Genomic DNA, 288,358 nt, shown 5'->3' on the forward strand with positions numbered 1-288,358 from the left:
TAACATATGGGATAAAGGTGTAACATCAACAATGTCTTGAATTCCTCCCATTTTGTAATCATGGGCTTCTTGCCTAGCTTCAATGCACCCACATAGCTCTCCCACCACAATAAAGCATGTCCAATTATCTTCAACCAAGAAACAAAAATCTACTACATTTCTTGGATTTGATAAAGGCCAAAATAAACTCCCATTTATTTCAACTAACTATTTAATACTTCAATGTTAACTTGTCCATCAAACATGGGTATTTCAAGCTTCGCTTCAACTCTCAAAGGAACATTAGAAGATGAAGAAGATGAGTTGTTTTTACCCAATTCACTAGGTTTCTTAGCTTTGGTATCTTGTCTTCTTCTTGCTTGAAATTTATTGAGTTTTCTTCCTTAGTCTTTTGTACTTGCCATAATATAACCCACACTTTATTGCTACATCCAAAAATATGTAATAAAAAACAAAACCACCCAATAAAGCAGATGAAGACGAAAATTACAAAAATTATAGCCATAAAATGACTAGAATCAAAATATTGACCACAATCAAATGACCACAATGTCTCGTTGAGACTATTTAAATAAAGCAAAAAGTAACAACAAAGTGCTACTTACAAAATCCATCCAAATTGTTTACAACTATATGAGTTCTAAGAGTATTTTGAGATGTCTTTAGGAGTTTTATGGACATTTTGTTGTCTTGGAAGAATTTTCATTGAAGTCAAGGGCTGAATTGGCCATATCAAGATTAAAATCTACAATATGTTTGGTTTTCCTTGAGAGGCTTGATTAACATATTAATGGGATTCCCACTAGTTTTTGTAATCATTCTTCTGATCTTCATGTGTTTCAAAATGGATGGATTCGTCATCTCCAAGCTGTAGATATTGTGAGCAACAACCTTATAAGTCCTATTTTGTTAGTTGAATGATAATTTTTTAAGTATCGTAGAATGCCTATTTGATATATTCTATTTATAAAACATTCAAATAGGTCTTCCTCCTCCTTAATGACATGATGATTTTTGCCATTTTTAGTTTAATAAAAGTAATATCTTCAAATTCTGTATGTAATTTAATAATAATTAAAACTTGAATGGTAAGAATTGCTTCCCCTCAGAACTTTCAAGTATCACAAGTCACCATGCTAAGCCCAACACTAGTGGATGATATATTTGACATCACACCAAACCTGTTCAAAATATTTATCATTGGCATCATAGTTATTAGAGCTCAAATATGATAGAATCAAAATTTGCTTGAAATGTATAGGCCAGTTCTTAAGAAAATGTTGGCTCATCCACTAAATATAAATCAGTCGCCCCAAGAAACATGTCGATTCACACAAGTTTGAATTGTTATAAATAGACCATTTGATTACTTCTCTTGGAAATCTAACTTAGCTAAGGAGAAAAAGAGAAAAAGAGGTTCAGATATGAAGAAAAAAGAGAAGTTCATAACTCATGAACTTAATGACAAACAAGAAGAAGAATTCATAATTGACATCTTAGTGCTTGGATCTAGTTTTCTTGGTGGATTTTTGTTTGATTCTTGGTGGATTCGTTGCTATATTGTGAACACGGTTCTTTCGTTAAATAAAACCTTTGGCAAGGCACTTTCAGTCATGGGGAGGAACTAAAATACAAACCTGTGACAAGACATGTAACAAAGCTTTTTTGACCCTATGCAAAAACACAAAGTTTGGTCCTAATGTCATACACTAGACTTCAACCTTCAATTTGAATAAATATCTGACCCTTAGAGTATACCTAGCAACTTACATACTTAAACTTTAAGTAGTGTTATTCGACCTCTTGATGCTGGTCTATTCTTAGACTTGTTGAAGAGGCATACTTCAGACCTTCTAAATCTTTAGGGGTATCCTTGGACCTGTGGCAGATATCGTGTTTATGGATAAATATTGAAAACTCTTCCTTAGCCTTTTTCACTTACCATAATATAACCCATACTTTATTCCTACATCTAAAACTATGTAATAAAAAACAAAACCACCGAATAAAACAAATGAAGACCACAGTTATGCAAATTATAGCCATCAAATGTCTAGAATCAAAACATTGACCACAATCAAATGACCACAATGTCTCAGTAAGAATCTTTACATATAACAAATGAAACAACAAAGTGTTACTTACAAAATCCAACCAAATTGTCTATAAGTATATGAGTTCTAAGATTATTAACAAAACAAGATTAAGAAAATATGTAATAATTTAGTCAACCTACTTGATTTCCAGTTAAGTATTTATTCAAGTATTTTCATCTGTATCGTTTTCTTGATGTTACTTTTCATTGTTGAAGGTTTCATGGAGTTCTGGGCACTCTCCTCAATCCTTGCCTTGAAAAAGTGGCATAGAATATGGGGTCGCAAGCTCAGAACTAGCTAAAAAAGACCCCACTTGCTTGCATGCCCATGATGTGAGAGGGACTGGAGGGCCCCAATCACATGCATGACCGTTTCATAGGAGCGACTGAGGCTCTAGGGTTGTAAACTATCAAGTTGTCTTAGGGATTGATCACCTAGAAGGGTTGGTTGGCTCCTGTAGGTTGTGACATGTGCATAAGGTCAGATTGGTTGTGTTGGGTTGGTGACTTCCTTAACTGTACATGGGGAGTTGAATCATATTGTAGTTGCATCTCGTCACATGTTTACCCCAATAGACTAGTTAACTTGGGTAAATGTGGGAGGAGGGTGTTACATGTTGAAATTTAAGGCCTTGACCATGGCCCATTAGATAAATATTATAATTTTTAGGGTGTAATTCCTTGAATTTATCCCACAACCATTTTTAATATCTTGATACCCATCGCTAATGTATAAAACATTAGAATGGTAATCACATATGACTCAAAGAATAATGATTCCCTATAGAGGACCTATTATGTGGTTGATTGCATTGTTTGTGGCTCTTGATACTAAATTATTCATTAAGTGCTAATCATCATTATTTTCCTTCCTTTTCCATTACCACTACCTCAAGACACCTAACCCTAATAACAAGACCTCATAATGATACCTTGTTGGCGAGGTAAATCCCCTCTGTGGATAGAGGCGATCCCTACTAGCCCAGATCGAGTCTAGAAACAATCAAACAATGCTATCACGCAAGTTCCTAATTGCAAATTAAAGGTGGATGATGAGAGCCTACTTGGATTCCAACGCTAATATTCGTAGAAGAGTCGCCGCTCTCGTTCCTTTGCTCCAGCCGGTCATGATCCCCACGATCTCCATGAATGGACACCTGCACATGCAAAGAACAACACAAATACAAGCATAAAATCCAATAGATGCAATTATATATCGGTCAGAAAAGATATAACACAAACATCATTACAATGAACAACAAGAGTGGAACCATAATGATAGTCATCTATTATTGATAAACAACAAAGAAGAATACAACCATAGTTCTGACATCAAATCCTCCTTTGGCTGGGTGATCAGCTACATATGTCTTGCAAATCTTGTCGGGATTGGGAACAAGCCTCTCTCTCTTTGATTATGAATGCAAAGAAGACTCTTACAACAATCTCTTAGACTTCTGAAAGTATAATTCTCCCTATGCTCGAACTAGCTTGTCAAAGGCAATGGAACAAGCTTTTATAGATGGAGGAGAAGGAGATAAGATCAATCACACCATCTATGGGATTGGGTTTATCCTCGAAAAGCTATTATGGATAGAGGAAAGGGAGATACGATGAATCAGGACATCCATGGGATTGGCATTATCCTTAAAAAGCTTCATGAGTCGAAAGGAAAAAACATTTGCACGTGCACCTGTTAAAAAGCTTTCCCAAACTCTGTTGGCGCGGGTATAGCTCTGAGACAGAGCGCCAACTGGCACGCCCTCTTTGGAGGATTTCCCCCATTGGCACGAGTAATACACTGTGGATCTGCGTTAATGGAAAAAGGGAACTTTTTAAGGATATTCTGCAGGAGATGTCTTCAAGGCATATGAAGTCCATACTTAGGGGAACATAATGCAAGTGTTTTCAAGTTATGTCACTTCTCACAGGACTCGGAATGAGTCCTCCAAAGTGCGGGAGAGGGATGACAGGGACGGTGACAAATGGTGACAAATTACTGTGTAACAGATGCCCCCTAAAGCATGAGGCCCGAGAGAGAGAGGGATGAAATGCTTTACAAGAACACATGCAACTGAAAATGCTGCCGCTGGAGAATCTGCATAGAGAGGTACAACTGATATCTCAAGTACATGATATATGTGGTATGGGCGCAGCCATCCATAACAGAGTACATAATAATCTAGATCCAAGGTATGGGCGCAGCCATGCGGTGGGGATCGATGAATAGACTCAGGCATGGTCGCAGCCATCCAGTGAATGAGTCATGTAATAATCACAATAATCCACAAAATCACAGCCTGGATTCCAACAGACAAAATCCAGGGTCTTGCGCTCCATCTCGACCCGAACAAAAGTACAAGCATGCGAATACATGAGTTGAAGTCGAACATGCATGAACATCGTCTGATTACCAGTCAATAATGAAAACTGTTAACAGACGCGAGAGGTACCACCAATAATGACAATGGCCCTCAAGGTACTATAGGTACAATCTACGGTGTGCGAATCAGTGAGCTGGCGTCGAACACCCGTAGAATCATTCGATCGGAGGCCAATGATGAAAACCTCACGTCGAACACAAAGAACCTGCCATTGAGGCATGCAGGCTCCAAGGCACCGGAAGGGAGTCTCTAGATCAGCTTCCTGGATAATGAGCTGAAGTCGATAGGAAGTGACCTTGATCGAAGGTGGGCCATAGTGTTTCCCACATCATCGACACGAGACAGAGGAAGAATGTTGTGGTGAATCAGAATTATGCGAGCTATCAGAGGGAGGTTGTTATTCTGCAGAGGTCAACTTCTCTTGAACATATTGGCGGCACGACAGTGGACTTGGCAGTATTTGACAACAATGGATCAAAGGTCATGGTGACGAGGCAATGAGCAGATGAGAGGTCAAATAGGATCACCTAAACCCACGGAAGCAAGTAAAAAACGAGATGAGATGTCCCCACCCAGACACGAATGCAAATAAAGTGCCATGTTCAAGAGCGACATACTGCCGTCATGACAATAATTATGGTTCCATTTTCCCCCACCATTTCTGGCGAGTACCCCAGTTATTTTTATTAACAAGCTTGACAGGGATAGCATATACTTGTGAGGCGTCATTTCGACGAAATCCAATGTCATCAAGTTTTAACGATTCTGACAGAGGAAGAACTCGGCGTCTTTTCATGTTTAGAGAGTTTGAAAAGACAACAGAAAAGAAAACTCCAAGGGTGTCCCTTTTCGTATAGTTGTGTCTCTCGAGCCCGAAAAAGTATAAAATAATGCTCGAAAGAACCGCCCAACCATTACGATCGAGGAGTACTTTTCATGTTTAGTGACTTCGACCTGAAAAAGTAGAAAAGAGACCGAAATCACGTCGTTTCATAACCATTAACGAGCCTGAAACGACAAGGACCCGACAATCTTTTCATTTTTACACGGTCAGAAAAGAGTTTAAAGACGAACACCCCTTATTTACGTTTAGCGAGTCAAGAGGAATAACTCGGCAATCTTTTCGTCTTTAAACGGTCGGAAAAGAGCTGAAAGCAGACCTCCATTTTTATTCTCTTTAACGAGTCAAAAAGGGAAAAATACTCGGCAATCTTTTCATTTTTTACGAGTCAGAAAAGAGCTTAAAAGGAGACTCGTCCTGGAGGAACGAGTGGTATAAAGGGTAGCAACTGGTTCCGGAAATGGCGGAATTGCTCAAAACATATAATGGTCAAGAGGTTGGCTAATAAAACCACTCATCGCTACGGTTCCTCAGGAAAGGATAAACAACCAAGTGAAAGCATATGATCAGCCAAAGAGATGGTAGCAATGGAATGAAACAACCAAGGCTCATCTAACATAATTTAGTGAAATAACGGCAATCACGAGATGTAAAATGGGTATGGGTTCATTTTTACACAAGCTTGAACCATGGAGAACTCTGCTTGGATTCGGTTTCATGTTTACACAAGCTTGAAACGAAAAACTATGCTTGTTATAAGTTCGCATGCCCCCAGCATAATAACGCAAAATGAGGTACATGCCCCCCAAGCTTCATTGCATTCAACAAAGTGGATGGAATGAAGGTTCACTCTCGAGATCTATGAAAGACTCGACTTGTATTTTACGAGATCTTAATCAAAGACTCGATTTGGAAAGGAGGAGATGTTTCATTTTTTAATGAGGTTGACCTAGGAAAAGAACTACCCTCATAACCCTTATTTCATTTTTTAATGAGCTTGACACAAGATCAGGAACTATGCTCGGCCAAACCTAGTTTCATTTTTTAAGGAGCTTGACATAGGAAAATCAACTATGCTCCGCGAGACCTAGTTTCATTTTTTAAGGAGCTTGACATAGGAAAATGAACTATGCTCCACCAGACCTAGTTTCATTTTTTAAGGAGCTTGACATAGGAAAACGAACTATGCTCCCCCAGACCTAGTTTCATTTTTTAAGGAGCGTGACATAGGAAAATGAACTATGCTCCACCTAAACTTCATTAGAATGAACAGGAAGTCGGGGCTTCCAAGAGTGCCCCTCCGGGTGGAAGGGTAATATCTTGGAAGTCAGGACCCAATGTCCCCAGGACACTATGCATGATGGCGGCATCACTGGATCCAGGCACGGGATAAGTGGCCACGTAGTTGATCTGTGGTGGGGCAAATGCAACTGGTGGGTGAAAACCAGGAGGGGATGACGACTGCGCGGGAGGCACCCGGGGATGAACGAACGATAATTGATCTATAGTCACGATTCTTCCATTGTGTGGAAAGCAAACCACATGGAAAAGTGAAGAGACAAGGGCCCCCATGGCACAAGCATAGTCACGACCAAGGAGAAGACTGAAATCTAAAGCACCTTGGGTAACCGATACGTCTATATAGACGGTTTTGCCTCCCAAAGTAATAGGGAACTTTGGAAGGATCCCTAATGGTTGACTAGTTCCTCCGTCAAAAGCTGTTAGATTCGGTGCGACGGGCACAAGCTGTGGGGAACCCAAAGCTTGCCAAGTAGTGGCAGGCATAAGACTGACAAATGCACCCTCATCCAAAACAGTGCCAGGTATCACCTTATTATAGGCGTGTACCATGACCCAGAAAGGCACATGGGATGGAAGGCGAGAGGTGGTCAAACGACTCCAGTCGAAGGAAACGACTGAACTACTTGGTGGGGGAATCGTATGATTGCCCCCCTGCTCTAAAGGGACCGAAGCAGGACTCTCAGGAGCAGCTGGGATAGGAGAGTCATTTCCGAACTCAGGAGAATCTGAGGAGACGAGAAGAACATGGGAATTATGCTCTTCCGACACAGAGTGATCGACGGGAGGGAAACCCGAGTCGACACTCTTTCCGACCAATGGTTGGTCTGGAACAGGCTTGGCACAGCCAGGTTCGGGAAGAGGGGCCTGGACAAGAGAAGAATTTGAATCAATCTCTTTGTCAACAGGGGGACGATCTCCGGCTGCAGAGAGACGTTGATATCCAACGGGAAGTTGGGGTGAGGGAACTGCGAGACTTTCCAAGACAACGGAGGCTTTATCCATGAGCGGACAAAGGTGAAGGGGATGATTGCCTTCACAAAGTCTACAGGGGATTCGAATCTTCCCTTTTCCCTTACCATTTCCAGCTGATAAGGTAACATCGCCGTGAGCTCCAAAGGACGATGAGGGGTGGGCCGGATCACGAGACCATACTTCTAAGACCCTGTGAATGCCAGGACAATCGCGAAGAAGATGGTCCTCCTTGCATAATCTACAAGGAAATTTGACCTTCCGCGGAGGAGCAAAAGGTGGCCCGGTTGGAGGTGTACTCGAGGGAGTAGCTGCACTTTTAGCCTCTCCCTTAGGAGACTTCTTCTTCTTCGTCTTCTTCTTTTTCTTCTTAGCCACCTGGTTACTTGAATCGAGACTTTCACCATGAGAAGTAGATTCAGATGAGGACATAGAAGCAGGCGAAGAAGGGGAGAGGTCCACCTTAGAATCAACATGATGTTGTTCAGGTGGAGGGACTGATTGACCAGAAGTTGAAACGGCAGGGACCAAAGAGGTTGAGAACAACCAAATAGGCAACCCAACAGTTAACCCTGGGAGGGACAACGTTGCCATGTAAGGAGCACCAAGATTCCCAAACGGAGCGAAATGACCAGGGTTCCTGTCAGAGGGGATCCCTAGGTTGGTGAACCCCGGAAAAGTTGCCATCGAAAAAGAAACCTACTCAAGCTAACGCAAACAAGATCTAACCAGGTAAATGTGAATCGTGGCCGAATAAATTTTAAGACAAAGGAACCGAACTTGACCTTTTCACTTTTTAAGAGTTGAGAAAAGGACAAAAAGATGACTCTAGTCTCCTTCGAATGTTTAATGAGCCCGAAGTGACAAAATGCTCAACTGAGCCTTTTCTTTTAGGGAGTCTGAAAAGGATCAAAAGTGACTACTCTGGAGAACTAGGCAAAGGGTTTACCAGAAAATCCGTAAAACTGCATATACACCTTGGCAATCATATGAAAACCAAGGACTTTCCGTACGGCAGTCAATCTTCCCGAATGCTGTGTTTGATGCGTTACGGCTTGTAAGGCGGCAGACACAGCTTCCTGTGGCTAAAGGATGATAACCTAGTGGGGTCTCCCCATATACTCGACGGTACGTGGGAGCACAAATCCGTGTTAGACCACTATTGAGTCACAAAAGGAGGAATCACCCAACCTTAATGTGAAACAACAGTGACTAGGTTTAACAACGCCGGAACACATCTCTAGCCTAGACCTCTAGATGTATGCATTTAGTTCCAATGCGTTTTTAGATTCATTCAGTTCATTTTACGGTTGATATTTGATTAGGTTTCAGTTTCCAGGTCCTACCGTATGTAATCTCTCACAATTTTCTAAATGCAAGCTATATGCCAAAAAATATCATTTCATTCGATGAACACTAACTACGAGAGAGTTGAGACCTTTCAATCAAACAAAATGACCATAAAACAATCAACAATAACTCTAATGCAGCTAATGGCAATAAACGAAACTTTTCTTTAAAGTCACTAATCGCTAATGACAATGAAAAGCTCTAATTTCCATTAACTACTGCAACGCAAAAGAGATTGTTCGTTTTCTTTTCGATGGCAAAATGCACTAAACAAATTTTGAGAAATAATAACAAAAAGTAAAAGAAACAAATTTCACTCAATGAAAACACAATCAAGTCCTTGAAACACCAAGACAATCTTTCAAACCAAGAAAAATCACAAAGACCTCAATGAGCTATGTAATCTAAGCCCAAACGAAGCCAAGCGAAATCCAAACGAAAAAGAGGTAAATCGCTCGAATAACACAATAAAAAGCTTTAACAATCACTGAACAAGTGCAAGAGAGTAACCAAAAAGTCGACTAGACCAACAGAGGGCCAAAACTCCAAAGGAAGGCTCGATGCACAAAGTCACTAGATGCCCTAGGGCTAAAACGTGAAATCGGTAGAAAAAAGCAAACACCCAAAGGGTAAAAGCCAAGAACCAGTCAAACAAGACTCTAACACACTCAAGTGATTGAGAGGAAGTATCCAGACACAAAAACCAAGCTTGGAAGGTTCAAAACAAGCAAACTCTAAAAGGTTCCCTGGGCTGGTGTGACTTTCAGGCTAAAAGTAGCGCCAATTGAGGATTGGCGCGGGCTGTACATTGACAAGCGGCGCCAATGGCGCGACTGTCATGCAAAAAAGAGCGCCAATTGAGTTTGCTATGCTAAAATAAAAAACAAGCAATCCAAGACTAGGCCAGCAGTACCCAGACAGACCAAGAAGCAAGAGACAACCAAAGAATCAACCCAGAAAGCTGACCAAGCAAGCAAAACAAGAAAAACCAAAGAGGCAAGACAAACTCCAAGCTGTTTAGTTCGTAAACCAAACCGAAGATTGACTGAAGTGGCATTGATCTACTTCGCTAATGCAAAGCAATGGCGTTTCGAAGGCTATCTGGCCGTACTTCAAGCTCTGTCTAAAGTTTACAAATCAAACAACAAGCTAACTCCCCAGCAGAGTCGCCAAATTGTTAGCGAGGTAAATCCCCTCTGCGGACAGAGGCGATCCCTACTAGCCCAGATCGGGTCTAGCAACAATCAAACAATGCTATCACGCAAGTTCCTAATTGCAAATTAAAGGTGGATGATGAGAGCCTACTTGGATTCCAACGCTAATATTCGTAGAAGAGTCGCTGCTCTCGTTCCTTTGCTCCAGCCGGTCACGATCCCCACGATCTCCGTGAATGGACACCTGCACATGCAAAGAACAACACAAATACAAGCATAAAATCCAATAGATGCAATTATATATCGGTCAGAAAAGATATAACTCAAACATCATTACAATGAACAACAAGAGTGGAACCATAATGATAGTCATCTATTATTGATAAACAACAAAGAAGAATACAACCATAGTTCTGACGTCAAATCCTCCTTTGGCTGGGTGATCAGCTACATATGTCTTGCAAATCTTGTCGGGATTGGGAACAAGCCTCTCTCTCTTTGATTATGAATGCAAAGAAGACTCTTACAACAATCTCTTAGACTTCTGAAAGTATAATTCTCCCTATGCTCGAACTAGCTTGTCAAAGGCAATGGAACAAGCTTTTATAGATGGAGGAGAAGGAGATAAGATCAATCACACCATCTATGGGATTGGGTTTATCCTCGAAAAGCTATTATGGATAGAGTAAAGGGAGATACAATGAATCAGGACATCCATGGGATTGGCATTATCCTTAAAAATCTTCATGAGTCGAAAGGAAAAAACCTTCGTGTGTGTGTTTGTTAAAAAGCTTTCCCAAACTCGGTTGGCGCGGGTATAGCTCTGAGACAGAGCGCCAACTGGCGCGCCCTCTTTGGAGGATTTCCCCCATTGGCGCGAGTAATACACTGTGGATCCGCGCTAATGGAAAAATGGAACTTTTTAAGGATATTCTGCAGGAGATGTCTCTAGGGCATATGAAGTCCATACTTAGGGGAACATAATGCAAGTGTTTTCAAGTTATGTCACTTCTCACAGGTCCCGGAATGAGTCCTCCAAAGTGCGGGAGAGGGGTGACAGGGATGGTGACAAATGGTGACAAATTACTGTGTAACATACCTCCATTCAACTTGGAGTGCAAATATCACCTCTAATGAGCAAAGTATTTGTTTTATCTTGAAGTCATGTTAATTACTGATGAACTTTATAATTCCATTAATGGCATAGTTATATTATTTTTCTTTCTTGACTATAGCCAAATCCCTATGATTCATTGCTACTACTTGTAAACTCCTTACAATTCCTATATCCCATTTGCATGATAAAGATCCATTTTAAAGGGTCTCATTCCAACTTGAGGCATTAATCATGGCTCTTTATTGCAAGAATATTAATATATAACCTCCTTTCATATCTCTGTTTGCAATGGTCAAGGCCCTGGGGTTCATAGATAATACATAAAATACATTCTAGTATTGCTTATAACCCGCTCTAATTGTAATAATTTCTTATACAATAATTTTTTTTATGGTTTGTAGCGTTGTTCACGGACATTGGCCCATATAAGCTTCATATAGGGCCTAAGGGTCTTATTTACAACCCTTAAAAGTCAATTCCTCAAAGCTCATCTCTATGTGAAAAACATTTTAGGAACCTCTATATGACCACTCGAGGGAGGCGTTCCTCATTAAATTGATTATGTGATCATTTGAGGTCAACATATTTTATTATTTTGAAAATAAAAAATTATATCTACATAAACATAAAATAATTATGACCTAAATATTGTACAAGTCTTGTAGACCTTTCTAGAAAGTTAAATAAAAAACATATGTTCAAATAAAAAAGTTATAGAGGAATAACTAAAAATAAAAAAGTTATAGAGGAATAACTAAAAATATAATTTTTTCAAGACGTTAAATCAATTTATGCATTCAAAAATACAATTTAGATAACAAAAATTACACTCCCAAAAAAATTTATATCTCTCAATTCCAATTAAAAAATCTACAACTTAAAATGATAAAAGTGTAAATGATTACTATTATTTATTTTTCAGTATTTAGATAACCACAAATTAAAATCTCAAAAAAAATATCTCCCCAATCTAATTAAACTGTAAAATGATTATTATTATCATTAATTATTACTTGCTGAGGAGATGAATGATTCTATCAATATAATATAATTTATGGAAGAATGGTATCAATTCTTAACTAAAAATCACGTCTAGCAGCCGACATGATGGAGATTTAACACGTAGGATGTGAATTTGGATTTTTTGGACAGTGAATTTTGAGCCAAAGTACGGTGGCAAATCCATCTTTTACATAAAATGTTAGTGTAAAAGACAACTTTAACATAGATGCCCATCTCAATTACCACCTGCATTGTTTGGTCGTCTGCCTGGTCATTTCACACACATTTTAAAACGTGATCATGTTTCAAAGTTGAAGGTTCCCTGGCTGTCCATATTAATTTCGTTAAGCTTTTTTAACAATTTTAAAATGCAATAAAGTTAATAAGCGGCGGCCCACGTTACTGGGATCGTCCTTTAATGCAATAAAAATCTACACACTCTACTGTTTCTCTCGCAGTTGTCTATAACGCGACTTTTTGAAAGTCTTTCCGGCGGGTTTTTCCGGTCGAAATCTGGCAGGAATTTATTGGAATCGCAAGTTTGATAGCTAGTTTCTGCACAATGAAAGCGTCCCAGGGATTTTCGAGGGTGCTGAATCCAAATATGCAGTTAAAAAACAATTTTAACTGCAACAAATCAAGATTTAACCTCAATTTCTTCCGCCGGATTCCGTCACTAGAATCTCCAAAAAATCGCATTATAGACAACTCCGTTTCTCTCGACTGACAGATATGTCTCTATTATAATTTAATTCCTTAATTTGGCACTATTAGTTAGCATTTAGACTTCCTGGTGTTTTCATGAATTTTATGGGTATTTGCTAATAGGGATTTATACTGATATTTACTAAACGTTAATGCTGATCGAGTACAAAATATGTACACTTTATGTTGTTGTATAGGAAGTAGGATAAAGGCTTAAATGGCTCAATTGTCATTGCAATTCGGTGTTCAAATCTTGTTTATAGAAACAATAGTTTTGCTCAAATACATATAGTTTTAGGTTTTCGAACTTGTGATCTAAGAATAGAATTGATAGATGGAAAGTTTTTAAAATTGAATTACCTCGTTGAAGAAGGGTTGGTTGTTTTAAAAAATTACGAGTTTAATTGATTTTGCAACGTCTGTAATATGTTGTATTTATTATAACATTATATAATATACCATATAAATTTATTTTGGGGTTAAATTTGTTTACAGTTATATTTATTTAACCGTATTAATAACATGTTAATTTAGAAGACTTGAACTTAGGTTTGAAAGAGGATAATATCATAGTTACCAAATTTATTTGAAAGACAGCTCAAATATTGAATAGTCTTTCATCCTAATGTACATCTTGCACCATTTGATAATTTTGACAACCACCATTTCAAACATGTAGACATTGTTCTCAATTGTATATCTATACTAGATCAAACCAAATCTATGTTGATCCAGGGTCTTCACAAGTAGATCTCCTCTTTTTGTCCACAATGGAATTTCACAAAAAAAAGAGCAACACTGGATCTTTGCATTTCTCCTTTGCATGCAACTATCCACAATCCACACATAAATCAAATATTCATACAAACAATAGATCAAACACTCTAGTAAACTAATCTATAAAACACTCTATTAAACTAATCCATGTACACATGAGTATCATGGCTAAAATTGCATGATCAACACTCTAATAAACTAATCTATCAAACACTCATTAAACTAATCTATGTACACAGGAGTATCATGGCTAAAATTGCATAATCTGAGTTGCCACTGAACACTCTATTAAACTAATCTATGAACACAAGAGTATAATGGCTAAAATCGCATGATCTCAATGAGGACTGAATGATACCATGTTAGAAAGTAAAGCGATAAAACACAACACCAAACAAAATTTGATATATCTATTGATCACAACACTTACACATACATAAGATATAAATCTCTCTCTTCCACTATTCTAGATCGTGACTACAACCTTCAAGAGCTTTGTAAGTTACTATTCTCAAAAGCATCGAAACTAATCAAACTAGACTTACCACCACAACCTTCCTTTGACAAGAGATCTGCTACTTGGTTCTGCTCCTTAAAAATGTCTGAGAAACATGTTCTCTAAAAGGTCTTTGCAGGAATGAGAGGAAGATAGTTATTAAAGGCTTTGCAGAGTTTATAGAAGAGAGTGAAAATGTTAGCTTATCCATGAACATCAGAAGAAGAAAAGATTTTATAATGGAGGAAGATGGTTGTTTTTCTATGTTAAGGAGGAAGATGGTTATTAAAAACTTTGCAGTATTTTAATAGAAAAGAGTAAAAAAGTTATTTCCTCTCTCACCATAAGCAAGAGCTAGAGAAGATTTTATAACGGAGAAGATGCTTATTTCTTCTATCCTAGGGAGGAATATAGTTATTAAAATATTTGCAAGATTTATGGAAAAAAAGTAAAATAGTTATTTCTCTATGAGTATGAGGAAGAAAATGAGAAAATATTTTATAATGGAGGAAGATGGTTATTGAAGACTTTGCAAGATTTATGGAAAAAAAGTGAAAAAGTTATTTCATTTATTATCATCCCAAGAGAGAGAGAAGATTTTATAGTGGAAGAAGATTGCTATTATAAAATGCATAGGATTTTTGGAGAAAAAGGAAAGATGGAAAGATTTTATTTTAGGTTTATGTCAAGTGGTTGGGAGGAATGATTATTGTCATCCCTACCTAGTTTAATTTTCACATACAAATGATATGATGAAATTTAATATAATAACTTATAACTTTATTGTTAACATTAAATAATCTTTCTTCACAATCTTTCTCCAACACAAACATATATCTTATATATATATATATAATTGAATATAAATCATTTAAAAAATTATATGATATCAGTATACACTCCAATGATTAAAAATGGAACGCATTAAAATACCAAAGCCAGTGGCGAAATGAATAAATGATTAACTTTATAATTAGATTTTCCAATTATAACTTAAATTTACAATCAAAATGAAACAATACAATAAATCATATTATAATATTTAATTATATCATATATTTATATCATACATTTAAAAAAAAAAAAGAAAAAGAACGAAACATTTATATGATACATTTTACAAAATAAGAAAATGTAAAAATGGTATAACTAACATATAAATATCAACCCAGTAATATATGTTATCTTAAAAACATAAATCAATTCAAGTTTCAACCAAGCAAATATAACGATAATAATTTTCTGAACTTACAGTGCAGTCTGAGACTCAATATTCATCCCAAACACAAAGTTATGTTCATTAAATCAAATATGTGAAGACTTATACATAACGTTGTATAGCATTACCTCTAGCATTTTTACGATATTTCTTGCTCCAAATACTCTATGTGCATCTGCAAATTTCTGACAATCATTTTGTGGGAAGTAAGGGGCGAGCACACAGCTCTCTGTACATCCTCTTCTCAATAGCTTGCAAGCTGCGCATGGTGATGTTGTCTGCCGTCCTCTTAATTCGCTCATCTGCAATATGCAGTTACCACACAATAGCCCATTATGACCATGACTGCAACAATCAGAAACCCAATACTGCAGCAACAACAAAAAGATGGAAAAAATTATGAGAGAAATCTGCGTATCTGGCCAAAATGGATTAAGGGATTTTACCTCTTTTTTGAAGTAATGACAAAATGCTCCGATTCACAATTCCAGCACTGGTCGAGGGACCTCAAATTCGTGAGGAGCAAGAGGGTGATGTATGCCCTATGTGATGACATGGTGGAGGTGAGAGCTGAATTTATAGGAATTGAGGGGAGAGTTAGGGGACTCTCATTGCAATGCAGGCAGATTGTATCATGAATTCAACACGTGAAGTCACATAAAACGGCACGACGCACTGTCTGGTTCTTTCCCGTGAAGCCGCTGAAGCGGTTGACTATAAAATCATTGTCCTCTGTCTGATCTGCCTTTGACTTCCCTCGTTTTTAGTTGGATGGTTTAAAAAGAAAATTACAAATTTGACTTCTGATTTAAGGACGCGTGAGAATTATAATTTCAAATTTCATCGTAGCTCAGAGGTAACTCTTTTTCCAGCCTACCAGCATAATACACTCGAAGGAATAAACCTAATAGCACAACTTTATCGTATTCCTCTGCTTTTTGCATTACTAATTTCAAAATCATAGCATAGACATCCATGTTAGGAACAGCTTTCCCGCAAGAATCATTTAAAGAAATAGCTAAACCAATGTTATAGGAAACATCTCCTATTGGTATTTTCATGACATAACTGATAGTAAATTTACCATAGTCTAACCCAGTATTGTAAGCGTACTTCATTAACAGTCGCATTATAGCCAATGCTATAACTTCATAGTCTGCACATCGAAGGTAAGGAGATTTAAATCCTACTTGAGGTATTCTCAATCCCAAATATGGATCCAGGCATTTTTCCCAAGAAATTAACTGCTTTAAACGGGTCAATATACCATTGAACATGAATTTAGAATCTACAACAGAACTATAAGAAGCAGTTAACATGAATCTATAAGAAGTGGTGAAATTATTTTTGTTATTCATTGTATTAATATTCAGTAGTGCACACTGTAGTTAAACCCTAGATAATCCCAGCTATTGAGAAGTGAATGAAATTCATTCCACTTCTCAGCATGACACCTCCCACCTTTCGGAGGCAAAGCTGAACCGCACACTGTATTTACATATACCTCGCCATTTTAACTTATCTATCTTTTTATCCTTAGGCTCCAGAGATCTTAATAGAGTTCTAAGATCCTCACCTGGAATAGGATCATTCACCCAGTCAGAGTCCCAAGGGAATGGGTCATTAACCAACTCTCCTATTGTTGGTTGGATCAGATTCTTTAGAATAAATTGATTGATTATTCGAAGTGGATGATCCATTTCCTTAAACACTTTGATATAATTTTGGGGAACCCCTACTGCGGAAACAAATGTGGTTATGAAATTATCGTGTACCGTGTATACAGGCGCTTTCATTAAAGTCAATTGCTCCACCACTTTCATAGCAATAAAGGCATCCTTCTGATGAATAAAGTTGACGCAGGTAGAAACTTGAGTCTTGCGCTTATCCCTATCATTCGTAGGCACTTTGAGAGTCACCCGACGTCTCTTCTTGCACACCCTATCATACACCCATATTTCAACTGGATTGCTACGCATATAATCCTGCATAGTTGTAAAGAACGGTATACTATATTGCACTGGTTTATCCGAGAATGAACAAACCCAACCAATTAGGTTAATTAACCTCATTAAATTGGCTATGTCAGGATATTTATTTATCCAAAATTCATGGCAAAGTTTAGCGATGTGATAGGATTCCTTCAAATTGAGCAATGACCCAAAAAACTCACGAATATCACTAGCCATGGTTATAACACTCTTACCATATATCAATGGCATAAAGAGTTGTTTTACGAGCTTTCTTGTTAACCAAGATTCTACGAGAGCATAGATATTATTATTAAGATCCAATATTTTCTGAAAGAACTTATGAAGTTCATCTTTCAAAGACAAATACAAATCTTGGATTTCATTTTTAGGAGACGGAAGAAGATTAGTTCGCATACCCATTTCTGCGTTAAGCAAAAGGTAACTCATTATTTGATAAGCACTCGCAGAAGCATCTTGAGTCACTGGAACCCCATTCAAACCACAAATTCTTTCGATATCACTAACTCTTTCGTTAGACAGAACCCTGGCTAGGAACTGAAATGGTTCACTAGCTTGTTGTGCTAAGTTAATCAAACTTTCATCTGATTCAATCATTTCTTCAATGTTATGTAGATACCATCTATAAGATTGATTTAACGATGCAAATTTCTGAGACTTAAATGCAGCTGCACAAGCTAATTGAATTCTGAGATTCATCTCCTCACGCTTGCTTAGTTCTTCTTGTGCTTTAGCATCAGAGGCAAATAAAAGCAAACTTCTAGCCAAATCACGTTCGTGAAAATGCAATACACCTGCGCGGTAGATTCTACCACAGAAGTCCATGAACATAGGCAGATAAAATTGATAACCTGCGTATGCAGTCGCTATCGTTAATAAGAATTCTTCATACCTTGCTCGCCGCACCCGCTTAACTAATACCGTTAACAGCTTATCAAAGCTTATCACAGCTTGAATACCTTCGTCGTCATTGAAGTAATAGACCCTCAATAGGTTAGATGCCTCTTGTAGATTCACCTTCGCTAGACTTCTCTTAATAAGAAGACCCACCTCTTCTAAGGTATCACGATTTTCCTTAATAAACTTCAATACATGAAAGTTGACCTCAAAGACTTGAGACTGTAGTGTATTCAATACATCGCACATACGCTTTGGATCATTCAACATGATATAGAAATGGCTATAGTCACGAGAAGATAAGAGACGAAACCTATTATAGAGTTCTCCCGTGAGTCCACTTAAGTAACCACCTTCAATATCATCTAACGTTGAAGGTACATCTACCTTAGATTTCCAAGGTAACGGCTCGTAAACCATGGGAAGATTGAATTTAATCGGAAGAAGACTTAAGTCAAAATTGCACATAGCATAGCAATTTAAGGGTATATAACCCTTACCCTTATTCTTAGAAACAGGTAATTCATCCATATAGCTTGCTTCTGTTTTCAAAGTAATCAATTGTCTTTCCACCAAGAACTCTACCAAGCTTACCCCAATAGCATAATGACTCCTAGTCACTTTTTTTTTATCTTTGTTTAAAGATAACTTCACATCATCCTTACCTGCTTTATTCATTCCCATATTAACTGCTTGTACTCGTACAGTAGAATCAATCCGTTCGATCAAAGTAGATACCCTAATGACAGATAAATCCTGTACACAGTTGAACACTGACCCTAGTACATGAATAATGATAGCCTCCAGTGTATATTGACCAAACACATTAATATAAGTTAAATCCTTTTCGGATAGGCCACACTTCTGCATTAGATATACCTTAGCAGTAATCATATCTTGACAAATTAAGAGTTACAACTACCTCTCATGAGAAATTAGTCAATTACGAATTCCTCTCATGAAAATGGTCATACATGAATGACTTACTTAACGCAGTTGAATCCCAAAATGATATCTAATATAATGCACTGCGTAAACCCCCTAATACTTAAATTCAAAAAGAGGGAAGGGATCTCTACTTGAATGGTTCATGAGGCACAATACTTGTTAAGGTTTTGCAAATGGGGTAGCAAGCTAAGTGAGCTTGATTGTGGGGAAAACTCCACAATTAAGCGTTCTTGAGCCAGAGGCGATCTGGGATGGGTGACCTCCTGCGAAGTCCAGGTTACCGGGTGCAAGCCCCGGAAGTGATGATTAATGCTATGTGATTCATTTCACTAGTTTCAATCTCACTTCTTCACCCTTGTGAGCATCACCCAATGCAATGAGTGCTAAGTGAACTATTAAAAAAAAATCACGAGAAATTAGTCAGTTACGACTACCTCCAATGGAAATGGTCATACCTGAATGACTTACTTAACGCAGTTGAATCCCAAAATGATATCTAATATAATGCACTGCATAAACCCCCTAATACTTAAATTTAGAAAGAGTGAAGGGATTTCTACTTGAATGGTTCATGAGGCACAATACTTGCTAAGGTTTTGCAAATGGGGTAGCAAGCTCCCTGGGCTTGATTGTGGGGAAAACTCCATAGTTAAGCGCGCTTGAGCCAGAGGAAATCTGGGATGGGTGACCTCCTGTGAAGTCCTAGTTATCGGGTGCACATCTAGCACATCTTGTTCCAATTGTGACCATTGGAAAAAGTAAAAAAAAAAGAATTAATATATTTATTTTATAATATTATATATATAAACAAATAAGCTTGGTTGAAGTAAATATAATGAAGAATTAAAAATGAATGAAGTTAAGAAATATTTTAATATATATGATTAACAATAAAAGAATAATATTTATGTATAGGAATAAAATAATAATAAAATTAAAGAAAGAAAAAAGAGGAAGAAAGAATCTAATTTTTGCTTAATTTAGATTATTTATTTTTCAATTCCTATGATCTTTTTTAATTTCTTTTAATGGAAGAGATAAATTTCTGGAATGATCTAGGAATCCTCAATCCAGATATGGTGTTTAGTTTTCTCAACTTGCTCGACTATAGTTGAGGAATGTCTACTACATGCTCTTGGATTCTCTGATTAATGGAGCAATTGGTCTTACCAATGTATGGAATCTAGTAAGAACAAGGGATTTAGTAAACCTCTTTCATGTCTATGGAGTTTATTGGGTCCTTCACGGATCTATATAAAAATTTAATTTTCCAAAAATGTATATTTTTGAATATATAAAAACCTATATTTAAATAATAAATTAAAAACATGTTATATATTTATATTAATGTAATAATGTAACAAATAGAAATAGGCTATCGAATTGATATGACTACCAGTGGCGATTGGGCTCTACACCTGGGGGGCATACGTCAATACAGGGTCTGCGGTATGCTCCCATAAATCTTATCATGGTTGGATCATCCACTGCAGCTCTGAGACAATACCTCCGAGCTTGTTTCATTATGGAGCATCATAATTACAAGGTCATTTGACCTTTGGGAGACTTGAGTGGGTTTAATGCTCTGGCGTGCGAGAAATACATACATCCTTTCAAGTTCATGGAGAATAATACTATGTTTTAGGTTGCAGCTCGAATTAGGGTGTCTGGTCAGTGCAATGTCGCTCACCTTAGAAATTCACTAGCATTCGGGGCGACACCTTCATGCGGAATTCTCCTTTTTTCATTAGCATGGAGATTGGGGCTTTCTATACACTGGAAATGACACAATTCGCGACATAGAGAATTCTTATGGATGGACAGGGGCTCCACTTGGCCCTCCAACTCACCTTTTAGACTCGGGGTGTCTGGCCTCTCAGTGGAATTGTCACGCTGGGGGGCATTCACAGTTTTTAATCATCATCTCTAAGCTCAATTATGGAGGAGAGGGGTTCGTGGTTGCTATGTTTGTCAATTCTCTTTGTTATGGCTTAATCAAGGGCATGGTCTAGACTCTACAGTGCTAGCAGGTTGGCTCAACATTTTGAAGTGTAGTTGGGTAATATTGGCATGTTGGCTCGTCAACTGAGAGTGTTTCTTAATGGGATCATCTCTCGGTACCTTAGATTCGTTCAAAACTTGGTTGGGTTTGATAGAAAGGCACTATGGGTTGTCAACTGACTAAAAGGAAAGGTGAAACATGGGTGGTTGTAACAACCCTGGTTAAAAATACATGTAAAAATATAAGACCACAGCCATGGGACATGTATTCCAAGCTGAATGGTAGGAAAAACATCCTAGTGGGTGTTCATTCGGTTTATTATGGCTACAAAAAATTAGCAAAGGCAAAGGCAAAGGCATTGGAAAGGCAAAATGGCATTTTTGGCACATTTATTTATGAAAATAATGGAAATTAAGAGAAAACGAAGGTGAAGGGTCACAGGTTACATGTGAGGAGGAAAATAAAGAAAATAGAGGCCTCATTGATAAAAAGGCGTTTGAGGATCAGTGGGCAGGCTTGGTTAGTGTAAGCTTGGTCAGTTCAGTTTTGGAGCGCTCTCTCTCTATTCTCTCTCTCATACTCTTGCACACTTAGGGTTTTCTTGGAGCACTCTTAGAGGGTGTGGCATACTTGTATTTTTGGATCAAGAAGACAAAGGAATAGTAGGAAAGCATAAGAGGACATTGGGATCAGTGGTTACAACAAGTTTTTCTTGCATGTTCCGAGTTGCTTGTATGTTTTCCTCACTAGTTTTGGCATGCATGGCACATGCATGTGGGTTCTTTTTCATGATCTATCATTGGCATGGAGGATTTCCTAGATTGACAGTGGATTTTCCTAGCGCCCTTGCCATTTCCTGGATAGCCATGGTCTTGTGGGTTCATTTCTTTGTTTTTCTGGTTGGTTCTCATGTTTCCTTAGCTTGGGTTGAGTTACTAGTTCTTGGAGCCTTGGTTGGACAAATGCTCTGGAGCCCTATAACAGCTTGGGTTGAGTTATTAGTGTTGGAGCCTTGGTTGGAAAAATGCTCTAGAGCCCTTTGTAAGTTGAGTTACTAGTCCTGGAGCCTTGGTTGGACAAACGCTTTGGAGCCCGGTATAAGTTGTGGTTTGAGTTACTAGTCCTGGAGCCATGGTTGGAACAAATGCTCTAGAGCCCTAGAAGGCTTAGGTAGAGACAAATTTGAGATGGTTCTTGTGATGTTGACTGTGAGGTGGAATCACTATTTGATGGGTTGAGGTGGTTGGCCCCTAGAAGCCCTATATGGTTTCAGTTGATGTGTTTATGAGATCCCACATTCATGCTTGAAATATGGCATGGGGGTGACTAGTTGAAAGAAATATTTGGTTCAGCCATGTCTACGGTCGGGTAGTACGTGGAATTCTTGAACCTAGTCAGATTTTCTTATGTTTAATAAAAGCTAAATTCTCTTGTTTTTGTACTTATTTATATATGTGGAGTTAATGGTTGTTATCTCATTGTTACTTTCATGGTTTTATGCTAGTTATAAACATGGTCAGTTGATTGGTTCATGTCATCATTACTTCATGTGTTTACTTGTAGTTGTTGAAATGATGGATGCAATACCTAATTGTATCTTCATGTGTTACTAGTCCTGGAGTTTTCAATCATTCATGATGTCTTACAGTATCTTAGACCTATAGATTGCATTGATTCCAAGTGTTTGATAGAATTCCAGTCCCGACTGGGATAGTCAGGCCTAGTCTTGGAGTTAGTTTTTGGTTTATTTGTCTTGTCATCATGTGTTTAATGGATTCCAGAAGTTAGAGCAATTTTTGGGTAGTGGCCGAAATTATGGGCTTGAAAAGTGCCTTAAATCTCATGGACTCTGGCACAGGTCTGCTGGAAATAGTCCTGGACATAGCCATGTAGGCTTGTGGGAGCATCCAGAGCTCTCTTGACGTTGGCATGCCCATAGCATGGGAGCGTCCAAAGGTTTAATATCTTAATAACTCAATGGGACCCAGGGGCATGATACTTGAGTGGTTGGGATGGCTCTTGGGAGTGTTGTTACTGATGTGGAAGATATGTTTGATGTGTTTCTATCGATTCCACTTCCTTAAATAAGCATGTATCCATAAGCATGGATACATGGATACATGGATGTATTTAGTAGACTAGTAAATAAGCATGTATCCAGGGGACGCGTTCGAGGAGTGCATATTTTGAAGGATGCTTTTGTGACATGACTCCTATTTGTAGATGATTTATTATCTTTTATTTCATGGGAGGTGAGAGACCTCCACTTGTTTAGACAAGCACTCTAAGACCTCTTTTGTTGATTTAATAGGATGGAAGTAAATGCCCAAAATTATTATATCATCTTTAATAGATGTAGGGTAGAATTCATAAATTAGGAAATGGTTCTCTTTCCCTACCCTATAAGGAATTTTGATGATGGGTTAAAATATCTAGCCCTTTACATTAGACTGAACAATTATTGTAAAATGGACTAGATGTGGTTATTGAAAAAGGTGGAGGCCCATATCTCTCACTGGTCATCTTGATTTCTCTCAGAGGGGGGTGGGGGTGATTGGTGCTTGTTAAGTTTGTTCTTAAAAGTATCCTATATCTCTCACTGGTCATCTTGATTTCTCTCACAGGGGGGTGAGGGTGATTGGTGCTTGTTAAGTTTGTTCTTAAAAGTATCCTAGTGCATTGGAAATATATCATAGTCATGCCCAAAGGAATTCTAAATATGATCTAGAAGATCAAGTTTCATTTTATGTGGTCTGGAGTCAATGAGCGTAAGGGAATTCCTTTGGTCAAATGAGCCTGTCTCATAGCCCAAAGACCCTCGGCGGGTGGGGGATAAAAGAGATCAATAATGATTATCAATACCCATACTGATAATAAATTGAGGTGTCATACATTTTAGAATACACACAAAACCTTATTTTACTTCATTCATGGTGATATCAAGTTACATGGAAAAAATATAAATTGATTAAAGAGAATGATGTATCATTACTTTTAATTATTATTTTAAAATGATATTATAAAATGTTGGGCCAATATCCTAGTACATGATGTAAGAATGTTTGTTTCAAATTGAGCTAATAGTTAACCTCAAAAGGGTTTTCGAATTTAAGAGAGGAAGTTGAGTTCTTCATAATCATTGAAAGTTGTAATTTTATTATTTTCCTAAGATGCGATAATTTTAGAATGATTTGATGAATATGTCCTCCTTATCATTTAATAAGACCAATAAGTCTATTTTAGTAGGATTATTAGGAAAATTAGGAGGAGTTATATGTTTGTTCACATATATTTAAACTTAGATTATTTGAATACAATATGTTATCCAAATAGTTGAATTTTTATAAAAATCATGTGTGATCACATAAGAGAGACAAGAGAGGAGAGAATAGAGATGGAGTTATAAATATAGGGTAATGTGATGTGCATAAGAATGCTTATGAAATCCCTATAATTCATTTGAGAATTGTTAATGAAATTATAGAACTTGGAATATCTCTCAATCATAATCACATGTATGTAAATATTCTTTGTGAAATTTATTTCTAGATATTTGTATTATTCTGAAAATTGGGTGGAGAAAGAAACATAGTATAGGTTATGTGAGATCATTGACACATGAAGGTCAACCAATACTTCAATGTTCCATATCAAAGTTCCCATATCGGATTAGGGCTTACAATGAGTTTGATTTTAATGAGAAACTCGACACCCAAAATGTCAATTGATAGGAACTGAGTCCATCACCTAATGTTTTGTTAATATCAAGACAAAATCATATCAAGACTTTAAAAAGGAAGGTGTTTCTAGATCTACCGAACCCTTAAGGCCCCAATCACCAACTCTCTATCCCAATCATATGGTAACCTGATCTCCCAATCTTTAATAGTTCAAGGTTCCATTATCAGGTTAGACCAAAACTTCAAGTTGCATGTTAAAACTCCCTAACATCCAGAAATGAGATATCCCAGGGAACAAACTTAAATTAATGGAAATATTTTTATCTACTACGATGTGAAATTTTTGGTTTTCCAAAACATAATAATATCAATAATTTTGTGATAGTGTGGTGAAGTGTTGATGCCCCAATACAGTGAGTCCTAATATCTACTGGCATTAGTTGAAAAAAGAGGGCTATTGTCACTTAACATTTATGTTTCTACTAGAATTTAAATTTACTCGAAAGAATTTTAAAATATATTAATTGTTAATATTGTGATGGGTCAACTTTTGATATGTCCAATTACAAAGCATGAAATTAAGTATGGTGACAAAAATTGGTTTCTACAGGTATATGGAAAGGGTTACAAATGCCACGAATGCATGCTAAGGAGAAACAAATTGGGAGAGAGTATGAGAGCGAGAGGCAATGAGCAAAAGGAAAGATCATGGTTACATCATTTTGGTATCAAAGAAAAAGTGCTCATTGTGAGATAAAAACAACACAAAGAGGAGCAAGAGTAGGTTGGGGAAGACCTATAGAAGATGTATATTTTCTAGGTGAGATGACATACATCTAGATAAGATTGGAATCCATAGAGGCTGCTTAGAGAAGTAAAATTGACACATGCGATGTTAGTGAGAAGGAACAATATTATTATGAAGAAGACTTGGACCTTGGTGAAAAATAAATAGAATAAAATACATTGAGGATGATGACAAGGTTAAGAGCTAGAGCAAAGATGGAGGTACCCATGTTCAAAGGTAATATGAATGTTGAAGAACTGATAAAATGGATCAATGCTATTAGATAAATATTTAGACTATGAAGATGTGATAATGAAGGAGAGTGAAATATGACTAGATGAAATAGACATGAAACATTATTGTGGGATGTACTGCAAGTAGACTAGAGAAGAAAAGGTAAAGAAAAGATTAAAATCTTAGATGAGATGGTGGCAAAATTCAAAGGTAAGTTCATTCCTAAATATCACCAGTTAAATCTTTTTATGCAAATTAAAATGTTAGGAAAATATTATATTAATGAAAGAATATACTAAATAATTTCATATAATACATATAAAAACTAAACATCACTTCAAGGAAAATACCTTCTCGTGGAGATTTTTGCAGAAGCCCCTATAAAAATATCCCAAAAAATCATTTGTAATGGAGGTGGGTAGGAAAATGTTTTAGTAGATTTTTTTGGCCGATGGGTCTACAATCTACAAATGCATCGATTATTTACTATCCATACAAGGACCAATGCCGCATAGAACATGGTGCACTATGGAAAATTTATTTTTATAAAATAAAAAACACGGTGCGCTAAATAACACAATGCACCAGTGCTTGAATATTCAATAGCACTGGAAAACTATTAACTTTTAAAAATTGTCGGTGCTATATACACCCAAAGCACTAGTTCTCTTCATGTATTAAAATGCCCTGATGCATACCACGAAAGAGCACTGCTATAGTTTTCAAATTTCAAAAAATAAAGTGTTATTTTCCAATGATGCACCAATGTTGTAAATGTATTAAACGCCTTGGGGCATCTTCTAAAAAGTACCGCTAAGGGGTTTTTAATTTTTTTTTAAAGAGTGGTGTTATAGTCAAACAAAGCACTAGTGCAATACCTATATTAGAATGCACTGTTATAAAATTTTTAATTTAAAAAAAAATTGCAGTGCTCTTGGATATCTTTTTCATTGATGCAGTTATAGAAACACATCGGAGGAGGGTTAAATAAAAAAAACCTCCCAGTAATAAATTTCATTTTTACCATCTATAGTATTAGAGATATTTGAAGCACTTGTGCCACTCTTGCTTCATGCAAGCACCTTGATATCGATGCTTCTCTTGCTCACCATCCTTTTTAACTGTGCTCACTGCCTCACTTTCCAATTTTTTCAAACCACGGTAAAAACAAAATCTCAATTATGTGTCAACATTGCCTCCCCGACGAGAAAATGTCTAGGTTATGTCTATCTTTCTCTCTCATTTAATTTTTTAGTGGATTAGAATTGAAAATTAGCTTAAAATTTCCATTGGTTTTGAAAAAAAAAAAACCCTACACAGTGCACCTTGTAAATTTACAGAGTGCACTGCAGTTCAGTTCATGAACATAACATACCGCAATTGTTGCAGTGCGTTTTGTAAATGAAAACACATCGGGAAAGCTATAAATTGTACATCGGTGTGTAAAATTTTTAGGTTATGCCCGGTGTGTTTATATTTACCATATGCACCACAAAAATAATATTTAAAAATATAGTTATAGTTTGATGTGTTCGATAATGGGAAAGTTTCGGTGTGAAAAGGTTATATGTGTGCACCAATGCCTAAGTGTGACGCACCACATTGAATAGTTAAATTTGTGAATCAATAGTGGTGTGTAATACGTATGTGCACACTGACGTCGGTGCATGACTGTGTTTTGGGCGCACCAATGATTTTTTTAATTAAAAGTTATGTTTCCATATTTATAAATAATTTTTTCATTTATTAAAAAAAATGTATTTTATGTATGAGGTTTATGTATTTTTTATATCAATCATGTAGCAGAGACTTCAACAAAGGGAGCAGTAGTAGGAGCAGGAGAAAATGGCAGAGCAATACAATATGGTCCGACCATGGGAGGTCAAAGAGAGGGAGAGGGATTTATACATGCACCCTATTACTGCAATGACCCAAACTAAAGGCACACTCTATCTTATTAGTGCATCTAATCTACTAATGAAGAGCCTAGGAGCAAGGTTTCCATGTCAACCTTGAGCCATGGTGTAGGCCATTTGAGGAGGACACATACTTTATCAATGGCCTATTCAGGAGAGGGGAAGATTTTCTTCAATTCCCTAATGTCCCCCATGGGGTTGCAACTGAGAGACAACTTGCCTACACTCAGAGATATGCCTAGCCTCATGCGATTCATCCAGCAGATTTTCAGGTCCGTGGTGGATAGCTACAATTTATTCTTTTGTTGCACAAGAGGTTAGGTACCTCTCGTTATTACTCACCACCATACACTTTAGTAGTGATGGGTAGCACATTATTTTCCCTATTTTGTAGTTTTTCAATTCTTTGATTGAGATGCTACATTGTATCAGATGGTCTGCCATTTCTTTGAGGTAATTTGCATGGCTTTAGATAGATGTCATGCATTGATACATAGGAGGATGACCTTCCCTTTTGTGTCAGAGATTTTTTGCTTATTTTTTGAGATGTTTTCAGAGACAAGTTCTACATTTGACCTTCACCCTCCTATGTCGATCACTAAGGTATGTGATTAGCCCCAGTATTACAGCAAGGATGTTGCAATACCACTGGGGTGATAGACCACTGGGGTTTTTCAACCCAATCTTCTATTGACTAGAAGGAGGCTGACTATTGACAGTGAATGTAAAGCTATCTTTAATTCAGAAAGTAAATTCTTGCATATTTTAAGGAAATGAAAGTCTTGAATAAAAAGTGCTATGAAAATGACATGAAATCACCTAGCTAGGAATTAACACACATTACCTGTAGAAGAGACCTAATTTAGCCTTGCATTCTATCATCTAGTTATCTGGATAAACTAGGCATGGAAATGATCCTAACATTGCTAAGACTGGCGTTTGCATGCATTAGCTAAATAATTCATAAAAGAGTCTTTTAGTTTCTTAATTTAGAAATGTAAATGTTAAACTAATCAAGTTGATCTTTTGCAGGGGAGAAAGGTATGGGAAAACTAGCCAAAAATGGAATTGAGGGGAATGGAGATCAAGTTGAAGGCCTACCCTAGGCTCTGATCATTATTTCTCCCCAAAACAGTCTAAAACAGGCTGCTACGAGGTTTCCTGTAGTTGCTACAGGATTTCCTATAGTTACTACAGGATGTCTTGGTTTACTACAGGAAACTTAGCTTAAATTTGTAGGAAGGTAGGGAAAGTGAAAGGAAGTGTTGGGAAGGTATATGATGGTGAAATAAGATATGGGGAAGGTGCACACTGCCCAAGGATCATCCCAACTCTTCAGGATGGTTGGATTTGCTCAAGGTGGTTGTTCACGGTGACTATAAAACAGAAATCTGAATTGATGGTTGGTAGGGTTTAGCGAGAGGTGGAGAAGCCTTAGATGAGGTTGGTGGAATGATTTCTCCCTGTAGATCAAAAACTCATGCAACAACACATATTCATTTCTTCATTTATGCACAACTTTATGTAAATGTGGAAAATATGAGTTGAATTTGAGAAACTAATTTATTGATGGTGAGTGGATCAAATCTATGGAATGGAATGATTTCTAATCTACAACAGACTTGAGAAACCAAAATGAAAATTGCAAGTGCTTCTAATAAATCATGAACAATAACCTACTGAACAAGAAACCCTGAGCTATGTAATAACCAAAAGATAACTCTGCTTTTGGGGCTATGAGAGTGGTGCCCTCAAACCATGATCCCATGAGGGAGATGAGGATGAAGCCATTGTCACAAGATTTTCTAAAGGCTTTTCTTTCACTACTGTAACACTAATCTACTTCTCCAACTAATGGAAGCAAAACTAATCAATCATTCAAAGGCTTTCAAATTAAACAACATAGAAATCATTTAAGCAGCTAATCTATGATTCTAAGCTAAGGATACATGTACAAAAAGAAGAGGAACCTCTACTTCTAGGGTTGGCCCCTAACCCAAGAGATTCATCCCTCTGAGTCAACTCAGTTTTGGATCAAAGAAACCCTTTTCATTATCACAGAAATGTCAAAAATAACATGAGAATAACAGTCACAATATATTATGCTCGAAATTGCCTCTTGGCTACAATAAAAGGTCAAATCCTAATGAGGCCCTTGGACTTCTTATGTATACAATTGAAGCTACCAATATCTTCCTTAAAATTAGGGAGGCTTGGCTCCCAAACTTGAGATTAACTTGTCCTCAATTATCAATGGATTGGCTACCAATGAACTCGATGAACTTGGTTGCTTGCAACTTCGAGTTGATGCGATATGGTGGAGGAATAGTCGTGTGATTAAGGAGTTAAGGAGGGAGACCCAGTCTCCTAAATCCCTCTTGCTTGTCTACTTCAAGTTCCTGCACTTAAATTAGCCAAAAACGGCTCCAAATCATGCAATTAATGCACATTAGGCCACATGACATAACATCTCACCTTTACCCTTCTCACTAACCAAATATAATCAAATATGTAAAGAAATGTAATAAAAGTTGATTTTACTAAGCTGGAGAGTGGCATTAAGGCCCATATAATTTACCTATTGACAAGCCTCATCATCACCCCCCTACTGAAAGTGTTTCTCATCCTTTGAAAAACTTAGTATATGTCCATGTCTTTCCTAGATCTTGTGGCCTCTCTGACATCCTAGGACTTTGTTGATGGAGTTTCCTCTTGTGGATAAAACCCTACATGCTTCTCTATTTCCTCCCACTGATTTATTCCTCTTCCTCCTTTCTACCTTCTAGCATCCACAATAGCAAGGGGGGACTAAGTTTCAAACCAATCCAATTGATTTTGAGTCTTTGCAGTGCATTCTTATACAATGGGGTCCTTTCTAGTGAATCTCTCATCCTTTCAGGGGAATGATACTCCCTAATCCTTAGGTTTTATGGTAGGGTGCTCCATCTCCTTTGGCATGCTTGCTGGATTTCATCCCCTAACAATCTCATGGCATTCTCAAAATGTGTGATTTCTTGTTCTTGTGTAGCTAGGTATCTTGGTGAAAGCTAGGGATCATTGGCGATGATGTTGTGGGTGCTAATGATAGCCATAGAATTGATCTATTCTGCTCTGATGTAAAGGGGTTCTTTTTCTTCTCTTTCCAACACCCACTTCACCTCCTTAGCCTTGGCCACCTCATGACTCATCCATGATGCAAGGGCCATTAGTTGTAAGTCCCCCAACTTTGCATTGGGTTCCCACACATTCAAGTCTGTTAAGGCTAAGTTGTGCAAGTAGAATTCAGATATATTGGCCTTATCCTCTAGGGTGGTTTTGTCACATAGCTTAATGAACTGCCTATATTCTTGGAAAGGCATAGTCCCCCGTTGTGCTAGTGTATTTATCTGAAATTGAATCCATTGATCTTTGAGGTAAAAGACATATGATTTTGGTGGCATCCTGCACTAGAGTCACTCCATGGAGAGGCTTGCCATGGTGGCCAATTGGCTCTCTTTTTCCTGTAACTGTCTCCTTAGCCATGTGTTTTCTGCCTCTAGTTGAGATCTCATAATCCGATCCCTATCTCTTATCCTATTCAACTCTATGACCATCTCTAGTAGCTTCTCTTCCATATGGCCCACATCCTCTACCTTCTTTGATTTAGAAATTTGCATCCAGCAATTTGTCCTTCCTCTCTCCTTCTCAAGCTCAAAGAAGAGAGGGATGGAAAATTTTTGTGGTATTACTCTGCCTCCCTCAATGAATCTGTAATAAGAGCTCAGACTGGGCTGTGGTCTAGGTTCTTGTAGCTCATGGGACTCTCCCTTAGATGTCATTGGAGACTCTACCCCCTCCTATACTTGTGTTGTTGCTTCCTTGCCTTCCTTATGTCCTTATTGTCCTTCCTGTTTCTTTTTCTGTGTTTCTTGTAGTGCTGACAGAGTCTTCTGTAGGACTGTCTGAGTTTCCTATAGAAGGATTTTTTCCTTTCTGAAATGGGGTCAACGGTTCCAAGTGTTGCTTTTTTGATTATGACCTGGTGACAGGCCTCCTAACATAAGTGATGGGAGACTGTGGGGAAGCTTTTTTCGATGTTCCCTCTTCACCTTTTATTTCCAGGGAAACTAGCTTTTCTTGCTCTTTTGGTGAGTCCTCAATAATGATTGGAGTTTTTGTGGGTGTTTATGGTTTCCCTTGTTTGATCCTAGTGCTCCTCCTTGTTTTGAAATAGAGGGGACATTGCCTCTATCTCTTTCCTTTTGACTTGACAGGTGTGCTTAGGGCAGTCAAGGCAACAACTGCCTCCCTCTCAGTTGGTTCAGGAGACAACCTTGGAGATTCATCCCTTTCCTTGGTGTGTTCCTCAAGGCTTGATTCTTCCTTCTATTCTTTCTCTTCACTTTTCTCCCCTTATCCTTCTTCTTTTGCTTCTTCTTCCTCTATTTTCTCTGTTTCTGGCTCCTCTTCCTCCTTTGGTTCTTCTTCTTCTTCTTCCTCTTCTGCCTCCTCTTCAGCCCTAGAGGTATTGTCCCTATCATATTCAAGGGCTTGTATTTCAATCATAACCTCTCCGTTGATGTCTCTGTATGTGGACTATTGAACGGGGATTCTCAGCTGACTTAGGGCATCCTCTAGTATTAGATTAATAAGTCCATGGTGTGCCAATTTCTTATGTTTTCCCTCTTGTACTTTTAGGTTCATGTCTATTATTGATTGCAGTAAGAAATAGGGTATACTGAGTCTTCTATCAATGGGTATCCCCTCCCCAAATCTCAACTCATGGAGGAGTTTAAATTGATAGCCATAGACTATTTGAGAATATGATAGATCACCTCATTCCAAGCGTAGGGAAGGCTTTCCCTTCTTATCACATTTTTGTCCTCACTTGGCAATTTTAAAGAATGGTATCAATTCTTAACTAAAATCCACGTCTAGCAGCCGACATGATGGAGATTTAACACGTAGGATGTGAATTTGGTTTTTTTGGACAGTGAATTTTGAGCCAAAGTACGGTGGCAAATCCATTTTTTACCTAAAATGTTAGTGTAAAAGACAACTTTAACCTAGATGCCCATCTCAAACTTGTGATATAACGTGTTGCTTATTTCAAACATCAAATTACCACCTGCATTGTTTTGTGGTCTGTCTGGTCATTTCACACACATTATAAAACGTGATCATGTTTTAAAGTTGAAGGTTCCCTGGCTGTCCATATTAATTTCGTTAAGCTTTTTTAACAATTTTAAAATGCAATAAAGTTAATGAGCGGCGGTCCACGTTACTGGGATCGTCCTTTAATGCAATAAAAATCTACGCACTCTACTGTTTCTCTCGACTAACAGATATGTCTCTATTATAATTTAATTCCTTAATTTGGCACTATTACTTAGCATTTAGACTTGCTGGTGTTTTCATGAATTTTATGGGTATTTGCTGATAGGGATTTATACCGATATTTACTAAACTTTAACACTGATCGAGTACAAAATATGTACACACTTTATGTTGTTGTATATGAAGTAGTATAAAGGCTTAAATGGCTCAATTGTCATTGCAATTCGGTGATCAAATCTTGTTTATAGAAACAATAGTTGCTGAAATACATATATGGGTTTATAATGTTTTGGGTTTTCGAACTTGTGATTTAAGAATAGAATTGATAGATGGAAAGTTTTTAAAATTGAATTACCTCGTTGAAGAAGGGTTGGTTGTTTTAAAAAATTACGAGTTTAATTGATTTTGCAATATTGGTAATATGTTGTATTTATTATAACATTATATAATATATCATATAAATTTATTTTAGGGTTAAATTTGTCCACAGTATATATTTATTTAAGAGTATTATATACTCACTATAACATGTTAATTTAGAAGACTTGAACCTAGGTTTCAAAGAGGATAATATTATAGTTACCAAATTTATTTGAAAGACAGTTCAAATATTGAATAGTCTTGCACCATAGTGTACATCTTACACCATTTGATAATCTTGACAACCACCATTTCAAACATGTAGACATTGTTCTTAATTGTATATCTATACTAGATCAAACCAAATCTATGTTGATCCAGGGTCTTCACAAGTAGATCTCCTCTTTTTGTCCATAGTGGAATTTCACAAAAAGAAGAGAACACTAGATCTTCGCATTTCTCCTTTGCATGCAACTATCCACAATCCATACATAAATCAAATATTCATACAAACAATAGATCAAACACTCTAGTAAACTAATCTATAAAACACTCTATTAAACTAATCTATGTACACATGAGTATCATGGCTAAAATTGCATGATCAACACTCTAATAAACTAATCTATCAAACACTCATTAAACTAATCTATGTACACATGAGTATCATGGCTAAAATTGCATAATCCGAGTCGCCACTGAACACTCTATTAAACTAATCTATGAACACAAGAGTATCATGGCTAAAATTGCATGATCTCAGTGAGGGTTGAATGATACCATGTTAGAAAATAAAGTGATTAAACACATTACCAAACAAAATTTGATATATCTATTGATCACAACACTTACACATATATAAGATATAAATCTCTCTCTTCCACTATTCTAGCTCGTGACTACAACCTTCAAGAGCTTTGTAAGTTACTATTCTCAAAAGCAGCAACACTGATCAAACCAGACTTACCACCACAACCTTCCTTTGACAAGAGATCTGCTACTTGGTTCTTGGTTCTGCTCCTTAAAAATGTGTGAGAAACATGTTCTCTAAAAGGTCTTTGCAGGAACGAGAGGAAGATAGTTATTAAAGGCTTTGCAGAGTTTATAGAAGAGAGTAAAAATGTTAGCTTATCCATGAACATCAGAAAAAGAAAAGATTTTATAATGGAGGAAGATGGTTGTTTTTATATGCTAAGGAGGAAGATGGTTATTAAAAACTTTGCAGTATTTTAATAGAAAAGAGTAAAAAAGTTATTTCCTCTGTCACCATAAGCAAGAGCTAGAGAAGATTTTATAATGGAGAAGATGCTTATTTCTTCTATCCTAGGGAGGAATATAGTTATTAAAATATTGGCAAGATTTATGGAAAAAAAAGTAAAATAGTTATTTCTCTATGAGTATGAGGAAGAAAATGAGAAAATATTTTATAATGGAGGAAGATGGTAATTGAAGACTTTGCAAGATTTATGGAAAAAAAGTGAAAAAGTTATTTCATTTATTATCATCCCAAGAGAAAAAGAGAAGATTTTATAGTGGAAAAAGATTGCTATTATAAAATGCATAGGATTTTTGGAGAAAAAGGAAAGATGGGAAGATTTTATTTTAGGTTTATGTCAAATGGTTGAGAGGAATGATTATGTCATCCTTACTTAGTTTAATTTTCACATACAAATAATATAATGAAATTTAATATAATAACTTGTAACTTTATTGTTAACATTAAATAATCTTTTTTTTCATCTGCAATATGCAGTTACCACACAATAGCCCATTATGACCCTGACTGCAACAATCAGAAACCGAATACTGCTACAACAACAAAAAGATGGAAAAAAATCATGAGAGAAATCTGCGTATCTGGCCAAAATGGATTAATGGATTTTACCTTTTTTTTGAAGTAATGACAAAATGCTCCGATTCACAATTCCAGCACTGGTCGAGGGACCTCAAATTCGTGAGGAGCAACAGGGTGATGTATGCCCTATGTGATGACATGGTGGAGGTGAGAGCTGAATTTATAGGAATTGAGGGGAGAGTTAGGGGACTCTCATTGCAATGCAGGCAGATTGTATCATGAATTCAACACGTGAAGTCACATAAAACGGCGCGACGCACTGTCTGGTTCTTTCCCGTGAAGCCGCTGAAGCGGTTGACTATAAAACCATGTCCTCTGTCTGATCTGCCTGTGACTTCCCTCGTTTTTAGGGGCTATCAGTATTCAAAGTTGGATGGTTTAAAAAGAAAATTACAAATTTGAGTTCTGATTTACGGATGCATGAGAATTATAAATTTGAGTTATGGAATCTGATTTACTTTGATAGGAATATGATAAAATATTTAGTGTTTTTAGGGATGTGTTTTTAGGGGTATCAGTATTCAGAGTACATCCTTGAGAATCACGAATTTGAGTTTCGAAATCTGCCAAATCAATTGCTCTACAAGGTAACAAAAGATTAAGATTTCATTAAAAGATTTGGTAAAAAATTTGTTAGACAAAATTACAAAAAAATCAAGATTTGGTCAAAGATTTGGTGAAAATGGTATGACATAGTTTGGAGGAAAAAAATTTAAAATGTATAATAGTTAAATTGAATAATATTTTAATGGAGTTTAAATAACCAAGAATTATAATTTGGCTAAAACTTGTATGACTATATTATAGAATAAAGAAACACTCAAAATGTATAATAGTTAGATTGAACCATATCTTAATTATCAAGACATTGAATGATTAGCATTCAAAAAAATGTTTATAACTATTTTATAACTATTTTGTAACTATTTATATAATTAAAATTATTATAAAAAATTTCAATTTCAAAGTAAATAAGATATTTGGATTTCAAAGAATGATGTTAATATGAGTTATGTCAAATATATACTCTTTAAAATGAGTTTTCAAAGATTTATAGTTTTAACCCATGTAAGGTTTTTTTATAACACTTTTTTTTATGACAACTAATTAATTTATTATGATATGTATTATTACTAATATTTAATTTTATAATCGTTTCTTTTTGTGCCAAATGACTCTCTTTTGACTTTTTGTTATAAATTTTTTTACTGAAACTTATTTCTTATATTTTAATTTTAGCTATTACATTTAGTTTTTTCCAAATCGGGTAAGGTTTGTTGGAATCACAAGTTTTAGTTGAGAAATTTTCTCAATCCAAATGCCACATAGATTTTAAATAGCAAAATATCAAGATTTGGTCATGAATTGTATGACTAAAAAAAAAAAACTCAAAATATATAGTAGTTAAATTGAGCCATATTCTAGGATGAGAATATGCTCTATGGTTTGTTCGCACAAATGATGTTTTTGCGAAAACCCTAGGCTTTGCGGCCTTGTGATGTGTGATACCCTCTAATTTTGAGTAGTAGTTTGGATTGGCTTGGATCCTCCAATGAAGCAGGTTGTAGATCTTCCTGATGTGAGTTTGATATAATTACAATCCTCCTTCCCTCTCATTAATGGTCTATGTCTTTGGCAAAGGTAAGCGCTCTAAGATTTTGAGGTCTCTAATTTTTTTATTTTGACTGGGCAGCGCTTTGTGGCCAGTTTGGCCCAAGATTACGAATTAGCCCTTGAGGTTTCAACCTTCAATAACCTAGTAGCTAATGGACCCAAATTCCAAAATCCCCTTCAAATTTGTTAAGAAGCTTGATGATATCCCTAAAGTTGCAATTCCGACCCCTCACACCCAATCAAGGGCCCTTCAACTCACCAAACAAGGCTTGATTGGCCAATTTACTAACTTTGTCTTTCAATAAGATCAGTTAGATCATGGATCAAGACTAATTGGAAAGAAAAAATGAAAGGGGAAGTGGTTCCTCCTTTGTCAGAAAGGGTTTCTTCACCTTTCATTTTGAGCTCAAGGAAGACAGGGACCTTATTTTCAGAATCAACCCATACTTTATGGGACCTCAAGGTTTTTATTTGGACATATGAAATCCTAACTTCAATCTAGATTGTGATATCCCTATGAAAGTCCCAGTTTAGGTTAAGTTTCCATATTTCCCTCTTTATTGCTAGAATGATGCCACTTTCAAGTTCATTAGCAACTCTCATTGAAAATATATTAACTCTGTTGAACATAGGGAAGGTCTATTTGCTTATGCTTGAATTTGTGTAGAAGTGGATATGGAAAACGGTCTTCTAGTGACAATAAAATTATGCATACATGACTAAAAGCACATTCACGAAATAGACAATGAACAATTACCATTCAAGTTCCATATTTTCCACAAATATGGTCACTTCACTAGGAACTGCACCAAAGCCCTAACTATCTATGAAAATTAGGGAGAAGAGGAGGATCAATGGCAATAATCCAAAAGGAGAAGAGGTCCTAATCAACAACATTATCCTCAACACTAGAAGAATGTCTAGTAGCCTAAGGACGTGGCAAACCCTAATAAGACAAATAAAAAACAGGAAGGCACTATCCAATCAGGTAGCCATTCAGGAGAAAATAATAAATATGAAGCTTTAGTAGGTCTGAATGATGAAGAAGGACTTTCCCAAAAATATACAGAGCTAGATCCTCAAAACATCCCACCTAAAAGTCCAAAAAAAGATTCGGAAGAGGAGAATCGAGCTCCTAAAACCTCTCAAAATGCTTCATCAAACTTGTTTGAGGAAGAAGAGGATATCTACCTCTCATCAAAGGAGGCCACTAACTCATATAGAATAACCACTTCAACAGATAAAAAATTAGAAGTTGAAAAATCCAAAGACATGCAAAGGAGAACCCGACGTACAGGAAGTAAAACCAATAGGGAGACCCGTGTAGCCCAAACTAATAAATATAAGGAAGAGGGATATCAAAACACCATACCCCACAAGCGGGTTAGTGATGGTAACAAAGAAGGGAAAAACAGTGTGACGATAGGCCCCTTGAAGGGGGCATCTCAACCAAAAAGTAAGTAATGAATATAGTCTCTGGGAATCGCAGGGGCTTGGGTCCCAATAAAATAATCATAGAAGCAAAATATTCCCTATTCAAAGAAAAGCAAACAATAACCCTATTCCGCAAGACTAAGTTAGATGAGAAGGACTTCTCATCCAAGCACAAAAAGATATGGAACAAGGGTTGCCATCTTGAGGTAAGTTCTCGGGATGCATTAGGACATGTATGTACATTATAGGATCTAGATCAATTAAAACTAATAGAGAATAAACAAACCCAACATTGTATCACTTCTTCTTTCAACATTCTGGCTCTTAATCAGGTATGCACTATTGTAAATCTTTATATGCCTATCCTCTTTAGGGAAAAACAATATTCTTGGAAATACTAATGGATCTTAAATATATATTTTTTTGTTTACAAATTGCATCACTAGCGGAGACGTTAATACCATATTTCATCAAAACGTAAAGAGAGGAGGGCCACTGGTCAGGGATGTGCACCAAGAAACTATGGAGGACCTGATTAGTTCCCTCAATGACGCAACCTTAAGGCTGCCATAACCAATATACCTTATCGGGACTTATTTTCCTCTTAACGGCCCTTTAAAGCTTCATGCCCACACATATGCATATCAGAAGCGTTTCATATGCATTTAGTCTTAAAACCCCACTTTACACCCTTTTCCACAAGATATATGCCTTTCCCTTTCGGAATTGAAATACTCTTAGAAAATGCCAAAACAATGTTTTTTTCCCCTTTTTAAACAAATATGTGTTAATGTCGTGGATCGAGATCGGGCCAATAGGACCGCTCAGATTGAATTGTAATATCAGCGATTGGGGTTCCAATGGTCCACAACTATCGACACTATCACTCGGGGGAGGTTCGATGCGATATTGCTAATCACTATCGCGGTTTCAATATGCCGCTTTACAATATACCGCCTCCACTTCCATCCTCCGGTGCGATATGTCACAATCAGAAATCGCAAGGTTTGGGGATCAGGTCTTTAATATGCACCAATCCAACTATGCGATGCAATATATATGCCCGACCTGATAAGACCCAAAACTCTTGCTCATAAAATTTCAAGTCCGCTTTCCCGAATCCGCTAAGTGTTTAGCGTGATTTCTCTGTGTAAATGGGATTTTCTCTTGCAGAGCCAAACTACACCAAATTTTCCTTAACCATAGGGATTTCCATTGTAAAGTATGAAAACACAGGCCAACACCAAATTCATCTGAATACAGAGAAAATGACAAGTATTTGAGGCCTCCACAGGCTGTTTATATTATTATACATGCAACATTTATTTATTCACAATAAACAAGTAACAAAGTCTCAGCCTTAGGCCAGATTACATAGATAAAGACCTTTGTCTCAAAAAATGCAATCCACACACTCTCTCTCACTCTACTAACTCCACTCCTCAATCCTCTCTGGCCTGATTCTGCAAATTAGTGGCCTTTTCCTCCTACGATACTCGTAGGCTTACATTACTTTTGAATCCTCTCTCCTTTTCTTTCAGAAAAGAAAGGAATACATATATGCTCTGTCTAACAATTTCCTTCCACAAATGAAGGAATTCACTCTATTCCTAGAAATCATATCCTACTCTAACAAATCAATATAGCTAATTGGCTTGATCTCCACGCAGGGAGGATCACTTGCCACTTATTTCCCAATTCAGTTCAGAATTAGGCAATAATTAACTACTTACATGTACTTGAAATTAATACAAATTAAACAACCAAGTCTTCCTCCAAACTTGCATTAGCCACAACATGTGACCACTCCATCACATTGCTGGCTAGGCCTAGATGCTCCTGCATAAGACTCCCAAAGTTTAAATTAATCATGATCTCCTGATCATGTGCTTCTGATCTGTGTCCTCCCGGATCCCATACTTTGTTTTCTAGTCTATCCTTGGTTACTACTGTTGTTTGTTGTTCTCTCGGTCACCATACTTTATGTTGCATTGCCCCATTAGCTATGCTCTCACTGTCTACTGCTGTCCTTTTCATATATCTTACTATTGTTTGCTTATCATTATAGTTTATGACAGGCTCCCACATCTTAGTTTGCAGTGTTCCATTTCCTTCACCTGTACCATTCTTTCCAGTCAATCTTCCCTCCTTCTTTTGTCCTCCATTTGTTTTATTGGAATGCTGCTGTATGAGTCTCCACAACTCATCCAATTCTTTGTCCACTTCACTTCTCATATGTTGAATACTATTCTCCTGCAATTGATTGTGTTCTTGAATAAGAACATCATAATCCCTGTGCCAATAATTTTCAATATACATTTCTAAAATGTACAAATTCCTTCTCCATTGATCCTCTGCAATAATTCTAGTTCCTTCTTCTGGTTTCTCATTCATGACTTCACTAATTCTTACTTCAAATTCCAATATACCTACAATTCTACAAATTTGTTGAAAACTCAGAAGTTTTCCTGCTTGATTAGGTACTTGGAATATTTCTTCTTCCAGTAATTTAATTTATGCACCCTTAAGGATCATGGTATCATACTTGTCTTCTTCTGAAATGTCATCTTCAACCTCTTCTTCATCAATAACTTCCTGTAGCACAATAGTATTCTTGTTACTATCATGCCTTCAACTCATCTCTAGTTCAACAACTCCATACTGTAAATTCAACATCATTCCATCTTTCTGAGACATTCTGTTCTCATTCTCCCTTACTTCGATTTGATCTTCAGAATCAATTCCTTGTTTCAAATTCATTTCACATTGCCTTGTACCTGCATATAAATCTTCATCAGAATCAATCAATTTATTAAAAATAAATACTTTACCCTGTTTCCTCATTATGCCAACATTTCTGACATCTTCTTTCCCATATTTGTCATCCATCACAATTTCTTCATTCTCATTTAGTTCTGGTTGTACAATATGATCGCTTATTCCTTGGTTTTCTTACCTCTTCTCCGAAAGACTTGACTCATGCCACAAATATGTCATTTCATTTGGAAGTTCTCCCAAAAGCTCTGCGCAATCTTTACTAACTTCATTGTCAGCAACATCTGTGTTTAGTCCTTCTTTACTTTGGCTTTCTTCAAGGTCAATAATCTTCAATGACTATTTAATATCCACAAATTCTTCTATATCAACCTTTAGTAGCCTCTCTCCTTTAGCTTCAGTCCTCAATAGTTGTCGAATATCTACATAATTTACTACACCTATGTTTAATAGCTGCTCTTCCCTCTGCATCACATGAATATGTGAGTTTCCTTCCTTTAACTTCTGAAAAATCACATCTTTGCTTTTCCTTTCCCTTATGACAACAATAAACAGTTGTCTTACTTCAGTGTATCCTGCATTTACACACAAAATATTAGTTTCAAAATTATGAGACACCAAGGTCTCCTCAAATAATTTCATAACCAACTTTTCCAGTTGACTTCCATTTCTTGAATACACCATAAGATTCTCCATTTGGTTTGTATTAGCTTCATCAGTTTTCCTAAGAAAACTCTTTGTTCCATATTCATATAAATGGATCTCTTTTTTTCCAAACATTCCTTTGATCTCAATAATTCCTTTACCATCCTCCTTTTGACTTATCCCTTGGATGTCATCTAACTAGACATCTTCCTTCACTTGACTGCAACTTTTCTCTTTATTCTTCATATGACTGCAAGTAGTCATCTCTTCACCTATTAATATAACAGTTTCCAATAATTTCTTGTCTTTCCTCAAGTCTATATGACCTGCAAACATACAACAATCATCAATTTTAAAAACACAATACCTTCCATCCTCTTTTGATGCTTCAAGCACCAATCCTCCATCATGGATCTTTTGGATTTTTGCAGATCCTTCTTGATGTGACTCCATTTCTCTGAGTCTCTTCTTCTCTAACATATCAATATGAATTTGTTCAAGTTCCCTAAACTCGTTCATTAACTTGCCATTCCACCTTTGTTGCAATAGCTTCCACTTGACCCTTTTCTTCATTCTCCATCTGTATCTTCGGTCTTCATTTGTCTTTCTTTGTAGCCCTTCTGTTATTATATTCACTTATGCTCTCATTACTGCCAGACTAGTCTCTTGTTCTTCATTCTGCTGCCAGTTACTATACTTCTATAATCTAATGCCTTCCTCAAATTCACTCTCATGTAGCTGATCATCTCTTTCAAATTGCTGGTTCCTTCCATGTTCATCATGCTGGATTAATACTTCTGTCTCCTTCATGTCTCTGAGGACATAACTTCCTTGTTGTTCCTAATCTTTCATCTCACCTTCAAATAACATCTGCTCAATTTCTCTAATTTCAGCATCATATTTATTAGTGTTGTCTTCCACATCCGCAATCACATCATTAACTGAAGAGTCTAAAGACTTACTTAACTCTATAAATGTTAGAGATAGTTCATCCTTAACATGCATAGTAACCATATCCTTTTCTCCATTAGGTTCTGAAAGCTTCATTTCTTCTTCAGGTTCCTTGAGCAGTCTTTCCAAAAATTCTATTTCCTTGTGAAATCTCTCTAGCAGTTCATCACAACTTCCATCCTTAGCTTCGTTCTTTTCTTGGCAATCCTCTTGAATTATCCTCTTTTCTACACTGTCATATTGCAAAGTTTTTTCACCAATTTCATTAGACAATTTCATTTGCTTACCTCCTTGTAATACCACTATGGCATTGTCATTAGACTTCTGGTCCATATCAACTTCATCTGATTGTTTCACACCAAACATAATTTCATCTATGAACTCTTTCTGCTGCAATAAATTAGCACCTTCTTCCTCTAAAAGGCATTATCCATCATATTTCACCTCAAGAGCTTCATTCTTGTTTGTGACAGTTTCACTAGACTGTCCATCATCCTCTACATATCCTGTAAACATACACAAACTATGAGAATTAAAATCACAAGGCTTCATTGCCTCATCTACTTCCATTGTCATCATATCTTCGAATTGTTCTGAACTATGCCAATAGTCCATGAGATCTTCAACTGATCTCCCATTATCCTCTTCACCCAACATTTCACCTTGTTCTGGTCTACAAATGGAAACTTCCATTTTTGCTTCTGCTTCTCTGAGTTCCTATGGTTCCTCTTGAGCACTCAATATCTACTCAATCTTTCTCAACTCTTCTGCTATCTCTAAATTCACTTGTTGATTTCTCTTCTCTTGTAGCCTCTGCCACTTTACTCTCTTTCTCATGGTCCAACCATGCTTCTGGTCTTCATCACTTCTCTGCAGCATCTCCATCAATATTCCAATCTGGAAATCTATCTCAACTCTCTCTCTGTCAAACTATTCCTGACTCATTCTCATGCCATTTGCTTTGGCATCTTTCCTTTTGTTGTGGCTTCTTTTTGAACCTCTGCTATGACTATCAGTAGTCATCTTCTTCTCCTCTCTTTTCATGAGCTCCTCACTCCTCTGCAACAAGCCTTTGCAATAGCAAGTCCTCCTTACTGCGATCTTACCTCACTAAGCTCTCCTCACTTAGTCTTTTGGTAAGCACGATCCTCTATCTAGAACCTCCTCTTGAGCAACACCTTTTCTCCTTCTAGGCTTCTGCAATCTCTCACTCTCTGTCCAATCCCTTGTTGGATTCTTCAGGTTCACTGCCACTTCAGAGTGCTTTCCTTGCTCTGCTTTTAAGAACACATCTGGTTCTTCTCTCACGGCTTCTCTTGTTGTATATTGCTATAGTATTCACACTTTCTTATGCTGTCACTTGTGTTTTGGATGGATTTCCTCTATCTCTTGCATCTACAAGTTCTGCTACACATCACCTCTGTGTGCCTTCCTTCTGTCAGATTAGAATCTGATCCTTCCTCTTGCCTGCATAAATACTTTAGCACATAACTCTATTCTTAATTCCTTCATATAGAATTTATTTGTTCTGTTTAACCCTAATTATTCAATTACAATTCTGCTCTGATACCAAAAATTGATGCAACCTTAAGGCTACCATAACCAATATACCTTATCGAGATTCATTTTCCCTTTAATGGCCCTTTAAAGCTTCATTCCCATAGATATGCATATCGGAAGCGTTTCATGTGCATTTAGCCTTAAAACCCCACTTTACACCCTTTTCCACAAGATATATGCCTTTCCCTTTCGGAATTGAAATACTCTTGAAAAATGCCAAAACAATGCCTTTTTTCCCCTTTTTAAACAAATATGTGTTAATGCCATAGAGCGGGATCTGGTTGATCGGACGGCTCAGATTGAATCACAATATCGGCGATCGGGGTTCCAATGGTCCACAACTATTGGTGCTATCACTCAGCGAAGGTCTGATGCGATATCGCTAATCGCTATCGCTATTGCAATATGCCGCTTTATAATATATTACCTCCACTTCCATCCTCCGATGCGATATGTCGCAATCTGAAATCACAAGGTTTAGGGATCAAGCCTTTAATATGCGCCAATCCAACTATGCAATGCGATATATATGCTAAACACGATAAGACCCAAAACTCTTTCTCATAAAATTTCAAGTCCACTTCCCCGAATCCGCTAAGTGTTTAGCGCGATTTCTCTGTGTAAATGGGATTTCCACTTGCAGACCCAAACTACACCAAATTTTCCTTAACCACAGGGATTTCCACTATAAATTATGAAAACACAGGCCAACAACAAATTCATATGAATATAGAGAAAAAGACAAGTATTTGAGGCCTCCACGGGTTGTTTATATTATTATACATGCAACATTGATTTATTTATAATAAACAAGTAAGAGAGTCTCGGCCTTAGGCCAGATTACACAGATAAAGACCTTTGTCTCAAAAAATGCAATCCACACACTCTCTCTCACTCTACTAACTCCACTCCTCAATCCTCTCTGGCCTGATTCTGCAAATTAGTGGCCTTTTCCTCCTACGATACTCGTAGGCTTACATTACTTTCGAATCCTCTCTCCGTTTCTTTCAGAAAAGAAAGGAATACATATATGCTCTGTTTAACAATTTCCTGCCACAAATGAAGGAATTCACTCTATTCCTAGAAATCATATCCTACTCTAACAAATCAATATAGCTAATTGGCTTGATCTTCATGCAGGGAGGATCACTTGCCACTTATTTCCGAATTTAGTTCAGAATTAGGCAATAATTAACTACTTACATGTACTTGAAATTAATACAAATTAAACAACCATGTCTTCCTCCAAACTTGCATTAGCCACCACATGTGACCACTCCATCACATTGCTAGCTAGGCCTAGATGCTCTTGCATCACTCAATATGATTGATATATATCCTTCTAAAATTAGATACACTTGGAACAATAAAATATAGTTGGAAGATAAATTCCCACTTTGGTCAAAATAATTATATTCTCAAGATTCATTATAGTTCATTCTACTCAATTTTAGTTGATGAAAGTATACATAGAACTATGGAGCAACATATTATTATATACTTTACATATTTGACAAATAAGGAAGAGGCCATTGCGTGAAAATATTCATACACTTACCTCAAATTAAAGATGGAACAATTGAATCTATTTATGATGCAATAATAACTCTTTTAGCATAAACGAATCTATCCTTGATGAAATTAGTTGGATTTGGATTTGATGGGGCTTATGCCATGAGGGTTATATTGGAACGTTTATCGACTAAATTATGTCGACATGCTCCTCATTTATTATATATTCATTGCATGCCTCATTGAGAAGGATTAACAACAAATGATGCTTCAACTCATTTTCCAGAGTTGCAATTTATTGACAACTTCAAAAACAAAGTTTATTCTTGGCTTGGACAATCTACTAAAATACACAGAAAACTAAAAGAAGTAATGGAAACATTTCAAATCACCAAGTTAGAGGTGTTACAAATTCACCAAATTAGGTGGTTTTCTAGAGGAATGTTCATGGGAAGACTTGATAAGCTCATGTCAGCTTTGTTAAAAAATTGAGTGTAGGGATAAAAAAATGTATGACTTGGTAACAATATTTCAAGTACAATTATGCATCCATTTACTTGGAAATGTTCTTATTGAGTTAAATAGATTGAATCACAAGTTCTAAAAGGATTACGTGGATATTACTTCTATAGGAACTACTTTATATATTACCATTACCATGCTTCATAAGCAGTTTTTAGGAGGCATATTTGGAGTTGGTACAAGACACACATCATGTTTTTTGAAGAAAGCACAAAAAGGAACTCTTTTGTTTTCAAATGGTGCATGTATGTTGCATGTACATCCATTGGAGTTCATTATTTGTCCCAATACATATACATAAGGGACACTAGATGACTACATTCTTTTGGGCAAGAACTTTGTAATGAAGGTGACTGATTCTCTAAATATGATGCTTGCAGATTTGCCAATATTAAATATTGCTAAGCTTTTTAGTCCTCACCGTTATTATGAGGAGATAGATGATAGAAATGCTCAAATAAGAACATGGTTAACATGCATATGTGAAAAAATAATTGTTGAAGATTGACCTATTGTGGATGTTGTTAGATGTTTGGTGAGATGGATGAGTTTGTTTGTACTATTTATAAATCATACACAAAAAAACATATGCATGGAGCATGGGATCTATGTGGAAATGAACTTGAATTGTTTAAAATTATTCCATGTCTAATATCATTATGGCAAACTATTCTTGTTATTCCAATTTTACTATTATTTTACTAAAACTAAATAAGATAAAACGTCATGATAGATCAAGGATTTTGTTGGACACATTAGATATGTTAATGTTTCTCTCTCTTATTGTACCTCATGCTCAAAATGAGGTACATTGGAATATAAATTATGATGCTTAAAAACTAATGAAAGCTTGAAAGCCATTTTTATTGGGTAAATACCTTCATCTCATCCACGATGTAAATTTTGAAAAATGTAAATTGAATAGAAGTAAACTAATTAAATATTATTTTTTAAATTTAGATACACTATTTTATTAGGTTTTATTGAAATTAAAAATTTTCATTGAGTAATTAATTATTTCTAACAATATCAGTGTTTGAAATAGTGATATTTTATTAAACATTTTTTTAATAAAATGTATATTTAATTTGTTATTTTCAATTAAATACAATTATATATAAACTTTTGAAGTGAATATATGCTCCTAATTTTTTTTTAATGCCCTTCCAATTTGTTCACTAAAGTCTGTTCCATTGCAATGCTAAACTAAATACAAAGAAACTCATGTGCAAGATATTAATTTAATAATATTTAAAATATATTTTACGTTGCATTAGTGTGCATTGGTATCTGTTTATGAGGTTGAAAATCAATTTTTTTTTGTATATAGTCAATTTTTTATTATCAAACAACAATATGATTTAAGCAAAGTCTTTCGGTAGAAATCACATAAGAGAAATATTATTTTTCAAAAATAGCAGTTACTTGAAATTATGTCTTTACATTTCTCTCTATTTAAGCCTTTGCCATGGTCTGCCTCTTCCTCTGGTCTTGATGATGAACCATACTTGTTGGTTTGAAACGCATTGGCTAAAAATTTCTATTATGTGATTTCTACTTAAAGACTTTGCTTAATTCATTATAGATCACAGAAACCTGAATAAAGAAACAATAATAATGTTATTATTATATTCCTTTTTTAATCAGATAAATTTCCACTGTGAAATTTTAGTGACGGGAGGCTAGTCAACGAAATTCATCAAGTAATTTACATATTTAAATATTATTTAATAGTAATGAGGGACTAAATCTGTGTGTGTACGTAGTTAATACATTTATTCATTTCAAATATTGAATAAAATGAGTTTCATAATAAAAATTTATATAAAATAATTTTCTTCTATAGAATCGTAAATAATTGTCGGTTACCTTTAATCCAAAATGAAGACTTCGGTTATAAAAACCTATACTACATTTGCAGAAAATGCAATGGAATAATATATCAATGGTTCAACGATCCTTTACTATAACTTACAAACATGTCCATGATTCACATTAATTAATATATCAATGATTCATAATTAATGTGAAATTGTAAGTTGGGAGGCCACGGTAGGGGAAACAAAAGCATATTGCAATAGATATTAGAATTTTCTTGTGTATTTTATAAAAGCAATTTTATTCTCAATTTTGCGAGGAACTACAATATTCGCTTCATCTTCATCGTCAAAGCTCTTTGACTCTCAATTAGTTTGTTGAGTTTTTATGGTTTTTAGCAATTTTAACCAAAGTTTTTAGAAAATATTAAATATTTCCATTTTTCTATAAATTCATAAATATTTTGCTAAGTTTTGAAAATCTTATTTCTATTTTTCGATTAGCTGAGTGAGCTTTGATGTGATATTATTCCCTTGGTGAAGGGAAATTTAATATAGGTATTTGTAACCCCTAGGGGTGCGACTTGTTGGCTAGCAAATGTACTACTAAGGCGTCTTTGTTGTTGTGCAAGTCACAGAGTCAAACCTCTTCTTACCCATGCCTTGTGTTTGGGGGCCATGCAGTTGCACGTAGAGGTTATAGTGGGAGTTGTATGGGATCAATCCCGTGTCACGTGAGTACAATAGCTGGAACGTTACCGATTCCGTGAGTCATAAAAAAAAAAAAAATTGGTATTTCTCAATGTCTTACAAATTATTTTTAAATGAAAATTAGAGTAGTTTTGTAAATGACCATTATGTCGGTGACTACTCTGACACTAACGCTGAAACTGACACTAACACAGTGCTTTGAGAAAGCGTTGTGAGAGGAGGTGGGGGATGAGGCATGTAGGACGTTACCGAAGAGTGCTCTGACATTAACATTGACAATTACATTAACAAAGGGACTCATAGTGTGTTTATCTCTTATTTCATTTTCAACTTGTTCTTTCATTTTAAACTTTTATGTTGGACATTAGATAATCTAGCACTCCCCGTGTGCTTTGCGACATTTTCTTAACCGCCTCTGAAGGATCCATTATCTCTTGAGATGCGTTTATTTACAAATACCTATGGGTTTTGGTATAACAATAATCGTAATTCCAACAAGTGGTATTAGAGCCAAAGGTCTCAAGTTCAAAACATGCCTAGCTCATGCTGGGGGGGGGTGAAGATTGTTGGGAATTGAATAATCTAGTGCTCCTTGTGTGTTTTATGACATGTGCTTAACTTTGTCTCAAGGATACGTTAACTCTAGAGATGCGTCTTCTTATTAATACCTATGGGTTTTGGAGTAATGATAATCATGATTCCCACATTTTACATATTCATCTATGCGGGAGAACAGAAGTATGGAGCTATGAATCTCTGCAAAATGAAGGATGTGTGGAAGAGGGGGTATGTGGAGGGGAACGAGTCTGCGGAGCCAGGAACATAAAATTTTATTTGCAATGTCCTGCATCTTTGCATGCATTTCCCATTTGCACATTTCTTTTGCATACCTCTGACTCTACATCTTAATCAATTAATTAGCAGTTTTAGATCATTAAATTTTGGGGCATGAAAAGTTTGGTTTACGTGTATCTTGGGTGTGAAATAAGGGTGGGAGGTTAATTTTTTGCACTACTATGTCGACGTGAGATTGTTTTATTTGATATCGGGATGTAAAGGAGTTGTGGAAAAACCACTTTATTGATGACTCGATGTGTGTTTTTCAAAAACTATGTTTAACGACTTTAACTGTTTAAAAACTGTATCAAAGTAGAAACAACAAAACTTTGAATTCACAGTTCTCGAATACTATGCGCATTTGTGATCTCGCGTTTGTGATCTCACATTTGTGAATTAAATAAGTTTATCCAATATTAAATGAAGTACCTTTTTAAGGATGGCAATTTCAAACCGGAGCTCCCGCGCAGCCGCCCCCTGACTGGTTCCCCGCCTCCTCCAGGCCCCGCCTGGCAGATCTGTTGTTGGGTCTGTCTCTGCTCCTGCAGGCCCTCCTGAGCTCCTTTCCACTGCTTCGTGGTTTCTCTCGGGCCTCCTGCCCGGCCCCAGCTCTGGGGCCCCCCTTCCTTCTTCGCCTCTGCTTTTTTTCCTCTGCCGGCATCGTGTTGGCCCTCCTCCGCCGCCATGACTGGGACTGATCCTTCCTCGTCCCCAGACTTTGAAGACAACGAAAAACTCTTTGCATCTCTTATCCCTGAGAACGCCTCCTCAAGAATCCGCCCATCTGCATCCAAGTTTGTCAAGAAACTAGATGAAATTCCTGAAGTATCTCTTCCTCCCAGTCTCCCGAGGAAGGCTGTGATCGCCTTAGCTGAGAGGGGTCTTGTTGGCCAGTTTACTGGCCTCTGGCCTTCGCCCAGAGCAGTCCAAAAATGGGTGGAACGTAACTGGAACGTGATAATACAAGGGAAAATAGCTATCAGATTCTATGGAAGGGGCCTCTATACTTTTCTTTTCGAATCAAAAGAGGACCGGAACCTCATTTTCAGAAATGGCCCCTACTTCATGGATTCAACAGGAATCTACCTGAACAGATGGTATCCCGATTTTGATCCGGAAATGGACATCCCAAATGCAGTCCCAGTTTGGGTCCGTCTGCCTCACCTCCCCCTCCACTGCTGGGGAGACGAATCAGTAAAGGCCATTGGGAACGCGGTTGGAAAATACATTGACAGATGTGAACCAAAAGAGAATATGCATGCCTGTGCGAGGATCGGCGTTGAAGTCGACCAAGGGAAAGGCCTGCCGGAAGCCATCAAGATCAAAGTAGATCAATGGACACATATCCAACAGCTAGACTACGAGCAACTACCTTTCAAATGCAAGGTATGTCACGAATATGGACATTTTGCAAATAGATGTAGTAAGTTAAAAATAAATGAGTCTAATGAAAATGCTGAAACCTCTGAAGGCTCATGGGAGCAAGTAAAAAAGAAGAAATCAAACCCCCTTCAAGGCCCAAGTTCCAAGCCTCCTCCGGAACCCCAAGCTGCCCCTCCTCCTCCCCCTTCTATCTCAACCCAGCCCTTCCCCTCATCCTCCAACCCTTTTGAATCCTTGTCAGTCGAAGAACCCCTTTCACCCCCTCCCTCTCCCCGGGCCACTGCCCTCACAGTCATCCCCTCTCCCTCGCTGCCCCCGTCCTCTCCCCCTCCAACTATAGAACACATCCTCACTAGAAACAAAATGAAAGAAGCAAGTCTCACCTCTGATCCTCCGAGAAAAGCAGGCAGGAAGTCAAACAAAGAAATTAGAGATGAAACAGCAGCAAAAGAAATGGCCACTGGAACTCAGCAGCCGATGGACTCATTCCTGGAAAAACAAAAAGGAAGTGGGGAAAAGACAAAGGAGAGGAGCGGGGCTCATCCAAAAATCAGTAAATAATGATATTGGTCTCTTGGAATTGCAGGGGGTTGGGCTCCTCCCTAAAATCAAATGCAGTCCGGGATTTAATCAATCAAGAGCAGCCAGATCTCTTCCTCATCCAGGAGACCAAAATATCTGAGCAAGACTTTCAGAACCTCACAAAAAGATACAAAAATTTCACAGGTACAGCTATAGATGTAGTAGGTGCCTCAGGAGGAATAGGAACTCTTTGGAACAAGAGCAAATGGGACCTCACCAACCAAAAATCTTGCAACTGGTGGGTAAGAACAGATCTTAAAAATAGAGTCTCAAAAGAAGAATACACCATCTATAACATCTACGCCCCGAATCACTACAGGGATAAAGCTCTCTGCTGGGAATCCATAAACTCAGAATTGCAAGCCTCTCAAGACAGGAACATTTTTATGGGTGGAGATCTGAACCTAATAAGGAACATTGAGGAAAAAATAGGTGGGAATTTCCTCGCTGATCCCTCAAGAGACTCACTGGAAGCGATAATCCAAACCCATAACCTCATTGATATTCCCCCTTATAACGACAAATTCACGTGGAGCAACAAGAGAGTTGGTATTCACAATATCAAAGAGAGACTGGATAGAATTTTAATTCATGAAAGAATTGTTTCAGGCTTCTCCTCAGTCAAAAGCAAAATTGTCCACACCTCAGCTTCAGACCATAAGCCTGTGGTCCTGATCCTCGACAAGGGAAGAAATCTTGGGCCCCTTCCCTTCAAATATAATAAATCTTGGGACTCTAAGGAGGACTTTCGAAAACTCATCAAAGACCGTTGGGCGAAGGAAGTCATTGGTTCGCCCCACTACATTTGGGAAACAAAATTAAAATCCTTAAGAGCAGTAATAAAACAGTGGGCCAAAGCGAACACAGCAATGGAAAATAAAAAAAGAGCAGAACTACACAGGCAAATGGAACAGTGGAATCAGGAGAAAGAGGATAACCAACTCACAAAGGAAGACCAATCCTAGGAAAACGAAATGTTCAAGGAACTCTACAGGCAAAATAGAGTGGAGGAAGAAGAACAGAGACAGAAATCGAGGTGTCTTTGGCTCAGAGCTGGAGACAAAAACACCTCCTTCTTTCACAACAACATAAAGATCAGACGAGCCAGAAATCAAATCGATAAAATCATTGCAGAGGGGAAAGAAATCAGCGAACAAGAGGAAATTAAAGCGGCAGCGCACAGCCACTTCAAATCCCTATTATCAGCAGTCCCTCAGACTTCGAACAGCACAGATTTTCTCAGACCAGTCGAGAGTAAAATTTCTAAACTGCAAAATAGATAATTGGATCAGGATGTTTCAGAGGAGGAGATAAGGTTGGCGACCTTCAGCATGCAACCGGATAAGGCCCTGGGACCCGACGGTTTCACTGTTTCCTTCTATAGGAATCACTGGGACACAATAAAAAAAGATTATGTCAGGATGGTTAAAAATGTCTTTAAAAAATTTAAGATGGGGGAAAACACTAAATCCTCCCACCTTGCTCTCATCCCCAAGGACCTCAATCTCCTCCTTTGACCGTTTTAGACCTATTTCTCTTTGCAACGTTTCATACAAGATAGTTACTAAAATTCTGGCTAACAGGCTAAGAAAGCTTCTTCCCTAGCTTATATCAGAGAATCAAGGCGGATTTGTCCCCCATAGACAAATAACGGACAATGTCATATTGATTCAAGAAGCAATTCACAGTAGCATCAACAGAAAAGAAAGAGGTATGATTATAAAATTGGACATGGCAAACGCCTTTGACAGGGTCAACCATCATTTCCTGGCAGATGTCCTCAGGAAATTTGGGATCTCCAACAAATTCATAAGCATCACCATGGAGTGCATCTCAAACCATTGGACTGCCCCCCTCATAAATGGTAGACCCAGCAGCTACTTTAGAAGCACTAGGGGACTGAGGCAAGGCTGCCCCCTCTCTCCCTTCTTATATATCATTATGGCTGAAACCTTGAGCATTCATCTGGAAAAACTCCACAAGCAAAAGGAGATCACAGGGATTAGCATAGAGAGAGGGATAAAAGAAATTAACCATTCGCTCTTTGCAGATGACACCCTTTTAATAGGGGGAGCCTCAAGCTTAATGGCAAAAAGATTCAAGAAAACTCTGGACTCCTTCCTGGCAGCATCAGGGGGAATGCTAAACAACAAAAAGTGTAAAATATACACTTGGAATGTCCCTCTTCAAATCATGCAAAGAATCTCCTTGATCATGGACATCCCAATTCAAAGGAATTGGAGTCACTTCTCTTATTTGGGTCTGCCCTTAGCAAAAGAAATAGTCAAGTCTGAAATTTGGGTTAAGCATATAGAAAAAATGAGAGGACTACTCCAAAGCTGGGGGCTGTCCTAGCTAAATTGGCAGCTAGAACAACTCTCATTAAGGCACTCCTCTCCTCTCTTCCCATATATCAATATGCAGTAACTTTGGCCCCTGCTAGCGCCCACAAGCACATGGAGTTAATTATGAGAAGTTTCCTCTGGTAGGGAGGGAAGCAAGACTCGAAAAAATTTAGCCTATTCAGATGGGACCAAGTTACCCTCCCCTTCGAAAAAGGGGGCTTAACCATCAAAATTCCAAGTCTCTCTAACAAAGCAATGGGATTTAAACTGATTTGGAGAATGCTCATAGGAAAAGGCTCCTGGTGGGTGGAGGCTATGAAAAGGAAATACCTCAATGGGCTGAACTCTAATGTCCTCTCTGAAGTAATCGTAGAAAGACCTTGCACTCCAGTCTGGAAACTCATCAAAAAAGTCCTCCCCCAATTCAAAAATCACATCTCAAAATCACTGGGAAATGGAAAAGAAATAAATATATGGACAGACAGAATTATGGGAGCGAAGCGAAGAAATCTTCTTCAGCAGTTCAACACCTTGAAAACTTGGATGGAAGCAAAAAACTTGAACTCTCTTTACGACATCTCCCTATGGGATCAAAATAGTTGGCTTGCATGGAAGGATCTACCTCTCCCAAATAACCTCATGGATCAATGGGCAGACCTCAAGATCTCCCTTTTGGGATCAGCTCCCATAAACAAAGAGGCTCGTGACAGGTTCATATGGGATCCTAGCGGAGGAAACTTCACTGTAAAAGATGGGTACAAACTTCTTCAGGAAAGCTCTACTCTAGGTAATTGGAATCTTTGTACAGCGGTGTGGAAAACAGAATGCCTTCCAAAGGTCAAATTATTCAACTGGACTCTTCTCAAAGGTAAGATCCTTACGGCCGAGAATCTCAAAAAAAGAGGTATACATGGTCCCTCAATCTGCTGTCTCTGCCGTGCTGAGGAGGAAAGTAGCCAACACCTCTTTTTAGATTGTCCTTATGCCCAAAGCTGTTGGAATCAAATTATCAGTCCATTGAGAATAAGAGAGACCTTCGACCAGCTTTCTACCCTACACAAAAACTGGGAGAAATGTTACCCTCATTCTAGGAAAAGCAAGGCCATCATCACCCGCTTGTGGAAATGTATACCCTCAACGCTCAGCTGGAAAATTTGGCTCACCAGGAATAACTGCATCTTCAACAACCAGAAGCCAAACCCAGCTCGCACCTTGGCAAAAACTATGGGCCTTGTCTCCAAGATAATAAGCGCCAACTCTGTCTCTCAACCGGATCGATCCAGCTGGAAGAAAGATGAGGAAGACTGGTTCAATAAATTCTGCCTAAGTTATGACAAAAATAAGCAACCCCCTTCCACAGCTGGCAAGAGGGGGAACAACTGGAAACTTAGGGGCACCAAGGAAGACATAAACCAATGGATACATGAGCAAAAGAGAACCACTCTCCAGTTTGATGGAGCTTCAAAAAACAACCCGGGAAAAGCAGGGGCAGGGGGAATTATAAAAGATCAGTATGGCAAAATACTCATAACCTATGAATGGGGCCTGGGTCAAATGTTGAATAATATGGCAAAGGCTTACAACCTCCTTTTAGGCACAAGCATTATGAAGCAAATGCAAGTTCAGAACCCAATCATTTTGGGTGACTCGGCAATTGTGATCGCTGCATTGGCTACAGGGGGAGAATTCAAAAAAAAGGCTCTCAGCAACATCAAACTAAGGATCATGAATAATATAAGTCATCTGGGAGATACCAGCTTCAAACATGTACTGAGGAATAATAGCATGGAAGCGGACTCACTTTCCAACAGGGCAATCAATAGAATCACTGGACAAGTCTGAGAGAATGATCATATTTATGACAAGCCAATCCCATAACTCGACCCATCCTTCAGCAACTTCTCTGAACTTCGGTCATTTCAGTCATCTCATTATCCCGTCTGCCCTTCCTCCCAAAATCGATAAGCAGTCCGCAGACTCCACCCTTTCTGACATTGGCATCCTCCTCATCCTGAACGCTGCAAAGGAAATCTCCACTGACAAAACAAACAGGTACGGGATCATGCTCAGTCAGAGTTCTCGTGACAATTCCAAGCAGAGGTTAGGCGCTAGTCTCATCAAAATCTATATTGACTGCATAAGAAATCCAAGACATGATCACACGATCAGCAAAATCCCTGCGTCACATGCATCAGATTTGGATGCCCAGTCTCTCGACCTTCTTTATATTCATCAGGGAACCTCACTCTCCCTTCAGCTCAGAGCATCAGTTCTTCAAGATCAAAAGAGTAAAGGCTCGATTCTCTTCAGAAAGCCCCAGGTGTTCCTCAGTTCTCGATTGGGCTCTGCGACCAGCTTCGGAAGAAAGTTGTCTCCCTCCGACCTCAGTGGTAATCGCTGTGTCTTTTGTGCTTCTTTTTGCTTTCTCGCTAACAGTCTCTCTGGTTGTCTGAAACAGCTCCCTCCTTCCTCTACGCTCTCTTCCTCCCAGGTCTCTTCCTCCCCCCTGTTCTACCCCCTCCATATCATTTTTCTCTCTGTCAAAGGCGGCCTCCCCTCAGCGTTTCTTTTTCAGGCCCGCGCTATCTGCCAGATCTCCCCTTCTTCCCTCCTTCATCACTCCACTCCCTTCTGCTTCCCCCAGTATATTCCTCTGCTCCAAGTTCTTCAAGCTTTCTCCAAGAGCGGAATCGAAATGGCAGAGAATCCAGCGGAGCGTGAAATAGCAGAGAACCCCTTGGAGTGAGTAATCACCAACAGTAGTTGCACACTGTGCAAAGCCCACTGTTTCATGGTCTCCCGATTCGTAAAACACTTTAACGTCCTCAAGGAAGAATTTCAAGCTGATAGTAAATCAAAAAGGAAAAAGCTGGAGAAACAGAGAGCGGAGATTGAAGGTCTTAAATAAAAATGCAACCACCTGGAAGAAGCAATTGCTCACATAAAAGAAATGACTCAAAGCATGCACACAGAGGCCTCGACAAAGATCAGTGAGAAAAAGGAGCCTCAGCCCGATGACTCTGTAAACCAGCAACTGTAACTCGTTCTATGTCTTGTAAATTTTGCTTTCTAGTAAGCCTGTTTGTACAGCAATATAGCCGTTATCTTTTCCAAATCTCAATCTACAAGTCCTCTGACAGGGATCAAGGGTCTGCGTACCCATTTTGGATCCTCCCCTCATTGTTCTTCTCATCTTATGTAACAGGACTCGCTCCTTGAAGTTTTATAATATATCAGTAAATGACCTTGTTAAAAAAAAAATGAAGTACCTTTTAAATGCATGTGAGGAATAAGTGCTGTGTGGGAGAAAGGGTGTGTGGAGCAAGGAACATAAACTTTCTTCCACAATGTCCTGTACCTTCACATACATTACCTCATGCCTTTGTTTCACACAACACTACATATTAATAAATTAATTATCATTTTTTGGATTATTAAAGTTTTGGGCATGAAAGGTTTGGGTTATGTGTATATCGAGTGTGCAATAAGGGTGGACGATTAATTGTTATCACTACTATGTCAATGTGGGCTCATTTTATTTGAGCTTCTCGAATACTAAGTGCATTCATAATTTCATATTTGTTAATTAAATAGTTATTGTCCAATATTAAATAAAGTGTCTTTTTAATGTGTATGATAAATAAGTGTTGTGCGGGAGAACAAGTGTCTGAAACAAGGAACACAAAATTTCATCTACAATGTTCATACTTCTGGGTACATTTTGCCTCTGCACACTTCTTCCACACACCTCCCTCCCGCGCAACTCTACATATTAATCAATTAATTAGCAATTTTGACTTATTAAAAACTGGGGCATGAAAAAATTGGTTTACATGTATATTAGGTGTGAAATAAGGGTGGGAAATTACCTATCCACACTACTATGCCGATGTGGGTCACTGTATCTAATATGAGGATGTAAAAGAGCTTCGGTAAAACTACTTTGTGGATAATCCAATGCGTGGTTTTCAAAAATATGTTCGATGGATCTTATCATTCATTATAATCAGTGGTTGATATCGAGTGTGGGGTCCCTCTTCTAATCTCGATCAACTTCCCACATCGCAGACTAGCATATATTAATATGTAAGTCTTTTCGACATTAATTTGGTGAATTGATGCATAATCAAGACGTCGTACGTGTGTTTAATAACCTTTACTTTGATAACTTGTTTCATTACTAACTACTGTTGTACTTTGACTAGATTTTCATTCAATATTGATGTGTTTATCTTGATGTTTCTTTCACACTAATTCTCCTATTCATTTAAAAACTTTATCAAAGTGGAATTAACAAATATTGGTATTCACGGTTCCAGAATACAGAGTGTATTTTTAATGTCACATTTGTGAATGAAATACTTATTATCCAATATTAAATGAAGTGTCTTTTTAATGTGTGTGAGGAAAAAGTGTTGTGGAAGAGAAGAGGTATGCAGAGAAGGAAAAAAAAACTTTCTTCTAAACTTTATTGTACCTCTACATATATTCCCCCTTTGTACACTTCTTTTGCACACCTCCCTCCCACACAACACTACATATTAGTCAATTAATTAGTGATTTGTTTTTGGAATGAAAAGTTTGGTTTACATGTATATCATGTGTGAAATAAGGGTGGGCAGTTAATTGTCCCCACTACTATGTCGATGTGGGCTCATTTTATTTGACAAGTAGAATCAATTAATCTTGGTATACATGCTGCCTAAATACTAAATGCATTTGTAATTTGACATTTTTCAATCAAATATTTGTTATCCAATATTAAATGAAGTGTCTTTTTAGTGCGTATGAGGAAGAGGTATTGTGCGGGATAACGACATTAGTAATAATGGGGCGAAAATGTGCCATATATTCATCAGCTATTTGACTTATTATCATTGGTTATCTGACACATTGGAGTCATAATTTTCGTTGGTGGGATTGTGTCAATTAATCGACACTTTATTAAGCATCATATATTCAGCGAGACTGATGTCGAATATCCAATGCTAAAGATGGTCAAAATTTTTTTTAACCATCTGACGAATTTTGGTTAGTTTCCAACGTATGTCGGATATGCAATGGGCTAAATGTCAGATAACCTCTGCCCTAGATGCCAAAAATAAGTATAAACATCCAACGATTTGACGTTGGATATTCGATGTTCTATTATTCTACTCCAACATGATCCGATGGTTTGTTCCGTCAGTATTGAGTTAGATGTATGACGGGTACACGTCAAATAATTGACATTAAAAGAATTGTGTGCGATGAGATTGTTATGGCTCAGACACATTGTTTCACCAATACAACATTAGACATCTGATGATACGTTCCATCGACTTAAAGTCATATATTCAACAGTTTCCACTTAATGTCAAATATATGAAAGTGACTCAATATATATATATATATATATATATATATATATATATATATATATATATATATATATATATATATATATATATATATATATATATAATTTGATCTGGGGCACTCTCATCATGCACCATTTGTTGATTCTGATTGTTTGTAAGCGTAATATCCTTATGCTTATGCTTATGAGAGGAATTCTCTACCTCCTTCTAATCCATTTCAAGTGAGAAATGGGATGGCATCTGGTATTGATTATTGTGTGGTAGATCCAGGGCTTCAATATTTGCACCATTAGAGAATAAGAGAATGTGTTTTAAGAGAAGACTTATCTTGATGAGATCAGTAAGACTTATGTGGCAAGAGAGGTTGACTACAGTAAAGCTTCCCTGTGTAGATCTTACTTTAGATGTCCTCTAGGTAATTCATATACTTCAGTACTAGAATCATCTTCATTGTATCAATACTGATTGAAATATATTTTATGGATGTTTTGGTAACTTAGCTTTATGAATTGAAAATCACTAGAGACTTCTATTATAAGGATCATGATAGAACATTTACCATAGATATTTCTTTGGAAAAGAGAAGGCTATTAGTTTATCATTAGTGTCAACTTTTGCAAGCAAAGCATAAAAAAATTATTTTTGACACATTCTGGAAAATAACTAGGTGTCTTGGCTACTTCCTACGACTTTAAAAGAGATATCCAACCAATGGCTTGCCTCCTATATTCAAAAGTGTATTCTTGCACCAGTTATCACTATTCTTACCTAAGGTACTACCATTTCATGAGTGGCTCATCTTCATAACATATGGGATAAAAGTGTAACATCAACAATGTCTTAAATTCCTCCCATTTTGTAATAATGGGCTTCTTGCCTAGCTTCAATGCACGCACATAGCTCTCCCACCACAATAGAGAATGTCCAATTATCTTCAACCAAGAAACAAAAATATACTCCATTTCTTGGATTTGATAAAGGCAAAATTAAACTCCCATTTATTTCAACTACCTATTTAATACTTCAATGTTAACTTATCCATCAAACATGGGTATTTCAAGCTTCGCATCAACTCTCAAAGGAACATTAGAAGATGAAGAATATGAGTTGTTTTTACCCAATTCACTAGGTTTCTTGACTTTTGTATCTTGTCTTCTTCTCGCTTGAAATTTATTGAGTTTTCTTCCTTAGCCTTTTGTACTTGCCATAATATAACCCACACTTTATTGCTACATCCAAAAATATGTAATAAATAACAAAACCACCCAATAAAGCAGACGAAGACCAAAATTATGAAAATTATAGCCATAAAATGACTAGAATCAAAAGATTGACCACAATCAAATGACCACAATGTCTCACTGAGAATATTTAAATATAAAAAATTTTAACAACAAAGTGCTACTTACAAAATCCTTCCAAATTGTTTACAACTATATGAGTTCTAAGAGTATTTTTAGATGTCTTGAGGAGTTTTAAGGACATTTTGTTGTGTTGGAAGAATTGTCATTGATGTCAAGGGCTGAATGGGCCATATCAAGATTAAAATATACAATATGTTTGGTTTTCCTTGAGAGTCTTGATTAACATATTAATGGGATTTCCACTAGTTTTTGTAATCATTCTTCCCATCTTCATGTGTTGCAAAATGGATGGATTCGTCATCTCCAAGTTGTAGATATTGTGAGCAACAACCTTATAAGTCCTATTTTGTCAGTTGAATGCTAATTTTTTAAGTATCGCGGAATTCCTATTTGATATATTCTATTTATAAAACATTCAAATAGGTCTTTCGCCTCCTTAATCACAGGATCATTTTCGCCATTTTTAGTTTAATAAAAGTATTATCTTCAACTTTTGTATGTAATTTAATAATAACTAAAACTTTAATGGTAAGAATTTCTTTCCCTCTGAACTTTCAAGTATCACAAGTCAACATGCTAAGCCTAACACTAGTGGATGATATATTTGACATCACACCAAACCTGTTCAAAATATTTACCATTGGCATCATAGTTATTAGAGCTCAAATATGATAGAATCAAAATTTTCTTGAAATGTATAGGTCAGTTCTAACAATGTAAAATTTGAAACCGGAACTATAAACTCAAAACGGGAACTCTGACAAAAAAACCTCAAAAAACATGAAAAACAGTGCTAAAAACGAAAAGTGTGTATACTAGAACGTTGGTTTTTTTTCTTAGGGTCAATTTTGAACATTGTTTAAAAATGGCAGTGAAAATGAATTTTTTGTGCAAAAATTGTGCATAAAATACCCTGAAAATGAAAAGTGTTGATATTGGAACGATGGCTTTTTTTTTTAGGGTCAATTTTCAATATTTTTTAAAAAATGCCAGCAAAACCGAATTTTTATGTGCAAAAATTGTGCAAAAAACACCCTCAAAACGAAAAGTGTTGATGCTAGAATAACACTTTCTCTCTCTCTCTCTTTTTTTTTTTTTTTTAAGGGTAAATTTACAACATTTTGAAATAATAGTGTAAAAGATTTTATCATGACTCCGAAAAACATTAAAATTTCAAAAGAATAACGAAAACATAAAATTAAAAATTAAAACAAAAATTCAAACAATGAAAAAGAAAAAAAATGTTAAAGAAAATAACAAAACGTAAATAAAAATATATATTAAAAACAAAACATAAAATTAAAAATAAAAAATCAAATATACAAAAAAAGAAGCAAACATTACAAAATAAATAAATAAATAAATAAATAATAAAAATAAAAATAAAAATTAACCAAAAAAAAATCAATCGTAAAAATGTAAAAAAAATAAAAATTTACCCTATAAAAGATAAGAATTAAAAAAACAAAAAAAAATATAAAAAAATATAAAAAATTAAATAATAAGAAAAAAAAACAAACAAACAAACAAAACATTTTTTCTTTTAATCTCCTAAACCATAAAAAAAATTGGGGAAAAAAAGAAAAAAGAAAAATAAAAAATGAAAAAACAAAACAAAACAAAAACAAAAACAAACAAACAGAAGAAATAAATAAATAAATTAATTAATTAATTAATTAAATAAATAAATTTAAAAGACTATAAAATTAAGAAAGTAAAAATAGGAAATTTTTAAAAGGCATATACAAAAGCTAAGGAAAAATAAATAAATAAATAAAATAAAATTAGATTAAAAAAATAGAAAATTAACAAAAAAAAGGCAAAAAAATAAATAAAAAAAATTACTAAAATTAACATTAAAAAAAAAATGTATTGAAATTAAAAAAAAAAAACCAAAAACCATTTAAAATTTTAAAAAACATAGATATTTTCAAATTAAAAAAAAAAAAAAATAAAAAAAAAATAAAAAAAGATTTAAAATAAAAAAAACAATATATTTTTTATTTAAAACACAAAAACATTTAAAAAAAATATATATATATATATATATATATATATATAATTTTGATTTAAAAAAAAAATATGTTTAAAATATTTCAAAAATATATATTTTAGAAATATATATATATATATATATGATGATGATGATAATAATAATAATCATAATAATAATAATAATAATAATAATAATAATAATAATAAAAACTTTTAAAATTAATTTTTTATTTAAAAAAAGGCTCAATTTAGCCACCCCCAATAGCCCGTGGGGGCGCGACCCTGGGCAGCGCTACTGTTGCCGTCGCCCGGCTGCCCATGAGGGCATGCCCCCCTGGGTAGCGCCGCCCAGGGTCGCACCCCCATGGGCGGTCGGTCGGCGGCTCAACTGGTGCTTTTTTTTAAATAAAAATTTATTTAGAAAAAACAACTATAATTTTTATAAACAAATATATTTATTTTAAAAAAATTTTAATGTTTTAAATACGAAATTTATATTTTAAAAAATATTAAATGTTCCTTTAAAAAAAATGCTCATAGGTTTTTTTTCTTTAATAAAAAAATACTTATTTGAAAAAAAAAATAAAAAATATTTATTTGAAAACAAAAAATTAAATGTATGTGTGTTTTTAAAAATTATATATATATATATATATATATATAATTTTAGATTTTTTTTTTTAATAAAAGATATATGATTTTATAAAAAATTTAAATGTTTTTTTTTTCTAAAATAAAAATAGATATATATTTTTTAATTTTAAATGTTTTATTTTTATTTTTTATTTTTTTTTTAAATTTGAATATATATATATATATATTTTAAATTTTATTTTTTTTATTTTTTTTGAGTATATATATATATATATATATATATATATATATATATATATATATATATAGATATATATATATAAAATGTTTTAATCTTAATTTTAGTATTTTTTTTAAATTTTTTTGGTTAATTTTCTATTTTTTTTTTTTTTAAATATATTCCATTTTTAATATATATATATATATATATATAGTTTTTGTTATTGTTTTTTTAAATTTTTCTATTTTTACTTAATTTTATAGTTTTTTTAATTTTGTTTTTTTTTTCTAATTCTTTTTTGTTTACGAGATATTTTATTTTATTTTTTTACATTTTTTATGTTTTTTTTATTTTTTGTTGTTTTTATACATATTTTTATATTTGTTTTTTTATGTCGAAAAAAATTGACATAAAAAATTTTAAAGTGTAAAAAAAGGAACTTTTAAAAAAAATATCCACACTCAATACATTAACAAATTTAAATTGTAAAAAATGTTAAATTTAGAAAATAATTATTTACATTTCATACATTAGAAAATCTAAAGTCAAAAATAGGTCTTTTAAATAAAGGGCATGATGCAGAATTGCCACTTTTTAAAATCAACATGCAAATCACTAACATTCTAAAACTTAATGTACATAAAAAAATTTAAAGTGCAAAAAACTATGCTCTAAAAAAAATATGTGTTCTGCATCTAAAGTGCAAAAAACTATGCTCTAAAAAAAATATGTGTGTTCTGCATCGCCACTTTTCAAGATCGGGTCAATCTCTACGAAATGGGTAACAGTATCAGTTCCTATTTCAAAGTTTACATTGTTTTGTTAAGAAAAAATTGGCTCATCCACTAAATATAAATCAACCACCCCAAGAAACATGTCGATTCATGCATGTTTGAATTTATATAAATAGACCATTCTATTACTCTTTTTGGAAATCAAACTTAGTTGAGGAGAAAAAGAGAAGAAGAGGTTCAGATATGAAGAGAAAAGACAAGTTCATAACTTATTAACTTAATGACAAACAAGAAGAAGAATTCATAATTGACATCTTAGTGCTTGGATCTAGTTTTCTTGGTGGATTCGTTGCTATATTGTGAACATGGTTCTTTCGTTAAAGAAAACCTTTGGCAAGGCACTTTCATTCATGGGGAGGAACTAAAATACAAACCTGTGACTAGACCTGTAACAAAGTTTTTTTGGCCCTGTGCAAAAACACAAAGTTTGGTCCTAATGTCATACACCAAACTTCAACCTTCAATTTGAATAAATACCTGACCCTTGGAGTAGACCTAGTAACTTATATACTTAAACTTTAAGTAGTGTTATTCGACCTCTTGATGCTGGTCTATTCTTAGACTTGTGGAAGAGGTATACTTTAGACCTTCTAAATCTTTAGGGGAATTCTTGGACCTGTGGTAGATATCGTGTTTATGGATAAATATTGAACACTCTTCCTTAGCTATTTTCACTTCCCATAATATAACCCATACTTTATTCCTACATCTAAAACTATTTAATAAAAAACAAAACCACCGAATAAAACAAATGAAGACCACAATTATGCAAATTATAGCCGTCAAATGTCTAGAATCAAAACATTGACCACAATCAAATAACCACAATGTCTCACTAAGAATATTTAAATATAAGAAATGAAACAACAAAGTGTTACTTACAAAATCCAACCAAATTGTCTATAGGTATATGAGTTCTAAGAGTATTAACAAAACAAGCTTAAGAAAATATGTAATAATTTAGTCGACCTACTTGATTTCCACAAAAATGAGTATTCATATACTCTCATGCATGAACAAAATGGGCACATAAAGGACCAATTCATGAACATGAAAATGATGTAATCGATGATATATTCATCATTTAGAACCTTCCAAGCTATTATCCGATCATACGAAGTCGGCCTAACCATACTTTAGAGGCACATCCCAACAAGTAGATAAGCATAACCCCATATGAAACATGATGTACTCGTAAATTAATATATTTAGTTGTATTTATTATGAGTATTTTAAGAAATAAAAAAGAGTATTTATCCAACATCACCTGTTGAATAATTTGACCATAATCTATGAAAAAGCCTTTGCGACCATTTTCATCCAGAATTTTGTCCAAATGTATATCTTGCAATGCAACCAGTGGAGTAGACCTAGTAACTTACATACTTAAACTTTAAGTAGTGCTATTCGACCTCTTGATGCTGGTCTATTCTTAGACTTGTGGAAGAGGTATACTTCAGACCTTCTAAATCTTTAGGGGAATCCTTGGACCTGTGGCAAATATCGTGTTTATGGATAAATATTGAACACTCTTCCTTAGCCTTTTGCATTTCCCATAATATAACCCATACTTTATTCCTGCATCTAAAAATATTTAATAAAAAACAAAACTACTGAATAAAACAAATAAATACTGCAATTATGCAAATTATAGCCATCAAATGTCTAGAATCAAAACATTGACCAAAATCAAATGACCACAATGTCTCACTAAGAATCTTTAAATATAACAAATGAAACAACAAAGTGTTACTTACAAAATCCAACCAAATTGTCTATTGATATATGAGTTCTAAGAGTATTAACAAAACAAGCTTAAGAAAATATGTAATAATTTAGTCGACCTACTTGATTTCCACAAAAAATTAGTATTCATATGCATGAACAAAATGGGCACATAAAGGACGAAATCATGAACATGAAAATGATTTAATCGATGATATATTCATCATTTAGAACCTTCCAAGCTATTATCCGATCATACGAGTAGGCCTAACCATACTTTAAAGACACATCCCAACAAGTAGATAAGCATAACCCCATATGAAACATGATGTACTCGTAAATTAATACATTTAGTTGTATTTATTATGAGTATTTTGAGAAATAAAAAAAAAGTATTTATCCAATATCACGTGGTGAATAATTTGACCATAATCTATGAAAAAACCATTGTGACCATTTTCATCCATAATTTTGTCCAAATGTATATCTTGCAATGCAACCAATGGAGTAGACCTAGTAACTTACATACTTAAACTTTAAGTAGTGGTATTCGACCTCTTGATGCTAGTCTATTCTTAGACTTGTGGAAGAGGTATACTTCAGACCTTCTAAATCTTTAGGGGAATCCTTGGACCTGTGGCAGATATTGTGATTATGGATAAATATTGAACACTCTTCCTTAGCCTTTTGCACTTGCCATAATATAACCCATATTTTATTCCTACATCTAAAACTATTTAATAAAAAAAAAAAAACCACCGAATAAAACAAATGAAGACCACAATTATGCAAATTATAGCCATCAAATGTCCAGAATCAAAACATTGACCACAATCAATTGACCACAATGTCTCACTAAGAATATTTAAATATAACAGATGAAACAACAAAGTGTTACTTACAAAATCCAACCAAATTGTCTATAGGTATATGAGTTCTAAGAGTATTAACAAAACAAGCTTAAGAAAATATGTAATAATTTAGTCGACCTACTTGATTTCCACAAAGAGGAGTATTCATATACTCTCATGCATGAACAAAATGGGCACATAAAGGACCAATTCATAAACATGAAAATGATGTAATTGATGATATATTCATCATTTAGAACCTTCCAAGCTATTATCTGATCATACGAAGTAGGCCTAACCATACTTTAGAGACAAATCCCAACAAGTAGATAACCATAACCCCATATGAAACATGATGTACTCGTAAATTAATATATTAGTTGTATTTATTATGAGTATTTTGAGAAATAAAAAAAGAGTATTTATCCAACATCACCTGTTGAATAGTTTGACCATAATCTATGGAAAAACCTTTGCGCCCATTTTCATCCACAATTTTTTCCAAATGTATATCTTGCAATGCAACCAATGGAGTAGCCCTAGTAACTTACATACTTAAACTTTAAGTAGTGTTATTCAACCTCTTGATGTTGGTCTATTATTAGACTTGTGGAAGAAGTATACTTTAGACCTTCTAAATCTTTAGGGGAATCCTTGGACCTATGGCAGATATCGTGTTTATGGATAAATATTGAACACTCTTCCTTAGCCTTTTTCACTTGCCATAATATAACCCATACTTTATTCCTACATCTAAAACTATTTAATAAAAAACAAAACCACTGAATAAAACAAAAGAAGACCACAATTATGCAAATTATAACCATCAAATATCTAGAATCAAAACATTGACCACAATGTCTCACTAAGAATATTTAAATATAACAGATGAAACAACACAGTGTTACTTACAAAATCCAACCAAATTATCTATAGGTATATGAGTTCTAAGAGTGTTATCAAAACAAGCTTAGGAAAATATGTAATAATTTAGTCGACCTACTTGATTTCCAAAAAAATGGGTATACATATACTCTCATGCATGAACAAAATGGGTACATAAAGGACCAATTCATAAACATGAAAATGATGTAATCGATGCTATATTCATCATTTAGAACCATCCAAGCTATTATCCGATCATACGAAGTAGGCCTAACCATACTTTAGAGACACATCCCAACAAGTAGATAAGCATAACCCCATATGAAACATGATGTACTCGTAAATTAATATATTTAGTTGTATTTATTATGAGTATTTTGAGAAATAAAAAAAGAGTATTTATCCAACATCACCTGTTGAATAATTTGACCATAATCTTGAAAAAACCTTTGCAACCATTTTCATCCAGAATTTTGTCCAAAGGTATATCTTGCAAGGCAACCAATGTCATTTCTAACATGTCCAACCCTTCTTGATTTCCAAATATAAAAAATGGAAATCAAGGCACATTCATAAGAAATAAGTTACATTTAGTAACTTCAAAACCAGGAAAAGTATACAGTTCTATGCAATATTATAAGGATGACTAAATTACAAAATTGAGGTGTCTTTAGTGGACTAGAAGTAGTCCTAATAGTCAACATGAAAACTACTTGTAAAGAGACCAAGACCGAACTACATAGATATATATTAGGCCTATTTGAAAGGTCTTATCTGAAGTTACAACAAATCTAAAAGGAAAAAATCATCTATAGAAATATAGATACGTAAATAAGCCATTGCTAAGGCTAGAAGCAACCTTTCACTCCAACAATTTGTGAAACTTTGAAGAAGGATCAAATTTGCATCCTTTTAAAAGAGTTATATAGCTCTTTACAAAGTCATTTTGTGGTAATTGAAAAACCATAGTTAAAGGGCCATTCTAGAAGTTCATTCAGAGAGAAGTCAAGAAACATTTTAAAATGATTGTGTCAAAGACAAAATTAGCGTAATTTCCTACGATCTTGGATGACAAAGGACAATAACAATCAAAACATATGTTAGTCACCTTGTGGAGAGAATATTGAAGTTTGTACTCATATCGATGGAGGAAGCATATAGACTTTGGATTGTGAAGAAGACCTGTAGCAACACCTACAGGATAAACTGACTTAGTAAAAGAGTAGAAAACAAACTCTTGAAAGAGTAATCTTGCTTAGGATTCAAAAGATAATTGGAAGTCAAATTTTGGCTTGGACATAAAATGGAAGATCGTGAAAGCTATGGAAGTGGAAATGCCTTGGACAATGAAATAAAGGAGAGGGATTTGCATCTACCTCAAGTGATCATGTTCGACTAAGGTATTTGCATTTGTTTTAAGCATAACTACATGAAAGATCTGCTTTTACAGATAGGGTTTGTAGACTTCATCTTTGGAATCTAGATATTATAAAACCTAGATGATGCTTGAAGTAGGAAAATCCATGTTAAGAAAGAAACCCTAACCTTAAAATTTTTCAGATCCTAGCTTTTGGTTTCTAGGGTTTACAGGTAGTTTAGAGTGTATGGAAATTTGTAGTGAGGGTGTAATTGTTACACAGTATTTTGTCACGCCTCTTGCACTTCCCTGTGACATACCCTAAAGTTCTCGAAACATTATCATTATTTAATAGACTCATCCATGTATTTAGTTCGCATCCCTCTTTTAACTTTTCTTGGAAAATATTTGGAGTTTTCCCTGAAGAAATAGCTCTTAAAACCCTAAAAGGAGGGTCATCTCTCTTATGAAGCTCAAAATCGCGATGATCGCCTATTGTATCGTGTTAAGCCAGCGATGGCATCACTTTGTTCACTTTCATACCCTCTATGGTCTCAAGAAGTAAGTTTTCCCAAAGAGGATGAGAAGCTTCGTGATCTAGAAGCTTCCAAAGCGACGAGCTAGAGGTGGTTTCACATAGATGAGGTCGAATCCTCCTAATTTTACCTCTTGGTCTCATCCATATGAGCTACCTCCTTGAGATGTGGGCCTAATCCTATATTTGGAGAAGTCATAACTCCCTCTCCCTATATATTCCTCCTCTCGCATTCCCAAATGGTTGGTCTATGTCCATTTGCACCCCTATGTTGAGCTTGTGCTTAGAGGTTATTCATTAAACTTGGAGAAGGAGTGTTTGAGAGTTTCTTGGCTTGGACTTGGATTACCACTGAAAGAGAGCCTTTCAACATCAAGGCTATGGTTGCAAGCTTCCCTTTATTCTTTAAATAATATACAACTACTGGTTCATCTTCCCAAAATATATATGTTCATGTATGTATTAGCTTGGCATTCCTTGATTAGCTAAGTAGGTTATTATTGGATTTGCTATTGGTTTTGGCATGCTTTGTTGTCTCTTGATCACTTGTGTAGGTACATAAGCACTGAAAGAAGAAAGAATAAGTCCGTGACACAAGTGGTTCAAGGATCTCAACAAAGGAAATCAGAATAACATCAGAGTGAGGTAGGTCATCTCTCTCGTTCTACTTTTCAATTATAATCTAGGAAGATGTCTAGTTGATTGTCACTTCAGTTGCTAGACCCACTCATTGGGCTAGAGGGATTGTCTCTGTCCGTATACAGGATTAACCTTGTCAACAAAATGGCGACTCTGTTGGGGAGACTATGACCCTTCCCTTCCCTTTCTTCACCTTTTCTTTGGTTATTTTGATCAACCATTCATTTTTAGACTTCATTGCTTGTCTGTAGTTAGTGTCAATTTCTGGTAAATGTTTGAAGGTTGTTGATTTGAATTGTTCTTGAAAATTTTGAGTTTCTTTTTTCTTTTCCTCAACCATCGCGGGTTTGACCCTGACAGTCGCCATGATATCATGGGTTTTGTAGTTACAGTAGCGATGATCACTACTTTCCTCCTGACAGGTGCGATGATTACAGAAAATTAAGAAATTTAGGATTTTCTTTCTTATTTTCAGTTCTATTTGTCTTCTCCTAGTGATTTTCCAGTGTGCTCTTCATTGAATTTGTCATTGTCTGATTGAAATTGTCTTTTAACTTGGCTTGAGTGTGCTTGAAGTTTGATTAGCCTTTTAGGGTTTCTAGGTCTTCTAGGTCAACCTCTGTCCACTCGTTAGTCTTCCCATTAGAGATCAGAGATCAATTGCCTGTGTTAAAGAGTCTTTGTGTGTTCAGACATAATTTGCATATCACTTTTTGGTTATTGTGTATTAATTTTTTTTCATTAGTGGATATTGTGAAATTATCTTAAGTTTCTCTTTGACAAACGATAGATTACAAATAGACTGTCTCATTGGAATCAAAAGGAAGTGTTTTCTTTGATTTTTGTGTTTCGACGAGTAAAAGTGCTATTCTTTTCATAGTTTTCAAAGAATTTTGAGTTGCATTCAAATCATTGATGTGAAAGATATTTTCATATTTCTTGGCTTGCTTGCATTCTCTTTTACTTTTGCACTAGATTACGTTAGCTGCATCTTGAAAAAGAGAAAAAATCATCATTATATGTTAAGGAAAATTTTCTCTAAGATTTGTTTTGCCATTGCATTTTCTTATCATATGAAAGATTAGATTTCATATTTTGCATTTAGCATTTGGAGATTGTCATGGATTCACTTTTGCATTTGGTTTGATGCACAGTTTGAGTGATCTTCTTCCCTACATAGATAGTTTTCATCGAATTGAAGGATTTCATTTCATCATCTAGTGTGCATTTTAGGAACATGTAACATCATCAAGGCCTTGAAATTGAAACATAATTACAAGATCAACTTTAAAATCTATAAATTTATCTAAGGAGCATTTGAAACATCAACGTTCATAACTAGTGGTCTAGGTTAGAGACCTGTTTTAGCGTCTTTAAAACTTAGCATCTGTCGTTCACTTTGGAATTAGACAACGCTAGCATGGACTTGTGCTCCCCGTACTGTCATGTATATAAAGGGAGACCTCCATAGTTTGCAAACCTTTATCCATCGGAAGTTGAGTCCACCACCATGTAAATGTGATACACCAAACACAACATTCGGGGAGATTTCCTGCATGTATGTCAAGTGCCCGGAAAATTTATTTGCTAAGGTGTATATTGCAGTTCACGGTTACTTGGTACTCCTTTTACCTATATTCACCTGAGTAGTCATTTGATCTTTTCTGAATATTTAAATTTGAAAAGATCATCAAGAAACTTGTCCTTTCAAGCTCGAAAAACTATTGAAAGCGCCTAGAGTCACCTTTTCGCCCTTTTCCCGACTCTTAAGAGATGAAAAGGCAATGTTTTTGTTTCTAAAAAATAACTGCCCACGATAAACATGTCAAACCCAAGAAGTTGCTTCTTGGACCAATATTGAGCAATTCCCTATTAATTTCAAGATTGTTAAAACCCTAAACAAATTTTCCTTTCCTTTTTGTTGTTGAGAGGAAGTCATCGTGGCTGAACCATTGAGTCCATCTCATAGTTCCCCTTCATTGTCTGATACTGAAGGGTCCTCCCAAGGAGTTCATCCAGAACTTCCTCAGTCACTTGAGGATCAAGGTTTTGAACTTGGAATTGTTCCAAGTATTCAACCTTTGTCTTCTCATCCGCCTCCATCAGATTCCTGGTCACCTCAAGAATCTGATCCAGATTCCTCTGATAATCCTATTCAGACCCCTGAGAGTCTGCAGACTCCTGAAAGTTCACAGAGGCTTGTTGTCTATTCATCGAATCCATTGTTCAATTTTGTTGTGATGTCTCCTCAATTCACTTACAGTTCGTACGATCGGCCTGGTATTCCTTTCGAGTTATCTACTCGTACATCTCAGATTCCTCATCACCAATTGTTTCCATCTATTGAGTCAAAAGGTGAAATCATGGTCTCTTCTCTGGGTCATTCAGGAGTTTCTGCTACCCATACTCCTCACTTGGATGATGAGCAGGGATATGAATTCCCTCCAGCAGGATTTCCTTATATAGGAAGAGCGTGTCTCTAACCTATCCTGAAACTAGTGGACCCATGTTGCCACATGGTTATACCACTTTAGCTCAGTTAGTCTCGAGTACTCCTAGTGCCTCGTCAATGTATCAAAACCCCATCTGGTCTTCTAATGTTATGCCTACATCAGGTCCTTTCATTCCGAACACAACCTCGCAAACCACTGTACAAACTGCAGTAACTTCAGTTCATGTTCAAACTACCATTCCATCTCAACATGTTTCGTCTTTTCAACCAACTCTTCTAGTTCAACCGACTGTCTCAGGTCAGGTCTCGGTAAGTTCTTCTATCCCTCCATCAAGTGGATAGACTGTGCCACCGCTTGGCGGGCAAGATCCGAATATTCCTCTTATGTCAGGTGAAACCAATGTGAGTGGATTACAAACTCACATGGTTGGAGTTAATCAACCTTACTATGGTGCTATTCCTAACCCTATTGGCCCACCTGGGTTAGGTAACATCTAATATCAGCAGCCTTATATTGTAGAAATTCTCACTGTAGATCACCTGATAATGCAATGTAACTAAAGCAAAATACTTGATCTACTTCTACAACAAACTTGCGAAAGCTTTATCCATTTTGAGCAAGATCAAATATAACACATATAACAGATGAAGAAGAAACAATCACACATGAACACAAAAGAATACTATGGGGAAAGCCTCAGCTAAAAACCTCGATCTTTGTATTATCATACAAATGGAAATATCTTTGGATTACACAAAGCTTTAGCTTGCTATCCAGCTCTCAGTACAATCCCTTAATGCTGCTCATAGACTGAATATACAACACATATGCCTTCCTTCAGTCCTCCAAGCCTCCTATTTCCTTGCACAATTTCTCCTGGGTCCTCCAGCTATAACCTGTGTGATTCTCACCTCACACACAACACTGACCTCTAAAATAACTGCACAATCCTGAAGGAGATAATTCCTTCTGCATGGATAAGTTTCCTTTATAGGAAAATTCCTCCAACTGATAGTACATTGTCCCTTCCTTTAATCTCAATTGGGTCTTTCTTTGAACTGACATGCATGAGTTATTTATGAGAGAATATTCAGTTATCTGGAGAACACTAGTTGCATGTCCCCACATAGACTTCATGTTTAATTTTCCTTAACTAATTAACTCAAAATGAATTAATTAATTAATTTACAAATAGCTGCTAAGATCAAATTCGAATTTTACTTCACAATTTTAGTTCAGGGACTAACTAAAATTGGAAACCATCCTGAAATGCTATTTATAGCAATGTTATTTTTAGCACTTCCATTTTTCATTCCTTGTTGTTATGTCCAACACTAGTACCCGAACTGCTATTTATAGCAGTGCTATTTTTAGCATTTCTTGTTGCCATTTTCAACGCTCCCTCTCAACAAGAAAGACATTCAACTTGAACTCGATCTTGAACCTTTGGAATGTTCTGAATGCAACACTTCTCCCAAGTGTTGTTACTCCAGCAACTCTAGAAACAAAAAAAACTCCCAACTCACCTTCCTGTTGGGCTAGAAACATACTCTAATGCTGAAGTTCCCTCTGCCGCTGACAAGCTTTCCCTCTCTGACCTTTGAGTTGTTGCAACACTCCATGCATCTCGCACCATTGGACACCTCTCTGTGCCATCCTGCACTGGTGCAACACTCATGTGCCTCTCGCATTGTTGCAGCCTGCTAGCTCTACACTATCTTGGGATTCTTGCACTGTAGCTCTCTCTACCGCTCCATCTACATCTGTCTCTATCCACTCAGCTAGTCCTGCTACTCCTTTTCGGGGCTTCTGTAGCAAGGTCTAATCAAAGAGGTTAGGTACCTCAAATATCCTGCCCCTATTCCAGCCTTCTTGGGACTATCACTTCACATCGCCCCACCTCACACCTAGAGGTATGGCTGCATGTGATACCTCTTCCCACTTGGCTTGAAATTCCCCCCTACTGGAGGTCTTTGCATGAGTGGATGCCTCCACTCTGTCTCCTCTCCGCTTCTCCACAACCTCCTGATGCTACTTCACTAATTGTGGCTCCTCCACAATTGTCTAAGACTTCTTCTAGCGCTACATGTTGAGAGGTAGTGTACTCTCCCTCTCAACCACCAAGTCTCCATCAGTTGCCTTTCTCCCTAAGGCTTTGCATGCATTTTGAACCTCAAGAGCATACAGGTTCTTGACTCGTGAACCAATCTGCTTCACCTGTCTCATGGTGATGTGTCGAAGGAAAACCTTTCCCTTACTGAAGACTACATCATAGCCCTTGTCTTCCAGCATGGTGATCGACACCAAATTTTTCTTCAGTCCTAGTACATACTTGACATTGGTCGAGGGAATGCGAGCTCCATGCTCCCTCTAAAAAACAACCGTGCCTACACCGGAGACACTATACTTTTTTCATCATTACCCATTGCTATGAGTATCTAGAGATCTTTCTCCTCCAAGGTACTGAACAAACTCTTGTCGCTGGTCATGTGGAAAGAAGCTCCATTGTCAAGAAACCAACCACTTCCCACCATTGATGAAACCATGCATGTGAAAAGTGTGAAATCCAACTCGAACTGTGAGGCTAGTGCCTCACCTTCTGATCCTTCCATGGATCCCTTCTTGGATTTCCTCTGTGGACAATTTGTAGCAAAATGGCCCACTTCATGACAATGAAAGCTTTGCACTTTCGATTTGTCAAAATTATTCCCTTCATGGAAAGAACTGGATTTGGGATGAGAATCCTTCTCCTTCCCTTTCTTTTCCTTACTCGCTAAGGTGAAATTTTCTTCATCTTCCTTGGATGAAGAAGATCCATCTCTAGTGCTTCTTCATATCTCCTCTTGCATCAGATCCGACCAAAGTCGTTCCTAATTTGGCAGTTTCTCTCTTCCGTTTACCAAGTCTTGGTAGCTATGCCAGCTCTTAGGAAGATCGAGGAGTGCAAGACTCACCATGTCATCATCAGCGGTCATGATCCATACACTTCCAAGCTCATCCCTGCAAGTGGTGAGCTTATTCAGATATGTAGAGATTGTGTTGCCCTTTTCACACTTGATTTTTCGAAGCTTGTCTTTCAGCGACAACTTTCTCTGATCGCTGCTGTTTTGATATAGATCTTTCGATGTTTTCCACATCAAAAACGGTGTCTCCTTCCCATGGAGGCTCGAGACAATGTGGTCTCAAACTCCCTCCAGGAGGATTCTCCTTTCTCTAGCCACACATTTCTTCCATTCTGCCAATTCTGTAGCATCAGTCGGCTTGAGGACTTCTTAATCAATGAAGTCCTTTACACTGTTGTCCTCTAATACTACTTCCATGTGATCCTTCCAGGCTATATAATTCAATCTACCATCAAGGGCATACTCGAGTCTTAAACGGTTGAACGCCATTGGTGAAATTGAGATGTGATAAGAACTCAATTTCTATATTCAGGAACCTCACACTTCGAACTTCTCCTTCTTGTATATTGTTCTTCACCTTGATCACCTTTGCTCCGATACCATGTAGAAATTCTCACTGTAGATCACCTGATAATGCAATGTAACTAAAGCAAAATACTTGATCTACTTCTACAACAAACTTGCGGAAGCTTAATTGATTTTGATCAAGATCAAATAGAACACATATAATAGATGAAGAAGAAACAATCACACATGAACACAGAAGAATACTCTGGGGAAAGCCTCAGCTAAAAACCCTGATCTCTGTATTATCATACAAGTGGAAATATCTTTGGATTACACAAAGATTTAGCTCACAAGCTATCTAGCTCTCAGTACAATCCCTCAATGCTGCTCATAGACTGAATAGACAACACATATGCCTTCCTTCAGTCCTCCAAGCCTCCTATTTCCTTGCGCAGTTTCTCATGGGTCCTCCAGCTGTAACCTATGTGATTCTCACCTCACACACAACAATGACCTCTGAAATAACTGCGCAATCCTGAAGGAGATAATTCCTTCTGCATGGATGAGTTTCCTTTATAGGAAAATTCCTCCAACTGATAGTACATTGTCCCTTCCTTTAATCTCAATTGGGTCTTTCTCTGAATTGGCATGCATGAGTTATTTATGAGAGAATATTCAGTTATCTGGAGAACGCTAGTTGCATGTCCCCACATAGACTTCATGTTTGATTTTCCTTAACTAATTAACTCAAGATGAATTAATTAATTATTTTACAAACAACTACTAAGATCAAATTCGAATTTTACTTCACAATTTTAGTTCAGGGACTAACTAAAATTGGAATCCATCTCGAAATGCTATTTATAGCAATGCTATTTTTAGCACTTCCATTTTTAATTCCTTGCTGCTATTTCCAACACTGGTACCCGAATTGCTATTTATAGCAGTGCTATTTTTAGCACTTCTATTTTTACCATTTCTTGTTGCCATTTTCAACATATATGGCTCAGGTTCCATTCCAACTGGCTTATGTCCCATATGGTTCGCAAGCCTTGGTTAATTCATCTTACATTCCTCAAGACGGTCCTTATGTTCAGCCTGGTTAATCCGCTATTCCAGGTGGATATGGCCAGATCCAGTTTGGAAACTATCAGTACCCTCATGGTATAACCCAAGGAACTGTTCAGCTACCCTTGTAGCAACAAGGAAAACCTTTGCAGCAATGAGGGAAACCTTCGCAGTAGCAAGGGCATTCTTTACAGTAGTAAGGGCAACTGTCACGATAGCAAGGGCAACCTTTGCCGCAGTCACAATAGCCTTTGCAGCTGCAAACATAGTTTGTTCAACAGTCTTCCCAACCTTTGTCCTTACTGTTAGCGCTTGAGATTTCACCCTAGGCTGAGGAAGGTAAACCTTCAAGGCAACATCAAACCATTTCACCTCGTAGCTAGCCCTACGGGGTATGAGAAGGCTCTCTCCAGTCAAACTCGGTAGATCTTTCAATAGGATGAGCTGACCCAATTAGGAACACTGATATTAGGCTAAGGGGGGTTGATTTAAAGTTTTTGGTGTTTTTGGTGGCAATTGGAGGGAGTGCAATTCAGGGTGTGGGGATTGAGCTCAGTTTTTGCAGGTGGATCTTTGGGGCAAGGAAGGAGTTTGTGCTGATGCCTTTAGCTGAGATGGATGATCAAGGAAGAAAGAGAGGGAGCTAAAGAGGGCAAAGAATGACTTTGAATCCTCTTTAGACAGTGGAAAACATAAATATTAAACAAAATTGAAAGCTGAGCATGGCATGCATGAATTCAAACTTTATCACTTCTTTTGTTTAATTGGCAGCAATAGAATAAGAGATGGAACACATAAACACACTTACAATGACAAGTAGGAACACACCATCAACACAATAATCCACAAGAATCCACAATGATGTCTGCAAAACCCTGGCCTTCCTTTTCCTCAAATTGCAGAGATACAAGTAAAATATACAATAGAGCTTCTCCCTCAAGAGTCCAACCATGAAAATGAGCAAGAGAAGGCATAATATAGATCATCTAACTCCTTTCCCCACCTCTAGGGGTCGAGCTCAGCTTCCTAGGAGCAGTTTGAACTAATTCTAAACTGAGCACTAGATAATAGGCAGTCAAAACAACTTGCCTCTAAAACTTAGGTAACCCATCCATGCATTTAATATTCACTATTTACATCAAGGAAACTTCTAGAAGGGTTAAAGGAGAGTAAATGTATCCATGTGCCATGAAAATTATCCAAAAATCCATTATTTACAAGCATTAAAAGTCAACCATAGTAAAAACTGAGTTTTGCAGGTCGAAATAGTCAAAATGGTGAAATTTCCCTGAGTGGTCGCGCCCCTCCCTTGGAGTGGTCGCGCACATTGGCAGCTGTTTTTGAGGGCCTTCCTAGTGTCCAAATCAGGTGCAAGATAGCTTGTTGGAAAGGTCTATGAGTCTACTTTCCAACCCCACTGGAATTTATGAATTTGGAGTTGATTTGACCCCTCAAAAGTCATTTCTCGCAAGGCAGCTTTCTGCAACTCAAAAAGTGGGCAGAAAGTCAAAATTTGCATGTATTTTGAGCTTTTGGAGGCCCAAATCTCCATAAAAACTTGACCCCATGCATAGGCAAGTGTATTTTTGCATGAAAATTCCAAAAATGTAGAGTTTTCCCCGTTCTGAGCTGTCCCCACGAGTGGTCGCGCGCGGGGTGAGACCACTCCAACGGCCAAAACCTGTAAAATTGCACAAAAAATTCACAAATGACAAAATTTTCTCCAAATTTCTTGAAATTTGGGCTGGGAGTCCCCAATCAAGTACCATTCTCATTCAAAGAGGCTTTGGCCAAAATTTGGAGTGGATCGGGCGTTTTCCTTCGTTTTTGTGCTTTGGCCAACCGTCCTTGGAGCACCTTCATTCTCGCCGGTATTTTTGACATTTCTCTCAAACCATGACACCTGTGTAAAAAGTGAAAGAGGTTTTTCTTCCTTGTCATGTTGTGGACAAAAACCTCTCTCAGTTGTGCAAAATTCATCTTTGATTGCTCAGAAACAGCTTTTGAGTGAAACTTGTCCCGATGTGTGAAACAAGGGATTTTGTCAAAATGGAGCAAAATGAAGGGGATAGAGGGCTTCTAAATTCTTGGGGAAATTTTTGGGAGTGGGGAGGGATGTTAGAAAGCAGGGGAAAGTGGAATCTCAGAGATTGAGTGAGGGGAAGGGGTCGAAAAGGACAAAACACAGGCCAAACCTAGAAAATTGCCAGGTTGTAGCTAGAAACTAGGGTTTGTGCAAAAATGAGGAATTTGGCGGATCTAAGGGATGGGAAGTGTTTGATAAGGTACTTTAAGGATAGGGGAAGGTGTATGAACATCAGGAAACAAGTTTTGCCGGTGATTTGACCATCCAAGAGAAATTGCCTTCAAAACCCTAGGAGAGGGAAATGACCTTGCCTGGGCGCAACATGAAGCATGAACAAGGTGTAAAATGACTCATTAGACACTGACATGATAATGACAACCCTACGAATGATGATAAACTCAGCTGAATGGTGACATGGACTGACATTTGGGCAAACCCTAGACCTAATGCCTAGTGACCAAATTTTGCTTGAAGACTCACTGAAATGACAAAATTTGACCTTGATAATCTGAGACCACTTTGTAAGAGCACATTTGATCACTGTAGGAAGGCTGGAAAGACTGACACTAACATTGGCTCCAATGGGGATGGTAGCTCCTTGGAGGTGCCAAGAACCTTAGACCTCTGGGAGAGCAGACCAATGCCTTACAATCATTGGGCAATGGAGTCATAAACTCAAGCTGAAATGCAAGACTGAAAACTGACACAAACTAACTTAACCACAAGGCTAAAAATTGACTCATAAAGGAATCATGACTCAACTAAAAACTGACTCGATACTTAAACACACTCGACCAACTGAAAATGATGCTCAAAGTGGAGCTTATTCATCAAAACCTACTCTAACAGTTTCATTCATCACCTGATCAAGTGAAATGAAACAACCAATGCAACCAAGTAAATATCCCATCTGCTATTCGAATTCTCCACAAGTGCTTGCTTATGAACAACAAAAGAGAACTATTGAAAGGCAACTCCCATGACAACTTAGAAACAGACCCATTGAATGATATGAATTCTCTATCCGCCTCCAATAACACTGCATAAGGATCTTGAAATTCAAGCACACTGGAACTTAGCTCATCCAATGGATTATTTCTCTTTTCCTCATTACATGAATGCAAACTTTGATCTGAGTCTTGTGATGAGACCTCTGCTGAAAATGACAAAGAAACCGGCTGCCGGATCAAATTCATATCAGCACATGTTTCAAGCTCACATGTGGTCAATGGAGAAAGACTTTGACTGCAAACCTCATCCAAAACATCAGCTATTGGATCATGAAAAACTTGAAAAGACTGCTGCAATGTATCCATTGAAAATGTATGACATCCTTCTAGCTGTTCATCCTTTTCTTGAGAGATTTTATGAAAATTCTGCCTTATAAACTGAAATGTTTCGAAACAAAAGGGAATAGAATCTTGCTGCATCATCAAATCATGTATTTCAGCTGCCACAGCTTCATCTGTAACTTGACCTTCATCCTCAACATTAAAACTGAGTGATTGTTGATTTCCTACAAGTTGCTCATTTGAAGATTTACTATGCAATCTACCCTTCAAAAACTGAATTGATTCAAAACAAAATGGTACAGAGTCACCCTGAGTCATTAAATCATGTGTGTCCACTTCCAAGTCTTTAGCCGCAACTGGACAATCAATGGCTTTCGGAGGTTGCAAATCTGAATATGAGAAGTCTTGAACCAGGTTTTCATCGCGCTCAAGAGGATCCAATTCACGACTAGTCAACAACGGATTTGTGATTGCATGGAAGTTGTCTCTGATGAACTGACATGAATCAAAACAAAAAGGCAAAGATCCTTCACTGACTTCAAAATTTGCTGCACTTTCCTCGTCACTATCATAGCTGATATATGATGGCTGATCATTGTATTCGAGCTGCTGAAAATGAACTTCTTCCTCCCACAAACGAGCTGCTGATTTGTCTGCAAGATTAACTTTTGTTTGGAGAACGTAATCATCATCATACTCATCAAACTGAGGCAAATCAACGGTATAAAACATATCATCAAGCATGCAGGTCATATCAACAGTTCTTTCTTCTCCTAGATGATCTACAAAACAATCACTATGAGTGCTATGACAACTAGGATGGGAAACAAAATGTTTTGGATCAGCAACTTGTTCTTCTTCAATCAGCGAGCCATGAACATCATAATCATTCCTTGCGGTGATCTTGTCCATCATCTCTTCTACTGCACTTCCCAAAACGTCAAGCTTTACCTCTAGAGATTCGGCCGGATCTATGTTTTTCATCTCTTCTTCCTTCATCCTTGCCCTTCGGATCAGAAAATGAGCCTCTACATCTACTGCATTGTTCTGCATCTCGTGAAGTGTTGCAATATTCTTTTCTCTCAGCTGAAACTCCATATCCGGATCAAAGGCACCCAGATAGTGCAAGAGAGCAGATCTAGGAGTAGGCCTTATATCAGCCGGCATCGAATAATAAACTTGGTTAAATCTGGCTGAAAACTGTTGTACTGTCTCCCCAGGCAATCTTTTCAGCTGGTTATACTCTTCTACAATCAAGAAAAGGTTCTGCCCGATCATCCACCTGTCGAGAAAAACTTTGACGAACTGCTGGAAATCTGAGATGCTTGCATCAGGCAGGGTTTTGAACCAACTCTTAACTTCAGCTTGCAAAGAAAGAGCAAAAAGCCTCATACTAACATCTTCATCATCGACTTCAAAAAGGTCAAGAAATAACTCAAAATTCTGCACATGTTGCTCAGCGTTGACATCCTTACTTTCACCATCAAACCTCGGCAAATATAGATCATAGCTTTTGGGGAAAGCATGAAGAACAGAAGGTAAAACAAGAGGCTTATACCGATCTGGAATTTTACAAGGTGTATGGGTATGTACAGCAGGTATATAATCGGACTTGGTCGCTTGGGGTTCATCACAAAATTCGGAAAAAGGATCTTGATCAAGCTCAAAAGCATGCAAATCTTTGGTATTCACAATCTTCGAAGGAAAAGAATTAACTGTAGGCTGAGGATCTCTTCTCAAATACAATATACTTTGCAAAGCCCTTTTTACATTCTCAGGAAAAGAGGAGAAATAATTTATGACAAAGAACAAAATGTCTTGGATGAAATTCCAACTTGAATACCTGATTTTGCCATATTCTCCTTTCATGTTTCTGCTGGTCGAGATCATCCTCCAGTGGAGTCTTTGGATCTGATCTTGAAAATGATTTAGAGTCGCCAAGTGAATGATTTCAGCCTTTCAAGTGTCTGATCGTTGTCCACTATCAACAATCAGATCTGAACTTGATATATGTACTGGGGTAAAATGCAAATGAAGTGTTGTATTCACAAGCTCACGGAGATGGACTGAAGCAGCGTTTATCTACTAACGCTGATGTAAAACAAGAGCGTTTTCGAAGGCTACCTGGCATAACTTCAGGCTCCGTCTAAGACTTATGAAACAAACACATCAACCCACAACAAGTTTGTTCTCCCCAGTATGGTCGCCACTATGTTAGCGCTTGAGATTTCACCCTAGGCTGAGGAAGGTAAACCTTCAAGGCAACATCAAACCATTTCACCTCGTAGCTAGCCCTACGGGGTATGAGAAGGCTCTCTCCGGTCAAACTCGGTAGATCTTTCAATAGGATGAGCTGACCCAATTAGGAACACTGATATTAGGCTAGTAAACTGATAAGGGGGGTTGATTTAAAGTTTTTGGTGTTTTTGGTGGCAATTGGAGGGAGTGCAATTCAGGGTGTGGGGATTGAGCTCAGTTTTTGCAGGTGGATCTTTGGGGCAAGGAAGGAGTTTGTGCTGATGCCTTTAGCTGAGATGGATGATCAAGGAAGAAAGAGAGGGAGCTAAAGAGGGCAAACAATGACTTTGAATCCTCTTTAGACAGTGGAAAACATAAATATTAAACAAAATTGAAAGTTGAGCATGGCATGCATGAATTCAAACTTTATCACTTCTTTTGTTTAATTGGCAGCAATAGAATAAGAGATGGAACACATAAACACACTTACAATGACAAGTAGGAACACACCATCAACACAATAATCCACAAGAATCCACAATGATGTCTGCAAAACCCTGGCCTTCCTTTTCCTCAAATTGCAGAGATACAAGTAAAATATACAATAGAGCTTCTCCCTCAAGAGTCCAACCATGAAAAGGGGTCGAGCTCAGCTTCCTAGGAGCAGTTTGAACTAATTCTAAACTGAGCACTAGATAATAGGCAGTCAAAACAACTTGCCTCTAAAACTTAGGTAACCCATCCATGCATTTAATATTCACTATTTACATCAAGGAAACTTCTAGAAGGGTTAAAGGAGAGTAAATGTATCCATGTGCCATGAAAATTATCCAAAAATCCATTATTTACAAGCATTAAAAGTCAACCATAGTAAAAACTGAGTTTTGCAGGTCGAAATAGTCAAAATGGTGAAATTTCCCTGAGTGGTCGCGCCCCTCCCTTGGAGTGGTCGCGCACATTGGCAGCTGTGTTTGAGGGCCTTCCTGGTGTCCAAATCAGGAGCAAGATAGCTTGTTGGAAAGGTCTATGAGTCTAATTTCCAACCCCACTATAATTTATGAATTTGGAGTTGATTTGATCCCTCAAAAGTCATTTCTCCCAAGGCAGCTTTCTGCAACTCAAAAAGTGGGCAGAAAGTCAAAATTTGCATGTATTTTGAGCTTTTGGAGGCCCAAATCTCCATAAAAAATTGACCCCATGCATAGGAAAGTGTATTTTTGCATGAAAATTCCAAAAATGTAGAGTTTTCCCCGTTCTGAGCTGTCCCCACGAGTGGTCGCGCGCGGGGTGAGACCACTCCAACGGCCAAAACCTGTAAAATTGCACAAAAAATTCACAAATGACAAAATTTTCTCCAAATTTCTTGAAATTTGGGCTGGGAGTCCCCAATCAAGTACCATGCTCAGTCAAAGAGGCTTTGGCCAAAATTTGGAGTGGATCGGGCGTTTTCCTTCGTTTTTGTGCTTTGGCCAACCGTCCTTGGAGCACCTTCGTTCTCGCCGGTATTTTTGACATTTCTCTCAAACCATGACACCTGTGTAAAAAGTGAAAGAGGTTTTTCTTCCTTGTCATGTTGTGGACAAAAACCTCTCTCAGTTTTGCAAAATTCATCTTTGATTGCTCAGAAACAGCTTTTGAGTGAAACTTGTCCCGATGTATGAAACAAGGGATTTTGTCAAAATGGAGCGAAATGAAGGGGATAGAGGGCTTCTAAATTCTTGGGGAAATTTTTGGGAGTGGGGAGGGATGTTAGGAAGCAGGGGAAAGTGGAATCTCATAGATTGAGTGAGGGGAAGGGGTCGAAAAGGACAAAACACAGGCCAAACCTAGAAAATTGCCAGGTTGTAGCTAGAAACTAGGGTTTGTGCAAAAATGAGGAATTTGGCGGATCTAAGGGATGGGAAGTGTTTGATAAGGTACTTTAAGGATAGGGGAAGGTGTATGAACATCAGGAAACAAGTTTTGCCGGTGATTTGACCATCCAAGAGAAATTGCCTTCAAAACCCTAGGAGAGGGAAATGACCTTGCCTGGGCGCAACATGAAGCATGAACAAGGTGTAAAATGACTCATTAGACACTGACATGATAATGAAAACCCTACGAATGATGATAAACTCAGCTGAATGGTGACATGGACTGACATTTGGGAAAACCCTAGACCTAATGCCTAGTGACCAAATTTTGCTTGAAGACTCACTGAAATGACAAAATTTGACCTTGACAATCTGAGACCACTTTGTAAGAGCACATTTGATCACTGTAGGAAGGCTGGAAAGACTGACACTAACATTGGCTCCAATGGGGATGGTAGCTCCTTGGAGGTGCCAAGAACCTTAGACCTCTGGGAGAGCAGACCAGTGCCTTACAATCATTGGGCAATGGAGTCATAAACTCAAGCTGAAATGCAAGACTGAAAACTGACACAAACTAACTTAACCACAAGGCTAAAAATTGACTCATAAAGGAATCATGACTCAACTAAAAACTGACTCGATACTTAAACACACTCGACCAACTGAAAATGATGCTCAAAGTGGAGCTTATTCATCAAAACATACTCTAACAGTTTCATTCATCACCTGATCAAGTGAAATGAAACAACCAATGCAACCAGGTAAGTATCCCATCTGCTATTCGAATTCTCCACAAGTGCTTGCTTATGAACAACAAAAGAGAACTATTGAAAGGCAACTCCCATGACAACTTAGAAACAGACCCATTGAATGATATGAATTCTCTATCCGCCTCCAATAACACTGCATAAGGATCTTGAAATTCAAGCACACTGGAACTTAGCTCATCCAATGGATTATTTCTCTTTTCCTCATTACATGAATGCAAACTTTGATCTGAGTCTTGTGATGAGACCTCTGCTGAAAATGACAAAGAAACTGGCTGCCGGATCAAATTCATATCAGCACATGTTTCAAGCTCACATGTGGTCAATGGAGAAAGACTTTGACTGCAAACCTCATCCAAAACATCAGCTATTGGATCATGAAAAACTTGAAAAGACTGCTGCAATGTATCCATTGAAAATGTATGACATCCTTCTAGCTGTTCATCCTTTTCTTGAGAGATTTTATGAAAATTCTGCCTTATAAACTGAAATGTTTCGAAACAAAAGGGAATAGAATCTTGCTGCATCATCAAATCATGTATTTCGGCTGCCACAGCTTCATCTGTAACTTGACCTTCATCCTCAACATTAAAACTGAGTGATTGTTGATTTCCTACAAGTTGCTCATTTGAAGATTTACTATGCAATCTACCCTTCAAAAACTGAATTGATTCAAAACAAAATGGTACAGAGTCACCCTGAATCATTAAATCATGTGTGTCCACTTCCAAGTCTTCAGCCGCAACTGGACAATCAATGGCTTTCGGAGGTTGCAAATCTGAATATGAGAAGTCTTGAACCAGGTTTTCATCGCGCTCAAGAGGATCCAATTCACGACTAGTCAACAACGGATTTGTGATTGCATGGAAGTTGTCTCTGATGAACTGACATGAATCAAAACAAAAAGGCAAAGATCCTTCACTTACTTCAAAATTTGCTGCACTTTCCTCGTCACTATCATAGCTGATATATGATGGCTGATCATTGTATTCGAGCTGCTGAAAATGAACTTCTTCCTCCCACAAACGAGCTGCTGATTTGTCTGCAAGATTAGCTTCTGTTTGGAGAACGTAATCATCATCATACTCATCAAACTGAGGCAAATCAACGGTATAAAACATATCATCAAGCATGCAGGTCATATCAACAGTTCTTTCTTCTCCTAGATGATCTACAAAACAATCACTATGAGTGCTATGACAACTAGGATGGGAAACAAAATGTTTTGGATCAGCAACTTGTTCTTCTTCAATCAGCGAGCCATGAACATCATAATCATTCCTTGCGGTGATCTTGTCCATCATCTCTTCTACTGCACTTCCCAAAACGTCAAGCTTTACCTCTAGAGATTCGGCCGGATCTATGTTTTTCATCTCTTCTTCCTTCATCCTTGCCCTTCGGATCAGCAAATGAGCCTCTACATCTACTGCATTGTTCTGCATCTCGTGAAGTGTTGCATTATTCTTTTCTCTCAGCTGAAACTCCATATCCGGATCAAAGGCACCCGGATAGTGCAAGAGAGCAAATCTAGGAGTAGGCCTTATATCAGCCAGCATCGAATAATAAACTTGGTTAAGTCTGGCTGAAAACTGTTGTACTGTCTCCCCAGGCAATCTTTTCAGCTGGTTATACTCTTCTACAATCAAGAAAAGGTTCTGCCCGATCATCCACCTGTCGAGAAAAACTTTGACGAACTGCTGGAAATCTGAGATGCTTGCATCAGGCAGGGTTTTGAACCAACTCTTAACTTCAGCTTGCAAAGAAAGAGCAAAAAGCCTCATACTAACATCTTCATCATCGACTTCAAAAAGGTCAAGAAATAACTCAAAATTCTGCACATGTTGCTCAGCGTTGACATCCTTACTTTCACCATCAAACCTCGGCAAATATAGATCATAGCTTTTGGGGAAAGCATGAAGAACAGAAGGTAAAACAAGAGGCTTATACCGATCTGGAATTTTACAAGGTGTATGGGTATGTACAGCAGGTATATAATCGGACTTGGTCGCTTGGGGTTCATCACAAAATTCGGAAAAAGGATCTTGATCAAGCTCAAAAGCATGCAAATCTTTGGTATTCACAATCTTCGAAGGAAAAGAATTAACTGTAGGCTGAGGATCTCTTCTGAAATACAATATACTTTGCAAAGCCCTTTTTACATTCTCAGGAAAAGAGGAGAAATAATTTATGACAAAGAACAAAATGTCTTGGATGAAATTCCAACTTGAATACCTTATTTTGCCATATTCTCCTTTCATGTTTCTGCTGGTCGGGATCATCCTCAAGTGGAGTGTTTGGATCTGACCTTGAAAATGATTTAGAGTCGCCAAGTGAATGATTTCAGCCTTTCAAGTGTCTGATCGTTGTCCACTATCAACAATCAAATCTGAACTTGATATATGTACTGGGGTAAAATGCAAATGAAGTGCTGTATTCACAAGCTCATGGAGATGGACTGAAGCAGCGTTTATCTACTAACGCTGATGTAAAACAAGAGCGTTTTCAAAGGCTACCTGGCGTAACTTCAGGCTCCGTCTAAGACTTATGAAACAAACAAATCAACCCACAACAAGTTTGTTCTCCCCAGTATGGTCGCCACTATGTTAGCGCTTGAGATTTCACCCTAGGCTGAGGAAGGTAAACCTTCAAGGCAACATCAAACCATTTCACCTCGTAGCTAGCCCTACGGGGTATGAGAAGGCTCTCTCCGGTCAAACTCGGTAGATCTTTCAATAGGATGAGCTGACCCAATTAGGAACACTGATATTAGGCTAAGGGGGGTTGATTTAAAGTTTTTGGTGTTTTTGGTGGCAATTGGAGGGAGTGCAATTCAGGGTGTGGGGATTGAGCTCAGTTTTTGCAGGTGGATCTTTGGGGCAAGGAAGGAGTTTGTGCTGATGCCTTTAGCTGAGATGGATGATCAAGGAAGAAAGAGAGGGAGCTAAAGAGGGCAAACAATGACTTTGAATCCTCTTTAGACAGTGGAAAACATAAATATTAAACAAAATTGGAAGCTGAGCATGGCATGCATGAATTCAAACTTTATCACTTCTTTTGTTTAATTGGCAGCAATAGAATAAGAGATGGAACACATAAACACACTTACAATGACAAGTAGGAACACACCATCAACACAATAATCCACAAGAATCCACAATGATGTCTGCAAAACCCTGGCCTTCCTTTTCCTCAAATTGCAGAGATACAAGTAAAATATACAATAGAGCTTCTCCCTCAAGAGTCCAACCATGAAAATGAGCAAGAGAAGGCATAATATAGATCATCTAACTCCTTTCCCCACCTCTAGGGGTCGAGCTCAGCTTCCTAGGAGCAGTTTGATCTAATTCTAAACTGAGCACTAGATAATAGGCAGTCAAAACAACTTGCCTCTAAAACTTAGGTAACCCATCCATGCATTTAATATTCACTATTTACATCAAGGAAACTTCTAGAAGGGTTAAAGGAGAGTAAATGTATCCATGTGCCATGAAAATTATCCAAAAATCCATTATTTACAAGCATTAAAAGTCAACCATAGTAAAAACTGAGTTTTGCAGGTCGAAATAGTCAAAATGGTGAAATTTCCCTGAGTGGTCGCTCCCCTCCCTTGGAGTGGTCGCGCACATTGGCAGCTGTGTTTGAGGGCCTTCCTGGTGTCCAAATCAGGTGAAAGATAGCTTGTTGGAAAGGTCTATGAGTCTACTTTCGAACCCCACTGGAATTTATGAATTTGGAGTTGATTTGACCCCTCAAAAGTCATTTCTCCCAAGGCAGCTTTCTGCAACTCAAAAAGTGGGCAGAAAGTCAAAATTTGCATGTATTTTGAGCTTTTGGAGGCCCAAATCTCCATAAAAACTTGACCCCATGCATAGGAAAGTGTATTTTTTCATGACAATTCCAAAAATGTAGAGTTTTCCCCGTTCTGAGCTGTCCCCACGAGTGGTCGCGCGCGGGGTGAGACCACTCCAACGGCCAAAACCTGTAAAATTGCACAAAAAATTCACAAATGACAAAATTTTCTCCAAATTTCTTGAAATTTGGGCTGGGAGTCCCCAATCAAGTACCATGCTCAGTAAAAGAGGCTTTGCCTAAATTTGGAGTGGATCGGGCGTTTTCCTTCGTTTTTGTGCTTTGGCCAACCGTCCTTGGAGCACCTTCGTTCTCGCCGGTATTTTTGACATTTCTCTCAAACCATGACACTTGTGTAAAAAGTGAAAGAGGTTTTTCTTCCTTGTCATGTTGTGGACAAAAACCTCTCTCAGTTTTGCAAAATTCATCTTTGATTTCTCAGAAACAGCTTTTGAGTGAAACTTGTCCCGATGTGTGAAACAAGGGATTTTGTCAAAATGGAGCGAAATGAAGGGGATAGAGGGCTTCTAAATTCTTGGGGAAATTTTTGGGAGTGGGGAGGGATGTTAGGAAGCAGGGGAAAGTGGAATCTCAGAGATTGAGTGAGGGGAAGGGGTCAAAAAGGAAAAAACACAGGCCAAACCTAGAAAATTGCCAGGTTGTAGCTAGAAACTAGGGTTTGTGCAAAAATGAGGAATTTGGCGGATCTAAGGGATGGGAAGTGTTTGATAAGGTACTTTAAGGATAGGGGAAGGTGTATGAACATCAGGAAACAAGTTTTGCCGGTGATTTTACCATCCAAGAGAAATTGCCTTCAAAACCCTAGGAGAGGGAAATGACCTTGCCTGGGTGCAACATGAAGCATGAACAAGGTGTAAAATGACTCATTAGACACTGACATGATAATGACAACCCTACGAATGATGATAAACTCAGCTGAATGGTGACATGGACTGACATTTGGGCAAACCCTAGACCTAATGCCTAGTGACCAAATTTTGCTTGAAGACTCACTGAAATGACATAATTTGACCTTGACAATCTGAGACCACTTTGTAAGAGCACATTTGATCACTGTAGGAAGGCTGGAAAGACTGACACTAACACTTACAATGCCAAACTTTGCAGCAGCAAGGTCAACCTTTACAACAGCAAAGTCAGCCTTTGCGGCAACAGTGTCAGCCTTGGCAGTAGCAAGCTTTATATGTGTATCAAGAAGGTCAAGGTCAACGCTTGGAGCAGCAAGGTCAAACTCCTTATGTCCAGGGTCAACAGGTTTAGCAGCCTTATAACCTGTACACCATGTACAATGCTTATAAAAAATGTATGGTAGGGCAATATCAAACCTACCCTGGAATGTATCCACCTTACAGGCAAGGTCACCCTCAGTGCAGACAAAATCAGGTTCCATATGGACAAAATCCTCCACTATGGGGGAAAAATCCTTACCAACAAGGATGGACACCATAGTTTGGGTTTCCTCGAAGGCCCTATATGTCATTTAACATGCAATTGCCTTTCTTGGCTACGTTGGAACTGCCTGATGTCTTGAGGCTCACAAATGATCCTATTCTTCATTCACCTTACTCGCCTCCAGTTGCGACAAAAATTCCAAGCAATTTCCCCAAATTCGACGGAAAAGCGAAGGAGGATCCACAAGCCCACGTGATGACATATCACCTCTGGTGCTCCTCCAATTCGTATGTCAATGATTATATCCGTCTTCGATTCTTTCAAAGAAATCTCATAGGTGTTGTTGCTAAGTGGTACATCGAATTGCCTCGAGGTACCTATGGTGACTTCAACTCTCTCGCTTTGGCATTCCTCACTCATTTCCAATTTTCAGTTCAATATGAAACTAGCACTCATTTGCTTACATCCCTTAAGAAAGACATTGCAACCCACATTTCTGATCACATCAATGAATGGAGATGTCAGCGTCACCTCATCAAGTTTGAGATTGCTGATGAGTTGTTGACGGAATGGTTCACAAAATCATTTGTCAGCAAAATTGCTAAGGACATAACTATGGGTGGATGTGTTACTGAAGAGAAACCTATCGCCCATGCCCAATATTTAGACTTGGTCTATTCGCAATCTGCCACATTGTATGAGATGTTACCTGATGCTCCAAGACCATCATCGGATTTGACAGCATCGAAGTCTCTAGATACACGACATGTTGAGATGTGATTGGTTCCATGTCTCAGACTTCTGTGAAAGCTTCTTTGAAGCATAAATCTGTCTTGAACATTGGTTCCAATAATCCCTCCAAAAATTCATCCAGTCCTAGTAAAACCTTTGAGGTGCATTTTGTCTAGTCTATCGCAACAGAGAAGGCCTCTAAAGGTAAAAATAAGGGAAAAGGTAAGGCCAAAGCCGATGCCCTAAAACAAGACCCTCCTAAATCCTCTGTTGATGATGCTTCTAGAAGAAAGCCGAAACATCCTTGCCCCATCTGTGAGGAGGATCATTACACTAAATATTGTCCTCGACAATCTGAAGTTAGTCACTTGCTGAAAGGGACTCTAGTTGTCTTAAAAGAACCTTTTCCATCACAACAGACCCAGTTGGTAGAAAAACCTTAGTCTTCTGCTTCCTCAGGTTCCCAAGTGTTCATGATGCAAGGTTCATCACCTATATCAATCGCTACTTGAACTAAGGACTATCAATCCACACCTAAACAGACAATGGAGAAAGAAGCTACCAATACTCCTTCTACTTCTACTATGTTTGGTTCTGGTCCACTCCATATCAAGTGCCCTAACAATGATTTCGTCATTCAACCACCTCCCAAAGGTGTTCTTCGGAAGTCATCTTTCAATCCGAATGCTAGAGTTGTGCAACATTACAATATTGTTGAGGATTTAGCTCAGGCACCTTCAGCGATGTCTTCCTTGGATATTCTCCAATCCTGTCCAATGCAATGGAAGTCACTGTTGTCTGCTATAGGTGCTATTGATCCTTCCGATTCAAGTCTGATTACTTTTGATCTAGAGAATCATGTGCCTCATCTTGCTCATTAGATTGCATTTCTGATATAGGTCCTTATTAAAGGAAAGAAAATTCATCGTACCGTTATTAATGAATATGCCTCTACCTACATTATGTCAGTTTTGTGTTGGAAAGCTATTGGCTCTCCTTCTCTTAACCAGTCTCCTAATACCTTGGAAGCCTTCGATGGCAGAGGTTCACGTAATACGGTATTCTCACGAACTCATTGATTACATTAGAAGGAAAGATTCTTGAATTAGAAGTAGAAGTTGTAGATGCAAATCTCAACTACAAACTTCTTCTCGAGTGAAGCTAGATTCGCACCATGTTTTGTGTGGTGTCTTCTTTGTTCCGCATACTTCGTTTTCCTCATGAAGGAAAAATTGTCATGATTGATCAACTGTCCTTCTTTTCTTCTGGTTCATTGAACAAGAATGTTCCTTATGTGGGAAATACTGAGATTCCTTACGAGAGTGTGGGGTCAGGTCTCTTCAAAGACTTTGCTTTAATGGGTACCATTTCTCTTCCACCTCTGAATGTTCATTCAGTCAATATGATCTTGAACTCTACTGATCCTTGGATTATCCGTACCGAAGATCAAATTGACTCATTTGGCGATGCTATGCCTTTAAGTCCATTCGAGATAAATTATCAAGAAATTGTCTTAGCTTTAATGGCCGCTTCAGAAAGTCATAATGTATTCAGTATGAACCTAAACACTTACGTGCCATCTCCCTGGCTTGGTTCTTGGGATTCTTTGGATTCTTTGAACGAGACATTCCCTACTGACAAGAGTATCATTGTGGTCATGTCTCTGGATGAAATTCCATGGGATGATCTACATCATCGTTCTTATTTTCTTCCTAGCCTCAATGAGATGCCTTCTTGTCTTGAAGCATATGTTTCTCATTCTCCTACACCTCCACTTCAGACATCTGTCCTAGTGCATGAAGTCTTGTCGGAAGGTAATACAGGAAACCCCAATATGAATGTTCTCGACAATTCCTGGTTTAACAGAAATTTCAAGAGGCATTGTAGTAGTGATACACCGAACACAACATTCGGGGAGATTTCATACACGTACGTGAAGCCCTTGGTAAATTTATTTGTTGAGGTGTATATTGCAGTTCATGGTTACTTGGTACTCCTTTTACCTAGATTCACCTTAGCGGTCATTTGATATTTTTTGACTCTTTAAATTTGAAAAGATCATCGAGCAACTTGTCTGTTCAAGCTCGCAAAACTATTGAAAGTGACTAGAGTCACCTTTTCGCCCTTTTTGCGACTCTTAAAAGATGAAAAGGCAATTCTTTTTTTTCTAAAAAATAACTGCCCATGATAAACATGTCAAACCCAAGAAGTTGCTTCTTGGACCAATCTTGAGTAATTCCCTATTAATTTCAAGATTGTTAAAACCCTGAACGACTTTTCCTTTCCTTTTTTTTGTTCAGAGGAAGTCATCGTTGTTGAACCATTGAGTCCATCTCATAGTTCCCCTTCATTGTCTGATACTAAAGGGTCCTCCCAAGGAGTTCATCCAGAACTCTCAGTCGCTTGAGGATCAAGGTTTTGAACTTGGAATTGTTCCAAGTATCCAACCTTTATCTTCTTGTCCAACTCCATCAGGTTCCTGGTCACCTCAATAATTTGATCCGAATTCTTCTGATAATCCTATTCAGATCCTTGAGAGTCCGCAGACTCCTGAAATTCCGTAGAGGCTTGTTGTCAATTCGTCGAATCCATTGTTTGATTCTATTGTGATATCTCCTCAGTGCCCTTACAGTCTGTACGATCGGCCTGGTATTCCTTTCAAGTTATCTCCTCGTACATCTCGGATTCCTCATCACCAATTATTTCCATCTATGGAGTTAGAAGGTAAAATCCTAGTCTCTTCTCCGGGTCATTCAGAAGTTTCCACTACCCATACTCCTCACGTGGATGATGAGTAGGGATATGAATTCCTGTCTCTCACCTATCCTGAAACTGGTGGACCCATGTTGCCGCATGGTTATACCACTTTATCTCAGTTAGTCTTGAGTACTCCTAATGCCTCATCATTGTATCAAAACCCCATGTATTATGCCTACATCATGCTCTTTCATTCTGAACATGACCTCGTGAACCACTGTACAAACTGTAGTCACTTCAGTTCCTGTTCAACCTACCATTCCATCTCAACTTGCTTTATCATTTCAACCAACTCTTCTGTTTCAACTAACTATCCTAGGTCAGGTCTCGATAAGTTCTTCTATCCCTCCATCAAGTGGATAGACTGTGCCACCGCCTAGGTGGAAAGGCCTGAATATTCCTCTGACGTTAGGCAAAACCAATGTGATTGGATTACAAACTCAGATGGTTTGAATTAATCAACCTTATTATGGTGCTGTTCCTAACCCTTCTCGTTCATCCGGGTCAGGTAACATCCCATATCAGCAGCCTTATATGGCTCAGGTTCCATTCCAACTGGCTTATGTTCGATATGGTTTGCAAGTCTTGGTTAATTTGTCATACATTCCTCAAGATGGACCTTATATTTAGCCTCGTCAATCCACTCTTCCTAGTGGATATGGCCAGATCTAGTTCGGGAACTATCAATACCCTCAAGGTGTAACCCCAGGAACTGTCCAACCACCCTTGCAGCAACAAAGAAAACTTTTGCAGCAGCAAGGGAAACCTTCGTAGCAGCAAGGGCAATCAAACATTGCAGCAGCAAGGGAAACTATCACAACCGCAAGGGCAACCTTTGCCATAGTCACAATAGCCTTTGTAGCCACAAACTTAATTTGTTCAACAGTCCTCCCAACTTTTTTCCTTGCAAGGACAACCTTTGCAACAACAAGGTCAACCTTTACAACAGCAATGTCAGCCATTGCAGCAACAAGGTCAGCCTTGGAAGCAGCAAGATTTATATGTGTATTAGTAAGGTCAACCTTTGCAAGGTCAAGGTCAACCCCTGCAGCAACAGGGTCAATCTCCTTACGTCCAAAGTCAACAGGTTCATCAACCTTATAACCCGTATGTCACATACAATGCTTATCGGCAGCCTATGGCATGGCAGTATCAAACCTACCCTGGACTGAATCCACCTTATGGGAAAGGTAACCCTCAGTGGGGACAAAATCAGGTTCCATATGGACAAAGTCCTCCACTTTGGGGGAAAAATCCTTACCAACAAGGATGGACTTCGCAGTTTGGGTCTCCTCAAACGCCCTATACGTCGTCTAACACACAATTGCCTTTCTTGGCTATGTTGGAACTACTTGACATCTCGAGGCTCACGAATGTTCCCATTCTTCATTTGCCTTACTGGCCTCTCGTTCTGACGAAAATTCCAAGCGATTGCCCCAAATTCAAGGGAAAAGCGAAGGAGGATTCACAATTCCACGTGATGACATATCACCTCTGGTGCTCCTCCAATTTGTATGTCGATGATTCTATCAATCTTTGACTCTTTCAAAGAACTCTCACAAGTGTCGCCGCTAAGTTGTACATCAAATTACCTCGAGGTACCTACAGTGACTTCAACTCTCTCGCTATGGCATTCCTTACTCATTTCCAATTGTCAGTTCGGTATGAAACTAACACTCATTTTCTTACATCCCTTAAGCAAGACACCGTGACCTACTTTTTCGATCACATCCATGAATGGAGACGTTAGCATTGCCTCATCAAGTTTTAGATTATTGATGAGTTGTGGATGGAATGGTTCACAAAATCATTCGTGAGCAAAAATTCTATGGACATAGCCATGGGTGGATGTGTTACTGAAGAGCAAGCTATTACCCATGCCCAATATTTAGACTTGGTCTATTCGCAATCTGGCACATTGTATGAGATGTTACCTCATGATCTGAGACCATCATCAAATTTGACAGCATTGAAGTCTTTGGATACACCACCTTTTTACGGTGTGATTGGTTACATGTCTTAGACTTTCGCGAAATCTTCTTCGAAGCAGAAATATGTCTCAAACATTGGTTCCAATAATCCCTCCAAAAATTCATCCAGTTCTAGTAAAACCTCTGAGGTGCATGTTGTCCAGTCTACTGTAGCAGTTAAGGCCTCTAAAGGTAAAAAAAAGGTCAAAGGTAAGGCCAAAGCTGATGCCCAAAAATAGGACCCTCCTAAATCCTCTACTGATGATGCTTCTAAAAGAAAGCCGAAATATCCTTGCCTCATCTATGAGAAGCATAATTACACTAAGGATTGTCCCCGATGATCTGAAGTTAGTCGCTTGCTGAAAGGGACTTTAGCTATCTTAAAAGAACCCTTTCCATCACAACAACCCCAATTGGTAGAAAAACCTCAGTTTTCTGCTTCCTTAGGTTCCCAAGTGTTCATGGTGCAAGGTTCATCACCTATCTCAATCGCTACTCAAACTAAGGACCATCAATCCACACCTAAATAGATGATGGAGAAAGAAGCTATTGATACTCCTTCTACTTCTACTCTGTCTGGTTCGGGTCTGCTCCATATCGAGTGCCTTAATAGTGAGTCCGTCATCCGACCACCTCCAAAAGGTGTTCTTCGTAAGTAATCTTTCAATTTGAATTCTAGAGTTGCGCAACATTACAATATTGTTGAGGATTTAGCTCAGGCACCTTTGGCGATGTCTGCCTTGGAGGTTCTCCAATCTTGTCCAATGCAATAGAAGTCACTTTTTTCTGCTATAGGTTCTATCGATCCTTTTAATTTGAGTATGATTACTTTCAATCTAGAGAATCATGTGCCTTGTCTTCCTCATCAGATTTCATTTCTGATACAGGTCCTTATTAAAGGAAATAAGATTCATCATATGGTTATTGATGAAGGTGCCTCTACTTGCATCATGTCAGTTTCATGTTGGAAAGCCATTGGCTCTCCTTCTCTTAACCAATCTCCTAATACGTTGGAAGCCTTTGATGGAAGAGGTTCGTGTCCATATGGTATTCGCATGAACTTGACGATTACATTAGAAGGAAAGACTATTGAATTAGAAGTAGAAGTTGTAGATTCCAATCTCAACTACAACCTTCTTCTCGGGCAAAGCTAGACTCACGCCATGTTTTGTGTGGTGTCTTCTTTATTCCGCGCACTTTGTTTTCCTCATGAAGTAAAAATTTTCACATTTGATTAACTATCCTTCTTTTCTTTTGGTTCATCGAACGACAACGTTCCTTACGTGGGAAATAATGAGATTCCTTACGAGAGTGTGCAAGAATGTCTCTTCAAAGACTCTACTTTAACGGGTACATTTTCTCTCCCACCTCCAAATGTTCATTCGGTCAATATGATCTTAGACTCTACGGATCCTTAAATTATCCCTACCGAAGATCAAATTGATTCATTTGGCGATGCTATGCCTTTAAGTCCATTGGAGATAAATTATCAAGAAATTGTCTTAGCTTTGATGGCCACTTCAAAAAGTCATACTATCTTCAGTATGAACATGGACACTTACATGCCATCTCCCTAGCTTGGTTCTTGGGATTCTCTAGATCCTTTGAATGAGACATTCCCCACTGACGAGAGTATCGTTGAGGTCATGTCTCTGGATGAAATTCCATTGAACGGTCTACATCATCATTCTTCTTTTTGTCCTAGCTTCGATGAGATGCCTTCATGTCTTGAAGTGTCTGTTTCTCATTCTCCTACGCCTCCACTTCAGACACTTGTCCTGGTGCATGAAGTCTTGTCGGAAGATAATATGGGAAACATCACTGCTACAATGGCTCCTGACATTTCTGTTAAATTGGGAATTGTCGAGAACATTAATATTGGGCTTTCCTATTCCCTAGATGAGATTAGGATTTATACTTAGCTTTTTAAAGAATTACAAGACATTTTCTCTTGGTCATATGAGGAAATTCCTAGTATCGATCCAGCCATGGTGGTGCATGAGATTCCGACTTATCCTAATGCTAAGCTTGTTTGACAACGACTTCGCCCTTTGCACCCTCGAAAAGTTGTTGCTATCATAGCAAAGTAGAGAAGCTTTTGAAAACAAGTTTCATTTATCCTATTCCATTGACAGATTGGGTATCCAATATTGTCCCTGTCACCAAAAAGTAGGCCACAATACACGTTTGTGTTGATTACCACGATATCAATCACGTGTGTCCTAAGGACAATTATCCTACTCCCTTTATCAACCAAATCATAGATGAATGTGCTGGGAGTGAGATTTTTTTCATTCATGGATGGTTTTTCTGGCTATAACAAGATTAACATTTCACCTGCCGATCAGCATAAAACGACCTTTATTTGTCCCTAGGGTACTTTCGCTTACAAAAAAATTCCTTTTGGTTTGAATAATGCTAGCGCTACCTTCCAATGAGCAATGTCTTATGCATTTCATGAAATTCAACACATTGTTCAGCCATACCTCGACAACTTACCGGCTCATTCGGCTAAATGTCGTGACCATCCGAATCACTTAAGAGCCATCCTTTTACGATGTCGGAATTACAATATCTATCTCAATCCACAGAATTGTGTGTTTTGCATAGAGTCTAGACGACTCTTAGGTTTTGTAGTGTCTCTTGAAGGTATCAAGATTGATCCTTTGAAATTTGAGGCCATAGTCAATTTACCCACCCCTTACATCATTACTGCAATTGTAGAGCCTGCAGCGAAAAGCTAATTTTCTTTGTCGATTTGTCCCTAATTATGCAAAAATTACTAAGGGTTTTACTCACTTACTTAAGAAGGGGATCCCTTTTATTTGGGATGAATTTTCCTAGGAATCCTTCAATGCTTTAAAGAACACGTTGATTAGTGCTCCTTTACTGCATCCCCCCAATTATTGCTATGATTACTTCCTGTATTTGGCTGCAACCGATACCACTATTGCTATGGTGTTAGTTCAGAATGACGATGATGAAAACGAGCACATGTTTTAATATTTGAGCCAAAATCTTCTTGATACTGAGTCTCGATATGCTCATGTCGAGAAGCTTGCCTTGGTGGCCATGCATGCCATCCAAATATTTCGACACTATATCCTTTTACGGAAAACCACCACGATTTCTGATTGTAACCCCATGACATATATACTAACTCATCAGTTAATGGGGGGGAAATACTCCAAATGGATCGTTATCCTATAGGAGTTTGATTTGGAATTTACTGTTGCCAAATCAAAGAAATCGCGTGTCTTTGCTGAGTTGATCTGTGCTCTTTCGTCTACAAGCACTCCAACTGATTTTACTAAGGAAATGCCTAACGAAAATCTGTTCTGATCAGCACTCTTGACCCATGGTATGGATAAATTATTGTTTATCTCCAAACCCAAACTTTTCGATCTGAGTTATCCCGATTCGACCAATGCCGCATTCGGCATGAGTCCCAACCCTATCAAATCCTCAGTGATACATTGTATTGGGTCGGTGTGGACTCTGTTCTTTATAAGTGTCTCACCCTTGAAGAGGCTGAGCGAGTCTTAAATGATTACCACTCTGGTGCTTGTGGTGGTCATATGTATGGATATGCCACTGCTCAGAAAATTCTCTGCACCGGTTATTTTTGGCCTTCTTTCTTCAAAGACTGCATTCTAGTTGTCCAAAAATGCCATGAATGTCATATTTTCAACCATAATTAGCGCGCCCCACCTACACCCCTACACCTAGTAATTACCGTTGGCCCATTTTCCAAATGGAGCATTGATTTCATGACATGTAACCCTTGCTCGGCTGGGGGTCATGGTTATATCATCGTCATCGTTGACTATTTTACTAAATGGGCTAAGGCGATGCCTACATATAATGATGACGGTATTACTGCTACTCAGTTCCTTTTTAGCCACATCATAGCATGTTTTGGTGTCCCTCAAGCTATCATGACTGACCATGGATCACATTTTCATCAGCACATGATGGCAGAGCTAACTGCTCAATTTTGCCTTCGACATGATAGCTCAACTCCTTATTATCCATAGGCTAATGGCCAGGTTGTAGCAGTCAACAAAGTTTTGATTACTATGCTTCAACGTACCATTGGGAAGCACATAAAGGATTGGCATTTAATGCTATTCTCAGCTCTTTGGGCTTACAGAATTTTTGCTAAGACGACCACTGGATTCACTCCATTCCAGTTGGTGTACGGCTTAGAGGCAACTCTTCCAATCGAATGTGAAATCCCTTCGCTTAGGCTAGCTATCTGATCTGAAAATGGGGCTCTTAGGCTTCTTGTCTAACTTACAAGAACCTCTCCCACTTCCAAAGCTTTAAATTTTCCCAAGTCTTAATGATTAACCAGTGTGGAATTAAGAAATGCTTGAAAATATGGGTGTATGCTTGTATTTGTTTTAAACTAATTATGTGCTATAAATTAATGTGCTGAAACTGATATATAAATACAGTAAATAAAGCAGTGGAGACAATGCAACAGTAAAACAAACACATGAACAACAAAATTAATTAGGAGTTCACCCAAAACTCTTGGGCTACGTCTCCATGAGCTCTAGTCAACTCGACTAAGCTCTCTGGAATTATGGCTTCAATTCTTTTACAAGTGCTACACTTAACTCCATAGGTTTACAATTGTTCCTATGGGCTTAGAATGCCATCTTACCCCACTGGCTGACCTCATTCTGATGACAGGTCTAGACTTTTCTGGACTTGACTCCTTCAATTAGTGGTCTGAGCTTCTTGCACTTCTGGCCTCTCTCACTCCCTCAGAATTTTGCATTTGTCTTTAGAACTCTTTCTCATGTCTTCAGCACACCTCATACACCAGCCATCGCTCGATAATTTGATCTCTTACTGTGCTGTAGCTTCATTGCAGCATTTAGGTGCTACCTCCAACCTCTTGTGGCTACGCTCTATTAAGTGCTCTGGCACATTGAGCCTCCCAATGGGTTCCTCAACGCTCCAACTCTGCCCACGCATTCACTGAGCATTACAAGCCTCCTTGAGCTTCTCGGAACTTCTCCTGAGCATCATGCCGCCTCCACGAATGAGAATTTGCCACTCTCTATCTCCCTTAGCACTGCCTTCTTTGGCTTCTACGCTGCCTCTTGGCCTTAGCCTCTTGCTTTGGCTTCAACAATAGTTCCCATGATGACCAAAAACCCAACAACAACCAACCGTCCTCTCGTTCTGTTGTTCTGTGGCTTTTAAGCCAAATCGGTGCTGCCCATTCATTTTCCCTTTTGGGCTCTGCAACTTTCGGCTTCGGTCCCTTCACCTTCCTTCTCGAGCATTTAATAGTCATTGGTAATGTCCCAAGGTATGGTGGCCCTTTGTTTTGCACAGAAGGGAAATTGACGCTTTAAATTCTTCTGAAATAGTAGTTCTCTATTGTTGAAGCCCTGAAAATCGAGCCTACAACAAGGGGGATACCCACCCGGTCTGGACCTTGGTAAGAAGCTCCTTTTCCGTTTGGGATGGTGGGTTCGTCTGGAGATATGGGACCAGTGTCCCAATTTATGTGTGTGTTTGTTGAGAATTGATATTTCCTTCCTAATAATTCCTAAGTAAAATGCTTTTATTCTAAATCTAATCTAATAACATGAAAATTGTATTCTAATGAACAAAAATATCTAATTCTAAACTAAATCGGGATTTAATCTTTTGATTATGCGATCTAAAATAGTTTCTAACAACAATTGGTAATAAAGATCATTCAATTGCTATAAGAAAAGAATTCAATAAAGATGAACTGTTTCGTATAAAAAGTTAGCCAAACAGTTGTGAAAAACATATCGCATAAGTCATTCATATATTAAGAACAAATAGAATAGCCATCACCGTACAAAAGTGCCAAATGATAACTCAAGCATTCAGGCATTCATATATAAATAACTAAACAAGAATATCACTTAAACACATAAGCAAAAATCATTAAGAGATAAAAGTACCATTGATAACAAGTTCTACTCATGAGCTTCAGCAATAATGATCTATCTCTTCTTAGTTCAACATCTACTAAGAGTACAAAAGTGCAATTTCAGTAGCAGATATTAAACACAGATATCAATAAACCTTATCCCATTCATTCATCAAAACCTCCTCCGAGGGTGCAGAAGTGCATGTTCTGAGGAAATTTTTTTGACAAATTTCAGGACCCTTCTTTAAATGCATGAGAAGGGTTGAAATACTACTAGATAAATCCTAAAAATAGTCTACTACAAAAATATAGGAGGTGGTTTAAATGACCGTCCTCATCTAAGGAAAAATAAAACTAAGACTAAAACTAAAACTGAATCTAAAAATTACTATCTATGTATATGTTCTCTGTGGTCGCAAGCATTCAACATCGTCTTGAGAAGAGTTGGTTGGCTGACCTCCGACTTTAGTTGTCCTGCAAAAACAGAATCGAAAAGCACTAGCACTATCTTCTCGGCAGAGTTAGTGAGGCTTTTGAGAGTCATGCATTGGCTATGTGATTTAACCATGTACTACCAGTAAGAATCCCAATTCAACTTGGTTAACCTATTGATGGATTTGGCTCTTTCTTCAGTCTTTTGCCTCCAGTTGTTCTGTAAAGGCTGTGCATTCGGGGGAAATTTACACAACATTTAAATATACCCCTGATAAATACCACTGTTTTTAGAACTCGAGTTTTGCTTTTAGCCTTTAGCACATTTTCCTGCCATTTTTCGGACATTCTGGCGACTGAGCGTTCAGAGGCTTTCCTTCTCAAGGGGTTTTGCTCGGCGATGCACGATTTGTGCTTCCCAAACTGCCTTCGTTTCTTGATTTGGGCTTCCTTGGTGCCAGTTTTCGCTTCTTGCGCGTTTTGTTAGATGACTTCGGAAATTGGAGTTTCTCCTTCTTTTCGCATTATACTCTGAACATTGCTACGTATATCTTTTTGTTTTCTGCTCCTGCAATTTATGAAATCAGGAAAGAGTAATGATATGAATAAGGTGACGGGAAAGCTTTAAATGTTGAAATCATATAAAATATATCACCCTACATGAACTAACTTCTTGATTAGATCGAAACCTTATGTCATTAATGATCATCAACTAACTTATTAAATTAATATTAATGCGCATGACTTGACATTAGATTACGAAAAACCTTTTGGAACGACGTGCCCTACAGATCTGCGATAATGCGATTTGCTTCGCAATATCGCTAATCCGTTATGTTTTGACAATCATTCATTACGATGTGTTTCTGCGAAATGTGATTTGCGAGACTTCGTTATCACATATCGCCAACTTTGAAGTATTTCACCTTAAGTGATGTTTGAAGCATATGAAAATTGCGATGTGATGAGTTCCTTCGGTGTGTGATCTCGCATCGCGATTTCACATTTGTAGGAGTTTTCTTATATGATGTTGTTATTTCCTTTTTTGTGATGCGATGCTTTTATTATTAAGAGAAAGATTTTATCCGAGCTCATCATAAACTTAAGTCTTTTTGGATTTTTGCGTATATTCTCCTAAGTTTATGATAGTAAGATTTATTCAAAATGGAAATACAAGTTCTAATTTATCATTATTTTCTAGATGAAGGGTCCTCACTTATTTAGTATTGATGTCAAAACTAAAATAAGAAGGGGGGTTGTTGCTGGCCACAACAATTGGCGATTCACTTGGAAGAACCAGTTATCTCTGATTTTCTTTTGAATTTTCTAAACTTCCAAAACAAAAGGGATTTTTGGAAAATCAAACTTTATTATAGAAAGATAAAGTATATCATGCTTTCAACTGTTAATGCTAGTTTGTTTCTTCTATGTTAACTTTGATTATTTACTTCCTAAAGCTAGTCATTGTATTTACATCAGCCACTACTTAGTTTGTAAAGATAAAAACAAAGTCTCCTCTGTAAATTAGTTTTAAATATGCTCATTTGTCGTAGGTAGAGCCTCTGCTGCCAGCAGGCGTTCATAGCCTCGACAAGGTTACCTGTTACCCAGCAATGATCCTGTATCCTACTTGGAGAAATATACAATTTTCAAAGAGAAATCCATGTCCACACTTATTGCTTTTATTTTCTTTTAATTCTTAAAGAACAATGCCTTGGTTTGGTAGCCAAATTATGACAGTGCCACTCACTTGATTTATAACTTTGTTGAACAAGTTGGCTCGTGATGAGACCCCTTATCTTTTGATTGCAACAATCTTGAGTCACTGGCCTGTTTTGGTATGTAGTTTTGGCGAAGTCAGCAAGCTATAATATCTATGATCATGATAAGTTAGCTCGTGATGAGACCTCTTATTCTTTAAGTTTAAAGTGTATCATTGGATTATTCCTTGAAGATCACAATTCTCTAGGTGGGGAGGAAGTCATTGGTTCCTTAAGAATAGCTCTGGACGACAATTATAGAGTTTTTGGAAAGAGCTTTTCTATAGAGAATCCTTGTTCTTGTTATTGATTCTTTTCATTAATTGATATAAAACAAATTCCCACTAAAGGTTGTTTTTTATCAAAATTCACAAAGTTGAAACTAGTATCATTTCCAAGCTTATAACCTTTGACTATAGCTTTCAATAATAACGACCAATTTTGATGAATTCCAAACGTAACCATTTACAACTGGTTTTATTATCTAAATCAAATGAAAAACTAATCTACAAAAATAAGAAAATAATTTTCTATGGAAAGTATTTTTTAAGGATCTGGCCGTTAATAGGTAAAGATTCTCTTTTCCCTGCTAAATCCTGCAACATAAAAGTGGATGGACCTATGATTTCCGCAATTTGGAATGGGCCAAGCCACATTCGTTGGAACTTCATATGTTTTCCTTTTTCTTCGTGAGCCTTATCCCATTTTAAAACTAAATCTCCAATTTGAAAGTCCTTTCTGGATACCATGTTTGAATCAAAAGAAGCTTTTACTAATGCTTGATGATGAGCATGAGTTATTTTAGCCTTTTCTCGTTGTTCTTCTAGCTTAAGAATTTGCAGTTGTCTTAGCTGTAAGGATGAAGTTGGTGTTTCATCAATAAATTGAACTAAGGCCAAAGAGGGAATTGCTAGATGAGTTGGGAGAACCACTTCTTTCCCATAAACCAAATTAAAGGGAGAAGTGCCAATGGAGGCTTTCTGTGTTATTCGATTTGCCCATAAAGCATATGTCAAAGCTTTGTGCCAATTCTTATGATTTTGGTCAATGGTTTGCTTAATGATTCTAATTAAATTTTTATTTGTTGATTCAGCTAATCCATTCCCCTGTGGGTAATAATTGGAAGAGTATTTGAGTTTAAAACCTATTTTGAGTGCAAATTCAGTCATAGCATTGCCAGAAAAGTGCGATGCATTATCAAACATTAAAGCAGAGGGTAAAAAAAACCTAGTGATTATGAACTGATCTATGAAATCGATGATTTGTTCAGCATTAGCTGTCTTGAGAGGAATGGCTTCTACCCATTTAGTAAAATAATATGTAGCTGTAAGGATATACCTATGTTGTTTAGAAGAGTGAGGAACGATCTCACCTATTATATTCAGTCCCCATTGATCAAAGGGTTGATCGATATTGATTGGTTGCAAAGGCAATGATGGTTTCTTTTGTCTTCCAGCAGTAGTTTGACACACTTGACATTTCCTTACATAGCTATGCGCATATTTAAATAGTGTAGGCCAATAGTACCATGCGCGCAAGATCTTATGTGCTGTAGCATCTCCTGCATAATGTCCACCTGCTGGTCCATCATGGAGTTCCTGCAACACTTTTTCAACTTCAGATTTCTCAAGACATTGAAGGAGAACTGAATCATAATTCATTCTAAAAAGTACATCATTTATAAGTTGATATTGCTTAGCCTTCAATCTTAGAGCCCTTTTCTTTGTATAATCCAGGTTTGAAGGGGCATATCTGCTCTTTAGATAAAATATGATATCAACATATAATGACTCAATATCATTTAGGCTTACCTCATACATTTGTACTTCTGAAGATGGTATTTCGGAAATAAGCGATGCTTCGGCTAGCGTTTTTCAAAATCCTTGTCCTTTTACAATGTTTGTTGGTTTAATTTCAGCGTCGTATTCTTGTAAGGCAGTGACCCAATTTGCTCTTTTCTCACCCATGTCTTTCTGTACTAAGAGATTTCTTATAGCTGGAAATGGTACTATGATCTTTGTATGGGTTTTAAGCAGAAAGGGTCTAAAGTGCTTAATCGCTTTGAAAACAGCATATGCTTGTTTCTCTACGTTAGAATAATTTAATTTGGCTCCTTGTAAATTTAAACTGAAAAAGGCATTTGGGGCTTCCGCCTTATCTTGATTTTCTTGAGTGAGTATCGCGGCGTATGATCTATCAGAGGCAAATGTATACAAAATGAAAGGATCAAAAAAATTTGGAGTTGCTAAAGATGGGGTGTTTACAATTGCTTGCTTAATTAGATTGAATGCTTCATATTCCTCTTGGCCCCATTTGAAGATTTAATTCTTTTTAATCATTGCTTGTAAGGGAGATACAATCCTTGAGAAGTCTGGAACAAATATCTTAACAAAGTTAATCTGGCCAAGGAAGGATTGCATGGCTTTCTTTTTGTGAGGCAAGGGTATTTCGGAAATATCCTTAATTCTATCGGGATCAACATGGATTCTAGATTTTGACACTATAAATCCAAGAAGTTTTCCTTCACTTAATGCAAAAAATGACTTTTTTGGATTAAGTGAAATCCCATACCTTTGGCAACGTTGGAATATTTGCTTTAAGTCTCTGAGATGATTACCATGTTTCTTAGAGTATACAATTATATCATCCAAGTAGATTACTACTGATTTGTTTACTAATCCCTTAAATGCGATGTCCATGGCCCTTTGAAATGTGGCGCCAACATTGATCAGACTAAAAGGCATCTTTTGATATGCATAAGTACCCCATTTGGTTTTGAAATTAGTTTTTAATTGATCGTCGGGATGGACTAAAACTTGGTTGTAGTTGGAGAAACCATCCAAAAAGGACATTAATTCTGATCCTGCGACTGCTTGCAAAATTTGCTCCATGGGAGGCAAGGGAAAATTATCCTTTTGGCAGGCTTTGTTCAGGTTTCGAAAGTCAATGCAAATTCTAATGTCTCCGTTTTCCTTTCTAACGGGAACTAAATTAGAAACCCATCTAGAATGTTGAACGGGAAAAATAATTTTGGCTTTCAATAATTTGTTAAGCTCAGACTTAAGCTAGCTTTCCAGATTAGGATGGATCTTCCTCAACTTTTGCTGGACGGGTTTTTCATCAGTTATCATTGGGATAATATGTTGGATGATAGAAGTGTCGTAAGTCTTTAAATCATCATAGTTCCAGGCAAAGACACTTTTGTATTGTTTCAAGAGACGAATATAAGCTAATCTTTCTTCTTGGGTTAGGCCAAGACCTAGGTTGATATTCTGCGTCTTGGTATCAGTTCCTAGATTTACTAATTCATAGTTCAGAGTTGAATTCTGAAGTTTTGAATTGGTAGATCTCTTGAATCAGTCTTTCAAATCATATAGGTCTTCCAACTTGAATATTGACTTTGGTATAGCATTATTAGTGCTTTCTTGTTGCAACTGTTCGTCATGTTGGTCCTCGTCAATTATCTAATTAGTGTAAGATCCTTCTGATGTGAGGAAGCTTACAATATTAGGATCATCCTTGAAAATTCTCCAGTTTGTAACATTGTCAGGAATTGAGGGTCTAAAGATTAATTCGATTAAAAATCTGTCCGGGCTATAGTCTTCTGAGGGAATGAGCTTGGAAGCTACATTTTCCAAGAGATCAGCACTAGCATTTTGGATTTTGGAAATTGATGAAATATTGAATGCTATAAAATGTTCAGTCAGATCTTGCACTAAAGATTGATAATGCTTTAAATGACCTGATAGGCAATGTATAGTATTTCGTACCTGTCTAATTACAATTTTAGAATCTCTGAAGACTTGTAGATACTTGATGTTTAATCCAATTGCCTTGTATAATCCTTGGACTAAGGCCTCGTACTCTGCAGTGTTATTGGTGCAATCGAATTCGAGTCTACAAGTTAGCATAGTTTTGTTTCCTTCTGGACTAACTAACACGCATCCTGCTCCTGCTCCATCGTTAGACTTTGAACCATCAAAAAATAACTTCCAAAATAAAGATTTATTTACAGGACTATCTATAAAATTAACACATTTAGAACTATATGTTTGGGAAAAGTTTTCTACTTGAGATAAAACAGAATGTTCTAAGTAAGGTGAAGTATAAGCATTAAAATTTCCTAAGAAAGAATCAATAGAATAGTTGCCAATTATATTGTTGTTGTATGCTATAGGTTCATTTTCTCCTTCCAATTCTGTTACTATGTATTTTTGATGTCTTTCTCGCTCAACCTTTATCTGATTTGGTTTACCATTATAAGGGAGCCACATATGTGACCAATCGGTAGCAAAGTATCCATGAAGCTTTTCAGACCAATCCCTACTAAGAATTAAGCCATAAAATTCTAGAATGTCTGCAACTAGAATATCAATAACTTGACATACCTTTGGATTCGATGACAGCCTTATGGTAACTTGATTTAGTTCACCGATCACTTCCACCTATGACCGGTCCAGCTGAACTATACGTACTGCAGACTTTTACAACTGAACGTTCAACTTTGTACATATTGATTTAGGCAGGATATTAGATGAAGCTCCTGAATCTACTAAACAATTATGCAAGCTTTTGTTTAAAACTTCATTCGTAAGAAGAAATGGGGGAGTATGAGATTTGGACCTTCCTCCAATTAAAGCCATATCGTTTGGATCAACTTTATTAGTCACATTAGTTGGAGGTCTTCCCATCTCATGGGAAGCTTGTGAGATTACAGTTGCGGGTAGAGGCGCACCAGGTATCGCACGTAATTCTTTCAAAAGGAGTTTTTGTTGATGTTTTAACTTGCTCAATTCATGAAAGGTAATGTTAGCCCTAGTCTTCTTCATGTCTTCTATGATATTATACTCCATTTCAGCAGAAACTATCAATGTTTTGGATGGAGTTGGTGAATCAGATTGGACTGGCCTTGTTTGAGTCGCTTTGGGTGATGTTTTCTTACCTGCGACTTTATCTTTAGATATTGAGCTTGCGCTCTTCTATTTAGGAGTTGGTTGTGGAGGATCGAGTTGATTTCTGCTTCTGGTACTAACTAATGATGCCTCTTGATCCTCTTCATCAGGGAGAATGAAGTCCCACATTCCCTACACTTCTACAACTTCTTCTTCATCAGTGGGCTCTTCATTGGAAACTTCCTCTTATTCTTCTTCTGATTCTGCATTTGTAATAGCATTGGGAGGCTTTGGATCAGTTGAAGGATTTCTTCTATAAGGTCTGTAAGGCTTTTTAGAAAAAGTCTCTGCTACTTGTTTCTTTATATCAACCATCTCGTTAGACATGGTTTTCAAAAAATTTTGCAATCCTTCTAAATCGAATGGGTCCTTTGGTTGTTTTTTCTTGGGATCTTCTCTAAAAGTGACCTTCTTTGATTTTCATTTGTTAACAGCATTTTTCTTCTCTAAGGCTATGATACGTTTTTCTACCGCTATTGCTTCTTTCATATTATCAGCCAAAGTTGTTTTGGCAGCCCTATCGACAAAGATCGCTATGTTTGATGGTAGTGCAGATATGTACCATTCACTTCAAACTTCTTCACTAGGCTTGGAAGCGGCAGGAATTTTATTCAAAAGTTTTTTGAAACGTGAGTTAAAATCTTTGATAGGTTCTCTTGTTTCGGTCTTAAGATTCGACATGTCATTTATCAATGTCGCAGTAGACCTATCATCACCGAACTTAGTCAAGAATTGTTCTTGGAAAATTTCCCAACTAGTGATAGATCCGAATGGTAATGAAAAATACCAAGATCCGGCTGCCCCTTGTAAAGTGTAAGGAAAGAGTCGGACAACAACATCTTCATTAGTGACTCCATTGAGATTTATAGATAACATGAAGTTGTTGATGTGTTCTTCTGCTAGCATGCTTACTTCAGGATTAAACTTAGGCAACCATTTTTCAGGATGGGCCGGTAATTGACTCAAGGGCGCAGGCATTAAGACTGCCCCTGGGTTATTCCATGGATTTTGGGCCATCGTTGAACTACTAATAGAAGAAAGCATAGAAGATGTTCCTTGCGGTTGGGAAGATGAGGATATTACAGTTCTAGGAGATTGTGAAGGAGATGTTGAAGTTCTAGTAGTGTGTTGGACAATAATTTGAAGTGGAGGAGTGGATGGTTGACTTCGCAGTGGAGAGGTCAAGATGGATGATGATGATGAAAGAGTCTTGCTATCAGACCCTTTAGGTGATCTCCTTGCTCTCTTCCTTTTAGGTAGAGGTAATTCAGTTGGTTCGATACCTAACTTTTCACTCTGCAATCAGATAAGCGGATGAGAAGGGTTATAATGTGAAGTCACACTACCTTGAGATATTTCAAATTTCTTGGGTGATATAGAAAATCGCTGAAGTTTATGGATCAAAGATTCAACTTCAGGAGGTTCAATAGTCGATTTCTCTGCAATGTTTGGGTTTGTGGTAGTGGCTGTTATTTTATCGACTTCTCGCTCAAGATTTATAGATTCTAAGTTTGATGGAGAAGTCGGGGGAGATGTTGAGGAAAATTTACTCTCAGAATGGTATTTGGATTTAGATTTACTAGCCATTCATAGTTCGGGCCCTCCTTCTAGCACCAAATATGTTGAAGCCCCAAAAATCGGGTCTACAACAAGGGGGATACCCACCTGGTCCGGACCTTGGTAAGCAGCTCCTTTTCCGTTTGGGATGGTGGGTTTGACTGGGGATATGGGACCAGTTTCCCAATTTATGTGTGTGTGTGTTGAGAATTGATATTTCTTTCCTAATAATTCCTAAGTAAAATGCTTTTATTCTAAATCTAATCTAATAACATGCAAATTGTATTATAATAAACTTAAATATCTAATTCTAAACTAACCCGGGATTTAATCTTATGATTATGCGATCTAAAATAGTTTCTAACAACAATTGGTAATAAAGATCATTTAATTGATATAAGAAAAGAATTCAATAAAGATGAACAGTTTCATATAAAAATTTAGCCGAACAGTTGTGAAAAACATATTGCATAATAAGTCATTCATATATTAAGCACAAATAGAATAGCCATCACCATACAAAAGTTCGAAATGATAACTCAGGCATTTAGGAATTCATATATAAATAACTAAACATGAATATCACTTAAACACATAAGAAGAAATCGTTAAGAGATAAAAGTACCATTGATAACAAGTTCTACTCATGAGCTTCAGCAATAATGATCTATCTCTTCTTAGTTCAACATCTCCTAAGAGTACAAAAGTGCAATTTCAGTAGCAGATATTAAACATAGATATCAATAAACCTTGTTCCATTCATTCATCAAAACATCCTCTGAGGGTGCAAAAGTGCATGTTCTGAGGAAACGTTTTTGACAAGTTTCAGGACCCTTCTCTAAATGCACGTGAAGGGTTGAAATACTACTAGCTAAATCCTAAAAATAGTCTATTACAAAAATATAGGAGGCAGTTTAAATGACCGTCCTCATCTAAGGCAAAAATAAAACTAAAACTAAAACTAAAACTGAATCTAAAAATTACTATCTATGTATATGTTCTTTGTGGTCGCAAGCATTCAGCATCGGCTTGAGGAGAGTTGGTTGGCCGACCTCCGACTTTAGTTGTCCTGCAAAAACAGAATCGGCAAGCGCTGGCACTATCTTCTCGACAGAGTTAGTGAGGCATTTGAGAGTCATGCATTGACTGTGTGGTTTAACCAAGTACTACCAGTAAGAATCCCAATTCAACTTGGTTAACCTATTGATGGATTCTGTTATTTCTTCAGCCTTTTGCCTCCAACTGTTCTGTAAAGGCTATGCATTCAGAGGAAATTTACACAACATTTAAATATACCCCTAATAAATACCACTGTTTTTAGAACTCGAGTTTTGCTTTTAGCCTTTAGCACCTTTCCCTGCAATTTTTCGGACTTTCTGGCGACTGAGCGTTCAGAGGCTTTCCTTCTCAAGGGGTTTTTCCCAGCGATGCACGATTCGTGCTTCAAAAACTGCCTCCGTTTCTTGATCCGGGCTTCCCTGGTGCCAGTTTTCGCCTCTTGCATGTTTTGTTAGATGACTTCGGAAATCGGAGTTTCTCCTTCTTTTCACATTATACTCTAAACATTTCTACGTATATCTTTTTGTTTTCCGCTTCTGCAATTTACGAAATCAGGAAAGAGTAATGATAGGAATAAGGTGACGGGAAAACTTTAAATGTTGAAATCATATAAAATATATCACCCTACATGAACTGACTTCTTGATCAGATCGAAACCTTATGTCATTAATGATCATCAACTAACTTATTAAATTAACATTAATGCGCATGACTTGACATCGGATTACAAAAAACCTTTTTGGAATGACGTGCCCTACAGATTTGCGATAATGTGATTTTGTGATTTGCTTCGCAATATCACAGATCGCAATATCGCTAATCTGTTATGTTTTGACAATCATTCATTACCATGTGTTTCTGTGAAATGCGATTTGCGAGACTTCGTTATCGCATATCACCAGCTTTGAAGTATTTCACCTTAAGTGATGTTTGAAGCATATGAAAATTACGATGCGATGAGTTCCTTCAGTGTGTGATCTCGCATCGTGTTTTCGCACTTGTAGGAGTTTGCTTATATGATGTCATTATTTCCTTTTTTGCGATGCGATGCTTTTATTATTAAGAGAAAGGTTTTATTCGAACTCATCATAAACTTAAGTCTTTTTGGCTTTTTGTGTATATTCTCCTAAGTTTATGATAGTAAGATTTATTCAAAAATGAAATACAAGTTCTAATTTATCGTTATTTTCTAGATGAAGGGTCCCCACTTATTTAGTATTGATGTCAAAACTAAAATAAGAAAGGGGGTTGTTGTTGGCCACAACATCTGTTTACACAGAGAACACTGTAAAAACACTAGAAAATCTGCATAAAACACAATTCCGGACTTGAAACATTATACAGAGGCATTTCAAAACCCTTTTGGGTCTATAATATCGCATTGGGCTTAACTCCATTTGTATTTCATTTAATAAATGAAATACGCAAAATTGGTGCTTTTTGGACTTCAAAACAAATACAATCGCATCTATAAACTTATTGGGCCTGCCTTCAATCGCATATCGCAATCGCAACAGGCAGGAGCCCTGGTCCATGGTCTTAATGTAAATAGTGATGCGATATTCCTCGTTAAATCTCCACCGTCCGATCAGACTCACGATCCAACGGTCCAGATGCAATCGCATTATCGCATATCGCAATATTGCGGTGCTACGGCCCGGGGGTATTCCCTTATGACATACGCCGATTCGATACATATCGCCAATGCCTGATCCATCGACGCCGATAATTGGCGATCACATGTCGCATTAGCCTCGGCCTTTGTTAAGTCCTCCCATGGATTTGTGCAATGCGATAAAGCGGCAATCGCTTATCGCAATCACTGATGGCCCAAGGTCATTCCCTTTGAAATAATTGCGATGCGATATTTCCTCTTTGACCAATCAAACAAGGCCACGTGGCCCAATCCCGGCCTACCACATGTCAGCTATGGATTGGCCGATGAGCCTATACTAGAATCAAAATTTTCAATATCGTTCAAAATTTAATGAAATTGCCTCCTTTTCTAAGGACATTGGGCAATTTTCATTTTTACAATAACTCCTTCATCCAGAGTCCGTTTTGGTCCATTCAAAATGCATCAAATTCAGAATGAACAGATCTATGCAATGGGACTATTTTTGAGAGCAACATGCTATTTTGATTTTCCTCTGATTTAAAAAGGATTTGTGCCATTTGGCACCTTTTATCTCTTATATGAAGTCTTTTAGACTTAGAGGTTTATCCAGGATCCATTTTTGGATCATGACTTCCCACTAAAAGAACTTTTGGTCTCCAAAAGACTAATATACTGATCTGAATAATAAATGAGAGTGACTCACCCTCTTCTTTCAGCCTTCCTACACTTGCCTTTTCATAGTGCATCTGAACCAAAGTTTTTGACCACTTCCCTTCTTGGATGGGCTAGTCTTCCTAGGAAGAACTGTCTTCCTCCTTGCCTTCCTGCAAGACTTCTGTTGTATTGGTCATAGAAGGTAGTTTGAACTTCTTTTCCTTGATCATTGATCCAAGGTGGCTCAAACAAATGTGAAGTACATCTGCTTCACAAAAACTTTCAATTGTACCTGTTTGAAAGGCTGCCAACAACACTGTTAACAACAATAGGCATACAGATAACAACTGGATGGACTAACTCCTGCTTTAACAAAAGAAAAAAAAAATCACATCTTGTGAACACCTCCATGTCTTACATCTGCATACAACTGATGGACTAGATAACAAGCCCACAAAACATGCCTTTAAAGCAAATGACCCTTCAAGTCAAGCATTTGGAAAAAGACCATTAAGATTCTTTTCAAAAGATGAAACAATTTCATCACTATCTCCACCAAACCAACTTTACTTGCATGTTTACAACAAAGCAATCAACCCTTCAAGTCAATTACACACACATGTTTCGAAAACAAGGAAAACATCAACATTCCTGTGTTCATGCACATCATGCTCATGCATGCATTTCATCCTTCAACTTTCACTTAAGTACACTGTACTTTCGAAGCAGAAATGCACATAATGTTGTAGCACAAAGTGAGTCTCCTACTCAACTTCTCCATTCACCTTCTTGGTAAAATCCTGCAACTTGCATTCCATAACAATGAAATGCAAATAGATGCATCAATAGACATGCAATCTTAATTGGATAAGACTCTAACCATTTCTTACCAATCCATTTCAAAGGTCCTTCCTTTGTCTATACATCAGCATCAATATGTGAATCATCTTGAGACACATCATTCATGGAATCTTCCTTTCCATTTCTACCATTCTCTCTTTCCACCTTCTCCTTCAGCTTTTGTGGAAGCATTGCTGGATTTAGAGTCCAACACCTTTCAACAAGATGCCTTGCTTATGGCAGTAAGTGCACTGCATGTGCATCCTCTTGACAGCATGATTTTCCTTGTCCAATGGACCTTTGGCTTCTTGCTTTCTTTCCTTCAAAAGTTTCCTGTATGTGGCCATTCTCTTCCAACATCTAGAAAAGTGATGGTTATCCAAACCACATAAGAACATGCAATTCTTTTCCCATATCTATGTGGAAATTTATCATGCTTTGAAAAATCAAAAGGACTATGGTTAGAATAAGATTTATACCTGCCTCTTTCACCTTCATTGCCTTCATGAGGAGGTGAAGCAAATGAAGAAGTGGTTCCCTTTGGAATCCCATCAATCTCTTCAAGGCTGTTAGAGTTTCCACAACTCTCTCGTTCAAGGGTGTGCTTCTGAACACTTGCACCCTGCAAATGATGTTTCAAGCCATTGGATTCCTCCTAAACACAATCTTCACACTCTTGAGATAGAGGACCTGCAATGAAACTCCTTCTTGGAATGGTCTCAATGGCCTTCATGTAAGCTTTGGAACTTTCTCCATAAGACTGTCCATAGCCAAGACCCAAATACTTAGGCCTTTCCTCCACCATGATTGGTTCAATGATACCTTGTGCATGCTTTCCCAAGCCCTTTCCTTCATAGCCCATCTTGGACATTAGCTTGGAACCTACACCTTTAGTATGTTTCTCAAAAGAACCAATACAAGCATTCTCAGAAGAATTTGAAGACAAACTGGAATGGCTTACCTCTTCTTCAAGCTGGTACTTGACTAAGGCTTCTTGGGCAACAAAGAGCTGTGACTCCAACTCATGCATCCTTTTTAGGTTCACATTTGTAATCTGAAGTTACCTCTCTATTTCTTGCAATTCGTTAGCAAGTAACTGCTTCTCTTCCTTCATGGAATTCAACTACTTTCTAAGCATGCTACTCTTCCTTCCATCCTCATACATTTCTCTCACCATATCCATCATGGTGGACAATTCTTGCTTCATGTCTTCATCAAAGAGTCTTGTGAAGAGAGCAGAATTTGAGGAGCCACTTGTAGAAGTTTTCATTATGCCAATGAACAAAAAAACTTCAACAAGATAATTAAAGAGCTTATTTAAGAAGCCTCTTGCAACAAACCTCTTGTGCTTTGGATTGCCTTGAGGTCCTTGGGATAGAAGAATGCCTTCAACCCTTCTCCCTATTTGTCCTTCTTGGACTGAGCTATCAATAGCTTTCCCTTCACCTCTGCAAACTCAGAAAACAGTCAGTCTGCAAAACAAGCATACAATCAACCTCTTGCTGTTCAAACACATTTCAGACAAGCAGTATTTTCTCTATCAATCAAACATTTTGATATAACCTTCTTAAAGGTGTGGTTAATCAATCTTAAGCTCTAATACCACCTGAACTGGAAATGGGGCTCTTAGACTTCTTGTCTAACTTACAAGAACCTCTCCCACTTCCAAAGCTTTAAATTTTCCCAAGTCTTAATGATTAACTAGTGCAGAATTAAGAAATGCTTGAAAATATGGGTGTATGCTTGTATTTGTTTTAAAATGATTATGTGCTATAAATTAATGTGCTCAAACTGATATATAAATTCATATAACAGTAAATAAAGCAGTAGTAAAACAGACACATGAACAACAATATTAATTAGGAGTTCACCCAAAACTCTTGGGTTACATCTCCGTGAGCTCCAGTCAACTCGACTAGGCTCTTTGGGATTATGGCTTCAATTTTTTTACAAGTGCTACACTTAACTCCATAGGTTTACAATTGTTCCTATGGGCTTAGAATGCCATCTTACCCTGCTGGCTGTCCTCATTCTGATGACAGGTCCAGACTTCTCTGGGCTTGACTCCTTCAGTTAGTGGTCTGAGCTTCTTGCGCTTCTATCCTCTCTGACTCCCTCAAAATTCTGCATTTGTCTCTAGAACTCTTTCTCATGTCTTCAGCACACCTCATACACCAGCCACCGCTTGATCATTCGATCTCTTACTATGCTGCGGCTTCACTGTAGCATTTAGGCGCTGCCTCCAACCTCTTGTGGCTGCGCTCTGGTAAGCGCTCTAGCACACCGAGCCTCCCAACGGATTCCTCAGCGCTCCAACTCTGCCCATGCATTCACTGAGCAGTATGGGCCTCCCTGAGCTTCTCAGAACTTCTCTTGAGCATCATGCCACCTCCACGAATGAGAATTCGCCACTCTCTATCTCCCACAGCGCTGCCTTCTTTGGCTTCTACGCTGCCTCTTGGCCTTAGCTTCCTGCTTTGTCTTCAGCAACAGTTCCCACAGTGACCAACAACCCAGCAGCAACCAACCGTCCTCTCGTCCTATTGTTCTGTGGCTTTTAAGCCAAATCGGCGCTGCCCATTCATTTTCCCTTTTGGGCTCTCCAACTTCCAGCTTCGGTCCCTTCACCTTCCTTCTGGAGCGTCTAATAGTCATTGGTAACATCCCAAGGTATGGTGGCCATTTGTTTTGCAAGAATGGCAATCGGCACTTTAAATTCTTTTGAAACAGTCGTTCTCTGTTTACACAGAGAATGTTGTAAAAACACGGGAAAATACGCATAAAACAAAATTCCGGACTTGAAACATTATACAGTGGCATTTCGGAACCCTTTCAGGTATGTAATATCGCATTGGTCTTAACTCCCTTTGTATTTCGTTTAATAAATGAAATACGCAATTACAAAGGAAATTGGCGCTATCCGGACTTCAAAACACATACAATCGCATCTATAAACTTATTGGGTCTGCCTTCAATCGCATATCACAATCACAATAGGTAGGAGCCCCGCTCCATGGTCTTAACGCAAATAGCGATGTGATATTCCTCGTTAAATCTCCACCATCCAATCAGACTCACGATCCAACGGTCCAGATGCGATTGCATTATCGCATATCGCAATATCACGGTGCTATGACCCGGGGGTCTTCCCTTATGACATACGTCGATCAGATACTTATCGCCGATGCCTGATCCACCGACACTGATAATTGGTAATCACATGTTGCATTGGCCTTGGCCTTTATTAAGTCCTCCCATGGATTTGTGCGATGCGATAAAGTGACAATTGCTTATCGCAATCGTTGATGGCCCAAGGTCCTTCCCTTTAAAATAATTGCAATGCGATATTTTCTCTTTGACCAATAAAACAAGGCCATGTGGCCCAATCCCGACCTGCCACATGTCAGCTGTGGATTGGCTCGTGAGCCTATGCTAAAATCAAAATTTTCAATATAGTTCAAAATTGAATGAAATTGCCTCCTTTTCTAAGGACATTGGGCAATTTTCATTTTACAATAACTCCTTCATCCAGAGTCCTTTTTGGTCCATTCAAATTGCGTCGGATTCACAATGAATAGATCTATGCAATGGGACTATTTTTGAGAGCATCCTACGATTTTGATTTTCCTCTAATTTACAAAGGATTTGTGCCATTTGGCACCTTTTATCTCTTATATGAAGTCTTTTAGACTTAGAGGTTTATCCAAGATCCATTTTTGGATCACTATTGAACTTCTTCCGAATACCTTGCCTGAAGAGGAGCGGCTACTGTATCTTGAGAGACTTAATGAGCCTTGTCACATTGCTGTGATGTTCATTGAAGCTCAAAAGAAGTGAGTCAAGGCTCATTTTGACCAAACCATTTCTCCTCGCACTTTTGCTGAAGGAAACTTGGTCCTTCTTTATGGTCAAGCCAAAGATAAATTGGGGGCAGGCAAGTTCAAACCCATGTGGCATTGGCCCTACATCATCAAGCGTGTCTTACAAAAAGGTGCCTATGAGCTATGTGATTATGAGGGAAATGCATTGTCACAGCCCCGTAATGGGTTGTATCTCAAGAAGTATTATGCGTGGAATTTGTGTAATAACTTTTGTACATGAGTGTGTTAATTCATTAGTGTGTGCTTTTGATTTTTGGTGTGCTTGTCTGCTTTGTGGACATGTGTTTTTCTGCTTACCCTATGTTCCACTCGGTTTGCAGATGTCATTAGGTCATTATGTTGGTTTTGCTGATGGTTCTTGTTGTAGCACACAAAACCTCTCTTCTACAGCATGGGTACTCTATGACCCTAATGGCGATCTGATTAACTTAAAAGGTATCTGCCTTTTTGAACAACCAATAATATTGCTGAATATAGTGCAGTTATTGAACTCTTGTCAGAAGAAGTTGCTCTTGGCATCATGGATTTAGTTGTCAATTTGGATTCACAGCTTGTTGTGTTACAATTAAATAATCATTACTCAGTGAGAAATCCACAAATATTGCATATGTATCTACGTGTTATATTGCTGGAAAGAAATTTTGTTCTTTATAGACATTTGCATCATTTATAAAAACTAAATCATGTTATGAATACATAAGTAGAAATAAAACATGCATATGTATATATATATATATATATATATATATATATATATATATATATATATATATATATATATATATATATATATATATATATATATATATATATATATATATCTGTGTGTGTGTGTGTGTGTGTGTGTATGTATATATATCGTGTTTGCCGAAGTGTTTACATCAAAATGTCAAAAAAGTAGAGTGTTCTGAGACACTTGGCTTTCAAATTCTACAAAATGTGTAAAAGACCTAGATAAACTATCAAACAACACAGTGCTCATGATAGCACGAGACCGCTCTGATCACTCGGCCTAGCAGCCGATGAAGTCTTGCAGAAACTCCCATAGTGTGTCTCTACCAATGCAATGGAACATCATTGATAGTGGCATAATTCGGAACTCCTCGAGTTATTGCCTCCAGATTGTGCTCCATCTCAGCTAAGGGGCCAACCCCTTATTCATAGTCCGCACCCACTATTGGATGAGCAGGTCATCATGCTATTGGAAACATGCTTGGTGGTCTCTTTGGTCCCACATCTGCACATTTATCATAAGTTAAGTCTCAATTTACATTTTTATAAAAAATCATAAAACTTGAAAAATTTCAAAAAACAAGTTTTTACCTGCATCGGTCCACTGTTTTCTTGGTGGAAAAGGTAGATCTAGATCCCACCTGAAATCTATGCCAACATAAGCGTAGTCGTCTACCACGAGTTGTTGAGAAAAGCAACAAGAAATGCTAAAAATAACATTCATTATATTCCAATTTAATTTGTCCTTGAATTAAAATTGAGAATTAAAATTCGAATTTAGTCTCACCAGCTGCTTGAAAAATAATTAATTAATTCATCTTGAGTTAATTAGTTGGATAAATTCAAGCTAGAAGTATTTGTGAAGTCATGCAACAATTATCCCTTAAATTAAGGAATTTATCCCTTAATTAAGGAGATAAGGATGAGTTGTATTTGAGTTGTAATTAGTTAGCTCAGTTAACTAAGTTAAGTCCAGTTAAATTAGTTCCAAACAGTTTGAGGAACTAATTGTGAGTTTAGTCAGTTAATGCATGCACGCATGCAACTAGTGTACTCCAGATAACTGAGGATTCTCTCATAAGTAACTCATGCATGTCAGTTCAAACAAAGGCCCAGTTGAGATTAAAGACAGGGACATTGTACTATCAGTTGGAGGAATTTTCCTATAAAGGAAACTCATCCATGCAGAAGTAACAAGGTTCCTTGAGGATTGTGCAGTTTTATAGGGTTTGAGATCAATGTGAGTGATTAGTGTTACACTTGGTAACAGTAGGATCACCCAGGAGAAACAACGCAAGGAAATAGGAGACTTGGAGGGCAGAGGAGAAGGTTTGTGAGAAGCCTTGTTTGCCTATGAGCATCCAAGAGGATTGTACTGAGAGCTGGCTAGCTGTGGGAGCTAAGGCTTTGTGTAATTCTGAGATATTTCCACCTTGTATGATTATACAGATAGCAGTGTTTTTAGTTGAGGCTTTCCCCGGAGTATTCTTCTGTTTTTCATGTGTATTGATTTTTCTTCTCTGTTATATGTGTTCGGCTTGATCTTTCTCAAATCTATTAAGCTTCCGCAAGTTTTATTGAAGAAGTAGATTAAGTATTTTGCTCTAGTTATATATAAATAACCAAACATGAATATCACTTAAACACATAAGCAGAAATCGTTAAGAGATAAAAGTACCATTGATAACAAGTTCTACTCATGAGCTTCAGCAATAATGATCTATCTCTTCTTAGTTCAACATCTACTAAGAGTACAAAAGTGTAATTTCAGTAGCAGATATTAAACACAGATTTCAATAAACCTTGTTCCATTCATTCATCAAAACATCCTCTGAGGGTGCAAAATTGCATGTTCTGAGGAAATGTTTTTGACAAATTTCAGGACCCTTCTCTAAATGCATGAGAAGGGTTGAAATACTACTAGCTAAATCCTAAAAATAGTCTATTACAAAAATATAGGAGGCAGTTTAAATGACCATCCTCATCTAAGGCAAAAATAAAACTAAAACTAAAACTAAAAATCAATCTAAAAATTACTATCTATGTATATGTTCTCTGTGGTCGCAAGCATTCAGCATCGGCTTGAGGAGAGTTGGTTGGCTGACCTCCGACTTTAGTTGTCCTGCAAAAACAGAATCGGCAAGCGCTGGCACTATCTTCTCGGCAGAGTTAGTGAGGCATTTGAGAGTCATGCATTGACTGTGTGGTTTAACCAAGTACTGCCAGTAAGAATCCCAATTCAACTTGGTTAACCTATTGATGGATTTTGCTATTTCTTCAGCCTTTTGCCTCCAACTGCTCTGTAAAGGATGTGCATTCGGGGGAAATTTACACAACATTTAAATATACCCCTGATAAATATCACTGTTTTTAGAACTCGAGTTTTGCTTTTAGCCTTTAGCACTTTTTCCTGCAATTTTTCGGACTTTCTGGCGACTGAGCATTCAGAGGCTTTCCTTCTCATGGGGTTTTGCCCAGCGATGCGTGATTCGTGCTTCAAAAACTGCCTCCGTTTCTTGATCCAGGCTTCCCTGCTGCCAGTTTTCGCCTCTTGCGCGTTTTGTTAGATGACTTCGGAAATCAAGTTTCTCCTTCTTTTCACATTATACTCTAAACATTTCTACGTATATCTTTCTATTTTCCGCTTCTGCAATTTACGAAATCAGGAAAGAGTAATGATAGGAATAAGGTGATGGGAAAGCTTTAAATGTTGAAATCAAATAAAATATATCACCCTACATGAACTGACTTCTTGATCAGATCGAAACCTTATGTCATTAATGATCATCAACTAACTTATTAAATTAACATTAATGCGCATGACTTGACATCGGATTACAAAAAACCTTTTTGGAATGACGTGCCCTACAGATCTGCGATAATTTGATTTTGTAATTTGCTTCGCAATATCGCTAATCCATTATGTTTTGACAATCATTCATTACCATGTGTTTCTGCGAAATGCGATTTGCAAGACTTCGTTATCACATATCGCCAGCTTTGAAGTATTTCACCTTAAGTGATGTTTGAAGCATATGAAAATTGCGATGCGATGAGTTCCTTCAGTGTGTGATATTGCATCGCATTTTCGCATTTGTAGGAGTTTGCTTATATGATGTCGCTATTTCCTTTTTTGCGATGCGATGCTTTTATATTAAGAGAAAGATTTTATTCGAACTCATCATAAACTTAAGTCTTTTTGGATTTTTGTGTATATTCTCCTAAGTTTATGATAGTAAGATTTATTCAAAAAGGAAATACAAGTTCTAATTTATCGTTATTTTCTAGATGAAGGGTCCCCACTTATTTAGTATTGATGTCAAAACTAAAATAAGAAGGGGGGTTGTTGCTTGCCACAACATCTGTTTACACAGAGAACACTGTAAAAACACAGGAAAATCTGCATAAAACACAATTCCAGACTTGAAACATTATACAGAGGCATTTCGGAACCCTTTTGGGTCTATAATATCGCATCGGGCTTAACTCCATTTGTATTTCATTTAATAAACGAAATACGCAAAATTGGCGCTTTTTGGACTTCAAAACAAATACAATCGCATCTATAAACTTATCAGGTCCGCCTTCGATCGCATATCGCAATCGCAACAGGTAGGAGCCCCGGTCCATGGTCTTAATGTAAATAGTGATGCGATATTCCTCGTTAAATCTCCACCGTTCGATCAGACTCGCGATCCAACAGTCCAGATGCAATCGCATTATTGCATATTGCAATATCGCGGTGCTATGGCCCGGGGGTCTTCCCTTATGACATATGCTGATCCGATACATATCGCCAATGCCTGATCCATCGACGCTGATAATTGGCGTTTGCATGTCGCATTGGCCTCGGCCTTTGTTAAGTCCTCCCATGGATTTGTGCAATGCGATAAAGTGGCAATCGCTTATCGCAATCACTGATGGCCCAAGGTCCTTCCCTTTGAAATAATTGCGATGCGATATTTCCTCTTTGACCAATCAAACAAGGCCATGTGGCCCAATTCCGGCCTACCACATGTCAACTGTGGATTGGCCTGTGAGCCTATACTAGAATCAAAATTTTCAATATAGTTCAAAATTTAATGAAATTGCCTCCTTTTCTAAGGACATTGGGCAATTTTCATTTTACAATAACTCCTTCATTCGGAGTCTGTTTTGGTCCATTCAAAATGCGTCGAATTCAGAATGAACAGATCTATGCAATGGGACTATTTTTGAGAGCAACATGTGATTTTGATTTTCCTCTTATTTAAAAAGGATTTGTGCCATTTGGCACCTTTTATCTCTTGTATGAAGTCTTTTAGACTTAGAGGTTTATCCAGGATCCATTTTTGGATCACGACTTCCCACTAAAAGAACTTTTGGTCTCCAAAAGACTAATATACTGATCTGAATAATAAATGAGAGTGACTCACCCTCTTCTTTCAGCCTTCCTACACTTGCCTTTGCATAGTGCCTCTGAACCAAAGTTTTTGACCACTTCCCTTCTTGGATGGGCTAGTCTTCCTGGGAAGAACTGTCTTCCTCCTTGCCTTCCTGCAAAACTTCTATTGTATTGGTCATAGAAGGTAGTTTGAACTTCTTTGCCTTGATCATTGATCCAAGGTGGCTCAAACAAATGTGAAGTACATCTGCTTCACAAAAACTTTCATTTGTACCTGTTTGAAAGGCTGCCAACAACACTGTTAACAACAATAGGCATACAGATAACAACTGGATGGACTAACTCCTTCAACAAAAGAAAACAAATTTCACATCTTGTGAACACCTCCATGTCTTACATCTGCATAAAAATGATGGACTAGATAACAAGCCCACAAAACATGCCTTTAAAGCAAATGACCCTTCAAGTCAAGCATGTGGAAAAAGACCATTAAGATTCTTGTCAAAAGATGAAACAATTTCATCACTATCTTCACCAAACCAACTTTACATGCATGTTTGCACCAAAGCAATCAACCCTTCAAGTCAATTACACACACATGTTTCGAAAACAAGGAAAAAATCAACATCCCTGTGTTCATGCACATCATGCTCATGCATGCATTTCACCCTTCAACTTTCACATAAGTACACTGTATTTTCGAAGCAGAAATGCACATAATGTTGTAGCACAAAGTGAGTCTCCTACTAAACTTCTCCATTCACCTTCTTGGTAAAATCCTGCAACTTGCATTCCATTAACAATGAAATTCAAATAGATGCATCAATAGACATGCAATCTTAATTGGATAAGAACTCTAACCATTTCTTACCAATCCATTTCAAAGGTCATTCCTTTGTCTATACATCAACATCAATATGTGAATCATCTTGAGACACATCATTCATGGAATCTTCCTTTCCATTTCTACCATTCTCTCTTTCCACCTTCTCCTTCAGCTTTTGTGGAAGCATTGCTAGATTTAGAGTCCAACAATATTCAGCAAGATGCCCTTGCTTATGGTAGTAAGTGCACTACATGTGCATCCTCTTGACAGCATGATTTGCATTGTCCAATGGACCTTTGGCTGCGTGATTTCTTTCCTTCAAAAGTTTCCTGTATGTGGCCATTCTCTTCCAACATCTAGAAAAGTGATGGTTATCCAAACCACAAAAGAACATGCAATTATTTTCCCATATCTATGTGGAAATTTATCATGCTTTGCAAAATCAAAAGGACTATGGTTAGAATCAGATTTATACGTGCCTCTTTCACCTTCATTGCCTTCATGAGGAGGTGAAGCAAATGAAGAAGTGGTTCCCTTTGGAATCCCATCAATCTCTTCAAGGCTGTTAGAGTTTCCACAACTCTCTGGTTCAAGGGTGTGCTTCTGAACACTTGCACCCTGCAAATGATGTTTCAAGCCATTGGATTCCTCCTAAACACAATCTTCACACTCTTGAGATAGAGGACCTGCAATGAAACTCCTTCTTGGAATGGTCTCAATGGCCTTCATGGAAGCTTTGGAACTTTCTCCATAAGACTGTCCATAGCCAAGACCCAAATACTTAGGCCTTTCCCCCACCATGATTGGTTCAATGATACCTTGTGCATGCTTTCCCAAGCCCTTTCCTTCATAGCCCATCTTGGACATTAGCTTGGAACCTACGCCTTTAGTATGTTTCTCAAAAGAACCAATACAAGCATTCTCAGAAGAATTTGAAGACAAACTAGAATGGCTTACCTCTTCTTCAAGCTGGTACTTGACTAAGGCTTCTTGGGCAACAAAGAGCTATGACTCCAACTCATGCATCCTTTTTAGGTTCACATTGCAATATGAAGTTGCCTCTCTATTTCCTGCAATTTGTTAGCAAACAACTGCTTCTCTTCCTTCATGGAATTCAATTGCTTTCTAAGCATGCTGCTCTTCCTTCCATCCTCATACATTTCTCTCACCATATCCATCATGGTGGAAAATTCTTGCTTCATGTCTTCATCAAAGAGTCTTGTGAAGAGAGTAGAATTTGAGGACCGACTTGTAGAAGTTTTCATTATGCCAATGAACAAAAAAACTTCAACAAGATAATTAAAGAGCTTATTTAAGAAGCCTCTTGCAACAAACCTCTTGTGCTTTGGATTGCCTTGAGGTCCTTGGGATAGAAGAATGCCTTCAGCCCTTCTTCCTATTTGTCCTTCTTGGACTGAGCTATTAATAGCTTTCCCTTCACCTTTGCAAACTCAAAAAATAGTCAGTTTGCAAAACAAGCATACAATCAGCCTCTTGCTATTCAAACACATTTCAGACAATCAATATTTTCTCTGTCATTCAAACATTTTGATATAACCTTCTTAAAGGTGTGGTTAATCAATCTTAAGCTCTAATACTACCTGATCTGAAAATGGGGCTCTTAGACTTCTTGTCTAACTTACAAGAACCTCTCCCACTTCCAAAGCTTTAAATTTTCCCAAGTCTTAATGATTAACCAGTGCAGAATTAAGAAATGCTTGAAAATATGGGTGTATGCTTGTATTTGTTTTAAACTGATTATGTGTTGTAAATTAATGTGCTCAAACTGATATATAAATGCATATAACAGTAAATAAAGCAGCAGTAAAACAGACACATGAACAACAATATTAATTAGGAGTTCACCCAAAACTCTTGGGCTACATCTCTGTGAGCTCTAGTCAACTCGACTAGGCTTTTTGGGATTATGGCTTCAATTTTTTTACAAGTGCTACACTTAACTCCATAGGTTTACAATTGTTCCTATGGGCTTAGAATGCCATCTTACCCCGCTGGTTGTCCTCATTCTGATGACAGGTCTAGACTTCTCTGGACTTGACTCCTTCAGTTAGTGGTCTGAGTTTCTTGCGCTTCTATCCTCTCTGACTCCCTTAGAATTCTGCATTTGTCTCTAGAACTCTTTCTCATGTCTTCAGCACACCTCATACACCAGCCACCGCTTGATCATTCGATCTCTTACTGTGCTGCGGCTTCACTACAGCATTTAGGCACTGCCTCCAACCTCTTGTGGCTGCGTTCTGGTAAGCGCTCTGGCACACCGAGCCTCCCAATGGATTCCTCAGCGCCCCAACTCTGCCCATTCATTCACTGAGTAGTATGGGCCTCCCTGAGCTTCTCAGAACTTCTCCTGAGCATCATGCCACCTCCACGAATGAGAATTTGCCACTCTCTATCTCCCACAGCGCTGCCTTCTTTGGCTTCTATGCTGCCTCTTGGCCTTAGCTTCCTGCTTTGGCTTCAGCAACAGTTCCCACAGTGACCAACAACCCAGCAGCAACCAATCGTCCTCTTGTCCTATTGTTCTGTGGCTTTTAAGCCAAATCGGCACTGCCCATTCATTTTCCCTTTTGGGCTCTGCAACTTCCAGCTTCAGTTCCTTCACCTTCCTTCTGGAGCGTTTAATATTCATTGGTAACATCCCAAGGTATGGTGGTCATTTGTTTTGCAAGAATGGCAATCGGCACTTTAAATTCTCTTGAAACAGTGGTTCTCTGTTTACACAGAGAATGTTGTAAAAACACGGGAAAATACGCATAAAACACAATTCCGGACTTGAAACATTATACAATGGCATTTCGGAACCCTTTCGGGTATGTAATATCGCATTGGTCTTAACTCCCTTTGTATTTCGTTTAATAAATGAAATACGCAATTACAAAGGAAATTGGCACTTTTCGGACTTCAAAACACATACAATCGCATCTATAAACTTATTGGGTCTACCTTCAATCGCATATTACAATCACAATAAGCAAGAGCCTCGGTCCATGGTCTTAACGCAAATAGCGATGTGATATTCCTCCTTAAATCTCCACCATCCGATCAGACTCACGATCCAACGGTCCAGATGCGATTGCATTATCGCATATCGCAATATCACGGTGCTATGACCCAGGGGTCTTCCCTTATGACATACGTCGATCAGATACTTATCACCGATGCCTGATCCACCGACACTGATAATTGGTAATCACATGTTGCAGTGGCCTTGGCCTTTGTTAAGCCCTCCCATGGATTTGTGCGATGCAATCCCTGATGGCCCAAGGTCCTTCCCTTTGAAATAATTGTAATGAGATATTTTCTCTTTGACCAATAAAACAAGGCCATGTGGCCCAATCCTGGCCTACCACATGTCAACTGTGGATTGGCCCGTGAGCCTATGCTAAAATCAAAATTTTCAATATAGTTCAAAATTGAATGAAATTGCCTCCTTTTCTAAGGACATTGGGCAATTTTCATTTTACAATAACTCCTTCATTCATAGTCCTTTTTGGTCCATTCAAATTGTGTCGGATTCAGAATGAATAGATCTATGCAATGGGACTATTTTTGAGAGAATTCTACGATTTTGATTTTCCTCTAATTTACAAAGGATTTGTGCCATTTGGCACCTTTTATCTCTTATATGAAGTCTTTTAGACCTAGAGGTTTATCCAAGATCCATTTTTGGATCACTATTGAACTTCTTCTGAATACCTTGCCTGAAGAGGAGCGGCTACTGTATCTTGAGAGACTTAATGAGACTTGTCACATTGCTGTGATGTTCATCGAAGCTCAAAAGAAGTGAGTCAAGGCTCATTTTGACCAAACCATTTCTCCTCGCACTTTTGCTAAAGGAAACTTGGTCCTTCTTTATGATCAAGCCAAAGATAAATTGGGGGTAGGCAAGTTCAAACCCATGTGGCATTGGCCCTACATCGTCAAGCGTGTCTTACAGAAAGGTGCCTAGGAGCTATGTGATTATGAGGGAAATGCATTGTCACAGCCCCATAATGGGTTGTATCTCAAGAAGTATTATGCGTGGAATTTGTGTAATAACTTTTGTACATGAGTGTGTTAATTCATTAGTGTGTGCTTTTGATTTTTGGTGTGCTTGTTTGCTTTGTGGACATGTGTTTTTCTGCTTACCCTATGTTCCACTCGGTTTGCAGATGTCATTAGGTCATTATGTTGGTTTTGCTGATGGTTCTTGTTGTAGCACACAAAACCTCTCTTCTACAGCATGGGTACTCTATGACCCTAATGGCGATCTGATTAACTTAAAAGGTATCTGCCTTTTTGAACAACCAATAATATTGCTGAATATAGTGCAGTTATTGAACTCTTGTTAGAAGAAGTTTCTCTTGGCATCATGGATTTAGTTGTCAATTTGGATTCGCAGCTTGTTGTGTTACAATTAAATAATCATTACTCAGTGAGAAATCCACAAATATTGCGTATGTATCTACGTGTTAGATTGCTGGAAATTTTTTTTGTTCTTTATAGACATTTGCATCATTTATAAAAACTAAATCATGTTATGAGTAAATAAGTAGAAATAAAACATACATATGTATATATATATATATATATATATATATATATATATAAATATGTATATATATATGTATGTATATATATATATATATATATATATATATATACATATACATATACATACATACATACATACATACATACATACATACATGTATATATATATATATATATATATATATATATATATATATATATATATATATATATATATATATATATATATATATATATATATATATATATATATATATATATATATATATATATATATATATATATATATATATATATCGTGTTTGCCGAAGTGTTTACATCAAAATGTCAAAAAAGTAGAGTGTTCTGAGACACTTGGCTTTCAAATTCTACAAAATGTGTAAAAGACCTAGATAAACTATCAAACAACACAGTGCTCATGATAGCACGAGACCACTCTCATCACTTCGCCTAGCAGCCGATGAAGTCTTGCAAAAACTCCCATAGTGTGTCTCTACCAATGCAATGGAACATCATTGATAGTGGCATAATCTGGAACTCCTCGAGTTATTGCCTCCAGATTGTGCTCCATCTCAGCTAAGGGGCCAACCCCTTATTCATAGTCCGCACCCACTATCAGATGAGCAGGTCATCATGCTATTGGAAACATGGCTGGTGGTCTCTTTGGTCCCACATCTGCACATTTATCATAAGTTAAGTCTCAATTTACATTTTTATAAAAAATCATAAAACTTGAAAAAATCCAAAAAACAAGTTTTTACCTGCATCGGTCCACTGTTTTCCTGGTGGAAAAGGTAGATCTAGATCCCACCTGAAATCTATGCCAGCATAAGCATAGTCGTCTACCACGAGTTGTTGAGAAAAGCAACAAGAAATGCTAAAAATAGCATTTAGTATATTCCAATTTTAATTTGTCCTTGAATTAAAATTGAGAATTAAAATTTGAATTTAGTCTCACCAGCTACTTGAAAAATAATTAATTAATTCATCTTGAGTTAATTAGTTGGATAAATTCAAGCTAGAAGTATTTGTGAAGTCATGCAACAATTATCCCTTAAATTAAGGAATTTATTCCTTAATTAAGGAGATAAGGATGAGTTGTAATTAGTTAGCTCAGTTAACTAAGTTAAGTCCAGTTAAATTAGTTCCAAACAGTTTGAGGAACTAATTGTGAGTTCTGTCAGTTAATGCATGCATGCGTGCAACTAGTGTACTCCAGATAACTGAGGATTCTCTCATAAGTAACTCATGCATGTCAGTTTAGACAAAGGCCCAGTTGAGATTAAAGACAGGGAAATTGTACTATCAGTTGGAGGAATTTTCCTATAAAGGAAACTCATCCATGCAGAAGGAACAAGGTTCCTTGAGGATTGTGCAGTTTTATAGGGTGTGAGATCAATGTGAGTGATTAGTGTTACACTTGGTAACAGTAGGATCACCCAGGAGAAACAACGCAAGGAAATAGGAGACTTGGAGGGCAGAGGAGAAGGTTTGTGAGAAGCCTTGTTTGCCTGTGAGCATCCAAGAGGATTGTACTGAGAGCTGGCTAGTTGTGGGAGCTAAGGCTTTGTGTAATTCTGAGATATTTCCACCTTGTATGATTATACAGATAACAATGTTTTTAGTTGAGGCTTTCCCCGGAGTATTCTTCTGTTTTTCATGTGTATTGATTTTTCTTCTCTATTATATGTGTTCGGCTTGATCTTTCTCAAATCTATTAAGCTTCCGCAAGTTTTATTGTAGAAGTAGATTAAGTATTTTGCTCTAGTTATATTGCATAATCTGGTTAATCTACAGTGAGAATTTCTACACAAGTAGTTGGCGTTCTAGCCAAGCGAAAAGCTGTGGTGGATAATGCATATGGTGACCTGTGCCTCCTCAAGGCATGAGCTGGCTCCATCTCATGAGTCTCGGATCTCGGGGGGCAGTATCTGGTACCTCTGCCCACTTATACCAGAATAGGGGCACTCGCTCCAAGAAGAATGTCACCAGTATAGAACCGAACCTGAATTGCTTCAGGTGTCCATGTTTCCCCTTTGTGAGTTGGCGTTTCATGTTTTCCAAAATGACTCCACACCAGTTGAAGATGGTGGGGTTCAAGCATGCGATAACATATTGGAACTAGGATTTTGAAGCCTCATGCAAGGCTTGCATGCCAGATACATGTGCCATAGTGAACAAAATCATTCTCAGAACAAGGTTGTTGGTGATTGTTGCAATCTTCACCTTAACTTCGTTGGTTATTTTGGCACCAGGACAATACCTCTGGACTAAACCCCTAGTACTCTCACCTCCTTGGTGAGATCCAAAGAGTTGAACTGCTTCCCCTCGTCAGGACAATCCCATGATGAAGTAGATATCCATCTCCTCCAGTTCTAGTTCCTAGCCTTTTATGATGAAGATCTCTCAATCTACATCCCAGAGACTGATCAGATAGGGTAGCAACTCTATCTTATCCCTTAACCCTATGGTACTAAAGAATTTTAGCAGCCCACGATCCCTTAGATAGTTTATACATGTAGGATCTTGAGATGCTTGATGATCTTCGGCCTCATGTCCTCTTTCTTTCCACTCCAAGACCATATACTCCTGCAAAAGAACATTTAAACACTTATTAATTCCTTTTTAATGGATCAAAATCATCATTTTCTACTTAAAATAAAGTTTTATTTCTTTAAAAGCTGCCCTCGACACCATCACACCTGTTTTTAAAAACAATTTGATGGCATCACATGAGCCTTTAGGCTTAAGAGCGACCATCATGGGTCCAATAACCATACCCGCAATGGTCTCTGGTGCCCTAAATTTTTTGAAAACTCCTCCTTTGTAGCATAAATTAACCATTTAAAATGCATAAAAAAGTAATAAAATGCAATAGCAGGGATGAGGCTCTTACCTATCGTAGATGGTTCATGAAACGGTACCCTGGATCTCTCACAACAGCCACTAGAAAATCAAGAGAATTAGGGCACAAAAAGCACTTTCAGAGCTCAATTTGGTAAAATGGTAAAAAATGAAATTACTTTTACCTATTTATAAGTTTTTATAGTCATTTTGTTAATATTTTTTTGTAATATTTTAATATTTTCTCGCAATAGCAGTGATGGGTGTGTTTCTTGTGAAATTACAGGTGTCTTCAATGTGAACAGTGATCATTATTGACTAATTCTGGGAGTTTTATTTTATCTCTTTCTCGGACTCATTAAACAAGCAAAAAGGAACCCCCCTGGAGTCATCTTTTAGTTCTTTTCTGCCTCTCGAAAACTGAAAATATTTTCGAGTACTTGTCATTTTGAACTCATTAAAGTAAATGAATCGATGTCACCTCCTTCCTAGGGCTCGTAAAACTTACTAGGATGGATTCATTAGAAGAATGAACTTACATGACGAGAATATGCTATCCCCTTCAAGCTTGTGATAAAAATAATTGGGGTACTAGCTAGAAATAGCGGGGAAAAAAATGAAGACGAGACATCCTTTGTATAGGCTGCATGTCCCTCTTGAACATGACACTCTTCTTCTCTCATTTCGGGTTTGGGATATCCTCACTCAGTCACTTGTCCTCCTAGGTTTGGGTGATCCATTTTCCCTCTCATTTGTCTATTACATACTGTCATCATGACCTTTAGTTCTATGTTGAGTCAAATGCTGCTACACTTCGGAGTCGTGTCACCAATATGTTCAAGGAAAGTCAAATCTGTAGTTATTTACCTATACATTGTTTGAGTCATTACTACAATCTTGAATATTATTCCATTTTATTCCTTGTTTCATGTCGATGATGGGGGATTCATCATTTCCCTCCTTCGACGAGTCATTTCCTGTCGACTTCAGCTCATTATCCAGGAATATGACTTAGGAACTCCCTTTCAGTACCTTAGAGCTGGCATGTCCTAATGGCCAGTTCTTCACATCCAACGACAAGTCTTCATTATTGGCTTTCGATTGGGTGTTTCCATGAGTGTTCGACCTCAACTTCATTATCAAATTCACAGATTGTATTGTTGTACCTTGAGCACCATTGTCATTATTGGTGGTTTCTCTTGTACCTGTTAACAGTCCACATCATTGGTCGGTAATCATGTGGTTTTCTAGCATGTTCGACTTCAACACGTTTATTCGCATTCTAGGATTCGTACATTGGTCGGGTCAGGACGGAGCGCAAGACCCTGAGTCTTGTCTGTTATGACTCAAGCTGCATGGAGTTATATGTCATTCATGATTGTACACGTGTTTCTACTATACGAATCGTTGTAACCATACTGTGAGACTTTATATTTATGATGATCCTTGTTATCTAGATGGTTGTGCCCATACCATGGATCATTTCATACAGTCTTCATCATCCGGATGGATGTGTCCATGTCGTGGATTCATGTCTTGATCTCAGATATGTATATGTATATGTGTCCTTGATTTGCAGGTCTCCCTACAGTGTGTGTCCTCGTCCTTGCCAAAAGCTCATAAAGCATCTCAACCATCACTCCTTGTTCTACCTTCACACTTTAGGGGGCATCTATTACACAGTGTTTTGTCACGTCTCCTACACTTCCCTGTGACATATCCTGAAGTTCCTGAAACATGATCATTATATAGTATACTCATCCATGTATATATTTCACATCCCTCCTTTAACTTTTCTTGGAAAATATCTGTAGCTTTCCCTAAAGAAATAGCTCGTAAACCATAAAATGAGGGTCATCGCTCTTATGAATATCAAAACCGCAATGATCTCCTGTTGCACCATGTTAATCCAACAATGACATCACTCTTTTCCCTTTCATACCCATGATGGTCTCAAAAAGGAAGTTTTCCCAAAGAGGATGAGAAGCTTTGTGATCTAGAAGCTTCCATAGCGGCAAGCTGGAGGTGGTTTCACATAGATGAGGTCGAATCCTCCTAATTTGACCTCTTGGTCTCATCCCTATGAGCTACCTCCTTGAGATGTGGGCCTAATCCTATCTTTGGAGAAGTCTTAACTCCCTCTCCCAGCCTATAAATTCCTCCTCTCCCATTCCCAAATGGTTGGTCTATGTCCATTTGCACCCCTATGCTAAGCTTGTGCCTAGAGGCTATTCATTAGACTTGGAGAAGGAGTGTTTGGAGATTTTCTTGGCTTGGAATTGGATTACCACTCAAAGGGAGGCTTTTAACATCAAGGCTATGGTTTTAATCTTCCCTTTATTCTTTAAATAATATACAACTGTTGGTTCATCTTCCAAAAATATATATGTTCATGTATGTATTAGTTTGGAATTCCTTGATCAGCTAAGTAAGTTATTATTGGATTTTCTATTAGTTTTGGCATGGTTTGTTGTCTCTTGATCACTTTTACAGGTACATAAGTGCTAAAAGAAGCAAGAACAAGTCCGTGACACAAGCGGTTCGAGGATCTCAACAAAGGAAATTAGAATAGCATCAGAGCGAGGTTGGTCATCTCTCTCGTTCTACTTTTCAATTATAATCTAGGAATATGTCTATTTTATTGTCACTACAGTTGCTAGACCCACTCATTGGGCTAGAGGGATCATCTCTGTCCGCAGAGAGGATTAACCTTGTCAATGGTAACTGGATGGAAATTTAGGTTCAAGCCCTAGGGTTGAAGTTTCAAAGGGAAATATCAAGGAACTTAGGGTTTGTATTTAAAAACCTTAGGAATTATCCCTCTAAGATACCATGCTATCTATAGAATGTCAAAATTATAATCGTGCTATTTTACTTGTATATTTTCTTGGTGGTACTTGTTGGTGAATATTGCAGAAGGAAGAAAAATGAGAAGGATGACTATGAAAATTAGATCTTGTGTTTAGATGAGCATGATGGAAGGAGGGAACTATAAAGACGCTAAGAGAGTTGATGCTATCAATGTTCATTGAAGGATAAATTTTAACTTGGTAATCAATTTGGATCCTTGGGCACTCTCATGCATAAAGGTAGACTAATATGGGGATGGACCATGAGGATGTTGATGTTTTGAAAAGGTCATCATGTTGACACAAGTATGATGTTGATATCTATTATTGGTTATTTTGTTAACATGTTTCTATGCTACGTGGAAAGTTGTTGCAAGGGTACATGATGACAATTGAGACAAGTTCAACTATGTGGATATTGAGGGAAAGCTCAACATCTGGTACCTGGCATGTATATTTTTTTTAAAAGGGATTTCATAAAGCAATGAGTTAGTATTTTTGTTGCATGTTTGGAACCTAGGGTTTGTAGATTTCATCTACTCAGATTTTTTGGCATCTAGAGATTGAAAACCCTAGATGGAACTTAAATAGGAAAAACCCTAGTGAAAAACCCTAATCTGTTTGTCCCATCATAGAAACCTAGCAGCGTGATAAGATAACCTTAAGGTCAAAGGAGATCACTTTTTTGTGAAAGTTTTAATGAGTTGGAAACTTGGGAAGTCTCAATATAATGGCTTCATTAAACTTGAAAAGTTGAAAGTGATGTGCAAAATTACTGACCTAGAACCTATCACAAGATTGAAGAAGATGGCTCCATGAAAAAGAAGTAGGCTTGATACGATGAGATGCAAATAAAAGATGAACAAAGAAGCTTTAGAACAAATTGAATGTCTAAAATTTGTCCCTTGTTAACCACATGTGTGATTTCCCTAGGGTAAAAGCATCTGATATTGCAGAGAAATATGCAGACCAGTTGGATAAGGACGGAAGGTTGGAAGATGTTGCTTCGCTATCCTTGGAAGAGACTTGTCTTGTATTATAGAAGAAAGGGTGGCTAGCTAGATTGGTTTTGGATGGAGCCTCGGTGTAGGGTTTGGTCTTGGAAGTCTCCTTTGAAACTAATTCTATAAGAAAAAGAAGTTGTTTTGGGTTTTCCCCTCGGAGGGCTTTTGCCCTAGATTGGAGCCTATATATTATGTTCATGTGATCTTCATTGTTTTTATTTTGGCATTGATTTGATGAGAAGAACATAAGCATAAATAAAATAAGAATAATGTGATGTCACAAATAATTTCAAAGGAAGGAAAGGTGAATTAATATATCTCCTTAATGAATTTTCCAACAAATCCAAGGCTTCCTTTATCTTTATCTAATGATCCCTGGAGGGGGCTATAAATTTGTTTTTTATACCTATTTATTCACAATTTTCTCATATTTAAATCTTAGCTATGTAATAGTGTAAATGAAATAAGGGAATGGGTTCAAGAAAGTGCAACAACAAAGTGAATAAATGGACATATTTTCGATATTTGGTAATAAAACAAATTCCTAATAACAATAATGAAAAATTGAATGCTAAATGTAACGTTACCATTTTGAGCTAATTTCTTCTGATAGTTGTCCTACACATATTCATGAGACCAGTGAGGAAAACTTAGATGAAATTTTACCAAATACTAAATTTAATTAAAAGAATAAATAATAATTACAAATACTTGAGTGCATGAATACATAAATGATCTCCTCTTGATTTCGAGAATAAACTATTGGAGTAGTTTAATCTTGGAGCAAATATCCCTCCACTCGACAAAGTGGCAACGAAGTCAACATTGACTTTGTTTTTTCTCTATTTGATCGAGGGTGTTTTCCTCTAAGATGATTCAAATCCTGATTTATTCTTCACTGAACAAGGCCAACCATGTGAAGGTGGAAGCTCTCATGCCCCCTCCCATCCCCAAATCACTCTCAATCCCCCAGCACCCAATATATCTAATAGGAAATAGTTGAAAGAAAGACATTAAGATACACAAAGAAACAAATAGAAAACATCCACTCATTCACTCATTCGTAAATCCACAAAATATTTCACCTCAATAAATTTTATCTTAATTTTTTTTTACATAATGTGAAACAAGGTCGTGTACATAGAGAAACATATAGACATTATTCATTAACATATACAATTCATTTATTCATTCATTCATTAATTATAGACATGAAATACTTCATCTCAATACATTTTATCATCATAAAAATTAATTCATGCTTTAAAGGAACTTTGAATAAAATGGAGGAAAATAGAGAAAAAATACAATGATTTATTTTTAATGACAAATGGTCAAAATGGCATAAATTCCAAGAAATCAATTGTTCACCTTGGAAAATAATGATGAAGAGGAAATGGAGACATATACATAAACATATGAGGAATAACTTGTCAACTTGAGAAGGAAATAGTGACCAAAGTTTTGTGCAACATTGATTCAAATAGGCGCAAATATATGCTCAAGCACTAATAGGTTTGTTATCATTTCAAACCCTTAATATTTTAGGTTACATTAATAAGTAAAAGGTTATAGTGCTCATTGAGTCATGTACTTCCTAGAAGTTCATTGATAAAATATTAGTAGAGAACCTTAATTTTTTTGTATATTCAATGGAAAATTTTCAAGATTTGGTTGTTAATGGGGGAGTATTAATTTTGTGGAAAATTCCACAACCTTAAACTAAGTATGGAAAAATATATTTTGGAAAGCACAATGTATGCCATTCCATTGGTGGTGTATATGTTCTAGGGATTCAATGGTTGAGAAGATTATGTACAATTTCTACAACTATAAGGAATTATTCATGAGAATAGAATTAGAAGAAATTCATTATGAACTCAAAGGGTTAAAATCTAGACCTCAATAATTATTCAACTCTTAAAGAATGGAAAATATCATAAAAAGGAGTAGTAGGGGAGCTATGGCTAAACACTATTTTATGAAAGTAAAACGAAAAGATGAAAATAATTAAGAGGAAACAAAATGCATGTTTGAATAGAACTATAAGGTCTTCCAAGAAATTCCTAAAGTTCTACCTCCATATAGATATCATGAAGTTCATCAAATCAAGCTAATACCTAGAAGTATTCCTCGTAATAAAATGTCATATAGATTGTTAGAAAATTATATATTACAGAGAAATGGAACACATAAAATATTGCAGAAATATAAATATAGAAAACGCATAAACAAGAGAGACACAAACATATGTGGTTCACCTAGTTTGGGCTACATCCACAGAGAAACAACTAGTCCTTCCTTTATATTATCCAGCAAACTAAAGAGATACAACCTACAACAAATCCGCTATAATTACCTCTTCGCTCTCAATCTCTCTCTTCCTCACTCAAAATAAGATCTACATAGACGCAATACAATCCCCTCATATATAGCGAGGGGTTGCCTTATAGGGAAAAAAAACCCTAAATTAAACATAACCTCTACCCTCAGATATCCGCCTAATGAACGGCCCAGATTGACTACGAAATTACAACATTTTACAAGGCAATTTTACATCTATTTTTAGCTTCGGGGGCACTGCCCCCGATCCCCCCGCCAAGGGGGGGCTCCCAAACGTCGCAACCACCCTCCCTAGACCCCCCCTGTAGTGAATATTTTACAGACGGAATTTCTTCCCCATTACGAACTGGGGTCCAATGCAACGATACCTTTGAATACAGAAGATAATTAGGCTCCACACCCAACAATCTCCCACTTGGAGACTAATTATAGCAACTCCATCGCTACTTCATTTGCTGGACAATGACTCCACTTTGGACCTGTTTGTTTTTCATCTTCTTCATCATACTTGAAGACCAATTGAAACTGAGAAGATTCTCAATTTCTCCCTGGTTACAACTTTTGTTAACATATCTGCAGGATTCTAGCTAGTTTGTATCTTTTCTAGCTTCAACTGTCCATCTTCCAATGCTGACCGTATGAAATGGTACTTGAGCTGTATATGTTTAGCCTTGGAATGAAATGCAGAGTTCTTTGCAAGATGTATGGCACTCTAGCTGTCATTGTATAACCTACCCAACTCCTGCTTCTTACCCAATTCATCCAGAAACCTTTGTAACCAAATCATTTCTTTACTAGCCTCTATAGCAGCAACATACACTGTTTCTGTTGTTGAGAGTGCAACAACACTTTGCAGTTTTGAGACCCAACTAATAGCTATTCCACCTAAAGTAAACACATACCCTATTGTGCTCCTCCTGTTATCTCTATCACCTGCCATATCTCCATTAACATATCCTTGTAGAGCAATGTTTGAACCAGCAAAGCATAATGCTTGATTTGTGGTATTTCTCAAATACCTGAGAATCCACTTCACCGCCATCCAATGTTCTTTTCCTGGATTGTTCATGTACCTACTTACAACTCCCACTGCATGTGCAATATCAAGCCTTGTGCAGACCATTGCATACATTAAGCTTCCAACTATTAATGCATATGGAACTTTAGACATATGAGCCATTTCTTCCTGAGTCTTGGGACACTCCTCCTTACTTAATTTGAAATGGCTAGCCAAAGGTATACTAATTGGTTTTGCATTTTGTATATTAAAACTTTTCAACACCTTTTCTATGTACTCACTTTGAGACAATGTTATTTTGTGATTCTTCCTGTCTCTAGTTACTCTCATACCAAGGATTTGTTTAGCAACACCCAAATCCTTCATTGCAAATGAGTTCGCCAATTTTCTTTTGAGCACATTTATTTCCTGCATGTTAGAACCTACAACAAGAATGTCATCTACATACAATAACAATATATTATAGCTGCCATCATTTTTCCTTTTGAGATAAACACAATAATCAGAGTGACATCTAGTATAACATTTTTTAGACATAAACCTATCAAATTTTAGATACCACTACCTTGGAGCCTATTTTAAGCCATACAAGCTCTTCTTCAACCTACACACTAGTTTCTCCTTCCCTTTTACCTCATATCCTTGTGGTTGCTGCATATATATCTCTTCCTCCAAATCCCCATGGAACAAGGTTGTCTTTACATCTAACTGCTCAAGATGCAAATCTTCAGCTACTACTAGACTTAAAATAGTTCTGATTGAAGTCATTTTAACAACAGAAGAAAATATCTCATCGAAGTCTATACCCTTCTTCTGTGCAAACCCTTCCACCACAAGTCTAGCTTTATACCTTTTTCTACCTCCATCTTCTTCCTTCAACTTGTAAACCCATTTGTTCTGCAATGTTGTTTTACCTGCAGGCAACCTGACTAAGTCCCAAGTCTGGTTATGTGCTAATGAGTCCATCTCTTCTTTCATGGCTTGCTCCCACTTCTTCCTGGTTTCTACTTGTATTGCTTCTTCATAACATTCTGGTTCACCGGAATCAGTCAACAATACATAATATAATGAAGGAGAGTATCGTTCAGGGCGTCTACTTATCCTGGTAGATCTTCTAACACCACTTTCAGGTCTTTGAGGTGCTTGTTGCTGTTGTGGTTGTTGTTCTAGATGTTTATCATTATGATTTTCAGGCACCATCACTATTTCTGTGATCTCATCAAGCATTGTGTATTCTCTGTTTTCTTTTTCCTATTTCTTTTCCTGTAGCTAATCCTTATGCAAAACCTTTTCATTGAATATGACATCTCTGCTCCTAATGATTTTGTGTTTTTCATAATCATAAAAGTGTTAACAAAAATCATTAACACCATATCCAATAAAGGTATATTTCTTTGATTTTTCCTCAAGATTTGTTCTATTTTCTTTATTAATGTGGACAAAGGCTTCACAATCAAAAGTCTTTAAAAAAGAGTAGTTTACCTTTTTACCTGTCCATGCCTCCTCTGGAATACCACCATCCAAGGAACCTGAAGGCCCTTTGTTTATTAGATAAACAATAGTATCTACAGCATCTGCCCAAAATTGTAAAGGCAATCCTGCATGCAATCTCATGCACCTTGCACGCTCCATGATTGTCTTGTTCATCCTTTCTGACACACCATTTTCTTGTGGTGTTCCTAGAACTGTCTTCTCTCTGCGAATTCCATTCTCTGAACAGTACCTATCAAACTCTTTGCTGCAATATTCACCTCCATTGTCTGATCTGAGACACTTCAACCTTTTTCCTGTCTCATTTTCAACCAAAGTTTTCCATTTCTTGAAAGTATCAAATACATCAGATTTATTTTGAATACAATAAATCCAGTTTTTTCTAGTTGCATCATCAATAAAAGTAACATAATAACGAGAGCCACCAAGAGATGATACCTGAGCAAGTCCCCATACATCTGTATGCACACATTCTAATTTTTTTTCTCTTCTTTTCTTTCCCAACTCTGAGGAATCCGACTCTCTTCTGTTTTTCATAAACACAATTCTCATAGAATTTTAAATCAACATGCTTCAAACCTGGCAACAAATTTCTTGAGTGAAGAATCTGCATCCCCTTCTCACTCATGTGCCCGAGCATATGATTCCATAATGTTGTATCTTCTCCAGTAGAGGTTAAAGCATTAACAGAATTAGAAATACCATTGCATAAATACAATGTACCAACCTTTTCTCCTTTTTCTATTACTAGGGATCCTTTAGTGACCTTCCAGGTTTTATTTGTAAAAGTATTCATACAGCCTTCACCTCCCAACTGCCCTATTGAAGTAAGATTTTTCTTCAGATATGGAACATGCCTTACCTCCTTCAATAGCCATTGATATCCATTCTGTTGTTTTATGAAAACTGTACCCATTCCAATGATTTTACAGGGTTTATCATCACCCAATCAAACTTGTCCAAAATCTCCTTGAACATAATCATGAAAATGTTTCCGATTAGGTGTGGCATGGAATGAGGCCCTTGAATCTACCACCTAGGCATCAATAATATTTTCTAAAGAAAGAATCAAAGCATCTTGCAACACATCACCTGTTACATTCACTTCATGATTATTTTCTTACTACATGTCTCCTTCTTTTCCCTTCCAAGACTTGCAGTATTTCTTCAAGTGTCCTTTCTTCCTGCATTTCCAGCACACTATCCTTGATTTGGACTTGGATCTGCCTTTTCTTGACTTACTGCGATATCTAGGGCTCTTTCCTCTTTCCATTTTTCTTCCCCTAGTCTCTGCAGTAAAAGCATTACCTGATGTCTCACCGGAGCTTTTCCATCGCATTTCCTCTCTAAGGATTGCACTGACAACATCATCAAACTTTAAAGTAGTAGATCCAGAGACAGAATTACTAATGGCCATAACTAAACCATTCCAACTTTCTGGCAATGAGCACAGAAATAACAGAGCCCTAACTTCATCATCAAAAGTTACCCCTATAGAACTTAATTGATTGGTAACTATATTAAATTCATTTAAATGATCAGCAATAGATCCACTTTCTGACATTTTCATATTAATTAAATGCTTCATAAGAAATACCTTATTTGAGGCCGAGGGTTTTTCATATAGTTTGGCCAATGTCGACATTAACCCCTCTGTTTTCGTTCCCTTTGAAATATTAAATGCTACCGATGCTGCTAGGAACAACTGTATTGTTCCAAGTGCCTTTCTGTCGAGAATATCCCATTCTGTGTCTATCATACTCACCGGCTTCTTTGCCTTTCCGCTCAATGGTTGGTACAGATACAAATAATCTTCCATCTGCATCTTCCACAACTAGTAGTTTTGGCCGTTAAATTTTTCGACCCTAAACCTACCATCTTCTGCCATTGCTCCCACTCGAACCAAGAACCCTTCTCTCCTCCGAGTTTATCAGCCAAATAGACCTTCAGCTCTGATACCAGTTGTTATAAAAATATATATTACAGAGCAATGGAACACATAAAATATTGTAGAAATATAAACATAGAAAACACATAAAATAGGAGAGACATAGATATACATGGTTCACCCAGTTTGGGCTACGTCCACGGAGAAACAACTAGTCCTTCCTTTTATATTATCTAGCAAAATGAAGACATACAACCTACAACAAATTCGTTGTAGTTCCCTCTTCGCTCTCAATCTCCTCTCTCTTCCTCACTCAGAATACAAATCTACATAGACGCAATACAATTCCCTCATATATAGCGAGGGTTGCTTCTAGGGAAAAAAACTCTAAATTAAACATAACTTCTACCGTCAGATCTTCGCCTAATGAACACTCCAGATTGACTACGAAATTACAACATTTTACAAGGCAATTTTACATCTATTTTTAGCTTTGGGGGCGTTGCCCTCAATGCCCCCGATCCCCCCTGGACCCCCCCTGCAGCGAATATTTTACGGGTGGCATTGCTGCCCCATTACGAACTAGGGTTCAATGCGGTGATACCTTTTAATACAAAAGATAGTTAGGCTCCACACCCAACATAGATATCCTCATGAGCATAAGAGGGAAATTGAGAAACTAGTATAGGGCATCATGGATTTAGATATTGTTCTACCTAGTTGGAGTTTAATTTAAGCTCAAAAATGGATGGTGAAAAAAAGATAATTATTGGATGATATGTCCTAGTTATAGAGATATAAACAAAATTCTAATCAAGGATAAATACCCTATCCTAAATATCAATGATCTATTATATCACCTTCATGGAGTGGCTTATTTCACAACGGTTGATCTTAAATTAAGGTACCACTAGATCAGATTATGAAAAGAAGGCATTTTCAAAATAAATTTTAAAACACATGAAGGGCACTATGAGTTTGTGGTCATGCCTTTAGGGTTGAATAAGGATACTTGTACTTTTCAAAGCTTTATGAACACATTTTTTATAACCCATATTAGAATATTTGTGTTGGTTTTCTTTAATGATACACTTTTCTATAGAAAATCATGTGTATACCACATTAAACATGTGGATAAAATTCTACAAATTATTGAAAATGACTAACTCTATGAAAAGAGCTACAAATGTGCTTTTGTGAAACAAAAAGGGGAGTATTTGAGTCATATTATTTCAAAGGGAGGAATTCAGGTGGACCCTCAAAATATCCAAGCTATTAAAAGGTATCCTAATGGTTTATGTACATCACTAAAGATCCCCTCTAAAGGTTGTGTGTAATGGCTCAAGCCCACTTTTTACCCATGAACCTTATAATCTTCATTTATTTTATATGGCTGTTATTTTCCTTATTTAATTTTTGTTAACACAATATGACTCGTCCGTAGTAATTAAATCACTTATGGGAACCTATATCCCACAAAGATATGAAAATGCTTTATAAAGGGCCTATGTGGTACTTTGAGGACACAATAATGGACAAGATCCTTAAAATGTTTATATACAAGTTGAGCCAGTTTGTTTCCTCTCATTACCATAGTTAATATCCCAATACCCATTGTTGATGCATAAAACCTCATAGTGGCAATTGTATCCAAATTGAAGTCAAAATACCCCCCCCCCCCAAAGGGAATCCATAGTGGTTCAGAGGCTCTTTCGTGTCTCATGAGCCTTGAAAATATTTATTTATGTCCTAAGAGCCTTCATTTTCTTCCATGACCAAGGTTAAGGTCTAGATATCTATCCTTTACATTGAAAACTCTCTAATGCCTCCCATGCCTCATTCAAAGGATAAATAGTAAATATAGAAGGGTTGTCTAGTTGTTCAAGATGTCACTAATGGAATATGACTAATAAATAACTATCGTCAAAGCTTAAAGTGCCATCGTTTGTATGGAGAATATCTTAATACTACCCATATATCACTAAGAGACCAATGAATTTGGTATTCATGTTGGTTTGAAGCCTATTTTTAGGACTATGGCCCTAGAGGCTTAATTTTCGAATAAAGGCCTTAGAGGAATTTCTTGTGTGCAAAACCTCATAATGGTATTTATATCCCACTCATGGACAAAGGAACCTTATATAGTTTTTTTTTGGGAAGTTTTAAGGAATATTTCATGTCCAATAATACCTATTAGATTCATTTAAGGGTTGAGGACCTTATTTTCCTCCCCAATCGTGGATATAAACCTGAGACCTATAACCATCTTTAACTAAATTGTAGGTTTAAAAACATAGACAAGGAAACAACAAAGCCAATGGTTTTGTTTGTTTCTACTTCATATAATTTCCTAAACCTACAAACAATTTAATTCCACTTGTTTGAAAAATGTCCCTTTTAAAGGGCTTGTGTTGTGTAACAACCCTAGTGAAAATTCCATGTAATAAAGTTAATAAAGGAAAAATAATAATCAAGGTCATGTGAAACTTATTCCAAGATGAATGTTGGGAAACACATCCTAGTGTGGGTGTTCATTTGGTTTATTATGGGTGAGGAAATTAGCAAAGGAAATGGAAAAGGATTGGGAAAGGAAAAATGACATTTTTGGCAATTTATTTATGAAAATAATGGAAATTAGGAGAAAAATAAGGTGAAAGGCCATGGGTTGTATGTGAGGAGGAAAATGAAGGAAAATAATGGATAATTGAAGAAAATAAAGGCCTCATTAATAAAAAGGCTTCTGAGGATTAGTGGGTACCTTTTGTTAGTTCAGTTTTGAATTTCTCTCTCTATTCTCTCTCTCACACCCTTGGACACTTAGAGTTTTCTTGGAGAAATCTAGCATTAGATTAAGAAAAGAAAAGAAGGAACGAGGAAGCAAAGATCAAGCAAGGAAGAGCAAGATCAAGCCGCTACGATGACAATATTTGGAGGTATGGAGTTGCATGTATGATTTCCTTGCTAGTTTTGGCATGCATGGTTATGCATGTGTGTTCTTGGTTTTGTTGTTTTCATTGGCATGGTTTTTTCTAGGTGTAACAATGTTCTTCAGCCTTGCCTTTTCATTTTTGTATAGCCATGGTGTGATGGGTTCTCATGTTTTTGGTTGAGCTAGATTACCGAATGGATTCGAAACTTAGTGAGGTGGTCTCTGAAAGAAAGAACACATGGCCTAGTGATCCCTGAATCAGACTATGGATTGTGGTAAATCCTTGGCCTAGTAACCCCTGAATTGGACTATGGGTTGTGATAAAACCAGATTTTTTGTTACGTAAGTGGGCCTAGGAATCCTCAACTGGTGAATGGCGAGATATATGGTAAAGCCTAGAGGTGGGTGCTCTCCATTAGGCCTAGGAATCCTTGGTTAGTGATTGGCAGGATATATGGTAAAGACTGGAGGGTGGAATATCAATTATGGGCTAGTGATCCGGTGTGGATTGTGGTAAAGACTAGAGACTAGGAGACAGGAAAATTCCTCACCGTGTAGGTGGAGAAAATCTGGTGGAATCCATGCTTATTGTGTCCTAGTGATCTAGTGAGGATTGCAGTAAAGCATGGTTCTATTGATGAGGGTGAGGTGGTGTAGCCTTATGAAGCCCTGGTTGTGCTTTGGTTATGAGTCCCACATTCATACTTTGAATATGGCACGGGGATGATTGACTGAAGAAAGATTTGGTTCAGTCAATCTATAGCCGGGTGGTTCATGGAAGTCCCATACCCGGTTGGATTTTGCATCCATTAATAAGAGTTCCTTTCCTACGTGTTTTATGAAAAAATGTACTAGTTCATATGTGGCTTTTATGGTTGATGTATCCTTATCATTTATGTCATTTATATGTTGGTTATGGTTATGTTTTATGATAGTAATGATGTATGGCTCTCATCATGTTTTGATTTGAATGAAAAATGAATATATGACCTAATAGATGATAATGCAACTAATGTGATAAGACATCAATGATTCTTAGCGATTCTCAGATAAATATGAGACCCCTATGATCATATATTTTGTTATGACTTCTAGATTGCATATTTGTGACATGTTTGACGAAATGCCTGTCATGGTTAGTAGGGGTCCAGTCAAGTATTTATTCAACTGTTTTCATGTGTATCATTTTCTTGATGTTACTTTTCATTCCTGAAGATTTCGTGGATTTCTGGTCACTCGCCTGAGTCCTAAACCTGAAAAGTGGCATAGAATCTAGGGTTGCAGGCTCGGAACTAGCTAAAAAAGAGTCCAATCACTTGCATGCCCATGATGTGAGGGGGACTGTAGGGCCCCATTCACATGCATGTCCATTTCATAGGAGAAAATAAGGCTTTAACACAGTGAAGTGTCAAGTAGCCTAAGTGGTTGATCACCTAGAAGAGTTGGTTGGCTCTTGTAGGTCATGTGACATGTGCATAAGGTTAGATTGGTTGTATTGGGTCGGTCACTTCCTTAACTATCATGTAGAGGAACTAAGATACAAACTTGTTACAAGACCTGTAACAAAGCTTTTTCAGCCCTATGGAAAAATTGAAAGTTTGGTCCTAAAGTCATACCTCAGACTTCAACCTTCAATTTGAATGAATACTTGACCCTTGGAGTAGACCTAGCAACTGACCTACTCGGACTTTGAGTAGTCCTATTTGGTCTCTTGATGTTGGTCTATTCTTAGACCTGTGGAAGAGGTATACTTCAAACCTTAGAAAATTATAACTTTTAAAAGGTCCTAAGCATGAAAATAATATTTTAATCACCCAAAAACTTATAAAAGTTTAAAAAGTAATTTTATTTTTACCATTTGTTTTTTATCTAGTTTGAGAGAAAAAAGGGGGATTTTTACCACCAAACGTTCGAGGTCGATTCCAAGCCAACCGATGGATGAAATCATGAATTGTTTCCTCCATGTAAGATATCTCTTCAATATCTACATTTTCATCTGTTTACATTTCAATTTTAGGCTTTGATTTAATTTTTTAGGGGGTTTCTATGTTTAACAATATGCCCTTGGGCCTGCGTGGGAACTCTTCATCAGGTCTGCACAGGCCAGTAATTTTTTTTGTATTGAGAAATGTGGTTTGCACGGAAACTCTCTCGAGTATCCATGCAATTACGCTTTGTTTACCAAAACGCAGTCGCACAAGCACCAAGGGTTTTGAAAATGCAGAAATTCCGCCCCAAAAAATCCCAAACTTGTTTTAAAAGTTATTATAACTCCTTCTAAATGTCATTTTCAGGATAATTGACCATTCAAAAATGGAATGGAGGGAGAGAGAACATGAAGACCAAGATTCAACAACTTTGGATGATCCAACCACTTTGCAGGCTTTGAGAAATTGTGGCCTCTACAAATATTGGATTATTCTGGGGATGAAAGCTCAGGTAGAGCTCATGACATGGTTGGTGAGAACCTGGGATGTCCAGGATCAGTGTTTTTTTATTGGGGATCATCATGTCACCATTGATGTTGATGATATATACTTTTTGACTGCTTCTCCTGTAGAGGGGTTGATATTTCTTTATATGGGCAAAGGCTGGGTGGAGATACTACTTTTGGATATCTACGATGATATTATAGGAATGCACAGCTCAAGGATCACAAGATTGATATTTAGACTATTGGGAACTTGGCCTTGAGGACCATAACTTTCACTATTAGAAAATTGTGTGCCAATGCAACCCTTCACTTGGCCACAAAGGCCTAGATGCAGACTGTTGTGGAATGTTGGAAGTCCACGGTCTTTAACTAGTGTGAGGTAGTGGTTGTCACTATGAAAGGACAATTGACCAGAGTTAAGAATGGTAGACTGAAGAATTTCAGTTATAGTGCCATTTTGATTTATTTCGCTCTAAAGAGAATTCCAGTCCTCAAGACACAACAAATTTTAGTGGATGAGGGAGGGCCTCAAGATCCATGGATGTTGAGGTGGGTTTCGCTTATGGATCGCCAAGGAGTTAATGGCTTGGTCGTAAGATATGCTCTTGATTTTTTTGTATGGAAGTGTCAATGGATCATCTTGATTGAGGATTTCCCATATGTAGGGATGGATTACAGGGGTGACCCAGATATCCCACTTCCAATAGGGACACAGTGGGGTGACTTGGGTAAAAATTTCTTATTTTGATGTTTCCTTTTAAATTTTAAATTTTTATGTGTTCTTTTTCTTTCAAGGGTAATTATTCAAAATGTATATGTAGATGTGGGCTTAGTTCGACTAGTAGGGCTAAGATGTTTTGACAAGCAGGGTGACCAGCCTATAGCAGTGGTAGCACCGAATCCAGAGGTAGCAGAGGCACTAGCTGAGTTGGAACACAACCTAGAGAGGTTGACTATAGATATCCCAAAGACTGGGATTGATTTTTGTCGCTCTAGTACCAGAATCACATGGTTGGGGTTTCAAGGCCACTCAGGTGATTTTTACGTCAGGTTGTTCAAGCTATAGTCTGCTATCATGATCATCATCATGCTTAGATGCTTAGTCTTTTAGGGCTATATTTTGATTTTTGTATCAGCATATTCGGATAATAATGGCCACGGTGCCTTATATCCTTGGATGGCATATTTTTGTATAACACACACTCTCTACAGACTTTATCTAATGACGACTACTACTTTTGATTTCAGTTTATCTTGTTCAATATACGGATGGATGATCCTTCCATTTTTGTGAGTGAGATGGTAGGTCATCTAGGTAGGGATGTATAATATGTTTGATATCGTGAAATGTGTAAGACATCTCTCTTTGAAAATTTGCACCAACATTCTTCAAGCCAAATGGGATTTTACAATAAGAAAAAGTTCCCCATGGGAAGATGAATGTAGTTTTATGTTGATCGACATGGAGTATGTTTATTTGGTTGTAACAGGAAAATCCATCCATGAAAGAGAAAATCTCGTTTTTGACACAATCATCAACGATTTGATCGATGTACAAGGTTGGGTTATTGTATTTTGGACAAGCCTTGTTAATTTCCCTATAATCAACGCATACTCAAATGGTTCCTTATTTCTTATTAACTGGTAAAATATTTGATACCCAATTAGTCAAAGGAAAAGGGTAAATAAATCATTCTTTTAATAGTTTTTGAACTTAGCTTTTATCGCAACATTGTTTCATGGATTCACTAAACGCAATCTTTGTCTAACAAGTTTTGCGTCTAGATAAGTCTTAATCTCATGCAATACAATACTAGGATTGATTCCTAGAATTTCTTCATAAGGCCAAGAAAATATGTCGTGGAATTCTTGGAATAGGGATTTATATGTTTGAATTTCTTCAAAAGAACAAGAAGCTCCTATATGAATATTCTCAGTAATTCTTTGTTTCACTGAGATTTTTATTGGCACAATTGCCGATATGTTTTCTAAATTATTTTCAGATCCAAAATGAAGAATAAACATCGGGCATTTGGTATTATTCACAATCTCAGGTGAAAACATAGATGAAAAATTATTCTCGACTTTGTCAAGGTAGGGTAAGAAATATGAGCAATGATTGTAATCATCTCAAGGAATTTCATCCAAAGTCATTACCTCCATAATGCCTTCATTAGTTATAAACTCTTTATCAAAAGGATCAAGTATCGATATTGGTTCTAAACGTGACAAATGAGAATAATCATCGATGATCGTATTCACTCGATCATTTTTGGATGGTGATGGGTTGGAAAAGGATTGAACTACCTCATAAGACAATTCAAAAGGACTAAGAGGCATCTGACTTCCATACAAGGCTAATTCTGACTCTAAAGGCACTTTCCAAGGATCCAAAGATTCAAAAGTGCTTGATGTAATCATATTGACCTAGGCAACTTTATGAGGAATATTTGGTGGAGGGAACACGAACTTTCTTATAAGAGACGAGTCTTTAAGAAGACCAACACCAACACCCTCATATGTAGTAATCAATTTTCCAACAAAGGGAACACTACCAATAGAGTTAGGGTCTGAAGTGTAATATGACAGTTGGTCTAGTTTTGTAATTTTTCCTTTATGAGGAAACATAATCATTCGAAAAAATGATGAGACCATGGTAGAAATGGCGTAGTCCAACTTCGTCCCAGTAATAGGTTATAATCAAGTTGATCATCAATGACTTTAACTTCAATTGCAATTGTTTTACCTTCTAATTCTACAGGCAGGTTGTTCAAAATTCGATAAGGTCGAAAACCTCTTCCATCAAAGGCTTTCAAAGTTGTGGGAGACTAATTGATAGTTGGAGAACCCAAAGCTCTCCAACAAGAAATAGACATAGTACATGTAGATGCTCATTTGTCAATTACCGTTCTAAAAACTCGTTTTGTCTTGACAAAAATTGGTATCTGGAAGGCTAGTTGATATGGGAGTTTGGGTACATGATTTTCGAGATAAAAAAATATTAGATTAGTGTCCTGGGGATCAACTAATCCTATGGCTAACAATAGTAGTTTCCTTTGTGTTGGACAAGTTTTCAGCACTTCGAGAGATGACATTGTTGAAGGCAACATAGCCAGATCTTCAATAATATTGTAATTCTGAGAAGCTCTAGCATGAGGATTAAAAGATGACTTTCGAACAACACCCTTAGGAAGTGGTAGAATTACCATATCAGGATTAGATTTTTCAATTTGTAAAGTTTAGAAAGAGGAGGAGTTGATGTTGAATAATGATCTGGTGAACCAGAATCATTTCCATCTACACTTGGACTTTTAGATCCATAGTCTTTGGACCTTGTAGCTACCATAACTTGTGAAGACATCATCATGATGTCTACCAACGTGGAAGAGGAAGATGGGTTATGGGAAACCATCTTACTATCTTGAGAAGGAAATGGATCCTTCAAAATATTAGGAGTAGGTAAACCCTTAATGAATTTAGAAACTTCAGCACGATGTGGGCATTCCTTGGTGTAATGATCATCATCACATATTAAATAAGGATAGCGAGGTTTCTTCTTTTCTTTAGATGGTTTATTCTTTCTTTTATTTCTCCTTGGGAGTAGTGCCTTATTTGGCTTTTCCTTTTCCTTTCTTTTTACCTCTAGATTGCTTGTTTTTTCTAGTAGAAAATCTACAACATTTATTTCAGAAGTAATTTTAGGAGAAGGATCTTCTTCGGGTGAATCTGGTAAGGCCAAAATCTGAGTCTTCTTAGAATTTTTCTTTTTATTCTTATATTTTTGGCTAACATAACCAATCCCACCATGAACGATGTGTGATCCTGTAAGAGTTGGGCTGGTTTGACCTGGACGAGGAAAATTTGGATTTTTTTTAGACAAAGTGCCATACTGAGTATAAACAAGATCTAAGTACTCGGCACGAGTGATAACTTTCTCTTCAGTTACAATTCCACCTTTAGCAACACCTTCATTAATTATTGGCAGAAGTTATTTTATAAACCATTCAGCTAAGATTTGATCTGGCATGTAAACTTTAACTAAACAGTGTCTTCATATCCATTCATGAATATGATCTGAAATATAGGTAGACGTTGACTGTTTCAAAGAAGTTAAAAGTTCAGTACCATTATCATATTGAATGGGTATTTGAAAATGTGTCAGAAAAGCAGTGGTTATGGCGTTGAAAGTACTGAAAGAATCTCGCAATAATTTAACATACCACTTGGTTGCCAAACTAGTTAAGGCTCGTTGGAAAAGTTGTAATCTAATGGAATAATCGATTAATGAGTTCGAGGCACACCAAAGATGATAATTCATGACGTGATGAGATGGGTCCTCTCTTGATTTACCATAAAATTTTGGAATGTCACCCGGCAACTTCGTAGGGATTTCCGACCAAAACAGTAGATAGAAAATGGGATCATTTGTTAACTGAGATAGATCCGGTAAATCCAAAGTTTCAATAAGTGGTACCTGATGGTTAGGATCATGTTGCGGGTATTGATAAGCATGAGGGATGAGTCCTGTTCCTGGATGAGGATACCTAGGATATCTTGGAATAGCCTGAGTAGTTGGAATTTTCATACCTCCTGGATATCCAGGATGATCCATTCCAAATTGCGGTTGAATTGGCAGTTGAAAATTATGACTGGGGTATGGTTGTTTCTGGAAAGGAGGACCCTAACCCATTTGACCTTGGATAAACTATCCCTGAAAGGGTTGACTCTACAAAGGTTGACCTTGGAAGAATTGACTTTGAAAAGGTTGGTCTTGAAAAAATTGACTCTGGGGTTGACCTTGAAAAGCTTGTCCTTGAAACGATGTTTGCACATATGGTATACTAGGTTGTACCACAGGTATTTGGGGTATAGACTAAACCGTAGGAACAATTTGATAAATAGGTTCTTGAGGAATAGCACGTGTAGTTAGTTGCACCATTACTAGAGAAGTAATTGGAACAATTACTTGTGATACTCCAGGGATGGGAGTTGATGGTGAACTCAAAACTGGATTTTGAACAGACATTTGCACAACAAACTGAACAGGAGTTTGTGGAGTACTTAGAGGTTATTGAACAAGTGTTGATGGATTACCCTAGACAGATATTTGGACTTGAATAGGAATACCTTGAATAGGTTGTCCAAAAGGTTGAATAGGTTGATAAATTGGCACTTAAGGATTAACTGGCATTGGTTGTTGATTGTATGAAGGATTCTAGATTGTGTTCATCCTGGGATACGGAGTACCAACGATGGGTTGAGATGCGATAGGTTGACCTAAACTGAATTGAGGTATCTGACCATAACTTGGATAATTTCTAGTAGGAGGTTTCCCACCAACCATAGGGTAAGATATGACTAAAGGTTGTCTCCCAGGAGGAGGATACGATGGTTTCCCCCCAGGTGGGTAATAACCACCTGTCGCGTTAACTTGAGGATTACCTACATTGCCAAAAATTGTATTTATATATTCATCGGATGTCAAGCCTTGGACAATAGAATCAGTTAAACCAGTTGACATACTTGAAGGTTGATTTGAAGGAGAAGCTACTGAATAAGTTCTTGTAAAAGAATAATATCCAGGAGGGACTGATGGGCCACCATATAAAATTGTTTCTAGAGAAGTAAAAAGCATAGAAGTATCTGATGGCATTTCCACAAAATTCATTCTTGACATATCAAAGCCTAGTACAATAGAATCAGGAGTAGTGTATCATGGAATGCCTTGACCTAAAATGTTCAAGGGCGTAAAGTACCAAGGGTCAGGTCGAAAATCAGAAAAAATAAGTTTAGGAGTATCTGCTTGATCACCAGTAGAAACTGGTGTATGTGGTGATTCTTCCTCTTTGTCAGAGGTAAGTTCTTCAATACTAATAAGACCAGGAGGTAGAATATCAATAATAAAAAGTTTTACTCTCAGTGAATGTGGAGGCGTACGAGCTAAAGAAGCTGAAGGTGACTCAAGTTCAGAAACATTAGACTTAGGTTCTTCGATATCTGGTTTGGTTAATTGTGAATCTGAACTCTCTCCAATATCTGATTTTGTTTGAATAAGTTCAATAATTTTTGGATCGGTTACTTTTGAGTGTAATTCTAGTGTTTGAGGTTGATCAAATTCAGGTTTTATTACTTCAAGTTATAGAATAGTAGACGTTTCTGGTTGATTTACTTTAGTTCATGTTACATTAGAAGTTTAAGGTTCATCTTTAGTCCTGGATCCTTTTGACTTTGATTTTTTAATTTTAATATTTTCTAGTTGACTTGGCGTATATTCAGGGGGTTGGCCTAGCATTCTATGTGATTGTCTTGGTAATTCAGCCATGATGATTTTTTTTTTTAATTAATAATTCACACAATATCAAAATCACACATAAAGCCTCTAAAAAGTAAAAAACAAACAAGGTAACACACGCTAATAAATCTAGGAATTCAAACCATACAAACTAACTTGTCACAGAGATAAATAATTACTAGTTGGTGATGAAATCCAATGTTGCAGAGATCAAAGTGAAAAGTTTTATAGATATGAGCATTTGGAACCAGTTACACTGACAATCTACTTAATGAAACGATCTGGGGCAAGTAACTTCGCTTATGCCATCTCGAGCAAAGATTAACAAACAAAAATCCCAAGTGAGTCTAGCCAACGTTTGTTCCAGGTATAGCAAGACCTTCCCTCTGTTGTCACCTTAGTTAGAGCCCTAGGCTTATGGTCACTAAGTTTACCAACTACAACAATTCTACCTAGGGGGACAATAGTAAATCAGACGTACATGCAAGGGCAGAGTAGCAAAGCTCAATCCCCCTAAAATCTCCTCAACACGGTTAATTTGAGGTTTACTTTCAAGTGACACTAAGTACCTTTCAGTACTATTGTAATACGTGAAAATCGCTCTATCATAGCTAATGAAGTGGGTACGATCAATTTGTTGGCATTATGATACATGTGTTGTCCTTGATGGAAACTCACTCACAGGTCAGTTCAATTTTGATGAAAGGAAACTCACAGTGTAACAGGTCTATTTAGATGTAACAAGGCATTGGTACAGAAGAACAGGTAGATGGAACTAAGTTCAACTAATCAAAATAAAGAAGTTGAAGGAAAAGGATGGTGTAAAGTAGTTTAAGATGTGTACACTGGTCCACTTAGTCAAAACAATGTATTCACATTGGTTCACATAACAAAAAGAGCGTATACATATACACGCACTTTCACAAGAAGAAAAGTGTGTATATGTTGGAAAATCAAGGAAATTCACAGGCAAAGAATACTAGGGGTCAATACCATGGTATTAGCCCACAATATTGAGTGGAGTAATGACTATTTTATCCCGTCCAAGAATACCACGGGTCCTAAGTGGTTTTGGTCCAAGGTTTTGAGAGAGGCCTAAAACTATATAATGAGGAGAAGATCATAAGGCTAGAGTGTGCAAGTAAAAGAGTTTTCTTAGGAATACTTCTATCTGAAGTATATTTTATGTTGTAGGGGCTGTGTTTGTGATTTGATCTAAAATATTATGTGCACCTTGAATTCGATGTTGAAGTAGGATCATGAGACATAAAATGACTTATCATTGAATGATCTAATATTGGTTGGGCTAGATCTGATTGTGTACACCTGTTTTATTTTTTAAATGTCATGATCTGGGTTTGTCTAAAGTCTGTAATAGCATTGAAGTTATGAGTTAATATTTGCAAATCTATACGCTGGTTCGTCTCAGTAAAAGTGCATATACACACAGGTTCTACTCTTCCAAGTAGCGTATACAAAAGAAAATCCTATTCTTCAGATCTGACTGATCTATCTAATTAGTTTTGTTGTTTTACTGTTGTTTGTCAATGAAGTCTTCTTAGATCTAAATGTAAAGCTAAATGCATAAGGATTTTGGTGTCTTATTGGTTGATTTTCTAATTGAGAAGGGTTATCTCTTCTACTGCTTGTGTAAAGCTCTGTAAATTGACAGTAGATGTTCAGTATATTGCTGGTTGGTAAAAACTTGATTAAGAAGTTTTATGTTTCAGTAGTTTTGAGAGTATACACATGTTTGGTTAAAGGAAGTAGTGTGTACACATAGGTTGGGTTCAGTAAAGTAGCGTATACATTCTGATGCATGATTTTTGAGGTTACAGGTGGTTCTAAATGGATTTTTGAGTTTACAGGTGGTTCTAAATGATGATTCGGGTTTCTAGGTTCAGCACAATGTTCTGGTGACAGTGATCTGATTGTTCAGATTCACTGATTATTGGTTGATGTAGTTTTAGTTTCAAAGTTTCTGATGGGTCCACTATGAAAATTTCATGAAATGAGGCCTTCATTTGTATTGTTGTGTACCAGGAGCATCCAGTCTAAAAATTTATGAAATGTGGTCCCTGGAGGAAGAAAGAAGGTTGTAGCCTTCTGTAGGCCGATGCCTATGTACTAGTAAACACATTGGCTAGTGCAAGAGCTAGGGGGTTGTATCTCCCCTCAAATAGAAGCTGGAAAATGAGAGAAGGTAGTAGCCTTCTGTAGGTGGGTTCCTGCGTACTGGTATGAGTTTGCACCAGTACAATATTGTAAACATATTTTCTTAATATTAAAAGAAGACAGAGACGACAGTAGCAGGTGGTTTTTCTCTCGCATTGGGTTTCCACCTTAAATCTTGGTGTTCATGTGTTGCTTATGTGTGATGGTTTATTATGGTTTTACTTCACTTCTTAACAAGTTACTGATGCACTGATTAAGGTTCAACACATGATAAATGGACTAAATCATAATTTCTCTAGGTATACGCTAGTTTCTCTAATCACAGTAGTGTGTACATGCAAGTTCACTTCACAGAAGTAGCGTATATAAATCTGTTTGGGAAATAAAAAATTATTGAACTATAAATATTGATTCATCCCCACCCCCCTCTTAGTATTATTTCCAACAATTGGTATTAGAGCAGGTCCTTCAGAAGAAGCTTGATCGCTTGAAGGAAGATCTTTGAAGATGAATAATGACGAAGGCATGGGACCTATCAGACCACTAATCTTCAATGGGAAGCCAACTTGGTATATTGGAAAATAAGAACTAGAGCCTATCTTCAATCGCTTGGAGCCGATGTTTGGGAAATTGTGGAAGGAGGATATCAATTTCCAGCAACAATATCTACAAACTCTGTAGGTAATAAGTTATACAAAACCAATGCCAAAGTTGTCAATACTTTATTGGGAAGTCTGTTATAATCAGAATTTGTCAAAGTCATGCAGCTCAAGACAACCAAAGAGATATGCGACAAAATAATTCAGAGCTACGAAGGAGACTCTCAGGTAAAACGTGCTAAGCTTCAAACTCTCTGAATTCAGCATGAAATTCTTAAAATGCATAGTGATGAGAGTATTTCTAGTTACTTTTTACGTGTAGATGAGATTTTTAATTGTATGAAGAATCTGGGTGAAGAGATAAAGGAAGTTACTTTAGTTGAGAAAATTTTGAGATATTTGTCTTCTAAATTTGAGTCAAAAGTATCTTCCATAGAAGAAAAACAAGATCTTTAAACTATTATTGTGACTCAACTCCATGGAATCCTAAATGCCTTTGAAATGAGTAAAGGAAGTCCATCAGATATGAGAGAAGCCGCTTTTAAAGCTTTAGCAAAGGGAAAAGAAAAGGAAGATCACAATGAACCAGGATACATTTCAGAAGAAGAAGATGAGGTAAATTTTGTCAAGAAGCTTCAACGGGGTTCCGAAAGATTCAGAGGTAAGCTACCATTCAAATGCTTTGCTTGTGGTAGAGTCGACCATTATGCTGCCAAATGTCCTCATAAAGATAAATATGAAAAGGGAAAGGAATATGCAAAAGGAAATAGAAAACAAGTTGTCAATAGAAGGAGTTACTATACGCATGAAGATAGTGATGGTTTATCTAATAGTGATGAAGATGAAACTGAACAAGATTATAGACTTCTCATGGCCTATGACAATGATGATTTTTTGGACGCCTTAGAAGAGGAAGAATTTCTTGAAGAAATCACAAAACTCAAAATATGTTTAGAAGAAAAGAATATGATCATAGATACGTTGACACATCAACTCACTGAAAGAGAAAAACATAATGAAAATCTAGAATGTGAACTTGTGGGTCTAAGAAAAGAACTTGAGAAGACAAAATCTCTCAATCTTAGATTTTTTGAAGGATCAGAAACTTTAAATGAAATCATCAAGGTTCAACGTTCTCCTCTTATAAAGACAGGTTTTGGATATACTGAAGAATCATCTCAATCACAGAAGCCGTCAGCCTCCACCAGAAGCTATCTTGATGTAGCAAAGACCAGTGAACAATATGTAAATCGTCAGCAAAGGCCTAAAATTACTCATCAAGTAAATCATACTCAATTTACTCCAAAAATGAATATCTGTATAAGATTCAACCAATAGGTAAACAATGCAAAAAGATTCTATGATCTCATAAACTTCTTTAATGGGCAATGTTTTTCATGCTATAACTTTGGGCATAAGGCTGCTCAATGTGTTGCTTACAAAACCATCATAACTAGAGAACCACGAAATCAAAGGAGTGTAACTGGAATCATGAAAAGTTCCTATAATAACTTTTCTCCTCTTGAATATGAATTAGAATGTTCGATTTGTAACAACTTTGGTCATGAAGAATTTGAATGCATGAGAAAATTTCGACCAACACTTCAAAAAGAGAAATCATCATTAAATTACAAGATATGGAGAAAGAAGGAATCTAAATAAGAAAGATGTGGCATAGCTCTGTATGTAGAAGGACAAGAGAATCAATGGTACATCGACAATGGATGCTCCAAACACATGACAGGTGATAAAGAAAAACTTCATTCTTATAATGCTTTAGAAAAGGAAAAGAATGTCTCATTTGGAAATGACACACCAGCTGTCATTAAAGATAAAGGTTCTATTTTCTTGAAAGAAAAGGTTAAAGCCAGAAATGTCATGTATGTAGATGGTTTAAAACATAACCTATTGAGTGTCATTCAAATGTGTGATCGAGGAAATGAAGTTGTTTTTCGATCAAACGGATGTGCAATTCGTGAGCTTGATAGAGGAAATATCGTGATCAAAGATACAAGAACTCCAAATAACTTACACATACTCAAAGGAGGACAACAATAATGCTATCTAAACAAAATAGATGAAAACTGGCTATGGCACAGAAGATTGGGACATCTAAGCTTTTCTCAGATAAGAAAAGTATGCAGGCTCAAGGCAGTTTGTGATCTTCCAGATATTAGCATCCCAGAAAATACCATATGCAAACCATGTCATGTTGGTAAGCAAAAAAGAGTTCACTTAAGTGAAAAAGAAGCATCACCAAGTAAGCCTCTTGAACTCATCCATACTAATTTATGTGGACCAATGAGGAAAAAGTCACCTCGTGGAGAAGAATACTTTATTTTATTTATTGATGATTTTTCCAAGATGTGTTGGATAGGTCTACTAAATCATAAATATGAAGCATTTGAAAAGTTTAAAGCCTTCAAATATTTAGTTGAAAATGAATTAGATCGAAAAATCAAATGTCTCGGATCTGATTGAAGGGGAGAATTCATATCATATGAATTCTTTGACTTTTGTGAACAACATAGAATAAAAAGGCAATTCTCCGTTGCAAGAACTCCTTACCAAAATGGCATAGTGGAAAGAATGAATAGAATAGTTCAACAAATGGTTTGAGCTATGCTTGATGAATCTGGAACTCCTGCAACCTTCCGAGGTCAAGTTGCATTTTCTGACGTGACTATTCTAAACAAAGAGAATGTTCAGGTAAATAGAAATCAAACTCCATATGAACTTTGTTATGGTAAGCCTCCTACTGTAAAACACTTTAGAGTTTTTGGAAGCAAATGTTTCATCAAAAGGACTGATGAAAAACTTGCTAAGTTTGAACCCAGATCAGATGAAGGAATTCTTATTGGTTATTCATCCAGAAGTAAAGGATACAAATTTTATAAGAAAAGACTTCGGAAAATTGTTGAAAGCATTGATGTTGTAATTGATTAATCAAGTAGAAATCCGGAACAAATGAAATCAACAGAGGAATATGACAATGAGGAATATGGGGAATGATTTCCTGCATCAAATCAAAATGATATAGAAGAAGAAACCAATGAAGCACCAGAAGAAGATACAATAGGCAGGGAAAAGACTCCATCCATGTATGTTTAGAAGAATCATCCAGAATATCAAATTCTAAGAGAAAAAGGGTCTGGACTACAGACAAGAAGAACTCTTACAGGGACCTCAAGTTATCTAACATTACTATCCTCCACAAAACCTCAGACTGTAAATGAAGCCTCCAAAGATGAATGTTGGGTCAAGGCCATGGATGAAGAACTTGACCAAATTGAAAATAATGATACTTGGGAATTAGTTCCTAGACCTCATGATAAAAATGTTATAGGAACAAAATGGATATTTAAGAATAAGCTGAATGAAAATTGAGAAGTTATTAGAAATAAGGCAAGACTTGTTCGTAAAGGGTATGCTCAACAAGAAGGTATAGATTTTGAAGAGAATTTTGCACCTGTTGGAAGACTTGAAGCCATAAGGATGTTTCTTTCTCTTTCTAGTTTTTGAAAATTCAAATTATATCAAATGGATGTAAAATCAACTTTTCTTAATGGATATCTAGAAGAATAAGGTTATATTGAACAACCAGAAGGATGCATTCTTGGAAATGATGGAAAAATCGTATTCAAGCTCAGAAAGTCTCTCTATGGTCTCAAACAAGTTCCAGGGGCTTGGTATTACCGCCTTGACAAATATCTACAACAACAAGGTTTCAAAAGAGGTTCTGCAAATAGCAATTTATACACAAATATTGAAAATGATAAACTGCTAATTATTGTTGTTTATGTTGATGATATCATCTTTGGTAGCAATGAAGAATCCATGAGTCAGAATTTTGCTTGAGTAATGCAACAAGAATTTGAAATGTCCTTACTTGGTGAACTTACTTATTTTCTTAGTCTACAAGTACAACAAACAAAATATCTCAAGCAGATCTTGAAGAAGTATGGAATGGAAGATTCTAAACCAGTATGTACTCCAATGGTAATAGGATGTAGTCTCAGTTCTAACGATGAATCATCAGTAGTAAACCAACCAACATACAGATCTATGATCACAAGCCTGCTCTATCTAATAGGTACCAGACTTGATATCATGCATGCAGTAGGAACTGTTGGAAGGTTTCAAGTAAATCCAAATGAATCACATCTTCAGGCAATTAAAATAATTTTCAAATATCTTCAAGGAACTCAGGACTTTGGAATATGGAATCCTAAAGATACATATCTTACTCTTCATGCATATATAGATGCAGATTGGGCAGGAAATGTCGATGATTGAAAGAAGACTAGTGGAGGTGCATTCTATATGGGTTCACGGCTAGTGTCTTGGTTCAGTAAGAAACAAAGTTCAATTGCCTTATCTACCGCTGAAGTAGAATATGTGGCTTCTACATCTTGCTCCACACAACTACTTTGGATGATGCAAACATTGCAAGACATTCAAATCGCATGTATTCCACCCATTTCCATTCTATGTGATAATACAAGTGCCATCAATATTTCGATAAATCATGTCATACACTCCAAGACCAAGCACATACCCATTAAGTACCATTTTCTATGAGAACAAGTGCTTGAACAAAAGGTTAAGTTGGAGCATGTTCTGTCCAAAGAACAGGTTGCTGATATATTCACTAAACTGTTTCCTAGAGAAACTTCTGAATATCTCAGACAAAAGTTGGGAGTAGTTGTTGCATCATCCCATTGTTACATCCAGTTTTCAGAGGAATGTTAATATACACAGGTTTCATGAAGTATAGTTGCGTATACACGTGGGTTTCTATGGCTGAAGTAGTGTATAAGTTATTCTAACAAAAAAACAGTGGGTCAAACTCTGATATGGGTGCTCTGTCTGATATTGATGGTTACAGTTTGACAATATGCTTTATTCATTGATTTTTATCTAACTGACAAAGATGCCTTGATGAATGTCTTGTTGACTATGCATAGGTTCAGGGGGCTAATTATCCTTCACACGCATTATGCATTGTTGGCATTATGGTTTCTGAGTTCATCTATGGTTTCAGATATTTAAATCATTTGTTTCATAAGTCATGTAAATATCTAGGGGGTGATATGACTCCTTCTGTCATAGTCTATATTTGAATTATTCCTATTGGACATATGATGTAATTTGTTTCCCCACTATGCATGGGATGGATGATGTAATAATTGTTGTATTTTTGTCATGCATAAACACTTTATATCCCCACTTGGTTGGATAATTGATGTATGTATGAGTCATTAGTCTTAGGGAGGTCATACTCACTTAGTTGAGTTCTAGAGTCATGTTATTCTTTTGAAACATATCTCTGCAGACTCTGCATGTACTCAGGGGGAGCATGGACAGCATAATGTATATCAAAGAAGGATAGTAGGTTGGTCTGCCCTTTTCCCTTGATGTCAAAGGGGGAGAGTATTTTGGTGTTGGTGTTACATGTTATCTCTAACAGTTTCTATAGCTTGCAGTAATCAACACCATCATGGTTGCCATCAAGTCCAAAGGGGGAGATTGTTGGCATTATGATACAAGTGTTGTCCTTGATGGAAACTCACTCACAGGTCAGTTTAGTTTTGATGAAAGGAAACTCACAGTGTAACAGGTCTATTTAGATGTAATAGGGCATTGGTACAGAAGAACAGGTAGATGGAACTAAGGTCTACTGATAAAAATAAATAAGTTGAAGGAAAAGGATGGTGTAAAGCAGTTTAAGATGTGTACACTGGTCCACTTAGTCAAAATAGCGTATACATGTTGGTTCACAGAACAAAAAGAGCGTATACGTATACACGCACTTTCACAAGAAGAAAAGTGTGTATATGTTGGAAAATCAAGGAAATTCAAGAGTAAAGAATACCAGGGGTCAATACCATGGTATTAGCCCACAATATTGAGTGGAGTAATGACTATTTGATCCCGTCCAAGAATACCACGGGTCCTAAGTTGTTTTGGTCCAAGGTATTGAGAAAGGCATAAAACTATATACGGAGGAGAAGATCATAAGGACAAAGTGTTCAAGAAAAAGTTTTTTCTCATGAATACTTCTATATGAAGTATATTTTATGTTGCAGAGGCGGTGTTTGTGAGTTGATCTGAAATATTATGTGCACCTTGAATTCAATGTTGGATCAGGATCATGAGACCTAAAATGACTTATCATCTAATGATCTGATATTGGTTGGGCTATATCTGATTGTGTACACCTATTTTATTCTTTAAATGTCATGATATGGGTTTGTCTAAAGTTCGTAATAGTAGCAAAGTTATGAGTTAATATTTGCAAATCTATATGTTGGTTCGTCTCGGTAAAAGTGCATATACACGCAAGTTCTACTCTTCCAAGTAGCGTATACAAAAGAAAAGCCTATTCTTCAGATCTGACTGATGTATCTGATCAGTTCTGTTGTTTTACTATTGTCTGTAAATGAAGTCTTCTTAGATCTAAATGTAAATCTAAATGCATAAGGAGTTTGGTGTCTGATTGATTGATTGTCTAAGTAAGAAGGGTTATCTCTGATACTGCCTATGTAAAGCTCTGTAAATTAATAGTAGATGTTCAGTATATTGCTAGTTGGTACAGACTTGATTCAAAAGTTTTATGTTTCAGTAGTTTTAAGGGTACACAGGTTTGGTTAAAGGAAGAGAACGTATACACGCAGGTTGGGTTCAGTAAAGTAGTGTATACATTCTGATGCATGATTTTTGAGGTTACATCTGGTTCTAAATGATGATGCAGGTTTCTAGGTTCAGCACAGAGTTCTAGTGACAGTGATCTGATTGTTCAGATTAACTGATTGTGGGTTGATGAAATTTGATTTTCAAAGTTTTTGATGGTTCCAACATGAAAATTTGATGAAACGAGGCCTTCATTTGTATTGTTGTGTACTAGGAGCATCCAGTATGAAAATTTATGAAACATGGTCCCTCGGGGAAGAGAGAAGGTCGTAGCCTTCTGTAGGCCGACACCTGCGTACTAGTAAACACATTGGCTAGTACAAGAGCTAGGGGGTTGAAGCTCCCTTCTAGTAGAAGCTAGAAAATGAGAGAAGGTTGTAGCCTTATGTAGGTGGGTTCCTGCATATTGGTATGAGTCTGCACCAGTACAAGATTGTAAACATATTTTCTTAATATTAAAAGAAGACAGAGACGATAGAAGTAGGTGGTTTTTCTCCCACATTGGTTTTCCACCTTAAATCTTGGTGTTTGTGTGCGTTTCTTAAATGTGATGGTTTATTATGTTTTTATTGCACTTTTTAACAAGTTACTGATGCACTGATTAAGGTTCAACACATGATAAATTGACTATATCATAAGTTCTTTTGGTATACGCTGGTTTCTCTAATCACAGTAGCGTGTACATGCAATTTCACTTCACAGAAGTAGCGTATATAAATCTGTTTGGGAAATGAAAAATTATTGAACTGAAAATACTGATTCCCCCCACCTCAGTGTTATTTCCAACACAATTCACCTTATTTGACATGATATTGTGCTTAACTCATTTAAAAGAAGGTCTTTCTAGAGCGAAACTGAAATAAATGGATTTCTCTCCATAACACAAGATTCTATTGTTTGTTTGTAGCTTTGGATAGTTTACTCACTTCCTTGTTCCAAATCCCTACACTTAAGCTATTATAGGTGGTAAGAGCTATTATAGGTGGTAAGAGCCCAAAAATATATAAAATTATAATTGATTTTAATTAACGCTATGTTATTAAGTTGTTATTTACTCAATAGGTAATGAGAGTGAAACTTATGATATTATGACTCGACTCGAAATTATAATGAAATCGAACATGCAATTTGTAATCTATCATTCAATGAAATCCTAATTAAGGGAAAGTAAGAGTTTCTTTGATTTTCTTTAAATAAAATTCAAAACTCCCAATTCCACCAAAATTATTTTCATAAGACAACCAATTTCACTTTGATGTAATCCAGATGCATAAATAAACTAAGATTTCAAATTTGCCTAAGAGATCAAACAAACCCAAAATGTCTTTTATCATTTATCACTCGAAATTTTGAAACACACAGAAATCAAGCAAGAGTTTGGAAAAAATGAAATTTCCCTAATGAATGCTTTAACTTAATTATGTCATAATGTAATTATGAAAGATTTCAAAACTTGAAAGAAATGATTTCCTTTTAACATGCAACAAAGCAATTCTTCACAAAACATAACAATTTTTTAGAAACCCTAATTTGTTATTAAACAAAGAATTTCATCACAAATAAGAACGATTGAGAATATATCTCGTATATTTTACAAAAAAAGATAGGAATACAGTGATCTTGAAGAAAACCTATCTCTATTTGATCAATCAACAAACAAGCCAGACAAATCCCTAATCAATTTTGCAAAAGGGATTGATTCCCAAAAATGCCTCACCAAAGAAATCAAACAAGTTCAGAAAAGGTATTGGAAAGTGAAAACAAATATGATGACACTTTCAGAAGCCAAAATTCAAACTCTAGCTGAGAGAAAACCTAATTTTTCAAAAAGTTCTTGGAATTGCATAGACAAGTAGTTTAATTCAGTGCACATGTGCCTAGTTTGTTAGGAAACAATTGTGCAAATCTGCGCTCTGTGGGTGAACAGAAATCACGCAAGTCTGGGAAGCCTAAGAAAAAATAAAAAGAAACCAATCAACCCAGAAGATCTAAAAGATCATAAATTTACCAAGACTCAGGTCTAGCTAAAAAAAGAAGATCGAAAAGTAAAACCAAGGAAAGAGAAGAGAATAGTAACATTCCCTAGCAGATTCACCAATTTGTTACGACAGATAAATCCCTCTTGCTAACAAGAGCGATCTCCCTGGATCCTAAAGGAAACTAGAAATAAACATACAATCGAATGAGTCTTTCCCTAAGCTTATTTCGTTCGAGTTATAAATACAAGAGTACGAGAATAAGCCTCTTACCTATTTGCGAAATGTTTGATGAAGATCCTTGTCTTGTCTCGATGAAGCTTCCTAATGCACAAAAAGACCTGCAATCACAAACATAAAAGAGATCAAAGGCATATGCAATCATAACAATTCAAACAAGCTTAATCTAATGATCAAGGAGATTAGAAATTGAGATTATCTTACTGAATATCAAAAGAATCATAAACCATTCATTGTTTCAATAAGACAATACAATGGGAAAAAGGATTCATTCGTATTAATTCAAGGATAAAGAAGAACCTCAAAACCTCTTCCTTGATGTCATGAGGTTCCTCCCAAATGCATATAAACCTCTCCTTAGTTGATAAGCCTTCCAATCTAAATCCAACAACATAAGTGTATCTTTTCTGAACCTCCTAATCCCTCTATCCTCCAGTCAATTTATAGGCTAGTAGGAAAAAGTTTCAAACCAAAAATAGAAGGATGAGATCATCTAATTAGGAGATTAGGGTTCCTTGATGAAAGGGAATTAGCTCCATGATCTGAGGGGTCTGGCTCAAATAAATATGACCTAGAAGCTTTCAATTGGGATAAATTCGACCAACAATTCTTCTGGAATTCGCTTTTTATTTTTACTTTTCTTTGATTTATCTACGTGGTCTATAGTGGAAGACAATGCAATTCTGCGTAGTTCATAGGGACAAAAACTGCAAATGCACAGAAACTTACTAGGAAAAGCGCACAGGTCACACTTAACAAGTCATAAAGCCAATTTACTGAAAATTCACATCTTCTTCAAGGGTTTTTAATTGTTTGACTTCTAAGGGAGTGAAATGGAGCATTTTTATGGATGGCGAGAGATCCATTTTAACGATCAAGTGTCATGGTAACAAAATGATGTGTAGCATACTCTTATCATACAAATTATTACTATTATTTCTCTAGCCCTATGGTTTATTTATATGTCAAAAGTTATGGTCAATATAATTTCATATATGTGTACATTCAAAAGTGTGGGTCAAACCCAAACCAATTAGTGAGAATTAATATTCTTTCAACAATTACCATGAACACAACATATCTTTCGCACTTCGGAATAGATCTTTGTTTGAATATATATATATATATATATATATAAATATATTCAAACAAAGAACTATTCCCAAGTGCGAATATATGTATGTATGTATATTCAATTTTACACCACATTATATTGACAAAAAATAGTTTATGATGTGGAGTTCTTTGGTTATCCTCGCACATTTTAGTTATCGCATGACGGTGGTTTCACATGATATCACGTGGAGTAGTACATAAATGTGTGGGCCTTTTAATTTGACGATTGTGATGCAGTCTGAATTGATTGACTTCTCTTGTTACTTAGGGATTTCGTTTTGTACAAAGGACCTTTTCCTAACAATCCAGTTGTTATTGTTTCGTTTGGTTTGCAATACAGAGTGCCACTCTACTCTAAAGCGTGGCTATGCTCCAATACCTGATCACTCTGTTATTAACAACGATTATTGCGTCGATAAAACCATAACCTCTCTTCATACATTGGCTAGCCTATTTAGAGTGGAAACAAGTTACGATTCTTCAAGGTCGAATCAACATTTTGTAGGTATAAATATGATTTTTCAGGGTTTTCTACAAACCTTGCTTTTTCAACCCTAATGTAATTATGCTCATTACTTTTTAATCATTGAACTTCATTAATATTTTAGGTTCATAGAAGGTATTCATTCTTTAATTACTGGAACATCTCTAGAGATTCTCTATATTTATTTATGACTTCATTCTAGTCCAAATATCGTAATTGTGTTACTCGATAGGTTCGAGTGGTTGTTTTAGTGTATTCAAGTGAAGTATCATCCTTTATCTTAAATTTACATCTTATCATTTCCAATACTATCAAACTTATTTTTTCCAGTTTATTAATTTTCTCCCTTGCTTTTATGGGTATAGATGAGCTATTTTCCCTTAGGGTTAACAAAACCCTTCACTAACTTATGATGCCAAAAGAAAATACGATGCTTGTGGGTTTATTTACTTCTCAACGTGATGAAAGGGTAGTTTTCCTCACACCTACTTTAGGTAAACTCTGTGTGATTTAAAAATTAAATTTTTTCTTTATTTAAGCAATTTTATAAGGGTTTTAGCACCAAAGTTTTCTATTTCTCTATATATAAAACCACCGTACAATTTTTCAAACCCTTCTTCTGCCAAAATAATTCTTTGGTAGAGATTTTGCTCAAGAAATAGGGTTAATAATTTCATTTAAATAATTTTCCTATTCCGTAGTAAGTTTATAATGTGCATGATTTTTATAATACTCTCGTCATTTTACTAGTTAGGTTTTTTAACTTCAAACCCTAGCTACGTCCTTAGGTTCGTATTCGACCTTAGTAATTTTCTTAATTATTTTTCTCATTGTGTGTTTCTGCAACATCCCTAGACCATATTTAGGTTTATTTTATAAAAGTTTTCATATTTGGTATTTATGTTCTTTGAAAAAAATTCTTGGTCTGTCATGTTCTCTAGCTTCCATAGAAGTTTTGGGCTTAAATTCTTTGATAACATAGAATTCAAATTTTTATTTTAACATTATAATCTCGGTATAATAATTCTAATAAAAATTGTAACTCTTTTTGCAAGAAGGATCGACACAATATCTCCAACTTCTAAATTTCTCCATTGGGTAGTTATTTCTACCAATAATTTCCATTCTTCCATTGTGAGAATTATTTATTATATGTTCATTTTACCCTTTAAGTCTTATGTATTAGTTGTGCATTAATTCACAAGTATACTCTAGTGCAAATAATTTTTAAACTTTTGCCTTTGGATAGTTCTCAAAGATATTTCTTGGACTTGATGGACTTGACCTCCTTCCAATATAGGTTGACAGGCTCACTTTCTTGGTCCGCTCTTTTGTAAGATGTTGATTATCTCTTGTTTGCGTATGGAAGTTGCTAAAGACAACTTATTCTAAGAGGGATTTTTATTGTCTTCAACAATCATTTTTTTATCCCATAATTTAACACATTTTTTTTTAATCTACACTGAAAGCCAATGTTCATCAATGGACTACATTTAAATAAAAATTTAGTTTCACCATTAAATTATTATGTAATTATTGGTCTGCTTCTTTCTTGTATAATTTAATGGAATTTTAATTATAAAATAATATAAATTTTAAAGAGTTCTTCCTGTAATCAAAGCCAAAGAATTTGGCTATATTCTGAGTTCATCCTACCACCAATGTATAATAGGTGTTTTTTTCTCAATTTTGTTAGATAAAACTTCCTACGTAATCCATAATTATAATTTTTCCTTCAAAACTTTAAATTCTAGAACGGAGTTATAAACTCAAGTTTCTTTGGGAACAATTGTTACATTTGATTGACTTCAATCTTGACTTTTAATGTTTTCATTTGTAATTGTATTTAAGTATGGTCATACTTATGTGTAAACAAAATGAATATTTTTTACTTATTATATTCTACTTATTTTATAATCTTGTCTTCATTGCACAAGTATTTAATATAGACCTAAGGTAGCATATCTTAAACTCTTCCAGAGTTATGTAAAATATATTCAATCATAATAATAGTTTAGTACTAGAGCAATCTGTTCCAAACTATACTGGGGATAGTTCTATGATATGCAATTCAAATGTAGAGAAATAGTCCATAACAATCACTATTCTAAACATTCAATTCTTTGAATCATATGTAACACTCAATAACTAAATTTCAATGCTTTCTCTTTTCTTTTACAATTGCATATACATTCAGAATCAATTGAAATACAAGTCTTACAGATAATAAAATCATTTCATAGTTGAAAAACATAAATAAAACACTAGAAAGTTTGCATAATGACTTGTCATCTACTACCAGTCTCCACTCTACGATCACTTCTCTTTAGCACAAAAGTCCCCATGAGCTCTAAAGTGTGCAAGTTAATTCACTTTTTCTTTCTTGTTCTATTCCTATTCCTCTCACCAAGTTTTGCAGTGCGTGAATCCCTCTAGCAAAGGACAAAGACATTCCCCTTTTCCAAAGTAGTTGGTATTTGGCAACTACCTCCACCTCATCCACTTGGCAGGTGGTTACTAGCTCATTAATGAGCTCCACTTACCCACTCTTAAAGACAATGTCTTGTCTCTTAGGGGAAGTTATTGATCAATAATTTCCGTCACCATTAACAATCTAATCTCAAATTAGATGTCTAGGTATTAATCGATAGGGTTAAATTTCCATCATTAACTTGCATCCTTATCTCTTTCAGCCAAGTGTAGCTTCAACATTAATATCTAAAAAAATTTAATTTTTATTAAAATCATAAGGATGTAGATATACATTTCATATTTATCAATGTTACAACACTAATAAACTAGTTTTGAATATGTCTTTAAATTCCGAATAATAAACACAAACAACATATACAAATTTAGAATATAAACTTCAAGTCAGGGGATATCACATTCTCCCCCACTTGACCGTCTCAATGTCTGTTATGAAATTTTGGAATTCAACCCAATTTCAAAATAAGGATGGATATGCATCTTTAAAATCATCTTCCAATTCCCAAGTTGTCTCTTCTAAATTGAAATGATTTCACAACTTGGGCTATGTTTCTATTTCGGTGTGTAACTTCTCTCTTGTGTAATATGGGTAGGAGTTCCACCAAGAATTCTCCCTCTAGTTCTACCTATACAACATTCCAATCAATTATGTGATCTACATCATGTACATACTTCTTTAATAACGACACATGAGAAAAATTATGAATTGTTATTCTTGTTGGAAGAGCAAGTTAATAAGCCATTGGACCAATCCTTGGTAGAACTTCAAAGGGTCGATAAAATCTGGGTGATAGCTTGGTACAATTTATAAGTCTAAGAGTTCTCTTCTATTTTTTAAGTTTCATATAAGCATGGTCACCAACACTGAATTTTCTTGAACTTTTCAAATTTACATAACTCTTTTGTCTATCTTGAGCTATTTTCAAATTTTGCTTCACTTGTTTAATTATTTCTTCCATTTCTCTCAACATATCTAGTTCTAAAACTAATCTATCTTTAATATGATCCCAACTCAAGGGAACTTTACATTGTAGCTCATACATAATCTTGAAAGAAATCATTTTTAATGAAGTTTGATAACCATTATTGTAAGAAAATTCAGCTAAGTGGAGACAATCTCTGTACTTATTGGGCCTATCCATGGCATACATTCTTATCATGTCCTCTAGAATTTGATTGGTCATTTCTATCTGACCATCAGTACAAGGATGATAATTTGTGCTAAAATTTAGTTTTGTACCCATGCCCTCAAATAACCCCTTCCAAAACTTAGAAGTAAACTTTGTGTCACGGTCTGAAATCCCAATCTTAGGCATACCATGCAATTTGAAGAATTCCTTCATGAATATTTCTACTATGTTAATGGACTTGAATATATACTTTATATGAATAAAATTTTCTACCTTACTAAGTTTTTCTACCACAACCATTATAGAGTCATTTTGTCTCCTAGTTTTTGGCAAATCGGTGATGAAATCCATGGATATTATCTCCCATTTCCATTACGGAATCCGTAAAGGCTATAATAACCTATTTGGATATTGATGAGAAGCTATATCTTGTTGAAACTTTAAACATTTGGTTATATATGATGTTGTTTCTAGATTCATATTAGGCCAATATAAATATTTTCTTAAAATAATTATTAGCTTCTGATAACTAGGATGTCCAGATGTAGGCTTCTTATTCATCAAGGACAAGCAATTTTATATTTAGATCACTAGGTATATAAATTTTGTCTCTATACATCAACAAATTTTAATCATTCACTGAAAAATCACTCTCTTCCTCATCTTGTGATTCATATAGTTGAAGTTCTTCCTTAATTTCTACATATTATTAATAAAAAGCTGCAATTGTTTTCACCTTTTTAGCGAAATCTGCTTGCCAACTGCTTGCACAAATGGAATAAATATGTTGTAATTTTTTGCTAAAAGCATTTGCTATTTTTTTTATTTTCATTTAATGTGTAGGACTTTAAAATCATATTCACTAGGGAATTCCACCCACTGTGCTTGCTTAGCATTCATATTTGGCTGATCAAATAGATATTTCAGTGATATTATCAGTTTTTAGCTAGAATTTCCTTCCTATCAGATAGTGCCTCCACATTTTTAAGGCATGGATGATGGTTGCTAGTTCTAGATCATGTGTAACATATTTCCTCTCATGGTATTTAAGTTATCTAAGTTCATACCTTATTAGATGGTCTTCTTGCATTAGAACTGCCGCCAAACTTTCTTTAGAGGTATCAGTACAGACTATAAAGTCTTTATTAGGATTAACTAGTTTCAAAATTGGTGTAGTTAACAATTGCTTCAATTTCTCAAATCTATCCTGACATTTTTGTTTACATTCAAACTTAGTTCCCTTCTTTTGTAAAGAAGTGATTGGGTATGCTAATTTGGAAAATCCCTCTATACATTAAACGAAATTTCAGCCTAAAATTTTCCATGGGATTTTCATGTAATTTCCATGTCATAATATGTAAACCAATCAAAATCCTTTAAATTTAAAAAGAGATACATGTAAACATTTTGGAGGTAAAAGAGGAATGCTACTTTTTTTAGTTATATTTTTCACTTATCTCCTTATAGGTTAACTCAAATTTTAAGTGTAAATATTCATTAGATGCGGAATTAAATTCCACATCCAATGAGTACCCATTCTACATACTTCTGAGAAGACCCACATTGATAAAATTTAAAGATACATTTAAAAAGTGTGTTGAAGATGCTTTTTTAATGTATCCTAAATTTTTATCAATGTGGATCTTCTCATAAGTATGCATATGGGTACTCATTAGATATGGAATTTAATTCTACATCCAATGGATATCTACACTTGAAATTTATGTAAACCCATAACTAAGCCAAAAATACAATTAAAAAGTAGCTTTATTCTTTTCCCTCCAAATTTCATAACTCTTATTTTATTATTTTTCCTTAGGAGGCCACTTTTAGATTGAAATTTCCTCTAATGAACCTTTTGTAATAACATGTAATTCCCATGAAATACCTTATATCAGCTACATCCTTAGGCACTGGCCACTCCATAATAGCCTTTATGATTTTTGGATCCATAGCAATCCCCTCTTCAGACACCACAATATGGCCTAAGTAGTGAATCTATTTTTAATAAAACGAACATTTGTTAAACTTAACATATAGTTCATTTTCTCTAATTGTTTTAAGGACCATTTGCAAATCTTGGTCATGTTCTTCTTTACTCTTTAAATAGACTAATATGTCATCATTGAATACAATGAAAAAATTATCCAAAAAAAGGCTACGTACATTATTCATCAGACACATAAAAGTGCTTGGTGCATTACTAAGTTCAAATGGAAGTACAACAAACTCATAATTCCCATAACATGTCCTGAAGGTTGTTTTATGAATTTCTTTGTCATTGATCCTAACATGATGATATATTGATCTTAAATCATTCTTTGAAAAGATTGTACGTCCCTTGACTTGATCAAACATGTCATCAATCCTGGGAAAATGGTATTTGTTCTTGATTGTCATTTTGTTAAGTTGTTGGTAATATATAGAGAGTCTAAGGGTTCCATCTTATGTTTTAACAAATAATACTAGTGCACACTGGGCCTTATATATTTCTTGTCTAGCAGTTATTGTACTTGAATATTTAATTCCACCAGTTCTAGACTACTCATTCTACTTTAGACATTGGGATTTTTACATGAATAAGATCTATGGTAAAGTCTATATCCCTTCTTGGAGGAATTCCTGGAATTTTTTCAAGAAATACATCCTTATGTTTTTCTAAAATAGGAAAATCTTCTACAGATGGTTTTTGATTTCTTTTAGAAAGATATTCAATATGAACTACAAAAATTTGGCACCCCTTTTGAGCACATTTCTTTAATTTCAAATTATATATTTTCCTCACAAAAATGACTCTTGGAACCCTTTTCACTGTATAAGTATCCCCTTCATCATTAATACATGTGAAATATTTTTCTAAACAGTTCAAGACTGCCCTGTGATGTTCTAACCAATCCATGCCAAAAATAACATCAGATGATCCCAAACATTAAACATTCAAATTTAATTTAGTATACATTCCATTTAAGTTTATTTAACAATCTTTACTGATATCAGTAACTCTTATTTTGGTTCATGTGGCCATCTGCACTAACCAGGGTTTATGATCAAATTTTTTCTTCTAATTTTCTTTATGGATTTGTTTACTTCCCACCGTAAGGTTGATTTGATTGTTAGCTAATATGTAGTGAATATGACATTTAGATTACTAGGGTAACTATAGACCTCAAAATATTTTGACATATTTAGAAGCCAAGCTTTTTCTCCCTGTTCAGATTCCCCGTTAAAGTTTAGAGGTATGATCTTGTTAAATTCACCTTGCAATTGAGACACACCCTTTCTCTTCTTAGATATAGAAACACTTCTCCCAAACTCTTTTTCTTACATCTCATCATCAAAATTAAGTGTTTGACTCTCACTAGATGTTATAGATTCGGTTCTATCTTGTGACTCACTCTTGAGTTCCTATGAGTCTTTTTAGCTTTCCTATTGCCTTTGTTTTCTTCCAACATCTTAAGTATGTAGCCATTTATATATTCTTGTTCATCCCTTGCGTTAGATATTTTTTCATTATTATCTTTAACACTTTCTAAATCTACCTTTAGACTCAAGACTACCTATAAAATCTCATATTCATGATTATCTGCATTTCCAGTTTCTCCTCTCATCATTCCTAGCTCAATATTATGCTCTTCACCTCCTCCAGGCGATCCTACAAAAGTGTTTCTAGTTTTATCTTCAGATATTCTTCAATTTTTATTTGTGTAATAATTGTGTTGTGTGTATGTTACACAAAAAATAATATTTCAATCAGGACCCATATAAGGCCCAATATTATAACCTATAGCTTTGATACCACTTGTAATATAACTTGTTAAACACACACACACACACACACATATATATAAACAAACTAATCATTTTAGGTATAATCACTCTTATCATACCCTCCTATCTACAATTTCGTGATTTTCCATTAATAATTATCTTCTATTATTTTACACTACAATTTGAAAATCAATCTTCATCTTCAATTTTTAACACAAAAATATAAGGGTCTTTATCTGTGTTATATTGCTTATGTTTTCATTTACTCTTAACTCTCTCCAACATGATTTCTAAGTAGAGAAGATATTGGTGACCTACTAATTGACTCACATTATTAGACTCGCTACAAATTCTTCCCAATCCATTTTAATTCACCTTAATCTATTCTTACATCTTTATTATCCATGTAAGTAGATTGAATTAAATGTGGACTTTTCTTAACTTCCTTATTGGAACTATTATGATGAACATTTCAACATATGAATATGAGTACTCCAAGAAAAATCATGTTCATGATAAATCACCAAGGGTTTTTATTCATTGTTTTATACTCTTATACTACAAATTATTACCGTTATGGTTTATTTATAAATCAAAATGTATAATTTGGGCCAAACCCAAACCTATGAGTTAGCATTAATATTATTTCAACAACTATCATGACTGCAACATATCTATCACACGTCATATCTATCACACGTTGGAATAGTTCTTTATTTGCTATATATATATATATATTACACCTCTTGTTTAATATTTATGGTTACATGTTGATTCAAAATTGAACCACATTATATTGACAACAAATAATTTATTATGTGTATTTATTTGGTGTTTGTGGCACATTTTAGTTATGCCATGGTGTTGGTTTCACGTTCTTTGACGTGGAGTAGTACAAAAATGTTTTGGTCTTCGAATCCAATGATTGTGATGTTTTCTATATCGATCAACGACTCTCGTTAGTCAAAGTTTATAATTAGGACAAATGACATTTTCCTGATAATTCATTTTCTATTGTTTTTGCTTGGTTTTTAATACAGAGCTCCACTCTATTCCAAAGTGTGGCACTGCTCCAATACTTGACTATTCTTTTATTAGCAGTGAATATGGCATAGATAAAACCATAACCTCTCTTCATACTTTGGCTAGCCTCTTCGGAGTAGAAATGATTTATGATTATTTAAGGTTAAATCGACATTTTGCAGGTATAAATATGTTTTTTAGGGTGTTGTACTAACCTTTGTTTTTCAAGACTAATGATTATGTTCATTAATTTGTAATCACCGAATTTCAATAATCTTGTAGGTTCACGGGAGGTATTGATTCTTGAATTATTGGAACCTCTCTAAGGATTCTCTATATTTATTTGTGGCTTCATTCTGGTATAAAACTTGAAATGGTGTTACTCAACAGGTTTGAGCAGTCGTTTTGGTGTTTTGAGGTGAAGTATCATCCTTTTTTCTTTGATATATGTCTTTCAATTTCCAATAATATCAAACTTATTTCTTTTTCCAGTTTATTACTTATCTCTCATGTTTTTATAGGTATAGAAGAGGTACTTTCCCTTACAGTTAACAAAACCCTTCACTAACTTACGATGCCAAAAGGAAATATGATGCTAGTGCAATTATTTCCTTCTTAATCTGGCAAAAGGGTAGTTTTCCTCAAGCTCGCTTTAGGTAAAATCTATGTAATTTACAAATTACATGTTGTATTTCTTTATAACAATTTGATAAGGTTTTAGCACCAAAGTTTTATATTTCTTTGTATATAAAACAATTGAACAATTTTTCAAACCCTTTTTCTGCGAAAAGTCATTCTTTGGTAGTGGTTTTGCTCAAGAGAAATGGCTAATGAGTTCATTTAAATAATTTTATTATTCCTTAGTAAGTTTATAATGTGCATGACTTGTATAATCCTCTCATCATTTTACCAAATATGGTTTTTACTTCAAACCCTGGCTAGATCCTTAGGTTCATATTTGACTTGAGTAATTTTCTTAATTAATTTTCTCATCCCATGTTTCTACAACAGACTCTAGAGCGTATTTAGAGTTGGTTTGTAGAAGTTTTCATCTTTGGTATTTATGTTCTTTGACCAAAACTCTTCATCTGTCATGTTCTCTATCTTCCATAGAAGTTTTGGGCTTAAATTCTTTGATAGTATAGAACTCAAATTTTTATTTAACATTCCAATCTCGATATAATAGTTCTAATAAAAATTGTAACTCTTTTTGCAGGAAGGATTGACACGGTATCTCCATATTTTAAATTTATCCTTCAAGTAATTATTTCCACCCAGAATTTCCATTCTTTCATTTCCTGAATTATTAAATATATGTTCATCTTACCCTTTAAATCTTACGTATCTTTTCATTATTAATTCTACAATTATAATTGAGCGAAAAGAATTATAAAACCTTTTCCTTCAGATAGTTCTCAAATGTCTTTCTGAGAGTTAATGGACTGGACCTCCTTCCAATACAGGTTGACAGACTCACTTTGTTGGATCTCTACACTATAAGAAGTTGATTCTCTCATGTTCATGTCTGGAAGCTGCTAAATACCACTTATCCTGAGAGGGATTTGTATTGTCTTAGAAAATCATCATTTCATCATTTTGTTTTAGGACTGAGGCCGAAAGCCTTAAGTAATACAAGGTTTCTTTGTAACATATTTATGGATCCTTTCGATCCCATAATTTAACATATATCCTTTGTAATCTATAATGTAAATTGATGCTCAGTCATTGACTCTATTTAAATAAAATTTTAGTTTCAATGTACAACAATTATGTTGTTATTGGTTTGTTTCTTGCTTGTACAATTTACTGTAATTTTCATCATAGAATAATATAAATTTTCATGAATTCTTCCTATAATCAAAGCCATATAATTTAGCTTATTCTAAGTTCATCCTACACCAATTATATAATAGGTGTTTTTTTACTCAATTCCATTAGATAGAACCTCATATGTAATTTAGAATTCTAATTTGTCCTTTAAAACTTTTAATTCCATAAAATAGTTATAAACTCAATTTTTTCTGAGAACAATTTTTACATTAGACTAACTTCACTCTTAAATTTTAATTTTTTTCATTATATTGTAGTTCTTTTTTAAGTATGGTCATACTTATATGTAAACAGATTGAATATTGTTTACTTGTTCTATTCTACTTGTTTTATAATCATGTCTTCATTTCACAAGTCTTTAATATAGATCTGATGTAGCATATCTTAAACTCTTTTAGAGTTAAGTATAATATATTTAATTAATAATAATAGTCTAGCACCATAGTAGTATGTTCCAAGCTATATAAAGGAATAGTTTTATGATACATAATTCAAATGTAGAGAAATAGTTCATAACAATCATTATTTAAATATCCAATTTTGTGAATCATATATAACACTCAATAAAGAAATTTCTATGCTTTCCCTTTTCTTTTACAATTGCATATACAAAATAATTTGAATTACAAGTCTTATAGATAATAAAATCATTTCATAGTTGACAAACATAAATAAAAACACAGGAAAGTTAGAATACTAAGTTTTCATCCTTTTAATATAGAAACTAAGACTAGATCTACAAGGCTCCACCCAAATGTGACTTCTCTGTAGCACAAAAGACCTCCCAATCTCCAAGGTCTACAAGCTAATTCATTCTTTTTCATTTTTTTCTTGTTATAGTCCTCTGCATCTCACGTAGTTCTCCATTGCATGCATCCCTCCAGCAAAGGGCAAAACCATTCCCCTTTTCCAAAGTAGTTGGTAGTTGGTAGCTACCTCCACCTCATCCACCAGGTGGCAGGTGGTTACTAGCTCATTAATGAGCCTCACTTCCCTACTCTCAAAGACAATGTCTTGTCTTTTAGGGGAAGTTATTGATCAATAATTTCCATCACCATAAATAATCTAATCTCAGATTAGATGCCTAGATATTAATCAATAGGGGTAATTACATTCCATCATTAACTTCCAGCCTTATCTCTTTCATCTAAGTGTAGCTTCAACATTAATTTCCATATACTTTTATTTTTATTAACAACATAATAAGACAAATCTACATTTAATATTTATTAGTGATACAACATGGATAAACCAGTTTTGAATGGGACTTTAAACTTAGAATAATAACTCCAAGTAAAGGGCCATCACATCCTCCCCTGTGCGAGTTTCACATTGTTCTGGTGTCAACTTAGAAATTTTAGAATTCAACCCAATTTTCATAATAAGGATGGATATGATTCTTTAAAGCATCTTCCTATCCCAAATATTCCTATTGTGGATTGACATTCCTCCGTTGAACTTTAACTTGGGTTATGTTTCTATTCTGGAACATGACTTCCATCCAATCTAATGTGCATTGAGGCTATGCTAGGAATTCTCCCTTCAGTTCTACATGTACAACATTCCAATCAATTATGTGAGTTGGATCATGTACATACTTCTTTAATAAGGTCACATTAGAAACATTATGAATTTATATGCTTGTTGGAAGATAAAGTTGATAAGCTACTTAACTAATCCTTTCTAGCACTTCAAAGGGTCCACTATATTTGGGTGATAGTTTGACACAATTTCCAAGCCTAAGAGTTCTCTTCTTTTTTTTCACTTCCAGATAAACATGGTCACCAACATTGAATTCTTTGTGAACCCTGTTCAAATATGCATAACTCTTTTGTCGATCCTAAGCTATTTTCAAATTTTGTTTCACCTATTTAACTATTTCTTCCATTTCTTTCACCATATCTAGTCTTAAAACCAACCTATCCCAAAGATGATCCCAAATCAATGGAAATTTAGACTGTCTTCCATACATCACCTTCAAAGCAATCAATTTTAATGAAGTCTAATTGTTATCACCTAGATTGACCTCAGGCTGAAGGGAGCCCATGCCAAGGTAACCACAAACCAAGCTTAGCCAAGTAGCTAGCCCAACTAGGCCAGGAGAGGGCACTCTCCATAAGGATCTCAGTCAAGATGACTGGATCAGGTAAAGGATTTTATGCTAGGTATCGTATCTCGAAAGTTTTGATTGGATTTTGTAGAGGTTTTGCTAGATCAGGAGGAGCTAGGCAGTTTAGGTCTGGGAAATTAGGTCTGAAATGCAGGGTGTTCTATGGGCTAATGTAGGCATAGGCTTTAGCACTCTAGGGCTTGATGAGGTGAGATGTTTAAGAGTGGTGAGAAGCGAAGAAGGGCATGTGACAATCATGGATCCTTCCTGGACTTCTGAAAACATGGATTAGTGAATGATTTCCCAAGGCAAAGGGCTGATACAATGGATTCTACCTATCAAACTTGAAAACATTTAACTAGAAGAAATGAAATGATTGATGGCATACATAAAACATATAAACATATAATCACAGAAGAATAAACTGTACTAAAACTCCATACCATAGGGATCCCATAAAAATAGTTGCAATTCTTATTAATCTCTTGCCAAACTGCTTACAAAGATGTAAAATCAAGCTCTAAGCATCCACACTGAGTCCAGCCAATAAAATGGCTCAGAAACTACATGATATAGGCCTCAAAACAAATATTCCTAGCCTCAGGGGTCGAATCCATGAGAGGAGGAGTAGTTGCACAAAAGACTGAACTGATAGCTAAAGACTAGGGTGGTCAAACTAACTCATCCCTAATATGAAGCAAACTGATTCATTACATGCCACTTAGACCATTCATTTGATGTATCTACCCTAGGTAACAAAAACACACTTTAATTACATCATCATTATGAATTAAATCAGTAAAAACTCAAAATCCCACAGGTGAAAAGTATTTTTTGAGAGAAACAGTGAAAAATTTGGCTGCTTGTCAATTGCACAATGCCAGTGTCAAACGCAGAACGCTTGAAGGAAGTGCGCAATGCCATCTTCAAGGTGAGTTTTGACTGCCTTCCTGGTGTCCAAATCTAGCTCAGGATAGCTCATTAGAAAACTTATCCTGTCTAGTTTCCAAAAATGCCCGTAGTTTCCAAATTTAGCATGATTTTCCCTCCAAAAACTGCAATCTCCCAAGACTGCTCAAATGTGCAGTGCCTGGCTCAAAAAATAGCCAGAGACATGATTTTTAGGTGGTTTTTTGCCTTTTCCACCTAGTAATTTTTCCTCTCATACCTAGAAACATGGTTTTCTTGAATGTAAATGGTCTTATGAATCCAATGGTGGTGGCCATTCCTTAAAATATTTCCCAAAAAAGTTCCCAGTGCCCTAGGCACTGCACGTTTGACCAAGGGACTGATACAAAAATTATTGAAGGAAGTGCGCAACGCCAAGAGGAAACACGTAGTGCCACTTGTAGGTCGCTTTTGGCTGCCTTACCTGTGTCAAAATTAGGTGCAGGATATCTTGTTGGAAATCTTGCTGAGTCTACTTTCTAGAACATCTTGAATTTTTCAATTTGGAGTTCATTTGACTTGTCAAAAGTTCAATCTCCCAAGACTGGTCAAAATGTGCAGAATGAGGCTGCCAAAATGCAGAGTGCTATTGGAGTGAACTTTTGGAGGTCTTCCTCAACTTCAAATTTAGCTCATGATAGCTCATTGGAAATATCTCTATGTCTAATTATCATTTGACTCATCAAGCAAGTCATTTGGTCACTCCAGCTAGGAGAAATATTGATTTTCCCAAGGTCACTCCAGAAGTGCATCAACTCTCTTAATGCAATTGTATTTTTGACATTTCTCTAAAACCATGACACTTGTGTAAGAAGTGAAGGAGGTTTTTCTTCCTTGCCCTAGTGTGGACAAAAACCTCTTTCACTTTTTCCAAATTCTTCCCTGTTTGTTCTAAATCATAGTTTGAAGAAAAATCGGTCCTATGCGTGGCAAATTATTTGTCCCTTCGAATGACTTATTGAAAAATGATGAAGACATGATGTGTATGAGTTGGAATAGCCTCATACTCACTGAAATGACCTCCCTTATGCCTCATATACTCAGATTTCTCTGATTCCATAGCCAACCCTAGCTCAATGGGTGAGAAAATTAGGGTTTAGTGCTTATGGAAAATGATGATTTGGACACCCTTAGGAAAAAACAACTCCCTTTGGCATGCACTTAACCATTTGAAACTTTACCCTTTCACTTGACTATTTCCTTTGAAAAATTGATCTTTTGATGGTCTGGCATCTTTGGAACATCGAGTTAACAACTTGGGATGGTGAAATTATTACATTTGAAAGACATAAAATTGCATAATGAAATAAGCATTTCTCTTTACAAATCATCTTCTCATGGTGAAGGGATGTTATTTGATAACCATTTACTTGCTGGTCTTATGCAATGGAATGTAAACTTGGCAACCCTAATGACCTAATGAAACCTTGAAAAACCCTAAAGACCTAATGAGACCTTGAAGGATTGAATTTCAAGATGACATAATGACCTCATGACTGATATAGATGGCATGATAAAAATAACTTTATGGATGATGTATAGTCAACAAGATATGAAACTATGCCAGCAAGTAATCAAATTTAGGGAAGAGTGATGTTTTTGGACTAGGACTACCATCAGTGACTAATTTTTTGCATGACCTAGTGGAATGATAAAAAATTGTTGAATTGGACCCCTAAAATGATATGAAAAGAGGATTTTTGATCACTGATGGCAGGATGCAAATACTGACACTAACATTGGCTCCATTGGGGATGGTAGCTCCTTGGAGGTGCCAAAAACACCGTAGGCCAAGTAGCCTTATCCATTGGGCATGGAGTAAAAAAAAACTCAACCTAAAATACATGACTGAATACTGATGACTCAAAGACGCAAACTAACTTTTACTCAACTAAAAACTGACTCAATACTAAAACACAATGACTCAATACTTTTATTAAACTAGAAAAGATGCTCGAAATGGAGCTTATTCAAGAAAACCTACTCTAATTGTTCCATTCATCACCTGATCAAGTGAAATGAAACAAACAATGCAACCAAGTAAGCATTCTGGCTGCTGTTTTAATTCTCCGCAAGTGCTTTCTTATGAGCAACAAGAGAGAACTATTAAAATGTAACTCCCATGAAAACTTGTAAGCAAATCCAAATTTTTCCAGATTGAATAATATGGATGCTCTATTCGACTCCAAAAATACTGGATGAGGATCTTGAAATTCATGTGCATTGGGACTTAGCTCATCCAATGGATTACTTTGCTTCTCCTCATACCATGAATGAAAATTTTCATCTGAACTTTGCGACGAGACTCCTGCTAAAAATAACAAAGAAGCCGGCTGTTGGATCAAGTTTGTATCAATACTTCTTTTAAGCTCACAATTAGCTAATGGAGAAGGACTTTGACTGCAAATATCATCCAACACATCAGCTATTGGATCGTGAAAAACTTGAAAAGACTATTGCAACCCATTTTCTATTGGTCCCAATGAGATTGCATGATTTTCGACAGGCTGCTCATTTGAAGATATACTATGCAAAATTCCCTTCAAAAATTGAAATGATTCAAAACATAATGGTACAAAATCATCTTGCATCATTTGATCATATGTTCCAACTTCCAAGTCTTCATCTGCAACTTGACAATCAATGGCATTTGGGGGTTGCAAATCTAGATATGAGAAGTCTTGAATAAGGATTTCATTGCCCTCTAGATGGTCTAGATCAAAACTTATCGACGGTTGATTTCTGATTGCACGAAAATTGTCTTTGATGAACTGAAACAAAGAAAAACAAAGAGGCAAAGATCCTTCAATTACTTCAAAATTTTCTACACTTTCCTCCTCACTTCCATAGCTGATATGCATCGGCTGATCACTATATTTGAGCGGCTGAAACTGAACTTACTCCTTCCACAAACGAGCTGTTGATTTGTCTGCAAGACTAGCTTTTGTTTGGAGAACATAATCATCATCATACTGATCAAACTTAGGCAAATCATCAGTATAAAACACATCATCAAGCATACATGTCAGATCAATAGATCTCTCTTCTCCAAGATGATCTATAAAAAAATTATTATCAGATATATGACAACTGGGATAAGAAAGAAAATGTTTTGGATCAGCCACTTGTTTTTCTTCACTCAGTAAGCCATGGTCTTGAACATCATACTCATTCCTTATGGCGATCTTTTGCATCATCTCTTCCATTGCACTTACCAAAATTTTGAGCTTTACCTCTAAAGATGTTGATTCCTCTCGTTCTATGTTCTTCCTCTCTTCTTCCTTCAACTTTTCCCTTCTAATCAACATATTAGCCTCTACATCTACTACACTATTTTGCATCTCTTCAAGTGTTGCAAGGTTCCTTTCCCTCAGTTGAAACTCCATTTCTGGATAAAAGGCTTCCGAGTAGTGTAAAAGAGTTGAATCAGGAGGAGGTCTTATATTAATAGGCATCAAACAATAAACTTGGTTAAATCTGGCAGAAAATTGTTGTATTGTCTCCCCTGACTGTTTTTTCAGCTGGTTATACTCTTCTAGAATCAAGAAAGGGTTGTATCTGGTCACCCACTTGTCGAGGAAAACTTTGACAAACTCCTGGAAATCTGAGATTCTCGCATTAGGCAGGGTTTTGAAACAACTCTTGACTTTTCCTTGCAAAGAAAGAGCAAAAAGCCTAATACTAACATCCTCTTCATCAACTTTAAAAAGGTCAAGAAAAGACTCAAAATTCAGTACATGTCTCTCAGTAGTGATGTTGTCACATTCACCATCAAATCTTGGTAGATATAGGTAATTATTTTCAGGGAAAGCATGGAGTATAGGAGGTAAGATGAGTGGTTTGTATCGATCTGGAATTTTACAAGGTGTATGAGTATGTACATAAGCTGTAGAATCCGTCTTGGTCTCTTGAGGCTCATCAGTTTGGATACGGTCATCATAAGATTCAAAAGAAGGGTCTTGATCAAGATCAAATCCATGTGAATATTTTGTATTCACAATCTTCAAAGGGAAAGAATCAAATGCAGGTCTAGGATCTTTTCTCAAATGCAGTATACTTTGTAAAGCCTTCTTGACATTCTCGAGAAAAGAGAAGAAATAATTTATAACAAAGAACATAATGTCTTGGATGAAATTCCAACTTGAATACCTGATCTTTCCATATTGACCTTTCAAGTTTCTGCTGGTTAGGTTCATCCTCCAGTGGAGTCCTTAGATCTGATCTTGAAACTGATTTAGAGTTGTCAGGTGAATTATTTCAGCCTTCCAGTGTCTGATCGTTGTCCACCATCAACAATTAGATCTAAAATTGATACATTTTACTGAGGAACATAAAACTACGTCCCCAATATTGTCGCCACTATGTTATCACCTAGATTGACCTTAGGTCGAAGGGAGGCAATGCCAGGGTAACCACAAACCAAGCTTAGCCAAGTAGCTAGCCCTACTAGGTTGGGAGAGGGCTCTCTCCGTAAGGATCTTAGTCAAGATGAATGGATCAGGTAAAGGATTTTAGGCTAGGTATCGTAGCTCGAAAGTTTTTTTTTGGATTTTGTAGAGGTTTTGCTGGATCAGGAGGAGCTGGGCAATTTAGGTCTGGGAAATTAGGTCTGAAATGAAGGGTGTTCTATGGGGCAAGGTAGGCATAGGCTTTATCACTCTAGGGCTTGATGAGGCGAGATGTTTAAGATTGGTGAGAAGCTAATAAGGGCATGTGACAATCATGGATCCTTCCTGGACTGCTGAAAACATGAATTAGTGAATGATTTCCCAAGGCAGAGCACTGATACAATGGATTCTACCTATCAAACTTGAAAACATTCAACTAGAAGCAATGAAATGATTGATGACATACATAAAACAAATAAAACTATAAACACAGAAGAAGAAACTATACTAAAACTCCATACTACAGGGATCCCATAAAAATAGCTGCAATTCTTATTAATCTCCTGCCAAACTGCTTACAAAGATGTACAATCAAGCTCTAAGCATCCACACTGAGTCCAACCAGTAAAATGACTCAGAAACTACATGATATAGGCATCAAAACAACTAATCCTAGCCTCAGGGGTCAAATCCATGAGAGGAGGAGAAGTTGCACAAAAGACTGAACTGATAGCTAAAGACTAGGGTGGTCAAACTAAATCATCCCTAATATGAAGCACACTGATTCATTACATGCCACTTAGACCATTCATCTGATGTATCTACCCTAGGTAAAAAAAACACACTTTAATTACATCATCATTATGAATTACATCAGTAGAAACTCAAAATCCCATAGGTGAAAAGTATTTTCTGAGAGAAAAAGTGAAAAATTTGGCTTCCTATCAAGTGCATAGCGCTAGTGTCAAAAACGCAATGGTTGAAGGAAGTGCGCAACGCCATCTTCAAGGTGAGTTTTGACTGCCTTCCTGGTGTCCAAATCTAGCTCAGGATAGCTCATTGGAAAGCATATCCTATCTAGTTTCCAAAAATGCCCCTATTTTACAAATTTAGCTTGATTTTCCCTCCCAAAACTACAATATCCCAAGGCTGCTCAAACGCGCAGTGCCTGGCTCAAAAAATATGCAGAGACATGATTTTAGGTTGTTTTTTGCCTTTTCCACCTAGTGATTTTTCCTTTTAGACCTGGAAACATGGTTTTCTTGAATGTAAATGGTATTCTGAATCCAACGATGGTGGCCATTCCTCCAAAAGATGCCACAAAAAAGTGCGCAACGCCGCATCTGACTAAGAGATTGGTACAAAAATTACTAAAGGAAGTGTGCAGCGCCAAGAGGAAACATGTAGCACCACTTTTAGGTCCCTTTTGGCTGCCATCCCAGTGTCCAAATTAGGCACGGGATATCTCGTTGGAAATCTTGTTGAGTCTAATTTCCATATCATCTTGAATTTTTCAATTTTGGAGTTCATTTGCCTTGTCAAAAGCTCAATCTCCCAAGATTGGTCAAAATGTGCAGAATGAGGCTGCCAAAATGCAAAGTGTTGTTGCAGTGAACTTTTGGAGGTCTTACTCAACTTCAAATTGAGCTCATGATAGTGCATTGGAAAGCTCTCTATTTCTAGTTATCATTTGACTCATCATGAAATTCATTTGGTCACTCCAGCTAGGAGACATATTGATATTCCCAAGGTCACTCCAAAAGTGCATCAACTCTCCTGAGGCAACTATATTTTTGACATTTCTCTAAAACCATGACACCTGTGTAAAAAGTGAAGGAGGTTTTTCTTCCTTGGCCTATTGTGGACAAAAAATTCTCTCATGTTTTCCAAATTCTTCCCTGTTTGGTCTAAAACATAGTTTGAAGAAAAACCGACCCTATGTGTGGCAAATGATTTGTCCCTTGGAATGACTTATTGAAAAATGATGAAGACATGATGTATATGTGTTGGAATGGCCTCATACTCGCTGAAATGACCTCCCTTATGCCTCATATAGTCAGATGTCTCTGATTCCATAGCCAACCCTAGCTCAATGGGTGAGTAAATTAGGGTTTAGTGCTTGTGGAAAATGATGATTTGGACACCCTCAGGAAAAAACAACTCCCTTTGGCATGCACTTAACCCTTTGAAACTTTACCCTTTCACTTGACTATTTCGTTTGAAAATTTGATCTTTTGATGGTCTGGCATCTTTGGAACACCGAGTTAACAGCTTCGGATGGTGAAATTATTACATTTGAAAGACATAAAATTACATATTGAAATAAGCATTTCTCTTTACAAATCATCTTCTCATGGTGAAGGGATGTTATTTGATCACCCTTTACTTGCCGGTCTTATGCAATGGAATGGAACCTTGGCAACCCTAATGACCTAATGAAACCTTGAAAAACCCTAAATACCTAATGAGACCTTGAAGGACTGAATTTCAAGATGACATAATGACCTCATGGCTGATACAAATGGCATGATAAAATCAACTTTATGGATGATGTACAGTCAACAAGATATGAAATTATGCTAGCAAGTAATCACATTTAGGGAATAGTGATGTTTTTAGACTAGGAATACCATCAGTGACTAATTTTTTGCATGACCTAGTGGAATGATAAAAAATTGCTGAATCAGACCCCTAAAAGGATATGAAAAGAGGATTTTTATCACTGATGGTAGGATGCAAATACTGACACTAACACTAATAACCATTATTATATGCAAATTCAGCTAAGCGGAAATAGTCTTTCCCACCTAGTGGGCCTATCCATGACATACATTCCTAGCATGTCCTCTAGAACTTGATTGGTCCTTTCCATTTGATCATTAGTACAAGGATGCTAAGTTATGCTAAAATTTATTGTTGTGCCCATGCCCTAAAATAAACCCTTCCAAAACTTAAAAGTAGAATTTGCATCACAATTTGAAATCATAGTCTTAGGCATACCATGTAATATGAAGACTTCCTTTATGAATATTTTTGCTATGTTAATGGCTTTGAAGGTATAATTTACAAGAATTAAATGTGTTGACTTACTAAGTTTTTCTACCACAACCATTATAAAGTCATGTTGTCTCCTAGTTTTTTGGTTTGTTTGCCAACTACTTGTAGAAATGTCAAAAATATGATATAATTTTTTGCTAAGAGCATATTTTATTTTCTTTTCTTTTCCTTTAATGTGTATGATTTCAAAATCATATTCACTAAGAAAAATCAACCACCATGCTTGCCTAGCGTTCATATTTGGCTAATAAAATAGATATTTGAGAGTGACATTATCAATTTTTAGCTATAATTTCCTCCCTATAAGATAGTGCCTCCATATTTTTAAGGCATGAATGATGGATTCTAGTTCTATATCATTTGCAGCATAGTTCATGTCATGTTATTTAAATTTTCTACATTCATAACTTATTACATGGTCTTCGTCCATTAGAAACACCCCCCCCCCCCACCCAAACCTTCTTTACAAGCATTAGTATCGACTACAAAATATTTGTTCGGATAAACTAGTTTCAAAATTGGAGCAGCAGTTAACAATTGCTCCAATTTCTTGAAGCTATCATGATGTTTTTTATTTCATTCAAACTTAGTTCCCTTCTTTTGTAAAGAAGTGATTAGGTATGTGAATTTGGAAAATCCATCTATAAAGCTTATGTAATAACATATAGTCCCCATGAAAGACCTAATATCAACTACATATTTAGGCACTGGCCACTCCATAATAGCCGTTATATTTAATGGATCCACATCTGAATCCTTTCTTCAAACACCACATGGCCTAAGTGGTGAATCTGTTTTTGGTAAAACAAACATTTTCTAAACTCAGCATACAATTCATTATCTTTAAGTGTTTGAAGGACCATTTAAAATTGTTGTTCATGTACTTCTTTACTCTTTGAATAGACAAAATTGTCATCTATGAATACAGTGACAAATTTCTCCAAAATGGGCTAACTACACAATTCATGAGATATATAAAAATGGTTGATGCAATATTGATTCTGAATGGAAGTACAACGAACTCATAATGCCCATATTGTGTCCTGAAGGTTGTTTTATGAAATTTATTTGTGTTTGATCCTAATCTGACGATATCTTGATATTAAACCAATATTTGAAAATATTGTAGCTCCCTTGATCTTATAAAACATGTCATCAATCACGGGCAAAGTATATTTTTTTATTGTAATTTTGTTTAGATGTCAATAATCTATACAGAGTCTCAGGGTTCTATCTTTCTTTTTAACAAATAAGACCGATGCACACTAGGTCTTATATATTTATTCTTTAGTAGTTCCTATAGTTGAATTTTTAAGTCCATTAGTTCTAGAATGTTCATTATGTATGGAGCTTTAGACATTGGGAGTTCTCCAGGAATAAGATCTATGGTAAAGTCTATATCCCTTCTTGGAGGAAGTCCTGGAATTTCTTCAGGAAATACATCCTTATATTTTTCGAAAATAGGATAATATTCTATAGACGATTTCTTATTACTATTACAAATATCTTCGGTCTAAATTGCAAACATTTGGAACCCATTTTGGACACATTTTTTCAACTATAAGGTAGAAATTTACCTCACAGAAAATAACCCTTGAAACCCCTTTTATTGAACTAGTCTCTCCTTCATCACTTATACATTTGAAAAAAAACAAAAAATAGTTCAAGACTACCCTGTGATGTTCTAGCCAATTCATGCCAATAAAGACATCATAAGATCCCAAAGGCAGAATGTTCAAATTTAATTTAGTATGCATTCCATTCAAGTCTATTAAACAATATTTACTAATTTCAGTAACTCTTCTTTTGGCTCCTATGGCCAATTGCACTAACCAGGGTTTATTCCTTTGTTCCTTTTAAAATAGTTTCTAGGTCAATTTTTAGTTTCTTGTTTTATTTATGGCAATTCTCTCTTCCCACCATAAGGTTAATTTTCTAGTTAGTTGATATGTATCCATTGTGTCCTTTGGATTACTAGGGTAATTATACACCTCAAAATATTCTGACATATTTAGAAGCCAATCTTCTACTCCCTCTTCATATTCCCCATAAAATTTCAAAGGTATGATATTCTTAAATATACCTTGTAACTGAGACACAACCTTTTTCTTCTTAGATACAAAAACACTACTCCCATAATTTTTTTCTTTCATGTCATCATCAAACTTAAGTGTTTGACTCTCACTAGAAGTTATAGATTTAGTTTGGTCTAGTGACTCACTTCTAAGTCTTTTCCTATGATTTTTTTATCTTTCCTGATGCCTCTATTTTCTTCCAACCTTTTGAGTATGTATTCATTTCTATATTCTTTTTCATCCCTTTCTTTAGACATTTTTTCTTAATTACATTTAACACTTCCTTATTCTACCTTTAGACTAAATACTACCTGAAAAATATCATATTCATGATTATCTACATTTCCATTTTCTCCTCCTTGTAGAAAATCCATGAAATTTTGCAATAACTAATATGAACAATCTAAAATGTAATTTCTTTTCATATAGACAGAATTTCTCTATAGAATTTGTAGTGGAATAGGAACATAAATCAATACACCATTCACACAATACAACAATACAATTTTTCTATGGAACCCAACTAAGAAGCCCCTCGCTTGCTCGAGAATTTTATTGATAGAATATTGAACAATAGATATCTTACAGTACAAGATTTTTTCAATAGAAACCAATATGATTTCCTCTACTTTAACTAAGATGAAACACCTACAAGACCTTGATCTCATTTCCTTCTCCTTTGCATAATCCTAGAGGCATATTTCCTAGCGCAAATCCTCCTAAATCCTAGCACATATGTTGTTCTTATTTAATAGGAATTTCCTCCTATTTCCTAGTGCAATTCCCAAGGAAAATTTTCTCTCTACCAACTCGTATAAAATCTCCTTCTCGTTCCTCTCTCTCACAAGCTCACACACAATACTTGTACTCAAGAAGAATGAATACAATTGCACTTTTGTTCTCCACTATAAGAAATTTGAATGGCTAAATATGGAAAGTCAATATTTTAGGAATTGATTTTGTGATTGATGAGTTAATTGAGTTAACTAGCTCACGCAACTCGTCTCTTCTCAATTTTATTATTGGAGATTCAATCACTTGTCCTTTTCCCAAATTAACTTGCACTAGAAGATAATAAACTCATACCTCAACCTTTTCACATTAGTTAAGTGCTTCATAACTCATCCTAACTTTTAGGAATTGATCCTAAATTATAGAAATTCATCCTAATTTTTAGGGACTTATCCCAAATCTTAGGAATTTTTTCCTAACTTATAGGGATTAACTCCTAACTTAGCGGAAATGATTCCTACCTTATAGGAACTTGAGCATGCTAAGGAATAACTTTTTGTTGTCCCTTTGATTAAGGAACAAATAAAGGAACCTTTCTCGCTATTTTCAACACTCCCATCATTCCCAACTCAGTGTTATGCTCTTCACCTCCTCTAGGTAATCCTATAGAAGTCTTGTTTTTGTTATATACTACTTTTCTTTACTTTTTATGTTTATAATAGTTTTTTTTATCTATATGTTATAGAGAAAATATTATTTTAGAAATGACCCATAAAAGGCCCAATGTTGTAACCGAAAGCTCTGATACCACGTGTAATATACCTTGTTAAACACCTATTTTTTTTAAAACTAATTAATATAGATATAATCACTCTTACCACACACTCCTTTATATACTCTTGTGATTTTCCATTGGTCATTATCCTTTATTATTTTACAGTACACAATTTGAAAATCAATCTTCATCATCAATTCTCAACACTTAAACATAAGGGTCTTTCTCTTTGCTATCTTATAATTTCACTTACTCCTAACTCTCTTCCAACATAATTTATAACTGGAGAATATATCGATTAACTACTAAGTTACACATAACTATAGAGTCTTCTCAATCCATTTTAATTCATCTTAATCTATTCTTATGTCTTTATTATCTGTGTAATTAAATTTAACTAAACATAAACTTTTCTTAACTTCCTTATTGGCACTATTATGATGATCAACTCAATATATGTATATGAATACTCTAAGAGCAATCACCGTCATGATAAACCATCATGGTTTTTTATTCCTTATTTTATACTCTTATACTACAAAATATTACTATTATTTCTCTAACCCTATGGTTTCTTTATAATTCAAAAGGGATGGTCAATATAATTTCATATTTGTATACTTTCAAAAGTGTGGACCGAACCCAAACCCATGAGTGAGCATTAATATTCTTTCAACAACTATCATGACCACATCATATCTATCATGCCTTGGAATAGTTCATATATCTATATATATATATATATATATATATATATATATATATATATATATATATATATTTATTTATTTATTTATATTTATAGTTACACGTTGATTCAACATTACACTACATTATAATTTATATTGACAACAAATAATTTATTATGTGGAGTTCTATGGTGTTCATGGCACATTTTAGTTATGCCATGATATTAGTTTCACATGCTTTCACATGGAGTAATACATAAATGTGTGGATCATCAAATCTGATGATTGTGATTTGGTCTAGATTGATTGACGACTCTCGTTACTTAGGGTATTTGTTTAGGAAAAATGACCTTGTTCTGAAAATTCATTTGTTATTTTTTCTTTTTGGTTTTCAATAAAGAGCATCACTTTGCTCCAATAACTTATTACTTTATTATTAGCAGCAATTAAGACCCTAGAAAAAACCTTAACCTCTCTTCATATGTTGGCTAGCCGAATTGGCATTTTTCAAGTATAAATATGAATTTTTAGGGTTTTCTACTAACCTTTCTTCTTCAACCCTAATGTAATTATGTTCATTAAGTTTTAATCAGTGAATTTCATTAATCTTGTGGGTTCATAGGAGGTATTCATTCTTGAATTATTGGAACATCTCCAAGGATTATCTATATTTATTTTTGACTTCTTTCTAGTTCAAAACTTGGAATAGTGTTACTCGATAGGTTTGAGTGGTCGTTTTGGTGTATTCAGGTGAACTATTATCATTTTTCTCATATTTACATATTTCTATTTCCAATTCTGTCAAACTTATTTCTTTTTCGAGTTTATTAATGTCTCCCATGTTTTTGTAGGTATATCAAAGGTATTTTCCCTTAGGGTTAACAAAACCCTTCACTAAGTTACAATGCCAAAAGGAAACGTGATTCCAGTGCATTTATTTCCTTCTCAACCCGATGAAAGGGTATTTTTCCTCATGCTCGAGTTAGGTAAACTATATGTAATTTACAAATTACATTTTATCTTTATTTATGGAAATTTGATAAGGGTTTTAGTGCCAAATTTTTATATTTCTCTATATATAAAACCATTGTACAATTTTTCAAATCCGTCTTCTACCAAAGTCATTCTTTGGTAGAGATTTTTCTCAAGAAAGAGATTTAATGATTTCACTTCAATAATTTTCTTATTCCTTAGTAAGTTTATAGTGTGCATGATTTGTATAATCCTCTGGTCATTTTACCAGTTAGGTTTTTTAGTTCAAACCCTAGTTTGTTCCTTAAGTTCCTATTCAACCTGAGTATTTTTCTTAATTACTTTTCTCATCATGTGTTTATGCAAAAACCCTAGATCATATTTAGAGTTAGTTTGTTAAAAAAATCATCTTTGGTATTTATGTTCTTCAACCAAAATTCTTGTTTTTTCATATCTCTAGCTTCTATAGAAGTTTTGGGCTTAAATTCTTTGATAGCATAGAATTAAAATTTTTATTTTAACATTACAATCTTCATATAATAATTCTAATAAAAATTGTAACTCTTTTTGGACGAAGGATCTAAACAATATCTCCAACTTCTAAATTTCTCCTTTGGGTAATGTGCGTATTACCCTTTAAGTCTTACATATTATTTCTCTATTAATTCCACAGGTATACTATAGTGCGGGGAATTTTGAAACTTTTTCCTTCGAATAGTTCTTAGAGATCTTTTTGGGACTCAATGAACTTGACCTCCTTCTTATACCAGTCAAATACTCACTTTCTTGGTCTTGTCTTCTATAATATGTTCATTCTCTCTTGTTCATGTATGGAAGCTACTAAATACCACTTCTACTGAGAGGGATTTGTATTGCCTTAGATATTTATCATTTGATCATTTTTTTATAGGACTGAGGATGAAAGCCTTAATTCATATAGGGGTCCCTTGTAAAAATTTGGTGGATCTTTTCGATCCCATAATTTAACATATTTCTTTTATAATCTATATTGCAAAATGAATCTTAATCATGTAATCTTTTTAAATAAAACTGTAGTTTCACTATTTAACTATTATGTTGTTATTGGTTTATTTTTTTCCTATATAATTGATTGGAATTTTCCTTATAGAATAATATATATTTTAATGATTTCTCCCCCTAATGAAAGCCATAGAATTTAGCTATATTTTTAGTTCATCATAATCCCATTGTATAATAAGTGTTTTTTTTCTCAATTCTATTAGATAGAACTTCCTACATAATTCTTAGTTCTAATTTTTCCTTTAAAACTTTTAATTCCATAATGAAGCTATAAAATCAAGTTTTTCTCGGAACAATTGTTACATTAGACCGACTTCAGTCTTGACTTTTAATGTTTTCGTTATATTGTAGTTCTATTTAAGTATGGTCATACTTATGTGTAAATAGAATGAATATTGTTTACTTGTTCTATTCTACTTGTTTTATAATATTGTCTTCATTGCACAAGTATTTAATATAGACCTAATGTAGCATATCTTAAACTCTTTCATATTTAAGTAGAATATATTCAATTAATAATAATAGTCTAGTACTAGAGAAGTCTATTACAAGCTATACTAGGGAATAGTTCTATGATACATAATTCAAATGTAGAGAAATAGTTCATGAAAACCATTATTATAAACATCCAATTCTCTAAATCGTATCTAACACTCAATAAGGAAATTTCCATGCTTTCTCTTTCATTTTACATTTTCATATACATACAAAATAATTTTAAATACAAGTCTTGCAAATAATAAAATCATTTCATTGTTGACAAACATAAATAAAAACACTAGAAGTTAGAATACCAAATTGTCATTCCTTTTACTTTGGAAATTAACTCTGGAGCTAGTAGGATTCACCCAATCGTGACTTCTCTTTAGCAAAAAGTCCCCCCGATTTTCGTGGTTTGCAAGTTAATTCACTTTTTTTTTTCTTTTTTTTCTTTATTTATTTTTTTTTCTTTATTATGTTCATCTACCTCTCACCTAGTTTTGCACTATGTGAATTCCTCCAACAAAGGACAATGAATATTCAGCTTATCTAAAGTCGTTGGTAGTTGGTAACTACATCCACCTCATCCACTAGGTGGCAGGTGGTTACTAGCTCATTAATGATCTCCACTTCCCTACTCTCAAATACATCATCCCATATTTTAGGGAAGTTATTGATCAACAATTTCCATTTCCATTAATAATACAATCCCATATTAGATTTCTAGGTATTAATCAATAGGGGTAATTACTCTCCATCATTAACTTGCAGCCTTATCTCTTTTAGCCAAGTGTAGCTTCAACATTAATTTCCAGATTCTTTTTATTATTATTAACAACATAATAACACAAATCTACCTTTAATATTTATTAGTGATAGAAAAATAATAAACTAGTTTCAAATATGTATTTAAATTCAGAAAAATAAACACACTTAACATATACATATTTACAATATAAAATCCAAGTTAGGGGATATCACATTCCTAAAAAGAAAATCTTAGCATACATAATCTCAACATAATATAATAGATAACCCTGTTACTTATTTGATTCTCTCAAAATATAATAGGAGTTCCCACGCTCCTCCCAACAAATGAATTGTTGTGTCTGTAGTCCCCCTGAGATCTAGATTCCTGTTTTGTTAGGAAACAAATAAGTAATTTTCACAAATTGACCTCCTCAAGCCTTATCAGTGTCTTGCTAACTTGGGTTGAATTATTTATTTACATATCTAGTTTTTATCTCCCACTAGAAACCTTGTTTTTATTTCCAAATTGATTTTCACTCCCACAATCTAATTTCTCTAATTCATCTTCCATCCATGACATTTCTCTCCAGACATGGTAACTCTAGTGGTAGGGAAAATATTTTTCCCTAAGATGGAGGAATTTTTTTTGTCTTTGTCCTTTCTTGGACTATAGCAAATTCTAACTTTTCCCTAACAGTTGGGAGCCTAGCTACTCACGTGGTGGCTCCTCTTTTATTCTCAAAATAAAAATAAGTAAAAAAATGTCATTATAATAATAAATATTTACATTCTCATACAAAAACTTAACATTACTTCTTTTGCCTCATGGCCATCATCCATGCTTATGAAAATAAATCCATAAAAGACTTAAAAGACTTAATTTGATCAAAGGAACTACAATGGCTTTATTAAGTTAATTAAGGAAAAGTGGCAGATCTATAATCTTTTGGGAAACATTAATGCCACTACTTAGGTAATTCAAAATTTACAGAGAGTTAAACCAAGGCAAAGACCTGGGCTAGTGATAAGCTAAAGGCTAGAGGTGCTAGATTATTGGAGATTGAAGAGAATATATATACTTTGTATTCTGGTAACAACGATATTCCTACTAAAAGGGATCTTTTTGAGATTAAAAATTTGGAAGCTCTTAAAAATAAACTAGTCCTAGATGAGGAAATAAACTGGAGACTAAAGAGTAGGGCCACCTGGATTGTCGAGGGAGATATGAATACAAAGTACTTCCATATTTTTGCAACTCATAGAAGGCACAAAATAACCATTTGGGACATTACGACTGAGACTGGTGATAGGGTTCACACTTTCAAAGATATTATTGATGTTGGGGTGGGATATTTTAAGAGCCTCTTTATAGAAAACCCTAGGTACTCCTTGGGAGCCTTCATGTCTATGATTCAATAATTCTAAGGTTGGTCACCCCTGAAGAGAATCATGAATTCCTAAAGTATATTACCATCTCATAGTTATTAGCAACTATGAAATAACTCAGAAATGATAGGATTCTATGCCATGATGGGTGGACCATCGAGTTATTCATATCCTTTTTTAACTTTCTTGGTAATGAATTGCTTTGCATGGTGGAGGAGGTTAAGACTTTGGGAAAGATGCATGGCTCCTTAAATTCTAGTCTAATCGCATTGATTCCTAAATATGACCGCCTAGATAAATTTGATTATTTTAGGCAAATATCTCTATGTAATATGGCCTATACAATAGTGGAAATAGTGATAGCTCTGCAAATAAATCCAATTCTTTCTAATTCTATTTCACTTGAAAATTTTAGTTTTCTTCAAGATAGGAACACTCATGAAGTTATGGGCTCTAATTAGGAAGCCCTACACACAATTAAAACAAGGAAATTATTTGCGTTAGTTCTAAAGGTTGATTTATCCAAAGCCTATGACAAAGTATCTTGGTCCTTCCTCTAGCTCTTGCTTTTTCACATTGGGTTTTCTTACGAGGCTATAAAATAAATCATGTAATATGTATCCACAACACATTTTTTTGTTCTTATTAATGGAGTAGCCTCCAATTTCTTCTCATATACAAGATGGCTTAGACAAGGTTTCCCCTATCCCCTTATCTCTTCCTTCTTGTGGAAGATGGATTGAGCAGATTAGTCAAAGAAGTAGTTCATAGGGCCGATCGAAATAGAATACTTGTTGGTGACTCTTTGAGGATATCATATCTACTCTTTGTGGATAATACATTGTTGTTTTTCTGTAGTGATATAATAAATTTTCAATGCATTATGAGACTACTTGATTTTTTTCTATAAGATCTAGTATGGAAATTAACTTTGAAAAATGAGCATGTTATCACCATCTTCTCAGTGGTGAAACTCTCCATGATTTAGCTATGCACTTTCGATTTGATTGCAAGGAAATGGTGGATGGTCTCAAATACTTGAGGATTTTTTCTAAAATCCAATGGTGTTTAAAAGTAGGATTGGCATTTTCTTATTGCTAAATGATAAGCAAGTATACTCTTATGGTGCAACCGATGTTTCTCTTGGGCTAGGAGATTGACACTTTTCAAAGATGTACTCGAGAAAATTCTAGTTTATTGGGCATTTGTGGCTCAAATTCTGAAAGGATTTACCTCCAAAATGAAATTCTTGTGCATTAAACTCTTATGGGGAGGGTGCATGGATTCAAAAAGTATGGTTCTAGTTGTGTGGAAATCAATAGCTCTTCCAAAAAATTGTGACAAATGGGGCTTAAACGATGGTTTCCAATTTTCCAAAGCCTTGGCTAGAAAATCTATGTGGAATTCCATTACTTCAAATTCCCTATGGAGTAGAATAATGGTCAATAAATAAATCTATCCTACTGGGGTTCTTGATTAGGTGTGGCTATGCAACCAAAATACACTCAATGTTCACAGCCATTGGCAGGCCTTAATGAATTCCTTCCCTATAATTGGTAATCACTTGGCCTCAAGAGTTGGAAATGTTCATTCTATGTGAATAGGCTCTGACAACATTCTTGGATGTGGTATTCATATTTTTCTGTGTGATGGTGTTGTGGTTTTTCTTCACATGTGCAACTATATCTTCTTATGTGACATTGTTAACCCTATTTGATCAACTTTCCAGTAGTAGCATTGGATGTGAGCTAAATATTTTGATATCCCTATAGACTAGGGGGTCTAGTCTGAGTTCATCATTGAATTAGGCAAGTCCCATATTAAATTAAATTCTCATGAAGATGATCTGATTTGGTATTATAATCGGGAGGGGCGTGACTACACTATAAATCTTGGGTACCAATCTATCATGGATAGAAATCCTAGAATCAATCATTGTTGGTGGAAGTCCTTTTGGAAGGTACATGCTCCAATCAAGGATATGCTAATCTTTGGTTGATCCTTCACAATAAGGTTATTACCTAGGATTGTCCACAACATCGTCAATTCTATGGTCTAAATATATACTTACTCTATAGATTGGAATGGGAAACCAATGGTCATCCTTTTTGTACTTGTCAATAAACTAGAGTTGTATGGGGTTTGATTAGGAACAAACTTAATCTTGCTAATATCTAGAGTGAAGCTACCATTTGGGACTGTGTTAATAAGTTCTTCTCTGATAGAAGTTTAAAATCATGGAGATGCATCCCTTCAATAATTTCATGGGCTAGGTGGACCTTCAGAAATTTTGTCACATATCAGGATAATTTTATCCCTAATTGGAAATTGTATAGATTAAGTATTCTACCACAGGAAGGAGAAATATGGAGCCAAATCTACGCACTAGGGTTTCGATCGCAAAAGGGTTTTGAGGGGTCTCATCTGGTGTGGCTCATGACCTTGAGCCCAAAAAAGTTTGTAGGTGTATGTCTTTGAACAAATTAGGAGGGCATAATTTTATCCAAGGCGAAGGTTGTTGGTTGTTCTAGGAAAGCTTGGGGTTTTTTTGGTTGTACTCCTCCTCGAGCTACTATAATTATTCATATTTTTCATATGGTGACAAGGTAGGATCTAAATTACTGGTGTTTTTTGGCCTATATCTATTTTTCTTATTTGAAAAATAGGAGGCTTTCCTACTATTATGCAAGGCGAATCACTTTGATGGATCTGTTTATTCATGTGCTCCCTATGATTTGATACATGCCTTCATCGATCTCATGTATACTATGGATATGGATTACACAGTTTCAGCCCCTTTCCTCTTGTCTTTTTGGGAAAGAATTTTAGATCCATGTGCATGCAATCTCCACAACTCAGTAATTGGCATGGACCCATAAATAAACCCTCTTATCAATTCATTTTGGGTTGGTGGGAGGATTGGAATAGGGGGATAAATTTCAGATTTTTATTAGAACCCTTAACAAGAAGTCTTTCCTTTTTTTCATTTCAAGTTTAGACAATATGGTGAGGCTTAAACAAGGTTTAGAGAATGGGTTGGTTTTTTCATTTGATAGACAATGTCTTCTTCATGAAGGGAAGTAGCTTCAAGATTTATCTCAGCTTCATGATTATGACATATTAAGAAATTCCATCATCATCTTGACATTACAGAATTTGTATCCCACAATGTGGATGTTTTGGCAGGGTAAAAGACATTATATTCATCAAAAACTTCCAATTCCAATAAATAACCTCCCCCCCCTAAAAGGTGGTGAGGGTGGAGCTGGTAGTGGTTCCTATTGATTCATCTTTAGGGGACTCGGAGAAGGTCCAAAAATGGAAAGGAAAAAAATAGAATTTAAATGACTATTATAATTCTTATTTGATCATATTTTTTACACCTACTCTTCATGGCTTCAATTGATGGCTTACAGCTAATTCCAGGGGATTTGTTTCTTTTCTGTAAAAATAATGTGCCTATATGGCTTTCCAAAATGCTTCGACATCTACACATATAATTTTATTAATTTTACTGGAATTACATATTTTTTCCTTGGAATATATATATATATATATATATATATATATATATATATATATATATATATATATATATATATATATATATATATATATATAGATAGTCCCTAATTGGGTGACTTCCTCAATAGCAGTGGCTTGTTTAAAATTATATGGCTCAGTTTCCTGTCCTCTTGCACTTAGACAGGTAAATAATTTGATCATTGACAAATCAAAGTCCCCGGCTTTCTTCGATGGAGCTTGTTCAGAAAAAAACTCAAGGGATGACTTGGCTTTTCCCTATGGATTCATGCTGATGATCAATACACTTTCAAAGCTAATACAGGCACTGGAAACAACAACTCAACTAAGTTGATGGCTTGTTTGTGCTTATTTATACTAGCTGCAAAAATTGGCTTATCCTCATTTCAGGTCTTTACAGATTTCATGATTGTTAAAGGAATCCTCAATGGCTTCAACAAAATAAGTCACTTGGATCTCATATTTGTAGCATCACAAATTAATAAAAAACTTAACTTTCTAGTAGAGAAATTATCAAAATAGGGGTTGGAGATGGCAATAAGAAACTATGAGATTACTCATACGGTGGATGGTCAAGCATATATGGAAAATGGTTCCCTTCAATAGTTTTTGGATTGAATGCATATTTTTTGGTTGTTTTGAATAATGGGATTAAGTTGCCACAGATATGGTAATTTTTGTAATTTTTTATTCCCTATGGGAGGTATTTTTACTAGGATAGATACGAGTGAATATTTTGGTCAAAAATAATCTCTAGCTTAAGAAATTATTAATGAGCCGACTTTTTGATAATATCAAAATATACTTTGTATTTTTTCTTGAAATGAAAAAGTACGTTTTTTTCCTGGAAAAAATACATACATACATACATATGTGAAGAGAAAGTGATGAATAAGTAGTTTTCTCGTATGTAAAATTTAGGGGTTGAATTTTTTACTATAAGTAAATTGGTTCTTGCATAGATATGAATGATGCACCCATTTATAGGAATGTTTACATATGAAACATGTTTGCATTCATAGGAACATGCACATGTTCTTAGGAACAAGAATGTTTGCACATTCATATTGATTAAAATTTCTAAATAGGAATTTGTAAGTATTCCTCTTGGGTAAAAAGTTTTAACCAATAGAAATTTGTGTGTTTTTGTTACACATTTTTATAAAATGCATTATAACTAGTCTAGGGAATTGGGGGACAAGGGTTGTGGTTAGCACATGGGACTAAGGTGATGGGCCAAGGGAATGTGGGATCTAGGATAAAAGGGGTCCAAACCTAGGGGTAAATGGTGTGAAGGTTTCTAGGGGCAAGAATAGGACCCTAGGGCATAGGGGATATGGAAGGAATAGGGCCCTAAGTGGAAGGGGATAGGGAAGCAATATGGCCCTAGGGGAAATGGGATATGGAATAAATACGTCCCTAAGGAAGAGGATCTATGGGAAAAGGTGATGAAATTCCTCTCTCTCTCTATCCATCCCTCCCTTCCTCTCTTTTTCCCTGCCTCCCTCTTTCTATCCCCCTCCCTTTCTATCATTCCCTCCCTTTCTCGCTTTCCCACTTCCTCTCTCTCTCTCTCCCCCCATAGTGTGCCCCCCCCCCCTTTGATTGTTGGCACCAGTAGTGTTCAGTTCACATTGATGTGAAACTTGTAGCATGTGTTTGATTGGTTGTAGATGTTTGGATATTGTTTCAGGTGGTTGAATGGTGCTATTTAGTGTGATGATGCAGTGTTGAGAGCAGGAAGGAAAACCACAAGAAATTACCAAGGGTTTTTCCCATGGTATTTTGTATGAGAGCTTAAATGATTAATTAATTTTTATTTTATTTGATATGTTCATCATGGTGTATAGGATTTAATTAATGTTTCATTTGATCCCTATGATGAGAAGAAATATTATAAATGTATTATTCTAGTGTTGGAGGATTGAGAACTACACTGCATAATGATGCCTCTTTTATACATGTAGCATTGATCATCAGAGTTTCAAAGATTGAGTTGTGGACTTGAGATGTTGTTGTTGTGTGTATGTTTTGCAGATAATATTGGGTCTATTATGAAAATTATGACATAAGGTTTGCATAGAGGTTGAGGAGGTTTAGGCCTCTAGCAAGTGTTGGCTTTCCAAGATAGGATTATAGCTTCTTGCTGGTAATGGCTAGCAAACAGTTGATAGGAATTTTGGTCTTTCTACTTGGCAGTGGCGAGCAAACTATAATCAGGTTGTGTCTCCTATCTGGTAGTGGCTAGCTAATGTATGTAATATTTGCTTGCCAAATAGTAAAAAAACATAGCAACACAACAACAATAGGTGGTCTTTGTCCCTTCAAGGTTTCTGCCAGAAATATATGTGTCTTTGTGCACATGTTTGCCTTGATGGTGTTTATGTGTTAACTTTGTGTTGAGTTTACATATTTAGATATATTTTGATATGTTGGGTTACAGAACATTTATTATTTTGGTGAAATTTTTTAAACTTGTATAAACCTTAGCACTACTAATTCACCCCCCTAGTAGTGATATGATTTCCAACAAGTGGTATCAGAGCAAGGTTCTCTCTAGTGGAGCTTGGTCGCTCGAGGGTAGTTCGAGGACCTATGGCCAAGGTAAAGAAGAAGATGTCTTAGAAAAAGAAGAGTTGTAAACAGGCCAGAAATGTTTCCGAAAAACCCCTCCTTAATGTTGATCAAGAATGTTGAAGACGGTCATTATTTTGAAATTAATCCTAAAAGAGCAAAGGAAGATGAACTTATGATGGAGGAATCAAGATTAAAATGTAATAAATATGAAGAAAGTAGAAGAATAGTGGCTCTTGAATCTGAGAACAAAGGCCAAGAACGACTGATAGAAAAGCTCTCATTGGAAAACAAAGATCTCACGAAACTTCTTCAAATAGAATAAAGAGGGCATACTTTCAAAGAAGAAATTTTGGACCTAAAAACCTAGTTGGAGGAAGAAATGAGAAATGAAAATAAGATTTGCAGCTAGCTCAACGATTTTATCAGCCATTGTGAAATATTACAAGCAAAGTTAGTTTCAGCAAGAGAGACGTTAGAAAAGAGTAGAGCTAGCTCAAAGGGAGATAAAGAGGAAGCAATCGAAAATCCTAAAGAAGAAGCTTGTAGAAACAAGAAAGGGAACCAACATCAAAACTAGGAGTCAAAAAATGTGTCAAGAAAAGGTGTCAGATGTTTCATCTATCACACATTTCAACTGATTGCAAAAATAGAAAGGTTAAATATTCTCAGCAAAACAAGTAGTTGAACAAGGAGAATTCTCAATAAAGAAATCAAGGAAGATCACTCCCATTAGTCATCAGGCATAATGGTTTCTTTTATGGATATTCTTAATTATGTAATTATTTTGGGCATAAGGTTATGGATTGCAGGGTCGATGCAAAAATAAAGAAGATTAGAAGGCATATTAGTAAAAAAATTGAGCCTTTTGCTCCATTTCTTAATAACATTAGATGATTTACATGTGATAATATTGGCCATAAGTCCAAAGATTGTAAGCTTCCCGTGGCTCTTAAGGAATCTATTAAAAAGAAGAAGTTTATTCCAAGAAGAATTTAGAGAAGAAAATAAAAATAAGGAGAATAGACCGAGAAAAAAATAAACATATCAGGGTTTCGAAGAAAGAGGAATATCAAGAAACCCGAAAGAAGAATTGAGGCCATCTCAGCCTTGGGGGGAGCATGTCGAAGAAGATGCATGAGGTCAGGGGGAGATCCTCCAAGAAAAGAAGGTTCCTTCCGTATTGATAGCAATTGTTTTAGTGTAAAATATTTACCTCGTTTCAATTTTATCATTTAAATTGAGTCATAGTATGTTTGAATATCTTCATTCTGAACCCATGCGAGAGTATGCAATGTCATGATCTGATATATCTCATGATCTGATATATCTCATGTTTTTGAAATATGTTTTTGAAATATATTCAAAAATAATGGTTAAAGTCAATTCTTATGGTTCGATTTCTTTTTCTGCAACATTCTCATTGGATTAGTCATCCCTTGATTCAGTTTAAAAGGAGGTGTAAATGCATTAAATTGTCAAAGATAATTACATTGTCACAATTTACAGGTTGATTCGATCCATCACTATATCGCTTAATGATGAAGATCTGGTCAAGGTTTAGTGGAGCTTATTTAGTAACACATTAATTGACTTAATTGTGGATATAATGGCTTGATCAAGTCACAAGTCGATCCATTGTAAAATTGTATTCTGTGGGGCAGGGTTGGGGACCAAATACAAAAGCAATGCTATCACAAACATGCTCGTAAACATTAATTGTTCAGTAATACGGAGCTTTCCAATCGAAGAATCGGGTGCTTAATTCATTAAAATATGAAAGATCCAGAAAAAGGACGTAATGACCTCAAGAACACCATATGGAAATATTTAATCTGTTTGACTCGGTTTATAGCTTGAAATATTGCGGTGAGCATTTATGTGGTTTTGGAAATGAATGTAATTGTGTCTTTGCATGGATGGTTTCTCTTTTTGGACAACATGCCTTATTCCTACCTATGCGTATGAAGAGACAAGTCCTGGTGCGAATGAAGGAGTGCGCATTCCATCTCTAGAGGGATCACTCTTACGATTTGTAATGTGTAGGTCTAGTGGTTTGAATATGTTTATTTTTTGAATGGTAGTATAGACGGTTGATTGTTGAGTGTTGTTGTCAAAGTTATAGGGTTGATGGTATGGGGATGAGATTATGTATTGAGAGAATTGTATTTTGATGATGTTGACTAAGAGAGTTAGTATTGATGTATTGTTGGGTCATTTATTAGTGAGGCTATAATTGTATGTTTTTGATCAATAATGTTGTAATTGGAATATACTATCATGGCATTGACATTGTATTGCTTGAGTCAAAATGTTAACATATTGTTGGTGAGGTTTCCTTCTATGGCTGAGTCATTGTTGTAGAGATCCTTGATGCCATGAGCTTATATGGATTTGTATGTAGTTATACATTATGAGTTGAGTCTTTTGTTTTTGAGAGCCATTGTTTTAACCAATGCATAAGAGTCATGAGTTGGGCATCCATTAGAGAGATTCTAGAGACTTGTTGCAACTATGAATGGGGTATTGGTATCACCTTGTAATTCATAATAAAGCCTTGTATTTCATGTGCATCATTTGGTCTTTGGTTCATTGATCCAGATTATGGCGTCTTGAATGTGGCAAGGAGGAAATGGCATTGATAAAGGTCATTGTACAACAACCATGGAGGTGTTTTCTACCCCAATACCTGTTAAGGGAGAGTATATTTTGCATAAGAGAAGAGCATTCTTGACATAGTGATTGTGTTGGTAATGCATGGTGTGGATTTTCTAAGAAGATTTGGAATGGTATTTATGCCGAAGTTTCATCACCATGTATTGTTGTTGATGAGAGAGTATATTGTTGTTTGCAGAGATGTTAGGCAGAGTTGTTTTGTGTGAGGATTGATGGTTTGTGCCTTGTAGAATTAGTGTTGTTGTTGCTACTTCTATGATTTGGTGAGGAAAATTTTGTTGCTCAAAGTTATTTCTCCACATTTTTTGTTGTTTCTAAAAGGACAAAGTGTATTTCTACTGCATTGAGTATTGATTAGACCTAACTTGTGTCGAGGGGGAGTTTATCTCACATCTTTATTAGTTATGTGATCAGTGGAAGATTGTTGGCCCTGTTGACATTGATATCATATTTTCAACCATATCCCTTTTCCATTGATGTCAAGGTGGGAGAGTGACACAACCACTTGAGTTTGGTGTGGTTGTTGGTTGACATCAACACCGAAGGGGGAGCTTGTTGGAACTAGTAGTGCTTGGTTGGCATTGATGTCAACCATTTAGCATGTGTTTGATTGGTTGCAGATGTTTGGCTATTATTACAGGTGGTTGAATGCTGTTATTTAGTGTGATTATGTAGTGCTAAGATCAAGAAGGAAAACCATGAGAAATTACCAAGGGGTTTTCCTAGGGTATTTGGTGTGAGAGTTTAAATGATTAATTAATTTTTATTTTATTTGATATGGTCATCATGGTGTATGGAATCTAATTAATGTTTGATTTTATTCTTATTATGAGAAGAAATATTATAAATGTATTATGGTAGTGTTGGAGGATGGAGAGCTATAGTTCATAATGATGCCTCTTGTATACCTATAGCATTGACCAATAGAGTTTTAGGGATTGAGTTGCAGACTTGAGATGTTGTTGTTGTGTGCATGTTGAGAAGATCATATTGGGCCCATTCTATAAATCCTAAAATGAGGTCCGCATAGAGGTTGAGGAGGTTGGGGCCTCCGACAAGTGGCGGTTTGCCAATATAGGAGTATGACTTATTGTTAGCAGTGGCCAAATAATAGTTAACAAGAAATTGGGGATTTTTAGTTGGTAGTGGCCAAAAAACTATATTTAAGTTCATGTCTCCTTCGAGACTTCCACCAGAAATATTTGTGTATCCATGTGCATGTTTGTCTAGATGGTATTTACGTGTTAAGTTGTGTTGAGTTTACATATTTACATCTATTTTGATATGCCATATTACTGATCATTTAGTATTTTGGCAAAAAAAATTAAACTTATATAAACCCTAGCACTATTGATTCAACCCCCCCCTCAATAGAGATATGATTTCCAACATTTACTTTCTCTTTCCCTCTCATACTATATCCCCCCATATTTACTCTATCTCTTCCTCTCATAGTCTTTCCTTCCCTTTTTACTTGCTCCCTCCCTCCCTCTCTATCTCTCATTGCGATCATTTCTCTCTCTCTCTCTCTCTCTCTCTCTCTCTCTCTCTCTCTCCATATCACTCCCAGACTCTCTCCTCCCTTCCTCTCCCCCCCCTCTCTGTATCCCCCCTCCTCTCTCCCTCTCTTTATAAACCTTCTAAGTCCCTCTCCCTCGTTATCTTTCTCTCCCTCTTATTGACCACTTTTACTTGACGAGGGGAAAGAACCAACATTGACAGAAAATATTATGGGAAATAATAAATACTTTCCTACATTTTTATAGTGGTAGTACTCCTCTCCTAATATACAAGACTCCACTTATGACCCGAGATTAATGTAATGGGTGAGAGCTAAATAGAAAAACCCAACGAATCTTCCAATAACTTCCCCCCATTTTATAGAGGTGGTTATCCTGTCTTTATATATGAAAGATTCTTCTTATGACCTTAGATGAATGTGATGAGTGAGAACTAAATAGAAAACCTCAATGAATCTCCTTATAAAGATATCACATAACATATTTACTTGTTACCACATTATCTCATTCATAAAAAAATGAGTAAATGTATGACTGCAAAATATTTTTTTATCTATAGTGTTTTCTCTCAATAGATATTTTTCCTTCCACTTAAAATAATGTGAATCAAGAATTATTTATGACTTTGCAAGATGCAATAGAAATGGATAGATCATGAAAAAACTTCAAAGGATTGGTTTTCCAATATCAAAGAGTTTGAAAAGCATCATGTGCTCAGGTATTCATTGATATCATCATCCACATAGATTCATATAATAAAATAACACTTGAATAATTCTTTGTAGTAGAGATTAATAATAATATCCCAAATGTAACAATTTTAATGATGTCTATAACAAGAAGGATGAAACAACTTCGACAAGATATGAATGATAAATATATAAATTGAAATAATATTACATTTTATTTCTTTAAGTGGGGATTTTTTTCCATTTAACCTATAACATCATATGGAATGCAAATTTTGGGAAGACAAAACTCACTTCCATCTAAAATAAACTATCATCATGTGCTTCACACCTCCTTTTATAATCTTCTCTTCATGTAGAAATTATGATGTTAGCTTAACCCAATAATCTAATATAAATGAAAGCAGAATACTATAACCTATTTCTACTATCAGTTTGCAGAAGCTTAAAGATCGAGTTGAATAATATAACCAGAAGAAGAAGAATCAATCACACAATACACATGAAAATAATTTGGGGAAAGCCTCACCTAAAAACCCCACACTATTGTATTATCATACATGGTGGAAATACATAGGAATTATACAAAGCGTTAGCTCTCACAACGAGCTAGCTCTCAGTACAATCCTCATAGATGCTCACAAGCAATCTTGGCTTCTCTCCATCCTTCCTCTCTACCCTCCAAGCTCCTATTTCCTTGCGTTGTTCCTTGTCAATGATTCGCCTTCAACCAAGTGGAAAAAAATTCTACCAAGTGGATGATCTCTCCTCCAAAACTGCGTAATCCTCAAAGATTTATCCTCTAGGTTTTAACCCCATACAGAAATTACTTGCATACGAATTCTAAAACACAGAAAATAAAAAATTCGAGAGCATAACACATATACACAGAGATTTTCCCCTAGATCCAAAAACCAGGACTACCAACTTGATTTTTCATTATGTTCCTTTCAATGTTATAATACATATTTATACATGCTGAAGCATCCAATACCATGGACTGAAAACCATCGTGTCCAATACCATGAACTAAAAAACCATCGCACCCAAAAAACATGTGTGAAAATCATGCACAAAACCATAGCTGGGTTCACCCAACCTAACATAGGATCCAAAACCAAAATTTTCCAGGGCGCTGCCCCAAACCCCATAAAGTGGGGTTATAGGTGCCCTTCAAACCCCCTGTTAACTATGTGGAAAGAATATAACACAACCCAACATTCTCCCACTTGTTGTTTTCTTTCCACAGCGGGCCACAAGAGAGCTTAGTCATTTTCCCAGCCCTCAAATGCCCATTGTTTCTCTACACCAAGAGAACTTCTCAGAGCTCACAAATTTTGTCAATGCATCTGTAGTATTCTTCAAAGTGTCCACCTTTACCAGCAACACCTTTTTGTCTTCTACCATATCCCTCACAAAGTGATATTGAACATCAATATGCTTTGTCTTTGAATGATATGTAGGGTTATTTGCCAAGAAAATTGCACTTTGGTTGTCACAGTCTATCCTTATAGCTCCTTGTACTAACCCCATACTTGAACACAATCTCTACAACCAAAATGCTTCCTTGCTTGCATAAGTGGCTGCCATGTATTTTGCCTCTGTAGTTGATAGTGCCACTACAGATTGTTTCTTACTCATCCAACTGACTGCACCTACAAATAGGTTAAACACATACCCACTTGTAGATCTTCTCTTATCCAAATCTCCAGCCCAGTCTACATCAACAAAGCCATGAATATCCAACATTCTGTCCAATCCTGGTCTTCCTTGGTAGCACAAACCATAATCACTAGTGCCACACAAATACTTGAAAACCCGCTTCACTACTGTCTAGTGCTCCTTCCCTGGTTTTGACATAAACCTGCTCAATACTCCCACTACATGTGTAATGTCTGGTCTAGTACAAACCATTGCATACATCAGGCTACTGACTGCACTTGCATATGGAACCCAAGACATGTCCTCTTCCTCTTCTTGTGTCTTGGGACACTGTTCAGCAAATAACCTCACACCTACAGGAATAGGAACCTTCGCTAGTTTACTATCCTGCATATTAAACCTCTGCAGTATTGTCTCAACATACTTCCTCTAGTTTAACCAGAGCTTCCTCTTTGCCCGATCTCTTTTAATTTCCATGCCCAAAATATAGTTTGCAGCACCAAGACCTTTCACGTCGAATTTGGAGGACAATTGGGTCTTCAAATCTTGGATAACTTCTTTGTCATTTCCAACCAGCAACATATCATCCACATATAAGACCAGATAAATAACACGGTCACCAATTAATTTAAAATACACACAATGATCTGCTTTGCTTCTGGTGAAGCCAAGTCCCCATATAAATGTATCAAATTTCTGATACCACATCCTTGGTGACTATTTTAACCCATATAGAGACTTCTTTAACTTGCATACCAATTCTTTCTTACCCTTCACCGCAAAGCCTTCAAGTTGCTTCATGTAGATCTCCTCTTCTAGATCCCCGTGAAGAAATTCTATCTTCACATCCATCTGTTCTACCTCAAAATCAAAAGCAGCAGCAACAGATAAAAGTAATCTAATAGAAGCCACCTTAGCAACATGAGAAAAAATATCACCAAAATCAATTCCTGAGACCTAAGAATAACCTTTTGCTACCAACCGAGCTTTGTATTTCTCCACTTTTCCTTCTGCATTTGTCTTCTTTTTGAACACCCATTTGCTGCCAATGGGTTTCCTTCCAGCTGGTAACTCCACCAGATCCCAAGCCTCAATTTTGTGCAAAGATGCCATTTCATCAACCATGGCCTCTTTCCAGAGTTTTCCATCCTTTGAATCCACTGCTTCCTTCACAGTTCTAGGATCATCATCAGTAACAGATAAAACAAAATTTGAACAGAAAACAGATGGCTTATACCTTTCTGGTTGCCTTCTTTCTCGAACTGATCTTCTCAAAGTCAGAGTTTGTGGCTCTTCATCTTCTGATTCCTCCTCTACTGTAGAGTCTGGTTCTTCCTCCTTTAGCTCAAACTCTATCTTCTCAGGTTCCATTGTTTGGACTTCATGTTTAATGACATCTTTCACCTCTCTAAACACCACATCTCGGCTGTACACAACCTTCCTTTTTACTGGGTTCCAAAGCTTATAACCCTTTAAACCATCCTTATACCCAATAAAGATGCACTTTTCAGATTTACAATCCAACTTGGTTCTTTTCTCCTTTGGAACATGTACATATTCATCACATCCAAATACCCTTAGATGTGAAAGAGAGGGTTTCTTACCAGTCCATACCTCTTGTGGAGTCTTATGCTCCAACGCTGATGAAGGTGACCTGTTGACTAGGTAACATGTAGTATCCACTGCCTCTGCCCAGAATTCCTGTCCTAACCCAGCACCATTGAGCATGCTTCTTGCCCTTTCCATCAATGTCTTGTTCATTCTTTCTGCAACTCCGTTTCGCTGAGGTGTATATGGAGTAGTCTTCTGCTGTGATATACCACACTTCTTACAGAATTCTTCAAATTCCTTACTGCAAAACTCTCCACCCTTATCTATCCTCAGCACCTTTATCTTCTTCTCTGTCTGGTTTTCCACCAGAGCCTTAAATTCTTTAAACCTGTCAAAGACTTCAAATTTCTTCTTAAGGAAATATATCCATGTATTCCATGAGAAGTAATTTATAAATGATACATAGTACACAGACTTACCCAATGATGGAACCTTCACAGGTCCAAACACATCACTGTGCACAAGCTCTAATATCTGTTTCGTCCTCTTACCACCAGAGGGGAAATTCACCCTATTTTGATTCCCATATACACAATTTTCACAGAAATCAAAATCTAGAGAGTTATTACTCATACCTTCTACCATACCTTTACCATGAAGTATTCTAAGGCCCTTCTCTCCAATATGTCGAAGCCTTTGATGCCACAACATGGTCTTTTCTCCAGAGACCACTAGATTTTCTGCTCCACTTTCAAGAACCACAGAACTGTTGCACCCATCAACAATAGTGCTACCTTGCAGCTTGTACAGAGTTCCAGTCCGAACTCCCTGCATCAATACCAATGCTCCCCAAACCATATTGCAGGTATCCTTCTCGAACATTGTTTTTACACCTGCATCATCGAACTTGCTTATAGAAATCAAATTTTTGGCTAATGCAGGAATATGCAGAACACCCGGAAGTGTTCTAACCCTTCCACCTTGCAACTTCAACTTTACTTTTCCGCGACCAATGATTCTAGCCTTCCTATCATCCCCTAAGAAGACATCACCACCATCGTATTTCTTGTACTCGCAAAACCACTCTCTATGGGGAGTGAAGTGAAAGGATGCACCTGAGTCAATCAACCATGCCTCATGATCTACATGTGTACTTGATGAAGCCAAGTACACATCTCCACCTTCATCTAAGGTGGTTTTCACCTCTACAGAAGGAGCATCATCAGATCCCTTTCCTTTATCAGGAGCTTTAGATTTACAGTCCCTTTTGAAGTGCCCTTCCTTTCCGCATTTCCAGCGCACCACCTTTACAGGTTTTCCTGGAGATTTAGATCTCCCACTCGATGACTTATTTTTGTTTCTGTTCTAGGACCGTCCTCGTACAGACAAGGCATCACCATTCTGGCTCTCCATATTTTTCCATCTCATCTCCTCCGTCAGCAAGGATGAGACTCTTTCATCAAAATGTAAGGCAGTTGCATTGCTACCTATTGCAATAACCAGACTATCCCACGAATCTGGTAGAGAACACAACAAATTGATGCACTTATCTTCATCTGAAATTTTAATATCAACAGATGCTAACTGACTTACCACAGTATTAAATGCATTCAGATGCTCTGTCACCGAGTCTCCATCTTTCATCCTCAGGTTATACAGCTTTTTTCGCAAGAATAGTTTATTCACCAGATACTTAGATTGGTACAAAGTCCCTAGCTTGTCCCACAAAGCCTTCATCGTAGCTTCCCCTGATACATTCAACAATACTGAATCTGAGACACACAATCGTATTGTTCTCTTTGCCTTTCGATCCAATTTCTTCCATTCTTCATCGAACACTCCCGTTGGTTTAGTACCTGGATCTACTGCGATCCACTGATCTTTATCCACCAACAGAGCCTCCATCTTGAGTTTCCACAAATCAAAACTCTGACCATTAAATTTATCAAACTCTATCTTTCCACTGCTCACCATCTTCTTTCACCACCAGAATCGATCTCGCAGATCTCCCATTGAACAGGGTCTACCACAGGCCTGAGTGAAACCCCTCAGCAACAAAGGCATCCCCTTGAAGCCAAAACAACTTTGATACCAAATTTAGGTTTTAACCCCGTACAGAGATTACTTGCATACGAATTCTAAAACACAGAAAATAAAAAATGCAAGAGCATAACACATAAAACACATATACACAGAGATTTTCCCCTAGATCCCAAAACTAGGACTACCAGCTTGATTTTTCATTATGTTCCTTTCAATGTTATAATACACATTTATACATGCCGAAGCATCCAATACCATGGACCGAAAACCATCACATCCAATACCATGGACCAAAAACCATTGCGTCCAACACCATGGACCGAAAAACCATCGCGTCCAAAAAACATGTGCGAAAATCATGCACAAAACCATAGGTGGGTCCGCCCAACCTAACCTATGATCCAAAACCAAAATTTTCCGGGCCACTGCCCCGGACCACATAAATTTGGGTTACGGGTGCCCTTCAAACCCCCTGTTAACTACGTTGAAAGAATATAACACAACCCAACATATCCTTGACTGCATGCATGAGTTTTCTCCATGAGAAAACACATGCAACTGATAGTATATTGTCCTTGAACATTTATCTCAACTGGGTCTTTCTCAGAATAGACATGCATGAGTTTTTGATTAGGGAATCTTCAGTTAACTGGAGTAGCACTAGTTGAGTGCATGCATGCATCAATTGACTATTAACTCACCATTAGTTCCTCAAACAGTTTGGAACTAATTTAACTGGACTTAACTCAATAAATTGAGTTAACTAGTTACAACTCATATATAACTCAATCTTATCTCCTTAATTTAAGGGATAACTCTTGCATGACTTCAGAAAGACTTCTAACTTGAATTTTTCCAACTAATTAATTTAAAATAAATAAATCAATTATTTCCAAGTAGATATTAAGACTAAATTCCATTTTAATTCACAATTTAATTCAGGGACAAATTAAATTGGAATATTCTTGTTTCCATATTTCAACACCCTCTCAACAAGAAACGGATTATCTGGCACCTTGATCCTGTCTCTATGGAACTCGAATTTACACTTTGACAATGCCTTTGTCAAAATGTCAGCATCTTGCTCCTCTGTTGAAATATACTGCAACAACATGATCCTCTCGACCTGTGAAAAGCCATGGGCAACAAATATTGCCTTATGCTTCTCCACACTACCATCAACATCTTGCTTTACCTTGTAAAGCCAACAAGAACTCACAACTGACTTGTTCTCCGATCTCGAAACCACGTCCCAAACACTGTTACGAACTATGGATTCATATTCCTCCACCACAGCATCAACCCAAATTCGTTGCTGCACTACTTCCTCAAAGGAAGATGGCTCAGTCTCAACACATTCCCCAGCAAGGGCCATGTATCTAATGTACCTCTCAGGTGACCTCCTCTATCTGTGCTAAGAAGATGGTGCTCCTACATTCTCTCTCGCATCCTCCAACAATTTGTCAACTTCTCTTGTGCGCTTCCATCCATCTCTGGAAGACTCTACTTAAGTGGATGTCTCCACTCCTTGAACCTCTGCATGCGGCTGCTCCGCATCAGTCTGAGGCTCCTCCTCCTTAGGAACCAATAGTTCCTCCACAGCCTATAGTTGGAGATCCCTCTCAAGGGAAACTCACATGGCCTTCTACTCATCAAACATGAGATCTCTGCAAACCACTGTCCTCCGACTGTTAGGCCAGTACACCCGATAGTTGTGATGTGTATAAGTGTACCCCAAAAATATCCCCAACTTTGCTGTGGCTCAAGCTTCTTCCGTGCATCCTTTGTCACATGGCAATATACCGATGAGCCAAAGATCCTGAAGTGACCCACATCTGGCTCTTACCAGAGAAAGCTTCCTCTGCTGTCTTCATCCCAAGTATGCAACGCGAGCTTCTAGTTTGCAAATATACCATCGTGTTGCATGCCTCAGCCCACAAGTGAAGTGGTAGGCCTTGGTCATGCAACATTTCCCATGCTTCCCCTACAATAGTTTTGTTCTTCCTGTCAAACACCCCACTCTGCTGTGGGTTATGAGGTTTCGTCAACCCTCATTTAATTCCTTCCACTACACAGAAGTCCTTAAACTCTTGAGAGACATATTCTCCAATGTTGTCGCTTCTCAAGGCCTTGATCTTCTTCCCCGACTCTTTCTCGACCAAAGCTTTGAACTCACAAAACTTTGAGAAAGTTTGGTCCTTCTTCTGCATGAAATAAATCCATAATTTACAAGAATAGCCATCAATGAAAATCACATAATACCTTTGCTTCGCTATGGATGCCATCGAGAATGGTCCACACAAATCAGTATGAACTCGCTCTAAGTTAGCCTTTGCTCGAATGTCTCGATCATGAAAGGAAGACTTGGTGTACTTTCCCAACGTACAACCTTTGCATGTGTCAACTTGCTCAAGTTTGCCTTTGGGAAGTCCTGTAGATATCTACGGCATTATCTTCAAAGCCCCATGATGCAAATGGCCCAACTGCTTGTGCCACAACTCGTCAATGTCTTGGCTTTGCACCAATTATGCTTTCGTACTCAATGTTGCACAATCATATACCTCTAGTTTCTAGAGATTCTTCACCCAAATCCCTATCCTCTTGGTTTGACCCATGTCTATGTCTCACCTTGAGAGGAGCTCCATGCTCCCTATGAAAAGAAACCATGCCCACTTCTGAAACACTATACCTTCCATTGTCACCCATCTCTATGCGCATCTTAAGGTCTTTCTCCTCCAAGGCACTGAATAAATTTTTATCACCCGTCATGTGGAATGAGGCTCCACTATCAAGATACCAGACACAACCCATCATTGATGACACCATGCATGCGATGAGGGTAAAGTCCATTTCGAATTGAGAGGCTAATGCCTCACCTTTCAGTCCTTCCAAAGATTCCTTCCTAGACTTCTTCAATGGGAAATTAGTCGCATAATGTCCCATCTTGTGACAATTAAAGCATCTTAATTTAGACATGTCACCCTTCTTCCCTCCATGAGAAGAATTCGAATCGAAATGGGAAGCCTTCCCCTTCCCTTTCCTTGCCTTACTTGTTAAGGCCAAATTTTCTTCATCATCATACTTGGATGAAGAACCATCTCGTGTGTGCCTCTTGATCTCCTCCTGCATAAGATCCGACCACAGTCATTCCTAATCTGGTAGTTTCTCCCTTCCATTCATAAAGTCTTGGTATTTATTCCAACTCTTTGGAAGGCTAAGGAGAGAAAGGCTCACCATATCATCATCGACAGTAGTTATTCCCACACTGCCAAGCTCATCTCTGCAGGTGGTGAGCTTGTTCAGATATGTGGAAATAGTATCGCCCTTCTCCATATTGATTCTTCGAAGCTTATCCTTGAGCGTCAATTTCCTTTGGTCGCTACTTTTCTGGTAGAGGTCCTTCAATGTCTTCCACATTGAAAATGGAGTATCCTTCCCATGGATACTCGAGACAATATGGTCTCAAACTCCCTCAAGGATGATCCGTCTCACCTTTGCCACACACTTCTTCCACTCAGCCAACTCTTGTGCATTAGTTGAAGCTCACTTTGGCATTTATTGATTAATGAATTCCTTCAAGCCATTGTCTTCTAATATAGCCTCCATTTTATCTTTCCATGCTATGTAAGCTACCTTCCAAGGCATATTTGAGTCTCAAGCCATAGAATGCCATTGGCCATCCTTGAAGTATTATATGAATTCTATTTGCACCTGCAACCTCGAAATTCAAACTTCAAATTCTCTTCTCAGTATACTGTTCACAGCTCCGATACCATGTACAGATTTCTACAAATCTAGCTCTGATACCATGTAGAAAATTTGTATAGGTAGGTTAACCTGATAATGCAATATAAATCAAAGTAGAATACTATAACCTACTTCTACTATCAATTTGTGGAAGCTTAAAGATCAAGCTGAACAATATAACCAGAAGAAGAAGAATCAATCACACAATATACATGAAAATACTTTGGGGAAAGCTTCAGCTAAAAACCCCACACTATTGTATTATCATACATGGTGGAAATACATAGGAATTATACAAAGTCTTAGCTCTCATAGTTAGCCATCTCTCAGTACAATCCTCACAAATTCTCACAGGAAATCTGGGCTTCTCTCTAGCCTTCCTCTCTGCCCTCCAAGCTCCTATTTCCTTACGTTGTTCCTTGTGGATGATTTGCCTTCAACCAAGTGGAAAACCAATTTACCAAGTGGATGATCTCTCCTCCAAAACTGCGCAATCCTCAATGATTTATCCTTGACTGCATGCATGAGTTTTCTCCATGAGAAGACACATGCAACTGATAGTACACTGTCCTTGAACATTTATCTCAACTGGGTTTTTCTCACAATATACATGCATGAGTTTCTGATGAGGGAATCTTCAGTTAACTGGAGTGGCACTAGTTGAGCGCATGCATGCATCAACTGACTGTTAACTCACCATTAGTTTCTCAAACAATTTGGAACTAATTTAACTGGACTTAACTCAGTGAACTAAGTTAACTAATTACAACTCAAATATAACTCAATCTTATCTCCTTAATTTAAGGGATAACTCTTGCATGACTTCAGAAAGACTTCTAACTTGAATTTCTCCAATTAATTAATTTAAAATAAATTAATTAATTATTTCTAAGTAGTTGTTAAGACTGAATTCGATTTTAATTCACAATTTAATTCAAGGACAAATTAAATTGGAATATTCTTGTTGCCATATTTCAACACTTCATCCTGCTGGATTTTCCTTAGGGTTGTGGTTTTATCCCCTTCGAATAATAGAATATTAGGTAAGATAACCAATTAATATTGACATACCTTGATAAATCTAAACTTAGATATTCAATCCCCCAATTGGGGCCCACTTTAGATGTTCATAAATTCCTTTTATTAAGCCATTTTTCAAAAATAATTTGTTGTTAGAATTAGTCACAATTGTGTTTTATTTTTTAGGGCATGATAATTATTATTCCAACCATAGAAACCATTTATAGGTTATTATTCATGTATCTATATTTCTAATGAGCTCTTGTGTGCTTAATTTGGACATAGGGATCTCAAGTTATGGCCTCCATAACATAGGGGCTCAACATACATTGATTTATTCTCCATGTTAATCCTTGACCCTTAATTCGTAAATCTACGTTATTTATCTGACATGCATGTGGGAGGGTTTTGATAACATATTTATAATGAAATGGTCTTCCCATATTATTTATGTGTGAACTAGAGAGAGTCATTGAACCCTACGTAGCTTATGCATAGTATATCTTTCAGCCACCACCTAACCACCCAATCAACATGTTAAGTCACTACCCAATCATCTATTTCCATGCCATCCAAGTTTCACCCATAGAGAGGTCCATTATAATACCATGTGTCCAAATTTCAAGGGGTTTCCATACGTTGGAGTGTGTATTGGGAAGTGTGTCAAAGCAAGAGTGGGGGCGCTAAAATTGCAAAAGCTAAGGAAATTTTGAGGTACAGGAGATGAGAGAATATGCGCTACATTCCACATGGGAATACTTAGGATAAGAAATGTGGGGTGTGAGGAAATAAGGATTGTGAAATATAAGGAAAGGTGGAGATGGAGGAGATGGGAGAAAAGGCAATGCAGAGGTTGAGGAGGCTCCACATTATTTATGGGAAGACTTAGCATGGCAATGAAGATGGAGCATAGAATTCCAAGGATGTGGGAGTTGGTAATATCTTGGGACTATGACCTCTATTTTTTATTTCATAAAATATTAGATGAAGCTAACATATAGGACTATCCAATGTGAGGATGGAAACAACCAATTTCTTTATTTTTTGGTATCCTTTTTCTTTTTATAATTTATTTATAAAGGAAAGTATCCTACTTGGAATTACATGAACACAAACTACAACATTGAAAATAATTCCTAATTCTACTTGATGGGTCTTCTTGAAAATAGGTGAGGGTCATATTTCACTTTCCATATTTCAAAATTTAGTCTCCACTTAAGAGAGAGAGGTGGGGTATAGGGGGTCAAAGATGGAGAGAGGGAGAGGAGGGATAGATATGGAGGGAGGGAGAGGAAGGTTGGGGGGGGGGGGGGGGGGGGGGTGGGTTGTGGTGGGGTGTGTGTGTGTGTGAGAGAGAGAGAGAGAGAGAGAGAGAGAGAGAGAGAGAGAGAGAGAGAGAGAGAGAGAGAGAGAGAGAGAGAGACGGGGGGGAGGGGGGGGTGTGGTGGGGTGAGAGAGAGAGAGAGAGAGGGAGATGGGGGGGAGCGATATTTAAGGGGCCAAATAGATGGGGGGTGGAAAAAAGAGAGGAGGTAGGGAGGGGGGAAGAGGTATCAAGATAGGGAGGATGAGAAGTGAGAAATGGGGGGAGTTAGAAAAATAGGAGAGAGAGAGAGAGAGAGAGAGAGAGAGAGAGAGAGAGAGAGAGAGAGAGAGAGAGAAAGAGAGAGAGAGAGAGAAGGATGGGGGAGATACAAGGATGAAGGGAGGGACAAGGGGAAAAGGGTGGGCGGAAGAAAAAAATGTAGTTAGAGGGGGGATAAAGAGATAAATAAAGGGAGAGAGAGAGAGAGAGAGAGAGAGAGAGAGAGAGAGAGAGAGAGAGAGAGAGAGAGAGAGAGAGAGAGCTAACGAGGGTGGACTCGTCAGAGAGAGAGTGGGGACAATAGTAGGGGAGAGATATGGAGAGAGATGGAGAATGGGATAAAGAGTGGGGAAAGAGAAGGGAGAAGAAAGAGAGGGAGGGGGAGAGGGGGGGAGTGAGAGAGGGAAGGAATTAAGGTTACTAGGGGAGGGGAGAGAGGGAAGGAAGTAGGGAGAGTGGGGGATAGCGAGAGAGGGAAGTAGGCATGGGGGAGAGAGGGTAGAGATGGGAAAAAGGGAGAGGCGGCTGGGAAGGGGGATAGAGAGAGGTGGGGGGATGGGAGGGAGAGAAAAAAGGTGGGGATAAATAGTGGGGGGTGGGAAAGAGAGAGATTATGGGTGTGAGAAATGGATTGAGGGAGGAAAGGAGAGTAATGATTATGGACAACGAGGAGGAAAGAGAAAGTGGATAGAGAGATATAAAGATGGATGGAGAGGGGGAGAAAGAATGGGAAGAAAGAGGGGTAAGAGAAAGTGGGTAGAGAGAGATATAGATAGATGAAAAGGGAGAGATAAAAGCGGGGGGGTGGCAGGGAGATAGAAATCAAGTGAGAGATCAAGAGAAAAATAGATACCCATATAGAGGAATATAGAGGGAGAGTAGGGGAGAGAGAGAGAGCAAGTGCTTTCCTAATAGGGATGCGCATGTGTTCCTATTAGGTTTCTTTTCCTAATAGGAACGTGCACATGTTCCTTTTGGGTAAAAAACATTCACAATATGAATACATGCACATTCCTAAAATGTGGCAACTCCAGCGTGCATGTTTGCTAAGTTGGTTACTTCAAATATAGATTTGGGATGACAAATCTAGTGGTTTAGGATGTAAATACATTAAAAATTCCACTTTTCTAATTACCTCTAAAATATCTATTTTTGACAATATTTTTCTATAGGCTAGATAAATTCATTGTTAATGAAACTATATACAAATATGGAGTTGACTCTGCAAATTCCAAATATATCATTTAAATAATAAAATTAATATTGTTTGCTACTTTCGGGATTTTTTTTTTCTTGGCATATATCAAAATCTTAAGATACATATCTCTTTTACTTTTGTTATAAAATTTGTTTGCTTTAATCATTACAAAAATATTAGACAAAGTACTAGTAGACATTGGGACCTACAATCTGAAGAAGAAAAAAATGATTTTTTTCAATAATGTTAAGACTGTTTACATAGCACTAATGAAAGGCCTTGTAACTTTAATGATATGATGACTTTCATAATTTAAAATTATATAAAATTTTAGATTACAATTTTTTTAAAAAGTGTTGCGCAACAACATATGTTCTTTACAATTCGACAATTATTTGTAGTGGAATTCCATCATTAAGTTACTCAAAATTAACAGTAATGGAAATATATGCATCATGACATAAAAAATAGCATACCAGGTTAGGAAAATTCAAATTTCACATAGTTATGCATAATTTCTATAAATAAAATTTATATCTTCATAAAAGAATTCATTTTCCCACATTTCATATTTTTATAACATATTCAAAATATTTTTGGAAGTGCTATCAAATCATCTCTCCAAGTGAATGAGTCGTTTTTCCATGTTTTCATTGCCACTAATATGCCTTGAGAGACTGTCATTAACTTACACAAACCCAAATGTTAAGACTTCATCTACACCACCATACTTAAAGAAATATGCAAATTATATATATAATTTAAACATTGTACAAACCATTGTAGAAATAAATAACTACAACATGGTTAATCAAAAATTATTTAATTAATTGATTTTAACTTTGTATTATGTTATTGTAAATTAAATTGGAAAAAAATAAGAAAGAAACGATTACATATAATGCTTCATCTACTTTTAAGTCCAATATTCTATTTTTATATGGAAAAATTTCAAGGGGCTCTTATAGAGCTTCACTATTATGCATTTGAGCTCCAAATTTATACAATATTGAATACTTTTCATGATTAGACATTTTATTGAATTTGAATTGATTTCATCTTTAATATTAAACTACAAAGTTGATGGTAAAAGTGTAAAATTGAAAACTAAAGTGTATATATGGATTTCAAAGGAGTTGATGTTCTATGAATCAAAATTGGTAATAAATGAATTGGCATGGCTACCTTTTCATAGATCTATTGTGTGACCACAGTAAATTATTTTTGATTTATTTAATATAATAAACGAATGATATAAATGTTGAATTTCAATAGTAATATTTATATATTTTTAATTTATTTTTATTAAATATAAACAATTATTATAAACTTCCACACCTAAAAAATTTTAAAAATAAAAATATCATTCAAATTATTTATCCTAATTTCAATCTTTTTAAAATATTTACTATCAAACACAATCAACCTCAAATAAAATCAAGTAGTTTCATTAATATAGATAATATTTTACACTTAAAATACAAAAAATATCAAATAGTTTCATTAATATAGATAATATTTTACACTTATACACAAAATACACAAAAATATAATAGTGTAGGATATTAATCACATTAATTATCATAGTTTTAAATCTTTTAAAATAGATTTCATGTCATCTACGATCCAAAATGGAGTTATGTGCAATAAAAATCTAATATTTATATAGATGAAATAAATTAGAATTTGGGGCATCTTGAAAGCAAGGTTTATTTTATCAAATTTGGGTTGTCATGTTTTCATGTATTTTGGGGCCTTAAAGAGATTTTTTTGGGCTCGGTGTTAGATAAGGATTGTCAAAACTTACATCATTTAAAGTTTGTTGTTGTTGTTGTTTTTTTTAATAAGTTATTGTGCACCTAAAATAGAGTTCATATGCAAACATTATGCCCTTAATAAGGTATTTTTCTAAATAACTTGTAATGGTCTAAATATCCTCATATATCAAATTGGAAACCATGTCAACTCAATATAGTTTAAATATGGGAAGTAGTAAAACATGGAGATCAAGGGTAGGGGAAGAGAATGAGACAAGGGGGAGGAAGTGAGGGAGAGAGATAGAGAGAGAATTGGGGGGGGGGGGGGGGGGGGGTGGGGGTGTGGGTGGTGGGGGGATAGAGAGGAGGTGGGGGAGTGGTGTTACAATAGCATGCACATGTTCTATAATGTGTGCATAGTTCTATTAACCTCCATCAAATGTGAAGGGCAGGAGAGAGAAGGTGAGAGAGAGGTGGAGAGAAGGGGGGTAAAGGAGAGAGAGAGAGAGAGAGAGACAAAGTTAAAAGGGGATTGTTGTGAAGGAAGGAAGGATTGAGGGCATAAGGGAGGGATAGAGAAAGAGAGGAAGGGTAAGAGAGGGCAGGGGGGGTTAGTCAGGGAGGGAGGGAGATAGAGATAAATATGAAGTGAGAGAGAGAGGGGGGGGGTAATGTTATAATATTACATAGGTTCTATAACATTTGCATAGTCCTTCTAACATTCATTAAATATGAAAGGGTGAGGAAGGAAGGTAGGTAAGGAATTAATGGTTATGAATGTTAGCCTTAGGAATGCATGTGTATTCCTATTAATGTATGCATGCTTTTATCAATAATGTATGTGCCTCTCCTTTTATCCATTCATTTTCTAGCCAAAGCTCATGCTTTCCACTTTCTCAATATCTAATAAAAATATACTAAGTAAGCATAGAAGATCAATGAAAACAAACACAGGGTGTTAGATTTTGTGTAACTAGAAAGAATATTTTTGTCCACCTATGTTATTGAGAATCAAGTTTTTGCCTTACTATGTAACTAGAAGGAAATTCTTTTGTTATGTAAGGAAATTTGAGTAATTTGACAGAAATTATTATCGTATTGAGTAATTGGAAAAAAACTAGAAGACATTATTTTTTTCTTTTGATGTAATTGGAAGGAAATTTTTATTTTGTTGTAAAATTGGAAGATAATTTCACCCCTTTTTGTAAGATTGGAAGATAATCTTTCTCTTCTTGTGTAAATGGAGGAAATTTTTTGTAATTGGAAGACAATTTATATCTTTATTTGTGATTGGAAGACAATTATTATCTCCTTGTAATTCAATCCATTTAAAAAATGGGAACCATCATAGTTGATTAAGTCATTAAGCAAAAAAGAATTCATAGAAAATATCCTTGAAGCAAGAGAAAAAGTTAGGGTAGGTATTGTTGGACATGTTGCTTCATGGTGTTGGAATTGATGTCAACCTAGTGGTCCTCATGATGTCAACATAGAAGTGATGGTCCTTAGGATGTCATTCTAGTAGAAGTGGTTTTCATGGTACTATTATTTCATAGAGCCTCATGGTGATGGCATTGATGTGGTGTCCCTCATGATCTTGTTGTTTTACAGAGGTGTTTGGCTATGGACTCGGTTGTAGATTCATTTGATTGATCACATTCAAGTTAGGATGTCAATCTAGGTCTCTACCAGAGGATGTAGTTGAGGAGTTAATTGTGTTGGCCTTGATGTCAACAAGGTTGGATGCTTTGACATGTTTATTAGTGAACAGTGTTGGAAGCTTTGATGTGATGTTTTCAAGGCTTTACATGAGCTTACATAGGTTCTACAGGTGTGAGATTGTGAGACATTGTATGCTACAGGCTTGCAGAGTTAGAAAGGATATCAGATCTCATATTTGAAACATATTTTAGAGGATGATGGAGCCATAGGAGATGTACATGATTAACATATTTGTTTTGCAGATTGTGGCTTCCAACTGCTAATGCTATGGAAAGGATTTTTCTATAGTTACTGTAGTTGTGGATGAAAGATCGATTTTCTCATATGTTTGTGTTGCAAGGGTTTTGTTGTAAAGTATTATTATTATAGACTTAGTATTGATAGTTATATGGTTGTACAAGTTTTTCTATCGCTGAGCGTGTAGATCATATTGTTATAGTTTGTTATTGCAGGGTTTGATTTTGTTGAGCATATTTTGGATGAGTTTATAGTTGCAGAGTTTTGTGTTTGATTTAGTTGTTGATGTGCTCATTGGTTGTATGGGTCTAGTACAAAAATGGGACGAAATGACTTCCATGTTGATTCTATGAGTTTGTAGCATGAATATAATCTAAAAAATTTGAAATGTGGTTTGCGTGAGATGTGCTAAAGGTTGGGGCTTTCAGTGAGCAAGTGGTGGCTTACATATTTAGGGTGTAGAAACATCCTTCAAGTGGTGGCCTAGGAATGTGGGAATGGTAACTTACATTCAATGGTGGCTGGGTAATAGAATGGCAGTTGGATAGTCCAATGGCTGCTAGGCAAGGCTTATTAGGAGTAGTTTCTTCCAGCAGGTGGTGGTTTGAAAAGTTCTTCATGGTTGTTTTCTAGATCGAGTAGTGGCTCACATTATTAGAAAGTGGTTTCTTGCACACTGGTAGTTGTTAGTGAATTATATTTAAAATCATTTTACATGATAGAAGAGATGATGATGAAGACTATCTACTAATAGTGGTTTTTACCCTTGTGTTTTCCACCTTACATATGGTGTCCTCATGTTATAATATGATTTATTGTGTTGTTTCTTATGGTTATTTGTTTATGTGTTAGATACTTCATGCATTGTCCTTCTATTGCTTAGATCTGATGATGGTTATGCGTTATGATATGCTTCTTATAGTTTATGATTATGCATAGATATGCTAATGTGTTATGCTACTAATGTGTAAATGAGTTAGGGTTTGTAAAGAAAGGAAAAATTTGGTAAAATATATCATAAGAAACATTATTGATTCACAACCCCCCCCCCCTAGTAGTGCTCAAGGTTTCTAACAAGTGGTATTAGAGAGGGGATCTTGGTTGCATGATCACTAGAGAGTAGATCTGGGGAGTATTAGCAAATATTTACAAAAAAAAAAATAGAATGAATCCTCCTGTAATGCCCCCTCACACATTTACCCAATTTCACCAGTCTGTCAAGGTAAACAAAAGACGAAGAGTTAATATGACATGATCTGACCTCCAAGATTCATTTATGGAAGTGGGGTCAATGACTGAAGCATATTGACCACAAACTAACACCCTACACTACTTATAGGACACTCAGGGGCCAAAGAATGACCCCAAGTGACCCAAGCCTGATCTATACTGCTTTTTTAGTGATGTAACACCCCAATCACATGCACAAGTCTGCAATACTGTAGTTGTGACCATCCAACCACATGCACAAGCCTGCTTGAATGTGGTTCTAGCAAAAAATTCTCAGTTCATAGGGTGTGGTCCCAAGATCTGAGCCATAATTCCAAGCCAACCTCTATACTACCCAAAACCTTCTAAGACTTTATAGAATGATAAGTAACTTAATTACATTGCTAAACATAGAAACTTGATTCAGAAACTTGACCTAACTAGGCCTAACCATGATAGTCATTTTTTCAAACATATGGTGAACATGTAATCTAGAGCTCATGAATGCATATATAAAATAGAAGTATGAATTTTGATTTGAGAATCACCAAGAAGGTCTAATGCCCTCTCATAATAGTTGCAATAACACTTGTTATCCCATGCATTCATTAACTGTCAAATACTTATCAAATCTTCAACAAGACCTAGCTCGAGACATTGCAAATTCATGCTTATAAGAAGCACATAACCAAATCATTAACCATGACATAACAACCATCAAATCACCATAATAAAATGTACAAATTCTCATATAACACAATAGGAAAATATCTCTTATTAATTGATGAAAAAGCTAACCAAGTTAGGGACTTCCACATACCACCTGACCATATATTGAGTTGAACCAAATATTTCTTTCATCCAATCACCCCCATGCCATATTCCAAGAATTAATGTGGGATCTAAATACATAAACAACTAGAGCTTCCCAGAGATTAAACCACCTCGACCCTTAGGCTACCACGATCTCGCCAAAACCGTTCAAGAGATCAATAAGCCCAAAACAAGCTTTGATGCCTCAGAGTTTCTTCACCAATTCCTTGAGGAATGTGCTTGTCTCCACCCACTTGTTGAGGTATCCCCAAGGATTAAACCTCCTCCACCCCCAACCCTTGGGAATTTTCCTAAGACCACCTCACTCGGTTTCAAAACCTTCCAGCAATTCAAAGCTCAACTGAGAAAAGAATCCCATCACACCATGGCTATCCGGAAATGGAAAGGCAAGGCCAAAACCACTTCCACACCTAGAAAAACCCATGCCAATGAAAACAAAAGAACCAAATACACAAATTCATGTACCATGCATTCACAAACTAGCTAGGAAATCAAACATGCAACAAGTTAAACAAAAATATTCTTGCAGAAGCTACTTGATCCAACCTTCCTTGCTTGTCCTTTGCTTTCCTTTTTATTTCCTTGTCTTTCCTTGCCTTCCTTTCTCCAATGCTAGAATGCTCCAAGAATTCTTTAAGTGTGCAATAGTATGAGAGAATAGAGAGAGCTCGAAAAATGAATTGACAAAAGCTATGAACTGATCCTCAAAAGCCTTTTTATTATTGATGCTTCTATTTTCTTAATTTTCCTCTATTTTCCTTCAATTTCCCTCTCATGCAAATGTGTGATCCTTCATCTCCCTTTACTCCTATTTTCCTTTATTTTCATAAAAAAATGCCAATTGATGCCTATTTGCCTTTGCCAATTTCCTTAGCCACAATGACTGAAAATGACACCAACTAGGGTGTTTTTTCCAACACTCAGCTTGGAATACATGTCCCATGATCTTGGTCTTACTTTTTCTTTGTTAACTTTATTACATGAAATTTTAACCCAGGGTTGTTACAGATCCATCCCCCTTAGGGGAACACAGTCCTCGGTGTTCTATGACACTTATGACCAACATAACCACTAAAAACCAAAACATATTACCCATGGAGCTTTAATAACATAGGTCGATGCAGTATTTACAATAAACGACTTCTAAAAACCATGACCAATGTGACAAACATGACAATCATACCATTTATTAGAACTTTATAACATAGCTCATTGGAATATTTATAATAAAAACCATACATAAATATGTACATATACCAAAATGCTCATATTCCTTCATCAGAAAATAGTGAAGGATACATAGCCCATATCTGATTAATCCTCTCCCATGTATCTTCATCGAGCCCAAAGTGCTTCCACTACACTTTAACTTGCTTTATTGCTCAGTTCTAGAGCATGAGTTGTTTCCACTGCAATATGCATTGAATTTCTAGCTGGAATTCTCCTTTTGGATCCTTCTGCAATACAGAATAGTTAATCACATGATCACCATCCTTTACATATCTTTTAAGCAATGAAATGTGGAAAAATCATATAATTTCACTATCAGAGGTAATGCAAGTTTGTAAGCCCTATTCAAATTCTCTTAAGGATCTCGAAAGGCTCGTAATACCAAGGTGCCAACTTGGCACATGACCTAATCCTCAAGGATCTCTTCTTGGGTTTGATGTGAAAGTCCACATGATCCCCAACGTGAAACTCCTTAAACACTCTATGTTGATTTTCATAACTCTTCTACTTTTCCTGTGTTTCCTTTAGATTCTTCTTAATAACCTACATTTCTTGTTCCATCTCTGCCAACATGTTTGGTCCAATTAGTACCTTGTTCACTAGATCACTCTCCTTGATGGGAGTATTACAACTTTGCCCATAAAGTGCCTCAAATAGACTGATCCTAAAGGACTCTTGATACCCATTATTGTACGCAAACTCCACCAGTGGAAGATACTCTTCCCACTTCCTTTTTTGGTGCATGACATACTTCTTCAGCATATCATCTAGAATCCTATTAACCCTCTCTTTTTTCCTATTTTTCTATGGATGATAAGTTGTAATGAAAGCCAACACTATACCAAAGTCTACAAACAACTCCTTCCAAAACTTGGAAGTGAACTTAGCATCTCTGTCAGATATAATTTTCTTAGGAACACCATGCAATCTCACTACCTCCTTGATGAAGACATGACTTTACCTCACTAGATGAATTAGTAGAATTCATTGTAATTAAGTGAGCTACCTTGGTTAACCTGTCAATCAAAACCATGATGGAATCATGTTGTCTAGATGTGACAAACTCGACTACCTCTTTTGGAAAATAGTAGAACGTCTTCACAGTTGTCAATGTCTTTTAATATCCCAAATGAAATGACCTGAATATGACTTGACATTAAATTCCCTCAAGGTAAGATTCTTGAGCTTGGTGTTGTTCGACACATAGATCTTGTCCTTAAATATCACCAAACCAGTTGTCATGAGATGATAATCTTCATCCTGATCACGTGTACCTTGTTGTTGTAAACTATGCTTGAGTTGTTGGTACCTATCATTGATTTGAAATGGGGCACTAAAGGCTTCTTGTCAAACTTACAAGAACCTCTCCCACTCCAAAGCTTATATATTCCCAAGATCTATGCTTATGATTGAAAATTTGCAGAATAAATAACTTGAAATAGGTGTATGCTTTGTTTTCCTTTAATTGTTTAAGTGGTTGAGTTCATTTTCTTACTGATATTTAAACATATAATAGTAAATGCAATGCAGCAATAAGCAATCACAGAAGACAACAATATAATATGGAGTTCACCCTGATATCTTGGGCTACGTCTCCTTGAGCTCTAATCAACTCGACTAGGCTCTTTGGGATTATGGCTTGAATTCTTTTACAAGTCTTTGACTCAACTCCATAGGTTTACAACTAAACCAATGGGTTTAGAATACCATATTTATCCCTAGCCGTTTGGCTCTCTGGCTCTCTGCTCTTGGCTTTGGCTCTTGGCTTTAGCTCTTGGCTCTGGCTCTTGCTCTCAGCTTTGGCTCTAGCTCTTGGCTCTGGCTCTGGCTTTGCTCTTGGCTCTCACTCTGAGCTCCCTGAAGGGAAAAATTTCTCTCTCAAGGGAAAACTTCTGAAGGGAGACTCCTGAAGGGCCCCTTTCTTTTCTTGTCTCTCTAGCCTTTGAAGAATCCTCTGACTCTGCGGCTTCCATCCATTCCTCTGTGTGCAATCATGAGGAATCATTCCTCTATGGCTCTGTTTCTGGCCCTCTTACTCTCTGGCTCTGTGGCTCTGCGCTTGGCCCTCTTTCTCACTGGTTGTGTAGCTCTGTGTCTTCTATAATGCATTCCTATTACAAAACATCCACTTATAGCATGGCACAAGTGCAAGAGACTGTTTCGAATGGAAATGAATTGGTGGGCACAGGAAACTTGGTTGTTTGGCCTTTTTGTGTAGAAATCTTGAAAATAGCCAAATAACGGAATACACAAGCAAAATGTATCATGAGCCATTTAACCAGAACTCAAAATATATGCAATCTCCCCTATAATCATCTCGGGTCCATCGTTCTATCACATATCGCAATTGCATTGCGTATGGTCGAAAAACCCAATTACATGGAAATACAAAGAAATCCCATAAATCCAGATTTCAAATTATATGCAGTGGCATTTATAATCCCATCGGGTTCACGCTAGATTGCAAGTCGCAATCGCGCTGCGTAAGGGCCAAAGGTCTACCTCCCATGCCTTTTTCCTCGATGCGATCAATATTGTCGATCGCTTTATCGGCATATCGCGATTGCTTTATCGGCATATCGGCCCCATCACATGTGATCTAATCTCTGATTGCTCCGATCGGCACTATCGAAGTATCGCAATATCGCTTATCGGCGTTTCGGCATATCGCTGGTTCTATGGCCCGTAGTCTTGCCTCTTCGATTTCCGATCACCGATCGCATCTTGACCGTTGATTCCCTTTTGATCCAATGACTGACAACGCTCATCACAAGTCTTCATGCCTTTGGTTAAGTCTTCCCTTTTGCTTTTTGCAATGTGATATAATATTGCCCGATTTCCTTTTCGACCAATCAAACAAGGCCACGTTGCCCAATCCTAGCCTGGCATGTGTCAACTGTGGATTGGCCTGTGAGCCTACACCAAAAATCAACATTTTCAATATAGTTTGAAGATTAATGAAATTGTCTCCTTTTCTAAGTACATTGGACAATTTTCATTTTACAATAACTCCTTCGTCCGGAGTTTGTTTTTTCCCATTCAAATTGCATTAAATTTAGAATGAAGAGATCTATGCAATGAGACTATTTCTAGGAGCATCCTTTGTCTTTCATTTTTCCTCTATGAGGAAAATTTATAGACTTATAAGTCCATGTTAGATCCATTTTGGATCACGCATTCCCACTAAAAAGCTTTTGGACTCCAAAAGACTGATATATTGATATGAACAGTAAATGAGAGTACCTCACCCTCTTCTTTTAGCCTCCATACACTTGCCTTTCATAGTGCCTTTGAACACTCCCTTCCTGCATGTGTTTGTCCTCCTGGAAAGAACTGTCTTCCTCCTTGACTTCCTGCAGAACTCTTGCTGAGAAGGTCACAAAAGGTAGTTTGAACTTCTCTTCCTTGATCATTCATCCAAGGTGGCTCAAACAAATGTGAATTTACATCTTCTTCACAAAATTTTCATTTGTACCTATTTGCATATTTTCAACAACAACTATTAACAACAACAAAATTACAGACAATAACTGGATGGCCTAAATTCTTGCTTCATCAAAAGAAATAGATTTCACATCTTGTGAACACCTCCATGTCTCACATCTACATACAAATGATGGACTAGACAACAAACCCACAAAACATGCCTTTAACACAATTGACCCTTCAAGTCAAGCATGTAGAAAAGATCTCAAGGATTCTTTTCCAAAGATGAAACACTTCATCATTATCTCCGTCTTGGAGACCAAATCAACTTTTCTCAAGTCAAAAAACATTACATGCATGTTTACAACAAATTAATCAACCCTTCAAGTTAATCACACATACATGTTCAAATACAAGGAAATCATCAGCATCCTTATGTTCACGCACATCATGCTTATGCATGCATTTCACCTTTCAAATTTCGCTTAAGAACACTGTACTTTCGAAGCTGAAATGAAATATAATGTTTCATCCTTCAACTTTCACTTAAGTACACTGTACGTTCGAAGCTGAAATGAGCATAATGTTGCAGCAATAAAGTGAGTCTCCTACTCAATTTTTTCCATTCACCTTCTTGGTAAAATCCTGCAACTTGCATTCCATTAACAAAGAAATGCAAATAGATGTGATACATTTCTATTCGCATCGAAAGATATGCAACTTTAATTAGATAACAACTCTAACCATTTCTTACCAATCCATTTCAAAGGTCCTTCCTTTTTCTGCACATCAGCATCAACATGTGAATCATCTTGAAACACAACATTCATGGAATCTTTCTTTCCATTCCTGCCATTCTCTCTTTACACCTTCTTCAAGTTTTGTGGAAGCATCGTTGGATTCAAAGTCCAACATTTTGTAGCATTATGTCCTTGCTTATGGTAGTAAGTGCAACACATGTGCATGCTCTTGACAGCATGATTTTCCTTGTTTAGTGGACCTTTGGCTTCTTGCTTCCTTTCCTTCAAAATTTTCTTGTATGTGGCCATTCTCTTCCAACATCTAGAAACATTATGGTTATCCAAACCACAAAAGGAACACGCAATTCTTTTCTCATACTTATATGGAAATTTACCATGCTGAACATAATGAAAAGAAATATGGTTAGAACCAGATTTATACCTTTCCTTTTCACCTTTATTACCTTGTTGAGGAGGTGAATTGAATGAAGAAGTAGCTCCCTTTGGAACACCATCAACCTCTTCAATGGTTTTAGAGTTTCCACAACTCTCTGGTTCAAGTGTATGCTAATGTACACCTTCTTTTTGCAAAGTATGCTTCACACTATTGCATTCCCTAAGAATACAATCTTCACACTCTTGAGGTAGAAGACCTGCAATGAAACTCCTTCTTGGAACTGTTTCAATGGCCTTCATGGCAGCTTTGAAACTTTCTCCATAAGATTGTCCATAGCCAAGACCCAAATACTTAGGCCTTTCCTCAACCATTATTGGCTCAACAATACCTTGTGCATGTTTTCCCAAGCCTTTTCCTTCATAGCCCATCTTGGACATTAACTTGGACCCTATGCCTTTGGTATTTTTTTCAAAAGAACCAACATAAACATTTTTTTAGGAATTTGAAGACAAACTAGAATTTTTTACCTCTTCTTCAAGCTAATACTTGATCAACGCTTCTTTGGTAACAAGGAGCTATGTCTCCAATTCATGCACCCTTTCTAGGTTCATATTTGCAATATGAAGTTGGCCTTCCACTTCTTGCAATTTGTTAGAAAGCAACTGCTACTCTTTCTTCATGGAATTCAACTGATCTCAAAGTCCAACACTCATTTTTCTCACCTTATCCATCATGATGAACAAGTCTTGCTACATGTCTTTATCATAGAATCTTGTGAGGAAGGAGGGTTTTGAGGACTCACTTGTAGAAGTTTTCATTATCAAAATGAACAAAAGAAATTCAAACATGATTAACAAAGAGCTTATTCAGGCAACCTTTTGCAACAAACATCTTGTGCTTCAATTATTGTCTTGAGGTCCTTCTGGATAAGGAGAATGTCTCCAGTCCTTCTTCCTTCTTGTCCTCTCCTGAACTTATCTATCAGTAGCTTTCCCTTCACCTCTACAAACTCAAAAAATAGTCAGTTTACAAACATCAAACAATCAATCCTTGAATGTTTAAACACTTTCAAGTTAAGAAAGAAAATAGATTGCTCTGTCAATCAGGCATCGTGCTTTGATCAATCAAGCATCATGATACCACCTGCTCTGGTATAACTTGGGCTTTGATATAACCAGCTCTGATATAACCTTCTTTGAAGGTGAGGTTAATCAACCAACTCTGATACCACCTAATCTGAAATGGGGCACTAAAGGCTTTTTGTCAAACTTATAAGAACCTCTCCCACTCCAAAGCTTATATATTCCCAAGATCTATGCTTATGATTGACAATTTGCAGAATGAATAACATGAAATAGGTGTATTATTTGTTTGCCTTTAACTGTTTAAGTGCTTGAGTTCATTTTTTAACTGATATTTAAACATATAACAGTAAATGCAATGCAGCAATAAGCAATCACATAAGACAACAATATAATATGGAGTTCACCCTGATATCTTGGGATACATCTCCTTGATCTCTAATCAACTCGACTAGGCTCTCCGGGATTATGGCTTGAATTCTTTTATAAGTCTTTGACTCAAATCCATAGGTTTACAACTGAACCAATGGGCTTAGAATGCCATCTTTATCCCTGGCCATTTGGCTCTCTGGCTCTCGACTCTTGGCTCTAGCTCTCGCTTTGGATATTTCTTTTGGCTCTGGCTCTGGCTCTGCTCTTGGCTTTGGCTCTGGCTCTGCTCTTGGCTCTCACTCTGAGCTCCCTAAAGGGAAAACTTGCTCTCTCAAGGGAAAACTTCTAAAGGGAGACTGCTGAGGGGCCCCTTTCTTTGCTTGGCTCTCTGGCCTTTGAAGAATCCTCCAACTCTGCGGCTTCCATCCATTCCTCCGTGTGCAATCATGAGAAATCATTCCTCTGTGGCTTTGCGTCTGGCCCTTTGGCTCTTTGGCTCTGTAGCTCTACGCTTGGCCCTCTGGCTCACTGGCTCTATGGCTCTGCGTCTTCTATAACACATTCCTGTTACAAAACACCTACTTACAACGTGGCACAGGTGCAAGAGACTGTTTCAAATGGAAATGAACCAGCAGGCATAGGAAACCTGGTTGTTTGGCTTTCTATGTAGAAATCCCAAAAATAGCCAAATAACAGAATACACAGGCAAAACACATCATGAGTCGTTTAATTGGAACTCAAAATATATGCAATTGCCCCTATAATCCTCTCGGGTCCATCATTCTATCGCATATCACAATCGCATTACGTATGGCCAAAAAGCCCAATTACACAGAAATACAAAGAAATCCTGAAAATCTGGATTTCAAATTATATGCAGTTGCATTTATAATCCCATCGGGTTCGCGGTTTATCACAAGTTGCAATCACGCTACGTAAGGGCCAAAGGTTTACCTACCATGCCTTTTTCCCTGATGCGATCAATATCGCTAATCTTTCTATCGTCATATTGAGATCGCTTTAGAGGAATATCGGCCCCATCACATGTGATCCGATCTCCGATCACTGATCGGTGCTATCGTTGTATCTCAATATTGCTTATTGGCGTTTCGGTATATGGGCAGTTGGCACATCGCTGGTTCCATGGCCTGTAGTCTTGCCTCTCTGATTTGTGATCACCGATCACATCTCGACCCTTTTGATCCGACGGCTGACAACACTCATCGCAATCGGTCCATTGCAAGTCTTCACACCTTTGGTTAATTCTTCCCCTTGGCTTTTTACGATGCGATATAATATTGCCCAATTTCCTTTTCAACCAATCAAACAAGGCCACATGGCCCAATCCCGGCCTGCCATGTGTCAGTTGTGGATTGGCCCGTGAGCCTATACCAAAAATCGACATTTTCAATATAGTTTGAAGATTAATGAAATTGTCTCCTTTCCTAAGGACATTGGACAATTTTCATTTTACAATAAACTCCTTCGTTCAGAGTCCATTTTCACCCATTCAAATTATGTTAGATTCAAAATTAAGAGATCTATGCAATGAGACTATTTCTAGGAGCATCCTTTGTCTTTCATTTTTCCTCTGTGAGGAAAATTCATAGACTTAGAAGTCCATGTTAGATCCATTTTGGATCAATCATCCTGTTGTCCTATTTGTAAGATCTGATCCTGTAAATCTATCCCACATGAACTCATAGCTACAGTTTGATTCACCTGCACTATTTTTCTAAGAGAATTTGCAACCCTGTTCTCTTTACTCTTAACGTACCTAATATGGAAGTCACTAAGTGTGGCCAACGATCTAGCTTGTCTAGCATTAAAATTAGGTTGGTCAAACAAGTATCTCAACCCATTGTGATCACTCATTAAAACAAAATTCTTGCCAACAAGATAGTGCCTCCACATCTTCAATGCATGAATGATAGATGCTAACTCCAAATCATGAGTCACATAACTATGCTCGTGCTCATTCAGTTTCCTTGAATCATAGCATACCACATATCCCTCCTACATTAAGATTCCAACAAGTCCTCTCTTACAAGATTTTTTTCATACCATGATCTCTTTATCTGGATCTGCAATATTTAGAATTGGAGTGTTTGTAAGCAATTGCTTCAACTGCTCAAAACTAGTTGAACATTCCTTTGTCCATTCAATTTATTTTCCTTTCCTCTGCAATTATGTATTAGGATAGGCAATCTGTGAGAAGTTCCTAATTAACCTCTTATAGTAACCTACTAACCCCATGAATGATCGAACCTTATCCACATTCCTAGGAGCTTCCCATTCCATGATAGCCCTGATATTTTTCAGATCCATCACTATGCCTTCCTTGGAAACAACATTTCCCAAGTAATGTACCCTTGTCTGAAAGAAACTACACTTACTAAGCCTGGCATACAACTGATCCTCACTCAATAGTATTAATACTATTGTTAGGTGTTCTTCATGCTCTTGCTCATTCTTAGAATATATCAATATGTCATCAATGAATGCTATCACAAATGTGTCTAAATAAGGATGCAACACGTTATTCATCAAACACATTGGTGGGCTCCAGTATTGTAGCAATAATGCTACAACTCCTGGAACTTCCTTCTTTAATTTTATCAACCCGGTAGTTCGTAACAAACTTGGAAGCGACGGTGCTGTATGCACAAGTACTAGCTCTTGCCGCAGCGGTCACTTGGTCAGCTGGCACAAGTCTGCTAGGGGCTTAAGCCAACTTCTATGAGCTCTTAGAAGAAGCTTTTTAACTAATGGATGAAAGATAACTCAAAGGAAGCTAATCTACTTGTGGAAAGAAACTGAAAGCCAAAAAGAAACGCAAACCCTAGCAAACCCTAATTCTACCAGCTAGTCCTACTGATGCAAAGATGGGAATGCAAACTACTGAAAGAGATGCCATTACTTCTATGAAAGTAAGATGCATGTGTCTAGACTACTTCTACTTGAAGAAAACATCTTTTTGTATTTTTGAATAAGTTATTTAGAATTATCATGCATGTGCTTTTAACTGGATTTTTACTGTGCAGAGGCGGACCACGGAGGAGAAATGCTTGGAAGAGGTTGGGAAGGTTCAGAGAGGGTCTAAGGAGTCCCTAACATCCTTCCAGAGAGTTTCACAAAGTTTGGCTGTCAAGAAACCGCGTTTATGAGCTTCTACAGGAAGTCTGCAGGGGTTCTACAGGATGTTTCAGAATTTCTACAGGATGTTCAACAATTCCTACAGGATGTTCTACGATTAGATTTTGGATGATGGGTGAGTGGAAGAGGCTGCATGGATGGATAGGGAGGTAGGAGAGGGGTTTGTAATGACTTAGTGACAGAGAGATGAGGTGATGAGAGGGTGTGGAAAGCTAGCTTGTCTTAAAGAGGGCAGAGGAAATGGAAGGCCAAGAAGGTAGGGTGACGTGGGTAGAAGGGTAGTTGTGAGACGAGGGATCTAATTTGAAGATGAGCAGTTGGCCTGGACGAAGCTTATATGGACGAGAGAGTGATGGAGATGCACTGCACAGTGTAAACTGAACCAAATCATCCATGTCTTGCACATAATCAAAATATTAACTAATCTATCCTAACTGTTAATGAAACCAATGAACAACAACGTTATTTCTAAAGAGAACCATGTATGGTAGTGAAGCAAAGAAACATTCCAAGAGGTCTGAGTGCATGGATAACTTTTACAAATGAAAACATTGCACCAAAGATTGCATGAGTACGCAAACTAGTGTTTTTGTTGGGTAGCACTTTCTGCAATTCCAGCCCCTAGAAAGAGGTGAAAATGAGAGTGCAGGCAACCCTTTTCTGGAACTCTTATCAATTCTTATCTCATTACTCTATTCTAGACATCTGAAGCAACTCTATCTTTTAACAATGACCTACTTAACCACACCATGAAATCTAACTCAACAAACTGCGTTTCAAATGCATGTAAAGAAAATCATAATGCTGAAAGAAAAGATATCAATTACAAAGAAGGAGGCCCTAGGCTCTCAGGTTGGGCCCAACCCCGAGAGCTATGGCTCCTCTAGAAACTCAGAGTTGAGATCAAATCTGACTGCTTCTCATTAAAAAATAATAATCATAAGTCAAGAGGTATGCCAATGAGGGCTACAAAAGAGCAAAAACAAAGCTGGCAGCTCGTAGTGCAGAATGTGCAACAGTTTTTCAAAAGTCCTTTTCAAAGGCTGAAGCCTTATCATTTATACATCACGAGGCCCCAAGTTGGCCTCCTAAATCTATGGGACTTGGCTGACCAAACTGGGAGTGAACAGCTGCTTCCACAAAATCTGTTTGGATGCCTTCTAGATCCGGTTGTGGTGGCTTTTGGAGCTCGGAGTTGGGGGTGAAGATCCCGTGGAAGGCTATTTAATGTCGTGGACAACCCTCCTACGAATCCTCAACCCCATCTTGGCTGTCTCCTAGCCCTTATCTGCTCGGTTTTGCTCCAACATGTGTCAAAAAACCTGAAATGAGCACGTGTTAGCCACCTAGGAATAGTGACTTCCCTTATTCGTACAAATGACATAAACATACTAAAAAATGATGCATAAGTTATGAAAAATGAAGGATTGAGCAAGGGTAGTTAGGCCAAATGAGCCCAAAATGTTACCAAATTTGGGGCTCATCATCACCCCCCAGCTAAAATGATTGCTCATCCCTGAGCAACTAATCCAGCTCCTCGTCCCTCATTGCTTTCACCGCCACTCTCACATCCCAGGCTTCTGAAGTAGTATCCTCCTCACTGGCATGGAACCCAGCCTTCCTTTCCACCTCTTCCCACTGCTTGTGCTCTTCTTTTTCTGTGCTGCCTTCCATCAATCCTAAAAGCAAAGGTGGGCTTAGCTTGAGGCCAATCCAGCTGGCTTGGAGGTTCTGTATGGACTTCTTGTAGAGGGGCACCCATACTAGAGCTTCCCTCATTCGAGTTGGAGTGTGATATTCTCTGATTTTGAGGCTGTGGGACAATGTGTTCCATCGGTTGGTGCAAGCATGAACACAATTGTCCCCTAATAGTCGCTCCATTTCCTCGAAATGTGCTATAGCCTAAGCCTGCTGATCCATGTATTTCAATAAAGCTTGAGAGTCGGTTGCTAAGTGTTGGTGGGTCGATATCAATGCAGTGGGGTCCCGTGGCTCTGCTCTAATCAGCAGTGGCTCATGTAACTCTCGGTTCATGACCTCTTTGACCTCTGCTGCTCTCTTTTCTTCATGGTTCAACCATGAGGCAAATGCCATCAACTGCATATCTCCTACGACTGTGTTGGGATCCCATGAAGTCACATTAGGAAGGGCCAAATTATGGAGATAGAACTCTGATAGCTTGGCCTTGTCCTCTGATGAACTGCTATTGCATAACTCTGTGAACTGCTGGGGGTCTTGGATTTGGGAGATACCCCTCTGTGCCAATGCATTAATTTGGAATTGCAGCCACTGGTCCCGTAGGTATAGGCCATAAGATTTGGCCGGTTGTCTACATTGTAGAGCATCCATGGCCCAACTGGCCATGCAGGCCAGTTGTGCCTCTTTTTGCTGCAACTGCTATTTGAGAGCTTGTATCTCGATTTGTGCTTGCAGTTCCCTTTCCTGTAGATGCAAGGTTAGCTCCCCAAGACCAACTTGCAGTCCTTCTTTGCCTTGAGGTTCTGCTGTAGTGTCGCTTGATGATGTGCCCCTTTCTTTCCTATGTTCCTGTAGCTGCAGTTTGAGTTTCTCATTCTCTTCCTGTAGGAATACCCGCTGGCAGTTTCCCACGTGTTTGGCCATAGCTAATTCTCTTCGTGCCTCCTTGAGTTGTTCCTCCAAGGGGCCTATACCTGCCACTCCTTTAGATTTAGCTATCTTCATCCACATGTGGGTTCTCACTCTTTCTTCCTCCAACGCAAAGAAAAGCGGCACTATGAATTTCTGTGGAATAATTTTTCCAGCCTCCAAAAAGTTATAATACGAGCTCAAGCTTGGCTGGGGACTAGGTTCCGGAATATGCTCTACCTCTTCTTCCCTCAGTGGCTCTACTCTGTCTTCCCTACGTGGTGATGTGGCTGCCTCTCCCTCCATTCTTTCGGTCTCCTTGAGCCTGGCCAATGTTTCCTGTAGAACGACCTCAACATCTTGTAGCGAGGTTTTTGAAGCCAACCTGTCCATTCTCTCCTTCCAGGCAGTTGTCTTCGGGCTCCCCCGCTCATAAGTGAATGATATTTTTGAGGGGGACCTCTCCCTTGGCGAGGTAGGGGTGTCTTCTATGGTAATTGGGCTGCTGGATGGAGGTTGGGGCCTGCCTGTTTTGATTCTCACACTTCTCCTGGCCTTGAAATACAGAGAGATCTCCCTCTTTCGTTTTTCCTTCGGCTTAGGAGGGGTACTAAGGGTGGCCAGCACAGCTGCTGCCTCCCTTGCAAGGATTTCGGCTGTCTTCCCCTTCTGTTTTCCTTTCTCAGGACTTCCTGTAGAAAGCCTTGTAGCGGCTGATTTCTGGCTTCCTGTAGAAGCTGTTTTTGATTTTCCTGTAGAAACAGGTGGCACCGTTTTAGCCTGTTTGGCTGAGGGTGCTTTGTCTTTTGACTTTGCTGAGGCTGCCTTCGAGGTGCCTTTACTGACGTGGACTTGTTCAGTCCTTTCCACCCTGCTCTGTAACCTTTTCTCCCTGGGTGTCAATGTGGGTTTGTCATCCTCTGTTTCGGCAACCTGGTGTTTCTCTTGTTTCCCCTTTTGTTCTTTCTTTGGTGCTTTGGCCATGGTTTCTTGGCCTTTTCCTTTCTTCTCTGTTTGTATTGGTTCCTTCTCCTCGCTGCTGGAGGAGGTGAGCTCCTCAGCCAACATTTTGATGTCGCCATCCTTAGTCAAATTTCGGAAGGCTTCCCACGAGAGAGGGACGGTGTATGTGTGGAGTGCATCCTCCACGAGGAGCTTAATGAGCCCATGATGGGCTACCTGGTTTGGCGTGCCCTCTCGTAATTTGGTGGCATTCAGTCATGCACTACAGGAGGAAGTAAGGAACACTTAACTTGTTTTCTGAAGGTAGGTCCATTTGGTGCCTAAGTTCTGTGAGTAGCCGGAAATGGTACCCATATATGATGCTGAATCGTCCTTTGCACGTGATATATTTCATAATTTGGAGGCTGACCTCACTCCAGAGCGGCTGTAGGCTAGCTCTGCGAACTCTGTTCTTATTCTCTGTGAATTGCTCCTCCGGCAGAAAGAACTCCTTCTTAGCCTTCTGGCCTAGTTTTCTCTCCTCCTTATCCCACGGTACCCCCATTGGGAGATCAGTGACTCTGCTGATGAACTGTGGGGTGAGTCTGAGATTCAAACCTATGAAATTGACAACGGCCAGCGTTTTTGATTTTGGCTTTAAAGCTCGCAGGAATTCCTCTGCCACCTCGTCATCGTAACCTTGAAGCTTGTCGCAGATCGACATCCATCGTGCACGAGAAAACAGGTCTACCACCTCAGGGTTTTCCCGTAGCTTCTTTGAGTCTGTCGGTTCTTTCCTAATGAACCCACCCGGCTTGGTGAAAGCTTGCTGTGTTAGCCAGAGGTGGCTGGCGCGTATCAAAAGATGGGCCTTTGGGATTTCCTTAGACAGAGCACAAAATTACACCTCTGTCAAGCACACAGTTCGTGAATTCACGGCTATCTATAGGTGAGCCTTGACAGGGGCTCAATTACGAACCAAATCCTGTAGAAAACCCCGCATATACACTACGACAACAATTCTCATGCAGAAGGAATACGACGCTTGAAAATTCATGCGCAGACTGTAGTTCTATTTTTTAGGATGTCGACTTCGCCACCCTTCAACCAATTGCATGGGAGGACCAGGTTCAGGCTTACCTCATTCCAATTTGCCACCTTTGACGTGAATAGATTAATTTCCTCCGTAGCGGTGAGCTTCCTGTAGCACAGCTTCCTGTAGAAGTCGCGCACGGGTTCTGGAGAGCACGTCAGTGGTTCTGGGCCTTTTGTGCAGCCACCAGACGTTTGAACAAGCCGAGGACTCGGAGTAACAGTCTTCAGGGAATTTCGGACGCTTACTCGACTGCAAAGCAGTTGATGATAAATGAGTGGACTGCCATACATGATCTAGCCAGTGGATTTGAATCCCTGTGGAAATCGTGGGGCGGGGGTGAGCTGTCCCTGCTGGACCGTTGGACGACGTCACCTACTATCATTCCACTATAAGTCTGCCTGACCGCCGCATCATTCCCTGCATATCTATTGCCGCCGTTTCTGTTAGATTGCCGCTTCTCTCCGACTGGACGCTTCCCACGTGTCCATTTCCTGTCTTTCTTGACACAACCAACACTTTCCGAATCGGACGAGACCATCGGACTGGTCGTGGTGGCTAGTTGAATGGCTACCCGACTGGCTCAACCCATTCATTTTCATACTCGCACACATTTTAGAGCATTTTTCATGTAATTTGACGAAAAAGGGTGAGGCACTTACCTGTGTGGCCGCGACGTTATTTTCAGGCTTCAGGACGAGGGTGACGGATCCGCTTGCTGCTGCTTCATTCACAGGCATGGGGGTTCATTCTTGCCAACTGCTGCTGGTTACGAGACTTGTTACCTGGCTGTGGATGGTGCATGTGCCCGCTCTATGTGTTGCAGGTGCCTTCATGGTGTATGCTCTAGCCGGATCAACTGCTACAGGATTCCTGTAGGATATCCTGTAGTCGTTTCTCCTCCTCGGGTGCATGCCGAAACGGTGGAAACGGTGGCATCACGGTCACGGTCGCAGGGTCCTCGGATGGCTTTGATAAGTAGCGCATGGGGCCTCTGCATACTTCATTCCATTTGAGAATTGTTTCTTCTGAGAATCCAACGTTCTGATTTGACTGTGCAGGTATTTCCATTGCATGGCAACAGGGGTGGTAGAAGGAGGCGACAGCAGTGGGTGATGGAGAAAACATTGGCTTGCATGCCTCCGTATTGGACTTCGGGCTTCAAATTCTCCCACACAGTCGATCCTGGGCCGTCCAAAGATTCTACAGGAAGTTTCCTTTAGAAATACAGAACTTCCTGTAGAAAGTCCTGTAGCTTCCTGTAGAAGGTTAAACTATGATCAAATCATGCCCAGACCTTGGAAGAGATGAGTGTTTCTAGAGGGAGTGCTGGTGAGGTCACTTGGTAGCATAGTAGGGACCCTTGTCCTTGAGTTGAGGGACCTCTTTTTCTACATGGAATACCTGCAACCTGCATGAATTGTCAAATCTTGAACCTGTTTTCCTGTTTCTTTGTTCGTTTTTTTCTTTCTTTCCTTTTTTTTTTTTTTTTGAAAGACAGCAGGGGCGCCTCTGTGAGGTTTTCACCCTTACCATCTGCCTTGAGCGCCTCAGAGAGGTTTTCACCCAAGGGTCTTTTTTTTATTCAAAAATTTTCAGAAAGACAGCAGGGACGCCTCAATGAGGTTTTCACCCCTACCATCTGCCTTGGGAGCCTCAGAAAGGTTTTCACCCAAGGATCTTTATTATATACATTTTTTTTTTCTTTTTTTTTTAATGTTCAGGGTATGCCCAAAACAGAGGCAGAACCCTCCTCTATGACCAGCACTGATTTTTCCACAGTTTTGATGAATTCTTGCCTTGAAAGAGGTTTTGTGTAGATCTTTAGTCGATGCCCATTGACGAGCATGGGGATGGCTTCCTCATCAATGGTCCGAATAAGAACAGACCCATTGTCATTACACTTTTCCACTGCATATGGTCCCAGCCATCTGGTTCTCAGCTTCCCCTTGAAATCCTTATGTCTGGAATCGTACAACAGCGCCCAATCTCCTGGCTGGAATTGCTTGTCATTGAGGTGTTGGTCATGCCATACCTTCCTCTGAAGTTGAACCACTTCTCAGTGGAGAAGGGCCTGCATTCGGTGCTCGTCCAACCCATTCAGTTGCAATAACCTTTCTTGTTGGGCATGGCTGAGATCTAGGTCCAGCTGAGCTGCCATCCTCAAGGTGTTGTACTCGAACTCAATTGACAGCAAAGCTCTCTTCCCATAGACCAGCTCATAAGGTGTGAAGCCGGTTGTGGTCTTCCAAGTGGTGTTGTAAGCCCAAGTGGCCTCAACCAGGCGATCTACCCAATCTTTTCTACTGCTACTCACCACCTTAGTCAAGATCCCTTCCAATGCTCTATTGGTGACTTCCACCTGCCCATTTGCTTGAGGATGATAGGGGTGGAAGTCCTATGCTTGATTTTGTGATGAGCGAGTAGGTCTTCAATTAAGTTGGAGGTGAACTGGCTTCCTTGATCGGTGACTAGCTCTCTTGGGTAGCCAAATTTGTAGAAGATGTTTTCTCTTAAGAACTCGGCCACCTTTTCTTCTGTCGCTGCTTTGATTGCCTTGGTTTCTACCCACTTGGTCAGGTAGTCTGTGCACACAATGATGTAAGACCTTTGCCTCGAAGGAGGATTGATTGGACCCACAAAATCCATACCCCACTTCTCAAATGGCTCAAGAGTCACTTGAGGTTGGAGAGGCATTTCGTCCCTTGGAGTCGGTTTCCCCATCCTTTGGCATTGGTCACATTGGTTGATATACCTTCTGACATCTTGATGAAGCGTGGGTCAATAGTAGCCTACTTGTAGGATTTTGAAGGCAGTTCTTTTGGCTGCAAAATGTCCTCCACAAGGCCCGTCATGACAGGTTAGGAGGATATCAAAGACTTCCTCCTCCCTTACACAACGCCTTAAGATCTGATCGGGGCCAAGCTTGAACAGGTTGCCCCCGATCCAAGTGAATGAGGCACTCTTCCTTATGATTCTGCTCTTCTCTCTTGAGGATAGGTGCGGAGGGAACTGTGCAGAGACAAGGTAGTTTGCTATATCAGCAAACCATGGAGAGAGTACGAAGATAGAAAACAGATGTTCATCTGGCATCTGGTCATCCACTGTCCCATCCTCACCTGCAGGTAAATCCAATCTAGACAAGAAGGCAGCAACAACATTTTCTTTACCTGGTTTGTCAACGATAGTCAAATCAAACTGCTGCAACAAAAGTAACCATCTAATAATACGAGCATTCATATCAGGTTTATTCATTAAATATCTAATTGAAACATGATCAGTATGTACAAATGTTTGATAGCCAGTGATATAATGTCGGAACTTGTTCAGTGCATGGACCACGGCCAAGAATTCTTTCTCAGTTACAGTATAATACAGTTCTGCCTTGGATAAGTTTTTGCTGACAAAGTATCTGGCGTATGGAAGTTTTTGTTCAACTTGTCCTAAGGCTGCCCCTATGGCTTTGTTCGAGGCATCAGTGTGGATGTGGAAAGGTAGGGCCCAATTTGGACCTCTCAAGATTGGGGCAGACACCAACTTATCCTTTAATTCATTCAGAGCCTTCTAACAATCGTCAGTCCATTTAAACTCAACATCTTTTGCCAAGAGGCTAAACAATGGCAAGGCTAGCTTACTGAAGTCTTTAATGAATCTCCTATAATACCCTGCTAAACCTAAGAAACTTCGAACATCTCTTACCTTCTGAGGAGGTGGAACCTTCTTGATGAGAGCAATTTTGTTAGGATCCACCTGTAACCCTTGGCGAGAAATGGTATGTCCTAGCACGGTCCCTTCAGTCATCAAGAATTCACACTTTTCAGGACTAAGGGACAGGTTCATCTCAATGCACTTGGTTAGGACTTTTCCCAGATTGGACAATGCTTCCTGGAAGTGGGACCCATAAGGAGTGAAGTCATCCATATAGATTTCCACCGAATCATGGACCAGCTCAGAAAAGATGCTCAAGATGGCTCTCTGGAAGGTGGCAGGAGCGTTGCATAGTCCAAAGGGAAGAACTCGGTAAGCAAAGGTACCCCAAGGACAAGTGAAGGTGGTCTTATCTTGGTCTTCCGGGCTGATTTGGATCTGGTTATACCCACTAAACCAAACTTCTTTCCCGCCAGTCCATCCAACACTTGATCTATGAAGGGTAGAGGAAAGTGGTCTTTCTTGGTGGCTTTGTTCAGTTCTCGGTAGTCCACACAGATTCTCCACTTCCCGTTTTTCTTGGGAACCAACACCAGAGGGGGCACCCATTCGCTATCCGAGATGGGGTAAATGAATCCGGCATCCAACAATTTTTGCAATTCTTCCTTGACGATGTCCTTAAGGGCTGGATTCATTCTCCTTTGGGGTTGCCTAACCAGTTTACAATCTTCTTTGATGTAGATGTGATGGGTACAGACCGAAGGATGGACTCCTTTCATCTCCTTATAGCTCCAAGCAAAAGCATCTAGATGACTGGCCAACAGACTACACAGCTCCTTTTCCTGGGAAGGAGATAGGGAGGAGCTGATCTTTAACGTTCTCTCGGGGCCGAACTCCACATTTTTGACTCTGGGAGCGACTGGGTTGGTCACACAAAGGTCCACTAAGGTGCTGGCTTGGGCATCCTCCACCAATTCCTCTAAGGACAATGCACTGGGAGGTGGATTCTGAATCAAGGTCTCAATCAAATCATCCTCGGTTGGGGGGCCTCCCCTAGTGGTGTCTAGGGTGCACAAGGGTGTTGAGTACACCTCATCCTCTTCTCCTTCCTCCAACCAAAGTGGTAAGTCATTCTCTAATAAGGGTTGGGCAGGAGGGTATAGGACTAGCTGCTTGGACATAGGACCATTTTTGATGGTCATGTTTCCTGCATGGCAGCTTATGTAAGCATCCGCAGTGACTAGCCAAGGCCTTCCCAAAATAAGGGGGTATCCAGTAAGCTTTGCCTTTGGTTGAAGAACCAAGAAGTCTGCAGGGTATTCCCAAGAGTCAACAGAGACCAAGACATCCTCTACAATCCCTTCGGGAGTCACGGTGGAGCGATCTGCTAGTTGCAGGACTGTCGAGGTCTTTCTCAAGGAACCCTGAAGGTTGAGTTTGAGCATGGTATCTCTGGTCATCACATTAATGGCAGCCCCCAGATCAATCAATGTGTGTGGTATGATGGTGCCATTGATGTGGACATCAACTACCGAACTCCCAGGATCCAAATACTTTGGGAAGATTACTTGCCCCAACATAAGATCAGACAGTTGTCCTATGACATTGATGGTTGAGGCGTCTCTTTTTCACCTGCCTAGGTGTCTGAAACACTTTTCCTTAACCAGTTTATTGTATATCGGTACATCTTTGATGGCTTGGAGAAGTGGTATTCTCACACACAACTGTTTGAGTTCTCCCAGAAGCTCATCCTCCTCTGGGTTGGGTTGTGTGGTTGCTGTTAGTCTCTCAGGAAAGGGTGGAATGGCTTTTGGTTCACTTTCCTGTTTATCTTCCTCATCCTCTGGGGGAGGAGGTTGGCAATCCGGAAGAGTCTTTCCAGATTGCAGGTTGATCTCCTGGATCTCCACAGCATAGGTAGGGCATGATGTTTCCCCAGTATATACCTGCTGGGCCTGTCGGTTGTTGGGGTTCGGGTTCGGTTGAGCAGGCATTTGGGGTTGCCTTGGAGGAGCAGGAGGTAATGGTTGTGGTTGAGCTGGTGGTGGAGGCAAAATGGCGGGAGGAGTATTGTACGAGGGCCTCCACCCCGGTTGAGGTGCATTCCACTGAGGCTGTGGCTGGGCATGTGAGTGAAACGAATGAGTAGTGGGCTGAGTATGGTATTGAGGCGGGTAAGACCATGGAGGAGGCACAGACCAGGAAGGATGAGCAGGGGGACCCCAGGAAGGCATAGGAGCAGATTGGTTAGGGCTATAATAAGCTTGGGGTGTCCCTTGCATCCCCTGTTGTTAAGGTCTAGGTCCATGTGGCCTCCTTTGGTTGAGGAAATACAGAGGTTCAGTGGGCGCTTCTGTCCCTTGGTACATGGCTTTAAGCCCAGGTAAGGTTGGACATTGGTTTGTGGGGTGGTCCTCCTCACAAACGAAACATACCTCAACCGAATGTAATGGGCACTCGTTCTTAGGGTGCTTCCTTGTACACCTAGGGCAGAAGATAGCCAAAGCCCTCTCAGCTTCCTCTTTCTTCTGCTGGATTCGGAATGTATCAAGTTGCATGGCAATGGTCTGTCTCACCTCACTCTTGAGGTCCTCTAATTGATTTGCAAACTCATGTTTGGAGAAAGGAATACTAGCTGAGAGGAGGTTTCCTCTACCTCTTTTCCGGGCTGCCCTAGAGTGGTTTCTAAACACGGTCTTTATATCCTCAAAAGGTAGTTGGTAAATATCTCCTCCAGCTAGCATGTGAAGGGTATCTAAGAGGTCTTCAGGGACTCCTCGGAGTAGGACCAACTTGAGAGATTCAGGGTCAAGTGTGCACCTGGCCCATTTATAGCTAAGTTGGAACCTTTCCTCGTAATCTTCTAAAGACTCATCATTCCCCATGGTCATCTGAAAGATTTCTCCCTTGGCTTCCTTGGACCTACAGTAGTCCCGATATTTGGTATTGAAAGCTTGCTGCATCTAAGCCCAGGTGGTGATACTGTTCCCAGGTAAGCCCATGAACCAGCGTAATGCTGCATCCTTAAGGGTAGAGGGGAAGAGTTTCAGTTTTTGCTCATCTTCGGTGTAGTCACAGGTTCGACAAAGGATGGCAAACTCAAACAGGAAGGTATTAGGGTCTTCAGTAGTCAGTCCATGGAAGTGAGGTAAAGCGGAGGGGCTTATGTTTTTCATTTTCATGTCTCCATTGGTCTCTCGGATGGGGAATGCACCTTCTATTCTCTCATCTTCTCCCCTATTGTCAGCCATGGCTTCAGATGGAGTGTTCTCTAACTCTTCTTCTGTTATAGGATCTTCGTATATCTCAGGAGGCTCGCCTATAGGTTCTTCTGGATCACTGTCACCAAAGAAGAGAGAAGGGTGACTCAGTGACGTGGTGGGGGTGTTGGGTAAGAATTTGCCTGTTTTATCTCGATTTCTACGAGGCATGAAATGGAAATACTTTTGATTGCTTTTGTTCTTTTTTCTGGTACCTACAAAACTAAAATAGATTGAACTGCAACTAACTATCTTGCTGAAATGGAAATGCGGAATTGAAATGAAAGCATGAAAGAACTAATTTATTTTGCTCAAATGAAACTGCAGGAATGAAATGCTAGGCTACGCTTGCGGAATTGAAATGCTAATCTATGCTTGCAGAAATGAAATTGCGGAATTGAAATGCTAATCTATGAAAGCAGGAAATGTCTATGCTACTTTTGCGGAAAGGAAATTGTAGAATGGAAATGAAATAAACTACTTAGCAGAAGGCGAGAGTAGGAAAATAGAAGAAAAGCAATAATCACCAATACTCTGACGCTTCCCCGGCAACGGCGCCAAAAAGATGGTGGGCTCCAGTATTGTAGCAATAATGCTACAACTCCTGGAACTTCCTTCTTTAATTTTATCAACCCGGTAGTTCGTAACAAACTTGGAAGCGACGGTGCTGTATGCACAAGTACTAGCTCTTGCCGCAGCTATCACTTGGTCAGCTGGCACAAGTCCGCTAAGGGCTTAAGCCAACTTCTATGAGCTCTTAGAAGAAGCTTTTTAACTGATGGATGAAAGCTAACTCAAAGGAAGTTAATCTACTTGTGGAAAGAAACTGAAAGACAAAAAGAAATGCAAACCCTAGCAAACCCTAATTCTGCCAGCTAGTCCTACTGATGCAAAGATGGGAATGCAAACTACTGAAAGAGATGCCATTACTTCTATGAAGGTAAGATGCATGTGTCTAGACTACTTCTACCTGAAGAAAACATCTTTTTGTATTTTTGAATAAGTTATTTAGAATTATCATGCATGTGCTTTTAACTGGCTTTTTACTGTGCAGAGGCGGACCACGCAGGAGAAATGATTGGAAGAGGTCCGGAAGGTTCAGAGAGGGTCTAAGGAGTCCCTAACATCCTTCCAGAGAGTTTCACAAAGTTTGGCTGCCAAGAAACCGCGTTTATGAGCTTCTATAGGAAGTCTGCAGGGGTTCTACAGGATGTTTCAGAATTTCTACAGGACGTTCAGCAATTCCTACATGATGTTCTACGATTGGATTTTGTATGATGGGTGAGTGGAAGAGGCTGCATGGATGGATAGGGAGGTAGGAGAGGGGTTTGTAATGACTTAGTGACAGAGAGATGAGGTGATGAGAGGGTGTGGAAAGCTAGCTTTTCTTAAAGAGGGCAGAGGAAATGGAAGGCCAAGAAGGTAGGGTGACGTGGGCAGAAGGGTAGTTTTGAGACGAGGGATCTAATTTGGAGATGAGCAGTTGGCCTGGACGAAGCTTAGATGGACGAGAGAGTGATGGAGATGCATTGCACAGTGTAAACTGAACCAAATCATCCACGTCCTGCACATAATCAAAATATTAACTAATCTATCCTAACTGTTAATGAAACCAATGAACAACAACATTATTTCTATAGAGAAACGTGTATGGTACTGAAGCAAACAAACATTCCAAGAGGTCTGAGTGCATGGATAACTTTTACAAATGAAAACATTGCACCAAAGATTGCATGAGTACGCAAACTAGTGTTTTTGTTGGGTAGCACTGTCTGCAATTCCAGCCCCTAGAAAGAGGTGAAAATGAGAGTGCAGGCAACCCTTTTCTGGAACTCTTATCAATTCTTATCTCATTACTCTATTCTAGACATCTGAAGCAACTCTATCTTTTAACAATGACCTACTTAACGACACCACGAAATCTAACTCAACAAACTGTGTTTCAAATGCATGTAAAGAAAATCATAATGCTGAAAGAAAAGATATCAATTACAAAGAAGGAGGCCCTAGGCTCTCAGGTTGGGACCAACCCCGAGAGGTATGGCTCCTCTAGAAACTTAGAGCTGAGATCAAATCTGACTGCTTCTCATTAAAAAATAATAATCATAAGTCAAGAGGTATGCCAATGAGGGCTACAAAAGAGCAAAAACAGAGCTGGCAGCTCGTAGTGCAGAATGTGCAACAGTTTTTCAAAAGTCCTTTTCGAAGGCTGAAGCCTTATCATTTATACATCATGAGGCCCCAAGCTGGCCTCCTAAATCTATGGGACTTGGCTGACCAAACTGGGAGTGAATAACTGCTTCCACAAAATCTATTTGGCTGACTTCTAGATCCGGTTGTGGTGGCTTTTGGAGCTCGGAGTTGGGGGTGAAGATCCCGAGGAAGGCTATTTAATGTCATGGACAACCCTCCTACGAATCCTCAACCCCATCTTGGCTGTCTCCTAGCCCTTATCTGCTCGGTTTTGCTCCAACATGTGTCAAAAAACCTGAAATGAACACGTGTTAGCCACCTAGGAATAGTGACTGCCCTTATTTGTACAAATGACATAAACATACTAAAAAATGATGCATAAGTTATGAAAAATGAAGGATTGAGCAAGGGTAGTTAGGCCAAATGAGTCCAAAATGTTACCAAATTTGGGGCTCATCACACATGAAAGTAGTTGGAGCATCAGTCAAACCAATAGGAACCACAACAAACTCATAATGCCCATACCTAGTTCGAATCTCAAATCAATATTTGAGAACAATGTTGCTCCCTTCAACTGATCAAACAAATCATCAATCCTCAGCAATAGATACTTGTTCTTGATAGGGACCTTATTCAAATGCCTATGATCAATGTACAACCTAAGAGTACCATCCTTCTTCTTCACAAACAACATTGGGGCACCCCAATGTGACACACTTGGCCTTATGTATCCATTTTGAAGCATTTCCTTTGAATGCATATATGAAGTTATAACTACAGATGAATTTATTTTAAGTTATGTTTCTAACAGATTGCATGTTAGTCATGTTGATTCATACAATCATGATGATGAATGTAATAAACTAATGTTTCTTCAAGAAGAATATGAGTCAGTTTGAATGGTTATTGAAAAATTATCTATTGTGGTTGGTAGAATAATAATTACATGCAAGGATCAATAAAATATCCTTCATATGTTTGATTATAAGGAGGCCAATCTCAAGGAGGATATTATCAAATTGACGACTCAATTGGAAGAATCAGAAAGATTTCAAGAAGGAATGACAAACAATACTAATAAAAGGAAGATTAGTGTGAGAAATTAGAAGTTGAAGTGATCTCCATGAGAAAGAATCTAAAGGAGGGCAAGAGCATTGTAGCCTTGGATATTTTTCTTGAAAACCAGATATCACCATTGGATAGAGCTAGTCGTTTTTTTCAAAATGGAGAGCCCATCTTGCATGTAGGCAAGAACAACAATGAAGCACCAAGAAGGCGTGTATCAAACAATAACAACAACAAGAGTGGCAGTAACCAAGGAGAAAAGCAATAGATCCAACAGACGCAAAGAGGAATACCTCAAGGAGAACCTACATTTAGAAGATATTTTACTCCAAGGGTGAATTGTGGCAGATCTGTTGAATTTCAAAGGAATCAAAATTCATTTGTTCCTTTGGTGCATGAGATAGAGTGTTACAATTTTCACAAGTTTTGAAATGTTGCAACCAACTACAGGAGAGGAGTGTAGACATCTAGTCAACAGAGCTTGTAGTAGTATGAGAATCCAAAGAGATTGGGCATCGGGAATAATTATGGTTTTAATGGTTTTTGTTTCTCATGTAACTTGTTTGGCCACAAGGAAATTGATTGCAGATCTAGACAATGGAGGAGAGATATGTTATATATGAGGCATAGATCTCACATGAGCATCATGAGATTTGATCCTCTTGCTTCATATTTTGGCCATGTGGACTGTTACACATGTCATAACTTTGGCCATACTGCAAGAGACAATATGTTGCCCAATTCTTCAGGGTAAATCTGACAAGAGTAGCAGATTCAGAGAGGACCCAACAAAAAATCAAAGAAGAAAAAAAAGAAGTAGCATAAGGCCATGTGGAGAAAGAAGGATCAACAATTCGTGAAGTAGTGAGATCATCCCCCTCTGTAGTACATAGTTACCTCATGCATATTCATAGATGATTGTAGAATTTTATGAGAGGTGCATAACCTTAGGGGGAGTGTATGGAAACATGATTAGTTGTTGGCTATGAGTAGAATAGGGAAATTTTTAAGAACCACCCTAAATTTATATGTATAATAAATGGGCGAATCCCCATGATACAAAGGAAAAATAGGAGACGATTTTATCAATAATATAATATGTATATATAATTTTTTTGACGAACATCTCACCAAACCATATTATCTTGTAAAGCCATGGTGAATATTTCACTAAATTATAAAATCTTGTAAGATCTTGGCAAATCTTTCACTGAATAATAAAACATTGTGAAGTCTTGGAGAATGTTTTGTTAAAGTATGAAACCGTATATGATAATAGGAAAGCATATTCATTAAACTGTAATATACTAACATACATGTTTATAAAAAGGAAACATAATTTCTCTTCCTACAAACAATGTTGCAAGCTTCAGTGGTCGTGTTTGTCAAGGTTCTTATTGTACACTCTTTCATATCCTTCTATTAGTTTTGATAATATTCCACAACAAAGTTCTTATATGTGTTGATCTTGACCACTAGTTTTGTCAAGGTAGGAGAGATTAATCTTTTCTCTACCACTTTTGTCAAGCTACGATAGATTAATGTTTGTACAAATTTTGTTTTACTTTTCTCCCAACTTTTGTTTCCTTGAGTGTTTCCATCACTACCTTGTCGATTCCATATGAAACCAATTTCTCAAATGCCAGCCTAACTGTGAAAAAGGAATTTCTTGCTTCTACAAATTTGCAGCCTCATTGTAAGGAGAAGTTGTTATATCTGTAGGGGCAATTTATAAACACTTTCATTAATTCTCCGAGTAGTTTTTAAGCCATCAACCTTTAGGTAGTTCATCCTTCCATATGATATTTGGTCATTACAATTTATTCTTAAAAAAATATATAAGTTATGAAAGTAATTCTACCATGTCATGAAGTGTTGAATCGAGGGAAACCCATACCCACATGAACCTTACTTGTGGTCTTACTATGCAATCTTCTGTTTTGAGTCATTGTGTTAAAGTCCCTCCCCTTCAAGCATACTTTATGCAAGTAGGAAAATGAAACAGGGCCCCCTTACTTACCGACCTTCCTTTCTCTTACTTGAATTGTATCTCACCCAACCAACAAATGGTTCCTACCTTGAATGATGGAGTTTAATAGAAAAAAAATAAAAGATTCATGTAACCCTGGTCCCCACCACCTGAACACCTTATGGCCCAACACGAATGAAGGCATGTTAAGGATTTCTTCATTAGTCTTCATAAAGATCATTTCAATTCATATTCATCATGGCTTCTTCTAACCACTCATGTAGGGTCACTTTGGCTTGGCAATGCAAATTTCTCATTAATGCTTCCCATCATTTGAACACCTTCAATAATATTCATTTCAACAATTTCATTTTGATTAGAATTTGTAAAATTTGTATGTGGTTTTTTCATCAACAACTACTATTTTTTCTTGAATTTCTCCATCATATTCTTAAGTAGCATTTCCATGTTCATCATCATCACCTAATAGATGATAACATCCTTGAGGTAGACTAAACATGTTTATAACAACTTTTTCATCTTTATCACCAGGTATTTCAAAAACTTGGCTACAAGCCTCATCATTGGTAAGAGCATCATAATTGACTAGCCAAATTCCATTGCACCTACATTCCACATTAATATTAGAGGGTGTCAAGGTCCTTTGAATAGATATGCTAGAAATTTCAATTGTTTAAAACCTTTTTAGCTCTCTCCATGGGTTCTTTGCCATCCAATTTATTCTCTCAAACCTTAAATAATTCTTAAAAGGCCCAAACACACTTCTAGGGGTTTCAACTTATGAGTAATGTCTACGCAGTGCCAACACTATGCATGCTTATCATGTTTGCCTCTGTGGTTTGTAAAAGTATGTTGTTGTGATGGCCATAAAAAATTAACAAGTATATGTTTGTAAGATAGATGTCTCTAGGTAAAAAGTGACAAAATGGTATAGCCAAATCATAAACAATTATTTAGTCATCCATGCATTAGGATGTGAAACCACGGATATTCCTTGCTCACAATTCTTGACATGGTTCTTCATATTTTTATTTCCCTAAAACAAATATAGCCTAGACATTGATAAAGCAATTGTAATTGCACAACAAAATATAGTTATCCACACTATTGTTAGGAAACATTTTGGCATATTTTCACTCATTCTCTTGTCATTTATCCACATGCCACAATTCCTTCAAACTTGGAAAGGAAACTTGTCACAATTGCATATATATTTTGTAAATTCTATGAATGATATTTGTATGCCTTGGATAGAGTGTAATAGAACTTGGTCAGAATTGTAGGGTGTAAATCCATAGCTTTGTCTCTATTTAGGATTTCATTTTTCATAATGCCAACTCTTGATATATTTTCTTAACTCCTGCAAACCCTGGTTTCCCCAAAATCCATCTTTGAATGGACTCAAAGTGGAGCAACATTAGCCTTGAGTTGTATCAACTCTAGGTCATGGCCAATTTCAAGTATCTCCTTACACCAATCAACTATTTCCTCCTTTTGTTCAATTAACACTGTAATAACCCCTTTCTTCTTCTTCCTTGCATGAGGTATTTAGCCAATAATGTATTGATGCTGGTGAGTTCCATATTTTCTCATTGCAACTCTTATTAAGCATCATTGAAGTCAACATCATCAATTTCCTTTAGCATATCCTCTTCAGTTCGGCCTCTGTTAACACTATTATTCTTGGTTAAACTTGCACCTTGCACTATAATTCATGTAGAAGCACCACCTTCAACATATACATCATATGATCTTCAAGTTTTATATCATTATGCTCTTCAAAACCTACCGGATTTAACTCCTCATTTGAGGAAGAGTTTTGTAGATGATCAACCCTTTTCACTTGCATTCTTACCCTCACAAGAGCAACACTATTTCCTCATGCATGACAGAAAAACATTAAACAAACAAATATTGTTGAATAATAGAGGTTGATGCAGTGCATAGCAATAAGGAAATGAAAAACTTTAGGGTAAACATAGGTGACAAGAAACAAAACTTTAAAAGGAGAGAGTTTATGAAATAGTGTTGATCCCTAACTAAAGATTCGTGGTGAGAGAAATGTTTGCAGTGACCTATCGAGTAGTATTGTAAACTGAGTTGAAGAAATGGTGCTTCCATTAATGATGGTTTAGATTTATATTGATCCATTGGAAATATTGATTGATGAGTCCCAAGAATAATGATACATTATATGCAATTCTGATAGTGATCTAGAGAGCAGTACTGTAAATTGAGTTGCCGCAATGGTGCTTCCATGAATTATAGATTAAATGTATAACATTCCACTGGAAAGTTGAGTGGTGAATGGTCATCGACATGGATTGCATATGAATAATGATGATATATGTGTCTAGGATTGATTTTATTATGATCTAGGGGCTATTAGTTTCTCCTAGCTAATGCTAGTGCTTCTAAAATGTTTAATGGCCTTGGCAGATTGATTTGATTAGTGGTCATTTTGAACATAGTTGAATAAGTTACTATAGTTTGCAAACGTAGGGGTGGGTCATGAAAATAATTGAATGATAAGCATTACCTATTCATGTATGATCAAATGCATAAGGGGAAAGAAGCATTGGACTCTATATGAACTTGAGGTTATACATATTAGAACATTATTTACTGCAAACATTCTCCAGCAACCAACCTCTCTGTCAGATGTGATAGGTAATCTGTACATCAAAAATGAACCTTGTTGGACTAAACATTTAATGGTTCTTAATGTCTAAGGATTTGAAGTGTCTTTATGTTATAGCATTTAAATATGTGTTTGGACATGATGTTTTGTATGGTAGTGAACTAAGAGTGACATTTTAGACAATTGTATGCCCAGTGAGTTTATGGACTATTTTTAAACATGTGAGAATTCTTCGTTATTTTAATACCACTTTTATAATGTGTTATCAGTGTGATTTGTTTTGATTTGTTATAGCTTCAGAGGTTATGGTCTATCTCCACTATTGATCCCCATTCCACTACTGGCTTCCCTCCCCTAGTTTATCACCTACTCTAGAATCACAAACTCATGAGGCATTGATTACAATTGAATAGAACCAATGAGAACTTGACAATAATATCAATGGAGTTTCAACAATAAAAAAAACATAATTAGGTCACTGTATTAGGACAATACATTAAGCATGCAATAATTCTTGCAAGAACGATCTCCATTACAATAGTAATGATTGGGTATCATGACATCAAATACAAAAAGATTCAAAGCATTGATCAACAAGAGGTGATACTTAAGAATAATGTATTACCCCACAAACAACACCGCATGTTTAATTTCAAATGTATTATTACACCACAAACAACACCTCATGTTTAATTTCAAATGTATTATTACACCACAAACAACACCTCATGTTTAATTTAAAATGTATTACAATGAACAACAGAGGAACTACCAACATAAAATCCCAAGAATCAAATACATGCATAACCGAGCAAGGACTTCTATGTTTTGGCAACAGAGTAATGAAAAATAATCCAGACTGAAAAAAAATGTTATCTTTTGATGAATGACATATCACAACAGCTGTGTAGGAATTAAAACAAATCATGCACAATCACCACATTATCAGACATAAATTCCCATTGAAAAATCATAGTAACTGATCAAAAGAAAAAAAAACTCTCAATTTTTTGTAGTTTGCACCAAAAAAAACTATCACAAGAATTTGAGATGATGACTAGACATAGGAAATCATGGTTGCTATTCAATAAATGAGTTTCCTAAATAATGTTACCTTATTCAACCAATAAAACTCAAAACACAAAAGCACATTCAACCATTTCTGAAAGAGTTGAGTTCAAATGTACATGCAAATGAAGGTTTTGTTAGAAAATTATATATTATAGATCTACATAGACGCAATACAATTCCCTCATATATAGTGAGGGGTTGCCTTCTAGGGCAAAAAACCCTAAATTAAACATAAATTCTACTGTCAGATCTCCGCCTAATGAACGACCCAGATTGATTACGAAAGTACAACATTTTACAAGGCAATTTTACATCTATTTTTAGCTTCAGGGGCGCTACCCTCGATCCCCCTGCCAGGGGGGGCTCCCAAAGGTCGTAGCTACCCCACCAGACCCATCCCCCCCCCTGCAATGAATATTTTACTGGCGGCATTGCCACCCCATTATGAACTGGGGTCCAATGTGGCGATACCTTTGAATACAGAAGATAATCAGGCTCCACACCCAATAATCTCCACTTGGAGACTGATTATAGCAACTCTACCACTGCTTCATTTGCTGGACAATGACTACACTTTGGACGTGACTGTTTCTCATCTTCTTCTTCATACTTGAAGACCAATTGAAACTGAGCAGATTCTCAGTTTCTCCCTAGTTACAACTTTTGTTAACATATCTGCAGGAGTTTTGCTAGTGTGTATCTTTTCTAGCTTCAATTGTCCATCTTCCAATGCTAACCATATGAAATGGTACTTGAGCTATATATGTATAGTCTTTTAATGAAATGCAGAGTTCTTTGCAAGATGTATGACACTCTGGCTATCACTGTATAACCTGCCCAACTCCTGCTTCTTACCCAATTCATCCAAAAACCTTTGTAACCAGATCATTTCTTTACTAGCCTCTATAGCAACAACATACTCCACTTCTGTTGTTGAGAGTGCAACAACACTTTGTAGTTTTGAGACCCAACTAACAGTTGTTACACCTACAGTAAATACATACCATGTTGTGCTCCTCCTGTTATCTCTATCACCCGCCATATCTGCATCAACATATCCCTATAGAGCAATGTTTGAACCACCAAAGCATAATGCTTGATTTTTGGTACCTCTCAAATACCTGAGAATCCACTTCACTGCCATCCAATGTTCTTTTCCTAGATTGTTGATGTACCTTCTTACAACTCCCACTACTTGTGAAATATCAGGCCTTATGCAGACCGTTGAATACATTAAGCTTCCAACTGTTGATGCATATGGATCTTTAAACATATGAGGCATTTCTTCTTGAGTCTTGGGACGCTCCTCCTTACTTAATTTGAAATGGTTAGCCAAAGCTATACTAACTGGTTTTGCATTTTGCATATTAAACCTTTTCAACACCTTTTCCATGTACTCACTTTGAGACAATGTTAATTTGCGATTCTTCCTGTCTCTAGTTATTCTCATACCAAGGATTTGTTTTGAAACACCCAAATTCTTCATTGCAAATGAGTTTGCCAATTTTCTTTTGAGCACATTTATTTCCTGCATGTTAGAACCTGCAACAAGCATGCCATCTACATCCAATAACAATATAATATAGCTGCCATCATTTTTCCTTTTGAGATAAACACAATGATCAGAGAGACATCTAGTATAACCTTGTTCAGACATAAACCTGTCAAATTTTAGATACCACTGCCTTGGAGCCTGTTTTAAGCCATACAAGCTCTTCTTCAACCTACACACTAGTTTCTCCTTCCCTTTTACCTTATATCCTTGTGGCTGCTGCATATATATCTCTTCCTCCAAATCCCGATCAAGAACGGTTGTCTTTACATCTAACTACTCAAGATGCAAATCTTCAGCTACTACTAGACTTAAGATAGTCCTAATTGAAGTCATTTTAACAACAGGAGAAAATATCTCATCAAAGTCTATACCCTTTTTTTGTGCAAACCCTTTCACCACAAGTCTATCTTTATACCTTTTTCTACCTCCATTTTCTTCCTTCAACTTGTAAACCCATTTATTTTGAAATGTTGTTTTACCTGCAGGCAACCTGACTAAGTCCTAAGTCTGGTTATGTGCTAAGGATTCCATCTATTCTTTCATGGCTTTCTCCCACCTCTTCCTGGTTTCTACCTATACTGCTTCATCATAACATTCTGGTTCACCAGGATCAGTCAACAATACATAATATAATGAAGGAGAGTATCGTTCAAAGGGTCTACTTATCCTACTAGATCTTCTAGCACCACTTTCATGTGTTTGAGGTGCTTATTACTGCTATGGTTGTTGTTCTAGATGTTTATCATTATGATTTCCAGGCACCAGCACTTTTTCTGTGATCTTGTCAAGCTCTGTGTATTCTCTGTTTTCTTTTTCCTATTTCTTTTCCTACAGCTGATCCTTATACAAAACTTTTTCATTGAATATGATATCTCTTCTCCTAATGATTTTGTGTTTTTCATAATCATAAAAACGATAACCAAAATCATTAACACCATATCCAATAAAGGTACATTTCTTTGATTTTTCCTCAAGCTTTGTTCTATTTTATTTATTAATGTGGACAAAGGCTTCACAACCAAAAGTCTTTAAAAAAGAGTAGTTTACCTTTTTACCTGTCCATACCTCCTATGGAATACTACCATCCAAGGAACTTGAAGGCCCTCTATTTATTAGATAAACAACAGTATCTACAACATCTACCCAAAATTGTAAAGGCAATCCTACATGCAATCTCATGCACCTTGCACGCTCCATGATTGTCCTGTTCATCCTTTATGACACACCATTTTATTGTGGTGTTCCTAGAACTGTCTTCTCACTACGAATTCCATTATCTAAATAGTACGTATCAAACTCTTTGCTACAATATTCACCTCCATTGTCTGATCTGAGACAGTTCAACCTTTTTCTTGTCTCATTTTCAACCAAAGCTTTCTATTTCTTGAAAGTATCAAATACATCAAATTTATTTCGAATATAATAAATCTAGGTTTTTTCTGGTTGCATCATTAATAAAAGTAACATAATAATGAGAATCACCAAGAGATGATACCTGAGCAGGTCCTCATACATCTATATGCATGCTCTAATTTTTCACTCTTCTTTTCTTTCCCAAATCTGAGGAATTTGACTCTCTTCTGTTTTCCATAAACACAATTCTCACAGAATTTTAAATCAACATGCTTCAAACCTCACAACAAATTTATTGAGTGAAGAATCTACATCCCCTTATCAGTCATGTTCCTGAGCCTGTGATGCCACAATTCCATATCTTCTCCTATAGAGGTTAAAGCATTAATAGAATTAGAAATACCATTGCATAAATACAATGTACCAACCTTTTCTCCTTTTGCTATTACCAGGGATCCTTTAGTGATCTTCCAGGTTTTATCTATAAAAGTAGTCACACAACCTTCACCTCCCAACTGCCCTGTTGAAATAATATTTTTCTTCAGATCTGGAACATGCCTTACCTCTTTCAATAGCCATTGATTTCCATTCTGTTGTTTTATGAAAACTGTACCCATTCCAATGATTTTATAGGGTTTATCATCACCCAATCGAACCTGTCCAAAATATCCTTGAACGTATTCATGAAAATGTTTCCTATCAGTTGTGGCATGGAATGAGGCCCCTAAATCTACCACCCAGGCATCAATAATATTTTCTAAAGAAAGAATCAAAACATCTTGCAACACATCACCTGTTACATTCGATTCATGATTATTTCCTTGTTGCGCGTCTCCTTCTTTTCCCTTCCGAGACTTGCAGTATTTCTTTAGGTGTCCTTTCTTCCCAAATTTCCAGCACATTATCCCCGATTTGGACTTATATCTGCCTTTTCTTGACTTACTGCGATATCTAGGGCTCTTTCCTCTTTCCATTTTTCTTCCCCTAGTCTCTGTAGTCAAAGCATTATATGATGTCTCACTGAAGATTTTCCGTTGCATTTCCTTGCTAAGGATTGCATCGACAACATCATCAAACTTTAAATTACTAGATCCAGAGACAAAGTTACTAATGGCCATAACTAAACCATTCCAACTTTCTGGCAATGAGCACAGAAATAACAGAGCCCTAACTTCATCATCAAAAGTTACCCCTACCGAACTTAATTGACTAGTAACTATATTAAATTCATTTATATGATCAACAACAGATCCACCTTCTGACATTTTCATATTAAATAAACGCTTCATAAGAAATACCTTATTTGAGGCCAAGGGTTTTTCATATAGTTTGGCCAATGTCGACATTAAACCCTCTATTGTCATTTCCTTTGAAATATTAAATGTTACCAATGCCACTAGGAACAACCATATTGTTCCAAGTGCCTTTCTGTCGAGAATATCCCATTCTGTGTCTATCATACTCATTGGCTTATTTTATTTTCCACTCAATGGTTGGTACAAATCTCTCTGATACAGATAATCTTCCATCTGCATCTTCCACAACTGGTAGTTTTGGCTGTTAAATTTTTCGACCCAAAACCTACCATCTTCTGCCATTGCTCCCACTCGAACCAGGAACCCTTCTCTCCTGCGAGTTTATCAGCCAAATAGATCTTCGGCTTTGATACTAGTTATTATAAAATTATATATTATAGATCTACATAGATGCAATACAATTCCCTCATATATAGTGAGGGGTTGCCTTCTAGGGCAAAAAACCCTAAATTAAACATAACTTCTACCGTCTCATATCCGCCTAATGAATGACCTAGATTGACTACGAAATTACAACATTTTACAAGGCAATTTTACATCTACTTTTAGCTTTGGGGGCGTTGCCCCGATCCCCCTTCCAGGGGGATCTCCCAAAGGTCACAGTTGCCCCCCCTAGACCTCCCCTGCAGCGAATAATTTACCGGTGGCATTGCCTCCCCATTACGAATTGGGGTCCAATGTGGCGATACCTTTGAATACAGAAGGTAATCAAGCTCCACACCCAACAAGTTTCTCATTAAAACACCATTACTATTTGATAAACCACCACGGTTGTAGACAACTTTCAATCCTCATCCTCAACACGTGACCTAATGAAAACCTGAGCTAATCAAATCATATTACTTTATGCAATCCATGACACAACAACAAAAGTTTTATATTCTGCCATTTTCGAGAGAGCCCAACTAGGATGTATATGCAGATGAAAATTTTGCATTGAGAAAGAAATTATTACTAATTCAAAACATGCCAAGCTTTTACCTGTAACGTGAAACTCAATCATGATGTTCAGAGCCTGTCTTAATGGAAACATCCCAATACACCATGCCCACCATTCACAAAAGCTTTTACATCCTTCTAATTCAAGGAGAGATTAGTTGGAATATATGTATATGCAAATGAAAGTTCACCAAGGTATAGAAGCAATTACTCATATGTTTCACAATCCTAGTTTGGAAAACTCCCATTATTCTTGTAAACACTTCCAACTAAAAACAATCTCTAGCAATGTGAGACTACACTTACTATAATTTGCGCTACTTTGAACATCCAGTTGGTTGAAAGGCCTTGCATTTTGTGGTCACACAAAAATTTGACCATTCAAGAGTCAAATATTTTAAAACAAAACTTAATCCATGTTCATCATTTAGATACTATGATTCCATTGAATAATACCCTCTCCTGTTAAGACAATTAAGACTAGAAGACTATTAAATCAAAAGCTAAACAATGTTTTCAACAGGGCCTTACCTGGTCAGTGAGAGAGGGGTGTTGTTATCACGCCCATTGGGGTTCAACTCCCCCAAGTGACATGTTCACCTCTCAGGGACTGGCATACCTCCACAAGGGGCTACTTATTGTGTATGGGACTAATTACAAGTCCTATGCAATTTTGGCAAAATAGATACCACCAAGTCATGGTATATTTTACAGTCCTCAGGCACATCACATCACATCTCACAACCTTAATCCAACAATTCTTTCACGCTTTTCTTCACCCCATAAAAATCCATAACAAATTATGTTGGGTCCCTATAATACTAGTGATTACCCCATTACTATTGCAGTTATACCCCTTATTAATATTGTTGTGCCCCTATTGCCCCCATATTGTTATTACTGTGCCCCATAGAATCCCTCTATTGTTATTTTTGTGGCTTTATATTATTATTGTTAGGTCGGCTAGATTATATTGTGACTCCTTAGACTCCTATATATAGAAAGGAGGTTTTGTCATTTGAATCATCCAAGAATTTTTCATTTATGTAATGTAAAGGAGGTTTCCCCCTCGAAGAGGCTGAATTCTAAGGTGTTGATCTATCTTTTCTATCTTTTCTTGAGCTGGTTTCATAACATTTGGTATCAGAGCTTTGGATTCTAGGGTTTCGCTGCTCCAAATAGGTCATCGTGGCATTTTCGCTATAACTTTTTTTCTGTGATGTTTCAGAAGTCGCAAAAAAAACCATTTGAGAAGAAATTGCGCTGAACCTTGGGTCCAAATTTCAGAGCTTTTCGTGTGATATTTGCGGAGATGTGATCTGAGGAAGTTGGTCTTTTTGCAGACTCCTGAGTTACATTCAAAACAGGTGACCTGGGGAAAATCGTCATAACTTTCTCTCTGAGGATCGGATTGAAATTTAGTAAGAAGGTACAGAAAGAGGACGGAATTTAGTTTCTTGTATGCATGTTTCAGATCCAAAGGTCGAAACAGTGACTCGTGGCACGTCGTACAAGTTCGCTCTACTGAACTAGTCTATAAGCAAGTCACTGTGGGAGATTTCACATAACTCTTCCTTGGAGAATCCAATTTGGGTCAGACTTGTGGCATTGGAAAGAGGACACAGAGGGCTACTACAACCCACAAATTCAGAACTAGATGATTGGAAAGTACAGATATACATTAGAGGCAATATCGAGCTCCTACAAAGTGAAAAAAGGTGTGTAGATTTTCTTAAATTTTTGCTTAAGCTTGGTTTGAAAATTTATTTTGAAGGAATTCAAAGGGCATAGTAGAGCATTATTATCGGTAACTGATGCCCCGAGGAAAGAAAATGCAAACACCTAGTAAGGAACCTGAAATCTCTAGCATGACTCATGAAGAAGAGGAAGAAATGCAACATGATATGTCACAAAAAGGAACAAAATCTAAGATGGATGGTTTAAAGAAAGATGTAGAAGCTAAGATGGATGGTTTAAAGAAAGGTGTAGAAGCTAAGATGGACTATTTAAAAAAGGCGTAGAAGCTAAGATGATTGACGTGGAAGCTAAGATGGATGACTTGAAGATAGATTTGAAGACAGAGATGGACGAATTGAAGATAAATATGAATAAGTTACAACAAGATTCCAATACGTCTGGTACATTTAGCTGGAAAAATAATTCGTTATGGTACAAAGATCACTTATACCTCTGTAAGAATTCCCAGCTAAAACAAAAAATTCTTGTGGAATTTCACACTTCTCCCTTAGGAGGGCACTCAGGATTTTTAAAAACTTACCACAGGGTCAAGAAGGAATTTTTTTGGGATGGCCTTAAATCAGATATTCAAAAGTTTGTGGCTGAATGTTTGGTTTGCCAACAAAATAAAGTTGAAACAATTAAGACACTGGGTCTATTACAACCTTTATCCATTCCAAGCCAACGTTGGGAAGAGGTTTCAATGGATTTTATCACAGGTTTACCCAAGTCTGAGGGAACGAGTGTCATCATGGTGGTAGTTGACAGACTTACCAAGTATGCACACTTTTGTGCATTATCACATCCATTTAAAGCCAGTACAGTTTTTACTACATTTATGGAAACAATTCAAAAGCTACATGGAAACCCAAATATTATTGTAAGTGACAGATATCACATTTTCACTGGAAATTTTTGGACAAAATTATTTTCTCGTCTTGGTAATCAGTTAGCTCATAGATCATCTTATCATCCTCAATCTGATGGGCAAACTAAGATAGTAAACAAATGTTTGGAAGGATATCTTCGTTGCTTTGTATCTGATAAATAGACACAATGGGTCAAATGGTTGCCTCTAGCTGAATGGTGGTATAACACTTCCTTCCACACAGCAACAAAAATGACCCCATTTATGGCACTTTATGGGTATCAACCACCATCCATCACATCATATTTAAGAGAAAATTCTAAGGTTCAGGCAGTGGAACATCACATCGAACATCAACAACAAGTCCTCCAACTCTTAAAGGATAACCTCGTGTTGGCACAGAATAGAATGAAACAACAGACAGATCAACATTGCAGTGAAAGAAGTTTTGATGTAGGTGATTGGGTATTCCTACGGCTACAACCATATAAGAAAATGTCCCTCAAGCAAGCTAAGATGGATAATAAATTATCACCAAAGTATTATGGTTCGTACAAGGTGTTGCAAAAGATTGGTACTATGGCATACAAATTGGAGCTTCCTGCAGCTTCTCGATTGCACCCAGTTTTCCATGTTTCATGTTTAAAGAAGGTTATAGGCGACAAGCTCCCAGTTCAAACAATATTGCTAGAACTTGACGAGGAAGGAAAAATTATATTGGAACTGGAAGCAGTCACAGAAACAATAACTCGACAGCTACGAAATCGTTCAATTTCAGAGTATCTTATCAAGTGGAAGAACTTATCCGCTGAAGATTCCACATGGGAGGATGAGAATTTTATGCAGAAGTATCCAGAACTACTCAAGCGTTGAGGACAACACTTTTTTGAAGGAGAGGGGCATGTTGGGTCCCTAGAATACTAGTGATTACCCCATTACTATTGTAGTTATACCCCTTATTAATATTGTTGTGCCCCTATTTCCCCCATATTGTTATTATTGTGCCCCATAGAATCCCTCTATTGTTATTTTTGTGGCTTTATATTATTATTGTTAGGTCGGCTGGATTATATTGTGACTCCTTAGACTCCTATATATAGAAAGGAGGTTTTGTCATTTGAATCATCCAAGAATTGTTCATTTATGTAATGTAAAGGAGGTTGCCCCCTCAAAGAGGCTGAATTCTAAGGCGTTGATCTATCTTTTCTATCTTTTCTTGAGCTGGTTTCATAACAAATTATATATGCACTTGTTTGGAATAAGTGAATCCAATAGTAATTGGATAAAACAATCCACTTATTTTTTTTTACGTTTTTGGCTCTCAAACTTGTCTCTATATACTTTGCATTCCTCTGTCCTATAAACTAAATGAGATCTTGATTCTATAGACTCAATAAACTCAGGATGTAGCTTCCCAAGATTGTATGTCCCAATCGATCTAATACACTAACTAATACTAATATAATTCAAAACAATAAGAGTAGTCAACGAGTCAAATGAAAGACAGACAGGGTGTGTAAAGTGGTAAATTCAGTAATCAAACCTTGTGTAAATACCTACTCAAGGTACGTCAATTCTATCTATAAACCATGGATAGGGTGGTAAATTCATTCTATAAAGGGTGTGTACAATAAATGTAACAATAGAACTTTCTTTCTATTTATTCCTACCTAAGTCTTTATGCCTACCATTCCTATTACTTAGTCCTAACCAATAGAACAGAGTCTAAATAACTGCTCAAGAAAATCAAGGATTGAAAGGGTGTACCATACAAATTATGTAGACTTTTTTACCAATAAATAAAATAGAAAACTCAACATCCATCACACCAAAACAAAATCTGTATGCTTATACTGGGAAAGCATATAAATTCAAGAAAAATATAGATCTCAACATGGTTCATTGTTATAATCTACAAATGGGACCAATTCTTGCCAGCCTATGTGAGATGATGAATGTAACAATAAAATCTTAGAAGCCCAATTGATTGCAAATGTGTCATGTATACATGGAATTTGTGCATGAGTAGAAGTATCTTAGTGAACACATTTTATAAAACTGTGTAATTGGCCCAATACATGGGCCCTTGAGAAGTATGGAATATTGCTTTGTAGGCTATATAAAATTTCCATAGTCACACCACATAGATAAGTGCTATAATAGCTTCCATACAAGTTATCAATATTTTTCAACCCAAAATTCTTGTGATGAACAACAAGAGAGTCGTACATAATTTCCAATAAATAAAATGGTAAACTCAACATCCAACACATCAGAATAGAATCTATTAATGCCAATGCTAGGAAAGGACATAAATTCAGACAAAATTCAGCTTAAAACATTATTCATCACTATAATATACACATGGAACCAAATCTTACAAACCTGGTTATCATCATTGAAGCCCAACCTAAAAGTTAATAAAGGACACTTCTGATCTTGTGAGCACGTCATATATCTAATTAAGATTTTTAGTGCCAACACCAGACAATGGAAATTAGCTAGAAAATGATTCTACCCATTTTTTGAGATCAATAGTGCTATTTTGTAGCTAGAAATTTTCTGACTTAATAAATTCTATAAAATCTTTTAATTTTGGACTTTTCACAGAGCCCTTAGCCTTAATGGCTATTTGCACCCCCTCATGGATAAAATATGCAACCTTAATAAAGTAATCCTTAAGAAGCCCATGGGTGGTTAATGCAAGAGTCCCTATGCATATACCCCCAGGAACCATAACACTTTTATCACCTGAAAATGTAAGGTATTAAAGTAATCTATATCATCCCCTGGAGAAAGGAAAATAAATGAATCCCTTACATCTAAATATACAAAAAAAAAAAATCTGTAACCTGGTACAAAATTATTGTTCAGTGCGATAGAAGAAACATCCAAAACGTCCTCTACTCTTGAAACATCAATGCCCTGTCCAAGCCCATTAATATATACCATGTTACATTCAACCAACTAAATCAAATAGAAATAAATATACAAGTAGGTTGTGTACTCCAGCATATGAAAAAAGGATCCTTACCAAGGGCCTCAAATAAACTAGAACTAGGTAATTTTCACTACCACCAAACACCAAATTGTAACTCAAATCCATTAGGCTCTTTGCAAGGGCTTGACAATTTGCTACAAATTACTAAGAATATTTTACCTTTGACAAGAAACAAAATCCATTCAAAAAATAATTCACATGCATGAATTTTACAGAAGCTTAGACATGTGAGAGTGCTACACATGTACTTGATAAGCCTTGAACTCTATAGTTACATCCTGTTTTAAACAAACAACCAACCCTTCTATAGTATGGTTATGTGGTCCTCCCTAGAAAGCCACAAATTATTTCATGTACTTTTAGAAATGAAATGATACAAAAAATTGATATATCCAATATTATGATATTAGTGAGCAGGAGAACAATATCGATGATGGAGGAAAGGAAGGAGAACTCGGATTGACCTGTAACCCTAGAAAAACTACATTTTTTATGGTTGTCTCTAGGTCAACCCCCAATACTAGTTCCTTCCTGAATAATATCATGCCTCCCCAAGGACCTCGTAAAGACTAAAAATCACAATCCTCTAATACAAAAATATTTCAGAATGAAAAATATTAGAAAGATAAAAATGAAAGGAAAAAAGTGAAACAATTGACAAGCAATTCAAGGAACATAATGAGTTTCATAAAAGCTTTGATCTAGTAGTGATGAGAAACAAAAAGAACATAAAAAAATGAAAACAAGAAACTGAATCAAAGAACATGTAAGAGAATCAAAAGGAAAATCTACACCTCTTAATTCTATAACCACTCCTCCTATGATGGGAATGGCATATTTGTTTTAGTTCTTTGCCGTTTCTTGAATAGTAATGGGATTATTTTTCTTCTACAAGGGGGGAATGGAATAGATAGATAGCATTAAGATAGATCCAAAAAAATCCATGTAATATAGTCATATTTTTAATCGAAAGGGTGAAGTGCAGAGAAAATTAAGAGCATCAACTCACCTTGTGCGTTGTACTTGTTACTACATCACAAAAATCAAATGGACTGGCCATTATAGAAGCAACGATGAGACCATTTATGTGTGCCATGTCCATCATTAAGTATGCCCCAACTATATTGGAAATCTTCCCAAACCAAAAACGTTTTAGTACTAAAAATCATAAAAAATCTAACATCACATACTATAAGAACATATTAATAAAATATGCTAGAATAAACATTGTTGGAAAGAGAAATTTCTGAAATGAATGCCATTATAATATCTATAGAAACACCCAGCTTCAATACCTGCCTCATGCGAGGGTAACCAATATCTCAGAGATATTCACTAGCACTAGTAATGATAAGCTTGATCCTAAAAAGGGTGGAATTCTTCTGAAGAACCACATAGTCAATGAATCCTATAACCCAAGAAAAAAACCTGACCATTAACACTTTGAACACTTCCCCAAAAGATTTGTTCAATATTTGTCAATGATGGAACGATTTCCCTCCTAATTATTATTAGACTGGAAATGCAAGCTCACCTGTGGATTCATCTAGATGATATGACATTTATTCAAAGTAAATTGATGTCGCAGATACTCACTTTTTTCTATCATGAATCCATGAGACAGATGCCCTCCATGTGGTATGTCCAAACCCTAAATGTTGCAAAGAAAATTTTCTCATGTTACATGCCCAAATAAGAATGATAATCTTATCAAAGGAGGTTTGTAGTTTAGAACCATACACACCATAATGTGATGATGTGATGGGAGGAGTGTTTTATAAACAACAAAATTAGTTGGGGATCAAGAAAATGGTTGAAAATTAACACCCCATGTATTGTTGTCAAGATGGAATGCTTATAGGGCCCTCTACTAGAAAAGCCTCTCAATTTGGTCAATGAATTCATTTCCATCATATTATATGCATGGCATAAATCCCAACCCAACACAGTAGTGAATAAATATAGAAAAGTGTCCAACAATTGTATCCATCATTATGATAGCAGATACTCATGCAACAACTACAGGTCTCTACACTATAACATTGAACCCAGAAACTATTTCACACATGTCAAACATTCAAACTAAAAGTACAGGTCCAAAAGCTAAGAGAAACTGAGTTTAACAAGAAAAAAATACCAAGTGGCAAGAAGAAACGGTAAAGTAGCTCAAACACAATCACAATCATGATGGTTCCATTCTTCACATTCCAAGTTATATCTTCAGGATCTTACCTCTTACCAGGGAGTCCTTCTGAATACTTGTTTGTTAAACATGATCCAACAACTTCCATAACCGCCTAGGATGTAAAATTTCCAGAAGAAATAACTTCCAAGCCATTGTGTTGCAACTGCTTTACTTTCTCAATTATCACATTCATTTTAAGATCGAGCTCACTCAGAGGACGATCTACAAAGCTTTTCTTTCCCTCTGCATGGAGTAATTTACAAACTAGATAAGAAATCACAATAAATTTAGTACCCTCAATAACTGAGGCACGGTTTGACAAGAGCATTAATTGTATTATTGAGGTCTACAATTTTTGTTTGTTCGCATCCGAGGGGAATCCAGATCAACAACAAAGTCTTTATCAAGCCATTCACTAACCATTAACTCAACAAAACTATAAATAAAACTGAGGTATTTGACATAGTTCATTAAATGAAGATAAGAAGCTTATTTGCAGCAACTCAATTCACAAATGTGTTGGCATTTTGGCACAGGTGTGGCACTATGGTACAGGTGTTGTCCTTGATGGCAACTCTCTTTGAAGACAGATCTCAGTCCAGATTACATGAATGAAGAGAAATTTCATATACGCAGGTTCATTAAGCCCAAGTTGCGTATACACGTTGGTACGCTATATACTAAGTCGCGGATACGCAGGCACGCTATATACGAAGTCGCGTATACACGCAGTTTCATGAACAGAAAAGAGCGTACATGTCGAGAAGCTTTCTTTTGGTCCGTGGTAGTTAGTCCTCGGTACTTGAGCCTATGATTTTGGACCAAGGTATCTCGACAGTCGTGTTGATCCCGAGTTTTGAAGTTGATGGTATTGTGTTACTATGGTTTTGGACCATGGTATTGTGAAGGGCCTAAGGCTATATAAGGAGAAGAAGATCATTAGGCAATTGTACTGAAAAAGTCTTGAATATCTGATAAACAAAGAGATCTACTATGCAGGTTCTGGGTTGCTTGATCTAAGCTAAGGAGAGATCACACCGATTGATGGAAGACTAGATCTAAGGATAGATCGGGATCAAACGGTTTGAAATGAACTATCTGTATATGGTTGATTACGCATATTTTTAGATCTGCATACTGACGCAATGTTATGTTCTGGGTATGACTGATGTCTGGTACAGCTGCAAGTTATGAGAAATTATTTTTAGATCTGTACGCAGGTTGTCTTTGATAAAAGCGCGTGTATACGCGGGTTGGTTTCATTGCAGTAGCGTATATCTTTTGAAGCTTAATTTTTGGGGTTGCAGTTGGGTCTGACTGTTATTGCAGAGTTCTGTAGTCTGCTCTGTGTTCTGGTGACTGGGTGTTGACAGGGTTTCAGTGGTTCAGTGATTCAAAGATTGATGATGCTAGTATTGGTTGTTTTGTGCTTCAATGATTTGTTATGAAAAGTGAATGAATCGTGGTCTTCAGATTGTAATGTTGTGCTTCAGGAGTATCCAGTATGAAAATTGATGAAAAGTGGTACCTGAAGGAAAGAAGATTGTAGGCCAGCACCTACGTACTAGTATCTTAGCTAGTACAAGAGCAAAGGGGGTTGGAGCTCCCTTCCAGGAGAGTTTGGAAAACGAGAGAAGGTTGTAGCCTTCTGCAGGTTGTAGCCTGCATACTGGTATAAGGCTGCACCAGTACAAAAGATTGTAAACTGAAGTTTCTTATTAAAGAAAGATAGAGATGACTTGCAGCAAGTGGTTTTCACCCACATTGGGTTTCCACCTTATATCATGGTGTTCATGTGTGTGGTTTTTGTGTGATGATCTGTTCTGTTATACTGCACCTGTTTACTTTTAATATGGTTAATAATGTCCTGATGCATTTACTGAAGATAAACTAACTGAATCATAAGATTTCTGGTTATACGCTGGTTGCTTTAGACACAGTAGCGTGTACACGCTGGTTAACTTAACTGAAGTAGCGTATATGTTTCTGAGTATTGAAAAAGTTTTATTGATCTGATAATACTGATTCACCCCCCCCCCCCCCCCCTCTCAGTATTATTTGCAACAAAATGAATCTTCTAAACACCTCCAAGTTAAACTATATTCAACTATGATTTGTGCTTTCTTCACTTGGTCTTCAAATGGAAACATTATCAAGGATGTCATAGAGGCTATATGTACTTGTAGAAATTTCAACAAAAAACAAATACATAAATAAATATATCATAGCTTGAATTGTGAACAACATGCACACCTGGAAGTTGCAGGGTTGTGCCAGCATGAATTCCAAAGGATTTCCCATTTTCAAGTTTGTTGTGATACAAAAAGGTTTATATGATGGGCACGGTCTCAAAGTTTCAAACCTCCTAATTTTTTGTTTGTTTTTTTTTTTTTTTCTAGGGAACCCCCAAAACTAGTTGTGAAGTTTTGGGCATCAAATTTGCAGTTGGTATCAAATTATATTCACCCAACAAGCCCATCCCTACTGCTCCACAACCCATTATGACTTGCAATGAATATGTTTTCACCTGAATCAAGAGCTATCCTCTATGCCCACTTCAAAATGTGAAAAAAATAAAATACCGGGAGACATGTGAACCCAGAACTTGATGTATTGTGGATAATTCTCTAGAAGAGGTAGACATGAAAGACACCAAAAGAAACACCAGTTCAAATTTTCCTCCTACATGTTGCTGACTTGGGTTCAAATCACAGATAATATACAGAACAAGAATATCACAAATGGAGAAGCAACTGACTCGGGTTTGAATCAAAGATAATATATAGAACAAGAATATCACACATATTTGCACATAATATATAAAGCAAGAATATCACCTTGGTAAGCACCAACAAAGAAAGGGCATGGATAAGTTTTATCAACCTCTAGATTGCAACCCACCTTGGAACATTAACCTTTGTAGTCATTTTTATGCCTTCATATAGGTATTTTATTTGATAATGTACTTGAAAAGGAGGGATCTCCTTGTCTACAAAATTGTTATTCCTTCTTTCCTGTCCAAATGGCTCTAAAGGCAATCAGGGGAAATGATCTATGTTATTTGAGTGCTCTATTATCAAACAGTCCAACAAAGAAGCCTCCTACCAAGTACCCTATCCTCAAATAAGGGGAGAATAACACCCCATACCTTGTGAGAAAAAATACAAATGAACACCAACACATGGTCTATTGTTTCCCCTTCACATTTGCATAGAGTACAAATTCTAGGACCCTGCCTTTCCCTATTTTGTAGAACCTCTCACGTCAAAAAATTATTCATTAGGGCCAATTACATAAAAATCATGGATTTCATTGAAGATTTAACTTTCCAAATCTTCCCCACCACCAAGATACTACTACTACTTCACCATCAAAGATAACCTTGTCCCGTAAGCTAGCCATCAACGGTCATATGGCAGGATCGTTGGACCATACAACTTTCTTGTGTGAAGAAGACATGGAGACAACTCTTTGCTCCTAAATGCAACCAATGTTGAGTTTAAAAAAAATTGCTTTATTTTGTATTGAGCAACAACAAAATATACATAATTTCATTGTGATAGAGTTGCTAAGATGGAATCTTCATCTACAAACATTTACCTATCAGGATGAGAAAACTGAAATCAAATTTCTTTCTTATTCCATAGACTCCAACTGTGAGATAAAAAAAAAAACACACACACATCAAGTTTGTTTACCCAACATGCCAACAAGTAGCAAGCCCCAACTATATAATATAAGAATGTAGTAGGTATCCCAAAGGCCTGAAGGGGATCTAATGGAAAGAAGTGACCATTGTTAGAAGCCTTCCAATCAATATATAAATATATAAATGTAGATTTATTATCATTTTAATTGGAAATCTTCAATTAAAAAATAAAATTTAATTACGTCTCTCCCAATCTAAATTTCTTATTAGCATAATTCACTACCTTCATACTTCTTTCATTTTTTAACAACATTGCAACATGTGGATTAATTTCCTTTTTGGTGCACAATCTCCACCTTTTAGGACAATATGGTGTAGTGGCCCAACCCCTACAGATCATTACCACAAACTAAGAATAACAGAGAAGATGAAAGGTTGTACAAGCTAGCATATTTTTCAAACAACTAATCCAACATTAGTACCTTAACCTTTTCATGAAGATATCATATTGAGAACATTTGAAAAATGGTGGGAAATCTGGGCCGCGATTATCTCTCTTCTGTGAGGGGGTGATGCGGAAAGAGTGATAAGATTTCATTGCTTTGGATTTTTTTTTGTTAAATCAGAAAAACCAATATTAATGGAGATATTGGTATTTTTACTAAATTTTGTGAAGTGACTAAATGTAGCTTTAACCATTCACCTTAAGATGGTTTTTACAATGTAATTTCCTAAGTCTATTTAATATCTTCATTATCATAAAAACCAACCTATATCCATCTTAACTCCACATTGACTAAACTCTTATATGGATGAAATCTATTTATCCCTCTGAGCACTTGTAGACCCAGAATTATGATGGATCTAAGTTAATATAATTTCCCCTTTAAATAGTCTATGCTCACATGAATACCATGGTATTACCATGGGTCAATACCATGGATTATCATAAACCTGGAGCTTAAAAACTACTATTAGTAATTTATAAAAATTAATAAAATTAATAATTGGTTTTTATTTTATTTTTTTATTTTAACCGAGTTAAAATGTTTAAGTGACATTAAATTACAAGATCCATTTTTACTCTTGATCTACCAAGCCCAGAGAGGGATCAAATATTTTTTCTCGTTATGCTAGTTTGCATATCACGATATTTGATCCCTCTCGATGCTTAATAGATCCAGAGTAAAGATGGATCTATCCCGATTTAATTACCCCTTTAAATAGGCTACATTCTACGTGAATACCATGGGTCAATACCATGTGCCATCTTTATTTTTATTAATACTAATATTAGGGTTAATAATTTTTTTTTCATGGTATTAATAATAATTCGTACCATGGTATTTGGCCCATATGCTTCACCTAAATATAACACATTTTTTGAGTGTTCGTAAATATAAGGTGACTTATGGAGTAAATATAAAAAAATGTTTTATTTATTTACCATACCTCTCGTTTATTTATATTTTTATTAATTTACCATACCTCTTTTATAAATATGGTATTTGGCCCATAGGATTCACTTAAATAAAACCTCTCTTTTTTTATCCTTCTTAAATAGAAAGAGGGTTATGGACTTAATATATAAAGAGGTTTTATTTATTTAGCATTCCTCTAGTTTATTTATATTTTTATTTATTTACCATACCTTTGGAGTAAGTACAAAAAGAGGTTTTATTTATTTACCATACCTCCACTTTATTTATATTTTTATTTATTTACACCTTTGACATGGATGAAAACCAAATTTGAAAACAGGGAGCCGTTCACATAAGAAATCAGGGCCATTGAGACCAAATACAACTTCCCAAACCAGAAAATGGGCAATTGCAAATGAATTTAACATTGTAAAGTAGAAAATTGGGCGATTGTAATGGAATATAACCTCCCAAACCAGGCGAATCGGGTCAAATGAGTCTTTTCATAGTTTATCTGCCCCTTTTTTTTGGGCTAAAATGAAAAAGATAATTATTTTCTAAATAAAATTTGGGCTAAATATATGAAATGGGTGTTTTATAAAAATTTCACCCCTCTAAAATGAAAAACCCCTTAAATTTCGCCCTTCGGCTAAAATTCATCCCTAAAATTTACCATGATCTTGTCCTTGGTGAAGCCACCTGATGGTGTACAAATGTGGATGTGTTCTAGTCTTTAGGCCTAGGCGCTTCACGACCTCTACTGAAATGAGGTTCTTTTGGCTCTTGTTGTTGACAATGAACTACAACAGAGAACCCTTCACCCACATCTGTGAGTGGAAGAGCCATTACCCCTCATATAGATCATCAGGCTTAATTTTCTAGATCTTTGTTGTGGCCACAATGGCACTAGTCTCCACATCAATGATCTACTTCCCTTTGTGAGTTCCCTTATTAGGTTCTGATTCAAATTCAGAACCTACGTCTGATTCAGAAGCCTTCAACTCGACCACCAATGACTGCTTGGCCCAACACTCACTTGTATTTTAAGTGGAGCTCTTATGGAACTCACACCATTTTCTCATGTCCTTCTTCGTCTTCGTGGTGTTTTTATTTTCTTGCAGTTTTGACAGGTTGTCCTTGATAGCCCCATCTTGGCTTGGTCTTTTGTTATGTGGTTAAGAGGCACCTTTCCCTTTCTTTGGATTCACAAATCCAAAGTCCCGCTTCTTCTATTTAAACTTCTGCTCAATCCTTACAGCATACTGATACACCATGCCAAGCGAGGAGATGTCCAGGAACTCCATCTCGTCCTGGATGTACTTGTGTAGACAGCCGCGGTACTTGAGCACAAAATACCACTTAGTATCCTTGATACCCAGCTTCGTGAAAGGGGTATGGAAAGTATTTGTGAACTTGGGCATATCCTGGTCCCTTCCCTGTTGTATCGTGGTCCACTTTATGTATTTATCTTCGTAGCTCTCGACAGGGTAATATTGTTCCTTGATGGCATCTCAGAAAGCATTCCAATTGGGTGTAGCTAAAAACAACAAGGGTTCACTCTCGTCCTTTTGTTCACAGTAGGTTTCCCACTAGTCCTTGATGTGTGGGGCAGCTTTGAGAAGAGTAAAGTAATTTTTTCCCCAATTGGAAAAGTCATGAATTTAAAAATATCCTTCCAACAATTTTAACCATTTATCTACGACGTTTATATCTATCAGGCCTTCAAATATGGGAATATTGAAGTTAACTTGTACCTTAAAAGGAGTGGCACCTCTAGAGTGGTTGTTGGATGAAGATGCATCGCTTGTGGGTAGCCGTCAAAGGATATAGGAAAATTTATCCATCATCGTATCCCTCTATCACTCGAGGGCTTCCTCGAGAAATATTTTGAAAGGATCTCCTGCCCCCTCGCCTTTATTTTCTTCCACCATGGGAGGTCGTCAAGTTTTATGAGGTTGATCCTGCCATGGTTCAACTAGATCGAGCCCTGACTCCTTATCCCTTGACCTCGTTAGGGACATGTAAAGAAAAACAAAGAAAGAGGAGACTGCTATGATACCACTGATTCGAACTTAAACAGGAACGCAAAAACTTACATATATAATCATAAACATAGAGATGCAGCAAAAAAACACTTAATTTCATTAATAGAAAAATGTTGAGCTATGCTTACACACATAATGGAAATAAGATAACTCGAGCAATGGTAACTTATCTCTAAGAAGATATGTGGCGACTACATGCCTCTAAATTGAGTTACAGTGAGGCTTAAGGGTCGTTTTATTATTAAACAATAAGAAAAAACCCTAAACAACCTATTGTCGCTGCTACAACACCACCCAAAATTTTGGGCATATATAAAATTTCGGGTCCCCCCTCTACTAGCCTTAAGCCATCAAGGGAAACTCCAGTTGCTCATTGGAGAATCACCCCCATGGCTTGTTCTTATCATACCATGTCGATGCACTTAATCATGCAATCGTGCGATATATATTTCATTTTTGTTTTTATCACGCCCCATCTCATGCATCGACCCTACCATTGCATTAGGGTTATGTAAGTATGAAGTATTTCCAACAACTTCATAGATTATCCCTATGCCTTCCGATCAATGGCAACACCATGTCTGGGTGGACATGACTCCAATCCTGCATTCATTATGTTAGCCATACTAGGGTTTGGGAGAGAAACCCTAAATTGGCACAAGGATGTTTCCCTTCATGATTTAACCAAATTCATATACCTCTAGAGTTGCATTCTCATTGAGACCGCTTAGCATTATGGTAATAATCATTGTATGTCATGTTCCCCTTGGGTTTATGACTGGTCCCCCACCCCAACATGGGCATTAGGGTTTGGGAGAGTCATAACTTTCCCTTGCATCCTTCTAGCACTAGGCTCATGTGATTGCATGTTAACAAGTACTTCAAGACACTTAGTCTATAAGTACATCACCACCATAGGAAACACATAAATTTAAAGTCTCTTAAGATTAGTGCCTCCCAAAGGTGCATGAATTTGAAGTTGATCCCAGATTGAAGCATGATTTTCTCAACCCATGCAATTTGTAACACCTTGATTTGAAATGCATGTGATTCATGGTCCTTTAGTGAACTATTTTCATAAGAAATATATATGTGAGTAAGTCATTGCAGTAAACTAATGGGTTTTGTTTTATCTTCTTTTCAGGAGATCGAGTGAAAGTGGCTTGGGAACATATCAAACAAGGCAATGCTTATGCTAAATTAACACCCTGATATGACAACACTTAGATGAAGGGCTGAGGGATGTTTAAATATTTTCACACGAATCTCATGAAAGCAGGAAAAATCAACATGTAGACCATTTAAATGGACTGGGTATGCTTGATGGACATTCAAATTAAGTGGAAACGATATGCACTTTGGTGAAAGAGAGAAGAAAGTCCTATGTCATACACAACAAGAATTACTGCTAAGTATATCATAAAGGTGACGGAACGCGACCACAAAAGGGACAAAGCAAGTTATTTATGAATAGCATGGGCAAGTGAAAGCATGCATTGAATGCCATTGAAAGACTAGATCTATCATGTGCGTGATGGATATAAATAAGGGAAATAACTTTTTAACATGCAACCCTAATGATGACCATTGTGGACATGATAGGACTTACAAACATCACATAAAAATATTCAAACAGATTTCAAAATGAACACATCGGATGTGATGGAGTCATATATGTGCCCAGGATGAAAGGAGTGCACAAGGTTTTAGCGTTGGGTTATGACCATTGCGTTCAAGGCAGCGATGAGGGTGCAATCCAAATGGATAATGGTTGTATTAACATTATCACCACACAACAAGCCACGGTTTGGGTTGGGACGTAACACATCTGAGAAGCTCACACTTCAAAGCACGCGCAGTAAGCCCATAAAATTATTCCAACGATTCTTATAGGTCATTGCACAAGCCAGGTATTTGAGGAGGAACTCAAAGTTCTGCTAATGGACACTGGAAGGAGAGATATCATGCCAATTTGAAAAGGATGGTTCCACATATTCTAATATGTCAAATAACATGTTTGCGAGAACCCGCAAGAGAAAATATTTCTCTGAGTCCTGAGCCATTGATGGTGCACTTCCCATAAAGAAACAACATCAAATGCTTCCAGGTGAGGCGATCACTACGAGGATAAAAATTATCCTGCCAAGGACGTGGTGTTGAAGTTGGAAAACATCCCCTGGGTGCTTATGAGATTGTGACCACCTTGTCGACAGGAAAACGTAGAATTAAGATTCACAGTTCCGAATATTGATATAGATGCACAAAAATTAAAAAAAAGGCCCCTCAAAGCCCGACAAGGTCACTGAAAATAATGCCATGAAGAAAAAGAGAGTGCAAAATATCCCATGAGGCTGCATAAAATAAACAATATGTAGTAGGAGAGGCCGAGCATCAAAATCATGAGGATGTACATAGCGCATTGATTGAGGTTTGAAGTCGATTAGAGGAGTCTAGAAAATGGAACTGGCATTTATTGTAGGTGGCACTGGCTTCTTCTAGTGATCAACGCAACTCATTAGTAAGTCACACCTTCCCCAAATTGCAACGCACTTCACAGATGGGAACTAAACCTGAAATGTGATCATGTGACTTTCCTAAGTCGCATTCCTTTTGGGCGACCCCTCCACAACTCAAAAAACCTCACCCGATCTCCTTGCCGGTGATATGATGATACAAACTACCTTCAATTGCAACAGTGTGCAACCTCTCCAAGGTTGCTAGGTCGCAAAATTGCTCCCAGAGCATCTAGGGGCTAGTGCGACTTCTCCTTCTATGTGACTTCTACGACTGTGTGACACATGTGAAGGTTGGTTTTGGTGAAGCACTTTGCCATAAGTCTGACCACTACAATTACGCGATGTTAGAACTGCCTCTTATAGCATTGTGAAAACCCAACTACAAGATGTGCATGGCGTTACATTAGAAGGGCGCATATCTAAATATTAATGACGAAGCTGTAAATGATCATGAGGGTATGATTCACGTGCCCATTGTTGCAAGAGAAGAAGCCCACATATTCTGTAGGCGAAATGAAGTTCTAGGCATCGAAATTTTCCCCTTCTTTATCTGCCAGCAATGATTAATTTGCACGAGGCATTCATGAGCATCGACTAAAGGTAGGGATTTGGGCTCAGTGTTAGACTAATGAAGGAAACAAGAAGTCACACTCCCACTCACTGTTGTTGGGTCGCAGGCGACTCCTCTGTTAATGTCGGTATCTTCATCCCTCCTTCAGTGATCAAATTCTCTTCTTGCATTGCATGTTAGGTGTCTCTCCTGATCAACTGCATTCCATTAGGGTCATGGATCATCTGATAGTAGTGGCTTATTATACATTTTCCCTCATGTGCTGGCCCATTTTCATTCATCTAGATCATCTGCAGTCAATTTTTGTCTTTAAATCTGCAAAAGTCATTTTTAGGGTTTCAGGTCTCATTAGTTCTAGGGTTGCGTCAATAAGGTCTTCAAAATGCTCAATAATGGTTAGCAAGCACATGAGGAGGTCAAATAAAGTTTCAGCAACGATAATTTCCATAATCACATGCTCAGTGATTGATTTTTCCTCAAAACCCTATTTTGAGGAAAAACAAAGTTTTTTATGTTTTCATGTATAAATTTGATGTAATTTCATTTTCTTTTTATATGTAATAACCTCAGTGGCAACCCTGGTCACCTTGCCAAGCCTTTGCAACTTCATCACCTGCAAGGCAAACAAAAGGTCAAAGCATTCAGTTCATTAAAGGCAAAAATAAAGTAAACTACCCAAAAATAGAGTTTTAAAAGCAAGTCAAAGGCAAACATTACAAAGTGGGTTTTTATAAGTGAAAATTTAAAATCCTTTGTATATAAACCATTTGTTATGTTTAAAGAGTTCATTTGCATCTAAAGGAGAAAGAGTGAACAAGAGAAAGGTCGTGTTGAAATCCAAAGAGAAAAATCGCAACAACTTTAGCAAATTTTAGGGGCGCGACGCATTGAGCCGAACTCTTCAGTGTAAAAATTACACAGGCACGGTGCATTGAAGTGGCGCGGTGCACTGGGTTTATGGCGCAACACACAGGGTCTGGAAGCCAATTTCATCCACCACCACCTCCCAAACTACCAAATTTGCTCAATCTTCAATTGTTCAAGTAAGTCAAACATTCCTCCATGATCAGTGAATGAGTTTCTCTTGGTGTTTATGGTGATTTAATGAGAAAAACTTGAAACCCTACCTCCTTGCATTTTTTGTCAAAAACAATTGCATAGGGTTTACAACTTGTGTTTTTTGCTGCTAACTCCAAAAAATTTCTCACCCCCTTACTCTTTCATTCCCTCATCCATTTTCTCCCTCTCATTACATTTTCATCAACCCATTCCCCCAATCCCCATATCCCTAAGTTTACTAATTCTAAATCCCTAATCCCACTATCCCAAACCCTAGTTAAAAATTCCCAAACCCTAACTGCTGCCCCAAAGCTTAAATACTATTCCCTAAACCCTTCTATTCCCCAAAATCTTGTCAACAACATTCCCAAAACCCCTCATACACTTTCCCTCCACAGTCCCTCATACATTCTCATCCTTGACAGCAAAAACCTAAAGACACCATAAATCTCTTCATACTCATCAAAGAAAACTCAAACATTGGAAAACATGGAGTTAGATCCTTCCTATGATCGAAATGAGGAGACACTCAGTGATTCTTCTAGAGAAATGCATGCACCAAGGAGACCTCACAAGGGTGGTAAACATATACGAGAAGAGCCTACTTCACTTGCTAAGCTGCTGGCCTGTCCTCTTGTTGTCACATGCTTTCAACACCAATCTTAGTAGTTCTCTGAGATGGCAGAGAGATTTCAGTACCATCATGAGTTGGCTAGATTGTTTGTGCTCCATCTTCATAATGGTCAAGTGACTTTGGCAGGTGTGACATTCACCTTGACACCGGAGACTATTTCTCAAGCAACTGACATTCCAAATGTTGCTGAGCAGTGGAATAAAAGGCATCAGATTGATAGAGAGCATTATGAGCCTTGCATCAAGGCTGGTTATCAAAGGCATCTCAGTAGAGTTTTTCCCTTCAGATATCTGAAGGACACATATGCTCCCTTGATGAAACTCATAATTAAATATTTCAGCTGTGAGGGCCGGTTTTCTCGCCTATATGCCTATCACATTAGATTGTTGATGCACTTCACTAGGGTGAGAATGATGAATCTCCCCTATTTTATTTGTCGAAACATTGAGAAGATGACCACCTTAGTGCATAGGAAGCCTCCTCAGCAGCAGTATAACAATATATATCATTTTGCACTAATCAAAATTGTGGTCTTGCATCAGCTTGGTTTATAGAACATCTCATGGGAGGATTTCATTTCACATGAGGTCTTCACAGGTCCTCAAATACCCCTAGCAGTTTTTCATGAGACAAGAGGACCTTCACATTAGCAGGATATGCATGAGACACAAACCACTAGTGTGCCAGTGTTTGTCACCTATCAAAAGGGAACTAGAAGGTTGTTTGCAGTGGCAAAACGAGTATTATCTCCACCCGAGCTGGAAGGCGTGTCATTTCCTCCATCAGCAGAGCAGATACAGGACAAGGGAAAGCGGCCATTACATGATGAGGGGCCTTTAGGAGGGTAGGAGATAGATTTCATTCTTATTTAAGATGATGACACCGATTTGGGATCACAAAGCTCAAAGCTCAAGGGGATCATTCAGGAGCAACAAGTGGACATTCATGATTTTTCTCTCAACCTGGATAGATCCAAGTGGATCATTAATTATCTGGAGCAAAGAAACAAATAGCTAGACGATCAGCAAACCATTATGGAGCTACAAAACATACGAGAAAACTGGCAAGCTGCAAAGAGGAGGAAAGTCAAGCTCACACCACTTGAACAAGAAATCAATGCTAATCATGAATCTTGGCTTGAGAGGGAAAATATCCACTTGGAAAAGATGCTAGAGAAGGCCAACAGAGAAAAAATTATGTTGAGGCACATGGCCCATCATTACTTGGCAAGAAAGAAGGTGTGCAAAGCAAGAATGAGGATTTTGAAGGCCAAGTTGAAGAAGGCATCGAGGAAGTGAAAAGAGCAAGATAGACTTTAGATCTTGGCCAAGGCTTCCTTGGCCCAGCACAACACTTGATGAAGGACACTCAGCCCAAATTTCAAGAAATTTGGGACATTTTTTTCAATTTTGAAATTTTTGGCCTAAAAAACAAGTTTTTCTGCCTGATGCGCTGCGCCACCTAGCGCGTGCTTTTGCTAGGGACCTCCTTTTGAGGAAAACTCAGCATTTCTGGATTTTTCATGGAAATATATGAATTCCCACAAATTTCGAAGAAATTTTGACAGGTTTTGAGCTTCCAAAAAGGTCAAAAACACCTCAAAAATGACCTTTCTGCCCCTTTTTGGACACACAGGAAGCAACGTTGGGAGAACTTAGTTTTGGAGGGGAAAATGGAGGCCAAATTCAGAAATTCCACTTGTTCTGGAAAGTAGACAGGCATACCTTTTCAACAAGACCACTTATAGAAAATTTGGACACTAGTAAGGTCTCTAAAATTAGCTGCAAAAATACGTTATGCATAGGGAAATCAACGCGGCGCATAGGGGCAAATTTGCTCATTTTGGCCAAAAAACTTTGTTTTTCGCCTAGTTTCTTCACAGTTTGAATTTTCTCTTTCTAATAGTCAAACTCATGATGTAATTTAATGTGACTTGATGGATTTTGATGTAATTATGCTAAATTTTCACTCGCAGAGGTAGATTCATCCATCAAAAGGTAGTTTGCAACTGAATGAATCATTTTCCTAGTTTTTAGAGGCAAGCTGTTCCACTGCCTACTTTTTAGTTCTCAGTTTAGATTTTGTTGGAACAGCTCCTAAACTTATGAGCTAGACCCCTAGAGGCTAGGATGAGTTGTTGGTTGCCTATATCTTGTAATTTTTCAGTCATTGGCAAGAGTTAGACTTTTGGGAAAGCTTGGAGCTTCATTGTATACTCATTTCAGCAGTTTAGCAAAGGAATAGACCAGGGTTTGCAGCACTTTATGGGATTCTTGTCGCATCTTGATTTGGTATTGTGTTTTCTTTTGTAATTACAAGTTTACATGTGATTTTTGTATGCCATTTTCCCTCATTCCTTCATCTTAAATAAATCAAACAAGGATAAAGGGTAGAATACATTGAAAGTGCAGTGCTCTACCTAGGGTTTGTTTAGTTATCTATGTTTTCAGCTGTTGAAGAGGATCCCTGAGACTTTCATGCCATCTCCAACTCATCACCAGTCTAAAAGCTCTCCATCTCACTTAATTTTAAGTGCTAAACCATTTTCCCACCTCCCCCATAGAGATCTTTGCAAGATTGTGTCCATTTCTCGGGCCTAAATCTGCCTTTCACAATTGAGCCAATGAACCCATCTTAAATTCAATCAAACACCTTTGTACACATACCTAACCTAAAATCAGTCATTACATCAGTCATCTCAAGCTTCATAGGCCATCTTTTCTGAGATTGACAAGGAGAGAGCCCTCTCCTGACCTGGTAGGGCTAGCTACCAGGTTAAGCGTGGTTTGATGTTACCCTAGATGCTGCCTTTCTCAGCTTGAGGTAGATTTAGGCACTAACATAGTGGTGACTCCACTGGGGAAACAAAAGGTTTGTTGTTTTTCTTTGTAAACTACAAACAGAGCCTGAAGTTATCCAGGTAGCCTTCGAAATGCTCTTGCTTTGCGTTAGCGAAAGTAGATGAATGCTGATTCAGTCAATCTGCGGTTTAGTTTATGAACTGAACATCTGACTTACAAATGTTGAAAACTATTTCCGTTCCTCAGCAAAATGTAATCAAGTTCAGATCTAATTGTTGATGTTGGACAATGATCAGACATTGGAAGGCTGAAATCATTCACCTGGCGACTCCAGTGTCGAAGAATCCCAAGGTTTAGACTTTTTCTGGCGACTCTACTCTTCAAGAATCAGTAGCTTGAAGAATTTCTTAGTGAATGCATTGTTATCAAAATGGTTTCGCTGGATCGAAGGTATGCTCCCATGAGCTGAGATCACATTCCATGTTTTCCAAATAAAATTCCGAAGGTAAATTCGCAAAGGTTTAAAGATGAAGATAGGAATGATGCTGCTTTACATCTGGTTAGATTTCACATGCATATTCGAAAGTTGAAGGTTGATTTTCCTGAAGATTGCTTGATGAAGATATTCATGGCCACTCTGGAAGGTGAAGCCCGATATTGGTATGAAAGTTTGCCGCCTGCTTGTATTTACTTTTTAAAGGATTTTCATGCCATGTTCTTTGAAAGGTATAAAGAATCTTATCCATCATTAAATTTAGTTCATAATTTTTGCAAACATGTTTATAGTTTTATTGAAAGTCTTGAGAAAGTGTATGAAGATGATGACTTCATGGACGATGACATCATGGAAACCCTGTATGAAAATCCATTTCAGCAGCATAAAGAGGATACTTATCAAGATGCTCAGGAAAAGTTGCAGTAGGATCAAGATCTTAGTGCAATGGAAAATGATGAAAGGGAAGGTTTTATTCCAGATCTGTCCATAGAAGAAAATAGTATGTGCGAAAGTCAAGTTTCAATTTCGGAATGTTATAAAGTCAAGTCAGCTATTTCAGATCTAGATTCAAATCATGATGATCAAGAGTACCTTGGTCTAAATCCCATGAAGGAGAGCTCTGCTATTGAGATCATCTGTAATGAAGAAGATAGAGTTATTGACCCAATTGTTTTCATTTCATTAGAACCAATCCTTCATGAGGAGGTAATCCAGTCATTTTATGAAAAACAAGATGAGATCTTTGTTCAAGTAAGTGAAAAATCCTCTTTTGATAACTCAGTGGTAAATGATAATTTGATTTCCATGTCATATGAAGATGATCAACAATGTTTTAAAATTTCAAAAGGTCAGGGAAATGAGGATTGTCATTCAGGTTTTTAATGTTTTGAAATGTTATTTCAAGAAGACAATGATTACTTAAGAAAACGAAAAAAAAGGTCTTATCTCCTCTATTTGAAGATGAAATAGATCAACTCCTGAAAGGTCAGGTTATAGCCCAAACTAATGCAGTTCTGCAGTGTGCACATGGTCAAGAAAGTGTTGGTGAAACTTCTTCCACTTTTGAAAATAATGATAGTCTTGAAATTAGCTTTATTGATCAACAAAAAGATAATGTTTTCCTTCATGAAAATGATAATACTGTCATGTTTGATAATCTTGAAGATTGTTTTCTGTTTAAGAATGACCTAGACGATGAAGTTGAGGGATATGAGCTTGAGAGAGACAATATGCCAGAATTTTTCATGGTCAAGGAACTTATAGCTAACACTCAGATGGCAGAAGCTTATACCTCTCTATGCCTTCCTATCACTCAGCAACTAGTTTTTCTTTCAAATCAGAATGAAGGGAGTACTTGTACTTTTGCTACTGGATCTCAAGACAAGCTAGTGCTTCAGGATTTTCAAGATCCTTTCAGCATTCTTTTGCAAGCACCAGAGAAGATGAATGTTTGTTGGTTTGTTAGCATAATCCTTGGTTTCAATTGTTATTGTGAGTTGCCTACATGTACATCGTTCTGCCTACTCGAGGAAAGAGAGAGCAAAATTTCATTGAGTAGCCATCTATTGGATTGGTTACATTAGAAGGCCCACTTCACATGATTGTACATATTTCATCAGTAAGCAGGTAGTTGTCGTCATGATTTGAAGCCCTCAAATATCGATGGAATGTTTCCCTTTGAAAGCTTTGTAAGTACTTGTTTCAGTTAAGTCAGTCTTGAGTCATTTTTTTCTTTAGTCAGTTCAGTTTAAAGATAGTTTCTGCTGAGTGTCGAGTTTCAGCTTTTGAGAGTCTTTTTTCAGTTTTGAATTAGTCAGTTCAACTATGAGTCTTGAGTCAAAGTTTCATAGTAATTGGTTTTTGGGTGTTTTGAAGTTATTGACTCCATAGCCCAATGGAAGAAGGCAATGTCTGCTTTCCAGAGGTTTGTAGTTCTTGGCACCTCCAAGGAGCTACCATCCCCATTGGAGCCAATGTTAGTGTCAGTATCTTCATCCCTCCATCACTGATCAAATTCTCTTCTTGCATTGCATGTTAGGTGTCTCACCCGATCAGCTGCATTCCATTAGGGTCATGGATCATCTGACGGTAGTGGCTTATTATACATTTTCCCTCATGTGCTAGCCCATTTTCATTCATTTAGATCATCTACAATAAATTTTTGTCTTTAAATCTGCAAAAGTCATTTTTAGGGTTTCAAGTCTCATTAGGTCTAGTGTTTCGTCAATAAGGTCTTCAAAATG

At 37.0% G+C, this 288,358-nt stretch overlaps 1 protein-coding gene across 1 annotated transcript; it reads left to right on the forward strand.

Moving 5' to 3' along the window:
- Positions 1-50,459: 50,459 nt before the first annotated feature.
- LOC149205615 (uncharacterized) lies at positions 50,460-51,264 on the forward strand. The gene is made up of 2 exons (XM_089397449.1): positions 50,460-51,161; positions 51,247-51,264. Exons 1-2 carry the CDS (start codon positions 50,460-50,462, stop codon positions 51,262-51,264), a joined length of 720 nt encoding a protein of 239 aa, XP_089253575.1.
- The last annotated feature ends 237,094 nt before the right edge of the window (positions 51,265-288,358 follow it).

Source organism: Pinus tabuliformis, chromosome 1_2 (assembly GCF_031772625.1).
Source record: "Pinus tabuliformis cultivar Carrire ecotype Pingquan chromosome 1_2, CPIR1, whole genome shotgun sequence".
Classification (NCBI taxonomy): Eukaryota; Viridiplantae; Streptophyta; class Pinopsida; order Pinales; family Pinaceae; genus Pinus; species Pinus tabuliformis.

Coding starts and splice junctions, on each gene's coding strand:
- LOC149205615 (XM_089397449.1), top strand. CDS start 50,460: ATGACTGGGACTGATCCTTCCTCGTCCCCAGACTTTGAAGACAACGAA.